Source organism: Leucoraja erinacea, chromosome 4, assembly GCF_028641065.1.
Source record: "Leucoraja erinacea ecotype New England chromosome 4, Leri_hhj_1, whole genome shotgun sequence".
Classification (NCBI taxonomy): Eukaryota; Metazoa; Chordata; class Chondrichthyes; order Rajiformes; family Rajidae; genus Leucoraja; species Leucoraja erinaceus.
In genome coordinates, this window is record NC_073380.1 from 40,527,098 (window position 1) to 40,815,455 (window position 288,358).

General features: G+C 41.7%; 2 protein-coding genes across 4 annotated transcripts in view; both read left to right on the plus strand.

Moving 5' to 3' along the window:
- The first annotated feature begins 39,886 nt into the window (after positions 1-39,886).
- Positions 39,887-162,241, plus strand: st18 (ST18 C2H2C-type zinc finger transcription factor). Of its 2 annotated transcripts, XM_055634085.1 has the most exons (21): positions 39,887-39,993; positions 41,953-42,007; positions 58,755-58,785; positions 85,373-85,566; positions 88,998-89,813; positions 92,672-92,806; positions 105,609-105,699; positions 123,252-123,353; positions 125,750-125,958; positions 126,745-126,947; positions 128,185-128,421; positions 131,756-131,871; positions 136,245-136,307; positions 139,105-139,173; positions 141,290-141,352; positions 141,444-141,527; positions 143,869-144,090; positions 145,462-145,553; positions 148,681-148,781; positions 149,185-149,328; positions 159,546-162,241. In XM_055634085.1, the coding sequence occupies exons 2-21, from the start codon at positions 41,953-41,955 to the stop codon at positions 159,684-159,686; spliced, it is 3,168 nt and encodes a 1,055-aa protein (XP_055490060.1). In that variant the 5' UTR covers positions 39,887-39,993; the 3' UTR covers positions 159,687-162,241. The 2 variants fall into 2 exon arrangements, with proteins under 2 accessions (XP_055490060.1, XP_055490062.1); XM_055634087.1 differs by lacking the exon at positions 149,185-149,328.
- Positions 162,242-223,118: 60,877 nt separating this feature from the next.
- The window catches only part of pcmtd1 (protein-L-isoaspartate (D-aspartate) O-methyltransferase domain containing 1), an 89,860-nt gene continuing 24,620 nt past the window's right edge, over positions 223,119-288,358 (plus strand). Inside the window, exons 1-3 of one of the 2 annotated variants that reach the window (XM_055634088.1) lie at positions 223,119-223,193; positions 247,183-247,654; positions 271,143-271,245. In XM_055634088.1, coding sequence (XP_055490063.1) covers positions 247,348-247,654; positions 271,143-271,245 — 410 coding nt within the window. In that variant the 5' untranslated portion in view covers positions 223,119-223,193; positions 247,183-247,347. Of the gene's footprint in view, positions 223,194-247,182; positions 247,655-249,846; positions 250,009-271,142; positions 271,246-288,358 lie in introns of those variants that run through there. The other variant, XM_055634089.1, reaches the window with a different exon arrangement.

Sequence of the window (288,358 nt, forward strand, 5' to 3'; positions counted from 1 at the left end):
TTATGCCAGGGTGCAGATTTCCCACTCTTTTTCCTACTCTTTCTTACCTCATGGATCAGAGTGTAATTGTCAGTAATCAGGCCTGTTTTCTGCTGATAAAAAACACTCTGAATGTTAGCAGGCTTCTTTGTGTGATGACTCAATTATGCCAGAAGTGCCTCATCAAATCTCTTCTATCAGCTGGGCTAATAAATGAGGGGACAACTGGCCTGAAGCTTATCATAAATCCATTTGCATTAACCATTCTGAATATCCTCGCAGAATGTGAGACATTGTCTGACAAATACAAAAAATGATATCCTTTAAAAACAAATTGATTGCTAAACAGAAACATGGCAGCCTGCAAATGCATGTCTGTGTTAAAACTAATATCTGATGCTCTGAGAGCAAGGCTGTGGCTTCTGTTGCCCTGAGCTTTGAATGATTGTAAACAAAAAGTTGAGTCTTTTATCTCTTAACTCATTTGTTCAGTAGTAAAATAGAATGTTAAGAGCTACAATGTGTAGGAAATGTTATACTTGCGCAGCGAGCCTCTGCACTTGTTGAAGATCAATCAATGCTGGGGTTAATTATATTTGAGTAATTATTTTTGATGTAATGTAAAAATTGTGACTGAGTGGGGAAGAATAAGAGGACTGAAATTCAAAAATAATCTTCCAGATACTGAAAATCTGAAATTAAAAAATTGAGGTACTCAAAAAGAACGTCGCATTTTTGAAAAGGGAAACAGACTTAAGGTTTTAAGTCAAAGACCCTTCGCTAGAATTAGGGAATAGATTAAAAAAAATTGGTTGCTCTCAGTTGCAGTAAAGGTGGGCAGGAGAGAAGGATAGGACTAAGGCAATATCTGTGATCACATGAGGTCAAGGTTGCCACGGGAATGAATTGTAGGGGTGATCTGATCAATTGGTTACTGAGTAACGGAGATAACAAGAGCATAATATATAAATAGCAGAACCCGGGAACATGCTCATCAGGGCAGGGTGCATTAGTGGAGTGAGGAAAACCGAGGGAATATCACAGATGGATGATGGGTCAGTTCTGGCAAAGACAGAGAAAGTGAGATATCTGAAGTAGTGATTTTTTTGCTGAATCCAGAACTACAATATGCCCAGATGGAAGATGGGGTATTGTTCCTCATGCTTGCATTGGGTCTCATTGTAAAACTGCAAGAGGCCACAGACAGATGAGAGTAAGATTGAAATGGAAAATTAAATGGGTAGGGAACAGGAGTTCAGGGTCATTCCTATGGACTACAAGTAGATGTTATGCAAAGAAGTTTTCCAATCTGCATTTGGTTTGTCCAGTGTGGCGAAGACCACATTTTGATCACTGAGTGCATTACACTAGATTAGAAGAAGGGCAAGTAAAGTGCTGCTTCTTCTAAAAAGACTGGGTCCCTGGTTAATGGGAAGGAAAGAAGTAAAAATATAAGTATTGCCTCTCCTGTGGTTGCTTGGGAAAGTTTTGTGTGATGAGGAGTTGCTGGTGGGAATGGAAGAGCAGACTAGGGAGATACTGGTCTTTGTCACAGGGATATATTCATTATCAAAAATTACAGCAGGATCTTGACCAGTTGGGCAAGTGGGCTGGGGAATGATTAATGGAGTTTAATGTAGGTAAGTGTGAGGTGTTGCGTTTGGGAAGTCAAACCAGGACAGGACCTTCACAGTGAATGGCAGGGCCCTGGGAAACGTTGTCGAGCAGATGGATCTGGGGGTGATACATTGTTCCCTGAAAGTGGCTTTCTGGGGGGAGGGACCAAACATGGACATGTGGGACTAGTGTAGATGGGGCATCTTGGTCAGTATAGGTAGGTTAGGCCTAAGGGCCTGTTTCCATGCTGCATCACTCTATACTTCAAAATGCTGAAAGGGGAAGGGAAGGGAATTATATGTCTGATGGGTAGTATGGATAATTAAGGATAATCTGTAAATGTAATGGCCAAATGATGTGGAAAGTAAGGATCAGAGATGAGAATTGGGGAGAGAGGATAACAGCAGTGGTGTAGGAAACAAGGAGACAAATGAGCGGCAGTCAACGAACTCTGTCCCCAGCTATAAAGAAGTCAAGGTCCAAGAAAAAGTCCCTGTATGTAAAGTATCACCACCAAAGCAAATATGGCAGAAATTGAGGTAATGGTTCAGTATTAATTTGGATTAGTTTATTGTCCTATCCATCATGCTGCAATGTAATTCATTGTTTGCAGGCAGCTCATAGATTACACAATATACATTTAGTTTAGTTTTGAGATACAGCGTGGAAACAGACCCTTCGGCCCACCGGGTATGCGCTGACCAGCGATCCCTGCTATCGCTGATCAACACTATCATACTATGGACAATCTTTACATTTACCAAGCCAATTAACCTACAAACCTGTACGTCTTTGGAGTGTGGGAGGAAACTGAAGACCTTGGAGAAAACCCACGCAGGTCACGGGGAGAATGTACAGACAGCACCCCGTAGTCAGGATCAAACCTTGGTGTAAGGGGCTGCAATCATTGTAAGGCAGCAACTCTATCGCTGCGTCATCGATACAACATTAAATACAACAACAGCAGAATGGTGCAAAGATTGTAGTGCAATCTGAAGTGGTACAAAAAAAGACTAAAGTGCAACAACACAACTCTCCCAGTGAGGGAGAGTTTAGAGTGAAAGCACATGGCAGCAAGGGAGTGCTAAACTAATGTATCGGTTGAACATGTAGAAACAAAGAACTGCAGATGCTGGTTTTTAACCAAAGATCGACACAAAGTGCTGGAGTAACTCGGCGGGTCAGGCAGCATCTCAGAGGTCTGAAGAAGGGCCCCAATCTGAAATGTCTCACCCTTTTCTCCAGAGATGCTGCCTGACCTGCTGAGTTATTCCAGCACTCTGTGTCTATCTTTATTATAGGTTGAACAACTATTTTTCTTGAAAGGTACCTTCATATCCTTCTTCTGATACTAATTTGTGGAGGTCAAAGAAATTAATATTTACAGAAACAGTTGTTATGATGCATTCCAGTGACCATCACCTGATGACATTTCTTCAGCAATGACAATTAAATCTAACAACAGCTAAATTTCATAGTGAAAACAGTCATCTTAACACAAAAACAAGTGTGGCCAATCAGCTACAAATGCTTAAGATGAAAACAAGTGTGTGGTGGTAATTGGGATTTAAAGATAATTTAACATTACTGCATTATTGTTAATATTCATTCAATGTATAATCTTTATTTCTGTAATGATGTATAAATATCCAAAATTCATGGATCAACTACCTATATCTCTTAAATGCAATAGCAAAATCTTTGAAATACTGTGCATTTGTTGTCTTAACATGGTTATATTAATATGTGATCAAAGTAAATAATTGAATAGAAGCTGGTTGAGATGCTTGTGTAGTATAATACTGCTAAGTATTCAAATTATTTTTAGCTTCCAAAATGAAAGATCTTTCATTGATCGTGCGTCCAGGATTTTTTGTAAATTTTCAATAATATAAAATTGAAAAAGCTCTCAGACATTTTGTGAACTGTTGGATCTTTTCAACGATATTATAATCTACGGATTTTGAAATGTTATGATTGACTTGTTTATTGCGAGTCTAGTTATCTCAACAATTATGTAACATCATCTGCGTTGGAAGGAACTGTAGATGCCGGTTTACACCAAAGATAGACACCAAAAGCTGGAGGAACTCAGTGGACTCAGGCAGCGTCTCTGGAGAAAAGGAATAGGTGACGTTTTGTGTTGAAACCCTTGTTCAGACTGAGTCGGGGGAGGGAAACTAGAGATATGAAAAGGTTCCGAATATATATGAGCCGGCACCGATTGCCAAGGAAAGGTGGAGCACATGATGGCTGTGGTAGAGGTGATAATGAAGGGATATATGGATGCAAACAGTGGAACTGGCAGGACAACTATGATGGTGGAGAGGCAAAGAGAGAGGGAATTCAGGGGTTACTTGAAATTGGAGAAATCAATATTCATACCGTTGGGTTGTAAGCTGCCCAAGCAAAATATGAGCTGCTGTTCCTCCAATTTGCAGATGGCCTCACTCTGACAGTGGAAGAGGCCGAGGACAGATAGGTCAATGTGGGAGTGGAAGCTGAGTTAAAATGCTTGGCAACCAGGAGATCATGTAGGCTAAGGCAGACTGAGTGTAAGTGTTTAGCGAAACGTTCATCCAGTCTGTGCTTGGTCTCACCGATATATAGGAGTCCACACTGAAACCAACAGATACAGTAGATGAGGTTGGAGGAGGTGCACCTGCTGCACCTGAAAGGGCAGTCAGGGTCCCTGGATGAAGTCGAGGGAGGAGGTATAGGGACAGGTATTGCATATCCTTCAGGGCGAGAGAGATGGCATCTACTATGGACCTATGAACCAGAGTGCATCAAGGCTGCTTGGGAGGCTGGAGTTAATCTGCACCCTGACTAGCCTCTCGAAACACTTCATGATGGTAGGCGTCAAAACCACTGGCCTGTAGTCAATAAGGCAGTCAACCGTGTTATTTGGACTGGGAGGAGTTATGGGGAGAGCAACATATGGGATGAATATAAGATTAGTGTAAATATTTGATGGTTGACATGGTCTTGTTGCACAGAAGACATTACTTCCATCCTGCCCCTTTCTGTGACTCTTTGCTTTCATGTTACTCTGCCCATATCAAATGTTTACTGCAGTGGAATAAAATAATATTACACTATCACTATGTAATGTATTGCTGGAAAGCATCAGTGCAGGTGGTGTTGAGAAAGGTACGTAACCTTTCTGTATTCATTTCCTTTCGAAATGAAGGAAAATTTGATGCACCAATCCTTCTCCTTTAAAAGCCAGTATTATGAAATACCATATGAACAAATTAATATCAATACTTGGGTCAAATGTTTATTTGCATTATAAACAAAGCAGTACCTAGTTCTATTGAATTGACCTGCAAAATTGTTTTTGTTTGATCTCTTTGTGAAATCGGAACCCAAAATAGATGGTACACTAGCTGATTGTTCTGCTTTCTGAATACTACAAAGTGTAGAGAAGCAGAGGGGTCTTGAATCGTATGTTCAAATGTACCTGAATGTAGTGCCACACTAGATTTGTAGATAAGAGGGTAAAAGAGAATCCAACCTAAGACACACTAAGAAAGAACAGGAACATAATATTACGATACGATATGATAGAACTTTATTTATGTGTAAGAAAGAAATTCAGATGCTTGCTGGTTTAAATCAAAGCTAGAAATAAAATACTGGAGTAACTCAGCGGGACAGGCAGCATCTCTGGAGAGATGGAATGGGTGACGTTTTGGTTCAGGGGAGTGGGCGGGACAAAGATAGAATGTAGTCGGAAACAGTAAGACTGGTGGGAGAACTGGGCAGAGGGAGGGGATGGAGAGAGAGGGAAAGCAAGGGCTATTTGAAGTGAGAGAAGTCAATTCAATTCAATTCAATTCAACTTTAATGTCACTGCACAAATACGAGTATGGGTACAACGAAATGCAGTTTAGCGTCAGTCCATAGTATAGTGCAATATAAAAATAAAAATAAAAATACAGAATAATCAAACAATAATCGAACAATGTGGACAGAGAGACTGGAGAAGTCTATCAGCGGGACTCCGAGTTCAGCAATGTGATGGTATTATTGTAGAAGCTGTTCCTCATCCTAATGGTATGAGACCTGAGGCTCCTGTACCGCCTCCCTGATGGGAGGAGGGTAAACAGTCAATGTTCATACCGCTGGGGTATCCCAGGAGGGAAATTGATCTGCCAACAGTCATAAAACATAAAATACATGAAACACAAAATTAAAGTGATGAGTGGAAAGGATTGGGGATTTGCAAAGATTGGGAAGGGGATGGGGGGAGTCCTTTTACCCCACGACAGAAGGGGGAGGAGCTTTACAGTTTGTTAGCCACAGGGAAGAAGGATCCCCTGTGGCATTTGGTATTGCATTTTGGTGCTGAAGGTACTCCTCAGTGTGACCTGTGTGGTGTGGAGGGGGTGAGCTGTATTGTCCAGGATGCTCTGCAGTTTGAGGAACCCCCTTCACTTTTAAAAACGATATGAAATGAAAGTTAGGCCACAGCCAGGCTACTGTGAATGTTTCTGCTTACCACATTGTAGAAAGGGTATAATGGAATAAGTGAAGATGTAGGTGTCCCATCCCAGTCATTCCTTCTTGTGTCTTGCCATGTCAATAGACAATAGACAATAGGTGCAGGAGTAGGCCATTCGGACCTTCGAGCCAGCACCGCCATTCAATGTGATCAAGGCTGATCATCCACAATCAGTACCCCGTTCCTGCCTTCTGCCCATATCCCTTGACTCCGCTATCTTTAAGAGCTCTATCTAACTCTCTCATGAAAGCATCCAGCCAACCAGCCTCCACCTCTGAGGCAGAGAATTCCACAGACTCACAGCTCTCTGTGTGAAAAAGTATTTCCTCATCTCCGTTCTAAATAGCTTACCCCTTATTCTTAAAGTGGCCCCTGGTTCTGGACTCCCCCAACATCGGGAACATGTTTCCTGCCTCTAGTGTGTCCAAACCATTAATAATCTTATATGATCTCCTCTCATCCTTCAAAATTCCAGAGTATACAAGCCCAGCCGCTCCATTCTATCAACATATGATAGTCCCGCCATCCCGGGAATTAACCTGGTGAACCTACGTTGCACTCCGTCAATAGCAAAAATGTCCTTCCTCAAATTTGTTTACGAAAATTGCACACAATACTCCAGGTGTGGTCTCACTAGCGCCCTGTACAACTGCAGAAGGACCTCTTTGCCCCCTATACTCAACTCCTCTTGTTATGAAGGCCAACATGCCATTTGCTTTCTTCTCTGCCTGCTGTACCTGCATGCTTACCATCGGCAAAAGGTAAAGAAGCTTGAAAGTGCGCACCAACAGACTCAGAAATAGGACTAGCTCTTCCTCATATACTCAGGATTGACTCAGGAATAGCTCTTCCCCTCTGTTATCAGGCTTCTGAGCAGTCTATCCATAAACTCAAGTATTATCTGATTCACCTCTACACCGTTGTGGACATTGAACGTCTTTGGAACTGATGTGCTACATGCTGATAGCTATATTGTGCACTCTGTATCTACTCCTTTGCTCTATCTAGTGTGCTTGAGTCGACTTGATTGTATTTATGCCTGGTACATCTGATCTATTCTGATGGCATGCAAAACAAAGCACTTCACTGTACCTAAAATACACATGACAATAATGCACCTAAACCTAAACCTAGGTTTACGAGCATCTTGCTCCGTCTATAGATCCTTAATTATGTGGAGACATTGATCAATCTAGGGTTGTTCTGTTTGGGAAAGAGGAGGTTAAGGGCAGATTTATTTCAGGAGAACTTCAGCACCTTCTCTTTTGCTTCGGATGCATTCCCAGGGATCAGAGCTCGAGCAGATGCGTTCCCAGGATTCAGAGCTTGAGTGGAATTAGTACTATAAGGCATTATTATAGCATTATATAGCGAGCGGTCTTACTGACCATGCTGCTTTGCTGCAATCAGTTGCAAATTCCTGCCCTGTCATTGCTAAGCATTGCCGTGCCAGCAGCCTAGTCGAGGCCCATGTCCCTACGTGGTACTACAGAGGCAATGAAATAGTTAAACTGCCTTCAATCCCATGTGCCTCAGTGTGGTTGTCGGCCATTGATGTAAAGTCGAGAGGCTCCATGTGTCGATAGGTCACTTAAATACTACAGTCTCTCCTATTACCTCCTTTCAGATGCGATGGAAGTGCTGTCTACCCCTTTCTTTAGTTTGGTTGCAAGGTTCTCCCCGGGCACTCAATGTCTCTGTGCTAACAAGTTCAATTATGGTCAATGATGGTTGCTGCTGTAGAGACATATAACTGGGTTGAGGAGAGCTGTGTAATTAAACAAATAGAAGGGGATACAACAGCTTCCATTACATCCAGTAGAGAGGTGATGAACAACATTGGAGGATCTGGAGGGCCATCAATGGAGCTGCTATACCCCAGCAATGGGTGCATTCACAGTGCGGGGTCGGGTGCAGCCCTGCACCTCAGCTTTGAGCAGCTGCATCCCTCACCCCATCTCACCCCACGCCAGCCCATAGATGTTGTGTGGTGGTTTACACCACACCAGGTGAGGACATGGGTTCAAGGTGAAGGGAAAACGATTTAATAGGAATCTGAGGGCTAACTTTTTCACACAAAAGATGGTGGGTTTATGGAACAAGCTGACAGAGGAGGTAGTTGAGGCTGGGATTATCCCAATGTTTAAGAAACAGTTAGACAGGTGCATGGATAGGACAGGTTAGGAGGGCTATGGACCAAATGCAGGCAGGTGGGACCAGTGTAGCTGGGACATGTTGGCCGGTGTCGGCAAGTTGGACCGAAGGGCCAGTTTCCACGCTGCATCACTCTATTACTCTATGACCAAGCAGTGCAGCAATGAGATCCCTCTGTCATTGCTGTAGGAGCGCCAAAGGGGTATGTGGCAGTTTCCTGGCACAAAAGCCGATTGCCTTGCAAATGTCTTTTTAAAAAATTATGTGGGAGTCTATATTTCTGATGTTTTGGACTCCAGGGCTAAAAGCCCGTAAATTAATTTGCAGTCTGTGGGGTATGGCTAAGCTTAGTACCAATATTTAAAATTCTGAGTGGCCAAGTGTCATAGGTTATGGGGATAAGGCAGGAGAATGAGGTTGAGAGGGAAAGATAGCCATAGATCTAGCGGAGTAGACTTGATGGGCCGAATGGCCTAATTCTGCTCCTATAACTTATGAGTAAAGGTAAACAGGTAGAACCCATGTATCCCTGGCAGAGAGGTTGACAACTGGGCAAAATGGATTGAAATTAATTGGTATAAGGCTTAGGGGAGAGTTGAGGAAAAGAAAAACGCCCAGGGCATGGTGTGGGTCAGGAACTCACTGAATGAAATATGGTAAAGGCAGAAGCCATCGTCACATTTGAAAGGTGCTTTGGCGAGCACTTTTTTTAAATTTTTTTTTTAATATTTTATTTTATTAGAAGTAAGCACAGTCATATGGCACCAAAGTGCCTAATATATATTTTCATAATACATTTTATGTACAACTTCTTTTTTTTTTTGTTACATTGAAAAAAGATGAGAATAAGAAAAAGAGGTTGGATAGTAAAGGATAGAAAAATGTGAAATATATAGTGTGTGAAGAAAGAAAACGAGTAAATGAAGAAAGTTGAGAGAGAAAATAGTGAAAAGAAAAGGAGATCATTATTTATAGTCTTGACCAACCCTCGTCCAGTCCTGAAACAGTTATTTTTTACAATTGTGTTGCACCATATGATTCCAAAAAAACGACGAATGGAGACCAACTCGTTATGAATTGGTCTGATTTATCCATTAGGAGGAATCGCATTTCCTCAAGATGAGCGGTGTCCAACATACTTGCAATCCACATTTTAAGCGTTGGTATTGATGTACCCTTCCAAAATTTAAGTATTAATTTTTTTGCTATTATTAAACCATAATTAAGGAATAGATTTTGAGATGTGTTCAATTTATTCCCATCTTCCATTACACCAAATATAATCATTTCAGTATTAGGTTCCATTCTTGTCTTGAATAATTTTGTAAGTATTTCAAAAATATCATTCCAAAATCTATAAAGTTTTATGCAGGAAACTAAGGAGTGTGTTATAGTTGCCTTTTGGGCTAGACATTTATCACAAGTGGCGGATATATTTGGATAAAATTTGTTCAATCTTGTTTTTGAATAATATAATCTATGTACAATTTTAAATTGTATTAGATTATGTCTTACATTAATTGAACATTTGTGAATATATATCAGGTATTTTTCCCCTTTAACCTTCGTAATTTTTATCATTAATTCCCGTTCCCACTCTTCTCTAAGTACCTCTGTCGATGGTAGGTCTATATTTAGAATACTATTATATAAATAGGATATTAATTTTTGTGAGTCAGCTTCAATATTCATTGCTTCTTCCAATAAGTCAGGAGTTACTTTTTGATATCCTTGTATATATTTTTTCACAAAGTCGCAAATCTGAAGATATTTAAAATATTGGTTGTTTTTCAATTTAAATTTTAATTGTAGTTGTTGGAATGATAGTAGGTTTCCTGTTTCGTACATATCCCTGATCCTTCTAATTCCGAGACTTTCCCATTGGTTATATGTCTTATCAATAAGAGATGGTTTAAATAAAGGGTTATTCGCAATTGGCATTAACAGTGATAGATTTCTTAATTTTAAAGATAATTTTATTTGTTTCCAAATTCTTATTGTACCATATATAATTGGGTTCTTCTTATATATTGTGTTATTCAGTTTTTTGGGGGAAAAGAGGATCGTTCCTATATTACAAGGATGACAATCCTCCTTCTCCATTTTTATCCATTCTGTCTGTTGTGTAGAACTATCCAACCAATAAATCATATTCTTAATATGCACTGCCCAGTAATAATACATAAAATTCGGAAGTGAAAGTCCCCCGACCTCTTTTGGTTTACATAAGTGTTTTTTTGTGATTCTATGTGATTTATAGTCCCAAATATAATTTGTAATGTTAGAGTCTAATTTTTTAAAAAAATATTTTGGTATATATACCGGTATAGACTGAAATAGGTATAGTAATTGTGGTAAGAAGATCATTTTTATTGCATTTATTCTACCTAATAATGATAAGGGAAGTGTTTTCCAAAATTTAATCCGTGTATTAAGTTTATTTAATAAAGGTATGAAATTAGCATTGAATAATGCTTTATATTTTCTAGTAATCTGAATACCCAAATATTTAAATTTTTCTGTTGCGATTTTAAAGGGGAACTTCAGTAAGTGTGTAGGTTCTTGAGGTTTTAATGTCATGATTTCGCTTTTGTTCCAGTTTATTCTATATCCAGAAAAAGACCCAAATTCCTCTATTAAGTTTAATAAATTTGGTATGCTCGTTTGTGACTTTGTAATATATAAAAGTATATCGTCTGCATATAATGAGATTTTATTCTTTGAGTCCCTGGTATTATAGCCCTGAATATTTGGATGAATTCTTATACTTTCAGCCAGGGGTTCTATCATAAGGGCAAATAGCAGGGGTGATAGTGCACATCCCTGCCTATTACCCCTTGATAGTTGAAATTTTTGAGATAACATGTTATTAGTTAAAATTCTTGCCATCGGTTTATGGCGAGCACTTGAAGAGCTGTAATTTACAAAGCTGTGGACCATGAATGGACAAGTGGAAAGAACATTAATAGTAAGATTAAACGAGAACTTACCAGTTTGAAGTTTGATCTGTATTTTATGAGGAGGTACGATGAGGGATTACGTGAAGAACCCCGCCACGACGCATGCGTGTCATTCTTCAAAGCAGCGGTGTGAAATCACAGATAACTGTAATGACTAAACATAGTAAGATTAGAGAAGAGATATCAGTTAAGTATATGATCAAGGGTGGGAGCGGAGGGCACGTAATCCCTCATCGTAACTCCTCATAAAATACAGATCAAACTTCAAACTGGTAAGTTCTTGTTTAATCTTACTATTTTACTTCGGAGTCACGTGAGTGACTACGTGAAGATTTTAAAGATCTGTGATTTCATGCCCTGGAAATGAGTCCATGCATCACATCTGCCTTGATGACTGTAGGAGGAATTGTGTCAACATATTTTAGACATGAATCCGACATTGAAATCCATGAATTGATTAACACAAATTATAGCCCCTATTTATGGGGTAATTAAATTACAGAACTTAAATTGTTTCTGCAAATGTTCCAGGTTTAATGACTGGTTTATGATAAAATAGTTGGAGTGTTTTTTCCGCCTGACCATCCTGCTGCCTTGAGGATTTGGTCCATTGGTACATCCAACTGCATAGCTGCCGATGTAGCTGCAGCCCTGGTGGAATGAGATTTAAAATATTAGTATCCACCCCAGCCTGTGTTAGAACCTGTTTCAGCCATCTTGAGATGGTCTGGACTGACACTTTTTTGTGTGGTTGCTTATGGCTGACTAAAAGTGCCTTCTCATTGCCTCTGATGATTTTCGTTTTCTCCATATATAATGACAAATGTTTTACTATACAGAGACGATCATCTGTTAGGTAAGACCTAAATTCGATATTGAGGCCCGCTGATCCCTGTCTGTTCTGTTTCACTAATTCATAAATATGAAACGTAATGTTTTCAGATGAAGAAGTCATGTTATCCAGATCTTCATTTATGTAATGACAGCACCCTTTGTGCCGTGACCAATGCCATTAGCATGACTGTTTTTAATGTCAGTCTATGTAGGGACAGACCTGTTGCTGGAGACCAATTCCTGAGCATCTTCAGGACAATACTCATGTCCCATATTTGGGAGTACCTGGTTCTTGGGGGATTGGTATTAAAAATTCCCCTCATAAGTTTTGTTTCCAGTGGGTGAGTCCCAACAGAGTGACGCTCTGTTCCTTGCCATAGATAAGTCGATAAGGCACTTCTGGCACAGTTGATGGCACTATAACTGAGCCCCTCATCATAATGGAGGCCTGCCAGGTATTCCAGAACAGACGGTATGTTCATATCTCTGTAGGTGATGCTGTTTTTGTTGCAATACATCTCCCACTTCCTGATATAGACCAGATATTGTTTTTTGGTGGACTGCCTTTGGGCCGCCAAAATCATGTTCTCTGTTCGGTCCGTCAGTCCCAGCTGTAGTAGAGGTGTTTTTAAACTCTACAAATTAATAAATTCAAATAGTTATGGCATGGGTGGCTATCCCTTGTTACGGGATGAACCTACAAGTCTGGTCTATTCAGGATGATGGTACATGGTTCTAATACCATGTTCATTATCACTGGGAACCATGGTTGAGTAGGCCAATCGGGTACTACCAAAATACCAGACTCAGAGTCCTGCTGTATTTTCCTTAATACCCGACTGATGAGGCAGAAAGTAGGGAATGCATAAATAAACAATTTTCCCCCCAATGCAGCGAAAATGCATCTGTCGCCGCTGCCCCAGGGTCTGGTTCCCATGAAACATAATTTGATAACTGGTGATTAAGCCTGGATGCGAATAGATCGATATCTGGTGTTCCATATCATGCTGTAATATCAGCAAATACTTTTTATTTAACATCCATTCGGTGTTTTCATTAAATATCCGTGACTTGGTGTTTGCCACTAAATTTAGTTTACCTGGTAGATAAGTAGCTGATATCCAAATATCTCTCTGGATACACCACTGCCAAATTGTATTAGCCAGATTGTCACATGATGTCGATTTGTTTCCACCCATGTGGTTGATATATGCTACCACGGTGGTATTGTCAATCTGTAGTCTGACATGCTGGTGATATGACCCAGTACAATATGACTTTAGGCCATAGAATGCACCCAACATTTCCAGGTAGTTTATGCCCAGTGTTAGTAATAATGATGCCTCTTGAGCAGTCCATCTACCTCCACAGCTGGAGATGGAATTGGTGGCACCCCAACCAAGTGCACTGACATCAGTTTGTAGCACCATAGAAGGGATGCTGATAATGATTGGATTGAAACAAAGCCAAATGTTATCTATCCACCATTTTAGTTACATTATAGCTTTGATTGGTAGCTTCATTTGTCTGTCAAAATGACCAGCATTGATTTTGAGTGCTTGTATTTTTGCTCTCTGTAAATTTTGGTAAAGTAAAGGTCCAAATTGTGTGGCTGGAAAGCAGCCACCATTTTGCCAATTACTTTTGCTACCAATCTGATGGACGGTTACTGATGTCAATGAGGTTATTGGCAAGCCTTAATTAAGTCTATAGCCTTTCCCTTTGACAAAGTCACCGACATGTGAACTGAGTCAATGGTGAACCCTAAATAGTCCATAGTAGTGGAAGGCGTTAATTTAGATTTAACTGGATGGATAATAACCCCAGTTTTTCAAATAACTGTTTTGTGGCTGTTACAGTTTGTTTGGCCAATTCCAAAGTTTTGCCCACAATAGGTATGTCATCTAGATATGCCATGACCATGTGTTTTCGTTTCCATAGAAACGCTAGGGCTGGTTTCAAAATTGTAGTGAACAGCCTGGGGCCTGATGTTAACCCATTTGACAGCGCTCTATATTGCCAGTGTTGTCCCATCCAGTTGAATTTTAAGTAACATCTGTGGTCACCTCGTAAGGGCACTGAATAGTAAGCATTTTTTAATCGATGCTAGCCATGAAGTAACCTTTGGAAATCAATTGTTTAGCAGTAACAAAGGTTTCCATTTTAAAATGAATATATTGTACAAATGTATTCAATTTGGTCAGATACTATGATGATGCGACAACCACCATCTTTTTTGATTTTGGTAAAGATATTGGACACGAATTCTAGCGGTTCGTGTTTGGATTTTTCAATTACCCCTTTGCGTAAGGCCGCTCCAGTTCAGCCTGTGCTTCTGATTTTTCTTTACCGGAAAGTACGAACATTCGGTTCGGTATATGTTGAACTGGAGGGCTGTACTTGTGTATAAACTCTATTGTATATCCCTGGATACTGCTTAAGATGTAAGTATCGGTTGTTAACATGCTCCATGCATTCAGAAAAGAGTGTAATCTCCCCCCAACCTCCATGCTCCCTATATTTTGTAGGGAACCAGACCCACCTACCTCCATAGTTACCAGTGGCAGGTTTACTTCTTTTTGTAGGTTCTTTGCTGCTGTTGTTGCGCTGGTGTCTGGATTTTCGGTTTGGTTGCCGTTGGAGGTCCCCGCATCTTCCAAGAAGGCCGGCCTGCGCCATGGCCTAAAAAAGACTCATGTTTTGAGTACCGGGCCTTCAAGCTTTCACCAGTTCACTGGTGGGTGCGTAGGGGTGCTGTCTTTGGCTGTAGTTTTTGTTGGAGTCCCTTTTATTAGTCCAGTAGGTTCTCTCGTTCCTGCACCCCTTGCACACTTGTCTTTCCTTCTGCGGAACCCTCTTCCAGGTCAGCCCAAAACTGACCCGCAGTGCTCCCCTCTGATGAGGTAGAAGCACTGTGCAGCCCTTCAAGAGGTACTGCTGTGGGTTTATCATAGGGTCCACAGTGACCCGACTCCATCTCCCGGAGTCTGTCACGTTGGAGCAAATGCTCCACACACCGCTCCATCCGGCTCCAGCGCTCTCGGTCGCTGGCCGCCCGCAGTTGTTCAAAGTCGGACTCCTCTGAGTCTACGACCTTGTTTGTTTTTGTGTCTAGCCTTATCGGGCACAGCTGATCCCACTATCGGTGATCCGAGTGCCGCTTGCTGCTGCAGGCTGCCCGCTGCTCCGCGGTCCTCCCTCACCAGCTTTGTCGCACACCTTGTCTTCTCCACCTGTAATCAGCATGGGAAAACACAAAAAGACCGCAGTTCTTACCTGCAGGTCCTGGTTTAAATTGTCGCTACGGGGGAACGTCGTTCCACCCCGCCTCCCGCCGTTTTCGACTTGTCATTCTGAATAGTCTCCCGCCCGGCCGTGGTGTTCTGGTCTGCGCGGGACCAAAAGTCGGCACAGCCGATCCCTTACGGGGCTTGTGCCTTCAGCTGTTGCCGGCTCCCGCAACTTCGCGGTCCTCCCCAGCCAGCTTCACTCACAGCACTTGTGGACACTATTTTGTCCAGCTTCCCCCCCCCCCCCCCCCCCCCCCCCCCCCCCCCCCCCCCCCCCCCAAAACAGCGCGGGGACAAAAACTACCACAGAGTAAATCACTTACCTGCAGGTCGCGGTTTCAAACTTACCGCTGCGGGGGAACGCTCCACCCCGCCTGTCGTTTCGCAAGCATGAAAGCGATATGATTCATCATGGCGGGCTTCTTCACATAGTCACTCACGTGACTCCGAAGTAAAATAGCTTCACTTGTGGCTGCCAAGAGTTGAAAGTCCTCCTTCTGTGCTGTAAATCTCTGCGACTGATAGCACGAACAGCTACACAACCTGAATTGCCCGCACTGAGCCAAGTTGAAAGCATTTTATATATTGTCCCCAGTGAAAGATCTCCATTTGTACAGCCAGTGAGTGTGTATATTTCATTTACACAATTTGGAGAGAATTGAAAGAAATGCCACATCATTATGGCGGCGATAGTAGTAATAATTATATAATAGACTAGGAATTAATGTCAGAAATGTAAATGCTAAATTTATACTAAATTTATTGAGTTTTTCTCTTTGCTGCTTAACAGATGTGTTTAACTTAAAAAGCTAATTCCCTGCAAATGCAGTAAGTGTTCATATAAATTCACTAGAGTTATGTATGATTATCAGTCCTGCCAATAGTAGTTCTCTTGCTTCTGAATAAGAATATTTTGTGTTTCACCTCGTAAAATCACATGAGAGCATAATCCTGCTGGGCCCTTTAGTGCTATACTGGAGGAGTTTGCAGCATCAGAGGTAATGTTTTTTGGTCAAGATGTTAAACTAAGATCCTTACTTGTTCTTCCTGGTATTATTCACAGTCAAAGTCTAAGGGAAGCTTTACTGGTATCCAGGCTAATATTACTATTACTTAAACAACAACATAAACATCTCCCCACGACACTCTCAATTCTGTTGTAGCGTCTCAACCCAAAATGTCGACCATTCCTCTAGCAGCAAAGATGCTGCCTGACTAACTGAGTTATTTAGCAGTTTGTCTTTTTTGCTCCATATTACTGCATCTGTAATCTCGTTTTATCATTAACAACAAATTCCTGCTCATATATTAAACACAAATACTGCACATCAGGCAGCCTTAGTGAAGACAGAAAAATAGTTGCGGATTCAGATTATTGGGCCTTTCTGTTAATGAATCTCAATGCTGTTTTAGGGACCTGAATATGCACGTACTAGCTTCCACAATGAAACAAAGACCGCACTTCAAAAGTATTTTATTGCAATGAGACGTGCTGAAGTTGCAAAAGGTATAAATGTATACAGATTCACTCGCAGACAATAATATGACTTCAATATATGCTCAAACAAATAATTTATCATTGTATCTTTGAACGATGGTACCAGTCTTAAAATAAGCCCATTCTTTGTTTTAACATCAACAGAGAGTTAGTGGTACAAAGTTTAAATTAACAGCGATTATCTGTTTCAATAAAAGAAGAAGGAATCCCAGCTTATAGAAAATTGACAAAACCTGTTATTTTAATGTTCAATAATATCATGTCAGTGCATCCCAGATTGTACTCTGAACTTTCCATCCCCAGGGATGGCAGAGATGGCAGATGGGGTTAGGGTAGAGGGCTGATGCTTTAGACAACAAATGCTTTGGTCGCCGTATAGAACCTATGAGCATCAAGATGCACCTTTCCCATGAGATCCTGTGAAGAAGTGAATAAATTGAAAACAATTCCTCTGAGAAAAATGGTTATGAAAAAAGTCCCAAGAATTGCACTTTGGCAGATGACTTCTCTTTTGCTGTTATCTTTATGCTAATTTGTTGACATTGGGAATATGTGTTTTAATTGCCTAGACACCATAGTACGCTTTCTTTATAACTACATTTTGTGAACTATCTGTAAAGCATATGTTAGTATATGTATGTTGCCTCCTTCCATATGAAATTTACGTGGGAGCTTGGGCTGAAACCTACCTTATAATGTTCATTTAACAGAGCTATACTAGGAAATTGGTTTTCTCCTAAAGAAGGAAGGTATTGCTGTTGTAAGTGGGATGCTGTAAACATTAACCTGTAATATCTGTTTATGAAGAATAGGTTCTGCATTTTTTGAATTGGGGAAAGTTTAAAAATATCTCTATAAAACATTGTTTACACCCTATCTTTGCACAGAAACCCATTCTAAAATTCAGGTTCCATAGTTTACCCAATCGCATAAATGGAACATCATATAGTTGGCATAGTTAGTTAGTTAGTTTAGTTTATTGTCATGTGTACCGAGGTACAATGAAAAGCTTTTGTTGCGTGCTCACCAGTCAGTGGAAAGATATTACATGATTACAATCAAGCCATTTGCTGTGCATGGATTTAAGAATGTGGAGCAACTGTTACATGTGATTGTAGATCTGCTTCTGTGGCTAACATGCAAATAGTCCCCAGGCTTGGGTACCGTCTTGGAAGGTAGGGTTGATGATGTCCACATATCTAAAGAACTGATTTTCAATAACAAAGTCTTTCGAAGTTGGAAGGTGACTTGAAATGAGCACAGCTATAAGAATAAACATTACAGTTGATTACAGGCTCATGTGGTTAGTTAAATAACTAAATGGATTTTCTAGTCATCAACTTAACATCATAGGAATCTGCAGCAAAGAAATCACTGAAATGTGAGCTTTGATGGAGAATGATGTATTGATTAGAAGAATAGCCCCCATTTGTTTGCTGTATGACTCTGCATGTTAAAATGCATTTTATTAAAATATTACAAAATTCTTCCTTCTATTTTAGTTCAAATTTACGATGATAAACTGAAAATACTTTAAAAAATGTTTCAGTTATTTCTTTGTTGACCTTATGTTTTTTTTACATAATGAATTGAACCAGTAAGAATGGAGTTTTGAAATTGGAAATGATCAGGATCATTCAAAGTTGTTGCTGCTAACATGACATATTTCACAGATTGCTGCTCACTGCTGCTTGAGAGAGGTCACCTAAACTATGTCTCCAAGGAGAGGAGACCTCATCAACTTTTCCTTTAGCTTACAGGAGCTGACAGAATTGGCATAGGCATTTATCTGCATTGCGAGTTTTGACAGAGTGTAGGTGATCATAGACTCCATTTAACACTCTTATACAGTAAGGTATGTTAGGCAATCTTCCGGGACATCTTCATGGTCCACAATTCATGCAGAATATGCCTCCTGCAAATACTGTTCTACTAAACTCCCTGACCTGTGGTACCCTCTCTCTTCTCCCTCTTCTCCCCTCTCCCATTGGGAAAAAGATATAGAAATATGAAAATGCACACGGTCACGGTCAGAGTGGCACAGCAGTAGAGTTACTGCCTTACAGCGAATGCAGCGCTGGAGACCCAGGTTCGATCCCGACTACGGGAGCTGTCTGTACGGAGTTTATACATTCTCCCATGACCGTGTGGGTTTTCTCCGAGATCTTCTGTTTCCTCCCACACTCCAAAGACGTACAGGTTTGTAGGTTAATTGGCTTGATAAATGTAAAAAAAATTGTCCCTAGTGTTCACGTGCGCGGATCGCTGGTGGGCGCGGAATCGGTGGGCCGAAGGGCTTGTTTTCCGCGCTGTATCTCTAAACTAAACTAAACTAAACTAAACTAAACTAAACACACCTCCAGATTCAGGGACAGTTTTTTTCCTGCTGTTATCAGGCAATTGAACCATCCTAACACAACTAGAGACCAACCCTGAAATAATATCTACTTCATTAGAGACTCTCAGACTATTTTTGATCGGTCTTCTCCGTGGATTGTCACCTTGTCGTGGTGGAGAAGCTTGCGTGGTCCTGAGATCCTGAGAGAGATGCCACCTTGAGCTATGCTCCTGGTAGGGCCTCCCATGGTGGTAAGGTCGAGAGGAAGGTCTCTACAAAGAGAAATCCAACCAAGACCTCAACGGTGGAACAAGCGGAGGGTGATGGCACACTTTAGTGGAGCGTCACAACGGCTGGGAAGGCAGATGAAGGCTACAGCGGGAAAGGAATTCTGGTTGTCCTAGACTCCATGCCACTGAATCCTGACCCAGGATCTATCAAGGATCTGTCTGTGCACCAGTCTCCCCACGTTAAACAAAGCCACGCACAGACGTCTTCCATATAGGGAATCCACCCTAACATCCTGGATTAAGTCCAAGCAAGTGGCGACGGGGCGGGATTGTGTGATCTGGAAGCCCCTAGTCAACAGCTGGCACACATCATTATGTTGTGTGTGTGGGTGGGGGGGGGGGGGGGCGGGTGTTTTTGGTCTCTTCCTTCAGGGGGGATGCGACTTCTCTTGTCATATCCCCTTTCTCTGTCTCCGTCTGCGCCGAATAGCGGAATTGCCGGCCTCGGAGCTGGAGCAACGTTCCAGCGGCAGCGGCGACCCGACCTCGGAACTGTGGCGTTCCGACGCAGTGGCGGCAGCGGCGACCCGACATCGGAGCTGTGGCGTTCCGGCGGCGGCAGCGGTGACCTGACTGCGGAGCTGTGGCGTTCCGGCGCAGTGGCGGCCCGACCTCGGACGACATCACCAGGAGCTCGCAGGTCACAGGTTGGTGACCTGTTTTCCGGAGCTCCCGCAACAACAGCTTCGTCCACTGGACTGGATGGCGGCAGCTTTGGCAGCTTCGACCACCCGAGCTGCAGAGTTTGAACCGGCCCGTTTGCGGCGCTTGGATTCAGCCGCGGGACTGACATTACTTACCATCGCCCGGCGGGGTCACAACATCCGAAGCCTGGATTGCCTCGGCGCAGAGGGAGAATAAGAAGGGAAGAGACAAGGACTTTAAGATTTTTGCCTTCCATCACAGTGAGAAGGTGCCTGGTGAACTCACTGTGGTGGATGTTAAATTTGTGTTTATTGTGTGTTTTGTCATTTTTATTATATGTATGACTGCAAGGCAATGAAATTTCGTTCAGACCAAAAGCTCTGAATGACAATAAAGGCTACTTTGACTTTGACTTTGATCAGGCGGTGGGTGCTCGATTCAGTCGCCGGACTCTTCGAACGAGGCAGAAGAGCCCTTCTACAACTGCACCTATGACTGAGCAGCCATCTTTAGGATCCATTCTGCTCACCCCATTTGGGGAAAGGGCTAGAAAAGGTACCCTAAAAATAACCTGCCTAAAACTTACCAACTGGATTACCGCATCCAGAGATATCACTACACGCGATGAGAAACACAGAAATATGTATATGAATTTTGGAGCATGGAATGTGCGCACATAGATGGATAGTGCAACCAGTAACAACCAGAGAGGAGAACCGCGATCATCGCAAGAGAAGATGCGGAGCTGCCCTTTCTGAAACCCAGAGGGCAGACGAAGGACAACTGAAGCAGGAGAAGTGTGGCTACACTTTCTTCTGGAAAGGAAAAACGTTTGATGAGCCCAGGATCCACGGTATTAGGTTTGCCATCAGGAACCAGCTCATCAGCCACCTCTCTGAACTTCCTGTGGGATTCAGTGAGCGTCTCATGACCATCCGTCTGGTGCTTGCCAACAAACAGCTGGCAACAGTTGTGAGTGCCGATGTCCTTACTTTAGACTCTGAAGAGGAAGCAAAAGAGACCTTCTATGCCTGCTTGGACGCGACATTGTCTAAAATCCCCAGGGAGGGTAAGATTATTCTCCTAGGAGACTTCAACGCCAGGGTTGGCCGAGACCAACACCTCCGGAAGGGTGCCATAGGAAAGAAAGGCATCAGGAACATCAACTCCAATGGAGCTCTGCTTATCAGCAAATGTGCTCAGCATGACCTCATCATCACTAACACCCTCTTTCACCAGAAAAACAAACTGAAGGCATCTTGGAGACACCCATGCTCCAAACAGTGGCATCTCATTGACTATATCATTGTACGAGCCAGGGACCGCCGTAACGTGAACATCACAAGGGCCATGATTGATGCAGATGACTGCTGGACAGATCATCGCCTCATCCACTCCATGATGTCCATCAAACTCAAGAGGAAGAGGAGGATTCAAACAAAGCAGTTCCGGCCAAGGCTGAACCTTGAAAGCCTGGAGGAAACTGCCACCCAGCAGTGATTTCAGGCTTCTCTTGGGGAAAGCCTCCAACAAGAATATCCTGATGATATTAAAGGCCACTGGAGCCGGCTCAAATCCACCATCCTTGATACCTGTAAAAACATCCTTGGGTGCAAGTCCAGAAACACCAGTTCCGGTTTGACGAGAACGATACAGAGATAGAACAGTTCATCTCCAAGAAAAGGAAAGCCTTTCGTGCTTGGCAAAATGATGTAACCTGCAAGGCCAAAACAGCGGCTCACTCCAGAGCCAAGACAGACGTCCAGAGCCGGGTGGATGGAGCTTAAGAACTATTGGTGGACAGATAAGGCTCTGAAAATCCAGAGACTGGCACTTGGGTGATACCAGAGGCTTCTTCAGCGCTACTAAGGCCGTCTATGGTCCAAGCTACTGCGGCTTAAACCCCCCCGCACTCAAAAGATGGACAAGAACTGCTGAAGGACAATGAGTCCATTAACGCCCGATGGAAAGAGCACTTCCAGGAACTCCTCAACTGTGACAGCACAACTGAACCAGACATTACCCACCGCATTCCCCAGAGTCCCATCAGAAAAGACATGGAAGAACCTCCCACTATGACAGAGGTTCAATATGCCAAGAAAAGCCTTAAGAACAACAAGGTCATCAGTCCAGATGGGATCCCAGCTGAGATCTTAAAGGAAGGTGGACCAGAGCTCCTGTACCACATCTACGCCCTACTCCTCAAGGTCTTGGAAAAAGAAGAACTTCCCTCAGAACTCAGGGATGCTCTAATAGTGACCATTTTTAAGAAGGGGGACAAGGCTGAATGTGGAAACTACAGGGGCATCTCGCTCGTGTCAACAACAGGCAAGTGTCCTCACAAACCGACTTCTACCACTGTCTGTGCAGGTATTCCCAGAATCACAGTGTGGCTTCCGCCCATCCAAAGGTACAGCAGACATGATATTCACAGCACGCCAACTCCAGGAAAAATGCCGTGAACAAAGGCAGCCTGTACATGGCCTTCATAGACCTGACAAAGGCTTTTGACTCGGTAGACCGCCAGGCTCTTTGGAGCACATTATCAAGGTACGGTTGTCACGACAAGTACATCAGTATATTGAGGCTTCTACATCATGACATGTCGGTCACAGTGCTCAGCAACTGCGGCTCTGGGTCCAAGCCCTTTTCACTGTGGAAACGGGGGTCAAACAGGGATGCATCATCTCACCCACCCTGTTTACCATCTTCATTGCTGCCATACTTCACCTCATTGGTGAAGAGCTGCCACAGTGGATCCCAATACTCTACAGAACTGACGGTGGGCTCTTCAACCGTAATATGTTGAAGGCCAAGAGCAAAGTCAATAACACTGCCATCTTGGAGCTTCAGTGCGCGGATACAAAAGACTACAAAAAGTAGTAAATACTGCCCAGTCCATCATCGGCTCTGACCTTCCTTCCATCGAGGGGATTTATTGCAGTCGCTGCCTCAAAGGCTGGCAGTATCATCAAAGACCCACACCATCCTGGCCACACACTCATCTCCCTGCTACCTTCAGGTAGAAGGTACAGGAGCCTGAAGACTGCAACAACCAGGTTCAGGAATAGCTACTTCCCCACAGCCATCAGGCTATTAAACCTGGCTCGGACAAAACTCTGATCATTAATAACCCATTTTCTGTTATTTGCACTTCATCAGTTTATTTATTCATGTGTGTATATATTTATATCATGGTATATGGACAAACTTATCTGTTTTGTAGTAAATACCTACTATGTTCTGTGTGCTGAAGCAAAGCAAGAATGTCACTGTCCTATACAGGGACACATGACAATAAATTCACTTGAACTTGACTGCGCCTTTGCAGCACATTCCGCAGAAGACTTCCAGGGCACCTTGAATGCCTTTGCCAAGGCCTACAGAGCCATGGGCCTAGTCTTAAATATCAAGAAGACCTCCAACCAACCAGCCGTCTGCCCAGCCCACTATAAAAGTGGACGACACCATTCTTGAAAACGTTGACCACTTCCCCTACCTTGGCAGCATTCTTTCTTCAAAAGCTGACATCGACTCTGAGGTCAATCATCGCCTGAGTTGTGCCAGCGGAGCCTACACCAGACTCAGGAAAAGAGTCTTTGAAGACCAAGACCTAAAGGCTCAAACAAAACTGCTGATCTACAGAGTCGTTGTCCTCTCCACCCTGTTGTAGGGAGCCGAGTCATGGACCACCTACAGCAGGCACCTGAGAGCCCTGGAACAATACCATCAGAGATCCTTACAAAAGATTCTGAGAATCAGCTGGGAGGACAAACGCACCAACGTCAGCGTTTTGGAGGAAGCCAACATGACCAGCATCACCACCACAATAATGCCGCACCAACTTCGATGGACTGGCCATGTCATCCGCATGTCCAACACACATCTCCCTAAACAAATCCTGTAATCTCAATTGAGGGAAGGTTGGCAAGGCCCCGGCGGGCCAAAGAAATGCTTCAAGGACAACATCAAGAACAGTCTGAAGAAATGTCATATCACATGAAACAATTGGGAGCACATTGCACTGGACAGGCACTCCTGGAGGAAATCCGTGCAGGAAGGAGCTGCACTTCACGAAATTGAACTACGCCGTGTCGCAGAGAAAAAACGACAGCACTGTAAGGAGAGAGAGAAGGGGGATCGATGACTACGAACCACCGCCAGTCTCCACTCCACAAAGTATTTGAATCATGGATCGGCCTCTACAGACATCTGCAGACCCACACGTAGATGACCCTATGGAGAGGAGAGGACAGTCATACTCGTTTCGAGTGACCGCCGATGATGATCTTTGACCAGACTTTTCTGGCTTTATCTTGCACTAAATGTTATTCACTTTATTCCCTTTATCATGTATCTATACACTGTAAATGGCTTGATTTGTAATCATGCATTGCCTATCTGCTAACTGATTAGCACACAACAAATGTTTTTCACTGTACCTCGGTACACGTGACAATAAACTAAACTAATCTAAACTAAACTATTCACTCTCATGTGCCTACTATCGTTGAAGCCTCTATTCACTCAGCAGCAATACTGAAGTAGTTGTAGTGTGTTGCTTGTGTTATTGTATGTCTTTTTAAAGAGTTGGCTGCTGAGTATATATTTTTGTCTAACTATTGCCAAACAATTCCTTCACCTCAAAAATATATTCTAATGCAGGTAGCTGCAAGAAGTTGCCAAACAATAATTCTCGGAAGTTGAGCCTATTCAAGATAGATCAGTTAATACATACATATTAAGAGAATCACAAGATGTGGGATAATGCAGGAAGGTGCTAAGTGATCTAATCTAAGGTGACCTGAAGTAAAAGGTTACCACCTTAGTGCATGATGGTGCAGGCAAAAATGGCCAAGTGGTCTTTCCCTCTCTATTTTTATGTTCAATCATTAGGTGACTTTCACATAAACATAAGGGTAACACAGAACATTGTATTAATGCCAATACAAATATTAGGCGTATAGGAGCAAAGATGTCCGTCTGCAGTTGTACAGGGCCCTGGTGAGCCCACACCTGGAGTATTGTGTGCAGTTTTGGTCTCCAAATTTGAGGAAGGACATTCTTGCTATTGAGGGAGTGCAGCATAGGTTAATTCCCGGGATGGCAGGATTGTCATATGCTGAGAGAATGGAGCGGCTGGGCTTGTATACTCTGGAATTCAGAAGATGAGAGGGGATCTTATTGAAACATATAAGATTATTAAGGGTTTGGACACGCTAGAGGCAGGAAACAAGTTCCCGATGTTGGGGGAGTCCAGAACCAGGGAATAAGGGGTAAGCCATTTAGAACAGAGATGAGGAAACACTTTTTCACACAGAGTTGTGAGTGTGGAATTCTCTGCCTCAGAGGGCGGTGGAGGCCAGTTTTCTGGATACTTTCAAGAGAGAGTTAGATAGGGCGCTTAAAAATAGCGGAGTAAGGGGATATGGGAAGAAGGCGGGAATGGGGTACTGATTGTGGATGATCAGCCATGATCACATTGAATGGCGGTGCTGGCTTGAAGGGCCGAATGGCCTACTCCTGCACCTATTGTCTGTTGTCTATTGTCTAAAAACAATTCTTGGCCATTGGAATCTCACACCCACTATTCTACACTGGAATACAGAAGTGGCTCCGAGAGATTCCCTTCTCTCCCACAGGAAATGTCACTTCAAGACCCGTTTTCGCTTAATCTTGCAAATTCAGACATCTCTCAAGAATTTCAAACACTTCTGAACTAAACCTGCTGTGAAAAATCCCCCAAAAATGCTGTGCTTTGTTGATAATATTTAAGTATATTGTTAATGGTCTACTAAAGCAAACTATTGCGTAACAATTCCTTCAACCCAAAGATTTAATTGTACATGTGTGGATTATCCTTCCTTCACAAGCTATTTATGATACTTCCAATTCTAAAATCCCTGTGTGAATATTTACTTAAATCTTTATTTTGTAGATATTTGTCATGTTTGTTAAATTGTGATTCCCACCTCCTGGCTTGTTGTCAATGAGAGCTCTTCAATGGAACAATCTGCTCAGCTGAATAATAACATGGCTGGTGCTGGGCCCTAAAAACCTTTAAGAGCTGATATATGGGAACAAAGCAGAGATGGTTGGTTCACTGTGAGCATCGATCTGCACAGGCCTGCTATTGATTGTAGAATTTGAATCTATGAAAATATTATTATCTTCGCTCTGCCATCACCCACCCACCATCACCCTCTTGCCAAGAGTCAAATCACTGAACTCTTAAATCAAATGTATCTAAGCAACCTTTATCATTGAAGTCACAGTAGTGCAGTGGTAGAGTTGCTGCCTTTCAGCGGCAGAGACGCGGATTCAGTCCTGACTATGGGTGCTGTCTGTATGGAGTTTGTACCTTCTCCGTGTGACCGTATGGGTTTTCCCCAAGTGCTCTGGATCCAATCACTTTCCAAAGACGTACACGTTTGTAGGTTAATTGGCTTCCTTAAAATTGCAAATTGTCCCTAGTGTGTAGAGTGGTGCTAGTGCATGGGGTGACCACCGGTCGGCACGGACTCGGTGGGATAAAGGGCCTGAGGAATAGTTTCCTATCTCCTGGAACCATGGTCAAATTACCTAACGTCCCTGCAATATATGTTACTTTGAACAAGTAGCTCTTAGGGGTTGAAAAAGATCAAAGGCATTTTGCATCCTGGAATGTCATACCATCCTGATCGGTGGTCACATCCTGCTGTTTCTGATCACCATCCACTGCCCAAGCTGGCTCCCAACCTATGGGATGTGTTACTGCCTTCTGGATCAAACTCTCCAGGCGATTCCCACCTTCAGTCTGCACCTCTGACTATCAGTTCAGCATCTCTGATCCACATTCTTTCTGAAGATGCAAAACCTTTCCACATTGTTGTTGCTCAGGATCTTGATGCTTTGTACCAGCCTTCAGCTACCAAACACCACAGTCACTGCCATCAAATCCTGTTCTCCATATTTCATAACATGAGGCTATTAGTCATAGAAATAGTCCTATTCAAAACATTTCATCTGCATATCCCTTCAGTGATGGGGTCAGATCCGTTGAGTTATAGTCATAGACTGATACAGTGTGAAAACAGGCCCTTCGGCCTAACTTCCCACACCGGCCAATATGGCCTAGCTACACTAGTCTCATCTGCCTGTTTGTGGCCCCTATCCTTCCAAACCTGTCCTATCCATGTAAAACCTGTCCTATCCATGGCGTTCTTCCAGAAATGTATGTCTTGCTCAAGATTCCAGCATCTGCATTCTGTTATGACTCCATGATCCTGTTAATCATTTGATAATTGGTGGAGAGGTGGAATATTGCGTCGGGGGACCAGCCCTCCCGTGTGAACATGGGACCCAACGTGTCCCACTTAGTCTCGTTCCAGATATAACTAAGCCAGATTTTGTATAGCTGCAGAAACATTTCTATTCTTGTGTGCTTTAGACTGGTGGACCATACAACATGGAAACAGACCATTTGCCCATCAAGTCCACAATGACCACCACTAATCCCATGCAAACCCCATGTAGACAACACTGGACTGAATTCAGGCCACTGGAACTGTGAGGCAGCATCCCTGCTTATTGAGCCATTCTGACATTCACTATGCTGTCTTACAGAATGCGGACTAGCAATCGAGTACCCATTTAAAAAATATTTTCTGTACTTTACAATTATGTTACATCGGTCAATTTATGTGGAATCTCAAGGATTTTTGGACCTATCCAATTAATCCAATTTACACCTTTTAGAAGGTACCCTGAGTAAAAGGCTTCACATTGAGATCCTTTGTCCATAATTGAATACTTGTGCTTATTCTATCAGTTTTCCTGTATAGGTTTGTGTTTCCATCTGCACTGCCTATTAACAAATATACTGCAAACACATTTTGTCACCAAGAATTGCATCCTGTCAATTGGAAATGCTGTCCACATATTCACACAATATCTTCCAGGACACCATCACCTTGCCAATTAGCTGGTGAACCAATTGTCTTTAATTCTGTGATCAATGTGTCTTTAGTTCAGCTTCAGCTTTAGTTAACAGTTTTTTTTTAATGAAGACATTTACCAAATGTTTTCTGGAAGCCAATGTAAATGACAGATAGGCACCCCTCTGTTCTTTATTTTAGTCACCACTTCAATATTCTCATTGGGTTTATACAGGCTTTATTTACCTTTTATAATTTTATGTTGCTTTTTTGTGACCAACAAAACATTTTAAATATATTAAATGACACTCCCAATGTTAGCATTTATATGACTGGAAGTAAATGTATGGGCAAGTTGGCCGAACCAGCGGTCCCCATACACTAGCGTTATCCACACTACGGACAATTCATTATCTTTACCGAAGCCAATTAACCTACAAACCTGAGATAGACACAAAAAACTGGAGTATCTCAGCAGGACGGGCAGCATCTCTGTAGAGAAGGAATGGGTGATGTTTCGAGTCGAGACCCTTCTTCAGATGGATCCCATGTAGATCGTTGGAATGGGGGGAAACCCACGCAGTCACGGGGAGAACGAACAAACTCTACAGACAGCACCCATAGTCAGGACCGAATCTGGGTCTCTGGCATTGGGAGGTAACAACTCTACCACTGTGCCACCATGCTGCCCCTAACTTATGTTAACTAGTTATTGGCTGTATTTCATTTCAAGCTTTGCTGCTGATGGTTTATAATGTGATCAAAACATTTTGTCCATGCTACAATCTAACATATTCTAAAGCAGCTCTTTCTCAATAGATCCTCAAACCAATGCATTTCATTTACTAACCAGCAATGTCAATATACATTTATTCCAGCCTTATGTTATTAATGTGTTGACAGAAAATAGGGTTTACAAAGATTTCCTGGGCATATTCAATTTTTGATTTTTGTATACACAATATGTTAACAGTGAACTAAAAAACAGTGAACAGTGAACTAAAAATCACAATATGTTTGGAGCCTGGGTTCGATAAAAGAGAAAATATGTTTGATAAATAATCCTATGAGGATGTGAGGGAGATGGATTTAAAAAAAATCTTTGGTTACAACAAATCTAATTTTCAAATAGGATTTCATACATACTCCCCATATCATTAAGCTTTATGGGTTTGGGGTTAACATATTAGTATGGGGAATAGGACTGATAAAGGATGGAAAAGTAAAACTACAAATGAATGGGGGGTTTTATTTTCAGATTAGCAGGCTTTTACTTGTGGGCTGGGAAAGAATCCAAACTTTATCTTCAGCCATTTACAATCAATTTTAATGACCAACCTGAAAATCAAGGTGTGGAATAATTAACTTTACCGATGAGGTGGGTGGGAAAGTAAAGAGATTTTGAAATATCAAATGTACATATGTATGTTAAATGAGTTGACAAGAAAATAGCGATGGAGAATAAGGTGAAAATTATGAGATTATTTGCTTTGCTGGCAAGAAACAAAATAGAGAAACAGAATATTTATAAATGGTAAGAGTCTTAGAAATGTTGGTGTTCAGAAGAATCTCGGTGTGACAGAGTTAACATACAAGTTCACTAAGCAATTAAAAAGAAAAAATAAATTTAAAAGACTGGGGCGGCACAGTGGAGCAGCGATAGTGTTGCTGCCTTAAAGTGCTTTCAGCACCAGAGACCCGGGTTTTATCCCGACTATGGGTGCTGTCTGTATGCAGTTTGTACCTTCTCTCCCTGACCGCGTGGGCTTTCTCCGAGATCTTTGGTTTCCTCCCACCCTCCAAAAACGTACAGGTTTGTAGGTTGATTGGCTTTGTATAAATGTAAATTGTCCCTAGTGTGTGTAGGATAGTGTTAATATGTGGGGATCGCTGGTCGGCACAAACCTGGTGGGCCAAAGGGCCTGTTTCCACATTGCATCTCTAAAACTAAACTAAGCTAAACAGGATGAATGTGTAGAATCAAAGAACTGCAGATGCTGGTTAATTCACAAAAGGCACATAGTGCTCGTGTAACTCAGCAGGTCCGGCAGCATATCTGGAGAACATGAATAGATGATGTTTCAGGCCAGAAGACGGGTCTCCAACCAAAATATCACCTATTCATGTTCTCCAGAGATGTTGCCTGTCCTGCTGATTTACTCCAGCACTTTGTGATCATGAATGTAATCTTATTGTATCTGTGAACTTCAGTTTCTGATATAGATATGGCATCAGTTAGTTATCACAAACTCAGAGTACTTGTGTTGTTCCCCCAGTGACATAACTTTTCTTATGAAGCATGATAAGCGTCATTTTTATAATTTACTACTAAGCATTCCATTTCATATTGTACATGGTCCACTTTCAAGCCATCTTTCCATTACAGAGTTTCATTTTATTTTGCAAGTGGCGATTTTTATAAAATTCTGCAGTTTTCCAGATTCAGAACTGGAGCTCGATGCAGTATTGGTCTCCATCTCAAAAACGGGATGTATACATGTTGGGTTAATGAATCATGGATGAATCTCTAAGCTGACAGGATTATCCTAGGAAGAGAAATTGTGTAAGACTGTTTCATACTCAGGTTTAGAGGAGTGAATATTGATATAATTGAAGCACACAAGAAAGTTATTAATCGGATAGATGATTGAAGATCAAGAACGATGTCAAATAGTCTCAAGGTACGGAACTGCCTATTTAGGGCTGAAATTAATTTAAATGTATTTACTGCGAAGGAGGTAAACCTTTGGAACTTACTATCCCAGAGCAATGCGCATGATCAATCATTGATCATGTTCATGAGTTCACTCATGGATATTTGTACAAACAAGGGGATGCATAGGCATGGAAAATGGAGAGGAAAGTACTGAGACAATGGATAGTGGTGTTGTCATTATCTAATATGATGCTGTATAATTACCTTAGCGATAAGGAAAATCACAATATATTTGGGAACGCATGCTGGGAGGTTTACGTGCAGATGTCAGCTGTTCCTCCATTTCACACACCTCTTTCTACGTGCTAGCTCCCTTCTACTCCAGTCTTGAAGAAGGGCACCAAGCCGAACCATCATCTGTCCATTTCCCTTCTTAGATGCCAAATTCCTTCAGCAGCTTGTGATTTGCTTTCAGTTGATTTTTCCATTCTCTTCTTTATTGCTGTATGTTTGCTGAGTGCAGGGTTTTGTAAAATCATGCCAAAACACTCAAAGTATTTTCACAACAGAAGATATATTAATGTAACCTGGCAAAAATTGCACAAAATAATTTGCATTTGTGATGTTATTCCATATGTGTAATGAAAGTTCAACTCGAGATATTTCCTCCTGGCTACAATGAGCTGAATAAAAATCAAACTTTGCACTTACTTTCACACCAAATAATTGACAAGTATTGTTATTATTGCTGCTCTTAAAAGAAAAATGTTGTAAAATTTGCCACACTGATGAATACAATGAAACTCTGTAGGGGAAGGAAGGTTTGAAAGTGGGGCAAGTATGCTATGAAGTGGAATGTTTTATAACAGATTATTATAATAACATTTATAATGTTTTGTAAAAGTTATGTCACTGGCATCAATGTGGGTTCTCTGAGTTTATGATTACTAACTTTGCTGCCATATTTATATCTGCAAATAAAATTTTATAAATACAATAACATCATATTCATCCCATTTTGTCAGTCCGGCAAGCCATTCGGAGGGTCCTTTATTGAACAATTCTCTACAGTTACTCCTCCCTTTTTCAAAGAATGAGCCAATTGTCCATCATTGACAAAGCAGACACAAAGAATGTCTTTATTACGATGGAAAGATTTTTATTTAGATCCATCCTATATTATCATTAACATTGTAACATTGAATGCCTTATTTTGAATTAATTTAAAGAATAGATAAACTACCATGAGTGCAGGAATATTTATCGATAATGAGAAAAATTCCATTTAATTTAGATGGCAATCTCATCCTGAAACAATGCATATTCTGAATGGAATGCTTAATGGGTTTCTCAATGTCTATCCTGTAATTAATAGGAGGCAGGAGAGATATATTGTGTCGGTATCAGTACTGACCTACCTCATTGGAGACCCTCAGACTAGCTTTAATTGGACTTTACTGGACTTCATATTGCACTAAACATTATTCCCTTTATCCTGTATATGTGCCCATTGGACGGCTTGATTGTAATCATGTGCAGTCTTTTTGTTGACTGGATAGCACACAACAAAGAAGCTTTTCACAGCACCTTGGTACATGTGCTAAATAACAAAGTAAACTAAACTAAAGATGGAACAATATATGTATTTCAAAGACTGTTTGCAGTGGAGTAGCCATGGAAAAACTGAGCACCAATCCCCTCCATATGCGTTTAATACAATGCAAATTATCTTATTGGTAGTTGGTCTCAGCACAATTTATTTGGCAATCTGCCACAGATGAGAGGATGTACATAGTTATTAAGGAGGCACCAAACTTAATTCTGTCCTTTCGTTCGGTTGGAACAGCTGCCACAACTATCACAGCACATAATAGCCAGTCCTCTCAAGGGAATACTGTGGTGCAAATGTCCAACTTCCTTCATTCTGTTAATTTAAAAAAAATATTTCTGCTGCTTTGAAGTGCAAAATTGTTTGTTTGCTTTAATTAGTTTTATTTTTGAATTTGCTGTTTTTTATCAGTACAAGTAGACTGAGAGATCGGTTCATAAGAGGGCATTCTCATTGCAAGTGCAAGGAACATCATTGTAATATGAATCCCAAGCAGCCTGTAAGCTGGTGGATAAATATGTTCTAATTCGAGACAGTTCAAAAACAAAGAGGGTAACAAAGAGTGGAGGATGATAGTTTCAGATATTCAACCCATCCAAATGGGGAAATAGATTAACTAAATCCTCCAGAGTGACAGCTTTCTTCCATGTCCAAGACATATTCTGCATGATGTTGCACAAAAATGAAAGACACACATTTTATGACATCAGGAAATTCTAAAATGCTTCATGGCCAACTCAAAACTTTAACAGTGTGATTGCTTTGGTAACATCACAAATCATCATCATATTTAGATTTTATTTAGAAGGATGAGAGGTTATCTTATTGAAACATATAAGATTATTAAGGGTTTAGACACGCTAGAGACAGGAAACATGTTCCTGATGTTGGGGAAGTCCAGAACCAGGGGCCACAGTTTAAGAATAAGGGGTAAGCCATTTAGAACGGAGATGAGGAAATACATTTTCAGACGGAGAGTTGTGAGTCTGTGGAATTCTCTGCCTCAGAGGGCGGTGGAGGCCAGTTCTCTGGATACTGTCAAGAGAGAGCTAGATAGGGCTCTTAAAGATAGCAGAGTCAGGGGATATGGGGAGAAGGCAGGAACGGGGTACTGATTGTGGATGATCAGCTATGATCACATTGAATGGCGGTGCTGGCTCGAAGGGCCGAATGGCCTACTCCTGCACCTATTGTCTATTGTCTATAATCATCGTTGAAAACATCAATGGGCACAATTCCCTTACAATGCTATGTACGACAGTGATTGCCACTTCTACTGAAGTGTGGATGGCCGTTGGCTCGCTAAGAGCTCATCCGCCCTTTGACAGGTCTTGTTTTTGGTCTTGCTGGGGGTCCAAAGCCCCATCCTCACCTGGCAAACCAGGTGGGGGAGACGGTTTAGTTGCCGACTATCCGACCATGGAGCAGGAAGCACGGGATTACATGGTACCCGTGGCGGAGGAAACTCTCCCTGACCTGACCTGACCTGACCTTTTGCAAATAGCAAATGAAACCCACTAATCCCTATATATAGTTCTTCAAAATGGAATGGCAAGCCCAAAGAAAGTTAATCGATGGTACTATAGCATGGTACAGTTGGTAGAGCTGCTGTCTCACTGTTCCAGTGACCTACGTTCATCCCTGAGGCAGTCTGTGTGGAGTTTGCAACTTCTTCCCTTGACTGTGTGGGTTCCTCCCTGATTGTTGGTATAATAACCACTGCAATTTCCCCCAATGTGTAGGTAAAGTAAAATAAACATGGGATTAGCTAATGGCATGGTGTCCTTCATAACGAGAGGATTTGAGTATAGGAGTAATGAGGTCCTTCTGCAGTTATACAGGGCCTTGGTGAGGCCATATCTGGAGTATTGTGTGCAGTTTGGTCTCCTAATTTGAGGGGGGACATCCTTACTATTGAGGCAGTGCAGCGTAGGATCATGAGGTTAATCTCCAGGATGGTGGGACTGTCATATGGTAGAAGGAAAGATTGGAAAGACTGGGCTTGTATTCACTGGAATTTAGAAGGATGGGAGGGAATTTTATAGAAGCGTATAAAATTATAAAAGGACTGGACAAGCTAGATGCAGGAAAAATGTTCTCAAAAAGTCCAGAACCTGGGCCCACAGTCTAAGAATAACGGGGAGACCATTTAAAACTGAGATGAGAGAAAACAAATTCACCCAGAGAGTTGTGAATTTGTGGAATTGTCTGCCATAAAAGGCAGTAGAGGCCAATTCACTGGATGAATTTAAAGAGATTTAGATCGAGCTCTAGGGGCTAGTGGAATCAAGGGATATGGGGCGAAGGCAAGCATGGGTATCTGATTGTGGATAATCAGCCATGATCACAATAAATGGAGGTGCTGGCTCGAAGGGCCAAATGGCCTCTTCCTGCACCTATTTTCTAAGTTTCTATGTTTCTAGTATAGGATTAATGTGGGTTGGTGCTTCTCAGTGTGGATTCAATGGGCTGAAGGGCCAGTTTCCATGCTGTATACCTCTAATGAGCATGCATAATGATTTAACCATATAACCATATAACCATATAACAATTACAGCACGGAAACAGGCCATCTCAGCCCTACAAGTCCGTGCCGAACAACGTTTTTCCCTTAGTCCCACTTGCCTGCACTCATACCATAACCCTCCATTCCCTTCTCATCCATGTGCCTATCCAATTTATTTTTAAATGATACCAATGAACCTGCCGACACCACTTCCACTGGAAGCTCATTCCACACCGCTACCACTCTCTGAGTAAAGAAGTTCCCCCTCATGTTACCCCTAAACTTCTGTCCCTTAATTCTGAAGTCATGTCCTCTTGTTTGAATCTTCCCTGTTCTCAAAGGGAAAAGCTTGTCCACATCAACTCTGTCTATCCCTCTCATCATTTTAAAGACCTCTATCAAATCCCCCCTTAACCTTCTGCGCTCCAGAGAATAAAGACCTAACTTATTCAGCCTATCTCTGTAACTTAGTTGTTGAAACCCAGGCAACATTCTAGTAAATCTCCTCTGTACTCTCTCTATTTTGTTGACATCCTTCCTATAATTGGGTGACCAAAATTGTACACCATACTCCAGATTTGGTCTCACCAATGCCTTGTACAATTTTAACATTACATCCCAGCTTCTATACTCAATACTCTGATTTATAAAGGCTAGCATACCAAAAGCTTTCTTTACCACCCTATCTATATGAGATTCCACCTTCAAGGAACTATGCACGGTTATTCCCAGATCCCTCTGTTCAACTGTATCCTTCAATTCCCTACCATTTACCATGTACGTCCTATTTTGATTTGTCCTGCCAAGGTGTAGCACCTCACATTTATCAGCATTAAACTCCATCTGCCATCTTTCAGCCCATTTTTCCAAATGGCCTAAATCACTCTGTAGACTTTGGAAATCCTCTTCATTATCCACAACACCCCCTATCTTGGTATCATCTGCATACTTACTAATCCAATTTACCACCCATTCATCCAGATCATTAATGTACATGACAAACAACAAAGGACCCAACACAGATCCCTGAGGCACCCCACTAGTCACCTGCCTCCAACCCGACAAACAGCCATCCACCATTACCCTCTGGCTTCTCCCATTCAGCCACTGTTGAATCCATCTTGCTATTCTGGCATTTATACCCAACAGTTTAACCTTCTTAACCAACCTTCCATGAGGAACCTTGTCAAAGGCCTTACTAAAGTCCATATAGACAACATCCACTGCTTTACCCTCGTCAATTTCCCTAGTAACCTCTTCAAAAAATTCAAGAAGATTAGTCAAACATGACCTTCCAGGCACAAATCCATGTTGACTGTTCCTAATCAGACCCTGTTTATCCAGATGCTTATATATATTATCTCTAAGTATCTTTTCCATTAATTTGCCCACCACTGAAGTCAAACTAACAGGTCTATAATTGCTAGGTTTACTCTTAGAACCCTTTTTAAACAATGGAACAACATGCGCAGTAGGCCAATCCTCGGGGACTATTCCCGTTTCTAATGACATTTGAAATATTTCTGTCATAGCCCCGGCTATTTGAAGCCTCTATGTACAGGTAAACCACAGTGATGGTGCTGGCTGCCATATGACCAGAGAACAGTACTGAAAAAATGCTAAATGAACTTGAACCCAGACGATCCCAGGAATGAGTAGCATAACCTATGTTGAGCGTTTGTCAGCATAGGGCCTGTACTCGCTGGAGTTTAGAAGAATGAGGGGGGACCTCTTTGAAACATACAGAATAGTGAAAGGCTTGGATAGAGTGGATGTGGAGAGGATGCTTCCACTTGTGGGAGAGTCTAGGACTAGAGGTCATAGCCTCGGAATTAAAGGACATTCTTTTATGAAGGAGGTGAGGATAAATTTATTTAGTCTGAGGGTGGTGAATCTGAGGAATTCTTTGTCACAGAAGGCTGTGGAGGCAAAGTCAGTGGATCATTTTTAAGGCGGTGATAGATTTTTGATTAGTACAGGTGTCAGAGGTTATGGGGAGAAGGCAGGAGAATTGGGTTAGGAAAGATAGATATATCGCCAATGATTGAATGGCAGAGTAGAGTTGATGGGCCGAATGACCTAATTCTACTCCTATCACATAACCTTATGAACATGTATCTCCTAAGCTCATAAAATCATCACGATTCTTAAGCCCATCACGTCCATGCTGTTTCCTTGGGAAAGATGTCTAATTAATGTTATCCCGCTACCTTTCCCTTGTGATCCAGCAAATCTTTCTTTTTTGACTGTATGTTTTGCAAATTAGCATTGAAACTGATTTTATCACCTTGTTCAGCAATGCCTTCCAGATCTTAAGAAGTCTCTGCAAAAGGTCTCTTGAATAATTTCACCAGAAGTTAAATTTGCTACTCTAGCTACTTACTTATTTACTTGCCACTGGTAACACTATTGCTTTTTATCAGGATTTTCAATACGTTCAACTATATTATTTATTATTTGTAGGAAACGACTCCAAAGGTACAGGTGCATTGTGGAAAAGGAAATGTCCTTCCTGGTTAAATTGCAGAATTACGTAACTTCTGTTCATCAGTTCATAAGTTCTAAGTTCTAGAAGTGGAATTAGGCCATTCGGCGCATCAAGACTACTTCGCCAATCAATCATGGCTGATCTATCTTTCCAACTCAACCCCATTCTCCTGCCTACACCCCATAATCCTGACACCCTTACTAATCAAGAATCTGTCAATCTCCGCGTTAAAAACACCCATTGACTTGGCCTCCACCGCCATCTGTGGCAATGAATTCCATAATAACTTTGAAATTTATGTGGATCAGCTCATTGATATTTTGTTATTTCAATGACGCAGGTCTGATCTGTGGAGCTTTGATACTGTCAATGTCAATCTACTCAAACAAAATAGAACTTTAAGGTTAAAGAACCAAATAAGGTTAAAGAAACAATTTAAAATTGACTCCAGCTTTCTGGGAGTTATACATTGACGTTTATCATTTCCATTACAGTGTCTTATTCACAATTTCAAACTCTGACAGTATTGACATATTTAGTAACTGATGGCTGTATTTTGTGTTTTGCTCAGTTTTGGCCTCATTATATTTATAATGAATGTAACAGTATTCAAAATATTGAAATAAAGATTAAAAATATAAATATCTGTTTGCAAGCTAAATGTCAGTGCTGCAGTACTGGCAGTAAAGTAGCGTTAGAATGAAACAAGATTTTTTACCCTTAAAGCTATTCCTGAAAGCCAAATGATTTGGATGCATTTTTCTCAAACATTTAATACACATCAAGTGACATGTGCAGATTATATCTCATTATTAACAGGCTGTCATGGCAAGGTTTTGTTCTGGGATCTCTACCATGCTAGGAGTACTTGTCTGGTATTTGCCTAAACATGACATTATAACAAATTACTGCTCTGGCACTGTGATTGTTTAATAGTCCATTTTAGTGGTCTTAAAATGCCACAATCGTCTCTGGTATTTGTAATGATCAATAAGTGGACTAATTTAGAATAACGATTCAAGCTGATAAGGCTCTTAAAACAGCAAATGGGAAACGTGGCTTTTTTAAACTGAGAGATTAAGTCAAATAAGTTATTGTAAACCTTGATAAATCACTGCTTCAACTTCAGCTGGAGGGCATGAATATATTTACTAGAATGGTGTAAGGGGCTTACTTTATTTGAAATACACAGGTATACTCTTGGTTAACATAGAAGGCAAAAGAACATATTGGAGCCATCTTGCTGAAAAACAGGTCTACCTTTTTAATCCCACTCCATCTGCTTTTCATTTATTCTAATTCCCTTTTAAAAGTTATGGTTGAACCAGCCTTTCAGATAGCCCATTCTTGTTCCGTGTAAACAAAATAGCTTCCTGACTATTTTCACAATTGCAGTAAATCTGTAATCTGTAGCTATTGATCCACTGATAAAGAAATATGTATCCTAACTGACAAAATATTACATAATTTTGAATACCTCTGTTAAGTCTTCCTTGATCTTCATTTCCCTGTTAAAGTAACTCCAATTTCTCTTACTAAATTCAAGTTCTTAAAGTTCCATGATGGAATATGGATTTACATTTATTAGTATTAGTCCAGGCCTCTGAATACTAGTTACATATATTAAACATGATGTAAATATAGTTAGGTAGCATTGAATCCAAGTAATCGGTTTATAGGTAGGATTAATGTTATATCACAGAAGTAACATCGACTTCCCACATGGGTAGTGAGGTGGATGTAAATTGAGTTCAAAACACATAACAGTCCAACACAGGAACTGGCCCTTCAGCCCACGATGTCTGTGCTAAACTTGCTGACTTAAACTAATCCCATTCACATCACGTTTTCTATCATTCCCTGCATATTTTTGTATCTGTCTAAATCCATGCAGCGCTTTGAATGCCAAAACTGTTTCAGATCCTTGAAATTCACTGCTATTGAACTTGCAATCTAATCACATATCAAAATGTAAAATGGAGTAAAAGTTTTATTGAAATCAAGTTGGAGTAAAGTTCTTGCCATGGCAGCAAACTAAATCCATGCAAAAAAAATAAATATTTGGTTAAATACCAGTTAGAAAAACATTAAACATTTGTTGAATCCTTTCTCAATAGACTGTTTTGTTTTCATTTGGTATTGGTAACAAAATGGTGGGACAAAGTGCTTGGGCAACAGTTTATGTAATGAAAGAAACAAAGGTGAAGTATAATTGAATAGTTCAAAAGAGATCATACTCAGACTTCAGAGGTGAATTATAATATGAGTTTTGCTGTTTAGTATTGAGAGAAATAGAAATTGACAACTTTACTTGCAGTACCATTATAAACAAAGGCTTAATACCATCAGTTTCCCATGATTTAGAATGAAGTGTAACACAGTGTGGTGGAGAGTTGTTGGTTCCTGTAAGTGCAACTAATGTTGTTTTTCTCACTGTTTAATTTGACAACAATCAAAATGGTTACACTGAGCCAAAATTGATAAAATATTTAGCAAACACAGCCAAATTAACATTCCAAATGGAATAGTGATAAATACTTTTTTTATTTTGCATTTTGTTTTTGATTAAAAAATCAAGAATTTATTGTTGATGTTTTTAATCTTGCAGGGAATGAATTTCCAGATTATCTGCTAAAATAACCATTGATATATAGACACAATAAAAACTGTGAAGCATCAAAAATCCAGAACAAACTAACAAAGGTAAGTGTTAATATCCTCATTACAGTTGCAGCTATTCTCAGTAATACAGTTATATCCTGTTTCCTCTAACTGGGAGGTAGACACAGAATGCTGGAGTAACTCAGCAGGACAAGCAGCATCTCTGAAGAGACGGAATGGAGAGATGCTGCCTCTCCCACTGAGTTACTACAGCATTTTGTGTCTACCTTCAATTCAAAGCAGCATCTGCAGTACTTTCCTACATATTTTGTCCTCTAACTGGGATTTGTTTACAATGTGTTCTCCAAATGTTAGTGCTAATTTGTGTTATTTATGAATCATTCATTTATATCGTTTGAGAACTGGAATGTAATGTTAACCATACTCTTTCTTCTAAATCAAGAGAAGTGCTAGCTTGTTTGGTTTAAATATTATTTTAAATATTGTACATATGAACATTATATAAAATTGTTATATGCGTTTCTAATTATATTAAAAACAGTCATTCCTAAGTTTTGAATCTTTTGCAGATGGCATTCATGTTAAAGAGCGAGATATGTCAGACTATCAGATTATCCTGTCCTTAATCTGAAGAGTCACATATATCAAGTGCATCATTGCTAGCTAGTTGCATTATATGTAAAGTATTACTCTACTACATTGGGTTTTTTAATATCATGATTTCCTCATGATATGTGATGTTTGAAGGTGGTCCATCCATAATCTAGCACAGGGATTCCCTGGGATAGGAATAGCCTGATTTTAAAGAAATCCATCTTTCACGCAAATTCGCCCATGAATTTTACAGAATTTTTCTGAACTTTGCTAGCTGGAAAGAAAGTCAAAGTTTAAATAAAAAAACAAATGATCAGATCAGAAACTACAAACCTACACGCAGGTGTTATGGAAAAATTCTGCCAATCCTGAAAGATGTTAGAAAAAGTTGAAGAGATTGTCATGGTAGAAATGGCGCTGCCCTATTTTTTTTTTTAATAACTACTGCTAGCCGGGATTGCATTTTTTTAAATAAAGCCCATAAATCATGTATTTTATTGCTGCATATTGGAAAGCAATTTTATCCTTTAGTGGTTGCATCCATATTATACACATTTTTAATGTGCCGCAGAAATTAGTTTAGTTCAAAAGATGTTTCCATGTCACCGTTTTTATTCATTTAGAATAAAAGTGATTTTGCAGGAGAGCTACTAAAATTGAAAGCTTGGTCAGATCAATCTGACCTGATTTATTTTTCACCCAGATATTATAATTACACCCTTTTGTCTATTTACCATCGTGTCCTGTTTTGTGAGATTAAAACGGTATTTTTGTTATACACAGCCAAATCAAATATGGAATAATTTGTAAGATGGATGCAGTAAGAAAACAGATCACATATTCTAATTTTAGCCAATATAAAATACACCAATTGTTGCCTTTGATAGTTTAATTTATGAAGGCCAGTTGTTAAAATCACTGTAAGTGCCACACGTGAACTAGTAAAAGAAAATGAATAAATGGTATATATATTGGTTTAACAACACATAATATAGTGTGTTGGTGAGTTCTTTCTCTCAATAGACCATAGTAATCAAAAGTAATGAACCTATTATGCGCAGGGCCTCGGAGAGCATCGTATTGCCATATGAGTGCAGTGCACAAAAGGTTTATTAAAGGAAATTAAGGTCCATCATAGCCACACCTGCTCCCCTATTATAAATCTAATACAGGTCACTACTTTCAATCACAACACAGCATTAGATAAGAGAGTCATGTTTCCCATTTAAACTAAGGTAACAGCACATCCTGTTCACTAAATTCCTTTCTGAGGATGCTAAAATTAAGAATGACCTTCATCCAGCAATGACACTGTCAGTTCAATAGAAACAGTAAGTAAGATGCAAACCTATTATGCAATAAGTCTTTTGTTTTGTTTTTTAAGTTATGATAAATGCCAGAAATTATTGGCAATGATTGACACTAATATCTCATTCCCTGTTGCAGATGGATTCAGACATTGAGGAAAAGAGACTACGCACTCGCTCGAAAGGATCTAGGGGTGAGTGGTTGAAAAGTTCAAATTTTATTTTGCTCTACACAGAAGAAGAGAGATTAGTTCCCTTGGAAAACCTCAAATGGGCAGACACTTAATGAATCTTGTCTTTTCTCACTGTGATGCATTCACATGTTAAACAGAGAGAAGGAGTGAGACACTTTTACCCATATACTCCGCTGTCAAGTTTAATAAGGGCAAATAATGAGCAAAATAACAGCTTTTTATTGTTGGTGCTATTTGAAAAGTGTACGTTAAAAATATATATTTCCCTATTGAACTTTAGCCATAAAAACCTTACACACTCTGAGTGCTCGTATAAGCAGATTGACGAAAATAATGCACAAAATGTCTTTTGATGACGATTACAACGTTTCATTTTGAATAATGATCCAACAAATGACAATGGCCACCAGCAGATAAAGTTCCCGTTGGGATTAACACTGAATAACAGTTTTGCATTGAGGACCTAAAGAAGGGTAATTAATGGAGCGGGATGGTGAAATTATTAAGCCTGTATTCCTGGAATGGTACTTGCGTCACTGAATTTAAAAATAAATAACTAAATGTTTCTTTAACTCAGCTGCTACATTTAACCAAGTCTAGAAGATGTACAGTTCAGTGAGAATGGGCGAAATCTGTCCCAAAGTCTTTTTTATAACTCTGGATCCTCAAAGCTTTTCCGCCATCTAGGGGGAGCCCAGAACCAGGGGTCACAGTTTAAGAATAAAGGGTAGGCCATTTAGGACTGAGATGAGGAAAAACATTTTCACTCAGATAATTGATAATCTGTGAAATTCTCTGCCACTGAAGGCAGTGGACCTCAATTCACTAGATATTTTCAAGAGAGAGTTAGATATAGCTTTTAGGGCTAATGGAATCAAGGGATATGGGGAGAAAGCAGGAACGGGGTACTGATTTTGGATGATTAGCCAGATCATATTGAATGGCAGTGCTGGCTCAAAGGGCCGAATGGCCTATTCCTGCACCTATTTTCTATGTTTATATCTATGTTTCTATGTATCTACAAGGCACAAGGCAGATGTCATAAGATCATGTGATAGGAGCAGAATTATGCCATTCGGCCCATCAAGTCTACTCCGCCATTCAATCATACAATAATACTTTACAATAATACTTTATTAGCCAAGTATGTTTTGCAACATATACGAGGAATTTCATTTGCCAAGTCAGTCATACAAATAAAAAGGAACAGAATACACAGCATGCATTTTAACATAAACATCCACCACAGTGACTCCTCCACATTCCTCACTGTGATGGAAGGCAAAAAAAAAGATCAATCTCTTCCTTCTTTGTCCTCCCGCGGTCGGGGACCTAGAGCCTTCCATTGACGGGATGGTCTTACCCCCGTGGCCGGCGGGGTTCAGGCCCCCCACATCAGGGCAATCACTCCTGCATTGGGGGAGTTAAATCTCTTCCCTTCTTTGTTCTCCCACGGTCGGAGGCCTCGAGCCGTCCGTTGATGGGACAATCTTGACTCCCGTAGCTAGCGGTGTTTGGGCCCTCCGTGTCGGGGCGATCACTGCTGCATCGGGGGGGACCTCAGCTCCCCCGCATCGAGCGATCAGACCCCGGGTCGGGGCTTGTCGGACCTTCTGCGTCTTTGGAGCTCCCGACATCCACGGTCTCTCCCGAGACTGCGAGCTCTTGATGTTAAAGTCCACAGGCCGTGGTTGGAGCATCAATCCCAGGCAAGGGATCAGCTCAGATGGTAAGTCCATGCCCTGCGGTGGGGCTCAAAGTCAGTCTCGAGGAGGCCTCCAGCTCCACGATGTTAGGCCGCAGAGCGACCGGAGATACGACCCGGGAAACAATCGCATCTCCGGCAAGGTAAGACACTGAAATAAAATTTTCCCCAGACCCCCTCCCCCACCCTCCACATAAAACATTTACACAAACTTTTAAGACGCACTAAAAATAACAACAAAAAAAACAAACGGACTGTTGGCGAGGCTGCCAATCGTGTGGTGGAATGTGGTCGGGAATGGACCATGATATGGACTGCAAATAGTACACCAAACCAATTGCAGTATCTGTCGTAAATACATTCTTCACCAAACCAGAACAATGTATTGCACATTCAAGATTCAAGATTCAAGATTCAAGATTCAATTTAATTGTCATTTGGACCCTTTGAGATCCAAACGAAATGCCGTTTCTGCAGCCATACATTACAAACAAATAAACCCAAGACACAACATAATTTACATAAACATCCATCACATCGCTGTGATGGAAGGCCAAAAAAACTTATCTCTCCTCTGCACTCTCCCCCCCGATGTCAGAGTCAAAGTCAAAGCCCCCGGCTGGCGATGGCGATTGTCCCGCGGCCATTAAAGCCACGCCAGGTGGTGCGAGGTCGCACACCGGGTCTTGGTGTTAGAGCCCCCGGCGTGCGTTCGCAGAGTCCCGCGGCCATTCCAAGCCGCGCGGGGCGGTGCTGTAAGGCCCCGCTCCAGGAGCTCTTCGACCCCGCAACTCGGGCGGGAGAAGTCGCCGTTGCGAGAGCCCTGAAAAGCGGTCTCCCTCCAGGGACCCGCGGGCTCCCGGTGCCGCCGTCCGCCAGACCCGCAGTTGCAGCCTCTGAATCTCCGGAGGTCGGGCTGCGGCAGCTGCAGCGCTCCACCACCGCTCCACCCGCTCCGGACTCGGCCAGCTCCGCGACGGTGAGGTGAGTCGTCGGCACCAGAGTCCCCGGTCTTCTCCTGTTGGAGGCCGCTCCTCGTTGCAGCCCCAACGACAACGGAGACCCGACAAAGAAAAGGTCGGGTCTCCCGTGCAGGGAGAGATTTAAAAGTTACCCCCTCCCTCCCACACACACACCCCAACAAAAAATAACAAAAACTACATAGAAACATAGACAAAAAATAATAAAAAACGCAGACGGGCTGCAGAGGCCGCTGCTGACGAGAGTCGCGCCGCCTACCAGTGAAGGGGTAGGCGGCGCGACTCTTCTAGCCTCTTCAAAATGCTAGCATGCATGCTAGCCTCTTCAAAATAGTTGCTCATAAAGAATAACACAGCGTAAAATCTACAATGTCATAATATTATCATGCCGTTTTGACATCAAATTTCTAGCAGTATTCCCAATCGCAATGTCAATTTTCTCGTTTTGAGGCAAATCTTCAGGTGAACTTTGGCACACGGATGACAGTGTCTCTCCAGTAATCTCCTTTGTTTACTACCACTTCTGTCATAGGGCAGCTCCTACGTTTCAAACATTTCGTACAACCGTCCTTGGTGATGTCTGTGCAGTAGTGTCCTTCTATGCAGTTGCAAACAACAGCATCGAGTGTAGGAGAACACGCCTTGATTTCAGTGGCTCCTTCACAAATGGTACATTTAACGCATTCCTTGGACCCATTGGAATTACCTTGATAGGTACCATTATCACAGGGCCGACAGATTGTTCCAGAATCCTGTGTGCAGTGCTCTTGCACTTAAGAACCTGGCTCACATTTTGAACAACAAATGTCCTTTTATTTATATTCATTTACGTTGCATAAAATTTTGGAGTAGCCAGGCATCGCAGCAACTTTTACCTCCAGGAATATGGCCAGCAAATGCCATTTTCGCATTGTGTACGACGGCTCCAGTCTCCAGCAAGCAAAGGATACCAGTGGTGATGGCTGGTCTATCTGTTTCTCCTAACCCCATTCTCCTGCCTTCTACCCATAACTATTGACACCCATACTAATCAAGAATTTATCTATCTCTGCCTTAAAAATATCCATTGACTTGAACTCCGCATCCTTCTGTGGCAAAGAATTCCACAGATTCACCACCCTCTGACGAGAGAAATTCCTCCTCATCTCTTTCCTAAAGGAATGTCCTTTAATTCTGAAGCTGTGATCTCTGGTCCTAAAATTTCCCACTAGTGGAAACTCCTCTCCACATCCACTCTATCCAAGTCTTTCACTAGTGGGCTTTCACTAGTCTAGTGGCATACTCCCCAGGTGGCTAATGAATATGTCTACACCGATACACATGAAGCTTGGCAGCATCTAGGATAAGGCATCTACCATCGGCAATGTTTGTTTCCTCCATTGCTGGTACTCGGTGGCTACAGGGGTAACTTTCTGCACTGTACTGCCATTATTCTTCTTTAATAGCAAGTAGAATTTGCCAAACGCACCACCTCAACCATCTCTATGCATAAGAACACCACCATTTAAAGGCACTCCTTCGTCACATATCATCTTGACTTAAATATACTTAAATTTTTCCTTTTAGATAAAAGACACAAAGTTCCAGAGTAACTCAGCAGATCAGGCAGTATCTCTGTAAAACATGGATAGGTGATGATTCGGTTTGGAACCCAGAGTCTGAAGAAGCATCCTGACCCAATCGTCATCTCTCCATGTTCTCCAGAGATGTTCTTTGACCTGCTGAGTTACTCCAGCATGTTGTGTTTTTTTTCTCAAACCAACATTTCCGGGTTGTCGTTTTCACATCATTGTTCTTTTGTTATCACCTGATCTAAATCCAGGAACTCTCAACTCAAAAGCACCATAGGGCAAAGTAAAAACAAAATCTGTAAATGTTGGATATCTGAAATAAAAACAGATGCTGTAAGTATTCAGCGTGTTTGTCAAAACTGTGGAGAAAGAAACAGGTTTAATGTTTCAGGATGAAGACTCTTTGTTACAAGAAAGAAAGAAAAATCTTTTTTTTCTTTTTCCGTTCTTTGACCTGAACCTTTATCTCTATTTCTATTTCTTCAGTTCCCAAAGGACTGCTGGAGTTCAAGGAAATATCACACTACTCAAGGGCAGTCAGTGATGGGCAGTTAATACCAGCTATAACATTGATGACAAGACCCCATATATGATCAAAAGAACAATTGTTCCAATCTCAGCTAAGAGCTTGTTTGAATTTTTCTCTATCTCCATATTGCACGGTAGCCAATTAAAATGTGTCCACAAAAAGTAATTGTGCAGATGATACTGGAAAGCATGTTAAGTGATTGGATGATCCAGAGGAATAAAAAAATCTGGAAAAACATGATTACATTTTTCTAAAACTACATTACAATACAATATAATAATACTTTATTAGTCAAGTATGTTTTGCAACATACGAGGAATTTCATTTGCCAAGTTGGTCATACAAATAAAACGCAACAGAAGACACAAAATGCATTTTAACATAAACATCCACCACAGTGACTCCTCCATATTCCTCACTGTGATGGAAGGCAAAAAAAAGTTCATTCTTCTTCCCTTCTTTGTCCTCCCGCGGTCCGGGACCTAGAGCCTTCCATTGACGGGACGATCTTATCCCCGTGGCCGGCGGGGTTCAGGCCCCCCTGTGTCAGGACAATCGCTCCTGCATTGGGGGGGGGGAGGAATCTCAGCTCCCCCGTGCCCAGTGATTGGAGCCCAGGTCGTGACTTGTCGAACCTACTGCGTCATTGGAGCTCCCGACATCCACGGTCTCTCCCGAGACCACGAGCTCTCAATGGTAAAGTTTGCAGTCTGCGGTTGGAGCGATGCCAGGCAAGGGATTGTCCCCGATGGTAAGTCCACACCCCGCAGTGGGGCTCAAAGTCACTCCAGAGCGAGGCTTCCAGTTCCAAGATGTTAGGCCGCAGAGCGACCGCAGATACGACCTGGAAAAAGTAATCGCATCTCACACAGTGAAAGAGATAGTTTTTTTTGACTTGCCATTCCCCCACAGACCCCCTCCCCAACATTAAACAAACAATAAACAGAAAACATCCTTTCAAAACACTCAAGAAAAGAACAAAAAAAAACCATCGAAAAAACAGACAGACTGTTGGTGAGGCAGCCAATCGTACGGCACCCCCGGTGATATTTGCTCAAATAATCTAGAAACAAATAATGTTTTACCTGACTGGGTGCTACTTGATTTAAGTTTAAATTCAAATTTAAGTTTCTATTCAGCCAAGGTGCCAGGAGGAATATGCAGTATAGGATACAAAGGACATTAATTATCACATACACCAATTGGCGTAGTGAAATTTGACTTGCCATGTAGCACACAGATGTAAAGATAAGGACACAACATTCCGCAATTTAACACGGCAACATAAAAAACATCCCTCCACAATGCGATCCCACTGTGGGGGAAGGCCGAAGCCAAGTCCGGGGTCACCATCCCCAAAACGCCACCCATAGTCCCGGCCTATGGTAGGCCTCCGCAGGATGTCGCTACGGGGCCGATGTTCCAGGCCCTCTCTCGCCGGTGATGGTGCTCCGGCGTTGAGAGAACCCTTTCAGTGGCTTGGGATGCCTGGAACGGCCGCTTCCTTACTGGAGACAGCAGCTTCCGAAGCCGACAGACTGCGCTGGATGGTGCTCCACCACTGGCGATCTCGACGAGAGATCCCAGGCTCCCGATGTTAAAGTTCAGCACCATTGCCCGCAGCTGGCCGCTCCACAGTCCCGCAGCTCCGCGATGTTCACCTGCGGACTCAGCATTCCGGAGCTCCAGCACGGCAACCCGGCAAGGCATCGCCCACTCCGCTCTGCGATAGCGCTCCAGCGCTGTGCCGCCACCGAAGCCAAGGTTCTGGGGGGTCACCCTCGGGAAACGCCGCTCCAGGCCCGCTGGTAGGCTGCGAGGACGGGTCGACGGTGCCGCCCGGAGAAAAGCCACCTCTCCGACCAGGTCTTTTAAACTGAAAAGCAGTTTCCCCTACCAAACCTATCCCCCCTCAAGTATATTGTCCAAATGCCATACCCGTATAGGACTGGTTTCGCCCCAGATAGGTTCTAACAGCTGGATTGAGAAAATTTGTGTGTTCAATTCAATTACTATATAGACAAAAGGATCGCACAAAATACAAGTATCACCAACGAAATTACAACTAGTTAAAACTTTGATTTAATTCAAAATAAAACAGAAAATACTAGATATATTCGGAATGCCAAGCTGCATCTGTGGGAAGGGAAACCTTGCTTCCATTTTCAGATGTTGTTAGAACTGGAAATTAGGTTAAAAACATTTTTTTTAAGAGAAACACAGCAAATTTAATTTTGATTGAACATTGTTTCAAATTGCATCCATATGAGAAGTGTTTAAGAAGGAACTGCAGATGCCAGTGTGGGCAAGTTCGGCCAAAGGGCCTGTTTCCACACTGTATCACTCTATGACTCTAACTCTTTTAAACTTAAAACTCTTTTAAATTTAAACTTAAACTCTATCGTGCATGCTCAAGTATATTGTCCAAATGGAAGTTTATTATACAAACACTGAGAGACTGTCTGGTTTCCTGTGGCCCCAGAAGTAACAAACTTGGTGTCCTGGGGTATTGGACCTGCACCAAACCGTTGACAGTTTTTACAATTTGGCTGCTGTTGCTACATATTGGGTTTTTTCTGAGTGCTCTAGTTTCCTTCCACATTCCAAAGATGTGCATGTTAATAGATTAATTGGCTTCTGTAACATGTCCCTAGAGTGTAGGATAGAAGTAATGTATGCATTATCGCTGGTCGACGCAGACTCGGTGAGCCGAAGAGCGCGTTTCTACTCAGTATCTCTAAACTAAACTAAACTATTCTAATTCCACAGTCTAAAATCTTCCTGTTGTTTTCAAGCCATGTAATATGCTGCTCAGAATATGGAATAAAATGGGATTTCTCATGAGCAAATCCCCATATCTTGAAATTATAGCAACATTGATATCTTCCCAACGGTTCATTTTAGACTGAAGCTTCTTGCTTGGCATTCCAAGGGAGAGATGGCATCCTGGTTGATTCCAGGTCACATGATTACTGTCAGAGCTATTCACCACATTTTCTGCATTTGCTTCATTGGTCCTTATCTCTGATGCTTCACACCCATCCCAATCTAACACTGCTCTCAAGATGTGAATACATTCATGGGTGATTTGGCGCAAAGCTAAGCTATGAATAATCTTGTCGGGGGATTTGACAAAGGAAATTCTAACAAGAATCAGCAATAGCAGGAATGCTATTAACCCAATGGTGAGCTTTGGGATCTCAGGGCAAATGGTGCAGCTAAAAGTAGACAACCATTCAACTGCTCTGTTAAGTACTTCAGTGTTTCTTCAGAGTTGTCCATATTGTAGAATCAATGCCTTGCTGTACCAATGGTCTGTCCTATCATGTGTGGGTTATGTATTGGAAACATAGAAAATAGATGCAGGAGTAAGCCATTCGGCCCTTCAACCCAGCACCGCCAGTTAATATGATCATAGCTGATCATCCAAAATCAGTACCTTGTTCCTGCTTCCTCCCCATACCCCTTGATTCCTAGCCCTAAGAGCTATATCTAACTCTCTCTTTTATCAAGAATAATGCAATTACTGGATAGCCCTGAACTGGACTTGGACTATAAACTTGGTTCACCTGAGACTAAATAATGATTTGCACTCTCTGCCTAAACTTACCTTAGCTTCTTCTTCAAAAATATTAATTTAGATCTGTTAAACATGATGTACTTTTAAAAATCTCTTTTAGCTCGCTCTCATTCTTTCATATTGTATGTGCTGATATCAGGTAAGGCTCTTGGCCAGAAGCAAAACATTGCCAAAACATAGAAACTTGATCTCTGCTGGACACTGGGATGGGAAATGTATTCTCTTTCCATTTAGTCCGATGTCAGCACATTTGTAGAAGAGAAATATGGATCACAGAAATTGTAATCCTCAGTTTCCTCCCTAAATATCCAACCATGTGCATCTAAATTTACACGATTCCAACTGTTCCACATCATAGAAGGTTTGAAGATAGAAGAGTGCAGACACTAGAATCTCTATAAAGCACTAAATACTGGGGGAATTCAAAGGGTGAGGCAGCCACATGGGGAGAAATGGACAGGTGATGCTTCTGTTTTGAACCCTTCTTCATCCAAGAAAGGACGGAGGTTCTTTTAGGCCAATTTCATGATTCAAAATGGTTTTGTACAGATAACTTGAATCTCCATCAGTGGGCCCATGAAATGAACCCCTGGCCACATTCTCAGATTCTTATTACACCTGTATAGGAGGCTAGCTCATTTAAACTCTTTTTCGATGAGTTTCAATTCATTTACCTCATGATAATTTACCTCAAGATTGTTTCTGAAAGACAAAGGTGGAATGACCGAATAACACTGCAAAGAACATCTGCTCTTCCATGCTTCTCTGTGCTGTAAGGCAGACACTCTACCGCTGTGCCACTGTGCTGCAGTGTTCTCTAACATATGTGTGTTCTCCAGCACACATTTAGCATACTGTATGTATACACACACGAAATTTCAAATGTCAATGGAAACTTTCTTATCAGCAGTGCATACTGGAAAATCATGGGTATGTAGTCCATAGAGTCATACAAAGTGGAAACAGGCCCTTCGACCCAACTTGCCCATTCTGGCCAACATGTCCCAGCTACACTAGTCCCACCAGCCTGCATTTGGCCTACTTTTCTCTAAATCTGTCCTATCCACGTACCTGTTGAATTACTTCTTACAAATTGGGATAGTCCATGCTTCAACTGCCTCCTCTGGCAGCTCATTCCACACACGCACCACCCTTAGTGTGAAAATGTTACCCCTCAGATTCTTATTAAATCTTTTCCCCTCCACCTTTAATCTCTGTCCTTTGGTCCTCGATTCCCCTACTCTGGGCAAGAGACTCAGTCATCATGTTCGTGTTAGACATTTATTGACTGGGAGCAGAAGGTCCATGATATTTCCCATTACTTGCAGCTCACAGTTGAGACTCCAATTGAAAAGTGAACTTGCCTCCATTTTTGGACACCCATTGAAAAATCCACTGCCAACAGTACAAGGAAAGTGCAAAAACAAAGTATTTTTTAAATGCATTAAAAAAGAAGGGAAAATAAACTGTCAAATCTTTGTATTGATTACGGCAGTGAAAACTACATTATTTGCATCTATGCAAGACAAATATGGAATTGTCTTGTGTAGACTATCATGAAACATGCCGTAGAATTTTGTAATCTCTGCTGGTGTGATACTAATAGCTGGGAGCACCAGAGCATAAAAATCTAATTTTGTTCAGTGGAGTGCCATGCGGATCAGCAATGCCATCTGAATACGTAGATGGATGCCAGTTTGCCTGGTTCTCTGTGGGTTTACTTGCTGGTGAATCCAAGTCATTGCCTCCAGAATTTCAAAATGCATGCATTAAATTTGCTTTGAAGCAAAAGAATAAAGTCAATAATACTTTTTGAACGTTCCATTCTGGCATTTTTACTCTTTGTTTAGTTGGCTTTACAGGAGTTATGAAAAATGGTTCTCTACCTGTGCCATAGCTTGATGCCAGATTTCCGTTTAAATTAAAAAAAAGTGCTGTTAAACTGTGATAAGCAGAAGACAAATCAAATTTACTCTCTTTGCTCCATCTATACTTCCAAATCACATAATTACAGTCATGGCACATAAAATGCACTAATACACTGTATATCATTTGGCAGGGCAGGAGTAATCTCTATTCATAGCCTGACTGTTCAGTGTTCAGTCTATCTACCCATGTCAGCCTCACACTCATACAGTGCGAGAATAAATATGTCTCTCCTTTTGTTGCTATTGCAGTCATTTTGTTCACCTTTTATTGTCAGAGCACAGGTAAAAAAATTAAAAGTAATTTGGGAGCCTAAAATATTTCTCGGTCGTAACATGATTACTTGGTTTCCCAATAAAATGTGAAAGTGTTACGGCACTGATTACAGAAATTCTCCTTTCAGTAGCAGGCTGAATTTGGAGTACCCAGCAAAGCAAAGCCTATGTGTTGTGGTGAGCGGTGGCTCTGAGAGGAATAGTGCTGATGCAGGATAGTGTGGGTGGTATGGAGCAGCAATTATAGACACAAGAGGTCTAACCTCTTACACAGCATCACACTGAAAGAACGCAGCTTGACAGTTAAAAGAAAACTAAAAAATGGGTCTCGCATTTGTAATTTTGGACTGAAATGTTGCTATCTTTATGTTCATCACTTAATGTAAATCAATAGCATTGGCTGATAGAGACACAAGCGAGTGGGGTGCTGGGATCTTGAGCAAAAAAAAACAGTGCTGGAGGAACTCAAGGGTCAGGCATCATCTGTGAAAAGAATGGATAGACTATGTTTTGTGTCTGGATGCTCCTTCAGACATAGAAAGCTGAGGGGAAAAAGCTGGAAATGAGATTGTGAGTTGGGGCAAAACCTGGCAAGTGATAGGTGGCTACAGGTGAAGGAGGGTGACAGACAGATGGATGGAGTAATTGACAAAGCTAGAGGTGAAAAGAAGACAAAAGGGCATCAGATAAGGAAAGGAAGTGACGTTTTAAGCCAGAGCAAGTAATATGAGTAGAAAGGCACATGAGGGAGGGGAAACAGGGATACAAGTGAAATAGTTTCATAGTCAAGCAGCATGGAAACAGGCCCTTTGACCCAACTTGTCCATGCTCGACAAGATGCCCTCTCTATGATAGTCCCACCTGCCTGCATTTGACTAATATCCCACTAAACCTTTATTATCCATGTACCTGTCCAAATGTCTTTTAAATGGTGTTATGATACCTGCTGCAACTACCTAATGCCTTGTTCCATATATCCACCACACTTTAGCTGAAAAATGTGTCCCTCAGATTCCTGTTAAATCTTTCCCTTCTCACCTTAAAGCTATGTCATCAGGTTCTCAATTAGCCAACTCTGGATAAAATACTTTGCATTCACCCTAACCCCCCTGCCCATGATTTTATACACTCAATAAGGTCACCCCTTATTCTACTGCACTCAAAGGAATAAAGTCCTAGTCTGCCCAACCTTTCCCTATAATCAGCCCTTCATGCTCGAGCAACATCTTTCCTATCTACCTGTGACTCCACCTTCAAGGAACTACGTGCCTGTACTCCGAGATCCCTCTGCTCTACAACGCTCCCAGGGCTCTGCCATTCACTTCCCAAAATGTGACAATTTACACTTATCTGCATTAAACTCCATTCCTCAGTCCATTTGCCCTGTAGATCAAGAGCCTGTCGCAATTTTTGACAACCATCATCATTTTGTATAATATTACCCACTTCAGTGTCATCCGATAAATTACAAATCATGCCTTGTTCATTCTTATCTATATCGTTGATATAAACTTCAAACTGCTGTATCCCCAAAACCGATCCTTTGGCACACCACTAATCACAGGCTTCCCTTATGAAAAACCACCTTCCATAATCATCCTCTGCTTTCTTCTATGAAGCTAATTCTCTATCCAGTTGCCTAGTTCTCCCTGTATTCCATGCGATCTAACCTTCCCGAGCAATCCACACTGTGGAACCTTATCTCAGCTTAGACCTCCTCGACCATTAAACTGACTGTCCTCAAGACATTTCCATTATTTATCATAATCATTATCATAATCATATTTTATTAGGCAAGTAAATACAACAAATGAGGAATTTGATTTGCCGCACAGTCGTACCAACAAAAAGCAACAGAACACACAAAATACATTTTAACATAAACATCCACCACAGTGATTCCTCCACGTTCCTCACTGTAATGGAAGGCGAAAAAAAGTTAAATCTCTCCGTTCGTTGTCCTCCAGCAGTCGGGGGCCTCTAACCTTCTATTGTCGGGACGATCTTACTCCCATAGCCAGCGGCGGGCACTCCTCGTCAGGGCGATCAAGCTCCTGCATCGGGGGCATTCTCAGGTCCCCCGCGCCGGGCGATCTACCCCGGGTCATGGCTAGTCGAACGTTGTGCGGCTTTTGGAGCTTCCCGACATCGGTCTCAACCCGAGATTGCGAGCCCTTGATATTAAAGTCCACGGGCCACGGTTGGAGCGTCGAACCCAGGCAAGGAATCGGCTCCGATGGTAAGTCCACGCCACCACAGTGGGGCTCAAGTCAGTCCCGAGCAAGGCCTCCAGCTCCATGATGTTAGGCCGCAGAGTGACCGGAGATACAATTCAGAAAACAATCGCATCTCCGGCAAGGTAAGAGATTTCCCCCGACCCCCCCCCCCCCCCCCCCACCGCCCACTCCCTACATAAAAACAAACCAGAGAAGATTAACAAATACTTTAAAAACACTACAAATAACAAAAAAAGGACAAAAAGGACAGACAGACTGTAGGCGAGGCTGCCATTGAAGCGCCACCCGGTGGTAACTGTTATAGGTTTCCCAGCCTTCATCCCATTCTCCATAGTAAAAGCAGAGAAACAATACTAATTTAGCACCTTGCTCGTCTCCTGCGACTCCATACATAGATGGTGCGTTGGTTTCTCAGGAACCCTATTCTATCTCCAGTTACCCTCTTTCCCTTGATGCACATAAAATATCATTAATACTATCTGCCAAAGCTATCTCCTGCTCCCTGTTTGCCCTTCTGATATCCTTCTTAAGTGTGCTCCCCGCATCCCGAAATTCCTCCAGGGAAACACTTGATCCCAACTGATTATACCTGTCCCATACCACCACCAGGCGCATGTGGCAAGGAATCAATTCCATTGCTGATTACCAGAAAGTTAGCACCACCACCCCCCCCCCCCCCCCCCCCCCCCCAACGCCACCCTTCCTGACGAGCTAAACCACTTCTATGCTCGCTTTGACCGGGACAACAAAACTCCAGCCACCAAAGTTGCTCCACCTCCGAATAAACAACCCCTCAGTCTCTCCACCTCTGCTGTACAAGAAGCACTGAGCAAGGTGAATGAGCACAAAGCTGCCGGCCCCGATGGCATCCCCGGGCGGGTGCTCAGGGCATGTGCTGGACAACTATCCCTAGTCTTCACTGACATTTTCAATCTGTCACTGGCCCAGGGTGTTGTCCCCACTTGCCTCAAGACATCAGCCATCGTGCCAGTGCCCAAACAATCAGCTACAGGGAGTCTCACCAATTTCCGCCCAGTGGCACTCACCCCAGTCATTGCAAAGTGCTTTGAGCAGCTGATCTTGGCTCACCTCAAAGCCAGCCTCCCCCCCACACTGGACCCCCATCAGTATGCCTACCGGACCAACAGGTCTACAGAGGACGCCATATCGGCGGCCCTACACTCTGCCCTGACCCACCTGAACAGCAATAACACCTACATCAGGATGCTGTTCATTGATTTCAGCTCCGCCCTTAACACTGTCATTCCCGCCAGCTTGATCACCAAACTCAGCGGACTTGGCATCTCCACCTCCCTCTGCAACTGGACACTGGATTTCCTCACCAACAGACCACAGTCTGTTAGGGTCAACAACCTCACCTCCTCCACTATAACACTGAACCGGTGTGCCACAGGGCTGTGTGCTCAGCCCTCTCCTCTACTCTCTCTTCACCCATGAGTGCATCCCTAAGAATGGATCCAACGCCATCATTAAATTTGCCCGCGACACCACGGTGGTACGGCTGATCAGTGACAATGACGAGTCCACCTACAGGGATGAGGTCCAGCATCTGACAGCCTGGTGTGCCAACAATAACCTCGTCCTCAACTCCAAGAAGACGAAGGAAATTATTGTTGACTTCAGGAAGATCAGAGGGGGCAGACATACCCCCATCCATATAAACGGGACTGAGGTGGAGCGCGTCTCCAACTACAAATTCCTCGGGGTACATATCTCGGAGGATCTGTCCTGGTCCCTCAACACCTCCAAGCTGATCAAAAAGGCGCAGCAGCGCCTTTACTTCCTAAGGAGGCTCAAGAAAGCTCACTTGTCCCCCCAGATCCTGACCAACTTTTACCGTTGTACCATCGAAAGCATCCTGACAACCTGCTTCACAGTATGGTACAGCAGTTGCACCGTAGCGGACAGGAAGGCACTACAACGGGTGGTGAAAACCGCGCAGTACATCATCGGTGCCCCGCTCCCTGCCACGGATGCCCTCCACCGAAAACGGTGTCTGAGACGGGCCGGGAAGATCATCAAAGACCCCTCCCACCCCAACCATGGACTGTTTGCCCTCCTCCCATCAGGGAGGCGGTACAGGAGCCTCAGGTCTCATACTAGTAGGATGAGGAACAGCTTCTACAATAATACCATCACATTGCTGAACTCGGAGTCCGTCCACATTGTTTGATTATTCTGTATTTTTATTTCTATATTGCACTACTACTACGGACTGACGCTAAACTGCATTTCGTTGTACCCATACTTGTATTTGTGCAATGACATTAAAGATGAATTGAATTGAATTGAATTAAACCTGTTTTCCAGACCTGAGCCACATTTTTCTCATCATCCAGGCTTCCTTACACTCTAACAGGAACTTGCTTGTCCTGAATTATTGCCAACACTCTTTTAAAAACATCCCATTTTTCTGACATCCCTTTGCCCGCAAATAGCTTACTCCAATCAATGTTAACTAATTCCTGTCTAATATTATCACAGTTGGCCTTGACTCAATTTAGAATTTTAACTTGTGGCACCTCGCTGTCCTTAGCCTTGCCTATTTTAAAGATAATAATACTTTGGTCATTGGTCCCAAAAGATTCTCCCGCTGACACTTCAGTCACTTGCCCTTCCAAATTTCCTAAGATTAAATCGGGCTTTGCCTGATAATTCAGCACAGTACAGAAATAAGGTAATATTCTCTGAAGTATTGTCCTTCAGGAAAACATTCCTTGATACTTTAATATGTATAAAACAATCTGTTGTATTCTTTTCAGGAGAGTTAGGATTAAGAATTGATCTGATATCCTGGTCACCAATCCAATGAATTTTCCTTGCATTCCTGTGTTATTTGTGGTTCTTACAGTACACAAACTGTTTGCCCTATGCATTAAAACATAAGTAAATTTCAGCACTTTGAGAAATGTTCATGGTTTGAAAGAAAATGTATGTATGCAATTAAATTGTTTTAGACAAATTGCTTTCAGAAGGATCATTGTCATAATCTCTTTATTTCTATATCCCTTTAAAATAATGAAACAAACAACTAGAATATGGAATTATGGCACATGATACATTTTTATGAAAATTGGCTTCTTACTCTGAAATATTAAATGCATTGAACATTTTTATGCTTTTATTGTACGGTGTAATTTCTATGACGTTGTCTCTTGGGCACAATATAAGCATTACTACCAATGCACACGTTGTGCACAGATGGCTAAAGAACCAAGTAGTTTTTATTAGAAGTTCTTTAAAATGAACTATGATTATTAACTTGGACCAGCAAACTCTAATGAGGGAAATGCTGTTTTGGTTAAGGTTAAGGTTTATTATTGTCACGTGTACAGTTAAAAGCTTTGTTTTGCATGCCATCTAATCCGATCAGATAATATGTTTAAGAAAGAACTGCTGATGCTGGAAAAATCAAAGGAGACAAAAAATGCTGGAGAAACCCAACGGGTGAGACAGCATCTATGGAGAGAAGTAATAGGCGACATTTCGGGTCGAGACCCTTCTATGATACATAAATACAACCAATTCAACCTTCAAGCCAATAGATAGAGCAAAGGGGAAGATGCAGAGTACAGAATATAGTTCTCAGCATTGTAGCGCATCAGTCCCATCGACAAAGTCCAATGTCTGCAATGGAGTAGAAGTGACCGTGGTTAACAAGGTGTCTTTACTTTATTGTAGCCAGGATCCAGACTGGTGATTACTATGGTTTGGGAAATTATTATATCACTTAAATTTAAATGGCTTCAAATAATACATTGTCCCTGGTGAAAGTGAACGCAATGCCTTTACCATTGAAGTAACTGAGAATTTAAGCTCACCTGTGATTTTAATACGACAGGGAGATGGGTTCAAAGAAGAGAAGCTTTGTAGTGGAAATGTAAACGTACTTATTTTTATTCTCCTGTTCCTTCTGTTGACAGTTCCAGTGGAGTCTGTGGAACAGGAGCTAAGGTAAGGAGTCTATGTGCCATATACTGTATTCTCCATTCACATTGATAAAATCAAATTTATTGATTAATTGCCAGGATACTGTGTGGAATTTTAATATTTTTATATATTAAGCATCCAATGTAAACTTTCAATAACTTAGAGTTGCATTTCACGTGATGGAAGATCCAGGTAAACACAATTAGCAAATATTAAATCTGCATTCATGATAGTGGATAGGAAGTTTACCATCATAGATTTATGGCTAATGGATTTTTAGCAATGGAGATTTTAAAGTTTGTCGAATAATATTACTTTTTCACCCAGAGAGTTGTGAATCCGTGGAATTCTCTGCCGCAGAAGGCAGTGGAGACCAATTCACTGGATATATTCAAGAGATAATTCGATACAGCTCTTTGGGCTTATGAAATCAAAGGATATGGGGAGAAAGCAGGAATGGGGTACTGATTTAGGATGATCAGCCATGATCATATTGAATGGCGGTGCTGGATTGAAGGTCCGAATGGCCTACTCCTGCACCTTTTTTCTATGTTTCTATGTTTCTATTCGTATCCTCTTGCATTGTGAAATTACTAAAACGATTCAGGTGAAGTTAATTCATCTGGCATAGCAGGTTATCATTATTTGTCTATGGATAGTCCCCCAAAAATCCAATGGAGCTCTTCACCTGTTCAGCTGGTGAATGTTATACAAGATGAGGTCTGTTTGATGCCTTGCCTGCAATTAACACAATGGAGTTTGGAATAGGTCTCCTTAGACAAAGAAAGGTTGGGTTGTTGCACAGAGCTGCTGCTCTCTGCCCCAGCTTGAACACCAGTCCACCTAAATGAGGAAGAAATGCTAGAGGAGGACTAGCATTTGTGGAAAATGACTTAAGCAGTCCTCAATGCAAATCATCAAAAGAAGGGCGATACAACAACCATTTCACCTCCCCTTTAAAGCTGAACATCGCATCTGTACATATTTTAGTCATATATAGAAACATAGAAAATATGTGCAGGAGTAAGCCATTCGGCCCTTCGAGCCAGCACTGCCACTCAATATAATCATGGCTGATCATCCAGAATCAGTACCCCATACCTGCTTTCTCTCCATATCGCTTTATTCCGTTAACTAATCATGCTAAGCCATATAATCATGTGCACAAGCATTCATGCATTTCAAATGTACGCCCACGCAGGTATGCACATGCAAACATACGTGCAGTCATCATTGCAGATAAATATCATACACACACAACACATATGTACACACACATGTATATACACAAACACACATGTATTCACATAATCACATGCACATGCACACACGCAAACACATTCTAGCATGAACCGCTGCTTAAAATGGAGATCAATCATTATTTTTCCTCTCAGCTCAAGGGCATTCTCTGGGGAAATATGCATAATTTCTTAAATGTAATCAATTGATGATCATCATGGAATAGATTATTTCAGGCAGTCAGCCAGGAAAGAGGTAGATTGGTTGAGAATATATTTGTTCTTTGGAAGTAAGGCAACTCAGTTTCCAGCAGCCTTGGTTAGCGGTATGCAGCTGTGAGCAACAGTGCTGCACTCTGTAGTCTATGTAATCTACACTCTACAGGTAGCACTGGGTCATGGTCACCACACAGTTTAAATGCTTAATTAGATATGTGCCTGCCTCAATTAACTGGGGTAGGCCCACTGTTGGGAAAATCCACAGCGATGTTGGTAGAGGGCATCTCACTAACACCTCTTTTGCCTTGTGGAAGATTTGAAACTTGCTCCACCAAGAGGCCTGTGCCTAAGTTGATGCCATGCATGTTGAATTACATGAGCTCATTTTGTTAGTCACTTTGAGAAGTTCAAAAGCTACCTGGAGATGATGCCTTTTAAAATATGTTTGGTTTCTCAATGATTCAGTGATTCAATTCAATTATACATTGTTGTATAATTGTAACTAGGTGCAATTAACTTCCTTGTTTTTGTTCATTGTTGTCACACACCAATTTCTCCCCAAAACGGGTATGGAATGTACTTTAATTGTCCTAAAATGTTCGGAACTTCGTGTCTAGTTCCTCCAACCAATAGTACTTTTGTGGTGTGTTCACTTTATTTAGTAAAACCCAATATCTTATGAAGCCTTTCTTTTCGACCACTATATTTAAAATAACCTGAAATCTGAACATGAGCACCTGATGACCAGAACAACAATGATTATGATTTCCAACAGCGATTTACATTTCCAAAATGTTACTGAAAGTTGTAATAGAGTTAAAAATTAGTGGAATATTTAGTGGGGTGATTATGAACAGTGTTCTCAGTGGTGGAGTGATAATCAATGCCCCATGTTCCTTCAATAACTATCATTTCATTATTTTAACTGTAATGATCTGGGGGAAATTATGTGTCGAAGCCAAGAAATATTTTCATGAAATCAGGCAGCAACAATTCATTGTTATGACTGTACTTTAGTTTACTTTAGTGATACATGCCCTTCAGCCCACCTAGTCCATGCCGACCAGTGATTACCTCGTGGATTAGCACTATCCTACACACTAAGGTAATTTACAATTGGAACCAAAGCCAATTAACCTGTACATCTTTGGAGTGTGGGAGGAAACTGGAGCACTCAGAGAAAACCCACGCAGTCATAGGGAGAACGTACAAACTCTGTATAGACAGCACCCGTGGTCGGGATCAGAGTCAAGATAAAAATTCTTTAATTTGCTCCTAAATTTCCTGTGGTGCAATGGATAGATGCTTTAACACTGTTAAAAGAAGATCATGTACGGACTAATATTTCTCTTTCAACCACCATTATTGATAAATCTTTTTTCATGTCCATCTTCCATGTTTCAATTGTTGACATCGTTGTCATTGTTAAAATTGGCATGTCGCAAAGGTAATGCTATGGTCATTATGGGAAATTTCAACATGCAGGTAGATTGGGAAAATCTGGTTGGAACTGGACTCCAAATAAGGGAGTTTGTGGAGTTCCTCTCTGATGGATTCTTAGAGCAGCTTGTACTGGAGCCTACCAGGGAGAAGGTAATTCTGGACTTAGTGTTGTGTAATGAACCGGATTTGATAAGGGAACTCAAGGTAAAGGAGCCATTAGGAGATAGTGACCATAATATGATAAGTTTTAATCTACAACGTGAGAGGGAGAAAGGTAAATTGGAGGTGTCGGTATTACAGTTGAGCAAAAGGGACTATGAAGCCAAGAGGGAGGAGTTGGCCAAAGTTGTCTGGAAAGATATCCTAGCAGGGTTGACAGTGGAATAACAATGGCAGTTATTTCTGGGAATAATACAGAAGGTGCAGGATCGGTTCATTCCAAAGAGGAAGAAAGATTTCAAGGGGAATAAGGGGCGACTGTGGCTGACAAGGGAAGGCAGGGCGAGTATAAAAATAAAAGAGAAGAAATATAACATAGCAAAGATGAGCAGGAAGCAAGAGGATTGGGTAACTTTTAAAGAGCAACAGAAGAAAACTAAAAAGGTAACACGGGGAGAAAATATGAGGGACGAAGGTAAGCTGGCTAAGAATATAAAGGAGGATAGTATAAGCTTCTTTAGGTATGTGAAGAGGAACAAACTAGCTAAGACCAAAGTTGGACCCTTGAAGACTGAAAAGGGTGAAATTATTATGAGGAACAAGGAAATGGCAGATGAGTTGAACAGGTACTTTGGATCCGTCTTCATTAAGGAGGACACAAACAATCTTCCTGATGTACTAGCCAGAGGATCTGGGGTGGCGGAGGAAATTAAGGGGATTCAGATTAGGCAGAAAATGGCTGTTGGGTCGACTAATGGGACTGAAGGCTGATAAATCCCCAGGCCCTGATGGTCTGCATCCCAGGGTACTTAAGGAAGTGGGTCTAGAAATCGTGGACACATTGGTGATCATTTTCCGATGTTCTATGGATTCAAGATCAGTTCCTGTGGATTGGAGGGTAGTTAATGTTGTCCCACTCTTTACGAAGGGAGGCAGAGAGAAAACAGGGAATTATAGACCAGTTAGCCTGACATCAGTGATGGGAAAAATGCTGGAGTCAATAATAAAAGATGAAATATCGGCATATATGGATAGAAGTAGTAGGATCGGTCCGAGTCAACATGGAATTACATAGTGAGACCACACCTGGAGTATTGTGTGCAGTTTTGGTCTTCAAACATGAGGAAGGACATTCTTGCTATTGACAGAGTACAGCGTAGGTTCACAAGGTTAATTCTTGGGATGGCGGGACTGTCATATGTTGATAGTTTGAAGTGGCTGGCTTGTATACTCTGGAATTTATAAGGATGAGAGGATATCTTATTGAAACATACAAGATTATTAAGGGTTTGGACACGCTGGAGGCAGGAAATTGGGGGAAGTCCAGAACCAGGGGCCATAGTTTAAGAATAAGTGGTAAGCCATTTAGAACGGAGATGAGGAAAAACCTTTTCACACAGAGAGTTGTGAGTCTGTGGAATTTTCTGCCTCAGAGGGCGGTGGAGGCTGGTTCTCTGGATGCTTTCAAGAGAGAGTTAGATAAAGCTCTTAGGGATAGCGGAGTTAAGGGATATGGAGAGAAGGCAAGAACGGGGTACTGATTGTGGATGATCAGCACTGATCACATTGAATGGCGATGCTGTCTCAAAGGGCCAAATGGCCTACTCCTGCACCTATTGTCCGTCCTGAAAAGGATGCAAGCTTCCGGCGACAATCAGTGGGAGCCATCACTTGTTGCAATAGATGATGATGGTAACAGAATTAGTTCAGGATACTTCCAGTTTCCAGCCCTGTGATGTGGACTCTTCTGCTATGGCGCCGATTGAGAAATGAACTAGACCATTGGTATGGTCTAGTTGGGTGGGCGGCGCGACTCATGTCGCAGCGGCCTCTGCAGTCCGTCTGTTGTTTTTTATTTTTTGTCTCGTTTGTATGTAGTTTTTTTTTTTTTTTTTTAAACTGGTTATGTGGGTGTGGGGTGTGGGGGGGGGGGGGGGGTGGTGGGGAAACTTTTTAAAATCTTTCCCCTGCATGGAGAACCCGACCTTTTCTTTGTCGGGTCTCCGTTGTCGTTGGGGCCTAGCACCGTGGAGCGGCCTCCAACCGGAACGACTTGGGGCTCCAGTCGCGGAGCTGCAGACTTACCCACCATCGTGGAGCTGGCCGAGTTCGGAGCGGGAGGAGCGGTGGTGGCGCGCTGCTGCAGCCCGACCCAGGAGATGCGGGGCCTCCAGCCGCCGGCCCGGTGGGCGGTGACACCGGGAGCCCGCGGGTCCCTGCTGGGAGACCGCTTTTCGGGGCTTCCGCAACGGCGACTTCTCCCGCCCGAGTTGTGGGGTTGAGGATGACCTGGAGCGGGGCATTACATCATCGCCCGGCGCGGCTTTAAATGTTAGTGCACGCCAGGGGCTCCAACACCAAGACCCGGAGAGCGGCCTTGCATCACCCGGCTTTATAATTGCCGCGGGACTTATTTATCATCGCCCGCCGTGGGCTTTGACTCTGACATCGGGAGGAGAACGAGGAGTACAGGGGAGAGATAAGACTTTGCCTTCCATCACAGTGAGGAGGAGATTCACTGTGATGGATGTTCGTGTAAATTGTGTTGTGTCTTGGTTCTTCTTCTTGTTTGTATGACTGCAGAAACCAAATTTTGTTTGAACCTCTGGGTTCAAATGACAACAAATAAATTGTATTGTATTGTATTTACATGTCGGTGGCTTCCTAAATCAGTTCTTGCCCGATGATTCAAAACAGAGTTTTCTGTGATAAATGTCAGGATTCCCCAGAAACCTTTTCTTTTTGTTCAATGTTTCGCCATCCTTTTCCTGGGATTTGTTCTGATATGAATGGTGAATGTTCGATTTTATCTGTTCTGGTGAGCCTTCTGTTCAATGCTTTTGCAGAAAGCACTATCACTTTATAAATTATTGCCAGTTTAGTATCGCAGCTATACTGGCTATCTATCGAAATCATTCATTTGATGACCTGCGACCTTTATGAGATATGTGTCAGCCAGTACCATGCTGTGCATTTGCTGTTTGTTTGGTTTGCATTTCCTGTGCAGGTTCTAACCTTTAGTGTTCAAACTAATTTATGTTACTGTGCCTCTGAGATTCTTGTGCAGAGTTAAACCCTGTTTCTTCTTCCTGTTCTCCGAGTGCACAAATGTAAGCAAGCTCACTGACAGTGTTCCATTCAATGGCTTTTTCAAAAAGGTAAACAGTGATGCCAAACCAGAGTCTGTACCATAGGATTGGTGTGGGCACAGATTAAATTGCAATCAATAGGCAATATTGAAAACCTATGCATCAGGTAGTGATAATAGGCAACATTTTTCCGAGCGCATTTGGAAAATAGGGACTATTGCGATTCCTAATATTTTGGCCTGCATTCCCAGCAAGTTTGGAGATGTCACCTGAAAAATGCAGGTGTTCCTTGCAGCTGTAATGAAGGGTTACATTACTGGAAAATGTTTTATTAAGTAGAAATTTGTAAACTGAAAATGTGCTTCCCATTAATTTATAGTCAAAGCTCTGGTTGCATTCCAGACTTAAAGAATGTTATTATAAAACTAAATGCTCAAACCCTTTTCCATTCTCGGTTATAATATCTCTGCCCTTCAAAACACTGGTAGCACACGCAGGTGACGTTTTGGGCAATAACTTTTATGTTTCTCCATTGTTAAAGATTATTTGCACTGTCAACATGGAAAAACATAACTAATAATCGTTGTAATAATGCGTCATTTTCACTTTGGTTAATTGGATCCAGAGTAGTATTAACACTCAGAGCCTGCAGCGATTTCACAGTGGAGGTTCCTCAGTATGGGCGGCACAGTGGCGCAGCGGTAGAGTTGCTGCCTAAAGCCCCTGTCCTACTTTCCTAAGTTACTCACGAATTTTCCCGAGATTTCCCCTTGCTTCAAACTCTGAGAATGTCCATAGCGAGTCCATAAGAGTCCATAGGAGGCCATAGGCGTCCGTAGATATTTTGTGGCGGCTCGTAATGCTAGCCGTAGGTACTCGGGGCATCAGGTAAGTCGGGACGTTTTTTCAGCATGTTGAAAAATATCCACGAGTAAAAAAAATAGCCCCGAGTACCTACGACTGAATATTACCATAATTCTCTGAGTTTGAATCAAGGGGAAAACTCTGGAGAATTTGTTAATAACTCGGGAAAGTGGGACAGGGGCTTTACTGCGCTTGCAGCTGGAGTCCCGGGTTCGATCCTGAATATGGGTGCTGTCTGTACGACGTTTGTAGGCTTCCCCCATGACCTGCGTGGCTTTTCTCTGAGATCTTCAGTTTCCTCCCACACTCCAAAGATATACAGGTTTGGCTTGATGTAAATGTAAATTGTCCCTAGTGAGTGTAATAGCTGATTCTCATGTTGCGAGTTGACACAAGAGGTAACCCGAGTTAAAACTCGTGGTAATAACGTACGATTAACGTACGGAACTCGTGGACGCAATTTAGAGATTTGTGGCGCTAACGGCAGATACTCGTGTAACTTGTCGACTCTTGCAAAAAATCAAATATGTTTGAAATTTTCCACGAGTGAATTTTACTCTTGTGGTTAAGAATTGAAACATTTTAACTCGTTGTAATAACGTAGTGGCCCGTGCGTTTACCTTAGTGTATCGTGAGTCTACTGTAGGAACTCTTTAACTCAGTGGGCAGGCAGCAGCAGATTGTGGATCCCTTCAGTTTCCCAGCAACAATCACCTGCCATAACGCGAGAGAAATCATGCACTGTTGTAGGTCTCCTTTGCACGTCGGTGTTTCTGTTTTTCTCCACTCATTGTTGGCCCTATCTGTCACCACCCCCACTTACACCCCTCTGCTTCCCGGCCATGTGTGTGACCCCTTCCCTCCCCTCTCCAGCTCCCCGCCCATTGCACCGGCGCAGGGGCTTTGCACTGTCTTCACGTCGGCGATGCCAACAGGTCGATACCAGTCGCCCCGGGGAAGTCGCTCCCTTCAGTTTCCCAGGGGGTCGGGACGGGGCTGGAGTTGGGAAGGAAAGGTGGTGGTGGTGGTGGTGGTGGGGGGGTTGGGGTTGGGTTAGGTGAGCAGGAGAGTGGGTTTGTTTGCAGTTGCAGAGGGAGGGGGCAAGGGCGGTACAGTTCCCAGTCTCAGCCCCTGTCCAGGGGGGTGGACGGAGACGTCAGGACCAATGGGACACCGACCCCCAGGCCCACCAGGCCTACTGCAAGCACGGAGAACCCAGAGACCCACAGACAGCAGCAACTCCAGCCCAACCCCGCTCCAACTCCAGAGGAACACGCTCCCCGTAGGGGCAGAAGCTGATGGTGTGCAAGGTACGTCTTGTTCTTGGGGTGGTGGATGAGGGGGCGCAGCTCGGGCTGTAGGCGAACTGCCACTTGTCGCCGTAGCGGCCCATCAGGGAGCGGATTCCTCTGGAGTTGGAGCGGGGCTGCGCTGGAGTTGCTGTTGGCTGTTGGCCTCTGGGTTCTCCGTGCTTGCAGTGGGCCTGGTGGGATCATTCACTACGAATGATCCCAGCCTAACCCAAGAGTCGTCACCCCAGACAGATTAATGAGCCCCCCCCAACCTCTCTCCATCTCAACTCACGCCTGGGCACCGAAGCAGCTCAGGAGGCGAACCCTGAGCTCCGTCTCACAACAATCTGATGTGCACATCCATCCACATTCAAATATATAATCTCCCGTCTCCCCGCAGTGTGTAGGCATGGCAGTAAATTCAATTAAAACATATCAAACCTGTGTCTTTCAAACAAATCATAAGTATAACTGGCACTGGATGGTGCGCATGTTTCCCTTTGTAGGTCACATCAATAGATGCGGCCGCTCTGAATTATATCTTTAAAACAAAGCAACAGGATGGAGAGGTCCTCTTTAACACTGTTGCTTATTAAAACATAACACTGTTGCTTATTAGAACAAACCTTCAATCAGGATTGGCTCAAGAGTAACTCGGGAGACGAACTTGGAACAGAAATGACAAGTAAACCGTAAACTTGTCATACCCGTGAGAACTCGGTTAAACTCTTGATCATACACTTGCAATCTCATACACAACCACGAGTCTTTCACTCGGGGTACCTCTTGTTTCAACTCGCAACGTGAGAACCAGCCTTTAGTGTGCAGGGATCGCTGGTCGGCGTGGACTCGGTGGGCCAAAGTACGTTTCCCCGCTGTATCTCTAAAACTAAAACTACTGCTGGAGAATTTTGAGCCCATCTTGAGGTTGCACAGAATAAACCATGATTAATCTTGATAAAATGCAGAGCGCTATCTTCTCGATGAGAACAAAATGCTGCGGGAAGAAGTAAAGAAGGATTTATTCCTGGAGATTAGCACACTTTTCTTGATACAACATAAAAGTTATTATGTCAACAATTTTTAATGTTTTAAAAAAAAAAGGTTTTCACTGTACCTAGGTACACGTGACAATAATAAACTAAACTAAACTATTAAATTATCATAGGGAATACAATGAAAGTTTGTAAATCGGACATGTAAATCAAGGCACTACCAAATGCAATTTTAAATTCTCAGTCAGAAAACATTGAACAAAATAGAAAGCTATAATCCCCTAAATTTTTTGCAGATGCCAAGTACCTTATTTATAACTTTATTTCTTTAAATGTCTACATTGCTTTCATAGCGGCTTCAAATCATTGGGATTCAACTGAACTATTCTGAGGGCTCCTGGGGTCATCTTATTTTCAGAAGACACCTGCACGCAGTATCATTTGCATGGAGGACAATGGCCTTCAGGCACGTCCTTTGATTTTTCCATAGAGGTTTTCCTGATTTTCTTCCACAGTGGTTTTGTGGAAAATTGGCAGAGCCCTCTGAGGGATGGTGCAAGAAGCCAGAAACAGCAGTCTGCAGCATTTCTATTTTGCTTCCACACAGAGTAATAATACATCATGATAATAAATCACCTCCACCCAGCCCCAACCTACCATTCTATGAAACTGTACCCCAGGATTGAAATGTATGCTCCATTACAACATAAATTAATATGTTTTATTGATATCTCTGTTGTTGGCTTAAAAGAAACGGAGGGCATATTCTGCAAGTTGACAAGTATAAAATGGGGAAGGGGGGGAGGGAAATAGTAACAGCTGTCTCTGTAAAAGGTTTGTGACTCACACCAAATACGATCCCCTTCCCGTGGACTATTTAAGGCTTATTTCTCCTTTTCCTCCATCATTAGTATCAGCTACATTCACACTACCTCTGTGAGTGAGAGAGATTATATTTATTTTGCAGTTCTGGCTTGATATTTCAGTTTAGCTGGCTGATCTGTGCCAAGTCCTTTCATCAACAAATGCATCATTGCAAAAACAGTCTTTCTGTTTGACTGGCAGATGAACACATCTCCCTGCTCTCTTTCCTTTAACAATGACTGCGCATCATGTGAATTCTGGTATCATTTATAGGGAAAATACAAGAAGATATTGCATCAACTCTAACAAATGATAATGGCCCGGAATGACAAATACTTTTGTTGTTGAGCATAAGCAATTTATTATTACTTATAATTCTCTACCTTCCAATTTTCCCTATGAAAAGCTCGCAAAGAAATATTAGAAATGGAAGATCTGCAGTTAATATGCCAACATAACATCTTTTCTCTGAAGCCAAGTTTGAAGCAATAACAATATTTTCATCATTCTTATGGACACTAAAACAATTGAATCTACCATGTTTTAAGCAACATAACACTGGAACTGATTCATTCCCCCAATAGACAAGAAAGAATATCAAAATGAATCATTGAGAGGCTGAAAAATGTGAGACAAATCTCCATTGATTCATTCACAGCAGGTGTAGTAACTGTGACGTGATGTCTTTGGAATTCAAAAATTTAAATCAGACCACAAAACAATTAATTAAGATGTTGGTATTGATTTATTATTGTCATGTCTACTGGGATACAGTGAAAAACTTTGTTGCGTCCTATCCCATCAAATCATACTATACATGATTCCAATCAAGCCAGACACAAGTACAACCAATACAACCAAGTGAAATGTACCCCACAGTGCACCGTTACAGTACTATAGCATTACAACTGTAGAGAAATGCTACAGTTACAGCAAAAGTGCAGATTTTAAAAGTGCAAGGTCTGCAATAAGGTAGATTGGGAAATCAGGACCAAACCCTAGTTTATGAAAGTGCTGTTCAGTAATCTGATAACTGCGAAGACTAAAGATAAAAATGATGATGGCATTTATAACTACAATCAAGTCAAGTTGTGTTTATTGTTATGCACAACATTAGTGAGGTACAGGTGCAATGTAAATCTTGTTTGCATCAGCATTACAGGCATATAGACACTGACAACACACAAAAACATAACTGATACATCTATTGCGCATGAATTACACATAAATTCTACAAGGCAGTGAAAGAAAATGATTATGGAACAAAACAAGAAATGAGTGCAAAAATACACAACAAGAAAACAAGTCTGTGGTAGTGCACGAGGTGGTCCATGGAAGAAACAAAGAACTGCTGAAGGTAGACAAAAGTGCAGGAGAAACTCAGCGGGTGCGGCAGCATCTATGGACCGAAGGAAATAGGCAACGTTTCAGGCCAAAACCCTTCTTCCCACAAAGAACTGCTAATGCTGGTTTATACCAAACATCGTCGCAAACTGCTGGAGTAACTCAGCGGAGCAGGCAGCATCTCTGGAGAAAAAAGGGTGGGTGATGTTTCGGGTCGGGACCCTTCTTCAGACTGAAGACGGATCCCGAATGGGGGGGGGGGGTGGGGGTTGGGGAAACCAGGCACGTGGGGGAGGGGGGGGGGGGGGGGGGGGGGAGGAGACGAGGAGACCCGCAAGTGCTGCCAAACTGCCACTGGACTGTCCCCGGTCGTCGTTCCCCCCCCACTCGAGTGTCCAATCCACACCCGGGTACCAACGAGACACCGGCCCCTAGGCCCAGCGCGGAGAAGCAACAACCCCAGCTCGCCTCCGCATCCCTTGCTGGGCCAACGGACAGCCCAGTCCAACAACACCAGCGGCCCCAGACCCACAGAACCCACAGACCTACAGGCAGCTACGGCGACAAGTGCCACTTTATCCACAACCCCGTGGAGGAGCGAGGGCCCCGGCCTCGCCTACACCAGTGCGCCAGCCTGGGCTCAGCCTCATCCGGCCTGGCGCTAGACTGGGCCACGCTGTGGGCTGCCTTCAGCCCCAACCTGGAGTTCAAGCTGGTCCAGACTCTGGGCAAGGGAGGGGGGGGAGATTGCTGCTGCCACCAGCACCACCATCACCAACGGTATCTGCAGCTCCAGTGGCGCCCGGCCTTCCATAGTCGGCAGGAGCCCATCCGCAGACTCTCTCTCTCTGACCAGGATGACTCCAGCAGCAGCGGCTCCGAGTCGCCCGGTTTCGAGCAGGGCCGGTAGCCGCCCATCTTCAGCAGGATCTCGGTGTCGGACTGAGGGGAGGGGGGGTGGAGATGGAGGGCTGCTGGCCAACCTGGTGGGATAGGCAGAGCCGAGCTGGAGCCAGCGGCTGCAAGTCCGGGGCCGCCCCGCCAGCCCAGGGCCACCCTGGACACCTCCGGACAGGGACGGGACACCAGGGATGGGACGGGGTGTCTCAACAGCACCCACAGTGATGGAGAGCCGACCCCAACTATGGATGAAATGCAAGCCTGCACACAATGCAGCACCACTGTTGCCAAGACTGTTTTATAGCTAGTGACCTATGACCTGGGCATGCACAGTCAGAATACCGAACTCGCTTATTTAGATCAGTATCTTCTGCTTCCATGGTCAACAGCTCTGAATAAATGCCATTTCTAATTCTGTGTAAAAATTAAATTAACTGCATTACAAATGGCCCGACTAACTGCAATATGCCTCTATTTTTGGTTAGAAATGTGATAGATTTGCAATGTATTTTCAGACACAAATATAATGTTCCTATAGCTGCACGATGCACATATTTCTTCACAAACAAAACTGAGGAATCCCCAAAAGTGCAAAGACTTTTTAAAGTCTTGAAATTAAAGTTGCTCCTGAAATTAAATAGGCTATCCTATGCTTTTAATGTCTTGAAGATAAGTTGAAATCAAAATTGTAGCTTCGCAAATTTTAATATTCCCAACTTGTGAAGTCTTTTGGAATGTTTTAGTGTAATTTACACTTTTCCTGTAATTTTAAGTGATATCAATGATTTCCCACTTTCAAGGACTGGCATATGTCGATATGTGAGTAGTGAAATTGCCAGTGGGAAGTGTTGTCATTTTTGTGCCCTCTGTTGCTTGCATGACTCAGAGAAACTGTTGTTGTGATATCACTTAAAGCGGTGCACCACAAAAGTCTTTGAGCACAAAAAGGTTTATTTATTACTGACTTGCATACAACATCTACATGGGCATTATGAGCTAAAAAGAGAGGCACTCTTTGATTGAACAATGTTTGCTACAAAGGTAGACACAAAATGAGTAACTCAGCGGGACAGGCAGCACCTCTGGAGAGAAGGAAAGGGTGACATTTTGGGTCGAGACACTCAGATGTTTACTACAATATGTTTTATGGCGGTGGCCCGTTGGAAACGACGATAGCATGGTTGTGCGGTCTCATGTTTTGTGGGATTGATTGTGGCTCATGAGTCCGATGCACGAGCCACACACACACGGGAGTGGTGGGGGCACATGAAGACAATGCATTTCGTTGTCTCTGTACTGTACACTGACAATGACAATTAAAATTGAATCTGAATCTGAAGGCTGCTGTGGGGGTATTTAGGGCTGCAGCCTTCCTCCTGTCTCTGGCACTAACGAGTCGGCTTCAGCGATTGTCTTTGAAACTGCTATCTGCTTTCCTAGTGGTTGTACGCCGACCAGTCCTGTCATTGGTACGGGTTTTCAGCTCTTTTGGGGCTAGGCCTGCATGCTGGAGGTGGGCCCTAATACACATTCAACTATTTCTTTGGGCACCCTTGGTTCATTTGACCTTGTAATGGAACTCCGTACAGGAGTTAACGACGCATGTGGGATTCATCCATCCGGATCACAAGGACTGCCCATCGAAGCCGGGCCTTTATGATCATTGCTTCGATGCTTGTGAACGTTCCACATTCAGCATGTCCACGTTGGTCACCCTGTCTTGCCGGTAAATGCCCATGATGGACCACAAAGAGCGTATGTGGAATTTCTCAAGCTGGCACATGTGTTTCTTGTACAAGATCCATGTTTCACATCCATACAGCAAGTTGGAGACTACTACAATTTTGTAGACATTCAGCCTAGTTGGCAGCTTGATGTTTTGGTGGTTTAATACTCCAACTCGCAGTCAACCAAGTGCTTGACTGGCCTAGCTGATTCTGGCCGATATTCTGATTCTGGCCGAGTTGAACGAAAGTGGAAGAAGGACAGGCTGCAGGTTTCATCGCAAATTCTAAAGGACAGCTGGCGTAATTACCAAAATACTGTCAAAGAGGCCAAAAGATATTACCTGTCTAATATAATAGTGTCTAAGCGTCACGACCCACGTGTGTTATTCGAAACCATTGATTCTGTTTTAAATGCCCCACAGCCTGTCTGCCTGGAAGCATCGTCCGAATTGTGCAATGACTTCCTGCACTTCTTTATCAATAAGGTTGTTTCTATAAGGGCTCTCATCTCAGCTCCTGCCTCTGACCCCTCTGTTCCGGCCCCATGCCTGGTGGCATTCAATAAGTTTGTGCCTCTGACATTGTCGGGTCTAGAGGATGTGGTTAGCCATATCAAGCCGTCGGGTTCCCCTTGTGATGCTGTCCCTCCTCTTCTTTTTAAAGAGGTTTTCCCGAGTATAGGGCAGTCGGTTCTCGCCATCATAAACAGTAGCTTGTGTACTGGGGTTGTCCCTCGAAAATTTTAAACATGCAGTAGTGCAACCACTACTTAAGAAACCTGGCCTGGAACAAACTGTTCTGGCCAATTTTAGGCCGATCTCCAAGCTGCCATTTATCTCTAAAATAATGGAGAAAGTAGTTTATGCTCAGCTGAAACTCTTCCTGGACGAGCACAATATTCGGGAGGTTTTCCAGTCTGGATTCAAAGCTATGCATAGCACAGTCAGCTCTGCTAAGGGTTTTTAACGACATCCTCCTGGCAAACGACTCCGGTAATTATGTGGTTCTTGTCTTGCTGGACCTATCTGCCGCCTTCGATACAGTGGACCATGGAATTTTAATTTCCCGATTACAGCACCAAGTGGGCATCTGTGGCAGTGCCCTGGGATGGTTCAGGTCCTATCTGGCAGACAGAACCATGCGTGTAAGCCTTGCTGGCTTTGAATCCTCCTCCGCTCCCTTGGCATATGGGGTTCCACAGGGCTCAATTTTAGGGCCCCTGCTCTTCTCTCTATACCTACTTCCTCTGGGCTCAATTTTAAGAAGGCATGGCATCTCCTTTCACTTTTACGCAGATGATAGCCAGTTATATATGCCACTCAGGAAGGAAGACGACTATTCTCTAAAATCACTTCTGTCTTGTCTTGAGGACATTAAGTCCTGGATGGCCTTAAACTTTCTGGGACTTAATGAAAAAAAGACAGAGGTGATTTTGTTTGGCCCCAATGGCTGCCGTGAACCTCCCTTTGTTGACTTGGGTCCACTGGCATTGTCCGTAAAGCCAACAGTTTTTAACCTGGGTTTTAGGATGGACGGTGATTTTAAACTAGATAAACAAATAGGCGCGGTGGTTAAGTCCAGCTTCTTTCACCTAAGGAAGCTGGCAAAGGTGAAGCCCATTCTCGAGCGGCAGCATTTTGAAACAGTAATCCATGCCTTTATTACATCTAGGCTGGATTACTGTAACGCACTCTACTCTGGAGTCGCACGAGCTTCATTGGCTCGTCTCCAGCTGGTTCAAAATGCTGCCGCTCGCCTCTTAACCGGAACTCGAACGAGGGAGCACATTACGCCAATTTTGGTCTCCCTTCACTGGCTCCCAGTGCACTTTCGAGTTCATTTTAAAATTATTTTATTTGTTTTTAAATCGTTGAATGGGCTCGCCCCGCCTTACCTCTCTGAGCTGCTCCACCCATACGCTCCTGCCCGGTGCCTCAGGTCAGCTGATCAGCTGCTCCTTGAGGTACCAAGGTCTAAGCGGAAGCTCAGAGGGGATAGAGCCTTTTCTGTTGCTGCTCCGGCACTCTGGAACACCTTGCCGTTGCACATCAGACAGGCCCTCTCACTGTCCATCTTCAAATCCACCCTAAAACATTTTTATTCTCTGGCTTTCGATACTGGCTGAGACATTGCTCCTGTTTTTAGTGCTTTTAATGTCTTTTAATTTTTACTGTTTTATAGTCCTTTGTTTTACGGTTTTTAATGGTTTGTAATAACTTCTTAGAAACATAGAAACATAGAAATTAGGTGCAGGAGTAGGCCATTCGGCCCTTCGAGCCTGCACCGCCATTCAATATGATCATGGCTGATCATCCAACTTGTCTGTCCATGACAAGGCCTTGGTCAAAGCCCGTGATGCCTAATTTTATAGTTTTGTTGTCTTTAGTACTATAATATGCTTAAGAATTATGCAAATTATGAAAATAATTGATTGAAATAGAAATTATTTCAAAAGCCAAATGCAGGTGAAGGTACTGGTAAATTAATGAAAACACTAAAATGAAGTAATACATAGCATTCGAACTGAATGGACTTTGCTATCCCACACAAAATCTGACAGAGTATCATCCGAGAGGTAGATTCTTGTCCATGAGTTCTCATGTACATCACTTTGTGGCAACTGCAGTTGTTTAAAGTGCTTTATAAATAAAGTTATTATTATTATTTCCTATCCAGCAAGCCATCACACTGCCCACTTGAAAGCATCAACTGTTTTCAGCTGTGTGTTGTCAAATCAATATATTTTATATGGCACCAATAATAAACAATTATGTTAAAATCATATCAAGCTATCACCATGCAACTAAGTATTAGAATGTGATAACATGTTTAATTTCTGAATATGAAATTTAAACATTTTGAATTGGATTCTGAATTTGTAAAAGTTTCAGGATACGGCCATACTTTATTTTTCATGTTAAAGCTGAATATAGATTTGTTATAAAAAAAATACTGAAAGCATGTTGGAGAAACAGTATTTGGGGCATGCTCTGCTGTGACTCTGGTCAGCTCATTTGATGGTTCACACACCTTCACTTCCTCGATAACACACTTACAACATTGTGTATTCTGAGGGCTGGACCATGCAGAACCCAGTTTGCAGCTGCGATCAGACACAAAGTGCTGGAATAACAGCGGGTTAGGCAGCATCTCGGGAGAATGAGGATGGGTGACATTTTGGGTCGGGACCCTTCTTCAGACTCAAAGTGGGGGCTTCCCTGACCACTATGACCAGGATGTGTCGGGGCAATCGCCGTGAACCTTCCTTGCTCGTCAGTCGGACAACTCAGTGTAGTTCGGTGTAGGGCTAACAGAATCAAGGAATATGGGGAGAAAACAGGAACGGGGTACTGATTCCGGATGATCAGCCATGATCACATGAAATGGCGGTGCTGGCGTGAAATGCCGAATGGCCTACTCCTGCACCTATTTTCTATTTTTCAATGTTTCTAACAAGGCTGTAGCAAGGACTAATCCTTAAGTAAACCTTGGCCTTGGTCAAAGCCCGTGATGCCTAATTTTATAGTTTTAAGTTGTCTTTAGTACTATAATATGCTTAAGAATGATGCAAATTATGAAAATAATTGATTGAAATAGAAATTATTTCAAAAGCCAAATGCAGGTGAAGGTACTGGTAAATTAATGAAAACACTAAAATGAAGTAATACATAGCATTCGAACTGAATGGACTTTGCTATCCCACACAAAATCTGACGGAGTATCATCCGAGAAGTAGATTCTCCAGGGTAATACCAGGGAATTCCAGTGAGACTGACATCTGCCTTGGCCTCCACGTGGAGTCCAGTAATGGAGTAAAATGACAGATGTGATGGCATCTGTCGCTTGGTCAGGTGCGACCTTACTCAAGGTCTTTGTAAGCCCAGCATCTAGCCGCATGGAATGACTGAATGCCAATGGTTCCCTCAAGCAATTTCAACTGCAGCCAGCAAAGATATAGGCCAATATTTCCGTGTTTCCATGTAAAAAAAACCTTTGTTCTGCTAAAATAACACATAAAATTGAAATTGCATCACATAACATTTTAGCTGTTTGAAAGGCAATCTCAATACATTAAATTATTCATGCCATTGCATCCAAAAATATAGATTTTGTTTTTGCTTGTGCACAAATGTTTTGATCCACCCTTACTTACTGTTGATTAAAAATAAATAATGGTTTTATTATTAGTTGTTATATGGAAAATTATACAATTTGTGAATATTTAAACACATGGCTGCAACATTACCATTTGAGTGCATTCGTTCTTTTCAGCACTTACCATGAAAACAGCAAAATGGCTGCAAAAGATACTGAAATTTGAAGTGCGAATTCCATTTAACACGTGTTAAATTTGAACGTGTTAAATTGAGAAATATGTCTCTCCTTCCTATTGCAAATAATCCCTTGTTTAAATGGTCTACTTTAGATATGGTGTTTGTTCAATGGAAGAACCTGGGAATTAATACTGTGGGAGACCTCTATAAGAAGGGGACTCTCTCTTCTTTTCAAGAACTACAGGAGAAATATCACTTGAATGCCAATAATTGTTTAGATACCTTCAAATCCGAGATTATGTGAAAACAATACACAAGACTGTCCTCTTATGGGTCCAGATATATTAGACGGTTGTTTGAATAGACATGCCGATACAAGTAAGTTGATATCTTACATTTATAACACTCTTCTAAACATTGACACCCACCCTCTGAGATTTAGAGGCGAGCATGGGAGGACAAGCTGGGTTTACGCATTTTGAAAGCTATATGGGAGGAAAGCCTACTAAACATACACTACTGTTCTTTAAATGCCAGGCATTGCCTGATACTATTTAAAGTATTGCATAGGTTATACTACTCAAAGACCAAATTGAACAAGATCTTCCCAACTGTCTCTCCTCTCTGTGATAAATGTCACTTCCAAGAAGCCACCCTAACTCATTCTTTTGTATCCTGTATAAAAATACAAAACTTCTGGATGGGAATATTCAATATCATTTCTAAAACACTTAAAATTCAATTGGATTCAAAATTAATAATGTTAAGAATGTCAGAGGGCTGCCCTAATTTAACGATATCCCAAAGACGCTTCCTTGACTATGGTTTAATAACTGCGAAAAAACGTATACTTAAATTCTGGAAAAAGATAACAGTCCCCACAGTGAAACTGTGGATCACAGAAATGACCGAGACACTACATTTAGAAAAAATAAGGCTTGTCTTGACTGTCAAAACAGATCAATTTTCCAAAATATGGTCTCCTTTCATTGAATTTCTTCAACAACATAATGATTGAACACAAATTCAAAACCGATGCTAGGGTCGGGTGAGCGGGTGTAGGGAAGGGTAGTGGGATATAGCTCCACTTCTTTCACTTCTTTGTTAGTTCAGGGGTTTTTCTTTTTTCTCTTTTGTGTCTTTTCCGAAATTCTTTCTTTTCTTTTTCCTTTCTTCTTTCTTTCCTTTTTTTCCTTTTTCCTTTTTTTCCGATTTAGTTATTAGTTTCTAAAATGTTAAAATTGAAGCTGTACGAAAATTGTATAATTGTTATTTACAATTACGATTACTTTCTCCTTGTACAATTGCTTCTAATAAAATAAATATATAAAAAAAGATAAAAAAACATGTGTTGAGTTCTGCAACATTTTTCAGCTGGTTTTAAAATCATCATGCTTGTAGAGGGACTAAACACCAACATTTTCCATTAGCAATAGAAGAACATAAAGCCGATGTAGGTCCCATTATTCTTTCAACCTGCACCAAAATTCCACAAGATCACTATGGACCTAATTCAAATCTATTTTCCCACCCATCTACATCCACTGAAGATAATAACCTGGGTGTGAGTGGTCCTTGGTTATTTTTGATGCTTTCTTGAAGAAACGTGGTGTAGATAGTCGATAGATTACATTTTCTTGGCCCTATACTAATTGTTGGAACATCTAGATAACAAGGGCATATCCATCTGCATTAAGAAAGGAATAGACTGGTTTGTGTGATAGTCTGGGCTGTGTTCACACCATTCTGCCATTTTTTGTGGTCTTGGGGAGAGCAATTGCCACATCAGACTATAATTCACCCATTAGGTTGCCTTCTATAGTGCATCTATAGAACTTCGTAAGAGTCATTGGAGTCATGCTGAATTTTCTTAGTCTTCTGATGAAGTTGAGAAGTTGGTGTGCTTTCTTAACTATAGTGTTAAATTGGAAGGACCAGTTGATGGTAGTAACTCTTAGTAACTCAAAATCCTTGACAATCTACACTTCAGCACAGGATGTGTACTCCATCCTGAATCCTGAAGTCAATGACTAGCTCCTTTATGTTGCTGACATTAACAAGAGGAGGTTGTTGACTTGATACTATGCTGCTAATCTCTCTTTCTCCTTCATCATTGTACTCCATTTCATCATTGTTCGAGTTCCAGTTCATTATAGGTGTCACCTGCAAACATGGAGTTAGAGCTGAATTTGACTGCACACTTGTGATTATATAGAATATAGTGAGGTGCCCAGTACACAGCCATGTGGGCCAAGGGTGTTGAGAATTATCAAAGAGGAGTGTGGTCGCCCATCCTTATTGATGACTCTCTATGGGGCAGGAAATTGTGAATCCCATTTCAGAGGTGCTGAATCCTGGATCCAGGAGTTTGGAGATAGATTTGGTTGAAATTATCGAAAGCAGAGCTATCGTCGATAAGTACAGTGCCCTCCATATTGTTTGGGGCAATGACTCATCATTTATTTTTTTGCCTCTGTACTCCACAATTCGAGATTTGTAATAGAAAAAAATCACATGTGGTTAAAGTGCACATGTCAGATTTTAATAAAGGTCATTTTTATACATTTTTGTTTCACCATGTATAAATTGCAGCAGTGTTTATAGATAATGCCCCCATTTCAGGGCACTATAATGTTTTGGGACACAGCAATGTCATGTAAATGAAAGTAGTCATGTTTAGTATTTTGTTGCATATCTTTTGTATGCAACGACTGCTTGAAGTCTGCAATTCATGGACATCAACGGTTGCTGGGTTTCTTCTCTGGTGATGCTCTGTCAGGCCTGTATTGTGCATTCGTTAGCATATGCTTGTTTTGGGGGATAGTCCCCTTCAGTATTCTCTTCAGCATATAAAAGGCGTACTCAATTGGGTTCAGATCAGGTGATTGATTTGGCCACTCGGGAATTGACCATTTTTGAGCAACTCTTTTGAAAAACTCCTTTGTTGCTTTAGCAGTATGTTTGGGATAATTGTCTTGTTGTAGAATGAACTGCAGGCCAATGGGTTTTGAGGCATTTGTTTGAACTTGAGCAGATAGGATGTGTCTATACACTTCAGAATTCATTATACTACTGTAAATTGCTCATTCTAAGCATCCCCCCAGTCTAGTTTCAGTCAAAAACCACTGAATCAAGCACTTGCACTTGATCAATTAATCTTTATTTTGACAAAACACAATTACAGTTCAACTACCGTACCTATCCCACCGCGGGTCCGATCATCGTATCTGCCTGATCAAGCCCTCTAGGCCTCGCTCAAGCAGAGACACTCCAGAAGGTCATGCAGTCCCAAGCGCTCTCCCAGAAGATCAACACAGGACATCATGGCAGCAGACTTTTGTAGGTCCTGGGATCTTGAGGGGCCAAACCACATGGAAGTGGTCTCTTTGCAATCTACAGTGCTCCTACGGTGGCGGATGGCAAATTGCAGTGGATGAAGGCTGCCCGGAAGCTGGCGTTAAAATTATGGGGCAGCAATTCTTCTCATAGAATGACATTATTATTGTCACTTGTACCGAGATATGGTGAAAAGCTTTTTTGATGCGTGCTATACAGTCAGCTAAAAGATTATACATGATCACAATCAAGCCATCCACAGTGTACAGATGCAGGATAAAGGAAATAATGTTTAGTGCAAGATAAAGTCCAGTTAAGTCCAATTAAATATAGTCTGAGGGTCTCCAATGAGATGGTAGGTCAGGACTGCTCTCTAGTTGGTGGTTGGATGGTTCTGTTGCCTGATAACAGCTGGGAAACAACTGTCATCTGAATGGTTTGAAACATGCTCAACCCTAGTATCTTCAAAAAATATCATTTTATGAAAGATATATGATTAGTAGTCTGCCGTGCTTACATTTAGATGACATTATGCATTGCATTACTGAATAAGGATGTGCCCACGGTGTTCAATGTAGCAATTTCCACATTATTAACTTAATGTACCATAATTTAAATTTCTTATTGCATTCATAAAATATTACATGAGCTCGGTTATCTAATTGACTTAACTGATCACTGTTTCAGTTTAGTTTAAATATAGATAGTTTAAAATAGCTATTAATTCATTTAAAAAAAACTACCAGTAGAAATCTACCACTCAAAAATGCAGCTAAAATAACCCAATCAAATAATTTGGACAATTTCTTTCTGGCTTTTTAAAGGCTCAGTTGTATCTTGGGGAGCCATTTAAAACAAAAGTTTATGATAACTAATGCAATGCATAAGACCTAAATCAGTAACCATAAAAATACAATAAGCAATGTTCTTCAAGAAGGTCAAACATATTGTCAATTGCCGTTTTCCTTCCTGATAATTATTGAACTGTTCTATTAGTGTTACACCACTCCAATTCGATGCATTGTGAAAGGTGCTTTAATCTCAGGGACTGTCACAACATTTTAAGTAAGACTGGTTTTTAAGTGGAGGGAGAATGCCTTACAACATCTAATCAGTATATTATTAAAGGAGCGCTGTACTATCAGGATGCATCATTTGAATTAAAAATTAAATCTGGGCCCTCCTGTCCTCAAAAATGGGCCTAAGAGATTCCATGACATTATTCAAAGATGACTAGAGTGGTATTTTGGTCAATACTTATGGCGCCACGTAGAACTCTGGTTTCCTCCCGCACTCCAAAGACGTAAAGGTATGTAGGTTAATTGGCTTGGTGTATGTGTAAATTGTCCCTAGTGTGTGTAGGATAGTGTTAGTGTGCAGGGATCGCTAGTCGGGTTGCACTCGGTGATCTTAAGGGCCTGTTTCCACGCTGTATCTCTATACTAAACTAAACTAAACTTATGCTTCAACCAATGTCATTTTAACCATGTAACGAAAGAAAACAATCCATTTATACAGCCATTCATGGCTTTATCAGTATGTCCCAGTCAGTGAAGAACTTATGAGGTGCGGACAATGTGTTAGATTGAATTGTGGTATAAAATTTGTGCAAGGCAATATTCCAGAAAAAGACTAAATAATCGGTAGTAGAAATCTTGAGCATTTGTTAACTATTGCCCCTCCTTGTGTGCTTCAAACAAAGCTGTTATAAGTATTGCTAAACTAATGGGGCTTCTCGATGATAAGTCCAGTGACTCAGAAGGTTTGCATTCAAAGGTCCGGATCCCGAACGGGTGGAAGCTTTGATTGTAATCTTCCAGATATCCATAGATTCTGCAGCAGAGCCAGAGGTTTGGAATTCTACCAGTATTGCTCTCCTACTCAAAAAGGGGGAAAGGCTATAGAGGATGGTGTCAGGATTTGAGGGCCTGAGCTATAGGGAGAGATTGGGCAAGCTTGTACTTTATTCCTTGTCCCGGGAAATTAAGGGTTGATCTTACGGAGGTGTTTAAAATAATGAGCGGGGGGATTGATAGCGTGAATTTGTAGGGTATTTAACCCAGGGTTGGGGAATCAAGAACCTGAGCACATGGGTTTAAGGTGAGAATGATTTAATGGGAACCAGGGGGGCAGCTTTTTCACTCAGAAGGTGGTGAATATATGGGATGAGCTGCCAGAGAAGGTAGTTGAGGCACGTAGAATATAATCATTTAAAAGCACTGTTTGTGAAGAATGATAGTAGCAAGTGTACCGTGCTTGTTTGATGTGAGGCATGTTTTTATTCATAATCGACCAGAATTATTGCATATAGACAAGAGCAGGGACTGCTGGTCTGTGGCAGGCAGTCCTTATTTCCATGTCACCATGGCAGCTTGTGTTTGTTAGTTCTTGTCTGCCCAAAGTGAATCATTCAAATAAATGGAGGTGACTTTTAGTAAACATCGCTCCTGTCACAAAATGAATGAGACCCAATGGCACTCAGCTGTGAATTCTGATATAGCACAACCAATCTTTATTTATTGAGTAAAACAGATACTCTCTTCTTAATAATAGCTGTCAGTTTAAGCTGAAAAAGACCTAAACGATAATTCAAGAAGCGGCAGGAGACTGGCCAAGATCTGCATCAAATTTTATTAGGGGAAATATGTGCAATCTGCCATTGCAGATTAATTTGCATGCAATTTAAATTCCAACAATCTCTTCAAATTCAATCAGGTGCAGGCACTATAAGAGTACAGAGGTATTCAGCCACCTCTTGTTCCATGACGGTACTGTCATCTCTGGGGTGCTAATTGTAATCATAATGGCTTTAGGACATCTTTGTTTAGTTTAGAGATACAGTGCGGAAACAGGCCTTTTGGCCCACCAAATCCGCGCCGATCAGCAATCTCCGCACAGTAACACTATCCTACATGCTCTCGGGACAATCTACAATTATACCAAGCCAATTAACCTACAAACCTGTACGTCTTTGTAGTGTGACATCTGTCCCACTATGTCAAGCATCTTCTTTTGATTGCATTTACATGGCCTGCTCGGTGTGGTGGAATGAAGAATAATTAACATTTAAAAATGGTGCTTTAATGTGATCTTGCTTTAAGGAGTACTGGCAATGTCCATTCATCCTAGGCTCACTGAGTATTGCTTCGGTCTAGTCTGAAATGCTAAGTAAGTGAGTTCAAGAGCTAATAATACAGTGCTGGGGGAACTCAATAGATTAAACTGTATCTGTGGGGGAATGGAAACAACAATATCTTGCATCAAGACTCTGGCCTGAATCAATAAACTAATCCTGAAACTAAATGTACCAAATGCACAGTAACTGGGAATGTATTCTCAGGACGGCACAGTGGCGCAGCAGTAGAGTTGCTGCCTTACAGGGCCAGAGCCCCAGGTTTGATCCTGACTACAGGTGCTCTCTCTACGCAGTTTGTACGTTCTCCCTGTAATCTGTGTCGGTTTTCTCCGAGATCTTCGGATTCCTCCACATTGCAAAGACATCGTGGTTTGTAGGTTAATTGGCTTGGTATAAATGTAAATTGTTGCTGGTGTGTGTAGGATAGTGCTAGTGTATGGGGATCGCTGGTCGGTGCAGACTCGGTGAGCCAAAGGGCCAGTTTCCGCACTGTATCTCTAACTGATACATCGTGAAGTAACTTCACCACAAATGCTACAGTGGATCAGGATGGTCACTCTCCAGCACCTTCTCAAAAGCAATTACAAATGGGTGATAATTACTGGCCTTGTCAGCACAGCCACAAACCCACATGTTTAGAAAGATTAAAATCAAAAAGCGATAAGGAGTTAATTTTGCTTATAACAGAAGCGACTTGCAATATGCTAAGATATTGGCCTTGAAACCCTCCACTACCTCACTTTGTCATCTTAATGTGTGAAAATAGATATCTGATACTACTGAGAAATTCACCATTGGAGTAGCCTGCGTCCAGTACATTGACGCAATCTCAAAGAAAGCTCTACTTTATTAGATGATTGAGGAGATTTGACATATCAAAGAAAACGGTATCAAACTTTTTCTACAGGTGTATGGTAGAGCATGCTGATGGATTGCATCACTACCTGGTTTGGCAACCTGTGTTCCCAGGAGCTAGAGAGATTACAAAGAGTGGGCGTCATCACCCAGCCAAACATACTGGTTAGTGGGTACTAACCTTCCCGCTATCGAAGGAATCTGTAGGTGCTGCAGCCTCAAAATGACAGCAAATGTTATCAAAGACCCACACCACCCTGGCCAGGCTTTCCCCTCACTACTATCATTGGGGAAAAAAAAAGTACAGAAGCCTGAAAACTGTGACCACTGGTTTCAAGAACGCTTCTTCTCAGTAACCATCTGGCTCTTGAACATTAACCTCTACTTCAGCATTTATCAGCTAGAGACTATGTTTTTGGTCACACTACTTTGGACTGCTTTTGCATTATTATGTTTATTCAGATTTACTGTGAATAATTTATCATATTATTGATTATTATATGTTTCTTTGTATTATTGCATTAATGTAGCAAGCAAGTATTTCATTGTTCTGTTGCTGGTACACATGACAATTAAACACTCTTGGCCCTTGTATTTTACTATGTTTGCATTATTATATATCCTAGTGTAACCCTAGTATATCACTGCCATCATGTGCTAGTCTGTATGGGCAGAAAAAGGTTTCATTTGGACATTACTATTCAAAACTTGTGTCACCTGCACAAATAAAAATATATTTAATTTTGAAGAAGGGTTTCGGCCCGAAACATTGCCTATTTCCGTCGCTCCATAGATGCTGCTGCACCCGCTGAGTTTCTCCAGCTTTTTTGTGTACCTTTAATTTTTCTATGTTTCTTCCTCTGAAATCTTTTCTAGCTGTTCTGCAGCAAAAAGGAGAAAGGTGCAAGAGCAGGAATTGGGAACATCGATAAACAAACGAAAATCCCTCCTGATGAAACCACGTCACTACAGTCCCAGCAAGGATTGTGAAGAAGAAAGTAAAGAGGGTAAAGACTGTGATGAAACTCTGAGAAAGACGGATAATACGGAAAACCACAGACACTTATTAGGTAATGCGGAAAAATATCCATGTGGTTTAGAGTTTTTTTGGAACTATTCTTTAAACAGATAGTGAATGGACGTTTTAGTGCATCAGTATAATTATAACAATCTCCAATGACGTACGACCCATTTCAATGATGTTTTCCAGCATGGTAATAAAAAAAGACATTGTTATGTAAACGGGCATTTTCATCATGTCCAGTAATCTGTGACTAATTGGGATATATCAGAGCTATGTAACTTAGCAACAGTAGTAATTGTTGTTTTCTAGTGCTTTTACTAGGTACAATCATTCCATTAGTAATATCCAGAAATGGCCAAAGTTTTAGATTGAAAAACAATTCAATGAATCATGCACTACCGCATATAATTCTGCTTTTGTTTTCATTTATATGTACTGTTACATTTTTGTGCTAATTTTTAATCACATTGATACATTTGCTTAGTGTTGCCTGATTCCACACAGTTACATCTGCATTTGTTTTGTTTTCACAGCCAATATTTAAAAACACACTGAAGTTTTTTCAAGACAGTTACCTGATTTTAAATAATAATTACCTGATTTTAAATTTCTATAATATATATGCCACATAAAATGATTCACTATATATTTCCAATCCACATTCCATATCTATTTTTAAGACAAGGGATGGTTAAGCAAAGATGAACTACTGAAATATTTTAAACTCACCTTTGAGTTTAGTGCAAGTTTGTTTTAATCAAATCTAATAACAGTTAAGGTCATTTACTTGTCTGCATAATAGGAAGTTATTTTGTTCCACATATATGTGCTAGCTGCCTACATTGCATCTGAATACTTTCCAGAACTGTTACATTTTATATTTTGGTGGATTTTTGGCACATCTTTGCAACATATTCCATTTCCCTTAATTTATTTTTTAATTTTCACATATTGAATGCTTGCTAACTGGAGATTGGCTCAGACAACACTAAATTTTCATGTGTTATATAATTCAATCTCTGTGACAAATTAAATATGTTCGAAAATTTGGAATTTATTGTTGGTTACCACAAAATCCCCATTTTTTGTTTTAATTTGGTGTTTTCTTTTTGTTTTATGTGTTAATGTACAGGGCCCCATGGCCTACTCCTGCACCTATTTTCTATGTTTCTATGTATAATACATGAATAGATACCCATTTCCATAACGTTCAGTTGTGCACGTGTGACCCACACTCCTCGGCCACTATGCTTTAAGCTAGCTTTCACAGCATCACTTAAATGGAATTTGCCTCAACCATGACATTGACCAATGCTGGGAACCTTTCTCATAGACACCTACCTAGCTCCTCCCCCCCACACACACACACTCTCCCACCACAGCGTTGATACCATTACCCCATAATCTCCAAATTCTAGCTTGATCCAAACACCTCTCCCACATTTACTGCTCTGCTGAGCTGACAAGGCACCCAACTACCACCACATCAGAATCACTAACACTGCCAACTACCATCTCCATCACTTCACATGCCCCTCCACTGGTCGCACTGCCAAGCATTGCCTATGCACCTGACTACAAACCTCACTCATTTAGACAACTAATTCTGTTCCAGGATCAGCAACCCTACTCCTACACTACCAAAGTTACCTCCCAAGATCTCTTTCAGCAAGTCCTTGTCCCTTACCAATGTACAGTCCTAGCTCCATTTCACTGCCTTCACTCCTACTCTAAGCCTCTCTCTCCGAACATGCCATCAGCCTCCTGTAAAGCAACATTTTCCAGTGGAGATGTGTGGGAGGTGAGATCTCTGAACAAAAGCTCTATTGTCCACAGCTTGCCAATTACTCAATATGTCTTTAAAATTCCCAAACAATTGTGCCCACATAAATTTATGATGTTCTATATATGCACCATTCCAGCAGGAAAATGCTTTAGTTAATAACACTTTAGTTCCTGGCTGCCCAATGAAGAAGATATTTCAGGTGCTAACCAACACTGCTTCCCAAATATATTTCATGAAATGAGCCCAACATATATCCATGGGTCTCTCATTCCTCTTCACCTATAAATGATTAATTGAGAGGGAAATCTATCATTGGTCACTGCTTTGTAATCCGTGCAAGAGTATTGGATACAAAGTGCTGGAGTAACTCAACAGGTCAGGTAGCGTTGGAGAACATGGATGGTTGACGTTTCGAGTTGGGACCCATATCAGTCTGATTGTGGTGGGGGCAGAAAGAGAGGAGGCGCAGGATGTTTTGGGTCTAAAGAAAGGTCCCGACTTAAAATGTCACCTATCCATAACCCCCTAAGATGCTGCCAGACCCGCTGAGTTACCAGCTCTTTGTGTCCTACACATGATTCCAGCATCTGCGGTGTCTCCATGAGCATTGGACATCAGCTATTCTCACTACCATGTAGTCATCTGCTTTGGAGTGGAATAGAGAAATATGCAGTTAGGCTATTCTTGTGCACACTTTTCGTCATGGCAAACAAAGATAATTTTAGTAGGTACACAAAAATGCTGGAGAAACTCAGCGGGTGCAGCAGCATCTATGGAGCGATGGAAATAGGTGACGATTCGGGCCGAAACCCTTCTTCAGATAATTTTAGTGTTCACTTCCCATTAACAATGTTGTAGAAATGTAACTTTGTTTTGACCAAATACCTACATATTTACCTTTAAAAGCTAGGTGTAATTTTGCTTCAACATGGTTCCAATGGTCCCTTGAACAAATATGCTTTCTTTGCCTCTTACATCTGTGTTCCTACCAATGCACTGACCACCAGAAGTAGATCATTCCCAATTTACCTTAACACAATCCCTCAAAATTTTGAACAGTTTCAAAAGATAACACCTCACCCAAGTTCATAAGTCATAGGAGTAGAATTGGCCATTCAGCCCATCGAGTCTACTCCATCATTCAATCATGACTGATCTCTGTCTCCTTAGCCCATTATCCTGCCTTCTCCCCATGACCCTTGACACCAGTTCTAATCAAGAATTTGTCTATCTCTGCCTTAAAAATATCCATTGACTATCTATTATTTTTTTCTATTCAATTTTTAAATGATTCTCCAACTAAATATTGGGTAGCATAACGAGTGAACCATACAGATCAGACTTTTTCCGCTGCTCGGTGCATAATCCATTGCCTTATCACAGGCACAATGGTAGCTAGGGTGCTTAAATTGTTCTCAAAACCCTGCGCCTATGGTTAGAAAAAGATCAACTTTGGACCTCATTCTTGATAAATAACCATGTGTACGGGTTTTGGGCAAAGATAAGATGGGATTTGGCTGCATCGTTGCATAGTTGCAGGATGGCACATCCTGCCAAGATCAATTTATGAAGGATATGAATGGTGCCAGCAGCCTGAAGAGCTATTTCCCATCAAGAAGTAGTGGCTGCAGGAGATGAACTAAAATGAAATGAGATACCTCATGTATTTTAATGTTCTGTTTCTTGCCTAGAAAACAGAATTGTGCATTCAGCACATGAAAACCCTCAGGTGGACCTCCCACAGAAAGATACCAACAATAACGGCGATGATTTCAACAGCTATCAGGAGCTCGTGGCTAAGTCACTTCAAGATCTGGGGAAAATAGCTGAAGATGCAGGAATACAGAGGAGTGTTGAAAGCCATTTAAATGACAGTGGGGTGCAGTCACTGGAGGGAGAAAGTGATGGAGATGAAAGAAATGCATCTGAAATCCTCACTAAAGATGAGGCAACTGCATGTGAGAAAGAAACAGTTCCACACTACTCATGTGCAGAAAGTACTCACTTTCCTTCTGAGAATATTTATGATAATTCTGACCAGCCGCAAGATTTATCCAAACCATCCACCAAGAATGAATTCAAGCCCCTTTCAATCCAGGTTTATAATCTGGGCTGTAAACCTACAGACATTTTAAAACCAAAAGGGAAGGAATGTGAGATGAAAGATATTGTCCCGCAGGAGCCAGCCCAGCAGAGCAGAGGGAACAACGTTGGCGAAACACTAAATTCACAGCCGCGCCTTCCTGTAAACGACATGCGGTCTCCAATGACTGACGATGACTGTACTTCCCAGCCGTCCACGACCACAGAGGACTCAGAGGACTTTAACGCAGCAAAGGGGAACCTTAGTCTCCTAGAGCAGGCTATAGCTCTGCAGGCAGAGCAGGGGTACATCATAAAGGGAACGCACAAGGAAAATGAAAGGATCTTACTGGAGAAGCTAACAGCGGAAAGGCAACTTTGCAAGACTACTGACATTGGCATCCGGAAAGGTTTCTCCAGCAGAGGTAAAGTGCCTTTTTTTTGTTTCAGGAACAATTTTCACATTGCTCTTTAAAATTATTGTCTTCTTCTTGAGCTGCTCCCCATCCATTATGTTATTTTCAGCTGGCACACACATGACCTGGATGTGACTGAGACTGAGAGTGGTTCAGCCCTGTGCATTGGTCTCGGAAATGAAAGCATTTCACCGCCATATAGTGCTCCACTTAGCAGCTTGCAGCTTGATGGAAATTGTTCAGTCAGGACAGATGGGTTTTTCCACACCAGTCATGACCGCGGTTCAAACCTGCAGCTCGGATATTGAATGCACCTTTTATTGCAAGTGCTGCCACATAAATGTGCTGGGGAAAGTGAATTTCTGCAGCAGTGTCTGCCAATTGTCTATCATCATTTCAGCGAAAGAACCGTGGTAATCCCATGAAAGTAACTTAAACATCAGCCATATGTCATTTTCTTTGGTATTCCACAGCTCCTCTGCCAGGTTACACTGAACAATTGGGAAAATCCCTGCAGGTTTTTCAGCCATTTGAACTTCTGTGCATATTTAAAATCTTCTTGTCAACAGATGTTACTAGCTTCATCGGAGGACATAAAATTCTAGTGTATTAATCATCCTGTTCGGCTAGTTCCTACAATACATCCAAGGAAGAATTTTTGTTCGAAAAGATTCTGAACCTTTTCATACCTCTAGTTTCCCTCTCCCCTGACTCTCAGTCTGAAGAAAGATTCTGACCCAAAACTTCACCTACAGTATTCATTTTCTCCAGAGATGCTCTCTGCCCCGCTGAGTTACTCCAGCATTTTGTAACTAACTTCAGTATAAAGCAGCATCTGCAGTTCCTTCCTACACAAGGAAGGTGACAATAAAAGACTATCTATCTATCTATCTATCTATCTATCTATCTATCTATCTATCTATCTATCTATCTATCTATCTATCTATCTATCTATCTATCTATCTATCTATCTATCTATCTATCTATCTATCTATAAGATTCTAAACTGAGCGAGGTATGGACCACATCACGGGATCAGGCCATTCCACCCATATCTATGCTGATGTTTAGGCCCCAAATAAGTACCATCTTACTCTATCTCATATGATTTAAAAGCACTAGCATGAAAGTTTTCAATTTGTTTCCACACCACTTACCTATTGGGGCCAGACTAAGCATCATTCAACCCAATGGTTTTTTCTGATATTAATATGGAGAAAATGTATGCTCAACGATAACTACCCTGTGGAATTTGTGTGGAATTAACAAATGCATCTCTCTCATCATAAAGAAGCATTTAGAAAAATTATGCAGGAATCAATAAATATCCCTGAACAGTGAATATTGCGATTAGACGTGATAAATCTTTCCACCCCTTGCTCATAGGCTCATAGGCCATGGGTTGGCATATGCAACTGATGGCTGAATTCTGAATTTTATCCAAATCTTCTGCATTGAGAAATTGCAAACTGGATGTTAGCTTTTGCTTTCACATTTAAAAAAAAAACATGTTTTCATCCCATTTTGTTTTTGCCCTTTAACCCAGACAGTTAGAACAACTGAAAATAAATGTATTCTGGAGAGCACAATATTTAATGACATTTTTAGTTTTTTAGTTTAGTTTAGTTTGTGTGGATTCAAACCAGCATCCAGTCACTCTGTGACTTTGTGCATTAAAACCTAAATATCTTGTGCTTTTGTATTAATGTGGGATGGGATAGCAGCCTGAGGTTTACCAAACAATTGATTTTTTATTTTTATATTTTTTAATTGTTTATTTCGAACAGAATAAAAGAATAAAAAGCAAGTGTGAAACAGCATACAAAAAACAAAACAAAAACAAAAACATTTATAAAGTGTCATAAACAATATCTATAAATAAATGAATTCATAAGTGTCCGAAAAGGAGCAGGAAGAAGCCAACGCTTATTAATTCCCACCCCTTATTCAACTGTTTGTAATTATCTTATACAAATTTTAACTTGGTTTTGAACATTCCTTTATATGTAATTTAAGAATTATTTAAAGAAAAAATAATTATATGTAGTATGCATTAGTATCTCCTGTTGGTAATTAATCCATATGAGACTGAGCAAATAATTCTGGAATGGTCAAGAAGCAATGAAAATTATTGAAGCAAAAGTTTTTTAGAGATAATGTTTAAGATCATAGATTAAGATGTATGTTAGATATAAGGAATTAATGCATAGGCTCACCACACAAACAGCCAGCATAAAGCTACAGCAAGGTTGCATCAATGACTCTAACAGAATTAATCAGCATATATATTTGTGCTAATTATATCTTTACGTTAAAGAGTGTTGTAAAAACTAACCTATTTTAGGCACGGCATTAAAATAGACCTTTTAAAAGCACTTTTGCTTTAAATTTATGAAAAAATTGACTATACTTCACCAAATAAACAATAAATGGTTCTGCATCAATTAAGACATGTTGAAAACTGAACACAATAGAGTTTCACCCCAAACATTACAAAATATTTTTGTGATAACTCAGTTTTCAATTGTGTCAGGTTGCCATCTGTAAAGACATCAAGGAGCATTTTATTGGAAGAGGGAAAGTATGAGCTCTAAACACCACCTGTCTTTTCTGGGTTCACGATGATTTTATGTTTGTGATTATGGGAATGAAGTGGAAAATGAACACAATTTTTTCAAGTGTACATTGTACTCAGATTCCTGGTCAAGTGAATGTTCCCAAAGGTTATTTCAGAAACATTTACTTTATTCTTATGCCTTTAAAGTGAGATATTAATCTCAATGTCGACGACTGCTTTTGTGAGAAGCCATTGATCGTGTGGCTGTGTTTGAGTTAACTCACTCCTAGTTTTCTGCTGCTCTTTACAGATTCTATTAGGTCTGACAAAAAGGAATCCAAATGTCCCACTCCAGGGTGTGATGGCAGTGGCCACATCACAGGACTATATCCGCACCATCGTAGCTTCTCGGGTTGTCCTCATAAAATGAGGGTGCCCCCAGACAGTGAGTATCAGCAGTGTTACTTTCAAGACAGACCTTGCATGCATATGCTACTACCTGTAATTCCAAAACCCCTGCAGGATATTGCAAACATTTGAAATGTCTGTAGTTATATTAAATAAAAGTGTATGCGCAATATTTAGATGCAAAGAATAAAACAATCTGGATCTAAGATCTGGCTGCACTTCATTTGAACATATGGGGTTTAAATAGACCAAATGTTCTGCTTGGCATATCCAGTGTATTGATTTGAATATAACTCATAGCTCCACCCTGTTACTTAACGATTCCACATGATAGAAATGAACAGAGGGCACTTGATATTACCTGCTTGCTCTGAACACAATGATAATTTGTTTCATGGGCTCCCTGGATATTATGATTAACCTCCTTCATGCGCTCTTATTATTGTTTAAGTAAGTTAATTTTGTAGTAGAATAGATATAAACCATGCTCACTGTTTATATATGTCTATAATTAAAAAAAATCTATATCAATTAATTTTGTTGGACAATAGGGTCAACAGCAATTGTTGTAGAATCACAATAGCAACAACAATATGCAGAAGTCTCTTTCATTGAATTGTCAAAGGAAGTAGAAGTCGTTTCTGGCAATGCGGTGCCAGATTTAAAATAATCTTACCATCTAGCCATTTCTGAGGCTACGCGCCAACTCTCAGACACCTCCTCCTACTTATCCTTGGACCATGACCCCACAGACGAGTACCAGGCCATTATCTCTAACACTATCACTGACTTCATCACTTCCGGCTCCCTGCCCTCCCAAGCCTCCAACCTCATTGTTCCCCAGCCCCGCACAGCCCAATTATACATTCTCTCCAAAATCCATAAACCTGATTGTCCTGGCTGACCCATTGTCTCTGCCTGTTCATGTCCCACCGAACTTATTTCCACATACCTCGACTCCATCGAATCCCCCCCCCCCAGTTAAATCCCTCCCTACCTATGTTCAAGACACCTCACATGCTCTTCGTCTCCTCCATGACTTCCGTTTTCCAGGCCCCCACTCCCTCATCTTCACCATGGGTGTCCAGTCACTCTACACCTCCATCCCCCACCAGGAGGGTCTTAAAGCCCACCGTTTCTTCCTCGACCAGAGAACCAATCAATCCTCGTCTACTGATAATCTCCTCCACCTAGCGGAGCTGGTCCTTACCCTTAACAACTTTCCGTTTGACTACTCCCATTTCCTCCAAATACAAGGCGTAGCTATGGGCACGCGCATGGCCCAAGCTATGCCTGCCTCTTTGTGGGATACGTCGAACAATCTTTCGATTGGCCCTATCCCCGAACTCTACCTCCGCTACATTGACGACTGCATTGGTGCTACCTCCTGCACCCATACAGAACTCACTGACTTCATCCATTTCACCACTAACTTCCATCCGGCACTCAAATGCACCTGGACTATTTCCGACATCTCCCTACCGTTTCTAAACCTCACTCTCTCCATCGCTGGTGACAGACTACTGACCGACATCTACTATAAACCCACTGACTCCCATGGCTATCGGGGCTACACTTCTTCCCACCCTGTTTCCTGTAAGGACTCCATCCCCTACTCCCAATTCCTCCCTCTACACCACATCTGCACCCAGGATGAGGTGTTCCAAACCAGGGCATCGGAGATGTCCTCATACTTCAAGGAACAGGGATTCCCCTCTTCCACTATAGATGAGGCTCTCACCAGGGTCTCTTCTATACTGCATAACTCTGCTCTCACTCCCCATCCCCCCATTCATAACAAGGGCAGAGCCCCCCTTGTCCTCACCTTCCAGCCTACCAGCCGTCACATACAACAAATAATCCTCCGACATTTTCGCCACCTCCAACGTGATCCCACCACTGGCCACATCTGCCCATCTCCTCCCCTTTCGGCTTTCCACAGAGACCGCTCCCTCCGTAACTCCCTGGTCAATTCGTCCCTTCCCACCCAAACCACCCCCTCCCCTGGTACTTTCCCTTGCAACCGCAGGAAATGCTACACTTGTCGCTTTACTTCCCCCCTTGACTCCATTTAAGGCCCCAAGTAGTCTTTCCAGGTGCGGCAGAGGTTCACCTGCACTTCCTCCAACCTCATATATTGCATCCCGCTGCTCTAGGTGTCATCAATGAGACCAAGCATAGGCTTGGCGATCGCTTCGCCCAACACCTACGCTCGGTTCGCAATAACCAACCTGATCTCCCAGTGGCTCAGCACTTCAACTCCCCCTCCCATTCCGAATCTGACCTCCATGACCAGAGTGAGGCCCACTGCAATTGGGAGGAGCAGTACCTCATATTTCACTTGGGTTTTTTACACCCCAGCGGTATGAACATTGACCTCCAATTTCTGGTAGTCCCTACTTTCTCCTTCTTTCCTCTCCCCTTTCCATCTCTCCCACAGCCCTTTATCTCCACCTCTTCCTTTCTTCTTCCCGCCCCCACCCCCCACCCTCACATCAGTCAGAAGAAGGGTCTCGACCCGAAACGTCGCCTATTTCCTTGGCTCCATAGATGCTGCCTCACCTGCTCAGTTTCTCTAGCATTTTTGTCTACCTACCATCCAGCTCTGGAATCTTAATCTATTAGAATCTCGTCCAGATCTTCTGATCCTTAGTCCCAAAAGAATGGCTGAGGAAAGCACAAGCAGGAGAACTGAGTGAAGAGAGAGACAAAGAATCAAAAGAAGGAAGTAATTAAAGAAATATATTCATTAATTAAGAATATGTTTTAATTCTGAATAAAGGACAAAGGCACTTTGGTCCAACCTGCCTGTAGAGTTTCTGCCAGACAAAATCGAACCAGTCCTCTTTCTCCATAGATTTACCTTTATTTAGACGTCGTGTGCACAGATTATGAAATTAGCAATTGCCATGCTGAGTGAATATTGCAGCCATGAATTTATCCAGCAGCATATGACTGGAATAATGCCTGAAAAGGCAATTTTGGCTGAATTTTACCTCTGGAAGAGAAGCGAATAATATCACGAGCTTGCAAGTGATCAACTAAAGTAGCAAAGATCGAGATGCTTGGTCTTGTCTATCCAGATAAATTGCTAGGTTGCTCATGAGCCAAGCTCTTCGAATCATCAATAATGTTTTTTTTTTTAATTATTCCTCTTGCACCGTTCTGAATTATTCTTCTGTTAAAATAAATGTTGCACTTTTTTTACATTGGCAAATTTCTGGAAAGACTTTCAATTTTAGTTTAAGTTTATTGTCACGTGAACCAAGATACAGTGAAAAGCTTTTGTTGCATGTTATCCAATCAGTGGAAGGACAAAACACGGTTACAATCGAGCCATCCACCCAGTACAGATACATGATAAAGGGAATAACGTTTAGTGAAAGATATAGCCAGTAAAGTATAATCAAAGACAGTCCAAGGGTCTCCAATTTGATAGATAGTAGTTCAAGACTGCGCTCTAGTTGTGGTAGGATGGTTCAGTTGCCTGATAACAGCAAGGAAGGAAATGTCCTGAATTTGCTTTTTCACAATTCTATACCTTTTGCCCGATGGGAGAGGGGAGAAGAGGGAGTGGCCAGGGTGCGACTTGTTCTTAAATATGCTATTGGCCTCGAAGGACATTATTGCAGCTTATCAAAATCCCAGAGTTATAGATGGGACAAGTCCGCAGGTTCGATGCATTCTGCCAAAAGCATACCCTTGTTCTTTTGCAAGCCATAAACCTGTAGGACGATGATCAGATGAAAACACAGAGAATCCGTGCATTTATCCTGTCTGAGGAAATCTAACTGATGCCATGCCAAACATGCAGCTGGTTTGGACTAACAACTGAAAAAAGGAGTAAAAATATTGCCAAATAAAATTCAAGCATTAGAGTTTTTTAGGAATTGGATGTGTTTCATCAACACAAGGTTCTGTCAGCAAATGGTTTCCAGATAAGAAGACTTTGTGAGCAGCAAAGACAATTGGCATTTCCCAAATACCTCTTGATAAGCCACTGCCTCTTTATAAGCACCAATCTATATTGTTCCATCTTCATCTCTGCACTTCTCAGCCAGCATCCACTGCCAACTAAATGTGATCATCTTCTTCCAATTATATTTATCTAACTCAAGACCAGAACCTTGGACTCTCAGTGGGTCAACACACCTGTTTGCATTTTGTAACATTGTCAGTGCCATTTATGTGGCGACTATTGCATACCTTGGGTATGCAGGCAAAGAATGTCACTATGACTTGTCACACGTGACAATAAGGTATTCAATTAATTTAAATTCATTTCTCATTGGAACATTCATTTTTCCCATTGTAATTCTAATGCTGAGTTTAACATCCAGCCTTTGCCTGATACTGAACACATGCCTGCCCACACCAACACCTAAGATAGACACAAAATGCTGGAGCAACTCAGCGGGTCAGGAAGCATCTCAGGCAAAAAGGAATAAGGGTCTGAAGAAGGGTCTTGACCTGAAATGTCACCTATTCCTTTTCTCCAGAGGTGCTGCCTGACCTGCTGAGTTACTCCGACATTTTGTGTTTAACTTCGGTGTAAACAAGCATCAGCAGTTCCTTCTTCCACTAATACCTATCTGCCTCAATGTACATTGCCCTGATAAATGCACCATGGGAATGGTCAAGAGATAAGAGTTAAAGGTCAAAAATGTTTTATTATCATATGTACCAAAACAGAACAATTAAATTCTTACTTGCAGTAGCACAGCAGATTTGTAAACACAGTATTAATAGAAAATATAATAAGCAAACAGGAAAAAAGATAAATACATTTAAAAAAACCCCACTATAGTGCAAAAAAAAGTCCCTAGTGCAACCAAGGCCGTTCATAGTTCAGAGTTTAGTTGGAGTTCGCAGTGTTCACTAGCCTGATGGTTGTTGAGAAGAAGCTGTTCCTGAACCTGGATGTTCCAGTCTTTTGATGCCTTCCCCTTCTTCCTGATGGCAGGAGTGAAATTAGAGCATGACCAGTACGGTGTGGATGTTTGATGATGCTGGCTGCCTTTATGAGATGGTGCCTTCAATGGTGGGGAGGTTACCCCATTCTCCAAATATCTGCTAACTTTCTTCCCTCTTTTCCTTCAAGAATCTAACTTTGTTCCACCATTCTTAATCCTTCTTTATTCCTTTTTACCTACTTTCCTTAAGGTCCGTTTTTTTCAATAAGACCTCCAATTTTGCCCCTCCCTTAATCTCTAGGCTCTCTGTTTATACTCAGTAATTTCAATATTAATTTTGTTTGCCCATTGAATTTGTCCCCTGTTCCTCGTAACTGCTTGATCTTAACATTGCTCTCACACGTTTTCTCCACCACTGCGATCTTCACAATAACCAAGGTTATTTCTGATCATCTCTCTGCATCCTTCACCTGCCCATCTGCTTCAACCGTTCTTCCTGAAGTGTCCAATCCAAATGTAAAGTTTCAAACATATCGCTTAGAACTGTATGTTTAAAGTACAACAACCTTGCCTATGACCCATGTAGTTCATGAATATTCTACACAATTGTTCTGTTATGTTTACCTGTGGCGTTCTTATCCATATCAAAAACTTTATGTAGAAACATAGAAATTAGGTGCAGGAGTAGGCCATTCGGCCCTTCGAGCCTGCACCACCATTCAATATGATCATGGCTGATCATCCAACTCAGTATCCCGTACCTGCCTTCTCTCCATACCCTCTGATCCCCTTAGCCACAAGGGCCACATCTAACTCCCTCTTAAATATAGCCAATGAACTGGCCTCGACTACCCTCTGTGGCAGAGAGTTCCAGAGATTCACCATTCTCTGTGTGAAAAAAGAAAAAAAAAAACACCTGGTCTCATCTTTGGCCTTTGTCCATCCATCTGCATATCAATACCCCCTCCCCCCCCCCCCCCCCCCCCCCCCCGTCACCTATGTCCACCTATAACCTGCCATGTTTTGTCCTGCCCCTCTTTCAGCTTTCTCCCCCCCCCCCCCCCCCCCCCCCCCCCCCCCCCGCCCCTGCAATCAGTCTGAAGAAGGGTCTCGACCCGAAATGTCACCTATCCTTATTCTCCAGGGAGAATCTGTGCAGCTTGACCCACTGAGCTACTCCAACATTTTGTGTCTTTCCTTCAAAAAAATATTATTCACTGCTGTTTTGGTTGTAGTCACTGGGAAAGCCCCCCACCTGCATTAGCTCAATCCAGTAGGAGCAGATTTAAGACACAATATTAACTAACCACCACCAAACCTGGCTGTACCTCATAAAGCACCATCAGGCTTTCCCTCATTTGCCAAAACATCCAATCCAAGTGTAGGAACAATGCTAATTCAACCACTACCTTTGAATGCTTCTCCCTTTAACGCTTCTCCCCTACTTTCTTCATAGCAACAATGTGTGAGGAAACTATGCAATTGCATGTTATTGGAACTGAAGAGATCCAGGCAGTTGAATGGTGCCAATAATTTCATGTTCATGTGATAGGAGCAGGATTAATGAGCTTCTGGCCCATTAAGTCTACTTCGTCATTCACACTTAATAATAATAATAATAATAATCTTATTTATATAGCACATTTTTTTCAGTCAACTTGCATTGACCCCAAAGTGCTTCACATAATTACATTACATTACACACAGGCAAAGGTGGGTGAAGTGTCTTGCCCCAAGGACACAACGACAGTATGCACTCCAAGCGGGATTCGAACCGGCTACCTTCCGGTCGCCAGCCGAACACTTAGCCCATTGTGCCATCTGTCGTCCCTTGGCTGATCTATCTCTCCCTTCTAACCCCATTCTCATGCCTTCTCCCCATAGCCCCTGACACCCGTACTAATCAAGAATCTATCTATCTCTGCCTTAAAAATATCGACTGTGCAATGAATTCCACAGATTCACCACCCTCTGACTAAATAAATTCCTCCTCACCTCCTTCCTAAAGGAATGTCCTTTAATTCTAAGGCTAGAATTCTAATTCTTTGGTCATAAACGCTCGCACTAGTGGAAACATCCTCTCCATATCCATTCTATTCAGGCCTTTCACTATTCGGTAAGTGTCTATAAGGACCCCCTCATCTTTCTAAACTCTAGCGAGTAGAGGCCTAGATCCTTCCTCCTTTGCTAATTAGCCATATCTCCTGAATTGAGCCATATCATCTTCATTATCTAGGCCTAAGCCTTTTCCTAGATATTCATTTTGCTCCCTCCTTCATTATGGCAGCAATTCAACTCTCTAAGATCCACATTTCTACTAACATGTTAACTACCCAAGTTCATGTGATAGGAGCAGAATTAAGCCATTTGACCCATCAAGTCTACTCCACCAATCAATCATAACTGATTTATCTCTTCCTCCTAACCCCATTCTCTTGCATTCTCCCCATAAACCTTGACACCCCTGACAAGTTCTCTACATTTTCCCACACTAAAAAATGGCTCCTTTTATTAGGTAGACACAAAATGCTGCAGTAACTCAGAGGGTCAGGCAGCATCTCTGGAGAAAAGGAGAAGGTGACATTTCGGGTCGGAACCCTTCTTAAGACTGAGATTAGAGATAATTCCTACGTCAGGTGTTGTTACGCTCCTTGAGGAAACCATATAATCCTCATTTTTCTTTTAAAAATACTGATCTAAATCACTTTTTAGTTACAAACACTTCCTATCTCTCCCTTTTATCAGAGTTTCTCTGAATGTGTTGGCATCCTTCAATGCATGGTCATCCTTCTTATAATTCCATACTCAAATCTCCTTGGTTAATGTAACATCCTGGAAACAGCAGGAACCATAGTCACATATGACTCCTACTTTGATTCTGGCCTTGCACATTGTCCCTCCGCTTTGAAGTCATTAGAACATGCAATTACAGAGAGTGCAACATTTTAGCCAGAGTTTTAAAGCAATCCCTAATTGCCTTTGCAGTTTGTGTCTCTTTTGTCAAGCAGGTCTCATTTACAGCATTTTTCTAAACAATGATTGCTCCATTTTGGGAATGTGGCTCATGATGTCTACTGCCATTTACTGAAAACCTGCCTTGCAATGGCAGCCAGGTGAAATTGTGGAAGCATTATTAAATCATTGCCAACTTTGAGATCATGAACCAATTTCAGAATTACTCAGTGAAAAACATATGCACTGGCCATGGAACTGAGGCCGAGCTGCCTAACCACTGATCCTTTAAACCGAGAACCAGAAAAAACTGCGTGACATATTTTAATATGGGGAGAGTGGTGCACGGACAGCCACACACATGGTCCTTGACAAAGACAGACCTGGGTCCAATGGCATGGAGTCCACCATGGTTGGGAGTCCCTCCTTGCTGCAGCCTTCTCAGCTGTCGTGGTGCTCCATCTACTGGCCAGCCACCATCATCTGCCTGTTTCACCATAGAGGTATTTTTGGCCCATGTTTTGTAGGCATTTCTCTCTTGCCTTGCACATTCCATAGCTCCAGAGCATAGGTTTATCTCTCAGGATCTTAGGCACACACAAGCTTCCCCGCCATGCCAAGGTGATTACCTTTGGAGAAGACTTGGAAATATATAAATAATGTTACAGATCTTTCAGAAAGACCATGATCAGAAAGACTACGTGTTCTTCTAGACTACATGAAAATATTCCTCACTACTACAGGTCCTCGTTTTCTCACTTACACATTCTGGCACCAATGCCGAGCATTGATCGCCAACTCAGATCTGTGAAAGGAGGCTGCCAGATTTCAGTCTTTTCCTTAGTCAGAGTTCATTGAAAATGAAAATGGTTTCAAACTTTATCTGTTTCTGTCAAGTAGGCAGTGCAGTTAATCAAACCACTGCCTCCCTGATGTCCAATTACATCTTCTCTTTGTTGGACCAACATCAACTTTATTTGAATGGTAGTAGGCAAGAGAATTCTATTTTGCTTTTCCCATGGCTTTCACTCTGAAGAAGGGTCTCGACCCGAAATGTCACCCATTCCTTCTCTCCAGGGATGCTGCTTGTCCCGCTAAGTTACTCCAGCTTTTTGTGTCTATGTTCGGTTTAAACCAGCACCTGCAATTCCTTTCTACACAATTCTATTTTGGTGACATCTTACTTTTTGACTTAACATTTTTGTTAAAGGATTTCTATTCTTATATTCTAACTTAGAACTGGTACATGCTCATGTCAGAAAATTAGATGAATAGCGAACCAGGACTGCCCATGCCAGCTGTGGTAGGTAGGGATTATGGAGCCAGCTGTGTAGGTAAAATGCTTTCCACTTTAGTAAAATCACTCATGACTTGCTTATCACAATAATCATCTGGAACAATTACTGAAAAGCAGTATGTATTTCCTGACCTGATTTTGAGGTTCCAGATATTATCAGATTTTGATGAGACAGTGTCAATTTTTATCCCAGCTGGTTAGCAGGCATTGCTGAGACATACATACGGATAGTGATTCATAGACAAATTATCACAAGGCTATCAACATCTTTGGCACACTTTACACAAGAAACAAGAACAGGAATTGGCAAATTGGTCCTCAAGCTACGGTGTTATTCAATATGGTCATCCTAATGTATCCTTAGTCTCAGCACTTCCTCCCTGCTCTTTCCCCATGCCCTTAGCACCATCATTTAAATGTATGTCGGTACCCATCTTGAATGTATTCAATAACTCTGCGTCCACAATTCTAGAGATTAATAATCCTCTGAAAGCTATTCCAGCTCACTTCTGTTTTACATGGAAAGCGCCTTATTCCAAAACTACGTCCCCGATTATAGAGAATTTCCCGTGAATTGAAGGATCATTCACCATCATCCCTATCAGTCTCACTCTGAATCAAACATGTTTGAATAAGATAATTATTTATTTCTCTGTACTTCAATGACCAAAGCACCAACCCGATCAACCTTCCTTCATACATCAACCGTTTCATACCAAGGTTCAAACCAATGATTTGTGCATTGCCTCCAATACACATCCTTCCTTAATAACAGAGATTAATGCTGTATGTAGTACAGGTCTGGACTTTTTGGCACCCTGTAAAGATACATCAAATCTTCCCTACGTTTATATTTTGTACCCCTGACAGATAAGGCCAACATGCCATGGGTCTTCCTAATTATTTGTTACCTATATGTTATCTATTAACATTTTGTGTTTAATGTACTATCTTTTTATATCACTGCATTTTTTTGGTTCCATCATTCAAATAACAATTTATGTGTTCATTCTTTTTACCAAAGCAGATGCTATTCCATTTTCTCACATTACACTCCATCTGACAACTTCACGCCCACCCACTCAACCTATCTCCATCACTTTTAGGCTCCTACTTTCTTCCTCACAAATTGCTTACCCACCCATTTTGTACTCTTGGCAAATTTGGCTACAGTAGGATTGGTCAAACTCAATTGAGTCTTCATGACAAAATTACAAATAGTAGAAAAATCTACACCAAAGTGCCTCATTAATTACTGATTTCCCAACCCAAAAATGATATATGTTTCCTGAGCAGTTGGCCACTCCTGATATATTATAGCCAACCCCATGTCCTATCACCTTGGACAGTAATCTTTTACATGGCACCTTACAACTTTCTGGAAATCCAAATACACTATGTTTACTTTATCGACCTGTTTGTGATATTCTCAAATAACTCCAACAAATTTATCACATTTACCAACTGAAATCGATTTTCAAAACACGGAGGAGCAAATTGAGTCATTTATTCTTATAAATTTACTATGGCTTAGGAAAACCTGGCAGCTCCCTTGGAAATAATGATTTCTGATATTTACCCAATGCTTATAAATTCAATAACTTTATGTAAGTTTCCTGTTCGTATAATGTATGTGCAAATGTGTTTGGATGGATAGAGGGTTGGATGGATAGACAACAGACATTAGACAATAGGTGCAGGAGTAGGGCATTCGGTCCTTCAAGCCAGCATCGCCATTTACTGTGTTCATGGCTGATCATCCACAATCAGTACCGCGTTCCTGCCTTCTCCCCATATCCATTGACTCCGCTATCTTTAACAGCTCTACCTAAAGCCCCTGTCCCATTTTCCCGAGTTACTCACAAATTCTCCCGAGTTTTGCCCCTGATTCAAACTCGGAGAATGTCTGTAGCGAGTCCGTAGGAGTCCGTAGCGAGTCTGTAGGGAGGTCGTAGGAGTCCGTAGATATTTCTTAGCGGCTCGTAATGCCAGCCGTAGGTACTCGGGGCTCAGATAAGTCGGGACGTTTTTTCAGCATGTTGAAAAATGTCCACGAGTAAAAACAGTAGCCTCGAGTACCTATGGCTGGCTATTACTGTAATTCTCTGAGTTTGAATCAAGGGGAAAACTCGGGAGAATTCGTGGTAACTCGGGAAAGTGGGACAGGGCCTCTTGAAAGCATCCAGAGAATTGGATTCCACTGCCTTCTGAGGCAGAACATTCCACAGCTTCACAACTCTCTGGGTGAAAATGTTTTTCCTCATCACCATTCTAAATTGCCTACCCCTTATTCTTAAACTGTGGCCCCTGGTTCTAGCCTACCACAACATCGGGAACATGTTTCCTGCCTCCAGCGTGTCTAATCCCTTAATAATCTTATATGTTTCAATGAGATCACCTCATCCTTCTAAATTCCAGTGTATACAAGCCCAGTCGCTCCATTCTTTCAACATATGACAGTCCCGCCATCCACCTTGCGAACCTACACTGCACTCCGTCAATAGCAAGAATGGCCTTCCTCAAATTTGGAGACCAAAACTGCACCCAATACTTAAGGTGTGCTCTCACTAGGGCCCTGTACAATCGCAGAAGGACCTCTTTGCTCCTATACTTAACTACTCTTGTTATGAAGGCGAACATGCCATTAGCTTTCTTCACTGCCTGCTCTACCTGCATGTTTACTTTCAGTGACTGGTGTACAAGGACACCCAGGTCTCGTCGCACTTCCCCTTTTCCTAACTTGACACCATTCAGATAATAATCTGCCTTCCTGTTCTTGACACCAAAGTGGATAACCTCACATTCATCCACATTAAACTGCATCTGCCCACTCACCCAACCTGTCCAAGTCACCTTGCATTGTCATAGGATCCTGCTCACAGTTCACACTGCCACCCAGCTTTGTGTCATCTGCAAATTTGCTAATGTTACTTTTAATCCCGTCATCTAAATCATAAATGTATATTGTAAATAGCTGCGGTCCCAGCACCGAGCCTTGCGGTATGCACTAGTCACTGCCCGCCATTCTGAAAGGGACCCGTTAATCCCTATTCTTTGTTTCCTGTCTGTCAACCAATTTTCTATCCATGTCAGTATCCTACCCCAAATACCATGTGCTCTAATTTTGCCCACTAATCTTCTATGTGGGACCTTATCAAAGGCTTTCTGAAAGTCCAGGTACGCTACATTCACTGGCTCTCCCTTGTCCATTTTCCCAGACAGGCAGACAGACAGACAGACAGACAGACAGACAGACAGACAGACAGACAGACAGACAGACAGACAGACACAAAATGCTGGAGTAACTCAGCGGGACAGGCAGTATCTCTGGAGAGAAGTAATGGGTGACGTTTCGGGTTGAGACCCTTCTTCAGGTCTTGACCTGAAAAGTCACCCATTCCTTCTCTCCAGAGATGCCACCTGTCCCGCTGAGTTACTCCAGCATTTTGTGTCTATCGTCAATATAAACCAGCATCTGTATTTCGATAGATAGATAGATAGATAGATAGATAGATAGATAGATAGATAGATAGATAGATAGATAGATAGATAGATAGATAGATAATAACAACTTTCACTTTCAAGATAGATGGATTGAAATAAATTATAATATTGGAGCATAATTAATGGATCTGCGCTTTCGACAATGACATGGTATGTTTTGTTACATTTTTCAGTCCTTGCAATGCATGAGAATGTGCTCAGGTGCCCAACTCCAGGCTGCACGGGAAGAGGACACGTGAACAACAATCGCAACTCGCACCGAAGGTAAGTTGCACTGCTTGGAGCATGCACTTCAAAGTGACAATGTTAGCCGATCAAGCGTTTGGCTAAATTAATGGGTTTGACCATTTCTTTCATTTCAGAATTCACTCCATCTGAGGGAGGTAGGATTAAAAGCATTATCATTTTTGACTAAGAGCATGAGTGGTTTGGATATTCACAGCCCAGCTAATAGCACAAAATTGTGCTAAGTATTACTTCAACTGCTGTCATCTCTTCACATTTCAGAAAGGGCTGTAAACATAATTGGTAAAGGAAAGATCAGAGCAAAGGATTGGTGTACTTTTTGTGATAATACAGCTTACATAATGACATCAGTAGTGAGAGCTGGAGAGGAAGGTCAGTTGGCCTCCACACAATTTTGATCAGATTCTGCATTCTTTCTATATCATTCACTTTGCACCCAACTCCAATATCAATTAATTTCCTTTGTATCCAAAGGGAGGTATCTAGTAACCTGCATTTACTGGGGCAATACAGTGGCACAGTTGCTGCCTTACAATGCCAAAGACCTGGGTTCGATCCTGACTACGGGTGCTGTCTTTATGGAGTTTGTACATTCTCCCTGTGACCTGCGTGGGTTTTCTACGGGTGCTCCAGTTTCCTCCCACACTCCAAAGACATACATGTTTGTAGGCTTTGGTAAAAATTGTAAGTTGTCCCTAGTGCAAGGTATACAGGTATCGCTGGTCGGCTTCGACTCAGTTGGCCGAAGGATCTGTTTCTGTGCTGTATCTCTAAACTAAACTAAATTCAACTAATCTAGACAGATTTTTGCCCCAGTTTCTTCACACACTCCAAAGACGTACCGGTTTGTAGGTTAATTGGCTTTGGTAAAATTGTAAATTATCCCTAGGGTGTGTAAAGGATAGCATTAGTGTATGGGGATCGTTGGTCATTGCAGACTCAGTGGACTGAAGGGCCTGATTCCGTGCCATATCTCTAAACTAAAACTAAATCTAGAGAGTTACTAGGTATCTTTGAGAGTGAAGTAATTTAGCGAGTTACCAGAAGTGGTGAAAATGCTGGCTCTGTGACATCGGTTCAGTTCCTGCAGGGACCACAGTTTTGAACAGACACCTTAGCTGTTTTCTGTCTTGAACATACACAATAGTTCAAACATCTAATGCCCACTGGGATTGAACATTCCACTGTTTCTCAGCCCCAGATATAAAGACATACAATCGTTATCCTAAATGAGTGAATCCATACTCAGAAACCGACACATCTAGTCTAGTTTAGTTTAGAGATACAGCTCAGAAACAGGCCCTACGGCCCACCGAGTCTGCGCCGACCAGTGATCCTCGCACACCAGCGATCCCCACACACATACACTGTCCTACACACACTATCCTAAAACCACGCAGGTCATGGGGAGAATGGACAAACTCCGTACAGACAACATCCATAGTCAGATCAAACCCGGGACCCTGGCTCTGCAAGGCAGCAACTCTACCTCTGGGCCACCATGTCACCAGCCTAGCTCCAGACTCAAATTAATAAATGGGATCACCATTCATCTTTTCAAACTCCAGTGAATATAGGCTAATTTCAATCTAAATTAATATGATTATGCTTTCAATCAGGGATCAATGTAATACATTTTCTTAAGCTTCAATTACTTGTCAGGGGAATATAGAAACAATTTGTTACATCTCCAATCAAGCATTTTAAGGAAATGGAGAAACCTTTTGAAAAACCTACACTCTTTGTGTTTTCAGTACCTTCTTTAAGCACCATAATGCAAAATTAAATATGCCGGGTGGTAATGGAATTATTTGAGAGATGACGAACCACTTCACCAGTCATCAGATAACTTTGGAAACAACCATGGGAAAAAACATGTCTTTTCAGCATGGTTGGCAGAAGAATGAAGCTAATACCATGTGCTAAATGATAAACAAAGCAAATGTCATTGGGTAATTTCCCAATTGACCACTATTATGTAAGATACTGTCAGAATCAGAGAGTACTAAATACATCCAGACACCTGGACAGACTATGTTATCTGCGCTTCCACCAATGTATTTGTCAATAGACACAAAATGCTGGAGTAACTCAGCGGGACAAGCAGCACCTCTGGATAGAAGGAATGGGTGATGTTTAGGTTCAAGACCCTTCTTCACACTGAATCAGGGAAGAGGGAGATATTGAGATAATAGGAAGAATCACAGAGGGGGAGCAGTGAGAGAGGATGGTGCAGAACTTTTTTGGGCCGAGAACCTCTTCAGACAATCTTTTTCCTGTCACCTGTTACACATTCCTTCTATCCAGTGATGCTGCCTGTCCTGCTGTTACTCCAGCATTTTCTGTCTATCTTTGGTTTAAACCAGCATCTGCAGTTCCTTCCTACAACATTTTGTCTGCTCCACTGTGAAATCTTTTCAAGGTATGTCTACTTTGAAGACGTTCTCCTCCTCTCTCCGACGAGAGTTCTGCAACATCCTTTCTCGCTGCTCCCCTCTGTGATTCCTCCTGCTGTCTCTGTATCTCTCCCTCTCCCCTGTTTCAGTCTGAAGGGTCTCGACCCGAAATGTTACCCATTCCTTCTATCCAGGGATGCTGCCTGTCCCGTTGACTCCAGCATTTACTGGTCCCGCTGACCACAGCAGTTACTTCAGCATTTTCTGTCTATCTTCGGTTTAAACCAGCATCTAGAGTTCCTTCCTACAACAATGTATTTGTCAAAGATAGACACAAAGCTGGTAAGAAGGAATGGGTGACATTTTGGGTCGAGATCCTTCTTCGGACTGAATCAGGGGAAAAGGAGATACAGAGATATCAGGGGGAATCACAGAGGTGGAGCAGCGAGAGAGGAGATTGCAAAACTCTTGTCTTGGCCAATAAAGAGGATCCCTCTCTTTTCCTACTCTCTTCCCTCAGCCCCATCTGGATTCACACCCATTTCTCCCACTATCCAGTTGCCCTTTCCTCTCCCCCTCCCTGTTCACTTCCACTTCTTTTCTAATCTCACAGCCTTTTGTCTTCTTTTCAGCTCTACCTTTTCTTCACCCATCTGGCGATTGAACCCCTCTCACCTGTACCCACCTATCACTTGCATGGCTTTGTCCCACTGACACCTCTTTTCCAGCTTTCTACCCCCCGACCCGCCCCACTACAATCAGTCTGAAGACGAGTCTTATTGTCATGACACTTAGAAACAGAAACATAGAAAATAGGTGCAGGAGTGGGCCATTCGGCCCTTCGATCCACCATTGCCAGTTGGAAGAGTGGGTTGAAAGATGGCAGATGGAGTTTAATGCTGATAAGTGTGAGGTGCTAGGTGAGGTTGTTTGTCATATACATCAATGATCTGGATGAAGGTGTGGTAAATTGGATTAATAAGTATGCAGATGATACTAAGATAGGTGGTGTTGTGGATAATGAAGTAGATTTCCAAAGTCAACAGAGAGATTTAGGCCATTTGGAAGAATGGGCTGAAAGATGGTGGATGGAGTTTAATGCTGTTAAGTGTGAGGTGCTACATCTTGGCAGGACAAATCAAAATAGAACGCACACGGTAAATGGTAGCGAATTGAGGAATGCAGTTGAACAGAGGGATCTAGGAATAACTGCATAGTTCCCTGAAGGTGGATCTCATGTAGATAGGGTGGTAAAGAAAGCTTTTGGTATGCAAGCCTTTATAAATCAGAGCATTGAGTATAGAAGTTGGGATGTAATGTTAAAATTGTACAAGGCATTGGTGAGGCCAATTCTGGAGTATGGTGTACAATTTTGGTCGCCTAATTATAGGAAGGATGTCAACAAAATAGAGATAGTACAGAGGAGATTTACTAGAATGTTGCCTGGGTTTCAGCAACTACATTACAGAGAAAGGTTGAACAAGTTAGGGCTTTATTCTTTGGAGCACAGAAGGTTAAGGGGGGACTTGATAGAGGTCTTTAAAATGATGAGAGGGATAGACAGAGTTGACGTGGATAAGCTTTTCCCACTGAGAGTAGGGAAGATTCAAACAAGGGGACATGACTGGAGAATTAAGGGACTGAAATTTAGGGGTAACATGAGGGGGAACTTCTTTACTCAGAGAGTGGTGGCTGTGTGGAATGAGCTTCCAGTGAAGGTGGTGGAGGCAGTTTCATTTTTATCATTTAAAAATAAATTGGATAGTTATATGGACGGGAAAGGAATGGAGGGTTATGGTCTGAGCGCAGGTATATGTGACTAGGGGAGAATACGTGTTCGGCACGGACTAGAAGGGTCTAGAGAGAGAGTGCCTTTTTACTTCAACCCAAACCCAAACAACTATTTGCAGGCAGTGCTTTTTTACCTCTAACCATATTTTCATTTTCAAACCAAATTAAGGGTACTCACAGTGCTGTAGACATTTGTCAGTGTCATTCAAAGCTCTGATTGAGGCACAACACTTGTAGAGACTGATTGAGGCACACCACTTCCTGATTTTATAGTCCCTCCCCCTCCCTCCAGCGGGGGCAGCAGAGAGAATGGGGAATGTTGTAAAAACATTAATATCTCTGTCAATTTTCATCGACGGGAAAAATCCTCGGCACACACGTGGCGGAGGGGGGCTCTGAGCAAGGTGGCCAAAAATGACGGCCGTAGGTGGCGGCGTACTCTCGGAAACCGCAGCACAGAAAGCCGAAACCGGTCAAGAACAGAGTTTTAGTAATATAGATATGGTTATTCTCCCCCTCTGTGATCCCACCATTCAATATGCTCGACTTCTTACCTTTATACCTTGCCTTTGCTTCCACCAACTGTGCCTTGCTAACTGCACAATATCCTAAACCAAATACCACCCTTTCCAACGTGACCTTTAAATTACCATTGCTAGCTTTGCCTAATTTCCCCTAATCCTTTTTCCAACGTGCAAGGCTCTTGGGTTAACAATATTACAAACTTTCCCAATTTTTGTATAATTTCCAAAGATTTTTCTATATACCACCATAGCCACCATGAGTCAAGGGAAATGAAGGATAGGTAATAAATAATTACCTCACCAGCTATTCCCACATCCATTCAATGAATTATTAAAATATGACAATGCTGATCAATTTAGCACGCTTGTTGTAATGAAAAAATATATTTCCACACCCTTTTTTAAGTTTGTCATAGGTGCAAATGTAAGCCATTCAGCCCATCGGGTTTACTGTGCCATTCAATCATGGCTGATCTATCTTTCCCTCTCATCCACATTCTCCTGCCTTCTCCCCATAACCCGTGACACCCTTACTAATCAAGTTTCTGTCAATGTTCGCCTTAAAAATACCCAGTGATGTGGCCTTCACAGCCATGTGCATTTTTTCTTTATTAGTTACATTTAGCTGTTCACATATAAATCCCATGTCTTTAACGCTGCTGAGAATGTCCCATCTTTGTTCCAGGCAGAAGCATCCTACTTTTACCACTGCTTGTGAATTTCTGGTGCAGGTTAAGCTTACATTTTAAGTCTACCTCAAAATAATTCTGATTCAAGGCATTGAGCAATTCAAAATGCAACAGAGAGCACTCACTTTGCCAAAATGCAAGGTCCACAGCCAACTGTGGGAAGAATTTGTGATAAAAAGGAGCAAACTGTAAAAGGACTCAAGCCTACATAAAAATGTGTTGTGTAGCAACGCAGAGAGAGAGACACACAGGCTCACAGTGGGCAGCCACCATTGGCAAGATCCCTTGCATGAGATGCAGTTGGTGATGAGTAATTTTTGGATGCCTACAACATCAATACAGTTAACACAATAAAAAAGGGTGTGTTCTTCATGCCAGGCGACAGAAACTGTCTGTGCGCATGAATTTCTGTGTGGATCTGTTTGCAGCTTCTGAAGCCTGACAATAGGTGTTAAATTATCACTGTTGAATGTTTTGTTTGTCGAATGATATGCTCATTCATGCAGTAGCTCCAAACGTATTAGCACAATAGGTAATTTGAAAAAAAATATATTGACTATCCGACCCTACAAATTCTGAACAAATTGACCATGGATCCCCAGCTGCAGCGGCAAATCCCAATAACAATATACAATTTTTCATAGCACTCCCCATCTGTACTTTTGAAAGCAATATTAAGATATTTATAATATTGTACATAATCCCAAATCCCAAAATTGCATATATACGCAAACAGGCCATTCTAACGCAAAGAGCAGATACAAGGAATTGCAGGTGCTGGTTTACAAAAAATGACATAAAATGCTGAAGTAATTCAGTAGTTCAGGTGACATCTCTGGAGAGCAGGTTAGTTACCTCAAATTCAACAATTCTTTTTTTTTACTATAAACTAATAGAAAGAGAAAAAAAAAAAGCAAGAAAGAAAGGATATTACAAATATAAAAATTGTGGAGATAGATCCGGGATATGTTGAGTATAGTTGTTCAACCAACCCTAAACTCAAGTTGTGACTTTAATTTTGGGTTAAACCAGTTTACTTTTTTTTTAATTCAATAAATGGAGACCATATTTTTAAAAAATAGTTCTGGTTTGTCAATTAAGCCAAATCTTATTTTTCCAAATGCAAGGTCTCGGTCATTTCATTAATCCACATTTTAATTGTGGGGGTTGCTGGTTTTTTCCAAAATTTAAGCATTAATTTTTTTGCAGATATTAAACTGTAATCAAGAAAATGTCTCAGGCTTATTGTAAAGTTTGTGGTATGTTCTGATAATCCTAATATTATTAATTTTGGATCTGGGTCCAGTTGATTATCGATAACTTTAGAGATAGTTTTAAAAATGTCCGTACAAAAATTTTGCTTCTTGAAATTGACATTTATCACAGAGAGGGGAAGTACTTGAGAAGAGCCTGTTTAATTTTGTCTTTGAATAGTGTAATCTATGTAATATTTTAAACTGTATTAAGGAATGTCTAGTGTTTAACGAGCAATGATGTATATATTGTAAACTTTCATCCCATGCGTCTTTCATTATGGGTTGAGCCAATTCATCCTCCCATGCTCGTCTATATGACTCTGATGACCGAATGTCAGTATCTAAAAGGGTATTATAAATATAAGATATTAGTTTATTTGTATTAGGATGTCGATTCAGACATTCATCAAGGATTTCTAGGCCCCTAAATCTATAATCTTGCGTATTTAATTTTACATAATCTCTAAGTTGTAAATATATTAAAAATTTATTACCATGTAATTCGTTAATTCCTAAATTCAATAATTCAATGTTACATACTGTTCACACTGCAAACTACCCAAGATAAGGTGCTGTTCCTCCAGTTTGCATGTAGTCTCACTCAAGCAATCTCCACCCCAAGAACCTCGTGATCCCTGGGGGAAGAAAAAAACCGGTCCCAGTCCAATTCGGGAAAAAAAATCCGGGAATGACCCCAATCTAGGCGATTTGTCCAAACTCAGGTTAGCAACCATGGATACTCCACTGCAGGCCCTCCAGTTTGGTAGGCCGAGCACCCAGGAGAATGGTTGTGGCAAAACGGGATCAAAATGGTTAGCAACCGTTTCCACGTTGGTCTCACCAATGTTTGGCAAACTAACGGCCCACAATGTAAATAAGAACGATCAGGGAACGATACAATATAACTTTATTTATCCTAGGAGGGAAATTGATCTGCCAGCAGTTATAAAACACAAGATACATGAAACATGAAATTAAAGTGACGAGTGGAAAAGATTGGGGATGTGCAAAGGTTGGGGGAGAAGATTCATTCTTCCCCACGACAGAAGAGGGAGGAATTGTATAGACACAGGGAAAATGAATCTCCTGCGGTGTTCTGTAAGGAACACCATATATAGTAGATGAGGATAGAGGAGGCAATGGGCAGGTCCACTGCCCGCTTAATGGGTTACTTTGTGTGGCACAAGTTTGACGTTCCCCACTGACAATTCAAATGAAAGACCAAGCTGCCTGTTGGATGAGATAAAGAAATACCTAGTTAAAAACAATGGGTTTGATATTAACTGCAAAGTACAGACTGAGGTCCTTTAAAGTGCAATCAAACTCTAGAAACAAGATAATATACACAGTCTTATATGTAATATAGTTTGCACACATGGCCAGCTTGTTTTTGTGGCTCCTGCTCATGACAATCTCCGAGCCTCTCCTCTGATGGAGAGTTTGAGCAACCTAGCTGAATTTACCGATACATTTCCTACCGATCCATTGATCAGTAAATCATAATGCTGAGGTGGAATATTCTAAGATTATATTGCATATCCCAGGGTTTGAGGATTTTTTCTGATCTCCCGCATAACTTTAGTGAAGAAGCAGCTCCAAAAGCCACTTCTATTATTCCACTGGGTACCTTTAGATATCCAGTCAATGCAGCTGCATTGAGTTTTTTTACATATAAAATTACAACTTCAAAAAAGAGTCAATCTGCTAAGCTTTCGGCCTTATTAATGTTCCGGTCATCATTACAAAGTTGGAAATATTTGCTTCCTGAGAGCCAAACCATATATTTTATTTTATATTGTGTGTTTAATCGTATAGAAATCCAAAATGGAAAGGTGCTAAAGATTACTTTTTTTTAAATCCTGCACAAATGAAATCACCATTAAGAGGCATAGAAATAAATGAAAAATGTGAGATTTAATTTAGAACTAAAAAAATGAATTTTAGTCAAGTTGGAAGCCAATGAATTTCACAGTGACTTGTCATATGTGACAATAAAGTATTCATACATTCATTCATTCATTCATTCATGCATTCATGCATTCACGCATTCATTGATGTCTGTGCTATACTTAAAAAGTAAATAGATTAATAGATGGACTTTAAGGTCCAGAAATTGCCTATTGATCATCCCTCTCATGGAAAGAATTATTGCATTAGTAAAGTATCGGTAGTAATTTAAAATTAGATGAAAATGAGCATATATTTGAGAACGTTGGCTATGTTTAGATGGCAAATGAGTGACCACAGGTTAGTATAACTTGGAAATATTAATAAGCAACTGGCAATATATTGGGAAATTAGTTCTAACTCAAGAAAATGGGTTGAACTTGCAGGAATGTGATGATAAAACAGTCCTTTACTCAGGAATTGTGCATCTCTAGTTCTCAACCATAGTATGGAGTGAATGTTATATCATTTGTTGTTTTCAAATGTGAGATTACAAGCTTTAACTTTAAAGGAATCAAAGGATGTCTATGATAAAGTCGACGAGATATAGATTACTAGTCGTGATCTAATTGAATAGCAGAGCAAGGGAAGGTGAGGCCTGTCCCTGTTTCTAGTACATATACTCTTACTTTCATTAATTATAGCAAAGTTGAGGAATGTATGGGGTGCTAAATGGGAAATTAAAATTAATGATGAATAAGGGCATACGTGGCTGACAAGGGAAGTTAGCGATGGAATAAAACTAAAAGACAAGGTGTATAACATAGCAAAGAGTAGTGGGAAGCCAGAGGACTGGGAAACTTTCAAAGGACAACAGATGGTAACAAAAAGGGCAATACTGGGTGAAAAATGAAGTACGAGGGTAAGCTGGCCAAGAATATAAAGAAGGATAGTAAAAGCTTCTTTAGGTATGTTAACAGAAAAAGATTAGTAAAGACAAATGTAGGTCCCTTGAAGGCAGAAACAGGTGAAATTATTATGGGGAACAAGTAAATGGCAGAAGAGTTGAACAGGTACTTTGGTTCTGTCTTCACTAATGGGCCTATCCACTTAGGCGATTTTTCAGCTGACTCCCGGCGACTGTCAAGTTGCCGGCAGTCGCCTGAAAAACCAACAACTGGAACGGCGACTGTCAGAGTGGAACACACACACACACACACACACACACACACACACACACACACACACACACACACACACACACACACACACACACACACACACACACACACACACACACACACACACACACACACACACACACACACACACACACACACATTGCTTGCTTCACCAGCCCCCGTTATGCAGGCGGTGGACAGGGCAAGCGGGGGGAGCGCTGTCTGAGTGAAATTCACAGGGTGCAAAGCCAAGGTGATACAGGCATACACCGCGATGAACAGGAAGGTTGGCGCTGTAATTTAGACGGCTAAAGCACAGTGTATGGTAAGTTCTTTAAAAGAGGAGGGGGGGGGGGGGGGGGGGGGGGGGGGGGGAGTGGAGACGATTTTTAAGAAGCCAGAGATACGCGGCTGTGAAGCTCGGCGGACATTTCACATTACCAGTCAGTTATCCTTGGTTCTGAAAACTACTGATTACGTTTTTTTTCCCAATGAGCCAATGAAATTCACTGGTCAGCATTGGCTGCAACCTACGAGAACCTGTGAGAACCTTCAACCTCCTGGCAACCCACTAGGATCTCCTTACGACCTACCTATGGCACGAAAATTCTCACTACTCTCCATGGCGGCTTCATCCTAGTCGCCGCTAATTTTTCAACATGTTGAAAAATTAGCGGCGACCATCATGAGGCTGCGACGAGTTCCCAGAATGCGGGAACTCCTCGCGACCATGAAGGCGACACACCGGCTGCCACCCGCGAACATGTGGCGACCACGTGGCAACCGCATAGTCTCATGCAGTCGCCTAAAAAGTCACCTAAGTGGGACAAGCCCACAAGGAAGACTCAAACAATATCCCAGATGTACGAGAGGACAGAGGATCTAGGGAGACAGAGGAACTGAAAAAATTTGCAGGCTGATAAATTCCCAGAGCCTGATGGTCTGCATCCCAGGGGTGGCTATAGAAGGTGGCTATAGAAATTGTGGATGCATTGGTGATCATTTCCAGTGATCTATAGATTCAGGATCAGTTCCTATGTATTGGAGGGTAGCTAATGTTATCCCACTTTTCAAGAAAGGAGCGATAGAGAAAACAGGGAATTATAGACCAGTTAGCCTTATATCGGTGGTGGGGAAGATGCTGGAGTAAATTGTTAAAGAAGTAATAATTTGTCTATATGGACTTCAGTAAGGCCTTTGACAAGGTTCCTCATGGAAGGTTGGTTAAGAAGGTTCAATTGTTGGGTATAAATGCAGGAATAGCAAGATGGATTCAACAGTGGCTGAATGGGAGACGCCAGAGAGTAATGGTGGATGGCTGTTTGTCAGGTTGGAGGCAGGTGACTCTAGTGGGGTGCCTCAGGGATCTGTGTTGGGTCCACTGTTGTTTGTCATATACATCAATGATCTGGATGAAGGTGTGGTAAATTGGATTAATAAGTATGCAGATGATATTAAGATAGGTGGTGTTGTGGATAATGAAGTAGATTTCCAAAGTCAACAGAGAGATTTAGGCCATTTGGAAGAATGGGCTGAAAGATGGCGGATGGAGTTTAATGCTGATGAGTGTGAGGTGCTACATCTTGGCAGGACAAATCAAAATAGAACGCACACGGTAAATGGTAGCGAATTGAGGAATGCAGTTGAACAGATCTAGAAATAACTGCATAGTTCCCTGAAGGTGGAATTTCATGTAGATAGGGTGGTAAAGAAAGCTTTTGGTATGCTAACCTTTATAAATCAGAGCATTGAGTATAGAAATTGGGATGTAATGTTAAAATTGTACAAGGCATTGGTGAGGACTTGATAGAGGTCTTTAAAATGATGAGAGGGATAGACAGAGTTGAATTGGATAAGCTTTTCCCATTGAGAGTAGGCAAGATTCAAACAAGAGGACATGACTTCAGAATTAAGGGACAGAAGTTTAGGGGTAACATGAGGGGGAACTTCTTTACTCAGAGAGTGGTAGCTGTGTGGAATGAGCATCCAGTGGAAGTGGTGGAGGCAGGTTCGATTTTATCATTTAAAAATAAATTAGATAGGTATATGGAAGGGAAAGGAATGGAGGGTTATGGTCTGAGTGCAGGTAGATGGGACATGGGGAAAATAATTGTTCGGCACGGACTTGTAGGGCCGAGATGGCCTGTTTCCGTGCTGTAATTGTTATATAGTTATATGGTTAAGTAATAACAGCACATTTGGATAGCAGTAAAATGATTGGTCCAAGTCAGCATGGATTTATGAAGGGGGAATCCGGCTTGACTTGTCTTATGGAATTTTTTGTGGATGTGACAAGTAAAACGGACTTTCAGAATTCCTTTGATAAGTTCTCATACAGGAGAATTGCGGGCAAAATTAGAGCACATGGTTTTGGGGAGTAGGGTATTGACATGGATAGAGAATTGGTTGGCAGACAGGAAGCAAATATTAGGAATAAATGAGTCCCTGTTAGAATGGCAGGCAGTGGCGAGTGGAGTGCCACAAGGCTTGGTGCTGGGGCCGCAACTATTTACAATATATATTAATAATTTAGATGATGGAATTAAAAGTAACACTAGCAAATTTGCAGATGACACAAAGCTGGGTGGCAGTGTGAACTGCGAAGAGGATGCTAGGAGGTTGCAGGGTGACTTGGACAGGTTGAGTGAGCGGGCAGATGCATGACAGATGCAGTTGTATGTAGTTATGAGGTTATCCAGTTTGGCGGCAAGAACAAGGAGGCAGATTATTATCTCAATTGTGCCAGATTAGGAAAAATTATAGTGCAACGAGACCTGGGTGTCCTTGTACACCAGTCACTGAAAGTAAACATGCAGGTACAGCAGGGGGTGAAGAAAGCTAATGGCATGTTGGCCTTCATAACGTAGAAGTTTTGGTCTTCTAATTTGAGGAAGGATATCCTTGGTATTGAGGCAGTGCAGCGTAGGTTCCCAAGGTTATCCCTGGGATGGTGGGACTGTCATATGAGGAAAGATTGGAAAGACTGGGCTTGTATTCATTTGTAATTTAGAAGAATGAGAGGGCATCTTATAGAAACATATAAAATTATAAAAGTACTGGACAAGCTAGATTCAGGAAAAATTTCCCAATGTTGGGGGAGTCCAGAACTAGTCTAAGAATAAAGGGGACGCCATTTAAAACTGAGATGAGAGAAAACTTTTTCATCCATAGAATTGTGAATTTGTGGAATTCTCTGCCACAGAAGGCAGTAGAGGCCAATTCACTGGATGAATTTAAAAGTGAGTTAGATAGAGCTCTAGGGGCTAGTGGAATCAAGGGATATGGGGAGAAGGCAGGCACGGGTTACTGATTGTCTATGATCATCCATGACCACATTGAATGGCAGTGCTGGCTCGAAGGGCCAAATGGCTACCTCCTGCACCTATTTCCTATGTTTCTATGTAATTATAATTTCAAGTAGAAATGTGAGGAAGGAATTGGGATCCCTAAAGGGACCATAGGAGTCAATAAGTGAGAATGATATATTGAGAGCTCCTGTGTAGGAGGGAAGGAAGCAGATAGAGTTAAGGAGAGACTTCTGAGTCCAGTTGTCATGGGGTAAAGATCTGTAATGTGTTACAAATATCAGAGATATTACTGAACACTGGAAAGAAGTGTAAAACTCAGATGTACAAAGCATTGCAGAGATACAAATATACATTTAAAATGTAACGTGGATATTTTCTTCAGAGAAACCTTTCCATAGAAAGCATTTTATCATGATGCATCACAACTTGGTTTGGAAACAGCTCCATCCAACACTGCAAGAAATTGCAGCGAATTGTGGACGCAGCCCAGACCATCACATAAACTAACCTCACTTCTATTGACTCCATTTGTACCTCACACTGCCTCGGCGAGGCCAACACCATAATCAAGGACAAGTTGCATCCTGGCCACTACTCCTTCTCCCCTCTCCCAACAGGCAAAAGGTATAGAAGTGTGAAATTGCACACCACCAGATTTGGGGACAATTTCTTCCCAGCTGTTATCAGGCAACTGGATCATCCGAATACAACCAGAGAACAGTGCTGAATTTCTATCTACCTCATAGATGACCCTCGGACTATCCTTGATCAGAATTTGCTGGTTTTACCTTGCACTAAACATTATTCCCTTATCATCTATCTGTATACTGTAAGTGGGTCGATTGTAATAATGTATTATCTTTCTGCTGACTGGTTAGCATGCAACAAAAGCTTTTCACTGTCCCTCAGTACACGTGATAATTAGCCAGGATTTTGCCATGAATGCAATGTGCCTTTTCATGCCTTTTTTTATGATTTCACCAGGATAATTCCTTTTTCACAATCGAGTGCCTAAATCAGCCTTTTTGTTGCCGCTTTGCTAAAAGGTCATGCTATTTTCTCTAGTTGTACTGTGATTACAATGACATTTTCTATGTTAACACATTAATATTAATAAGTTATTATTAACGTGTTAACACAGTATAACTTACAAGAAAACTTCCACCACCGTGGCAAAACCGTTGGTTATTCATTTTTTCGTGCCGCTGCCCGCTGGTTCAGTCTTCCCCAAGATTTATTTAAGAAAGAACTGCAGATGCTGTAAAAATTGATGGTAGACAAAAAATGCTGGAGAAACTCAGCAGGTGAGGCAGCATCTATGGAGAGAAGGAATAGGCGACGTTTCGGGTCGAGACCCTTCTTCGGACTGATGTGGGGGGGGCAGGAAAAAGAAAGGAAGAAGCGGAGACAGTAAGGCCAGAAAGAAGGCTGGGAAGAGGGAGGAGGAAGAAGACAAGGGCTACCTAAAATTAGAGAAGTCAATGTCGATACCGCTGGGATGTAGACTACCCAAGTGAAATACCCAAGCTTGTCTCCTCACTACATTTACTGCTGGCTCCAGTCGCAAATCTGAGTTTTCGAGTGATCTGTGCAAGGCATTCATTGACTGTTGGAATTCCACTGTGGAAATTGGTAAACAAATCTCTCAGAGGTTTTTTAGAGAAATACACAGAGGAACATTTACCAAGTAAGTCATCATTACGGAAAAATTATGTTGACAGCAACTTCAACATTGGTGTGCAGAAAATTAGAGATGAAGTTACATGCAACAAAATATGGATCTCAATGCTGTGTGGAGATATGTTGCCAATGTGGTCATCGGTATACTGGAGGCAGGTCAACCATCAAAGGAGTATTTGTTGACATCGGAAGTATTGGAGAAGTCAAGCAGCTCAACTATTGTTCGGTTGTTTATATCTTCACTTGCTGTACTTTGGCCAGAAGGTATATAACACACGAGAATGTTCTTCTGTATGCGAGTTAAAATTTTATTCCCCAAAATGTTGCATTTGACATGTTTAGCTCAAGGACTTCATAGAATTGCCAAGCACATATGTAGCTTTTTTCCAAATCTCGATCGCCTTGTTTCCAATGTCAAGCAAATCTCCCCCAAAGCCATCACATGTGGGGGGAGGGGGAGAGGGCACAGGCTCAGTTCACACATCAAGGAAATGGCACCCGAAATTCAGCTACCTCCTCAGCCCATTTTGACTAGGTGGGGTTCATTGCTCTCTACTCTAATATGCTGCACATTTTGAAAAGATAAAATAAATCGTCAAATGTTTTGAAGAAGAAGAATCTGCTACAGTCAGGATCGTCAGTGAAATTATGCAGAAAAAGTCTCTCCACTGCGATCTTGTGTTTATTGCTTCCAATTTTGTAAACATCCCACAAGCTATAATTTTCCCTTGAGAAACATGGCAAAACATTCAACAAAGTAACAGACGATATTCATAAAGATCCTGGTGATGTAGGTAAAGACATAAAAGGAAAATGTGAAAGTGATTTTAGCTAAGAAAGATCTGGAAGAAATAGAAAACATAGCTAAAGTTCTCAAAGGTAATTGTAATGCACAATATATCAACATGAATATAGAGTATGTAGCTTATTTTGGGTATGCACCAGTGATCTCAGCTGAGGTAGAAATAAGTTTTTCACAACTGAAGTCTATTCTGTCTGACAAATGGCATAGTTTAGCATAGTTAGATAATTTGAAAAAAACGCCAGTAATTATGTGCAACCAGGCAACTTTGGTCATTTAGTATACCTTTATATTACCATTTTTAACCATATTTTGGTGGTGGAAATAAATGGCTTTTTATGCCTTTTTTTTGTCAAAAAATGCCTTAATCATGCCTTTTTTGTAATTTTATTATGCCTTTTTGCCTGCCTCTTTCAGAGTTTTTTAGTGCCTAAACAACCTGGCTCTAGTGATAATAAACTGAACTGACTGAATTTTCTGAGAAATTGAAGAGGGTAATTGTCTTCTTTGCATATCCTTTCATTTGCTTGTTTATTGATCCAATATCAATGACATGTATACATTTGGATAGGTAGTTTTCAGTGTACTATTATATGCATTTTTGTCATATAATCTCAACAGTGTTTACTAGTCCAATTAAATGTTGACCAACTTTAGCTGTCTGGACACTTTAACGTTCTGTTGTTTAATGGTTTTAACATTATATTCCTGCACTCTGCTAGTAATTCCATATCATTATACACATTTAGCAATCAGGAACAGCCAAGTCATTATGAGCAGTGCATTTTATTAATTTATTGATATATTTGGTCTTATAGAGTCAAGTAGTACATGTTTTCATTTCTGATATTAAAGCATTTTATTTTCCATATTTGTTTCGTTGAAGTATCCCTTTGAAGCCGGATTTCTCTTTTCAGATACATTTCTTATTCCTTCATAACACGATTATACTGATTATGTTCCGTAGTGTGAGCATTACATTTGATTTTTTAAGCCTTAGCAAAATGTATCCATTGTTCTTGGTGTGGCTTTATTAATGGAAAGTGAGGAGCAAAGATAAATGTTTTTCCATTAAAGACAATTAAGTGCAAGTAAAGCTATAATACACAAAAGGTAAACATCATACTTGCTAAATGAGAACTTAGTATTCATTCGTAAAGAGGACGATGACTGAACTTTATTGCCTTCCCTCACAGTGGGAAACATTGATTCCGCTGTGTGGGGATGCTCATGTTAAATTCTTTTGTGTGTTGTTTTCCTTTTATTCGTATGGCTGTATGGTAACTCAAATTTCACTATACCAATTGGTGCATGTGACAATAAATGTAAACTTAAACTTAGCGGTGAATTCAATGAATTTAACATTAGCACGAGATATCTAAAAATGTCAATGGGCCAAACTGTGTGAGGGAAAGTACGTAATGTGGGAGGGAATAGGACATAAAACTAAAAATTACCTAAAATGGATGGCTTGAAAGAATTCTGGAGAAATATATTTTCTAGATTCCAAATTCTGCCTTCCATTGAAAATGGCAAAAAGCATTTAAGTCATTTGCAAAAAGTATTTAAGAAGAACACATTGATCAATTTAAGATTTGTGGGATAATATAATCATAGATACTGTGTCAAGTATCTGTTGCAAAAGGAAATGACCTGGATTTATGAAAGAAGCTACTAGCATGACAGGTAGCTGATGAGGTATAGGATGATGAGGTACACTTTGTGAATGAGCAGTATAATTCCATATTGGTTGGCTGGATGGTTTTATTTATTTTTTAAAGTAAAGGCATGGTTATATAGATTGTAAATTGGTTGAAAGATAAAAGGTAGAAATTAATTTTCAATCACATATGCTGAATGTATAATATTACTGTATTAATGCATTGACCCTGCTTCCAATATGCAGTTCCAATGCTCTGATAAAGCTATATTTAAAATGGTATAAACATGTCATAGGATGGATATAGACAAACTATTTCTTTAAATGATTCAGTCCTCGTTAATGATTGCGATTCTGCAAATAACTTATGCTTCATTATTTTCTTTTTTTTCTCAGTCTCTCAGGTTGCCCGATTGCTGCAGCGGAGAAACTGGCCAAATCACAAGACAAACCGAATGATCTCACAAGGATTGGACAAAGCTCAGACCAAATGCTGAGGTAGTTATATATTTTTTTCAATTTTCTCAATGTAGTCATAATGACCTTACACTACCTAGTAAGGAGTACAAGCTTTGGTGGGTAATTTCAATTTCACTGTCTTATTTGGACAAATCTTACAGAGAACATTGAAGAATACAGATAGACACACCATGCTGGAGTAACTCAGCGGGACAGGCAGCATCTCTGGATAGAAGGAATGGGTGACCTTTTGGGCCGAGACCCTTCTTCAGACCCGAATCGTCACCCATTCCTTCTATCTAGAAATGCTGAGTTACTCCAGCATTTTGTGTCTATCTTCAGTGTAAACCAGCATTTGCAGTTCCTTCCTACACAAAGAATGCAGCACAGGAACAGGCCCTTCAGCCCACAATGCTTGTGCCGAACAAAATATCAAATTAAATTGATCTCTTCAGCCTGAACTAGATCCATATCCCTCCATGTGTAAATTAAAAACTAGCCCTGTGCCACTTGAAGCCATTTTAACTGATTACCACTCCATTGATACCAAAAGAAAGATTCAAAGCAATTAAACTAAACAAAGGGCATCATAGAACATTCCACACTTTTTTTGCCCAGTTTATATGTAAGCCTTTTAATTTGAATTGTTGAAAGACTGCCATGTAAATCAATGGCATTACTTGAGCCAGATACTATGCAGATAGAGTGCAGAGCAATGAATAATTGTGGAGGTGACAATGAATAAAGGACAAACAATATCTAGAAGAATGATAAGAGGAGAAGAAGAAATTTCTCAGCAGCACTGCGGATCTCAAAAGTTCTGCTCCTTGTTAGTTGGAATCCTGTGGCAGTTGTAATAGAGATACTGCCACCTGCAGCAGATTCTCCCCTGAGTTATATATTAGATCTCATATTTGTCTCATTGAGATCATAAGACATAGGAGCAGAAGTAGGCTATTCGATCCATTGAGTCTGCTCTGCCATTCAATCAGGTCTGATCTATTTTTCTACGAGCTATCAGAACCCCTTTCATCTGCTTTCTCCCCATAATCTTTGACACCCTTACCAATCAAGAAACCATCAATCCCTGCTTTAAAACTAACCAATGAGTTGGGCTCCACCACTATCTGAGGCAATTATATGGGACCTATTAACATTAATTTTACTGCTTGCAAGCATAAGGACATCATTACTGCCTATAGTCTTTTTTGTCCAACAAACCTTTAAAAATCACCTCAAGGTCATCTTTTGGATATTCTAAATATATAGCCTGATCAGTTATTTTTGCATTTCTGATACTGGCAAGACATTTCTGTGACTATGTTCTCTCGTGTCATATTTGGTTCTAAGGCAAGGTGGATTGGCGGGTTATGTCCTGCCCAGAATTTCATAGTGAAAGATGTAAAGGAAAAAAATCTGCTTTGAATGCTTTTCACATTTTTGCCTTATCATGGGCAAGAAGTAAAGACCACTGTTCTTGTTGCTCCAATGTGCCACCTGGTGGGATAATTAAGGAATGACACTGACGGCGGCTCAAAGGGGCTGGAATATCCTGCCTGAGAATCTGCAGTTTACAGGAAAGGAAATAAGCAACCTAGTTTATGGTTTTGAACAAAAAACAAATTGCTGAAGGGTTTAGAGGGTTATGGGCCAAATGCAGGCAAATGGACACTGAGCCAAATTAGTCGGCATGGACGAAGTGGGCCAAAGGACCTGTTTCCCTGCTGTATTGTGGTATGTTTCTCTGATTCGGTGGAGGAACTCAGCAGATAAAGCAGCATCTATGGAGGTGAGGGAAAGTTGATCTCGCACTGGTCCTGAGGCAAAATGTTGACTGTACCTTAGCCTCCTACTGACTTCCTAATGACCTGCTGATTTCCTCCAGCAGTTTGTATTTTGCAGTTTAGTTTAGTTGAGTTTATTGTCACGTGTACCTAAATACAGTGAAAAGTTTATGTTGTTGCATGCTATCCACTCAGCGGAAAGACTATGCATGATTACAATCAAGCCACCCACACTGTACTGATACAGGATAAAGGAAATAATGTTTATTGCAAGATAAGGTGCAGAAATGTCCAATTAAAGATAGTTTGAGGATCTCCAATGAGGTAGATGGTAGCTTTGGACCGCTCTCTAGTTGGTACTAGTATGGTTCAGTTGCCTGATAACAGCTAGGAAGAAACTGTCCCTGAATCTGGAGATGTGCATTATCACACTTCTGTACCTATTGCCTGATGGGAGAGGAGAGAGCAGGGAGTGTCCAGGGTGGGACTCATCCTTGATTATGCTGGTGGCCTTGCTGAGGCAGCAAGAAGTGCAGATGGAGTCAATGGTTGGTTTGGATGATGGCCTGGCCTGCGTCTACAATTCTCTCTCATTTCTAGCGGGATCGTCTCTTGTGTCTCTTATTAATAATCTTTCCATACTTTCCATAGGCCAATGTGTCTGGTGAAGCAAATGGAGATCGCACACTTCAGCTATGGATCAACGCAGCCCATTAGCACCTGCCATACCAACATATCTAAGGAACTAGACAAATATACTAAGGCTCCATTTGATTATGCCAGCTTTGATGCACAAGTATTTGGAAAACACACAGTATCTTCAAAAGTTCAAGAATGGGAAGCTGTTCAATTTTGCGAATGTGAGTATTGAAGAAAAGGATGATATGCATAGATAGGAAAGGTTTAGAGGGATTAGACATGGCTAAATGGGACTAGCTTAGATGTGGCATCTTGGTCAGTATGGATGAGTTGGGCCAAAGGGCATATTTCTTTGCTGTATGACTCTAATAGTATTGGGGCATTAGAAAAGAGAAATTATTAATGGAAAATAGAGCTGAATGGTTTCCCAGAGTTTCTCCAGCAGAACTTGCATAGAAATTCCAGGAAAACTAAAGCAGCCTTAAGATATTGTTCTTGGAGGTTCCTTAGCTGGTTAGTAAGAGTTGGGTTTTCAAAATAATCCTCTCCCCTGCACCCCACCTGCAAATTGAACACTAGGAAATGGAATTAGGAGCAGAAGGTCCATAGTCCTCCTACCTCAGGTGTCCACTTCAAGTAAGCATCCTGCTCAATAAAGCCACAAGAGAGCGCAGCTGCTGGAATCTAGAATAAAAATCAATCTGCTGGGAGAGCTCAACAGGTCAGGCAGCATCTGCGGAGATACATTGATTGACGATGTTTCAGGCTGGGACCCTTCATCCTCTAGCAATTTGCATCCTGTTCAGGCATCCTGCTCATTATCCAACATGCAAACTGTTTGGGGTACATCCAATTCTCAGGAATGGAACCCTATTACAAGCTAGGGAAGACCCGTATATCATTCAAAAAGAAAGATAGCTTAAATGTTAGCAAATACACTGAACTGTACAATTCTAAGAAGGTACTGTCTAAATGTTAATATCAATGTCACCTGCATCTGTTATCAGCCAAACAGTTTACAAGTCCAGTGGCTTATTCCAGCCGAGTGCCCAGGGCTTCCGTTCAAAGTCCATGCCAGTCCGGTATCTACAGTTATATTCAGGATACTGAAACCACTCATATAGCAGCTGCGGCCATCCTCAATCTATCCACACGCTGTAGAGAGATGCCACAGAACCTTTCTACGAAGCCACAGGATTTGTCAACTAAGGTGAGACAATTCATGTAAATTTACAATGAAAAATGTGAACTGTGAAATTTCAGTCCTGTTTTGTGGGGAGCTGCAGTAACCATGGCCAGTTCCTGCTGTAGATGGGACATGTTAGGCGGTGTGGACAAGTTGGGCCGAAGGCCTGTTTCCACGTTGTATGACTGTGACTCCTTGAAGTAATCCCTCGGTTGTTACTCCACTTCCCTGCTTTAACCCATTACCTCCCTGAACTTCTTCCATACCATCTATCTCCCATGAACCACAATAATCGAACCCCATCTCTTTTCCTGAAACCCCCACCTCCTAAACCATCGCCTAATACAAGCATTACAGTAATTGCTTCAAAGGTGAAGATAATGGCACTGCTGCACTTTGAGATGACTGTTCACATTTCCTTAGACTGGAGAGGACTGGTGACAAAGAAAGGGGCATGGCTGTAACCGCCAACACAATCGATGCAGAGATTTCACATACACATTTTATTGCCCAACCGCAGTCAGTAACTAAAAAGAAAAAAATGACATTTATTTGTTCTGCACGAGCATTGCCCATCCCCAACATAATGGTGGTGGGACACTTTGTCATCACCGATAAATTGACTTCACATGACAGAAATACATCCTCAAGAAAGCATCCCACTTATAGCGTGGGATTCAATGGGAAAAGTGGGTTCGTACTACAGAGGGTCATGACGGTTTCCAAGGAAAGCAGTCCCTGCATAATGTGGGGAGATGGCAGTGTAGGACCTACACAATGAATGGGAGGGTATTACGGAGAGTTGCTTAACAAAGGAACCATTGTGTATAATTCCAGGGATTCCTGTAGATTGTATTGAGATTGATGAAGAAACATTAACTAAAACTAAAACTAAAGTGTTTAATGAACACTTGAAATGCCAAGGTATATAAGGCATGGATTAAGTACTGAAAGTTTGGGTGGTATGAATCGGTACATAATGGTTGTCATGGACATGGTAGGCTGAAGTGTTATTGAAGAATTAGAGTTTTTTTGCAAACTTTGAGATCTGACAGATAATAGATTTGCTCATCAAGGTACTGGATTGCATTTCCATTTGCAGTAACATGCAAAAGCTGTATCTCCACCCTGCTGATTGACCTTCTGCAAAATAATCTTCAAAGTAGTGCAACCTCTCTAATAGTACATTCCGTTTTAATCTAGGACTGTGGATCACATGCAAATGTTAAATAATAACAGTTGTGGGCATCTTTTAATACAGAGCACAGACATAGAAGTGGATGAAAATGGAACCCTGGACTTAAGCATGAACAAAAATAGAAACCGGGATAAAGTCACCACTCACAGTTCTCTGGGAACCACGCCAGAATCTCCTCCATCATACCTAAATAGTATCTTGATAACTCCTCAGTACTATCAAGCACTGTGTGAGCAAGAGGGATGGGTTTCACCTGTTAACTACTCTAAAGCACAAATAGAGAAGGAAGAGGATAAAGAGGTAACCAAAAAGTATTTCTCGTTGGTAATTTATGTAGTCTGTAATAAGTTGTTGTTGAGAGGTGCTTTAATGCTGAATGTTAATTTTGTTGTAGAACCGTTTGCAGTGTGTTGTGAATGAAAGCTCTTGCAGAGATTTTGTTATCCATTGTTTCCTTCGAAGCAGTGGTTGCAGAAATGCAAATCTAGAAGCCACATCTGCAAATAATTACTTCTAATTTATTAATTTTCACAATGTTCTTCCAACCACTGCTCACTGAGGGAATTTTACTATAAAATAAATAAGTTAAACCTTTACATTGCAGATCTTGACCTTGGATGCTGTCTGTGTGGAGTTTGCACATTCTCCCTGTGACCACGTGGGTTTCCTCCCACATCTCAAAGACGTGTGGGTTTGTAGTTTAATTGGCCTCTCCTAATATGTAAGGTGTGGATGAGAAAGTGTGTTAACATAACACTAGTGTGAAGGGGTGACCATTGGTCGACGCAGACTCAGTGAACCAAAGGGCCTGTTTCCATGTTGTCTCTGAACAAATAAACAAATTAAGTAATAGTTTATGGATTCATAACTTATTAAGAAAATAATGGTAAGGGAACTGGTAATTATAAGCTTTGTTTAGATGGATAAAGCATGGAAACAGCCCCTTTAGCCCACTGAGTCCGCACCGACCAATGATCACCTGTACACTAGTTCTATCCTACACACTAGGGACACTTTACAGAAACCAATTAACCTACAAACCTGCATGCCTTTGGAAAGTGGGAGGAAGCTAGAGCAGGTGGAAACCCATGTGATCACAGAGAGAACGTACAAGTCAGGATCAAATCCAGGTCTCTGGTACTGTAAGGCAGCAACTCTACCACTCAACTGCTGTCTGAGGTGCCATTTTTCCATTGTCTTCCCATTTTGGGGTTTGTACTATTCACTATTGCATTGTGTTGAATTGGTTCCACATTGTTTCGTTGGCCTGGAGTTTCCAGCTGGTTGGTGTTTTCTTTGGCACAATTTCCCTGATGTTACACAAAACATTGTTAAATTTGATCTGCAAATTACAGTTCTTCAACCCACAAACTGACAGCAGTTCCAGTGAAATTAAACATGGTTGGGACTTCTCGATAATTGTATTTGATTTTCTTTTCATCATTCAGTGAGGACACAATCAATAAGCTAGACTCTCAGGCAAGAGCTACTGGCAGCTACTTTTGAAAGATTTGACTGACTACAAACGAATTAGAAAGTAATGATGTACATTTTTTTTTAAAGCGCATTAGCAGTGATTAACAATAGAGGTACTCATAGGCGTTGAATTGATGCTGCGATTTGATGATGAGATAGATGCTGAGTCTAAAGGGCCTGTCTCACTTGGCCGTCATTTGCGCGCCATTACGCACCCTCGTAGTCGCATTGAGATGCACGTGTAGCGTGTGGGCTGCGCGGGACAGTTGCATGGAGAAGCGCGGAGAGTTATGGAGTTGCGTGCGGTATCGCGCGATGCTCCAGGATTTTGTAGGGCACAAAATTTTTGCGCGCCTCCAGCATGAGCTATAGCGTATGCACATGGGCGTATATTGCGGCCGCACGCAGGCGTCCTGACCTCATATGTGCAGCGCGTGGTGACACATGATTATGTCACTGTGCGTAAAGGGCCTGTCCCACTTGGCCGTCATTTGCGCGTAAATTACGTAACATCATTTACGCGTAAATTACACTACATCATTTATGCGTCACGACGCGCGTGACATGACACGCACGTGATGCGCGATGACATAGGCTGTGATGCGCGGCTGCACGCGGCATTGCATGATTCTGTGATGTTCAAAATCTTTGTGCGCCATTTGCGTGGCGCAAATGACGGCCAAGTGGGACAGGCTTTAACCAATGGCCACCGCGCGCCGCCTATACGCAGTCGGCCATAATGAGAAAATAATTACGCCGTAAGCATCAATGCTTTCAGAGTAATGCCTTCAGAGTACCACCTTAATAAGTATTTTTGAAACATCCTTAGTTAAGGATATTTCATAAGTTAACATCCAGGTAAGGATTGCAGATTTTATATCCTAAAAGAACACTAGTAACCAAATTAGTTTTTTTTTAAATAACCACTAGCAATTTTACTAATACAATTTTTTTTTAAATTGCGAACCAATTCTTAAGTTCAACCCCTCAAACTGCTATAATGGAATAAAATTTTGTGTTTGTTGGGAGTAATTCGGAAAGTTTAAAAGTAAATGAATTTTTCTAGCAAACAATAGTTTTATCAATGTTTCACTTAACAAATGATGTCAATACACTGACGCTACTTGCAGAGCAGATAATATATTTGAAGGATCGACCGCCACGCGACTGTCGCACGTCATCAATCACTACCGGCCTGTCGCGTAAATGACGACCAAGTGGAACAGGCCCTTTACTGTTAAAATGATCTGTGTGTTATCACGTGTCCCCTGGCCTTGATGCCACTGTCCAACAATGTTGCAGTTTTTCAATTCACAGCCTCCAAAGATTTACTCACCTGTGTGAACCTTTTGTGTAATAAAGCTGCTGTGACGTGGGATAATTCATTGCATTATAGCCACGTCAAAGCAAGTAATTACTGAAATCACTTTTACCACTTTAATATATTGAGAACTTCTCATTAACAGCATTTTATTAACGTAATCATGTTTTGAAGTACGCTCGAATAGTGCTGGTCATTTGCAGATTCTACAATCAATCATGTAGATTTGAGTTTGAAGAGGTAGCTCATAAATGTGGGTGGCGCATTGGCGCAGCTGCTAGAGCCACCACCTCTCAGCGCCAGAGACCCAGGTTCGATCCTGACCTCAGGTGCTAACTGTGTGCAGTTTGTATGTTCTCCCTGTGACCACGTGGGTTTCCCCCAAGTGCTATGGTTTCTTCCCCCAACTCAAATACGTGATGGTTTGTAAGTTACATTGGCCCTCTGTAAATTGCCCCAAGTGTGTCGGGAGTGGAAGAGAAAGTAGGATAACATAGAACTAGTGTGAACGGGTGACCAACAGTCAGTCGGCATGGACTCGGTGGGCAGGGGGGCCAGTTTCCATGCTGTTTCTCTAAACTAAATTAAATTAAATCTTTTCCTGAATTGGTATAATTGTGGGTGCTGGAATTGCGAACAACACCCAAACCAGATCTCTTTAATATATTGAGAATTTCTCATTAACAACATTTTATTAACACAATTATGTTTTGACGTATGCCCCAATAGTTCTGGTCATTTTCAGATACTACAATCAATCATGTGGAGTGCTGGAATTGTTGACAGCACATATAGCAGATCTCCATCTTAATGTTACCTGGTTCTTTACACTTGCAGAGAGAAGACTTTGGCCCAAACGAAGGAATGGAAGAGAGAAGATATCCTGGTGAGGTTACTGTTCCGAGTCCTCTTTCCAAAGTTCCATGCAAGGAGTCAAAGAAAGAGCTCATCACGTAAGTAGCTGCTCACCATGCATTCTTTATGTATGCCGTGCTATAAAAACGTACCTCTATATTAACTGAGCCTTTTATACCTTAGACTTTAGAGATACAGCACGAAAAATCAGGCCCTTCAGCCCACCAAGTCCGTGCCAATCAGTGATCACCTCATACATTAGCACTATCCTACGCACTAGGGACAATTTACTGTTTTACCAAAGCCAATTAACATACAAACCAATGCATCATTTGAGTATGGGAGGAACCCGGAGCACCCGGAGTAAAACCACATGGTCACAGGAAAAGTACAAACTCCGTATAGACAGCACCCACAGTTGGGATAGTACCCTGGTCTCTGGTGCTGTGAGGCAGCTGCTCTACCGCTACAACACTATGCCGCGCTACTACACCACTGTGCTGCCCTAAAGTCATAAATTCTCAGAATGTTTGCAGCTTCTTTCTTGCCATATCCCATGCTAGTTATTTTATATCAAACACTCATCTAGTTCAATATTACGAATCTGCCTCCATTATTGTACAGTAAATTCCAGAGCCTGAAAGCATAAAAGATATAGCTTCATATTACACATTTCCTTTTTTGTGTGTAATTTGCCTCTGAATCCCCTTGCTCTGAATCTCATTCTCATTTGAAACAGATCCCTAGTTGTTACCATACCTACAATCTTTGTGATCTTAAATACCTCTATCAACCTCCGCTTTTCCAATGAAAACAATCCCAGGTATTTCCTGTTAATCCATTTAGCTGCAGTTCTGCATCCTGGAAATCATTTCAAGTAATCTGGGCAATAGTTAAAAATCATATGATGTCCATTAAAATTTCGGCCTATAAATCCTACTTTCCACTGAAGTACATGGAGGAGTGTTTCATAGATAGACACAAAATGCTTGAGGAACTCAGCACCTCTGAAGAAAATGGATAGGTGGCATTTTGGGTCGGCACCTTTCTTCAGAGTGTTCCAAAATAGGTTTATCCAGGCCAGCCAGGGTATTACTTTTATGCAAGCAAATTGTATCAAGAATAATGTATCTAAACCCTACAATTTGTGGGCCTGGACCATACACCTGGACCATTTCCGACATTTCACTACTATTTCTAGACCTCACTATCTCCATCGCAGGTGGTAGACTACTGATGACATCCACTATAAACCCACTGACTCCCATGGCTATCTGGACTACCCTTCTTCCCACCCTGCTTCCTGTAAGGACTCCATCCCCTTCTCCAATTCTTCCATCTACGCCACATCTGCACCCAGGATGAGGTGTTCCACCCAGGGCATTGGAGATGTCCACATTCTTCAGGGTTCCAGGACAAGGGGTCACAGCTTAAGGATAAAGGGGAAATCCTTTAAAACCGAGATGAGAAGAACTTTTTTCACACAGAGAGTGGTGAATCTCTGGAACTCTCTGCCGCAGAGGGTAGTCGAGGCCAGTTCATTGGCTATATTTAAGAGGAGTTAGATGTGGCCCTTGTGGCTAAGGGATCAGAGGGTATGGAGAGAAGGCAGGTACGGGATACTGAGTTGGATGACCAGCCATGATCATATTGAATGGCGGTGCAGGCTCGAAGGGCCGAATGGTCTACTCCTGCACCTAATTTCTATGTTTCTATGTTTCTATGTTTCTATGTTTCTACTATAGATGAGGCTCTCACCAGGGTCTCTTCTATACCCTGTAACTCGACTCTCACTCCCCATCCCCCCAATCATAACAAGGGCAGAGTCCCCCTTGTCCTCACCTTCCACCCTACCACCCGTCACATACAACAAATAATCCTCCAACATTTTTGCCACCTCCAACGTGATCCCACCACCGCCCGCATCTTCCCATTTCCTCCCCTGTCGGCTTTCCACAGAGATTGCTCCCTCCGTAACTCCCTGGTCAATTCGTCCCTTCCCATCCAAACCACCCCCTCTCCTGGCACTTGCTACACTTGTCACTTTACCTCCCCCCTTGACTCCATTCAAAGACCCAAGCAGTCTTTCCAGGTGCGACAGAGGTTCAGCTGCACCTCCTCCAAACTCATCTATTGAATTCGCTGTTATAGATGTCATCTGCTCTACATCGGTGAGACCAAGCGTAGGCTTGGCGATCGCTTCCCCCAACACCTCCGCTCAGTTCACAATAACCAAACTGATTTCCCGGTGGCTCAGCACTTCAACTCCCCCTCCCATTCTGAAACCGACCTTTCTGTATTGGGCCTCCTCCATGGCCAGAGTGAGGACAACCGTAAATTGGAGGAACAGCACCTCATAATTCGCTTGGGCTGTTTGCACCCCAGTGGTATGAACATTGACCTCTAATTTCAGGCAGTCCCTACTTTCTCCTCCCCTTATCAGCTCTCCCTCAGCCCTCTGGCTCCTCCACTTCCTTTCTTCTTCCTACCCCCCCCACCGTCACATCAGTCTGAAGAAGGGTCTTGACCCACAATGTTGCCGATTTCCCTCGCTCCATAGATGCTGCCTCACCCGCTGAGTTTCTCCAGCATTTTTGTCTACCGGCATTCAATATGATCATGGTTGATCATCCAAAATCAGTACCCTGTTCCTGCTTTCTCGCCATATCCCTTGCTTCCATTAGCCCTAAGAGCTATATCTACCTCTCTCTTGAAAACATTTTGGACAGGTACATGGATAGGAAAGGTGTAGAGTGATATGGACCAAAAGCGGGCAGGTGGGACTAGTGTAGATGAGATATCTTGGTCGGCAAGGGCAAGTTGGGCCGAAAGCCCTGTTTCTGTGCTCCGTGTCTCTATGGCTGACACACCTAACAGTATTCACTAATCAATCGTACAACACAATGCAGCCACTGAGTACATAAACCTGTGGAGAGGATATTTCCACTAATGTGAGAGTCTAGGATCAGAGGACGCAACCTCAGACAGAATAAAAGTAGATACTTTTAGAAAGGAGATGAGGAGGAATTTATTTTGCCTGAAGGTGGTGAATCTGTGGAATTCATTGCCACAGACGGCTGTGAAGGTCGTCTTTTGGTATTTTGAAACCGGGGACTGATAGGTTCTTGATTAGTAAGGGTGTCAAAAGGTTAAGGGAAGAAGGCAGGAGAGTGGGGTTGAGAAAGAAGATAAATCTGAATTGATTGAAAGGCAGAGCAGCTTCGATGGTTCAAATTTCATAAATCTGCTCCGAAGTCTTATGAACTAATGAACATGAAAACATATGCATGAAACTGAGTTCATATGCATCAATTCCTCATATTCATCCTACTATTAACTCTTGTGCTATTAATTCTTCATTTACGATGGCAAGTTAATTTCTGCATCTTAAGTGCTAAAGCTATCTCATGTAAGATCAGTTATATCTAAGTTAAATAACTCTGTCACTTTCACCCACCCTTAAATTTCAAAGAGGCCCATTTTGTCAATTTTCCTTAGAGTTAACTGGAAGAATGAGGATTTAAACAAAAATAACAATTAAACACTACATGTGAAATTGTGAGCATGTATTGGCACAAAGCAATTGGCAGAAATCTTTCATGAAAGTTACGCGTTCAACTTTGTGGCAGTGCTGCAATGAGATGTCAATGCAGAGCAGTCAAATCAGGCTATGGTTGTGGATGCACTCAATAGAACTCAGGAAGTAACATATGTGGGAAGGAACTGCAGATTCCTCAATAACTCAGCGGGACAGACAGGCAGCGTCTCTGGAGAGAAGGAATGGGTGACATTTTGCATCGACACCCTTCTTCAGATTCAAGATTCCAGTCTGAAGAAGGGTCTGTAAACGAAATGTCACCCATTCCTTCTATCCAGAGATGCTGCCTGTCCCGCTGAGTTACTCCAGCATTTTTGTCTAACTCCTGGAAGTAACATGTACAGAAATTGTAAGTTAAATTCACTTCTGTTCTGAAAGCTGATTTATGTTCATTTCATAAGCAAATTTGGAGCTGTATTTACCAATAACTGTTCTGCAGTGTACTGAAAGTGTGAAAGAAACTTTATAAGTTTCACATTCCACTTAAGAAGAGTGCCACTAATTTATCATAAGGATATTAAAGTTACCATAATGATGTGCTGTTTGTTTGTGTAAGAACCCTCCCACTTCTTTCTTTCTGAATTTTCCAGATTAAAAATGTAAACAAATAGCAAAAGCCTATGCAATAACCAGTTCTGACAAAATTCTTGAAGAATCTTAACAAAAAAACTTTATGTTCTAAGCTTAAAATTGCCCTTTAATCATATTTGTCAGCGTACAATTTGTGGGATGACTTTTAAGGTTGCAATAAAATATAATCTTAACAATATAAGCATAGGTATTCCTGTATTAAATGTATAACTGCCAGCTTGGATGAATCCCATTTCAGTCGCGCTAATACTGTTAAACTGAACTTATTTTCATGTTTCACAGTTGCCCTACCCCAGGATGTGATGGAAGTGGCCATGTAACTGGAAATTATGCATCACACCGAAGGTACGTGAAAGCACTTATCTTCATGCTCATCAACCTGGAGCGACAATGAATTAATAGAGTAAACCCCCTTGGCACTTTAGCAGGTTTTATTGTAATGCAGTGATGTTATTGTTTTGATTTTTGTTGTCCTGTATTTGATTATACAGTGGAAATGTCTATTTTACACTGTAATATTACCAGCTATGTGAATGAGTTAGGTTTGGCACAAGCAGGATGCAAATTAGTTTAGTTACGCAGCATGGAAACAGGTCCTTAGGTCTACCGTGTCCACGCCGACCAACGATCACCCATACACTGGTTCAATGTTATTTAATGTTATCCCAGTTTTGCATCTTACACACGAGGGGCAATTCACAGAAGCAAATTAACCTACAAACCTGGAAACCCTGGAATGCGGGAGAAAACTGGAGCACCCAGAGAAAACCCACGCAGTCGTAAGGAGAATGTACAAACTTTGTACAGACAACACTGTAGTCAGGATTGATCCGAGGTCTCTGGTGCTGCAAGGCAGCAACTCTACCGCTGTGCCACCGTGCCTCCCTGTATTGTATTGTATCATTACATAGTGGTTCACACCTGTAAGAATGTAATAATAGCCCTACAATTGCAGTCTCAAATCTTAATCTCTTGTAAGTGCCCATAATGTCAGTTGTACCACATAGCACATTTATAGTGTTACTGCAGATTTTTGTTTTTCTTTTATGAAAGTGAGCACTCTCGCATTTATTGGCATGGAGTGCAGCTGCAAAATATGTGTACACCTGCACTAAGCTTTGTAACAAAGTGCAAGTCTGACAAATAAATAGGCAAGATGTAAAAGATTAAAAGATTACAGTGCTGGGATTAACCTAGATGGTCAAAAATGTCAGCATGAACATGGTGGGCCAAAGGACCAATTTCTGTATTTTATAGCACTGTGATTATCAGCAAAGAACAAGGGCGTAAATCATGGGGCTTTATCAAATAAACATACTTAATATAGGTTAGTGGGCTTTATAAATTGAGCATAATTCACTGCTGCAACAATCCAGGTAAGTTTAACACAAGTTACTGAGGACAAACCTCTGTCTCCAATGTCTGATGATGATGATGCAGAGGTAAGGGCATCACCACCGAGTGACTTCTTCCAAAACTGTGCATAAGTGTGAAGAAATCAAGAGTTCTCGAGGTAATCTCCCCACTGAAATCATATAACAAACAAAGAAGACCCAAGAGACTGCAGATGCTTGAATCTTGAGTGCTGGAGTAATTCAGCAGGTCAGGCATAGTCAGTAGGGGAAATGGACAGTGATGTTTAGGGTCAGAAGTCTTCTTCAGACTGTAGTGGGCAGGGGTAGATTATGTAGACCATTATAATAACAGTTGACTTTGATAGACATATAATAGTAGTCAAAGTAGACTATGAGCTGCATTCTTTAGAATGTGCACTATATGATTTCATTGCAAATATATTTGGCCATTCTTTTCATGGTAATGGGGTAATTTACATTAATTGGACAAACATTAGTCATTGTTCTGGTGAAACTGGAACTGTTTAGAGTCAAAGAGTGATACATTGTGGAAACAGGCCCTTTGGCTCAACTCGCCCACACCGGTCAACAATGTCCCAGCTACACTAGTCCCACTTGCCTGCGCTTGATCCATATTCCTCCAAACCTGATCTATCCATGTACCGGTCTAACTGTTTCTTATATGATGGGATAGTCCCAGCCTCAACTACCTTCTCTAGCAGCTTGTTCCATACACCTTTGTTTCATACACCCAAAAAGTTACCCCTCAGATTCCTATTAAATCCTTTCCCCTCCACCTTGAACCTATGTCCTCTGGTTTTCGATTCCCCTACTCTGGGAAAAAGACTGTGCATCTACCCAATCTATTCCTCTCATGACTTTGTATACACCTGTAAGATCTCCCCTCGCCGGCCTGCACTCCATGGAATGAGACCCAGCCTACTCAACCTTCTCTATAGCTCACACCCTCTAGTTCTGGAAACATCTTCGTAAATCTTTTCTCAACCCTTTCAAGCATGACAATATCTTTCCTACAACCTGGTGCCCAGAACTGAACACAATATTCTAAATGCTGTCTCACCAATGTCTTATACAACTGCAACATGACCTCCCAACTTCTATACTCCATACTCTGACTGGTTTAACTTTCAATACATTTCAAACTGTAAATATACCTTTCTCCACAGTAAAAAAACTACATACTGGTAATCAGAAATTTCAAAACATCACCCTTAATTTTATCTTAAATTTTCAATGTTAGCTTCTATTAAAATTAAAATTTAAACTCGAGTATAGGAATTATGCAAGGAGGTTAAACAATGTTGTATATTCTCATGTTTCTATGAAGTAGATAATGGCAGTAGGAGGATGTACAGTGGACCACTCATTCACCAGCTCATCACTGTCAACATTTCAAATCTTTGCAAACTGATAATTATCAGTCAAAACCTTGCAGTAATCCCTGCTGACTGGTTAGCATGCAACAAACGTTTTTCACTATACCTCGGTACATGTGACAACAAACTAAGCTGGACCTCCAGCAAATTAATCTGAACCAGCCAGTTTGTTAAATTTTATTTTTTCGAGTGGACTTTTAGAAGTTTACATAATCAGAGAAATATGGAAAACCTAATGTCCAGTTTTCTGACTGGATAGTCTGAATCTGAAAGCACGATTCACTGTTGACAGGTAAAGGTATTGTGTTTCTGCATAATGTATTTTTCATTTAGAAAACATTAACATTATTAAAAAGGTAAGGGAAATAAATATTTGTTTTTTATTTGCAGTGTATCTGGCTGTCCTTTGGCTGATAAAAGCCTCAAGAGTCTAATGGCTGCAAGCTCCCAGGAATTGAAGTATGCTCATTTATCTATCTTCCTGATATCTTCCCATAGTTATTTTCGATGGCAGCTCGAATGACTGGATTGCAGCATCCTTCACTCTTTCTTAACCTAGTGTTTTGAAAATTAGTATGATATGGGCTTCTCCAGTAGTTTAATCAATTAAAGGCCTGTCCCACCTGCCGATTTTTTTCGGCGACTCCTGGCATCATATCAGTGTCACCAAAAGATTTTGAACATTTCAAAATCCAGCAGCGACAAAATAAATGTTGTGACACTTGAAAAGACACCGTGCTTCATACGTCGTCATGTCGCGTCACCGCCGCATCACGCCGTGTATTTTTCGATGACCTGATATGTCAATCAATGATGCCGGCAGTCGCTGAAAAAATCGCCGTGGGACAGGCCCTTTAGTCTCAGAATGGGCAGGAAGTGATTGTTTTGTTTTGTGTATCTTCTCTGGAGGGTGGATATTGACCAGGTTGGCACTTAGTTACTAGTGAGTGATGTGTGCGTGTGTGTGTGTGTATTGTGTTTTGTGTTTGTATCCAGAGAGAGAACTGGACTAGGTTCACTTTCTGAATCTTCGTGGTCAAGTTACCTGATAGTATGCATTATGGAGAATCGTGGATTTTGAAGTGTACCAAAAAGTGTGCGTATATCAGTTACTCCCTTCAGGAAACCTTTTGAAGAAATAAACCGTTCTGATAAGAATGTATTTTGTTGTACACTTCAGTGGTGTAAAAAAAAACATGCTATGTTCATATTATTAATATATTAATAACTAGCAGGAGCAAGGTTGTCTACATTTCTTTGCGTTATATTTGTAACCTTGTCCAGGTTTTTGGGAGAGTTATAGTCCAAAGCAAACATTAATTGATGAATTGATTCATCACACTGAAAGAGGACAAACAGGATGAACATTAGCCTGAGGTCTTTCCGTACTGTTTCATAACAGTTAACAAGCATAGGAGGAAAGGTTCAAAATATCCATCAAGTCAGACAACAAGGCGAATTGTGGGATTAATGTTTTAGTTGATGACCTGTCACCAGAAATATCTTCTCACTACAGATGCTGCTTGCAATGTTGCTTCAGCTTGTGATAAATCAACTTCAGCCTTTTGTAACATAAGGCAAATAGATCAAATATGAATAAAGCCTACAATCACCAGACTCTATTGCACTGAGTGATTGTGTTCAAATCTTTTCAATTGTTTAGATATGAATGGATTTTTGTTCTAGAGGAATAAAAAGTCTATATTACAACAAGGGTAGAATTTAGTTAACAATTACCAGCAAAATCTAACTTTCAGATTATAAATTCATGTGATAAGAGCAGAATTAGGCAATAGCGTTATTTTTTTAATCTTTAGTATTGCCGTTCCTAAAATGTTTTAATGAAGTGAAGCAAACAAATATTTTCTCACGTATTGTTTCCCAAATCGTTTGCAGTAATATCCAGAGATTGTTCTTTAATTCCTGGAGATTTGAGGACAATTTAGCAAGGGTGCCTACTCTATAGTTTGGCATCAAGATGACAAATGCAAATATGTAAAAGAAGTACAGAAGGTTTTGGTGGCACAGTAACTCAACTGGTAGAGTTGCAGCCTCAAAGCACCAGAGACTCAGGTTCCCTAATTTCCCTTTCCCTTCAGTCTGAAGAAAGGTCTCGACCCGAAACATCACCTATTCTTTTTCTCCAGAGATGCTGCCTGACCCACTTGAGTTACTCCAGCATTTTGTGTCTAACTCAGGTTTGATCCTGACCTCAGGTGCTGAATATGTGGAGTTTGCACGTTCTCCCTGTGACTGTGTAGATTTTGGCCGAGTGCTCTGGTTTCCACTCGCACCCCAAAGACATGAGAGTTTTTAGGTTAATTGGCATTTGTAAATTGAAGCCAGTGTGTAGTGAGTAGATGAGATAGTGGAAAAACATAGAACTATTCTGAATGGGTGATCAATGGTTGGCATGGGTTTGATGGGCTGAAAGGCCTGTTTCCATGCTGAATTACTAAATTTCCGCTGGAAAATTCTTCTCTGTCGCATGATAAAGAACAAGTACACGCAAAATCAGGTCAACTTTATTGCACAATACAGCTTTTCTCAACATATTTTTATTTCATTTTGTTAGATGTCCTACGCCTGGTTGTGATGGCTCTGGTCATGTGACTGGAAACTATGCTTCACACAGAAGGTGAGTTTGGTTACAAGCTGAAAGTAATAAGGGTAGTAATTCAAATACCTGTTACTTGATGTATGAGTGCACAATCACTTTTACCTTCCAGCCTTTCTGGATGCCCACGAGCAAAAAAAGGTGGAATTAAGCTAACCCCCAGTAAAGATGACAAAGAAGACTCAGAGTTAGTGAGGTAAGATGAAGAGCGATGCACTCTTATTTAAATATTCTTCCACTTGGAAATGACCGAGATATTTATTTATGAAACATAGATTTCATTACTCATAGTCATAGAGTCTTACAGCGTGGAAACAGGCCCTTTTGCCCTACTTGCCAACATGTCCCACCTACACTAGTCCCTCCTGCCTGCATTTGACCCGTATATGCAGGCATAAAATAAATAGATTTACTTCTGAAATTAATCAATAGATGATGTATCGGATTAACAATCTTTATCAATGATTTTGTAAATAATAACATAGTGCCATAGCATGGAGATGGGTCCTTCAACCCAATTTGCCCTTGCCCACCTAGATGCCCCATTGCCGACCATTGGGGCATTTAAACCTCAGGAATTCCATGTATTTTCAAGTCAATGATCAGGTTTGGTTACATTCTTTTGATAGATGCTTTTGCATTTGTATTAGTTGGTATTAAATTTCATATTTCCTTACAAGATGGGAGGTCATTGAGCCCATGGCTCTAAGGGTATCAGAGGTTATGGGGAGAAGGCAGGAGAATCGGGTTAGGAGGGAAAGATAAATCAGCCATGATTGAATGGTGGAGTAGACTCAGTTTAGTTTAGAGATACAGTGCGGATAGAGGCCCTTTGGCCCACCGAGTCCGCACCGACCAGTGATCCCCACCCAGTAACACTATCCTACATGCACTAGGGACAATTTGCACTTGTACCAAGCCAATTTACCTACATACTTGTATGTCTTTGGAGTATGGGAGGAAAACAAAGATCTCGAAGAAAACCCATGGGGAGAACGCACAAATTCCGTACAGACAACATCCGTAGTCGGGATCGAACCTCCGGTCTCCAGCACTGCCAGAGCTGTAAGGCAGCAACTCTACCGCTGTGCCACAGTGCTGCCCTTGTGCCAACATTCTGCCCTTGATGGCCGGAATAACCTAATTCTACTCCTATCTCTTATAATCTTATGATTAAGCCTATGCTGTCTGCCTGAGCAAACAGTGTATCCCATTCATGAACTTACTTCCCTCTGATTTACTCTTGCACATGCCTTTTAACAACGGTGAAATTGCAAACGATAATTGAAAGATGTGATAAGTTCATGTATTTGGGGTTCATTTTCAAAAGGGAATTGATAAATGGAAGAGTATAAGAGTTTGGAGATGGAGCGCTGCCAGCAGATGCTGGTTTACAAAAAAGATGCAAAGTGCTGGAGTAACTCAACGGGTCAGACAACATCCCTGGAGAACTTGGGTCAGTGATGTGTCAAGTCAGGATCCTTCTTCAGTCTGAAGGCTACACGATCAAGTACACAAAAAACGATCATGAAAGCAAGGGCCATGGTTCAACGACTACATTGGAAAGAACATTAATTGAGGTGAACTAAAATAGTGTGATAGTCACTACTAAGTGTGACCACAATATATGTGAGCATCAGGGATAAAAAGAGTGAGGTAAAATGATCGGTGTACTTGCAATAGAAAGATCGGGCTTCTCAAAACAGAATGTGTTAGCGCAACTTAATGGGATTCTACCTCGTCCTGGTCAATGGAATGCAGTCTTGAGCATAGATAATGTTAAAATTAGTGCAGATTTTCTTCTTACTCGTTAGTCCCCTCCTATTATTGCTGCATGCCTCTTTTGAACCCCTTTACCAAACTATGGCCTGATTATAACCAGGACCACCAGTTGAACCCAACCATATTCCCAATGGCCCAACTGATCTTCCAGGTACCCATTAATTGAAACTCTGACTCTGAATCTTCCATACTCTCAACCATAACCCTTCATCCACAGTTTATAATCCATGATCTTTAATTTATTTGAGTACCTTGCGTGGCTCCATGATGATGCAGTGAGCAGAGGCGAGCAGAGGAAAGACCTTTGTGCATGTTTATTTCTGTAAGTTTCAACAAACAAGACAAGCCCTTGGGAGTGTTGAGAAACAAAGATATCTAGGAGTACAGGAGGCTTTAGCGTCTTTATACTTCTGTACGATTGTGAAGTAGAAGACAGTCTTGGCTTTGAGAGACTGGCATGGTATGTCTGGCTGTGTTTGAGACAGATTTGGCAATGAATTAAATGAATGTGCCATATGTTCTTGGCAGTAACAAAATCAATTGCGAGTTATTATTTATCTTGCACCTATTGGCAACACACACAAAATGTTCCATGGCAACTTAACATTTAATACAACGTTATTTATACCATGTGTATCACAAAAAGGAAGAGGGCACATAAATTAATGGAGTTAGATTCTGCACGTGATCTGACAACATGATGGAACAATTCATTGAGGATGTGGTTTACAAAGCAGTATTCTTGTCTGTCTAAGGTGCCCAGTGATAGGTTGCGATGGGCAAGGTCACATATCTGGCAAGTATTCAACACATCGGAGTGCATCAGGGTGCCCGTTAGCTGCAAAAAGACAAAAGGAGGCTTCGTTGAATGGACCCCAATTTCCTTGGAAGTCAGGCAAAGCTGATGGTGCAACCTGCCCCACACCAGGCTGCGATGGATCTGGTCACATCAATGGCAGTTTTGTCACCCACAGAAGGTTGGTATTGAGTCATTCGTCTTCCTACCCTTGTGATACAAAATTCTCTGACATAACCATATTAATGGCGAGAGGCACAAAATACTGGAGTAACTCAGCAGGACAGGCAGCATCTCATTGAAGGAATGGGTGACCATTCGGGTAGAGACCCTTCTTCAGGCTGAGAGTCAGGGGAGAGGGAGACACAAGAGACATGGTAGGGTAAGGTGTGAAAACGAGATCAAAGGGGACGAGGATCAATTAAAATGTAGAATAGATCGTTGTTAGCTTGGGGGAAGTTGACAACGAGGCATACAAGGATAACATGTAATCAGGAGGACAGTCAGACTGGACGGAGAACAAGGATGGGGGGGAAGTATGGAGAGAGAGGGAAAGCAAGGGCTTCTTGAAGTTAAGAGAGGTTAATATTCATACCCCTGGGTTGTAAGCTGCCCAAGTGAAATATGAAGTGCTGTTGAGCTGTATGAGATGAGAGGACTTTCCAATTTATAAGATTTTCCCGGCACACACCATATATTTTAATCTACAGTAATTTAGCCCAGTTCCATTCATTCTCCAAGAATAGCTTTTCATTTATCACAAATGAATCACAATATTATCACAAATGACCATGTTAAATATATTTAAATGAAGGATTTTATTCACACAGTATCTAAGGTGTTTAAAGTACAGATCAAAGGCAAAGATGAGAAAGATGCCAAGAGGTAAAGGTGCACTATTGTTATGATAAAAGTATATTTTGGCTCATCTAAAAATGGCCATACTTGCTAACAGGTTAAATCCAGTATTTAAAGTTAACAGCAGGATTAACGTGGGAATATAATGTGAACGCATTGTATGCTCATGCTAAATCCTACTGTTATTTTTTTTAAATGGTTATTTAACTTGTTTGCTTAAATTAGTTAGCAAATAGACATGACCATTTTAGATTAACTCAAATATACTTGTTTCTTACTCTTTTTTATCCTCCTACATGAAAGAATAGAATTACAGGTGATAATAATAAATGAATCCTTATAATTTTCCTATTACATTCTTAGAAGTAATATTATTTCATTAAAGAACGAGAGAGAGGAATGTCAAATAAATGCCTCAACCAATTGTCACATACTTATCCCAATGGTACTTTCTGGCTTTAAATTACTCTAAATTGATTTATAGCTGGGATCATTGAGTCCTTCTGATAAAAAATCATGTGTTCCTTAACTTAAATGATTGCTTGATTCATAGTTACTTATGTATTTGCCTCAGAGTATGCAGTACTTCAACACACATTTGCACAGCTTCTTCAAATATCTGCATTTAACCAAAATGTGTTTCTTCAAACATGGATAGGAGATGATCATTCTCATTGTATTTTTATTCTCCCAGTTTGTCAGGGTGTCCCCGAGCTTCATTAGCACTGAAGAGAAGCAAACCATCAGGTGATGAAATGATGACCATCAAGCTCAGGGCAAGTAGCGGTAAGAACACAATCAGAAGACATAAAACAATCCAATGATGTCGGTGCCAACTCTGATTTGTTCTGTACCTTTTCATATCTCTAAACCCTCTCCCTTGGCTTTAGAATGATTTTGTCTATAGTAAGATCAATTACTTCTTCATCAGGATCCCTATTCCTATCCAATAATATATTTCTGTGGATTCTTCCACAAACTTGAAGCTTTTCCTTATTGAATTTTACAGTACTTGTATAGTTCCCTGAAAATAAATTGTAATCCTAGCTTCATTTTAGAGTCATAGTCCTATCGATAAGAAACATGCTTCGTGTTTGAAGGTAGACAAATCTCTGGGGCCTGATCAGATATATCCGAGGACATTGCGGGAAACTAGAGAGGAAATTGCGGGAGCCCTGGTTGAAATTTATGAACCGGCTTTAAATACAGGAGAGACGCCAGAGAATTGGAGGGTGGCAAATGTTGTGCCTCTTTTCAAGAAGAGCTGCAGGGAAAATGTTGGGAACTATAGGCCGGTGAGCTTAACATCTGTAGTTGGTAAGTTACTGGAGAGTATTCTGAGGGATGGGATATACAGACATTTGAATGGGCAAGGGCTGATTAGGAACAGTCAGCATGGTTTTGCACATGGGAGGTCGTGTCTCACAAATCTTAATGATTTTTTTGAAGACGTGACCAAAAAGGTTGATGAAGGCAGAGCTGTAGATGTTGTGTACATTGACTTTAGTAAGGTGTTTGACAAGGTGCCACATGGTAGGCTGCTCTGGAAGGTTAGATTGCATGGGATCCAAGGAGGGATAGCCAATTTGGCTCCATGGAAGGAAGCAGAGGGTGATGGTGGAAGGTTGCTTCTAGGAATGGAGGCCTGTGACTAATGATGTGCCTCAGGGTTCAGTGCTGGGCCCTTTACTGTTAGTCATCTACATCAATGGTTTGGATGAGAACATACAGGGCAAGATTAGCAAGTTTGCTGATGTTACAAAAGTTAGTGGTTTTGCAGATAGTGAAGATGGTTGTGAATGATTGCAGCAGGACCTGGATCGATTGGTGGTATGGTTATATGATTGGCCAGGTGGGCAGAGGAATGGTTGATGGAATTTAGTACAGAGAAGTGTGAGGTGTTTCATTTTGGTACGTCAAACAAAGGCAGGACATACATAGTAAATGGTGAGTCTCTGGGTAGTGTTGTAGATCAGAGGGATCTAGGAGTACAAGTGCATGGTTCCATGAAAGTCGAGTTGCAGGTAAATAAGGTGGTCAAAAAGACTTTTAGCACTTTGGCGTTCATCAGTCAGAATATTGAGTATAGAAGTTGGGAGGTCATGTTGCAGTTGTATAAGACGTTGGTGAGACCGCATTTAGAATATTGTGTTCAGTTCTGGGCACCATGTTATAGGAAAGATATTCTCAAGCTTGAAAGGGTTCAGAAAAGATTTACAAGGATGTTGCCAGGATTAGAGGGTGTGAGCTATAGGGAGAGGTTGAGTAGGCTGGGTCTCTATTCCATGGAGCGTAGGATGATGAGGGGAGATCTTATAGAGGTATACAAAATCATGAGAGGAATAGATCAGGCAGATGCACGGAATCTTTTACCCAGAGTAGGGAAATTGAGGAGCAGAGGACTTAGGTTCAAGGTGAAAGGGAAAAGATTTAATCGGAATCCGAGAGGTAACATTTTCACACAAAGGGTGGCGGATGTATGGAGCAAGCTGCCAGAGAAGATAGTTGAGGCTGGGACTATCCCATTGTTTAAGAAACAGTTGGACAGGGACATGGATAGGACAGGTTTGGAGGGTTACGGACCAAGCGCAGGCAAGTGAGAATAGTGTAGCTGGGACATTGTTGGCCGGTGTGTGCACGTTGGGCTGGAGGGCTTGTTTCCACAATCTATTAATCTATGATGATGACTATGCCCTTTTCGATCAAGACTGTGCTGACCATCTAACGCCTATTACAACAATCCTTCACCGATCCCACTATCCCTCCCATTTTCCAAACAACTGCCGTAGATTCCACCCCTCACTATATACTTGAGACAATTCACAGCGACCAATTGACCTGCCAACTTGCATGTTTTGGGGATGTGGGAAGTCCACATGGTGACAGGGAGAATGTGCAAACTCTACACAGCAACACCCCAGGTCATGATTGAACCCGGATATCTGAGGCTTTGAGGCAGCTGATCTACCAACTGTGCCTTTGTACCATCCTTGATTCTAAGTGCTGTTTACCTCCCCCAAATGTTATAAAAAGTACTGGGTATTAATAAGATAATTGCAACAACTGATTTATTTATAAAGCTCTCTAACGTATCAGATCCTAAAGAAATTCACTGAATTATAATTACAAAACAATTTGATATGAGCCGAAGAAGGGTATTCTGGATGGTGACTAAAACCTTGTTCACCAAGATGAGTTCTAGGACAGCTGTTAGAGAAAACAGAAAAAGGGAAGTTTTTGAAGTACAATCAAACTCCAAAAAATAATATTGAGGCGTCCCACCTGTCACCGACCACCTCAGGCAAAAGGTAGTAAATTAGAAGAGTTATGTATTCTATTTGCTGGGAATTTATGCTAACTCTGATCTGGGTGTTTCTTTACTGGGATTACGTCTCATCAAAGGCTCAAGGTTTGCAGTCAGCAATGAAGGGAAATAGGTTTAGAAGAAAGAGGGTAAGGCAGATCAGGGGGCCACTACTTAGCTTTTTGTTTGGTCCCGTAGTTTTCTTTATTTTTAGTTATCTTGAGAAAAATCTTGAACACCCTATTCACCTATGACGCCACTTTCAAGGAACTATACACATGCACTCCTCATTCCCTCTGCTCCACAACACTTCCCAGAGCCCTACCATTCACTATGTGTGCTCCATAGAAAAGCTGCAGTACCTAATATAAAAGTTACGTTGACTATCAATAACATTTCATCCTTGGGCAGTTGTGTCCATTATATGAACACATTATATGGTCATGGCTATGTATTCAGAAGCAGCAGAAGTGGTGTAGCTGCTACTTTATAAAAATGTGTAGTGTGACGGACCAGAGATAAGTTCCCAAATAATATTTACTGTAGAATATGTACGCCATGTAGAGGTACCGGCCACATCAATAAATATCCTGCCTTTATTTTCTGTAGGAGCTGAAAACAACGAAATCAATCATTTGGATGATGAGATTAAAGAGCTGAATGAATCAAATTTAAAAATGGAAGCAGATATGATAAAACTTCAGACACAGGTAAACTTCAGTCAGTACGTGAGATGAACATCACATAATAAACCATTTTTGTTTGCATTTTGCAGGAACTATGGAACTAGTTGACCCGAAGATGTGGATGTGCTACACTTGATCACATTTTTCAGTTTCCTTCCACAAACCTATGACATTGGTTCCCTTATTTTAACGGCTGAGTTTTTTTATTTTTCCAATATTTTTCACAGTGTTAACAAAATAATACAGCTTTATAATTTACTTGATACTCACATTAGCGTACTCAACTTGGAGTACATCCTAATTCTATAGATTAAGAACCGCAAACATCTTAGTGCTACATTGTCAATAATAAATCAAAGCTGTATTTCTGTGAAAGTTGTGAAGCGCCCATTATGTAATTAAAGAAAAATTATTTCTAAATTTTTAGATTACTTCCATGGAGAGCAATTTGAAAACAATTGAGGAGGAGAATAAACTAATTGAGCAGCACAATGAGAGTTTGTTAAAGGAATTAGCTGGTCTGAGTCAGGCCCTTATTAACAGCCTCGTTGACATCCAACTCCCACAAATGGTAAGCTATCAAATAAGTAACTGATACTAAAACATTTCTGAACAGCAAAATTATTATGACTATGTGAGTATTTCTGACCCCTTAAATCAATTTTCTAACAGATACACTTTGTATGTCTTTGGGGCATTTCAGATGTTTTAGAATACATGCCTCCCATTCACGTTTCCCACTAAAAATGACTTAAAGTACACAAGTAAAAGTAAAATAAATGATCAATCTCTCCTATACTTACTGCTTTGGAATGTACTGATACATTAGAGTTAGCAACAATATTATTTTTTTGCTGCTGTTTTATTTTTGAGCTTTTAAATAACATTCAGGATTTCCATTTTGTCAGAAAATGAAAAGCTATATCTGGGGACACAAATTATTGAAGCTCCAATGCAATATTGACACATTTTGGTGGAATTCATTCTGAGAATAATGATAGTCCAACTGGGAAGATAGTGCGACATTGGTCTCATCCAGTGTTCTGATATAAAATAATGGGAATATAAATATTTACTTCACCATCCCACCGACAACCACCCCCCAAACCATCCCCACAATATTTAATCATCAAAGCCACAAAGGTACAGATTTACTGTTAAGTAGAGGTTTCCACAAACCCCCAGCAAGCTCAATAAATGAACATTTTACTGACTTTGAAGTCTGTGCAAAACAGAATTATGTGGCATAAAGTTGTGGTGAACATCCTCGTCTGTAGTAAGGTTGTTGAATTTTAATTTCTCACATTTTTTCATGGACAGCAACAAAGTGAGGAATTAGTTGCTGGCTTTTAGTGATTTATATATAGATTGGGCTTCGCCCTTTTTTACTTTAGTTCATGAGGTCTCTGGAATCATAGGACAGCTATGGCATCAATCTGGCTGAGCAGCCAGTAACATTGAATAACATTCACGGGGCATAAAGGAAACTGCACGCTTTAGCCATCTTTTTTTTTTAAGTTTTGAAAGTATAGAAACACAGAAACATAGAAAAATAGGTGCAGGAGTAGGTCATTCGGCCCTTCGAGGCAGCACTGCCATTCAATATGATCATGGCTGATCTTCTAAAATCAGTACCCTATTCCTGCTTTTTCCCCATATCCCTTGATTCCTTTAGCCCTAAGAGCTCAATCCAACTCTTGAAAACATCCAGTGAATTGCCCTCCACTGCCTTCTGTGGCAGAGAATTCCACAGATTCACAACTCTCTGGGTGAAGAAGTTTTTCCCCATCTCGGTCCTAAACGGCCAACCCCTCATTCTTAAACTGAGACCCCTGGTTCTGGACTCCCCCAACACCGGAAACATTTTTCCTGCATCTAGCCTGTCCAATCCATTAAGAATTTTATATGTTTCTATAAGATCCACAAAAAGCACAAAATAAAGATTGTAATATGTGCAAATGATGTTTGTGTAAGCCAACATATCATGAGAAATTTTTTCTTCTAATAGAACGTCAATTAATTTAAAGTGCATTATATTTTGAAATGTTCATTTGGATTAGTCTTAGAGTTGTGTAACTAGTAATGATGATGCCGTATGCTATTAAAAGATTATGTGCACTCAACAAAACAAATAATAATATTTTCAACTTAAAAAAATTAGAAAGTACAAAATAAAGATCGCAACAAGTGCAAATGTGTAAAAGCTAAAACATCGTGGGAAGAGTTTTCTTTTAAGAAAACATCTCAATGGTTCAATGGTGCTTTAATTGTCGCATGTGTGAAGTGCAAACAAACAGTGACATATTTTCCTTACGAATAGTCCAGCAGAGTATTAGCCCCAATTAGCAAATTGTACAGAAATAGTCGACTGCTCCCACATGCAAGAGGTACTGTTTAAAGTGCATTACATTTTGAAATGTTCATCTGAGATTAGTTTTATAGGATTGAAGAGTTGTGTAAGTAGTAAATGCAATGCAGTATGCTATTAAAATATTAATCTATGAAAAAACTATAATTAACAATTTATCTTGATTACATCGGAGAACGTAGAAAAACTCTGCAGCCTGTGAAGAAACAGTGAGTCATTGAAGCACTTTTTTAGGATTTTTCTGCTAGATAATGCTCACATAGTTTGGTCAGTTTCACATGTAATGGTGGTGAACTTTGCAAAGTCTGTCATTATTGTAACCACAACATTAAGGTCAGAAACTAGGCTGGTATTAGTAGTGATGTGACTTGTAATCAACTGCATGAAAAATCAGTACAGGATCATATTGCCCAAATTAAGCTAATTCAAAGCAGATAAACAGTTGCAATAGGAAATGCATGATGTTGCGCTAACCAACTGAAAATAAAGTAAATAACTAAATTAACCAACGATTACTATATAAAACAATCAGACACCAGGTTTTGGTGTATTAATATTTTACTGCATCATTACATGCAGTCCCTCATAATTAAGTGTTTGAGGTTGTTAGTAGGGGTCAATGTTACTTATTCTATGCATCATTTTTGATTACTTAAAGACACATGACCCATTAGGCTTATTTTAATTTTTAACCGCAGATGGTGTGTATCAGCTACCATTGTACACCCCCTGGCAGCATTACTTCGTAGGGAGATGATCCAGTTTTTTACTAGGAAACTATTTATCTTTTTGAAGGCTGACATTTGTAACTGTAGTCAACGTTGGGATTTTAATGTGAATGTGGATACCCCAAAATTGCAGTCAGACACTCAAGAACATATGACAATAAAATAGGTGCAGGTGCAAGTCCGCTGGTTTATTGACCCCCTCTGCTATTCAATATGAACATTGCTGATCTATGCTAGCTTCAACTCATCTTCTGTTGTAATAGTTGCAATAACTCTTAGTCCTTCAATCTATCAAACATGGATCTACCTGCACCTTAAATATATCTAATTGTCTGGCTTCCCCTGCCCTCAGGGGGCAGAGAATTCCAGAGGTTTGCTGCTTTCTGAGAAATAAATTGTAATGCGCCTCAGTGTTAAATAACTGGTCCCTTATTTTTCCCTTGTTTGTGACCTTCCCGCTGGTGAAACCATCTCAACATGTACTGTGTCAAGCCCCCTTTAGGACTTAAATGGACAAATATGGACACTCCTCATTCTTCTAAACTCCAAAGGATACAGATTCAAATTGTTCAGCTTCATCGCTCTTTTCCAAGTACACTCTGATACTGTAGCGGCAGATTTTCATATCTTTCAGGTAATTAGCACTTTAGCTGCTATTTGGATGAGAATGGTTGAAGGGGGTGTCTTGTAAACGCATGCGAGCTCACTCACAGAGACCTTCAGAGCTTCTTCACAGATATGGCTTCAAAACACAGTCTTTTGATGAATAAATGCTTTATTGTTGATAGAAAACAGTAGGATACATCCAAATTTCTTCTGACATTACTACAATCTTCTTCGAACTCCAGCTTATTACTTTAGATATTAGAAAACTCCTTGTGTCTCCATAACACTGGCAAGATCTGGCATGATCTCCTCATGGTCCCGCATGATCTAGCATGGTCCCGCATGGTAAAAGGGTTAACCTTCCCCATCGTCTCTCCAAACTAATCTAAAAACTAAACTTCTGTGCAAGCCTCTAAGCTCCAAACACGCCCAAAAGCACGTCATAAATCCCACCCACAATATAATGGCAGTCAAAAATTTAAAGGCACATGCCATCATTAGTGACATGCAAAACAGGCCAAATGGCCACTACATACCGGTCCCTAATTGTTTTGAGTATATAATGAGGCAATTACTAATAAACATTAAAAAAAGTGGCCATAAAGGCTAAACATATATCAAAATCAAAAGGTCAGGGAACAAAACCCTGTGGCTCCTCGTCGCTAAATTGAACCCCGGTCTAAATTGAATCAGGCATGATACCCAGTATATAGTCAAAAAGATAATAGTCCAAAGGTTTGAAACGTTTTCCTCCATGTCCGATCAACTCATGGATGTGTTGTAATAGCAATGTTGAAGTATGAAAGTCCTTCAAAAGAATAGCAGGATCTTTAGCAATAAAGTTCACTGTTAAGTTTGATTTAATGTCCGAGTAATTAGCAGAGATTTCACATCCCAGCTCAAGCTTTGGCCATTCTCTGTCTGGCTTGCAGAGATATTTTAGTTCATTGATCCATTTCTTCTCGCTTAAGAAACAGTTCACTGTCAGTTCTCTGGAAACTTCATTCGCAGAATTTTCTTCTGTCTCAACATATTTCAGTTGTACCACAATAGTAACTCCCAATGTTCTTTACATTGGCAGATCATCTTTGTCCAAATCCAACTCTCTGGTTTCTTTGGCTCTGTCATCTAGTGGAATGCTTTCACAATTCTCGCTGTTCCACTTCAAAAGTATAAATCCTCCCTTATTGAAAAGAGAAGTCAGATGTTATACTGGTAGAATTGCTTCCTGCTTGCTTCCGACCTGGATTTTAAGCAATTATCCTTATGGAAATTATTCTTCAAAGAGATTCTTAATTCATGAAATTTACTCTTCTCACCAAACTGCGTTTCAAAGTCTGGGAACGTTGCTCTACCATACTACGATTATTTGGCAGATTGACACTTTCTTGTTTGAAAGGTAAGTCCCCACAACAGTGTCTGTCAGTTTTCATTGAGTTCATAACATCCATAAAACTTCAATTCTTCATTCGACATATCTTTGGATTCCTTGCTGGTACTTTCATTAGTGTCATGATTGTATGGCTTCATCACCGACTTTTCTAATTTATCCGTAGACATTTGATTAACAGCAATGGCAGGATAGTTCTTCTGATTTCCGATTTTGCGGTTCCTTTTCAAGGAGCCACAGAAAACCCATCCAAGTCGGGTTTTCGTAGCATACGGTCCTTCACCTTGGCTCCTAACAATTTGTATAGGTTCCAAAGACTTAAAAACATTCATTCCGATAAGTAGATCAACACTAGAATTTATTTCAGATATCTTGACATCCTTCAGGTACTTCTTCAAGTCTTCAGGTCTTGGTATATTATGCGACCAACAGGCATAGTTCCATGCGTAAACACTTCAGATATTGGTATGAAATTATCTTCATCCAAACTGGATATCTCCATACTCGTAATGCAATGACTCATGCTCTCTTTATCTTTAGTCATGGTACGTAATCGAATCTTAGTCTCTTCTCCTTTGATATTCAATCTTCTCGTCAGGCTTTCAGTGCAAAAGGTAGTTGAACTTCCGTGATCCAGAAAAGCATATTTTTGCAACACTGTATTCGTCGTGCTGTTCCTACTTGCACTGGCAAGATAGAAAAATTACAAGCTTCTACCCTGGCCTCAATATGAGCAGTTACTTGAGGTGAGGTGATAGCATTTCTAGTAGTTGGCTTCTCACGCTGTTACATAGAAACATAGAAACATAGAAATTAGGTGCAGGAGTAGGCCATTCGGCCCTTCGAGCCTGCACCGCCATTCAATATGATCATGGCTGATCATCTAACTCAGTATCCCGTACCTGCCTTCTCTCCATACCCCCTGATCCCCTTGGCCACAAGGGCCACATCTAACTCCCTCTTAAATATAGCCAATGAACTGGCCTCAACTACCCTCTGTGGCAGAGAGTTCCAGAGATTCACCACCGAATGGGCCGAATGGCCTACTCCTGCACCTAATTTCTATGTTTCTATGTTTGCCATTCGTAGTTGGGCTTTGGGGGTTTTCAACTGAGGCTCTTCATCGCTTGAAGATTCTTCGGTACTTTCAGAATCGGACTCGCTGTCCGAGCTGGTACTGGCCTTCTTGGCCACAGGCGTCTGAGCAGCAGCAGCCGCCTTGGCCAGCGTGGGGTCAGCTTTCCTCTGTGCAATTGTTGTGGCAGGTTTTAGGATTGCCTCTTCACCACTACTGTCTGAGCTGTCGGCTGACAAGTCACTGATTTCCATTTTACTCACTCCTGCGGCTAGTTTCTTCTCAGTCATGCCTCCTTTTCCATTCTGAACTTTGGGAGGTGGTACAGCACTGTACAAACCTTTTTGTGCTTTGACTTTCGCAGGAGACTCGTCATCTGAACTGTCAGACTCTTCGCTGCTTGAATTTTCATCTTCCATTCTGGCACCATGTTGCTTCACACTTCCAGCTACTAAGCTCATAAGTTGTGATATCATTTCAGATAACCACTTCTCTGCCCTTTTCATGAAACCATTGAATATCTTCTTCTTGTCTTCATCCCACTGGGTATGTCTTCTGCGTTCTTCCCAAGACGGCTCTCACCACAGCAGTACATTCTGTTTCTTTGCAACCTCTTCGCAGAGGTTCCATAGTTGACTCATATTAGATTTCTCCTTGATCACGTTCTCTTCTGATTCCATTAGTTTCTTCTGTGTATCAATTAATCTGTTAACTTGTAACCATAATTCGTTTTTCGATCTGGGTCTTTCTTTACCACCACGTGGTTCATCTGGCATAGCTCTTTCTTCATCTATTTCCATGATTTTAAAGAGGTCTTGGCAGATTGCCAAGTCTTTAAATTAATCGAACAAAAGTCTCTGCTAGTGGCTGTGACTTTGTTTTGTCAACATTTCTTTTCAAAACCATAGCATTTTAATGGTCTGAGAAACGACTACTGGAGTTTTCAACAGATCTTTATTCACAAGTTCGATTTCCAGTATACAGGTTCTACAGACACGTCTGTCCACAACGGTGATCAGCGCTGAACTAACGCACGCAAGTGAAAACGGCGCGAAAACATCGGCCCCTCCCGAGTCACGTGACCGCGGCTTCCGATCGCCAGGATCGATCTCTGCGTATGCCGGCAAGCACCGCTACAACATACTAATAATATAGAGAACATCTCTCGAACTCCAGGTGCAAAAAGATGATGCTAATTCAAATGGAATACACTTATCAAGAGACTCAAAAAAATCCAAGGTCGGTCTGGCTAGAATCTCCATGCAGACTAGAAAAATACTTTCTGAGTTCTCTGATACATTTGCAGTTTAAAACTAAAGCTGTGATTTCAATTCAAAGTAATAATCGATTTGTACTCACAAATCCAGTGATACGTCATCAGATACGTCTCGATGCTGTCGATAGACCTCAAGGCCCTTCTCTGGCTGAGATCGAGTTCCTCCTGGAACCACTTTCTTCTGGCTAAAACCTCTCCGAGAATCTTAGCCAATCTTTTGTCTTCATCTCTGGGACTTGTTTCGCTCCTGTGACGGAGGTTCCTTCTACTTAATCGTCTGTCCCTCTCTCTGGGACAGGTATTTAACCCCCCTGTGGGAGGTATCCTTCTACTTAATGTAGCGGCAGATTTTCATATCTTTCAGGTAATTAGCACCCTAGCCGCTATTGGATGAGAATGGTTGAAGGGGGTGTCTTCTAAATGCTTTAGAACTCACTCACAGAGACCTTCAGAGCTTCTTCACAGATATGGCTTCAAAACACAGTCTTTTGATGAATAAATGCTTTATTGTTGATAGAAAACAGTAAGATACATCCAAATTTCTTCCGACTCATTACTACAATCTTCTTCGAACTCCAGCTTATTACTTTAGACATTAGAAAACTCCTCGTGTCTCCATAACACTGGCAAGATCTAGCATGATCTCCTCATAATCCTGCATGATCCGCATGATTCCATATGATAGAAGGGTTAACCTTCCCCATCGTCTCTCCAAACTAATCTAAAAACTAAACTTCTGCGCAAGCCTCCAAGCTCCAAACACGCCCAAAAACACGTCATAAATCCCACCCACAATATAACGGGCAGTCTAAAATTGCGATGCTATCATCGGTGACATGCAAAACAGGCCAAATGGCCACTACAGATACTTCCCATAGAATTCAGTGCAGGAGTGAGAAGTTGAGGCAATTCACAATTCACAGGGTGGAAAATCCACACTAACATTTAATTTAAGCCCTGAATTTGAACAGGAGTGCTCTAAGATTCAATTCAATGGAAAGGGAACAACTCCCAGAGGCAAAGTTAGGTACTAGGTACTTTTAATTATTTTTTAAAGTATTTATGTGTGATTTAAATGTTTTAGAATTAGTTCGTATTTTTATTTGAATTTTATAAAGTGATTAATTTTACAAATGTTTATATATGAAATACTCCTTGGATGCTTCTATTTATTTTGAAGGTGTAACACATTCAAAGGCTTTCAGGGCCTTTCTAACCATTTGATAAATTAGACAGTACCTTAGCAGGGGACATGGTTTAGTTGGCTGTCAAAGTTTCTTCAGTCAATTTAGTGGATCAGGTTTTGTGCTCCACTTTATCTCACTTCCTCCTTCAGCTGTTCTCCACATTACGGAAAGCCTTTGCTGTGAGGGACTAAACTGGCTCTGATTCACATTCCCATAAGGACAACTGTTCTAGGTTTGTTCAGTGTTCAGTGTTGCGTGCGGAAGATTCATCACTCACTAAATATCTACTTTCAAGTGTATTTTTCATACAGGAAGGAGATGGCTAAGGCATTGTCTCATATATTCATAGAAAATGTTGTTATACCAGATAAGTAAACTCAGGGATCCTCATGAGACCACAAGGATGGCACAGTGGCTCAGCAGTAGAGCTGCTGCCTCACAGAGACCCGAGTTCGATCCTGACCACAGGTGCTGTCTGTATGGAGTTTGTACATTCTCCATGTGACGTGTGGGTTTTCTCCAGGTGCTCCGGTTTCCTCCCACATTCCTCAGACATGCAGGTTTGTAGGTTAGTTGGCTTTAGTAAAGTTGTAAATTGTCCCTAGTGTGTAGGGTAGAACTAGTATAGGATGACCACTGGTTGGTGTGGACTCGGTGAGCCGAAAGGCCTGCTTCTGCCCTTGTGGATGGGACATGCCATTAAGACTGGCATCATTAACAGGTGAGGTGTAGGCGTGGGACCTCCCACAAGCACCAGAAAAATCATCATGGTGACTACAGTTTAAGGTCTAAAGACCAGAAATGAAGGAATGCTGGTGTAGTTTAGAGCATGTAATAAAGATGGTTGGAAGGACTCAAGAATGAAGATGAGAATATAGAAATAATCATTGCTGAACCAGATGCCACTGTATGTAAATGGACACCAGGTGATGGGTGAATGATAGTTTGAAATAGTGTGAGTGGGAGATTGATGATCAATATGAACTCGGTGGCTGAAGGGCTGGTTTCGCAGCTGTACCTCTAAGGTAAACTAACATTGATAGATGCAAAAGAAATTACAACATGTATACAACATTTATTCAGTCTAGAAGAAGTTACAAAGATTTATTTTCAGACTGATGATGGATCTTAGATACATGCAGCTGGTGCACTGATAATTCTGAATGAACTTATGGCAAAGTGGATGCTTTTCCTTGCCCTAGGCCATTCCCTATGATGGCACAGCCCTGAGTAACAACAACTTCTCACATTAAGTAAAGACACAGTGCTCCAAGGTATGCCTCACCACCTCGTATCAAGGTTAATGCAATCATTGCCTGATCTGAAGGAGTAATGATTGTGCAGTATTGTGCAGTAATGATTTCATAGACTGCAAACCTGCAGATCTAACACTGATGTGTAAATATATATGTATCTTTAGGCAAAAAAATCCACTCTCCTCAACCTGATGGAAAAATCAGACAGATTAATGTCATCAGCAAAGGAAATTACTTGATGTGAAATATGTTGAAACAAAACTGTGTTTGTAGCTCAACAAAAAGGATACACTGAATATGGTTAAAATAAGTTACTGAGATCAGTGGCGTGGTATTATTTGTGATAAGATTCATTAGATTATAAATTGCTCTGCATTAGTAGAACTGACAGTGAGATAATTTTATTCCCACATTCCTTAATACTAAAGAAAATCTCAACGTTGCTGCAAGTTGAACAATAGAAATTTGGGGGATGTGCCATTAAGACTGGTGTCATTAACAGGTGAGGTGTAGGCATGAGACCTCCCACAAGCACCAGAAAAATCATCATGGTGCAGGAATTTCCTGAGGGAGAGGGTGCTTGAAGTTGTTGAACATTCAGGGTATTTGGGTCATGTTTATTGAGGCAGTGTACAATGGCTGAACTGTCATCATTAGAGAAAGTATGAACAATTCAGGTGGGAGACTGAACATTCTGGCCAAAAGTGTAATCATCTTTCGGGCTCAGAATTTCTATGATTCCGGGTAAGATGAGACATCCTCATTCAATCAAAGCCATAATCAAATGCTCATTTGAATGTTACTTTTACCTGTTGTAAACAAATCTTGACTTTTTACATTGAACGTGATGCTCTTAAACTGTACTGTTCATTCACTGTGTTAAACATGAATTCTTCACTCAGGAGCCCATCAGCGAACAGAATTTTGATTTGTACGTGAACACTCTGACTGAGATGTACAGCAGCTTGGAGAGGAATTACACTCCTGAAAGCAAAGCCCTTCTGGAAAGCATAAAACAAGCAGTAAAGGGTATCCAGGTGTGAAACTTATCCGTTCCAGTTTCCTGGTGCTGCTTCTGTAAATGCTAATGACATTTTTTTAACTTATAGGCATTACACTTCAGCTTCTAATGTTGATCGCACATGTAATAGAGGCAAGTTTTAGAAAAAGCAAACTTCACATTTACAACAGCCACTTTGCAAGACAAAATAAAAGCCGTAAACGACTGTACTTTGATGTTATCCTAAACAAAAACTAAGTAACGTTCATTGAAGCATAATAAAACATTGCCATTTTGTCAACGCTCTGAGATGATGTTGCAGATATCAACATAGAAGCTGATTTTGGAAATACAAACTGTCATGTTACATACAAAAAAGAGTAGACTTGGAATTACGTAGTACAGGTATTGGCATTTGAAGTATAACTTGATCACCTAAAATGGCCCTCTCTGCAACCTCAGCAGAGATGATAACCTATTTAGATAAATGGTGTCTCCCCCCCCACCCTTGCTAAAACAGCAGAGGAACGAATTGCAAACAGGTTAAGTGTATGTATCTTAAGGTCCAATTGCACAATTTTAGGGCTGCTTATTTTAAATATTTTCAACCACATGCACCATGTGCAATAAGTAAAGAAGAATGTTGTGTAGTGATAATTTTTTATCGTTTTCATATCTAGTTTATGTAGGCCTATAATAGGACATTACATTTTTAAACAAAAATTGGAAGGCATGACAGCATTGAAAACACAGCACTTACTTAAGAAACGTTCCTCTTGCACCAATTTCATTTTTTAAAGATATAATTTGTTGTAAAAAGTGAGTAATTAGGTTATTTTTGTAATACATTATTATTTATTTGTTTTAATTTAAGGTTTTTTGTTTTAATAATGAAGTTAAAATTGCATATTTTAACGTTATTTAGTAATGGTTTTCGGGGAAAATTTATAAAATCATTCCGCTTACCTGGATTATAAAACAAGAAAAATAAACATTTTTTAATAAGTTACATTTACTTTTGGGCTCCCAAAGCAAATAACAAACATTTTTTTCTGAATTTCAAACAAAAACTTTTTTGTTCCGGTCACTTGTGTTCTGATAGATTTATTTTCTTATTATTGTGTTTAGCTAGATATATATATTCTTTACTTTTTATATTGCATTTTATTATGACCTGCAAATGAATCAATTATAAAATTCATGCAAAAGGAAAGTCTAATGTAAAACACTGTCCTCTTGTGGCAACATAGATTTGGTACAACTGTTTTACAAAACACGCTCATCCTTGCAGCAGTCCATGACGGATGCACGCTGCATTTTAGGGACCACTGCACAGTAACAGAGATGATATGGACGAGAGGAATCTCAAAAATTACTTGTTGTGAAAATGTTTTTATGGATTTTTTTTAAACTGTAAAATCTCCAATTTCTTGTACACTATATTAGATCATGAATTCACTACAAACTGCCTTTGTGTGTGAAAGGCATGTGTGGGCATCCATGCGTATCACATGCACATCTATGCATGCATATTTTCTTATGCTTGCATATGCTTGAATGGGTCCAAGTGTGCACATGTATTTGTGTTTACTGATTGAAGCTGACGGTTAAAAATGATTGGAAATACTTGCCTGTTAATTTTGCATATTTATTTCAGTTAATGAAACACAGGTTGTGACAATTTTTAATAATTAGTGGTGCTAGTTATGACGTTTGTTCTTCGCAAGTTAAAATATGTTCTGTGGAATGTTTTTTTTCTAAAATATATTAATCAAAGGGCTCTGCCTGTGAATTTATTTTCATGCACTGTCAATTATGACCATCTCATATGTTCTTTCTACAGTTGGTTCTGCATTATATTATATATTCAATGTGAATGTTACTGGGGTTATCACATGGCCGCTGAACCTAGTTCTGACCAAAGTCATTACATATTTTTAGCAGTGTGGAACTTTAATTACTTTGATGGGATTCTTTTTGCATATTATTGAGGGACAATACAGCATTAAAGTTCTGAAAATGCTCCAGAAATAGTTCAAGTATCATTGTTTACAATGGCAATACCAATTCAATATCATTGGAATAAATAATATTAAATTTACTATCATTAAATATTATCAGCTCTATGGCCTGCGACAATAGACAATACGTGCAGGAGTAGGCCATTCGGCCCTTCAAGCCAGCACCGCCATTCAATGTGATCATGGTTGATCATCCCCAATCAGTACCACATTCCTTCCTTCTCCCCATATCCCCTGACTCCGCTTTCTTTAAGAGCTCTATCTAGCTCTCTCTTGAAAGTATCCAGAGAACCGGGCTCTATCACCCTCTGAGGCAGCAAATTCCACAGACTCACAACTCTCTGTGAGAAAAAGTGTTTCCTCGTCTCCGTTCTAAATGGCTTACCCCTTATTTGTAAACTGTGGCCCCTGGTTCTGGACTCCCCCAACATCGGGAACATGTTTACTGCCTCTAGCATGTCCAAACCCTTAATAATATTATATGTTTCAATAAGATCCCCTCATCCTTCTAAACTCCAGAGTATACAAGCCCAGCCATTCCATTCTCTCAGCATCTGACAGTCCCGCCATTCCGGGAATTAACCTACCTACTGCACTCCCTCAATAGCAAGAATGTCCTTCCTCAACTTAGGGGACCAAAACTGCACACAATACTCCAGGTGTGGTCTCACTATGGCCCTATACAACTGCAGAAGGACCTCATTGCTCCCATACTCAACTCCTCTTGTTATAAAAGCCAACATGCCATTTGCTTTCTTCAGTTAAATTATATTTACATGTGTCTTGATACTGTGGGAGTTGCAGTCCCCTCCTCAAACATAGTTATTTAAAGCAGGTGTGAGTATTTCTGATGTAAAGTTTGTCAAATGAAATCCTAATGTTTGCCTTATTCCTGATATATTCCATATCTGTGTCACCTTGAGTCACTTAGCTGAATGCCATACCCTTACAATAAACATTAAATGTTCCGTTTCATCTTTTGTACCTAAAGATTTCCACAGTGGTGGTTCTGCTGTTGACTACATGATTTAAACAGACACCTGTAAACACTGAAAAAAAATCATAGCTACATCTCGCAGTTTGCATCAATATAAACCAGTTTCAGTTGCTGCAAAGCAAACTGTGCTTTGTATAAATGTAATTTTGTTTCAATGTGGCAGGCAGGAAATCAAGAAGACGATGAAGAATGCCAGTGACGTTTGCTGCTTGGTATTATTTTCAGTTACTCCATCGGTGTAAAACCAGGCAGGATATCCATTGCCCAGTGCTGCACAGTCTCCCAAAAGTCTGGTCAAATCAAAACTATGTTCTAATGGGACGTTTTTGGATTTGTTGCCTTCCAATATTTAGAATTGTGCTCTTTGAGTCAGTTTACCAATGATGAACATTTTAAGACAAAAGCATAATCAACATCCAAACATCAATCCGTGGAATTTAGTTCTCTATGTTCTGTGAATTTGGCTCCAGTATTTTGGAAGAGTGGAGAGGTTCCAGAGATGATGAAGGCATGGTGGGAACGCATGAAGACCATGGATGTAGGGCTACTGTTGAATTTATCCACATGGCCTCATTTAACATCATTCTTCCTGCGTCCTAGCGGGGGACAGACCAACCAGCAGCAATGGGCCATCCCATGGATTGTTAGATTAATTGACCACTTTAAATTGTCCTAGTGTCCAAGTTAATGGCAGAATCTGAGGCGGAGTTGGTGGAAATATGGGAAGAAAAACGTTGATAGCTAAATGCCAAGTGGAGAATTATGCTTAGCTAAGTCACATGGCCAGATGCTGAGGCCTGCAATAGCCAAAATATACATACGGTTGAGCCACAATGACTGAAAACCATGATTAAGTTGCAAAGGGACTGCTAAGGGTTGATTGGCTAAGGAATTGCGAAGGGGCCACTAAGAAGTTGCTAAGGATCGCCCTGTGATTTGGCATTGACTTGATGGGCCCAATGACTTGCCTTTCATTCATAAGAAAAAATGAATATAGCGTAAAGCCTTATCACATACCCGACACAACTCAGAGCCTGTTGGGGACTTGATGGCAGCCTATAACTCACTGGTGACCCGATGTCAAACCTGACCTGAGGTCGAACAGCCAGACTAGATGCAGAACAATGGATCAAAAAGTTAGAGACCTAGAGATTAAAGAAACATTACACCCATCCTAAAACCTATTGGAGATCTCCCACTACTGTTGCTGCTACAATTGTCCTTGTGGTTGCAGAAGGTTGTTTCCTCCTCTGTTGGCCTCCTTCAGCTGCAAGGTGAATGGTCTCATTGCCTTTCAGTTAGTTGAGCTGTAAGAGGCTCTGGTGTGGAAAGAGGCAGGGAATGAAAGCATACCTACCTAGACTTTTGGCCTTCAATACTCCCAGAAGAAAATATAGATAGGCAGACCAATAGCAAAACAGCCACCATGCAGACAGGAAGCTCAAGAACAGGTGCAGGGTGCAACTTTAGTTCTGGATATTATTAATTTCTGGCATGTTATCATTAAATATACTTTCTCACATAGCACTTCGCTTGTTCAAAGTAATGTGATTGAGTAAAGCATAGTATTTGTTTGGTTTATTTTAAATTTGTGTGCTTTTATTTTGATTAAAAGTTTAAATCATTGTCTGCACAGAACAAGCATAATTAAAATAACTCTCTAGTTTCATGTGTAATACTTGTGTATTACATAACAACTTACCCTGATGCCACAATATAGTTCAGTTTTCTTTTTAAATTATTTAACAATATTTCACCACGACAAATATAATCCATCATTAAAGCAAATAGATTACATTTTAGGGAAATACATTTCATAGTCATTTTGAACAGTATTGCTGTTTTTTAGAATTTAGATTTTATTTTAATGATTTTAAATTGATTAACTTGAAAACTAAAAGGCCCATAAATAGATTGGAGATAGGCACAAAATGGTGGAGTAATTCAGCGGGCCAGGCAACATCTCTGGAGAAAAGAAATAGGTCGGAAGAAGGGTTCTGAACCGATCTCTTCTCCACAGATGCTGCCTTACCGCTGAGCTACTCTATCATTTTGTGGCATTTTGTGTCTATCTTTGGTATAAACCAGCATCTGCAGTTCTTTCCAACACATAAATAGAATTATAATATCAGATTAGTTTCAAGTTATAAAAATCATTAAAGGGGGCAATATGAAGGGAAAGTGTGAGATGTGCTGCAGGAACAGACTCAAGGAACTGAAGAAGGGTCTCGAATCGATTCGAGTCACCCAATCCTCCTCTCCAGAGATGCTGCCTGTCCCGCTGAGTTACTCCAGCTTTTTGTGTCTATCTTCAAGGAAATGAAGGGTCCATCCTCTCCTTGCACTAATACTAACACGTTAGCTTTTTGCCTTAGGTTTGGGATAAGCCTATTGAAAAATTTTAAAACTTGAAATGCCAATCCTTAGTATTGTGTGTTAATATCATAATTTTTTCAACATAATTGCCCAATTTTTTTTAATGTAAATGTCACAGCGAAATGCATATTCTTACAGTGCTCTGCAAGCTCTCATTTAATATTTATAGTTTGACATTCATTAATGGAAGTTTGCCCTTTCATGAAAATTCATGCATTTTCTTTGGAAGTGAAATGTTGCCATAGCCTGCAAGATGTATTTTGCAATCAATTCATTTTAATAATCTCTTAGCAATATATAGGGAGAAACTGGTCAAATCTATATGGTCACTAATGAGCACAGTTTGTTAGTCGACATCTTATAGTAGAATCTAAAGAGATTCAAGCCTATAATTTTCTCACTTTATAAAAATTTTAATAATTATGCTGGTTTTAATGAATGAATCAAAATGCCATGGGCATGCTATTTGACTCACATGAATGTGTGTATAACCAATTTATATTGAGAGATAAAAACCAGCTAGCTGGAACTGCATTTAAGAACTGCTCCATTCCAAACTAGCCTATCTTTAAATTGGTGTTTTATGAGTGTGTATGAAATTTACAAAATGACCATTCTGCTTAATATTTGTAACCAATATAAATTAATCTTTTGGTTAGTATGGCAGTGATCTCAGACTTCCAGCTAACATCAAAGCATCGCTTTTCCTCTTTGCTACACCTTGAAAAGTTTCTGATCCTGAATTCAGTGGAGTATGTATTTACTTCACTGGATTCCATTAAAATCTCTCTTTGGGGTTCTTTAAGGTTCTCTCAGTAGTTGGTGGTGGGCTGAATGCAAGGGATCATCAAAAATAGATGGTAATAGACTATCATAATGCCGGAAATCATGTATAAGAACATAGGAAAAAGGAGCACCAGCAGGACAATCTGTCTCTCTCTCTCCCTGTGTCCCTTGTAGTTCAAATATCGTCAGAGATACAGTGCGAAAACAGGTCCTTGGGCCAACCGAGTCCTCGCCTACCAGCGATTATCACGTACACTAACACTATCCTACACACTAGGGACAATTTACAATTTTACCAAAGCCAATGAATCTACAAACCTGTATATCTTTGGAATGCGTGAGGAAATCAGAGCACCCAGATAAAATCCACACGGTCACAGTAAGAATTACAAACTACGTACAGACAGCACCCGTAGTCAGGAACGTACCCGGGACTCTGGTACTGTAATGCCCCTGTCCCGCTTCGGAAACCTGAACGGAAACCTCGGGAGACTTTGCGCCCCACCCAAGGTTTCCCCGAGGTTCCCGGAGGTTTTTGTCAGTCTCCCTACCTACTTCCACTACCTGCAACCTCCGGCAACCACCTGCAATGTCCGGGAACCGCACGGAAACCTTGAATGTCAACGGTACAGCAGCTGCCTCACAAAATCACGGTATCCTCACAGCGGGTGTTTTCGTTTGGAGTCTATGCATTCGCCCTGTGACCGCATGGGTTTTCCCCAGATGCTCCGGTTTTCTCCCACATTCCAAACGCATGCAAGTTTGTAGGTTAAATTGGCTTCTGTAAATTGCCCCTAATGTGTAGGATGCGAAGGTGGAATAACTTAGAATTAGTGTACGGATGATCGATGGTCAACATGGACTTGGTAGGCCAAAGGACCTGTTTCCACACCTCAAAACAGGGAAGGAAAAAGCTTTTCTGCATAGGCTGAAAGGATGCAGAAGCATAAAAAAATACGGCTTCACCAGAGTCCAGGGTGTTTTCCTGCATCAACCATATTACATGTATAAATGTGTGGCCTAACCTCCGTTATAGGAGCCAATCTAGGATGTCCTGAGCAGGACTGGTGGATAACATCCAATAACAAACCATCATCAAAGTAGTAAGTTATTTTAAATGTCCTCACCTGGATCCTGAGATAAGTCACTGTCTTCCTGGGAATTACCTGAGGCTAATGCCAATGTGGAAATGTTGTCAAAATTGACCTTGTTAAAAGGGGTGGGCTTCCTCCTCAGACACATGGGGCTCGACAGCTTGCTAAAGGGAGGCATTAAGCCTAAATTCAGGTGCAGGACTCTTCTCAGTTTTTTTTAATGCATGACCCATTTGTCGTGGAACCAAATGCTGATGCTGTTCAGTTTCCACCCAGCAGCCTATCCGATAAATTAAATAATTTTAACATAACAACATATCATTGGCCTGAACTCAGACTTTCTCCAGAGCTCCTGCAACAGATTCTGCAGCAGATCAGTAAAAATCTTGACCGGTTCGATCTTACAGCCCTTTGTGGTTATTTGCTAGAGCCACAAACTAAAACCTGTGCGATGTAAACTAGAACATTGTACAAAGTGTAAAGCTCCATCATTTGCACAATACTTGAGATTAGGGTTTGCATCCCATCAACAGTATATTAAGCTACAGTGTCTGTAGCACAGAGAAAATAATTCGTCCACGACCATGATTGTGGATGATCAGCCATGAAGCTGGCTCGAAGGGCTGAATGGCCTACTCCTGCACCTATTGTCTATTGTCTATTGACTGTCGTCTTAAGTACAAACACCCTCTACACGGCTGTGGTGGTGACTGGTAGCTCTACATTATTTTGTTTAGTTCTCCATTTTCATTTATGGTCCTAACTATTTTTCACCAGTAATGGATGTGCACTCTCGCACAGATCAGTAGTTTTGTTTTCAGTCATCAAAAAAAAAATACCTTGTCCTTTGTCAAACTTCACTTCTACCAGAAATGTACAGAATAGTGAAAGGCTTGGGTAGAGTTGATGTGGAAAGGAATTTTCTGGTGGGAGAGCCTAGGACCAGAGGTCGTAGCCTCAGAATTAAAGGACATTTTAGGAAGATGAGGAGGAATTTCTTTAGTCAGAGGGTGGTGAATCTGTGGAATTCTTTGTCACAAAAGGCTGTGGAAGCAATGTCAGTGGGTATATTTAAGGCAGAGGTAGATAGATTCTTGATTAGTGCAGGAGTCAGAGGTTATGGGGAGAAGGCAGGAAAATGGGGTTAGAATGGAGGTGTATCAGCACATTGAATGGTGGAGTAGACTTGATGGGGTGAATGGATTATATCTACTCCTATCACTGATGATCGTATGATCTTACCAGCAGTAATGGAGGACCCGTGAACTGCAAGAGGAAACTATGGGTGAGATGCATGAGATTCTGAACTGGTCCGGTGCGGCTGCAGATGGAATGGATTTATAGTGCCAGAAGTAGTTGCAGAGGATTATACTTATAGATACTTTTGTTTTTGGTGGGTTGTCTGAAGCATCACGCTGAGTTTGGTTTTAACGTTGTCATCACACAGTGGAATTGAGGCAACCACCCTCTTTATCACACATGCCTGTTACTGTTGGTTTAAGTCAAAGGGGAATATCAGCACCATTCCAACATTGGCAGCAGGAGTAATAGAGTGGTGAGAGTGGGGGATGGAGTTCCCAGTCACCAGTCATTCTTTTCCTGCTCTCCTCCTTTCCCTTCATGCCATGTGAGTGCAATTTATTGCAACCATTTCCAGCATGACTGTTTTCCATCCAGAAAATCTTTAGTTGATCTAAACTCATGCTCTGCTAGGGAACAGGTCACAAAACGACCCATTTCACTGGCAAATTCAGTCTTACAGGGCGAACACTGACAAGATTTCTTGAATTGTTATTTCATGTCTCTTTCTGGATATTTCTTTGGGAACACTCTTGCCTGTTTCATGAAGAGACCTGGGCTTGATTGGGTGATGGATGTTGTTATGTTCAATTGGCAGAAAAAGAATCAGTTACAATATCTGGAGAAACATTTGGGCAGGTACATGGATAGGACACGTTTCGAGGAACATGGGCCAAATGCAGGCAGTTAGGACTAGTGTAGATGGGACATGTTGTCCAGTATGGGTAAAGTTGGACAAGGGGCCTGTTTCTACACTGCAAGACCATTTGATTCCATAACCATGACTCTCACTTGTGGTCCGGCAGCGCAGAAAACTGAATCGTTCTCAATTGCTTAAATCTGATTGAATCCAAACGGATTAGCTGATATAACTGAAGAAGGCCCAAGTGAATAGGAGCCAAATTTAGAAGTAACCAATGATTTCCAATGGAAAGTAATGCTCTTCGCATACTTTCAGTTCGTGGATAATTTAAAAAAAGCAAATTTGAATTGTAACATTAGTATAAACTTGGTTTTTGTAGAATGGAGTATTCAAAGTTTGCTCAGCACATAAAATATTAAACTTGTTTCACCATTTCACATAACAATATAGTGTTCATGAGCTCTTACCAGCAGCAGAACTGCATATTCATGTTTAAAATCTCTTGCATATTTGTTGTACAAGACAGTTTTTCTTCTATCATTTTTCAAATATTTCATTATCTATATAATCCTTTACATTACAGTTTCACAAGAGTTTTGGAAAGGCTAACTGTTTTGAAAGCAACTTATCAGCAGTGTCGTCACAGTGCAAAGTAGTTCATTCCCACTTCCTGCTCATTTCCGCTTGTCGATGTGGAAATGGTATTTGTGCAAGCATGCAAGTACCCACTATTAGATCTTGCCAAGTTACACAAGTCATTAAAAATATGATCATTGAAATAAAGCAACTCACAACATGTACAAATTGGAGAAACAACATCCCAATTCCTCTTGAACTTCAAGGCAAATCTATAAATGCAGTGAAGCTGTGATGTGCGTTAAATTGTTGATGTTGGATTATGTATATAATATGACGCATTGTTTTCCAATGATCTTGCCTTAATATTTGCAAGGATTGGGTCGTGAGGAGATTTGTTTGTAGTCTTTAAAAGGTACCCTTAAAAAATATATAGACTAGGACAGAATTCAGTTGAAAAACACAGAGCCCAGGTGCCTGCTATTAGATTATTACTGCTGTCATACTGTGTCTGCTGAATAGAGTGAGAATCAAAGAAAAAGTTGCTACCACACATGAAAATAATTACAGTTTTATAAACATAATATTGTGGTAATATACTGAAACTTAAAGCAAATCATTGCTTTTAAAGAAATCTTTTAAGTTCAGTTTTATATATAAGATATAATTATTTTGTAATTGTCCAGACTTTTGTGTACTCATTCATAACAATTCTTTGTAATTGCTTGAAGCTAATTTAAATGTGCTGTTCAATGTCTTGGCTCAGGTATTTCTGTGTAGTATAAATATTAATATTTATTGTTTCCAACTGGTTCATACTTGATGTGTTTTGTAATGTGCACTGAGTTGTTGTTTGTGTCAAGTTGCATTAATAATACTAGACTTTATTGTAAAATTTGCATTTCTCAGCCCTGATGAAGTGTACATTTTTATGTTTGTGAAGGTTGTACATTGATGGTTCTTCATGTAATTGCTATTTCTTACACAAGGTGACAGACACATGCATTGAATACTATACAGTTTTTTGTATGGTAGCAAATAAAAACGATAACCAAATGTTCTAATGGTATTAATCATATAGTCTTTATAAGTAAAGGCTTGAGTGGCTGCAACAAGATACATATGATGCGTAATGATCTTAAAAATCAGCACAGAAAGCAGAAGGGAAAGGTTGGAATGCCATTTAAAATATTGCTGTCCTTTTCTTATAAAAGGACATCTTTAATTGAGCACAACACAAAGAGCTGTAGGAACACACCATGTCGAACAGTATCTGTGGAGGGAATAGACAGATGCTGTGTTAGGTCTATGCCCTTTTGTGGTGCTGAATGGTGTTTGGGAGGACAAAAGCTGCAAAGGAGAGGTGGGAAGGCAGGACAAAGCTTGGCAAGTTATAGGTAGATACAGGAGAGTGGGGTGAAAAAGAGACAAAGGGGTGTCAAAGTAAAATTTAACGTTGGAGGGAGCATTGTGGAGAGGGAAAAGGGGGAGGGGGATTAAAGGGAAATTGGGAAAGGGGATGGGAGATGAATGAGGAAAGGAACAATGTGATGGGTGGGTGGTAGATGGTGGGGGAAATGTGGGATGGGATGATGGGGAAGGCACAGAGTGGGGGGTGGAGGAGTATTACTTGAAATTGGAGAATTCAATGCTCATACCGTTGGATTGTAAGTTGGCTCAGCGGAATATAAGGTGCCATTCCTCCAGTTCGAATGTGGCCTCACTCTAACAATGGAGGATGCCAAGGATGGAGAATGATCGGCATGGAGTCACAAGGAACTGCAGATGTTGGAAACTTGAGCAAAATATAAAGTGCTGGAAGAACTCAGCAGGTCACACAACGTCTGTGGAGGAAATGGACAGGTGTCATTTTGGTCAAGGTCCTTCTTCAGACGCCAAAGGGAGAAGTAAAAAGTAGTATTTAATATGGATAATAACCAGAGATTAATGGTTACTGAAAGCAGAATCACCTTTTTCAGTGAACAATGTTACTATGTGATATAATTCTGAAGATTGGGACAGTACAAATCAAAGGCTCCACATGTTATGATGAGGGGGTTTAGGTGTTTCCAAAGATGCAGGAAGTACAGGCAAGTAAATCTTTAATTGCCTATCCCTAAAAGAGGGGAGAGTGAGGAAGGAGGGGATTGCAGGGAAGATGATCACAGGAGATGTATGGAGCTGAAGTGCAAAACTCACAATGGGGACAAAATGGGGTATGAGAGTGTGGTGGGGTTGAATGGATCAAACTGAGAACAATGGGATTGGGAAGAGAATTGGGGTGTGTGAGTGGATGGAGATAAGTGAGGTAGTTGAGAAATAGGTGGGGGGGGGGAGGGGAGGGGGAGGGGGGGGGGGGGGGGGGGGGGGGGTTGAACTTTCACAGTCATCCTGAAACAAATGCTTACCACAACTTTATTCAGGAGGAAGCTTAGATTTTAAACCCAATGAAGATAAAGGAAGAGCAATACATTTCCAATTCAGGATTTTTCAGGATAGAACAAACTCTCATTTTAGGATGAAGTATAGAAATATATATATATATATATATATATATATATATATATATATATATATATATATATATATATATATATATATATTTTTATGTGTGTGTGTGTTATATATATATTTCTGTGTATATATATATATATATATATATATATATCTATATATTGATATATAGTGTATATATATAGATATATATATATATATATATATATATATATATATATATGTGTATATATATATATATATATATACATGTGTATATATATATATATATATATCGTATATATATATAGATATATATATATATATATATATAGATATATATATATATGGCCGGTAAATATAAACATAGATATACATGTAGACACATAGATATAGACACATATATATATATATATATATCAGGGGGCCATATAGATATATATATATATATATATATATATATATATATATATATATATATATATATATATGCAAAGTATACACAATATATAAGTTTACGAGGGGCATAGATAGAGTAGAGAGTCAGAACCATCTCCCCAAGCTGGAAATATCAATGGCATAGCTTTACGGTGAGAGGGGAGAAGTGTAAATGAGATACACAGGTCAAGTTTTTTACACAAATGGTAGTGGGCAACGAACACAGTCAGGAGCCGTGATGAAGGCAAGTATAGTAGTGCTCCTTAAGAGGCTTTTAGATATTCAAACAGATATGCATAAAACAGATATATTTTTAACAACATTGTCCTGCCCATACTAAGATCATATGATACAATACAATATGATAGAATGTTATTTATCCCAGAAGGGAAATTGACCTGCGGGATAAATAAAGTTCCCATGATCATGTGATAGGAGTAGAATTAGGCCATTCGACCCATCAAGTCTTCTCCGCCATTCAATCATGGCTGATCTATCTCCCACAAATAAACCTTAAAGACCAAATATAATTTCATTGCTTTTACATTAGACACTGGAAGGTTTATTTCAAAGTTGTATTAAGCTGGCCTGTCACCTTCAAAGATTTGCTTATGTGAGAGTCCAAATATGCATCTTCCCGTGGTCCCTTCAAAATTTATGAAGTTCTGGTTCTTCTCACATTTCCATCTAAAATGCTTCACCTCCAGATATCATCCAGGCCCTTTTCAACAACAAAGATGCCTGCAGAGGAACAGAACCTGGTAGAGGTCTATCCACTCAGGATGTGTTCGTCCATAGATAGACACAGCGTAACTGGAGTAACTCAGCGGGTCAGGCAGTTTCTCTGGAGAAAAATAATATGTGACGTTTCGGGTGGGACTCCTTTTCTCCAGAGATGCTGCCTGACCCGTCCAGCATGTATGGTATAAACCTGCATCTGCACTTCCACCCCACACATATGTTCATCCATCCCTGCCTGGCAGTAACTAAGACATTAGACATTAGCATAGTAAGTGATGAGTTGGCTTTGTGCATTTGGCAACTGACCAACACAGCTCAACTGCAGCACAAGAAAAGCCTTGCTGGAGAATGAGATTCTATTTTGGATCCATTGAGGACTGTGGATAAGGTTCTCCAAACTTTAAGAAGATTATTTCTCAGTGCAGAAATAGCCTTAACACTGCGGCTGAGAACATGGAAGTATCACCCCTTGATGTTCCACTTGGAGTTGTGTTATGGAAATCGAAAGCACTACAGCTGTTGTAAATCTGAAATATACAACCGGCGGTACAATGCGATAGAGTTGCTGCTGATTTTTTTAGGCGACTGCCACGACTGTCACAGTCGTTGCAGGTCTCCAAAAAAAATGGCGACTGCACGCCCCTACGACATATAACAGTGCATACAAAAATATTATAATAACATTAAAATTTTAATTATCTACAATATAACTTTAATGGACTTCACCAATGTCATCACTGGCAACTACCTACGTCATCCAGGCAACATCCTACATCATCCTGGCGATATCCTACATCATCCTGGCGACAGAACCTACATCATGCTACATCAGGCTATCCCCATTGGCATCACGACAACAGTCGCCAAAAAGATTTGAACATTTCCAAATTCTGCGGAGACCAGAAAGACTCTACGACACTTTGGGCGACTGAGGAGATCATTCAGGCGCCACCCTGGTGACCATGTGACAGCAGCCTAGTTGCCTGGAGTCTCCTTAAAAGTCCCCTAAGTGGGACAGGCCCTTTACAGCACCATAAACCTGGCTTTGATCCTGACTATGGATGATCAGCCATGATCACATTGAATGGCGGTGGTGCCTCGAAGGGCCGAATGGCCTACTCCTGCACCTATTGTCTATTGTCTATGGGTGCTGTCTGTACGGAGTTTGTACATTTTCCCCGTAACCAGTGTGGGCTTCCTCTGGGTGCTCCAGTTTCGTACCACATTCTAATGACGTACAGGTTTGTAAGTTAATTGGCTTGGTAAATTTGTAAACTGTCCCTTGTGTGTGTAGGACAGTGATAGTGTATGGGGAACACTGATCACCATGGACTCGGTGGGCCAAAAGGCCTGTTTTCACACTGTGTCTCTAAACTAAACTAAATTAAACCAGAAAATACTGGAAACCTTCCTTACTGGATTTTCTGTTTGTGTCTCATAGCCTGGGCTAACATGATATGGTGCTCTGGTGGAACATCAACCCACCACCATGTAGGCTCCGAGCTTTGTTTAGTTTAGTTTAGTTTAGTTTAGTTTAGTTTAGTTTAGAGATAGGCACGGAAACAGGCCCTTCAGCCCACCGAGTCCGCACCGACCAGCGATCCTCGCACATTAAAACTATCCTACACACACCAGGGACAATTCACACATACACAAATCCAAGTAACTTACATACCTTTACTTCTTTGGAGTGTGGGAGGAAACCAAAGAACTCGGAGAAAACCCACGCGGTCACAGAGAGAATGTACAAACTCCATACAGACAGCACCCATAGTCAGGATCGAACCCGGGTCTCCGGCGCTGCAAGCGCTGTAAGGCAACAACTCTACTGCTGTGCCACAGTGCCATTGCAAAAGAAGGAATGGTGTATTAGATAGTGGAGTGGTGCACACCTTCTGCACTCTGCTCTCCCAATGGTGAAGCCCCTCGCTGAGAGGAGTGCTGGTCTGCATATATCAGCATGTCTCCTCTCCACCAATGATCACTGCAAAACCAGCAAGTCAGCTGAACTGTCCCAGCAGGAATCCAGATGCAAGAAGTAATGACCTAGCCCTCAGAGGTTGTTGCAGCCTTTAGTTATCCCACTTATAAGCCCATATTAAAAGAGCAACCATCCCCCATTTTTTACTTAGATTCATTAATATTCAGTTTGTTGAAGGGGTAGAGTTTCGAAACTAAAAGAAGCTTACAGGTTGTTTATCTTGATGATGAAAGTGTCGATGGTAATTATTTTTGGTACAAAATCAATTGTTTTTATTGATTTTGTACTGCGGAGTATTTTGGGAGCTATATTTGAACCGACAGAATACAATTGGTCAGAATATAATTGCAATGCAACTGCCTGAAGGGATTGAAGGTTTTTAGTGGAGGTTGAAGGAAGTAATGAAGAATGTTTCAGTGGTATTATATTGTAAATTTTAGAGATGGGATAGAAGAATCAGCAAGATAATGGCTGTTCCTTGCTTCTTGCCACAAGGCACCAACTTCCTTCCTCTCCATTTTCTTATCCCAAGTCATATTCATCCAATGATTACTCCTGCTCTAGTCTACCTCCGCCAATTGCAGGAATCCCTGTAACCCATGCTCTTTACCATGCAATAAGTAGCTATGCAACCCTGGAAGCAAATTTCCACCCAAACATCGAAATATGATGCACTTCCAGGATTGTAGTCACAGCCATTGCTTTAGTTTAGTTTAGTTTAGTTTAGAGATTCAGCGCGGAAACAGGCCCTTCAGCCCACCGAGTCCGCGCCGACCAGCGATCCCCACACACTAACACTATCCTACACCCACTAGGGACAATTTTTACATTTAACAAGTCAGTTAACCTACAAACCTGCACGTCTTTGGAGTGTGGGAGGAAACCGAAGATCTCAGAGAAAACCCATGCAGGTCACGGGGAGAATGTATAAACTCAATACAGACAGCAACCGTAGTTGGGATCGCACCCAGGTTTACAGTGCTGCAAGCGTTGTAAGGCACCAACTCTACCGCTGCGCCACCGTGCCTCCTTTTGCTTCAGTAAATGACAACTTCTTAGTGTGTAGCTCTTTTCCGCTGTCCAGTTTTGCATTTTATTCTTCTTTCCTCTCAGAATGGGTACGTTTAGTCACATCTTACATCCAGCAACTGCAGACTTCTCTTGTGACGTAACTTTATTAGGTTAAGGAAGAAGATAGCATACTGCATGGACCTGACAAGTGAAGCATTAACTATCTGTGTGATACATTTTTGAATTAAAGACCATGAGATGTGGTTGATATCTTCTGTGGCAAACTGAAGTTAGCCAACAGTGGCAAATTTCCAACCCATGGTGACTGAGGAGCATGCAGGCTCCCTAGTTGGCGGATAAACAAGTTGTCTTACAGGAGATAGACACAAAAAGCTGGAGTAACTCAGGGGGACAGGCAGCATCTCTGGAGAGAAGGAAAGGGTATTACAGGAGATTGTGGAGGCCTGTACTAAATTGGCAATCAAAGCATTGACAGGTGATGCACTGCTCTCCAAAGTAAATACAAGAAGCTCAGGCCTGGCACATCTACTCTGAATACTGTGGATAATTTCATAAGTGAAGGGCCACCACATAATTCAAGTTCTCTTGCACATACCCTTTGTCATTTGCTCCATGCATCTGGTCTCCGCCATTTTCATCCCAAAGTCATAGGTCATTATTTGACGGGAAAAAGGTCTTCTGTTGGAAACATGATACACATGCATTCTCTCCAAAATTAGCTTAATGTTTGTTGATAGATACTCTCAACTAAGTTCATAGCAGTTCTTGTTCAGCATATGTGATCATTAGTTTTTTTGTCAAGTTTCAGGAGAATCCTTCTGACTCGCTTTAGTACAATGTAAACTACACATAGCGCTCTAAATTTTGTCTTACCATTGCCATAGAATCATATCATTAGTTCATTTTCCCCTTAACATTCTTATAATTGAGCGGTCAGTGTAAGGATTTTGAGTGCATACTTATCCTTTACCACATGATGGTGCAACAGACTAGAATTGCTTGTCAATTTGCGTTAATATAATAATATTTGAGAATATGCAGAGGTTAGATATACTGAAGGATTATACTGTGTGATGCTGTGACCTGGTGCCTCCAAGAAGGGAAAGGCCACTCACAGCCAAGGAATTGCAGGTCTTGGACACACATAAGTCATGTGATAGCAATTTCTCGAGGAAACACTTCAGTTTGCAGCAGGTCATCCAAATGTCTTCCACCTCATAAATTCTTACGTTCATAAATTCTATGAACAGAATTAGGTCATTCGGCCCATCAAGTCTACTCCAGCATTCAATCATGGCTGATTTATCTTTCCCTCTCAACCCCATTCTCCTGCCTTCGCTTCACAACTCCTGACACCCTTATTAATCAAGAATCTGTCAATCTCTGCCTTGAAGATATCCATTGCCTTGGCCCCACACTGCCATCTGTGGCAACGGACACCAATATTCCTTTGTTTGGCTTCACAATCTGCACCTCTTCATATCCTTATCTCCTTATCTCCCACTTTTGTCTTTTAATCTCTGTCTGGCCTTTGTCCAATCATCTGCCAATCTAGCCCTCCACTTGTATCCACCTATCCTTTATCAGACTTTACCCTGGACCCACCTCTCTTCCAGCTTCCCCCCCCCCCCCCCCCCCCCCCCCCCCCCCACGTCATTGGGATATGGGGGGAAACCAGAGCACCCAGAGAAAAAACCCCACACGTCACACAGAGAGAACTTACAATCTCAATACAGACAGTACTCGTAGTCAGGATCGAGCCCGGGTCTCCGGCGCTGCAATCGCTATAAGGCAGCAACTGTACTGCTGCGCCACAGTGCCGCCCCAAATTGTTGCAAAAAGGTCAACAATAAACAACCTTATTCTTTCAACCTACATGAAACTAATTTTACCTTTTTAAATAAAGTTCCTGTCAAACATTTTCTCCATTTAATCTCTCTGAAATGGAGAGAGATAAGCTGAGCCAAGGTCACAGATGAATGATTTACATCAGAAATGGCGAAAGCTAATACAGACCAAGAAAATGAGTTATCTGAAGTTGTAAATTAAGTATTAAGTCCAGAACGGTGCAACATGTCCTGAAGAGGGTAAAGTAGATGCTGCTACTCATGCTTACTTGGGCTGTCATTCATCCTTACAGGAGGCTGCCGATAAATTAGTTTGAGTGGCAGTAGAAAGGAGAATTAAAGTCTCAGGCACTTGTGAGTGTAAATTGTTTGTTCTAAGCTTCCCCCCAGTTTCAGTCAAAATTCAGATAGCTGTAGAGGCCAATAGGTATTTTTAAAGCAGAGATTGACAGGTTCTTGATTAGTAAGGGTGTCAAAGGTTACGGGGAGAAGGCAGGAGAATGGGGTTGCAGATGAAAGATGGATCATCGATGATTGAATGATGAAGTAAACTCAAAGGCCTAATTCTGCTCTTATGACTTCTGAACATGCCTACGACTTGAGAAGCTGAAGAATTAGAGAAATTGAATATGACAGTGGCACAACTGATAGAGCTGCTGCCTCAAAACCCCAGCACTTGGGGTCGATCATGGCCTCGGGTGCTGTCTGTGTGTAGTTTGCATTTCTCTTTTAATACATTGTTTCTTATAGTCTGTCCAAGGTGACTCATCCTTCTCATTTACATGTGGTTTATTGATGATTTAATGGGTCTGATTTAAAATGTGTGCAGATGACATCATATGCCAAATCCGAACCTATCTTCAACTTCTTCATCCTTCCAATGCCTCTTTATTATGAAATTGCTCATTTATCACCAGCTACATATAGGGGGGATGTGGGAGAAATGTATGTGGGAGTAGAAGGGAAACAGGACGAAGAGAGGAGGGGAAGGGGGTATTACTTGAATGTTTTTTGATTTTCATACAGGCTTGGTAATAGATAGTAAAACATCTCGCTTCAGAGACAGCACCTACCTCCAATCCATCAGATATTTGAATTTGCACTAATCACTTTGCACTTTCTTTTGCACTTGCACTTACGCTTAATATGACGCTGCTGGGTACTGTCATTCCTGTATATATTGTCCTTCGTATGGTATTGTCTGTATTATTTATTGTGGTGTATGTGGTGATTGTATTGTACTGTATTGTATCTGTCTGAGAGCGAACCAAGCCACATTCCTATCAACTTGTTGACATGGCAATAAATTTCTTGAATCTTGAATCTAGATGAGATATCATTCTTGGATTTTGTATGTGGCCTCACTCTGGCAGTGAACGAAGCCAAGGACAGAATGATCGGCTTGAGAATGGGAAAGGGTGTTAAAATAGTTACTAAGAGGAAGTTCCAGCCGGCCTTGGCAGACATAGGGCAAGTATTGAAACAGTCACCAAGCTACACAGGGAGCCCCATAATGTAATAGACTAGGTTTGAAGAGATACAAGTGAACCTCTGTCTCACCTAGAATCTCCTGTGGTTGCAAGTGAAAGTCCATGGGGAGGGTTGGGTGGGAAGGGATGACCAAACTAATTAGTCAAGGCGAGAGTGGTCTCTAGAGGAAACTAGAAAGGAGTGGGGACGGGAAAATGTGGCTGGTGGTAGGATCACATTAAAAATAAATAACAACCTTACATGGAAAAGACACTAAGCTCTGATGATGCACATTCAAAACTTTTAAACCAAGTTAAAGGGTAGGTACAGAATCTATCGTTAGACCTCTTTACATTAAAACTGTATGCCAGGGATCTGGAAAATAAACAAACCAACTGTACTATCAATGATTCAATTCTTTGATTCAATTCTATGATACTTTATTGTGACGTGTACCTAGGTACAGTGAAATACTCTGTTTTTGCATACAATACATAAGTACACAAAGAATGTACCTCGCCCTTTGTTCTCGGCAGCCCCACACCACTGGGTCCTTCTTTGTTCAGTTTAGTTTATTGTCACATGTACCAAGAAACAGTGACAAGTTTTTTTGTGGCGTGCTAACAACCAGTCAGTAGATAGAAAATACTTGATTACAATCAATCAATTTTTGCAGTGTATACATAGATGATAAGAGAATAACGTTTAGTGCAAGGTAAAGTCAGCAGAGGATAGTCCGAGGGTCATCAAAAAGGTTGATAGTAGTTCAGCGCTGCTCGCTGGTTGTGGTAGGATGCTTCAGCTGTTCTCAGCGGCCCCACCCTTTCCGGGTCCCTCCTTGTTCTCAGCGGCTCCTCCACGGCCCGTCCTCAGCCCACCATCTCTTCGTGGCCTGTCCTGTGCCTGATCACCTCTCCCCTTCATACGGGTTTGGCATATGACGGCAAGCCATCCCTTGTCTCTCTGGCCCTTCAGCCTTTGTGCCCTGGGGGACGCTTCCCGCAGCTGACCTTGAAGGAGCAGCTGGTTAGATTCCCCCCACCAGACCTCCTCTTACTGGCTCTTTGAATACTTGCTTTAAATAAAAGGAAATATGTCAGCCCATTAAAACCAAAATCAACATCAGTAGCATGTTTCAGTCCAAAATATCAGTTTCTAATTGTTTGGATTCATTAATGCCCAATCCTCTTTGGCAATCAAATCACATTACTATTCCTTAACTATTGTATTCAATCGTTGAATCCTTAGTCATGTTACATCAGGTTTAGTGCTTGGAAGCAAATACAGTTGCAAAGGTAACTTCACATCCTTGAGACAAGCAGGTATTGTGTTCTTTGCACAATAGGGCTGTGTTAGCCCTTGTTTTAACTCAGGGCTAAGGCAATGATGTTGTAATTACTTTAAGGTGAGTTGAGGAGATTTGATCATGCTACCCTTTAACAATAATCAGGGTACAACCTCGCCAGATATATGCCTATAAAATCAACTGATACGTATCAGGCAGTAAGCATGCAATTATATTGGGTTCATTTGAACATCAATGAGGCGCTTGGATTATTAAACAACATCTATAGATACTTCCTTCTGTATTATTGAGGTCAATAAGTTAAATAATTCAGAGATGTTAAAATATAAAAAAAATGTTAGAGCAGCACAGTGGTGTAACTTACAGTGCCAGAGAACCGAGTTTGATCCTGACTATAGGTGTTTGTACATTCTCCCTGTGACCTGCATGATCTTCAGTTTCCTCCCACACTCCAAAGACGTACAGGTTTGTGGGTTATTTGGCCTGGTATAAATGTAAATTGTCCCTAGTGTGTGTAGGGTAGTGTTAGTATGCGGGGAATGCTGGTCGGCGTGGACTCGGTGGGCCAAAGAGCCTGTTTCTTAAACTAAATGGGCCCCAGAAATAGAACTTGTTAATTCAATTCCCTCTGCCTACAGTCTGCGTGAGCTACAACTCTGTTGACAAGAGGAAATTGAATCAGTTATGATGATGACAACTTGCTAACATAGCTAAAGAGCACATTTTGCTACTGAAGAAAAATCCTTAAAAAATATTATTTTAAAAGGAAAAATAGCCAAATCATGTAAGATTTTTACCTCATGCTCATATATGCCAATTACAATTTTGTCTGTACTGCCTATAATTTGCACACAGTATGGGTATAATTGTAACTTGTATTTATGAGCATTGAACATTATGCCAAAAGAAGTATTCATTCTGGAACAGCACCAGATATGGCTCTCTTCCAAAAACAACTATCAGTTACAAGCTGCAAGACAAAGAGGGTGGCAGAACTAATAATGAAATGAAATGTCAGCAAGAAAGTATTATTGTAAGTTATGATTGCAAGTCTTTCTTAAAATAACCAACAAATGTTATAGACTGTTATAGAAAGTAAAGAGTGGGAATAAACAGATACCTCTCAGGTTACTAGACCATGACCTGGGAAGTACAGCAAGAGTGTTCTTCTAGAATGAGGTCTGTGGCCAGTGAAGTTCCACAGGGATCTGTGCTGGGACCTCTTGCTGTATGTGATATATATAAACGACTTGGAAATAAATGTAGATGGATTGGTTAGTAAGTCCGCAGTTGACAAGAAATTCAGTGGAGTTGCAGACAGTGGCACAGTGGCGCAGCAGTAGATTTGCTGCCTTACAGCGCTCATAGTGCCGGGGACCCGGGTTAGATCCCGACTATGGGTGCTGTCTGTACGGAGTTTGTACGTTCTCCCCATGACCGCGTGGGTTTTCTCTGAAATCTTCGGTTTCCTCCCACACTCCAAAGACGTACAGGTTTGTAGATTAATTGACTCGTTATAAGTGTAAAATTGTCCCTGGTGTGTTTAGGATAGTGTTAATATGCGAGGATCGCTGGTTGGCGTGGGCCGAAGGGCCTGTTTCTGCACTTTCTCGGAACTAAACTAAACTAAACAGTGAGGGAGACTTTCAAAGGATGCAGTGGCATTTAGATCAATTACAAATAAAAGGGGATGGACTTTAATCCGAGCAAGTGTGAGATGTTGCACATTGGGAAGTCGAATGTTAGGGTAAATTATACAGTTAATGGCAGGAATCTTAACAGCATTAATATATAGAAGAATCTTGGGGTCCGGTCCACAGCTCCCTGAAAATAGCAGCAGAAGTTGATAGAGTGAACTGTGAAGTCACACACAAATTCTGCTCCGAGCTTCCACGTAACACAGGTTGCCCATGGTTATGTGTGGAGCCTGGTGATGGTCCTTTACAGTGCATTAGTGTCTTTGATGCATTCCTGTGACATGGATCCAATGTCTTTGAGACTATCTAGGAAGATATCTTTCTTCCCCTTCACCTCAGCCATTATTAACCACAGCTGGCAGCACACTCAACTCTGACAACAATGGGTGGCACTGAGCACCTCCTCATTAACTAACACCAATTATCTCGCAATATGTACCATTGCATTAAACGTTGCTGTTTATGCTGACTGAAACAGTTTGGTTATAGCAAAATTGAAGAACAGATTCTGTTTGTGTCCTTCAGTAGAGATTAAACAAGTAGCAATCATGCATTAAAATCATTGTGCGCATTTTCCAGGACTATCCAATTTAACCGCTTTGAGTTCCCTGTGCCTTGCACAAAGATTCTAATGGAAAAATGTTTAGAAATAGATTTCAGCTTTGTTTTTAATTTCCGTTTTCAAACCGTGAACTTTAAATGCACAAAAACATTATATTTTTTTGTTATTTCCAGAAAGTGAACATTGGTCAAAATCATATTAGCACTACAACCTTTCTGTGCTCTGGCCCAACCATAAGATGTCCGCAGATCAATAAACATAATAATTTCAGGGCATACATGGACGACATGACAACACTAACCACTACTGCAGCATGCACCAAGCGGCTACTTGGAAAGCTGCAGGAGAACATCAAGTGGGCCCGAATGAAAATTAAACCAAGTAAATCTCGAAGCATTTCCATAGTCAAGGGGGTGCTTAGAGACACAAGGTTCTGTATCGGTGACGACCCAATACCAACAGTGTCTGAACAGCCAGTTAAAAAGCCTGGGCAGAGGACAACAAAAAAACAAGGACAAAGAGCAGGTGCAACAACTAAGGCAAGAAATTGTCAGCGGCCTGAAGAACATCAATCAGTTACTGCCTGGGAAACTGAAGCTCTGGTGCCTACAACTCCTTCCTCGGACGATGTGGCCACTGACCGTTTATAGCAATAACAACTGTGGAAATGGACGAACCATAACTTCATACGCGAAGAAATGGCTCGGGGTCCCACGAACTACCTCTCCCTAGTCTAACAGAGTAATACAAGTGTTCTAAAGTAAGACTTCAGATGACACTGAGGGACTCTAGAGACAAGACCATCAGTGCTGTTGCGCCACCCCTAGTAACTGGCCGGACAACAGCAGTACAGCAAGCTCTCAGCCCTGAGGCACAAAGACATCGTGGGGCAAGTCCAGCAGGGAAGAGGAGGCTTTGTTACGACGAAACCAACTACTTGGTGGTCGAGGAGGTGCGGCGACAGGAGGAGGCCGCAAGAAGTGCAAAGGCGGTTCATTTGCCAACAGGGGCAATGGATGCTTATGGAGCCAGCTGGAAAGAACTGGGAAATGGAAGCAAGAGGAGATCATCCATCATCAGAGCGACTTATGTTTTCCAACACCAAGAACTCCAGCAGTGGTACGGCGAGGATCCAACCTGTGCCCTCTGCCCAACTCCAGCATGGAAACACATCATGGTAGGCTGCAAACCAGCCTCACGCAAGGGAGATACACGTGGCGGCATAATCAGGTACTAAAAAGCCTGGCATCAGCCCTTGAGAACAGGCGGTGTGCGACCAACTCCTTGCCTCCGAGAGCATGCAACCCCCCCGCCTAAGGTTGACAACCTTTGTCCGAGAAGGACATCTCTAAACATCCTTCCACCAGTCAGAAGAAGGAAACCTATGCAGGGCCCGTGACTGGGGGATGCTGGCGGACATCGGCCGAATAATAGTTTTTTCCACCTGAAATTGCTTCCACCAACTGGTGTTCTGGTCCCCTCACTAAGACTGCTTACATCATAGAGCTCACAGTTCCATGGGAGAACTGTGTTGAGGAGGCCTATGAGCGTAAGAAGCTGCGCTACGCAGAGCTTGCAGCAGAGGCAACCAGCGTGGCTGGAACACCAAAGTCTATCCAGTTGAAGTGGGATGCCGTTTGTTGCGTCATCTACAATCAGACTGCTGAAGGAGCTTGGAATCCACGTCCCCTCTGCGGAAGAAGTCCATAAGATCACTCTCAGAGGCGGCTGAAATAAGCAGCCGGTGGTTTGGCTCAAGCGGAAAGACCCATGCTTTCCCCCAAGTACGTCAGGGTGAATCTTTGGGATGGTTTGACACGGGACACACGCTGAGGGCTGATCATCCTGCAGCGGGCCGCCCTTGTGGAGGGTGTATAGTGTTAAAAGGCCGAAACACCCAGTGATGCAAGGGTACACTACTGATGATGTGTCCTGTGCCCAACTATCCTGAAGGTTACACAGGCCAAGATATGTGTATCACCCCCCCGCCCCCCCCCGATGTTGAGCGTCTACCACTCTCAACAATCAACGGATGTCGTGAAATGCTCCCCACCTATTGGCACAAGGGACTTTTAACATCTAGTCCTGTGTATTTGATTCCCACCTCCAAAACACTAACCCCGCTCCGCCAACCCCTCAAGCTCTCCTTCCTCCATACCAGCCACATCGACAAAGGTGCTGCATTCCAGGGCTCAAGTGAGAGTAATTACCCTTGAAATCAAAGCAGCATTTGATCACGATTGCCATGAAGGTGCCCAATGGAAGTCAAGTCAAGTCAAGTTTATTTGTCACATACACATACGAGATGTGCAGTGAAATGAAAGTGGCAATGCTCGCGGACTTTTGTGCAAAAGACAAACAACCAAACAACCAAACAAACTATAAACACAATCATAACACACATATTATTTTACATAATAAATAATGGAAGGAAAAACGTTCAGTAGAGTTTGTCCCTGGTGAGATAGGCGTTTACAGTCCAAATGGCCTCTGGGGAGAAACTCCTTCTCAACCTCTCTGTTCTAACCGCATGGCAGCGGAGGCGTTTGCCTGACCGTAGCAGCTGGAACAGTCCGTTGCAGGGGTGGAAGGGGTCTCTCATGATATTGTTGGCTCTGGAGTTGCACCTCCTGATGTATAATTCCTGCAGGGGGGCTAGTGAAGTTCCCATAGTGTGTTCGGCCGAACGCACTACTCTACAGAGCCTTCTTGTCCTTGGCAGAGCAATTCCCAGTGAGTGTGAATCAGACGAGAAAACCCTCTGTCAGTTAGAATCAAACCTAAAATTAGGTTTATTGTTAATATAATCTGAGGTAGTGGGCAGTGGGCAGGCGCTACAGACCTGCACGGAAAGATCTGATTTAAAACCTCCACTGCCCTGTGGCCATATCCAGTCATGGAAAAGGCTCCAGGAGTAATCCTCAAGAAAAATCTGGAGTTGGAGCCCCTAAGGTAGTTTGTTGTCTACAACCTCACTGGTGCCAAACTGTAGTGGCCCTCCTGTTCCTTTGGATCAATCAGCGACGTGGAGAGGGGGGACGTGCTGTATGGGCAACAGCCTGTCCTCCATATGACATTGCCCAGGCTTGCATCCAACCACACATCACCTGCAAACCTACACCTACAACCCAGAGAGGACACTCCAGCTTTGCCTGTGGCATTGACACAACACGGGGAGCAACAGTTATCAGTTATAAGTCATCCCTAGATTGGCGTAAAGCAAGGTGCCTGGGGTTGCTCCCGACGGTGGGAGGGATTTTCGGATCTCACTGGACAGCTACCGCCTGCCTCAAGCTGTGCAGCCCCCAGTCAATAAGGTGCTGTCCCGCCATGGTCTGCTCTCCTCACTGGGTGCACGGGGATTTGGAACCATCCGAACAGCAGATCACAACCTTCTCATCTACCAACAAAAGAACACATCAAAAGAGACCAGCTCTAAAACTGGGAACTTGGAATGGCCGGACAATGATGCCAGGCCTCCCTGAAAACCTACAGGACATCAGCGATTGCAGGAAAACAGCTGTCATAAACGACAAGCTCAAGAGACTCATTGTAGACATAGCCACACTTCAGGAGAAGGTTGGCAGACTCGGGCACACTGAAGGAGAAGGAGTACACATTTTACTGGCAGGGGAAGGACTCTGACAAGCCCAGAGAACATGGAATAGGCTTCGCAGTAAGGAACAGCCTGCTGAACACAGTGGAAGCAGGCAGTAATGGCTCAGAGCTGCTCCTGACTCTCCGCCTCAACATCACCGCAGGCCCAGTCACTCTTGTCAGCGTGTGTGCCCCGACACTGTCCTCCATATCAGACACAAAGGACGAGTTCTATGAGAGCCTCGCATCCATCATTAGCAGTATCCCCAGCAAGGAAGAACTTGTTCTCCTGGGCGACTTCAACCCTGAACCAACATCTCAAAACGGGGGAAGAGAAACTGATGAACGCAGCGGCAGACAAGCCAGCACGCAGAAAGGCACGCAGAGCTCGCAGCAACTTCAACAAACCAGAGATCGCACGCAAATGTGACCTTTGTGACAGAGGCTGTCACTCATGCATTTGTCTCTTCAGCCACAAGCGAAGCGGCTCTAGCCGAGGTTTGGAGCAAGCGGCCAACAATTAGGATTACCCATGGTCAGTCATGACCGAGGGCGGCCTACAGGAATCTGAGGTACAGCATAAAGCTTTATTTTGCATGCTATCCAATATGATCAGATCTCACACAAAGGATGGTGTGTTGTTATGGTTATGGTTATCTGATGGTTATCTCAGCTACAGGAGGTCTGGGGGGGGGGGGGGGGGGGGGGGGTGGTTATCATGGCAGTGCCCTAGGCCCTACCAGCTTTGCTTCATTAATGACCTTCCCTAAATCATCAGGGGGGGTCACAGAAGAAATAGAACCCTCGGGATATTGAAAAGGAAAAAGCGGGGAAGATAGGTCTGTTGATGGATTCAATTATTCAATTATTCAATTATACCTTATTGTCACATGTACCAAGGTACAGTGAAATCCTTTGTTTAGTATACATTGTCAGCAGTGAACAAATTATATTAAATTAAAATAATTTGTCAGCAGTGAACAAATTATATTACATTAAAATAATAAATAAATCAGTGCTTCTTCTGTGCAGGCTGTTTGGCAACTTGGACCATAACAAGGGAAAAGATATAGGGGAAGATATTGCATCTCCTATAGTTTTGTGGAAGATGTGACCCTTTGCACTTTTTTTTGTCTACACTTTCTCTGCAGGTGTGGCACAATATTCCTCAGAGTTTATTTTCTCTTTTGCACACCTGATGTACTCAAATATGCGATGACTTGGCGGGATAGCTGGCAAAATACAGTTCACTGTTAGTCTGTATGTGTGGCAATAATAAACAACAATAGTTTATCTTAGAATTGTACTTTTTTATTTCACAGTCAAATGATTCAGTTTGTTTGAAGAAACATTTGTTTGTAATTTAATTTGCTGTGTCACGATTCCTAGTAAGCAGTGATACCCACTTTAACATTAAATTTAATTCTGCTTATTTATCGTACAAATACCACTAAGCTCTACTTACCACCGATGGTCATTATATTTACCTCTGATTCATATTAACATGCTTTGAGTGAACTTGATGGTGGAGTATATGGAACAGATTTTTGGGTTGTCCGATGAGCAGCAATTTACAATGTAAAGATAAGTGGCTTTTGGTTATTTCATCTTTCCAGCTTTCTGAGAATAGTTACAAAATATGCTTCTGTGCACCTTATTTTGCCTACATTACAGATACATATTATGACCTCATGACATATAGTTTCTCAAACACCTGGGAGCAGCCTATTGGTGTGTGAATATAATTGTTTATTCTGAAAGTAACTTGTTTTTTCGTTCTTCCTGGTTTAAATGCTCTTCAATCCTTGGAAGAGTACTTTTGATTATTGATTATATTTAATGTCATTATTAATCAATCCCTTTCCTTAAGTTTCTTACTACAGATCAAAATGATACCTTTAATATTAATGTCTGAATTATAATGATATTTGCTTCTTTACATATGTAGTTTGCTTATATAATATTAAAATGTTTACGGCACAAGGCATTTTACTCATGATACTTCAAAGGCTTTTTGTTGACTGTCTATTCCAGACATGAGGAGGGTGATTATTAACCTTTAACTCTCCAAGAGATTCAACATTTACTTCTCCTGCAATAAAACCAGAAAATCCTGTAAACACTCGACAGGTTAGGCAAAGTCCATGGAAAGAGAAATAGTTATAATTTTAGGTCAGAGACTCTTTGACAGAACTGAGAGTGTGCTTAAAATAAAGATAATTTTAAGTTTCAGAGGTGGTGGTGGGATAGACGGACAGAACAAAAAAAAAATCTATAATAGATTGGGATGAGGTCAAAGATTAATGGGGCAATTAGAATCTGAGAATGACTATGTGCCTGTGTTTTACTTTGCTAATAGTAAGGCTGTAGGATATGTCACACAGGACAGGCTGAACTATTGGAGAGACATAAACTGAGAAAGTCACAGTTGGCTCACTTACATCAGAAATGGCCAGTTCTGATTGAAACAGAAAGAGTGATGAAGTGGAGAATCCGGTAGTAAGTCAGGGGGCTACAACTTGCTCAGACAGAAGATGAGTTGTTGTTCTACAACTGTTGGGCCATATTGCAACAGTTCCATTCCTGAAGTCAACGATTAGCTCCTTGGTCTGGCGAAGGTTAAAGCTCATAAGTATTGTGTGGGCCCAGATACGTCTGCTTTTAGTTGGTCACATCCAACACTTCTTGTACAAAAGTACACCATCACCATCCCCCAGCTTTCCCTCATTGCATTGGGGGTGCCTCCTGTACCCATGTTGATTTCATTAACTTTACTACCTGCCCTCAAATTCATTTAGACTATCCCAGACACCCCTCCCCCTTTTCTTGATATCACTTTCTCCATCACATGGGACTGACTATCGACTGACATCTACTATGAACCACTGACTCCCATGGTTATCTGATCTACATCTCCTCCCACCCCGCCTCTTGCAAAGACTCCCTACTCTCAATTACGCCGTCTCTGCCACCCCTGCTCCAAACATGAGGCTTTCCATTCTAGTAAAGAATGGAATGTTTCTAGTCGTCTTTCTTTAGTAAACATAGATTCCCCCCTGCTGCCATAGATACATCACTCACCATTGTCTCCTCTGTGTCCCATAGTTCTGCTCTTGCTCTCCCTCCTCCCAGTCTAGCCTCCGCTTCCAACAAATCATTCTCCGACATTTCCATCACCTTCAACCAGTCACATCTTCCCATCTCCATCCGTTTCTACATTTTATAGAGATTGCTCCCTCTGCAACTCCGAGGTCGCTCGTCCCCTCCCGGCCAAACTATCCCTCCCCAGGTACATTTCCCGTGCAATCACGGGAGATGTAATATCTGCTCCTTTACCTGCAGCATGGTGGCGCAGCAATGGAGTTGCTGTCTCACAATGCTTGCAGCGCCAGAGATCCGGGTTCGATCCCAACTACAGTTGCTGTCTGTATGGAGTTTGTACTTTCTCCACGTCACCGCGTGGGTTTTCTCTGACATTTTTGATTTCCTCCCAAACACCAAAGACGTAGATTAATTGGCTTGGTATAAGTGTAAATTGTCCCTAGTGTGTGTAGGATAGTGTTAATGTGTGGAGATCTCTGGTCAGTGCAGAGTCAGTGTGTCAAAGAGCCTGTTTCCGCACTGTATCTCTAAACTAAACTAAACCTCCTCCTTCATCTCCAAAGAGGGACCGCAGCAGTCCTTCCAGGTGAGACAGAGGTTCACGTATAACACCTCTAACCTACTCAATTTCATTTGGTATTCCCAAAGCGGCCTTCTTTGTATTGGAGAGCCAGTATAGACTGGGCAACAATTTTGCTGAACACTTGTATTCGGTGCACCATTGTCAGCTGGATCTCCCAGTTGCTAACCATATTAAATCCTCTTCCCAATCCCATAGCGATCATTCTGTCCTGGGCCTCCCCCAATGCCAAGCGTCGCCACATACAAATTGGAAGAACGACACCTCATATCCACCCGGATAGCTTACAACCCAATTCTCCAATTTTAGGTAACTAACATACTAACAACACCCCCATTCCCCTTTCTGCCCTACCTCCACCCCGTGTTCCCACCGGCCCTACAATTTTCCTCTTCTATCCTTATCTCACACTTTTTATCTTTTCATCCCTGGACTTTGTCCAACCAATCACCTATCAAAACCCTCATCACCTGTATCCACCTATCACTTGCCAAGCTTTGTCCTTACTACCCCCCCTCCCCCCACAGCACAATCAGTCTGAAAAAGGATCCCAACCCAAAACGTCACCTAATTGCTGCTTGACCTGCTAAGTTACTCCAACAGTTTGTATCATTTTTCAGAATATTGGCATCTGCAGTTCTTTGTGTCTCCATCATGTTTTTTACCACTGCCTCGGATTTGCAATGGTTAAGTTGGCTACACATTCTCATTACCAATATCTGTGAGATAGGTGGGCCCACCGAATGAGAACTCTGGAACTTTATACAGGCATGGAAAAAGGAGAGTTGCAGCATGATGTGGCACCTTCTGTCTTTTTATTAATTGGAATGATGCACCCTGGCATCAAACTTATGGGATCAGCTTCCATTGAGTTGTGTAGAAAGGAACCAGCAGATGCTGGTTTAAACCAACGATAGACACAAAAAGCTGGAGTAACAAAGTGGGACATGCAGCATCTCTGGAGAGACTGAATCGGTGACATTTTGGGTTGAGACCCTTCTTCAGATTGAAGCAGGGCCTTGACCTGAAACAACACCCATTCTTTCTCTCCAGAGATGCTGCCTGTCCCGCTAAGTTACTCAGGCTTTTTGTGTCCAGCTTCTATCGAATTGCCTTTTTTTTAATTCTACAGCCCAGAACAGCATCAAACCCTGCATTTTATTGACTCTCTGGCTAAATTCACACTCTCCAGAAATGCAATCACACTGAAGACAACAGGGAGTGAAGAGAACATTTTAAACATTTGGTTCATTGTAGCAATAATCTCTTCAAAATCAAAGTAGTATTTAAATCGTCACAACCAAATAACGGAATTCATCATGAAAAACGTGAGTGTTAACATATCTGTGATCATCCCACACCCTAACAGCTTTGAAGCTCATTTAGTGCATCTTACAAACATTTTTGTCCCTTTGCTGTCATCACACTAATTTTGACACTGTCTCAATGCAAATCAGCTTTCATGGACTTCAGCAGGTATGAACTTCTTCACCCTTATTAACTTTTTGACAAATGTAGTTTCCCGTTTCTCCAAACAGGAACAAACTCTTTGTCACCTGTGAGTACTTAGCACCTTTTGTGTCTCTAATTACTTTGATCTTGACAGCCTTTCAGCACTGGCATCAATTTGCAGTAATCCTGGGACTATGCTAAAATGCCACGTGAGACAAGTTCCTCATCTATTTCTCCCATGTACCAGTGAAAGCCAAATGTTTGAACAGTTGTAAATTATATAAAACCTGACTAGGTAAACCACGTAATTATCTTTTAAGGAAACGTGATTTATCCTTCTTGGCTTGAGTGACAACAGCCTAGGCCGAGGGGCAAGAGTAAGGGCACTGGTAAATAACTTTGGTGGTTGGATGATATGTTTGTTTTAATTTTCCAAAATGTCCTTTATTATAGAAAGGTTTCTTTGAATTAGAAAATATCAATCTAAATGAAGCAGTCACAGGCCTTTATTGCTAAAGAGGATGCATTTTGTTGTCTCTGTACTATTGCTAAAGAGGAATCTGAGGATGGTAACAGAAAGTCAGTTACAGGCCAATTAACTAAAAATCTGTCATAGGAAAAACATAAGAAGCAAAAAGGAACACTTGTGTTTAAAAAGGAACTGCATATGCTGGAAAATCGAAGGTACACAAAAATGCTGGAGAAACTCAGCGGGTGCAGCAGCATCTATGGCGCAAAGGAAATAGGCAACGTTTCGGGCCAAAACCCTTACACTTGTTTGAACACTATACTGGAATTGTTTAAATTAATATGTGTTGCAGATATAGGTGTACTGATGGATGTACTATATTTGTAGTGAATCATCCTACCACAACTAGAGAGCAGTTCAGAGCAACTATCTATCACATTGGTGATCCCTCGGACTATCTTTGATCGGACATTACTGGCTTTTCCTTGCACTAAACATATTCCCTTACCATGTATCTATACACTGTAAATGGTTCAATTGTAATCATGTATTGTATTTTCGCTGACTGGTTAGCACGCAACAAAAACTTTTCACTGTACCTTGGTATATGTGACAATAAACTAAACTGAACTTAACTGATTTAGAATAGGTCTCATTTCAAAAGTAATTGTAGAAAATAAGCACATTGGTGGAAATAGATGGTTAGTGGAAATTTTGGTTAGTTCTTTTTATCAGAAGAGGCGAAGTTGGTGGGGGGTGGTTTTTTAGGGTGAGGCGAAACTAAATTGAGGTGCATAAAATTATAAGGGTTCTGGATGGAGTAATTAGGAAAGCCCATTTATCCTTGTAGAGGAGTCAAAAGTAATGGACAGTAGGCTAAGAGGGGAAATGTGAATACAGTCTACCTTTACTATTACGGACCTCTATAACAGATTTTGGTTATAGCGGATGGGACGCCCCCACAGTAATCAGACACCACTGATAGACACAAAAAGCTGGAGTAATTCAGCGGGACAGGCAGCATCTCTGGAGAGAAGGAATGGGTGATGTTTTGGGTTGAGACCATTCTTCAGACTAAGACACCACTATCTGTTTAAGGATGCAGGCTGCGGGAGGTCATAGACATTGACAAGCGATTGCTTTGATCAACACTTTTGCAATGTTACTATAGTAAACAGCGTAACAAACAGCCTTTAGTATTTTTAGCTTAGAGTAACAAAAATACATTTTTAGCTGTTAAAAATAACTTTGTATTTGAAAGCAACAAGTTGTTTCATGATGTAACCGATAGGTGGTTGGAGTGAATCCCTCACTCATTTATAGTGGCCAATCGACAATAATGGATAGCATTCCCCCCACTATGGTCCATTTTAAACAGGGTTACCTATATTTCTTATACACCCAGGTGATGAAAGAGATTTGGATCTCACCGCCAGAAAGAATAGTGGAGGCAGAAATCATCAGCAAATGTGGAATGTGTTTGGATGTGTACTTGCAGGGTGATAACGTGCCGGGATATGGATCAAAGGCTGGAAGATTGGGTTAGATTAGGAAGGTTTTTATCAAACCGTATCGACTGAATGGCATACATAATTTTTCTATGATTGTTCAATGTTAAATGTGGACCCTATCTATTCTCTCAGCCTGATGCTGACAGTCCCATTGGAACTGTTTTAGCGAAGCGCAGGCAGGTGAGACTAGTGTAGCTGGGACATGTTGGCCAGTGTGGCCAAATTGGGCCGAAGGACCTGTTTCCACATTGTATCACTCTATGACTCTACATGCAGGGGAGATATCCCTGATGTTCATGCTGACATTTTACAACCAACAATAAACAGCTCGAAGACAGGTTATCAGACCATTATCACAGAGCTGTTTGTGGGAGATTTTTACTTTGGAGAAACTATCCACTGCGTTTCTTATTTTACAATAATGACTACACATTGAATTCCCCCTGTGCCACAACTTCCCCCTCCCCCTCCCACTTAAGAAGTGAATGTGTACTTTTAGTAACACAGGCTAGCTTCATGTAATGGTAGAAACACAATTCTGGGCACATGCTGAATCAATAAGCCACTGAATGGCAAGATTAGCATTGCATCAATCATGTGAAAAAGCACCCAACACAAAGTTGGCTTGCTGCCAACTATGAAAGCAACTGGTTTTATTGAGTGATATATTAGAAGTAATATATCTGATTCCTTTTGTCCATAAAATGCATAATAGAAACGCACCTGAATTTAAAGCACATCGGCTTAATACCAAATAAGGAGCAAGTTGCAAGAAATAATTTTGACGCCTATAGATAATTTAAATTTATACATATACTGCACCTGATTTCAAGTTCACTGTGTACAACATGTCAATAATATGCAAAACATTGCTAATTCTACATGGAACGAAATAACAGAGAACGTTCAGTACAGTTTTGGAATGCCATCCAAATGCATCATGTGGGCTAAACTATGATTGTAGCATTGATACCAGCACAATGGCAGCATTATGCTTCTTGCAAGATTGGATGCGACCTATATGGCTCATTGCTTTAGGATTGGCACAATAAAGCAAATCTGTTGCCAAATTGAGTCAGGGCATTATCACAGGTGCCAACCTTTAACCAATTCCATTTTAATGTAATTGCTCCTATGACTGCAACATGTTCAATGCAACATTATTCATTACACTCAGGTAACCATGGGAAAGGAATGGATTATATGGTTAGTCTGGAAATGTTCCTGGACCATCAAGCTTATGGTCAGAAAATGGGACATGTGCTAACTACAAGGAAGTTAATTATTTAACTCTGGGTTGTCGGCTAGAGTATCCACAGATGAAAGAACTGCTAAACCAAATCAAAGAATATGAGGCATGCATTTCTTTGGTAAAAACCAAGGAAGCATGTATTAACCTGCACACTTCTGAGCCAGCTCATATATTTGAAATAGAATTGACAATCATGAACCAAATGCATTTTTTAATTATAATAGGAGAAATGCTGGAAATCCTCAACAGATCAAGAGGCATCTGAGAAGAGAGAAACAGTCTCATTATTTTAGGTCAATTTGGAAAATGGTCAATTGGTAAAATTTGGAAAGCAGGTACACTTAAAATTGCAAGATAGGAAGGGGAATGAATAGAATCATAGATCATAAGATCAAAAGAGAAATGAATAGAATTAGGCCATTCGGCCCATCGCCTACTCAGCCATTCAATCATAGCTGATCTATCTCTCCCTCCTAACCATATTCTCCTGGATCTTCCCATAACCTCTGACACCTGTACTAACCAAGAATCTATTTATCTCTGCCTTAAGTATATCCATTGACTTTGCCTCCACAGCCTTCTGTGGCAAATAATTCCACAGATTCACCACCCATCGACTAAAGAAATGTCTTCTCATCTCCTTCATAAAATAATGCCCTTTAATTCTGAGGCCTAAACTCTTGCACTAGTGGAAACATCTTCTCCACATCCACCCTATCCAATCATTTTACTATTCTGCGCATTTCAATAAGGTTCCCCCTCATTCTTCTAAACTCCAGCAAATATAGGCTCAGTGACATCAGACGCTCATCATATGTTAACCTACTCATTCCTGGGATCATTCTTGTAAACCTCCTCTGGACCCTCTCCAGAGCCAGCATTTCCATCCTCAGATATGGTGCCCAAAATTGCTCACAATATTCCAAATGCAGCCAGACCAGCGTCTGTCATAGAGCCTCAGCATTACATGCCTACTTTTGTATAAAAGCCCTCTCGAAATAAATGCTAGCATTGCGTCTGCTAGAATAAATGCAATATCTGCAAAAGGGTACAGGCTGAGAGATGAGACAGATATATGTTGACTGTGAGAGTAGGCTCAAGGTTTATGCATGCATTAATCGGTCTGGTAGAACTCTGCGTAGAGGGAGGACAGTGGAAAAAGAAAACAAACCCTGCTGAACTGTGAGACCAGAATGAAGTATTAAATGGAAGTATGGAATAGAGGAGGATGTTGAGAAATTCTAACAGATCAGGCAGCAACTGTGGAGAGAAAAACAATGTAAAATTTGATAGACAAAAAAACGCTGGAGTAACTCAGCAGGTCAACGGGTCGATGGTTGAAAGGGTCAAGAGCTTCAAATTCCTGGGCGTGCACATCTCTGAAGATCTTTCCTGGTCCGAGAACACTAATGCAATTATCAAGAAAGCTCATCAGCGCCTCTACTTCCTGAGAAGATTACGGAGAGTCGGTTTGTCAAGGAGGACTCTCTCTAACGTCTACAGGTGCACAGTAGAGAGCATGCTGACCGGTTGCATTGTGGCTTGGTTCGGCAACTTGAGCGCCCTGGAGAGGAAAAGACTACAAAAAGTAGTAAACACTGCCCAGTCCATCATTGGCTCTGACCTTCCTTCCATCGAGGGGATTTATCGCAGTCGCTGCCTCAAAACGCTCTCATGTGCAAATACAAATACCAATAAGAGTTCCCTGATCCACTGAGAAACAAACTTACATATTTAAATCTTAGCTGCCCCTTGGCTTCAAAGGATACTATTTTCTTCTGCAGGTGGCCCATTTTAAGGTGAGCCATTGGGCAGAATATACTGGTGCCTGTGTGGTCAGGTTAAGGAACAGTTATTTTCCTCCAGCTATCAGGTTCTTGGACTGACCTGCACAACCCTAATCCAACCTCACCAATGGAATGTTATGGACCATCTCTTACACTCCCATAGGTTTGTTCTCTGTGTATTTTTACACTAACGTGTTGTTTTTTTACAGTCTTTTTCTTGTCGCTGTCATGTAGAATTTATGTAGAATTAGTGGTTTTATCTGTTGTCTGAGCATGCATATGATAATTTACGTTATATGCCTTGACCACTTGAGATGTACATGAGCAGCTGTTGGTGATATATATGTATATATATACAGTGGCTTGCAAAAGTATTCATACCACTTGAACTTTTCCACATCTTGTCACGTGACAACCACAAACGTAAATGTGTTTTATTGGGATTTTATGTGATAGGCCAACACAAAGTGGTGCATAATTGTGAAGTGGAAGGAAAATGATACATGGTTTTCAAATTTTTTTACAAATAAAAAACTGAAAAGTGTGGCGTGCAAAAGTATTCAGCCCCCCTGAGTCAATACTTTGTAGAACCACCTTTCGCTGCAATTACAGCTGCAAGTCTTTTGGGGTATGCCTCTACCAGCTTTGCACATCTAGAGACTGACATTTTTGCCCATTCTTCTTTGCAAAATAGCTGAAGCTCAGTCAGATTAGATGGAGAGTGTCTGTGAACAGCAATTTTCAAGTCTTGCCAGAGATTCTCAATTGGATTTAGGTCTGGACTTTGACTGGGCCATTCTAACACATGAATATGCTTTGATCTAAACCATTCCATTGTAGCTCTGGCTGTATGTTTAGGGTCATTGTCCTGATGGAAGGTGAACCTCCGCCCCAGTCTCAAGTCTTTTGCAGACTCTAACAGGTTTTCTTCCAAGATTGCCCTGTATTTGTCTCCATCCATCTTCCCATCAACTCTGACCAGCTTCCCTGTCCCTGCTGAAGAAAAGCATCCCCACAGCATGATGCTGCCACCATGTTTCACAGTGGGGATGGTGTGTTCAGGGTGATGTGCAGTGTTAGTTTTCCGCCACACATAGCGTTTTGCATTTAGGCCAAAAACTTCAATTTTGGTCTCATGACCAGAGCACCTTCCTCCACATGGCTTGTGGCAAACTGTAAACGGGACTTCTTATGGCTTTTTTTTCAACAATGGCTTTCTTCTTGCCACTTTTCCATAAAGGCCCGATTTGTGGAGTGCACGACTAACAGTTGTGCTGTGGACAGATTCTCCCACCTGAGCTGTGGATCTCTGCAGCTCCTCCTGAGTTACCATGGGCCTCTTGGCTGCTTCTCTGATCAATGCTCTCCTTGCCCAGCCTGTCAGTTTAGGTGGACGGCCATGACTTGGTAGGTTTGCAGTTGTGCCATACTCTTTCCATTTTCGGATGATGGATTGAACAGTGCTCCGTGAGATGTTCAAAGCTTGGGATATTTTTTTATAACCTAACCCTGCTTTAAACTTTTCCACAACTTTATCCCTGACCTGTCTGGTGTGTTCCTTGGGCTTCATGATGCTGTTTGTTCACTAATGTTCTCTAACAAACCCCTGAGGCCTTCACAGAACAGCTGTATTTATACTGAGATTAGGTTACACACAAGTGGACTACTTACTAATTAGGCGACTTCTGAAGGCAATTGGTTGCACTGGATTTTATTTAGGGGTATCAGAGTAAAGGGGGCTGAATACTTTTGCACGCCACACTTTTCAGTTTTTTATTTGTAAAAAAATTTGAAAACCATGTATCATTTTCCTTCCACTTCACAATTATGCACCACTTTGTGTTGGTCTATTACATAAAATACCAATAAAACACATTTACGTTTGTGGTTGTAACGTGACAAAATGTGGAAAAGTTCAAGGGGTATGAATACTTTTGCAAGCCACTGTATGTGAACATTTCTGCTGCAAAAGTGCACTGAGAAAGATATTTATCTTGACGGGCAGCAGAAAGCAAATAACAGCATATCAACTCAATGAAGGCTTCACCATAATCTGTTTTACACTACTGTTCAAACCAAATGTTTATCTTATTTCTTCTAATATTATCTGTTTATTTAAAGTTGTAGAGTTTAATTGCTCGATGCCACTCCTTGTGAGGATTACTTTATCAAACTGGAGATAAAATAATTCTTTACTGGTTAATCATTGAGAATCTCACATCAGGAGCCAGATAATAAGAATAAATGAACATTTCATTTACAATTTGACTCAATTTAGTCTATACCCAAATTAAATTGTCCTTATAATCTCAACTAGTAATCCCACTGGGACACTGTGATGTTGACTGGTACAGGCATGTCAGGCTAATATTCTCCATATGCTAGTTATAAGGTCCATTGGCATAAGTTTATCGGAATGATTTTTTGAAGAAAGTCTATTTCGATTTGAACATGACAAGATTGAGACATGATTGATGGCAGGAGAGGATCAAAAGTGATATTTCTGTTAACTTGTTTCATTTGTTCTAGTGAACCACAAATGTATGTAGAATTTGTGGTTTTATGTGTTGTCCGAGTGTGCATATGACAATTTAATCGATGTGCCTTGACTTGACTTGAGATGTGCATGAGCAGCTGTTGGTGATATATATATATATATGATATATAAATGTAAAAGAATGTGTTTATATGCTTGCCACAAATAATAATAAGAAGAAATCTGTCCGAGCATTGATACAGCACAAAAGGAAAATTGATCTGCATCTGGGACCATCTTATCGTGTCAAAGCAAATCTACAGGCAGTTAGTTTTCTCACTTTTCCCACCACTTATGTAAACCACATTATCCAAATAATCCATTATCTATATTGCCTTACCATAGTGGCAGCTCAGCACATGCTGTTATATATGTGCAATGCTCTGTCAGTTGTCAAATCAGCAGCAGGTTTGGCGCTGCCCAGCAAGCAACTACCTGGATCAACGGCTCTGTCCCTGTTGGCTTAATGTCGTTACCTGAACACTGGGATCCTTATCATCAGGGATCCTGCATCAGGTTAACAGGCAATGGAAACTGGGTGATGGATGCCAAAGCAGCCAGGAAAGAACATGATGGGTTAATGCACAAAATTTGTTCATGCTGGTTGCAGCTTTGACCTCTTGGAGAACAAATGATTTCTAAACACTGAAAAAGAAAGATAAGCATGTATGAGACAAATATATTTTATAACCTTAGTTTATGCGTGAATCTTATTGTGGTGCAAGTGTTAAATGAGGAAATGCCATTTGGCATTTCAGCAACCCAAATAAATGTCAAATGTTTTACAAGGACATTCTCTGTTTTGGAACTCGTATGAAACGTTCATAGATACATAGAAAATAGGTGCAGGAGTACGCCATTCGACGCTTGAAGCCAGCACTGCCATCCAATGTGATCATGGCTGATCATCCACAATCAGTATCGCGTTCCTGCCTTCCCCCCATATCCCTTGATTCTGCTAGCCATAAGAGCTCTATCTAACTCTCTTCTGAATGCATCCAGTGAATCGGCCTCCACTAACTTCTGAGGCAGAAAGTTCCACAAATTCACAACTCTCTGGGTGAAAAAGTTTTTCCTTATCTCAGTTCTAAATGGCCTACCCCTTATTCTTAAACTGTGGCTCCTGGTTCTGGACTACTCTAATCTCGGAAACATGTTTTCTGCATCTAGTGTGTCCATTCCCTCAATAATTTTATTCCATAGTATCCACTCTCATCCTAAATTCCAGTGTATACAAGCCCATTTGTTCCATTCTTTCATCTTATGACAGTCCCGCCATCCCGGGAATTAACCTCGTGAACCTATGCTGCACTCCCTCAATAGAAAGAATGTCCTTCCTCAAATAAGGTGACCAAAATTGCACACAATACTCCAGGTGTGGTCGCACCAGGGCTCTGTACAACTGCAGAAGGACCTCTTTGCTCCTAAACTCAAATCTTCTTGTTATGAAGGCCAACATTCCATTAGTTTTCTTCACTGCCTGCAGTACCTGCATGCTTATTTTCAGTGACTGATGTAAAAGGGCATCCATGCCTCATTGCACTTCCTCTTTTCCTAATCTGACACTGCCGCCAAAGTGGATAACCTCACATTTATCCACATTTTGCTGCATCTGCCATGCACTGCCCACTCACCCACCTCCAGCTTAAATTCCATTTGGAATATTTTGGACCAGGAAACCAAAACCAAACCAAAACCTATCCAAGTCATTCTGCATCTTCACAGTTCACACTACCACCCAGCTTTGTGTCATCTGCAAATTTACCAATGTTACTTTTAATCCCTTCATCTAAATCATAAATATATATTGGAAATAGCAGCGGTCCCAGCACCGAGCCTTGCGGCACCCCACTTGTCACTACCTGTCATTTTGAACCTGTTAATTCCTACACTTTGTTTCCTGTCTGCCAACCAATTTTCTATCCATGTCAACACCCTACCCCCAATACCGTGTGCTCAAATTTTACCCACTAATCTCATGTGTGGGATCTTATCAAAGGCTTTCTGAGAGTCCAGATATACTACATCCACTAGCTCTCCCTTATCCATTTTATTTGTTACATCCTCAAAAGATTCCAGAAGATTAGTCAAGCAAGATTTCCTCTTCGTAAATCCATGTTGACTTGGACCGATCCAGTTACTGCTATCCAAATGTACCACTATTACATCTTTAATAATTGACTCCAGCATCTTCCCCAACACTGATGTCAGGCTAACTGGTCTATAAGTCCCTGCTTTCTCTCTCCCTCCTTTCTTAAAGAGTGGGATAACATTAGCTACCCTCCAACCTACAGGAACTAATTCAGTATCTATAGAACATAGGAAAATGATCACCAAGCATCCACGATTTCATGAGCCATTTCCTTAAGTACCCTGGTATGAAGACCATCAGGCCCTGGGGATTTATCAGCCTTCAGTCCCATCAGTCTATCCAACACCATTTCCTGATTAATGTGAATTTTCTTCAGTTCCGCTGTCACCCTAGATCCTCTGTCCCATAGTACATCTGGGAGATTGTTTGTGTCTTTCTTAGTGAAGACAGAACCAAAGTACCTGTTCAACTTCTCTGCCATTTCATTGTTTCCCATAATAAATTCACCTGTTTCTGTCTTCAAGGGACCAACGTTTGTCTTAACTAATCTTTTCCTTTTCACATAACTAAAGAAACTTGTACTATCCTCTTGGCTAGCTTACCTTCGTATTTCATCTCTTCTCCCAGTATTGCCTTTTTAGTATCTATCTATCTATCTATCTATCTATCTACTATCTATCTATCTATCTATCTATCTATCTATCTATCTATCTATCTATCTATCTATCTATCTATCTGATAGATTCATATCTATCTATCTGAAACAGACTGGTCACCAACTCGAACGACTTACAAAGAAATCATCTCTCACAGTCCACCTTGAAGCTTACAAACTCCACCTCACTGATTACAAAGATGCTCTCATTGCTGCAAAATTTGCCTACCTCTCCTCCATATTCACCAATCCCTGCCTAAACCTCTTCTCCACAGTGGGCAACCTCCTCAAGCCTCGAGCCAACACTCTCCCTACCTCTACTCCGGATCTCTGCAACTCATTCCTCCACTTTTTCGCTGATAAAATCAGCACCATCTATCAATCTTTATCCCCTGTACCTGACTCCCCAGCATCTACTCCACCACCTACCAAGGCCCCTCCTTTCAACATCTCCATTGACCTCCTTACCCCTCCTCCACACTGCTTCCTCTCCCAGTTTGACCTGGTCACCCCTATTGAAATCTCCAAACTCATCAGCTCTTCCAAACCCACTACCTGCTCCCTCGACCCTCTCCCCACTACCCTGTTGAAGTCCTGCCTCCCCGTTCTCTCCCCCTACCTCACTAATCTCTTCAACTCCTCGTTGTCCCAAGGAATTGTCCCCTCCGCTTTCAAAACTGCTGCTGTCACACCAATCTTAAAGAAACCTGGTCTTGATCCCTCCTCTCTCATTAACTACCGCCCAATCTCAAACCTCCCCTTTCTTTCAAAAACCCTGGAGCGTATCGTTGCGTTGCAACTTCATTCCCACCTCCTTGCGTATAACCTACTTGAAACCCTCCAATCTGGCTTTCGCCCCCTCCATAACACAGAAGCTGCTCTCCTCAAAGTCCTCAACGACCTCCTCACCTCTGCTGACACTGGTTCCCTCAACATCCTCATCCTCCTCGACCTGAGCGCAGCCTTCGATACAGTGAACCATAACATCCTGCTCACCAGACTCAAAGACCTCGGCATTGAAGGCTCTGCACTCAGCTGGCTCCGTTCCTACCTTTCCAACAGATTCCACTTCATCTCTCTCCACAACCACACCTCTGCTACAGCCACAGTCACTCAAGGCGTTCCCCAAGGCTCCGTACTCGGCCCCCTCCTCTTCATCATCTACATCCTCCCCCTTGGTCAGATACTCCGCCACTTCAATCTGGACTTCCACTGCTACGCTGATGCCACCCAGATCTACCATGGCACCAAATTCCCCCACAACCCCCCACCCTCCCTCTCCCACACCAACTCCTGCTTGTCAGCTATAAAAACCTGGATGCAACGTAATTTCCTCAAACTCAACAGCGATAAGACAGAATTCCTCCTCATAGGCTCCAAAGCCACACTCAGCAAAATCAATAACCCCACTATCACCATCAACGGCACCACTGTCTCCCCATCTCCCCATCTCCCCAGGCCCGCAACCTTGGCGTGATCTTTGATTCCACCCTCTCCCTTGAGCCTCACATCCGCCATGTCATTAAAACCTCCTTCTTTCATCTCCGCAACATCGCCAAACTCAGACCCTCTCTCACACCTCCCGCTGCTGAAAGACTCAACCATGCCTTCATCTCCTCCCGACTGGACTATTGCAATTCACTTCTCCTTGGCATCAGCTCCACCTACATCAACCGACTCCAACTGTTCCAGAACGCAGCCGCCCGACTCATCACCCACACCAAATCCTGGCATCACATCACTCCAGTCCTCAAAACTTCACTGGCTTCCTATCTCCCACCGGATCACCTACAAAATCCTGATCCTCACCTACAAAGCCCTCCACCATCTGGCCCCCCCCATATCTCACTGACCTCCTCTCCCCCTACCAACCCTCACGGTCCCTCAGATCCACATCAGCTGATCTCCTCTCCATCCACAAGTCCAACCTCCGCAGTTTTGGGGACAGAGGCTTCTCCAGGGCAGCTCCCAGGCTCTGGAACTCCCTCCCCCAACTGATCCGCAATTCCGTGTCCCTCACCATCTTCCAGTCCCGCCTCAAGACCCATCTCTTCACCTCTGCCTATCCTTAGCCCCATGTGCCGTCCCTTTTCATCTGTACATTAATTGCCTCATACTGTGTTTTGTATTGAATTCTGTATTTACTTTGTGTACTAGTCGTGTCTCTACTATTTATTTCATTTCCCTTACATGTTTTTCCTCTACCTGCAACATTTTTGTAAGCTGTCCTTGAGATTCTTGAAAGGCGCCCATAAATAAAATGTATTATTATTATTACTATTGATCTATCTATCTATCTATCTATCTATCTATCTATCTATCTATCTATCTATCTATCTATCTATCTATCTATCTATCTATCTATCTACATACATAGAAACATAGACATAGAAAATAGGTGCAGGAGTAGGCTATTCGGCCCTTCGAGCCTGCACCGCCATTCAATATGATCATGGCTGATCATCCAACTCAGTATCCCGTACCTGCCTTCTCTCCATACCCCCTGATCCCCTTAGCCACAAGGGCCACATCTAACTCCCTCTTAAATATAGCCAATGAACTGGCCTCAACTACCCTCTGTGGCAGAGAGTTCCAGAGATTCTCCACTCTCTGCGTGAAAAAAGTTCTTCTCATCTCGGTTTTAAAGGATTTCCCCTTTATCCTTAAGCTGTGACCCCTTGTCCTGGACTTCCCTAACATCGGGAACAATCTTCCTGCATCCAGCCTGTCCAACCCCTTAAGAATTTTGTAAGTTTCTATAAGATCCCCTCTCAATCTTCTAAATTCTAGAGAGTATAAACCAAGTCTATCCAGTCTTTCTTCATAAGACAGTCCTGACATCCCAGGAATCAGTCTGGTGAACCGTCTCTGCACTCCCTCTATGGCAATAATGTCCTTCCTCAGATTTGGAGACCAAAACTGTACGCAATACTCCAGGTGTGGTCTCACCAAGACCCTGTACAACTGCAGTAGAACCTCTCTGCTCCTATACTCAAATCCTTTTGCAATGAAAGCTAACATACCATTCGCTTTCTTTACTGCCTGCTGCACCTGCATGTCTACCTTCAATGACTGGTGTACCATGACACCCAGGTCTCGCTGCATCTCCCCCTTTCCCAATCGGCCACCATTTAGATAATAGTCTGCTTTCCTATTTTTGCCACCAAAATGGATAACCTCACATTTATCCACATTATACTGCATCTGCCAAACATTTGCCCACTCACCCAGCCTATCCAAGTCACCCTGCAGTCTCCTAGCATCCTCCTCACAGCTAACACTGCCCCCCAGCTTAGTGTCATCCGCAAACTTGGAGATATTGCCTTCAATTCCTTCATCCAGATCATTAATATATATTGTAAATAGCTGGGGTCCCAGTACTGAGCCTTGGGGTACCCCACTAGTCACTGCCTGCCATTGTGAAAAGGACCCGTTTACTCCTACTCTTTGCTTCCTGTTTGCCAGCCAGTTCTCTATCCAGATAGATAATCTATCTATCTATCTATCTATCTATCTATCTATCTATCTATCTATCTATCTATCTATCTATCTATCTATCTATCTATCTATCTATCTATCCTATTACTAATTTGAGGAAGGACATTCTTGCTATTGAGGGAGTGCAGCGTAGGTTTACAAGGTTAATTCCCGGATGGCGGGACTGTCATATGCTGAGAGAATGTAGCGGCTGGGCTTGTACACTCTGGAGTTTAGAAGGATGAGAGGATATCTCATTGAAACATATAAGATTGTTAAGGGTTTGGACATGCTAGAGGCAGGAAACATGTTTCCGATGTTGGGGGAGTCCAGAACCAGGGGCCACAGTTTAAGAATAAGGAGTAAGCCATTTAGAAAGGAGACGAGTAAACACTTTTTCTCACAGAGAGTTGTGAGTCTGTGGAATTCTCTACCTTAGAGGGCGGTGGAGGCAGGTTCTCTGGATGCTTTCAAGAGAGAGTTAGATAGGGCTCTTAAAAATAGCAGAGTCAGGGGATATGGGGAGAAGGCAGTAACGGGTTACTTATTGAGGATAATCAGCCATGATCACATTGAATGGCCGTGCTGGCTCGAAGGGCTACTTTCGAATAGCCTACTCCTGCACCTATTGTCTATTGTCTATTGTCAAGCTACTGACCCATTAGGATGTCCACCTATGACCACACCTACGACAACCTATGACCACACAGGCGACAACCTACGACAACCAAAGCCAACCTACGTCCACCTGTGACAAGCTACGACAAACTACGACCCTGTTGGTGACAACTGAAGACAATACCGTTGCCGGTACCTGTCGCCGGTTGACGTAGGTTGACGTACGTAGTCGCCAATGGAATTCAATGAAGTCATCACCCGGCGACAACCTATGTCACCTGACGACAACCTGCATCATCCTGGCGACAAACTACGACAGCACCTACGACAGGAGAAGACAAGCTACGTCAAGCCCTCAGTCGCCGAAAGGATTTGAACATTTCAAAATCCAGCGGCGACAAGAAAAAAATTACGACTCTTTAGGCGACTTGAGGAGACAACTCACGACCATACAGACATCACCCTGCGACCATGCGGAGAGAGCCCAGCTGTCATCCCTGCTAACTCCAGTCAACTGTGGCCAGCTCCTCCCTCATGGCTCCATAGTCCCCTTTGGTCAACTGTAATACTCACACCTCCGATTTACCCTTCTCCCTCTCAAATTACCATATTATGATCACTACCTCGTAAAGGCTCCTTAACCTCAAGTTCCCTTATCAAATCCGGTTCATTACACAACACTAAATCCAGAATTGCCTTCTCCTTGGTAGGCTCCAATACAAGCTGCTCTAAGAATCCATCACAGAGGCACTCTACAAACTCCCTTTCTTGGGGTCCAGTACAAGCCTGATTTTCCCAGTCTACCTGCATGTTGAAATCTGTCATAACAACCATAGCATTACGTTAAGACATGCAATTTTAACTCCTGATTCAACTTGCACCCTATATCCAGGCTATTGTTTGGGGGCCTGTAGATAAGTCCCATTAGGGTCTTTTTACCCTTACAATTCCTTAGTTTTATCCATACTGACTCCACATCTTCTGTTTCAATATCACCCCTTGCAAGAGTGAATTTCATTCCTCACCAACAGAGCTACCCCACCCCCTCTGCCCACCTGTCTGTCTTTTCGATAGGAGGTATACCCTTGAATATTCAGTTCCCAGCTCTGGCTTTCTCGCAGCCATGTCTCTGTAATTCCCACAACATCATACTTGGCAATTTCTAACTGAGCCTCAAGCTCGTCCACTTTATTACTTATACTCTGCGTATTCATATACAACACTTTGACCACAGTATTCACCTCCCCTCTCACACCACTCGCAATTGGCCCCAACCTTACTCTCTTATCGTGGTGGAAAGTAAGACTTTTTTTTCACCCAGTTTTATTCCACCAGGGAGGTCTTACCTTCCACTTCCTGCAACCTCCGGCAACCACCTTCAACTAGCATCGCAACCGGCTTCCACTAAAAAATTATCATTTTTAAACGTCAACCTATTTTTAGTCGCGGCCGGTTTTGAATTTTTTTTTAAATCGCTGAAACATAGAAGAAGCAGAAACCACTTTCGACCATTAGGGAGACTGACAAAAACCTCCGGGAACCTCGGGGAACCGCACGGAAACCTTGGGTGGGGCGCAAAGTCTCCAGCGGTTTCCGTTCAGGTTTCCTAAGTGGGACAGGGGCATAACTCTCTAAATTCACGTTGCAGAACCTCCCTCCTCTTCTTCCCAACATCGTTTGTGCCTACGTGCACAGCTGCTGCCAGCTCTTCACCTTCCCTCTCGAGGATGTTCTGAATTCAGTTTGTGACATTTTGAACCCTGGCATCAGGGAGCAACAGACCATCCCGCGTCTCGCCTGCCGCCACAGAATCTCACGTCCGCACCTCAGTCAATGGAGTCACCTACCATTATGGCTCTGCCTTACGTCAATCTCGCCAGTCTCATCTCTGGGATTGGAGCCACCGACCTGTCTGCCACTCGGACTGGAAGCGTTGTCTCCCTCGACAGCTCCCAAGAGGGTGTACCTGGTACCAAGAGGGTGTACCTGTTTTCATTAGGCACAGCCACCTGGGTCTCCTGCACTCCACAGTTACTACTCTTTCTCTCAGTCGCACACCTTCATTCTTCCTGTATTCTTGGCGTGACAACCTCACTGTAGATCCTGTCCAGGAAACTCTCATTATCCCGGATGGTCCCTGAGGTCATCCAGCTGCTTCTCCAGTGCCCCAACACGGTCCTTCAGGAACTGAACTTGGACACACTTACCACAGTTGTAGCAGCCAGAGGCTCCATCGGGGTCCCTGGCCTCTCACATCCTGCATGCATCACACTGCCTCATCTTGCCCGTCATGCGTTCACCGCGTCCTGTCCTCTCCAGCTTTTTGCGTAGTCTCCTCTCCTCAGCTTCCTCGCCAAAGACTCGCACTTTACTCACAAGGCACTTCCCTCGACAAGGCGCTCCCCGAACTGGTCGCTCCCCGACATCAAACCTTGCTTATATTGACTGATAAATTGCCCAATTTGTCACTTAACCAGTTAATCAATTTTGTGAATTGAATTCCACAGCCAATCACCGAACTCCCTCCTGCCGCTCCAGAGCTTGAAGGAAACGTCGACTATGTGGTAGGTTGACATAGACATTGTTGTAGGGGGAGGTCCAGTCGCCGTTTTTTCGGCGACCTGCTACGACTGTGACTGTCGCCGGCAGTCGCCAATAAAATCACCTAAGTGGGACAGGCTCTTAAGCAGCAGGGGCTTAGAAGTGTGTTCCTTTTTTGCTTTTGTATTAAAAGCAAAGATTAGGCTAAACATTTTGTCCATTTTGGTGAAGAACAATGTATCGTATCATCTTGTAATGGTCTTGTTATAAGCCAAAGTATCCATTACTTAGTTTAATATGCCTCTAACAATGCAAACCAGGACCATAACACACATAGCTTTTGCAGAAGCAAAATATTGCAATTTCATTCAAAAAGAAATAGAAGAATTACCATCCGAAATGCTGAAATGTCACATATTCTTGCATTTCCACTTGCATTTATTATCATCAACATTATTAATAATTATTATTATTGCAGTAGCAATGAATTCCAGTGTTTTGCTTGCTTTTTCCATGACCATGACTACTTTCAGTGATATCTGTTTCTCATCCATCAATCCTTCATTTTCTCTACCTCATTGTGATACTTATTTTCCAGAGTAGATAATCTCTTTACTTTTAGATTATCCCTTTCATTTATTTATTTAAAGCAAATAAATACAATTGATTAAATCTCCCTTGTTATTCATTAATCTTTTTTTTTGTTCTCTTGACATTGATAAGCTGTATTCATCAAAACATTTATTTAAAGTTCCCATCTTTATTTTGATATGGCAATGCAGTGCATCTTCTACATTTCATATCACAGTGCTACTTCAAGATCCTTTGCATGGCACTGAATCTCAAAAGTACAGAATTCAAGCTAAAAGAAAACCTGCTGAGACTCGCTAAAATCAGCAATCCAGAAGACTCACTAAATATGACTTCAGCATCAGCTGGATTTAGGAGTCGACACAATTCCACATTTGGTACATTACGGGCTGCATTCCAACAGAGGCCTGTATTAAGCATGTCCTGCGTGACGTAAAAAAACTGTCTTTTACCAGTTTATTTTTCATTTTATACCCCAGACGACATTTCATGTAACAGCTGTTATTAACATTACTTGTGACTTACAACAGTTTATGATAGTGGAGCTATATCAAACACACTGTTGGGATTCAATCCATTTACCAGAATGCTCAGCTTTCACAGGAAGAATAACCATGAATTTAAAACTGCACCAATGATTATTCATATTTTGTTCCAGAAACATAGAGAGAAGAAGCAACCAGCTGTTGCTGCAATATTTACTGCAACACCAACAGAATAGTGTTAAAGGTGACACAACCACAAAGTGTAACGATGTCAGCAAACTTCATCCAATAAAAATTACTTTCAATGTAGGAACAGTGCCAGCATGCCTGAATGTCAATGTACTTCATTGATGCAAATCAGTGCTACATGAACACAGAAAAGATGTTTCACGTTCTATTTGATAACCATCTGTGCAAGTTAGAGAGGCTGGATTAATGATCCTCAACAAAACACTCAATTTATTTTTCAATGTGTTATATTAAAAATCAGCGTACATAAGATGATTAAGGACCATGAGCTAATGATCTTTGTCCTTCAACCACATTCTGGCAATGAAGAAAATAAAGTTATACATGCAATTTAGCTTAATTCTTATTTTCCATTGCTTTGGATTGAAACTACCACCAATTAAGCTCCGAACGACATTAACTGGGGGACATTAGTTTTGTCTTTTTGCATTATTATTGCTAGATTGTTTCTTATGTGTATGTATGTGTATATATAGATATAGATATATATACTGAAGGCAAGGCAAGGCAAGGCAAGGCAACTTTATTTATATAGCACATTTCATACACGAGGCAGACTCAAAGTGCTTCACATAAAAACATGTCATACAATAAAATGAAATAATAAAATGAAATAAATTAGAACTAAAAGAAAAGAAAAGCAAAATTAAAAATGCATTATAAAAAGTGCAAAAGTTAAAAGTGCAATGTAGTTAAGATTTAGCTAAAAGCTAAAGTAAACATAAAAGTTTTCAGTCTTGTTTTAAAAGTGGTCAAAGTTGAGGCAAGTCTTAAATCTTCAGGAGGTTTATTCCAGCTATTTGTTGCATAGTAACTAAATCATGCTTTCCCATGTTTTGTATTTACTCTGGGAATCACTAACAGATTGGTTTCTGAAGATCTTAGCGGTCTAGAAGGCTTATATAGTGGAAGCATGTCAGTGATATACTTTGGTCCTAAACCATGTAGTGATTTATAGGTGAGCAGCAGGATTTTAAAATCAATTCTCTGACATACAGGGAGCCAATGTAAGGATTTAAGAATTGGTGTAATGTGTTCAAATTTTTTGGTCTTTGTTAGAACTCTAGCAACAGCGTTCTGAACAAGCTGTAGCTGCCTGACAGTTTTTTTCGGAAGACCTGCAAGGAGACCGTTACAATAATCTAGCCTGCTAGTAATAAAGGCATGTACAAGTTTTTCTAAGTCTTGAGCTGAACAAGAGTAGAACTGCAGAGTCTTCCATAAATGGGGTCGGAGTGCCTCATGAGCTAGGCGAGTACGCTGTTTGTAAGGTGATGCGTTCCTTCCACAGTTTATGTTGTGATGTGTTCCTAATGCATGGATTTCATTTTGATCGGTAAGTCAAGTTTCTTGGTATACACACCATATCATAGTGAGATACATGTACAATGAAAAACCTTGCTTGCAGCAGTATCACAGGCACATTATTACATTGTCATAGAGCTATACATTACAGAACCAGGTCTTCTGGCTCAATTCATCTGGATTGGCCAAAGTGCCCATCTGAGCTAGTCCCATTTACCTGATTTTGACCAATATCCCTCCAAACCCTTTCTGTCCACAAACCTGTTCAAATGTCTCATAAACATTGTAAATGTACCCACCTCTACACTTTCTCTCGTAGTTCGTTGTATGTACCCACCACCATCTCAGTGAAAAACATGCCCCTCAAGACTATTTTTAAGTCTTTCCCCCTCACTCTAATCTATGCCCTTTAGTTTTAGATACCCTTACACTATGGAAAAGATTGTGCCCATCTATCTTATCTATGCCCACCTTGATATTATAAAACACTAAAACCTTCAGGGACAATAATCAGATTCTATCCAGCCTCTCCATATAACTGGTGAGACAAAAGTGGGTAGTTTTGTAGATAGTTAAGATGGCTGTGAAATATTGCAGCAGGATCTTGATTGATTGGCCAAGTGGGTTGAGGAATGATTTTAATACAGAGAAATGTGAGATGTTGCATTTTGGGAAACCTAACATGGGCAGGACCTACACAGTGAATGGTAGAGCTCTGAGAACTGTTGTAGAGCAGAGGGATCTAGGAGTGCGGGTGCATGGCTCCTTGAAGGTGGAGTCACAGGTAGATTGGGTGGTCAAAAAGGGCTTTGGCACATTGGCCTTCATCAGTCAGAGTACTGAGTATAGAAGTTGGGACGTCATGTTGCAGTTGTATAAGATGTTGGTGACGCCACATTTAGAATATTGTGTTTGGTTCTGTGCACCGTGTTATCGGAAAGATGCTGTCAAGCTGGAATGGTTACAGAGAAGATTTCTGAGGATGTTGCCAGGACTAGAGGGTGTGAGCTATAGGGAGAGGTAGAGGAGACTGTAACTCTATTCATTGGAGCACAGGATGAGGGGTGATCTTACAGAGGTGTACAAAGTCATGAGAGGAATAGGTCAGGTAGTTGCACAGAGCAGGTAAATCGAAGACCAAAGGACATTGGTTTAAGGTGAAGGGGAAAAGATTTAATAGGAATCTGAGGGGTACCTTTTTCGCACAAAGGGTGGTGGGTGTTTGGAACAAGCTGCCAGATGAGGTAGTTGAGGCTGGGACTATCCCAACATTTAAAAATTAGCTAGACAGGCACATGGATAGCACAGGTTTGGAGGGATATTGACCAAATTCGGCCTGGTGTGACGTAGCTGGGACATGTTAGCCGGTGGGCAAGTTGGGCCAAATGGCCTGTTTCCACACTGTATTACTCTATGACTATGACTAACTCAAGGCCTCTGATCCCAGCAATGTCCATGTGAATCTTTTCTGTGCCCTCTCTAGCTTATTCACATCCTTCCTATGGACTGGTGACCAGAACTACACAGTACTTCAAGTGCAGTCTCCACATCCTATAGTGCCTTCAACCAAGGCTATGACCTTCACGTGAATGGTTGGGCCCTGGCTTGTGTTGCAGAGCAAGAGGGATCTAGGAGCATAAGCACATAGTTTTCTGGAAGTGGTGTCACAGGTAAATAGGCTGGTGAAGGCTTTTGACACACTGCCCTTCATCAGTTAGAATTAAGTATAGAATATGGGGTGTTATGTTATAGTTATGCAGAACATTGATGACATCATGTTTGGAGTATCGTGTTCGGTTTTAGTCACCCTGCTATGTGAAAGATACCATTAGGCTAGAAAAGGTGCAGAGAGATTTATGACCTCAGGGCCTAAGCTAGACGGAGAGATTGGGTAGGCCTCAACTATATTCATGTTCATAAATCAAAGGAGCAGAATTATGCCATTCGGCCCATCAAATCTACACCATTCAATCATGGCTGATCAATTTGTCTTCAACCCCATTCTCCTGCCTTCTCTCCATAACCTTTGCCATCCTCAAGAACCTGTCCATCCCCACTTTAAAAAAAAAACAAAAACTTGATCCCAGGAGGCTGAGGGGTGATCTTGTAAAGGTGTATAAAATTATGAGAGGAATAAATAGGGTGAATTCACAATGTCTTTTTCCCAGGGTATGGATATCAAGATCAAGAATCAAAGAATAGGTTTAAGGTAAGGGGGATAAATGTAACAGGAACCTGAAGGGCATCTTTTTCACACTGATGTATGAAATAGGCTCCCAGATGACGTTTTTGAGGCAGGTACAAAAACAACATTTAAAAGACATTTGGACAAGTATATGGATAGGAAAAGTTTTGAGGTTTAAAAGTTTTAAAGTTTTGAAAAGATCTATAAGCCAAACAAGGGTAAATGGGACTTGCTTACATTTGGTCAATGTGGACATGTTGGGCTGAATGGCCTGTTTCCCTGCTTTATGACTATGACTTTAATGTGTTCTCTCCAGAAAATATTTTCTGCCAACCTAATTCTGGCTTAGGTTTGTGTACATACAGAACAGTGACCTTAGCGCAGTCATCTCAGGAGCCAAAGGTCTGTAAAAAAAATCTAGTTCCACATCACTACCATCTCTCAACTTCTGTGCTTTCTCTAATATGTCAAAATGTTTATCCAACTTCCAGAACTAACTGAGCAAATATGTCCTCAAGCGATATATTAGGAAGACTGAAGCCATCATGCTTTATGTATAGAGGCCAAATGTATATAGATAGTGTCCGCAAAGTGTTATATTCCACGTGCCTTGCAGTCAATAGTATTATAATTTCAGGCATGGATTACAATGTGCAGTTGCTTCCCTCTGCTTAGTTTTAGTTTAGTTTTAGTTTTAGAAATGCAAAGTGGAGACAGGCCCTTTAGCCCACCGAGTCCACGTTGACCATTCTATGTCATTCTATGTTATCCACTTTTGCATTCTACATACTCGGGGCAATTTACAGAAGCCAAATAACTTACAATCCTGCAAGCCTTTGGAGGAAACCAGAGCACTATAATGTAAGGGTGAAACAGAATATGTGAGCTAAAATGGAGTTGTCAGCTAGATTAGCAGCACTACATTTCAAAAGCTGCTTTGGAAAACAAGTAGATGTTTTTGAAGAATGCTTGGGCTAATTCAAAGGGACCAGCATATCATGAAGATACCTGCAATGTCACTAAGATAAGCTTTGCTTTCCCAGAAACATCCAAGACTAGCTCGGCGTCTGATAGGACACATAACTCATGCCATTATGGTACCAAGAAGGATAGCTAGTTTGACACATAATCACCTGTTGTTCTTAAAGGTAAAAATTATTATATAAATTATTATATAAATACATGCTTCTACCACGAGAGCATGAGCTTCATCTCCGGGGAGAGAAAAGGGTGAAAAAAGCGAGACAGAAAAAAGCGAGAGAGAGAAACAAGAGAGAGAGAGAGAGAGAGAGAGAGAGAGCTTGGACGGTGATGTGTGCAGACAGGGGACTCGAATACACAGAGGGGCGTGAGAGTTATTTTGTATTGTTTTTTTGGTGATAGTTGATAGTTTTTCTGTGTTTTCTATTTTGCTTGAATAAATAGTTATTGGTGGTCTTCACCACGTGCTTCCTCCATTCATTGATCCGAATCCTGATCCTGCATATATTTCATTACAATCCTGCAGGTATACAAAACCTACCTGAATCGTGGCTGACAAGTGGGGAGACCCCTGTGTGTGATTTTGGAAAAAGGGGGCGGGTTAAAACCCGATTTTTACTCCCAATCGCAGGTTCAGCCTTTTCAAATTTGAATCGCTTAAAACCCGGTCCCAAAAGCTTTATTAGTTTTATAGGCCTCGCATAGTAGATATAATAAATTTAAACGCTTCGTTCAGTTCGCAAGCTTTTTTTTTATAAAGCAAACAATTTTAAGAGGTACCTTTTTTTAATTAAATGGGGCAATATAACCCTATAATTTTTTCACAAAGGGTAGTTCATTTGGGTGTTTGGATCCCGCAGCTGCCTCGGCATTTGAGGGCACTAATCTAGCGCGCTGTCACATATGCCGTTTACAGAAACCCACTAGAAAACCGATTTAAATGGGCAACATTTTTTGGCCTAGAAACTGTTAGACTGATACATGGATAGGACACGTTTGGAGGGATATGGACCCAAAAGCAAAGCTAGTTTGTAATGCCCATTGAAAATCAATAGGGCCGAAGGGCCGAGTTTGACACTGTATCACTCTTTTACTACATTAGATATGAAAGTCCACCAGGTGCAAATGAAACTTATTTTAAAATCAAGTGGTAAATGAGACTTGATTTTTTGCCATATACTCAAACATAGCTAGGGAGATAGAAAAAGGGCATGCCTCCTCCCATAGGGCCTTTTTGAAATTCGAGCCAGCACTGCCATTCAAGTATGATCAATGGGTGTTTTGTCTGAAATCAGAGGTACTTTTTAAGGGGTAACATTTTTCACACAAAGGGTGGTGGGTGTATGGAACAAGCTGCCAGAGGAGGTAGTTGAGGCAGGGACTATCCCAACATTTAAGAAACTGTTAGACTGATACATGGATAGGACACGTTTAACTCTCTTGAAAACATCCAGTGAATTGGCTTCCACTGTCTTCTGTGGCAGAGAATTCCACAGATTCACAACTCTCTGGGTGAAGAAAGTTTGTCCTCATCTCATTCCTAACTGGCCTACCCTTTATTCTTAAACTGTGCCACCTGGTTTTGAACTCCCCGAACATCAGGAACATTTTTCCTGCAGTTACAGAGTAAGTGAATATCTAGCAGGCAAGCAGGATGCTTTCTGCAACCACCTCCATTTGAAGGCCACTATCTTCCACCGTTTTTACCCAGTGCTTGGTACCTACTTCCAGCAACCACTGGTTGTCCTCCAGGATGCACCGAGCAGCAGCCGGAAGGGCCTGTCCTAGTTAGGCGATCTTTTGGGCTACTACAAACGACACTGGCAACAATTTTCGCTGTTGGAGGTTGTCGTAGGTTGTCGGGAGCTGTCATTGGTGAATGCTAGTAAAACTAGTCCCCGACAGTCGCTAAATGAGTCGCCTCAGTGGGGCAGGTCCATAAGTATGTGGGAATAGCTTAGATCAGGGGAGCCATGACCAGCTGCTTCACTCGTTGTCCAGCCCACTCTCCAAGTCACTGATAGACACAAAAAGCCTGAGTAACATCCAATTTCCTCTCTGTGTCTGTGTACCGGCTCCAAGCACCAGATGCCCATTGATCTGTAGCGCTGCATGATACGTGATTGGCTTTGTGGAGATCAGAGCCAGACGTCACCATGTCCCGGTGCTCCGCTCTATACAGTCCTGCTAGCCGGACAGGGTTCAGCTTAGAGATACAGCGCGGAAACAGGCCCTTCGGCCCACCGAGTCTCCACCGACCAGCGATTCCCTCACATTAATACTATCCTACACACACTAGGGACAATTTACACTTATACCAAGCCAATTAACCAGACCTTCAGTCTGAAGAAGGGTCTCGACCCGAAACGTCACCCATTCCTTCCCTCCAGAGATGCTGCCTGACCCGCTGAGTTACTCCAGCACTTTGTGTCTATCGGTTTAAACCAGCATCTGCAGTTCTTTCCTACACGTATACCTGTCCAAATGCCGTTGAAATGTCATTGTAGTAATTTCAAGTCTAGAATGAAGACAAGAGTGTTTAGTTGTCCCATGCAGCGACATCAGAACAATGCCATTCTCAGTTGCTGCACCTTAACAGGCTGGTTGAAGCAACAACACTCAGATTAATGTAAATTAATTGATTTAGTTTACTATTGACTCACGTAGCGAGGTACAGGGAAAAGCTTTTGTTGCATGCTATCCGGTAAATGCAAGCAAGCCGCTCACAATGTGCAGATAAAGGAGAATGGGCGCAACATATATAATCAATAATACAATGGATTAATATTCAGTAATATTGGGTAATCATCCCGGCTTATCAGCAGAGGCCCAAGTATTAGCATTACAATTAATGCCCCACAGCTCCGGAGACCCGGGTTTGATCCTGGTCTCGGGTGCTGTCTGTGTGGAGTTTGCACGTTCTTCCTGTGACTGTGTGGGTTTCCTCCGGGTGCTCTGGTTTACTCCCACATCCCAAAGACGTGCGGGTTTGTAGGTTAATTGGCCCTCTGTAAATTGCCCCCTAGTGTTTAGGGAGTGGATGAGAAAGTGGGATAACATAGAACCAGTGTGAACGGGTGATCGATGGTCGGCACAGACTCGAGGGGCCAAGGGCCTGTTTCCACGCTGTATCTTTGAACTAATTATAATATTGAACAAATCAAGACTTACCTTTCGGATTTGAACATGAACAATATTATCCCAAGGTTGCAGAGTATTTGAATGGCATTTACTGCATCATCCCTGAGGTTATTCTTTGTTACAATACAATACCGTTTATTTGTCATTTGAACCTCACATGAAGTTCAAACAAATTCTGGTTTCTGCAGTCCTACAAAAAAAGAACCAAGACACACACCAACATAATTTACACAAACATCCATCACAGTGAATCTCCTCCTCACTGTGATGGAAGGCAAAGTCTTGTCTCTCCCCTGCTCTCCATTCCTCTCCTGAAGTCAAAGTCAAAGCCCCCGGTGGGCGCTAGCAAGTCCCACGGCCACTTAAAGCCGCACCGGGTGATGTAAGGCCCTACCCCGAGTCTTGATGTTGGAGCCCCCGCCGGGCGCTAGCAAGTCCGCGGTCATTTAAAGCCGCGCCGGGCGATGTAAGGCCCCACTCCAGGTCACTCTCAACCCTGCAATTCGAGCAGGAGAAGTCGCTGTTGCCGGTGCCACGCAAAGCAGTCTCCCCCCATCCACCAGAGTCGGGTCGCAGCAGCGCGCCACCGCAGCTCTCCACACTCCGAAGCTGGCCAGCTCCACGATGGTAGGTCCGCAGCTCCGCAGGCTCCGTGACTTGAGTTGTCATTCCGGTTGGAGGCCGCTCCACGGTGCTAGGCTCCAATGGCAATGGAGATCTGACAGGGAAAAGGTCGGGTCCCCGTACAGGGAAGAGATCTAAAAGTTTCCCCCACCCACCCCCCCGGCTCTCCAACATCCGCGCCTATGCACTTGATATAAGTTTTGAAATTCTTGTTGATCACAGAATTTCTCACGACAGAGTGTGAGACATTTGTGATAAGCGTGAGAGCATGAGAATTTGTTCAAATGCGTGATTCTCACGCTCAATGCGTGAGTGTTGGCAGCCCTGATGTTTCCTGCCTCTCATTCTTCTGAACAACACCAGCAAGTATAGGCCCAGTGCCCTCAAATGCTCACCATATATTAACCTACTCATTTGTGGGATCATTCTTGTAAACCTCCTCTGGACCATCTCCAGAACCAGCACATCCTTCCTCAGATATGTTCCCCAAAATTGCTCACAATATTTCAAATGCGGCCTGACCAGCAACTCCAGTCAGGGCCGGATTTACGTATAAGCTTCACAAGCTTAAGCTTAGGTCCTCGAGATCTAGGGAGGCCTTGGCAGCGCCGGATTAACCTATAGGCTTCATAGGCTGAAGCCTAGGGCCTCAAAGTCTAGGGGGCTCTGGCCAAGGTGTTTTTTTCCCAGAGTAAAAAAAAATCCCCTGAAAAAAAAATTGGAGCGCTATCAGCGTTTCCACTTTGCCAGAAATTACCCGAAATTCTGGTTCCGGCCCACTGGAAGTTTTGGGGCCGTCCGCGCCTGTGCATTTGGGGGAAGCCGGTGATGCAGCAGCGACGCAAAATGACGCTGTCTCTCTGCACGTGCGCAGTGGGCCCGGGCGGGTTCAGATCTCCATTAGCACTCCACACAATCACCCTGATGCCTCGTGTCGACCATCCTAGGTATCTACTCCAGGTAAGTAGTGGAATATTGCGTTGCGGGAGTGCCCGTTTCCCCCGGGGGGGGGGGGGGGGGGGGGGGGGGGGGGGGGAGGCTCTGGTGTCTGTGGACTGGATTTGGAGCCTCGTTTTGTGGGAGGAAGAGAGAGGGGGAGGGATGGAGAGAGAGGGGGAGAGACTGGGGAGTGAATGAGGGGAGAGAGAGGTGGAACAGAGAGAGGGGGAGAGAGGGGAGGGGGAGGGAGAGAGAGAGGGGGGAGAGAGAGAGGAAGGGAAGGGGGAGAGAGTGATGGGGAGGGAGAGAGAGGTGGAGAGAGAGGGAGGGGGAAGGAGGAGGGGGAGAAGGAAAGGGGGATTATCTTTAGTGAGTTTGTAAAATTAAGGTAGGTTTTAGAGCAACTATATTTTCTCCTTCATATGAATAATATCAAACAATTGGAACTGCTTTCTTTTTCTTGATAACAATACTGAAAAATATTTATTCCATAGTTTGCGACTTTCATTTTGCATCATATTTTTAATGTGCACACACTAACACAGTCGAACAGTAACAGGCAATCAAATCAACACACAAAACATTTTCTAAAAAAAGGTTATATTTACTGCACAAACTTACAGTATTTTATTTGCACTGTTTGCAAGCTCCTTAATAACATTTTACATAACATTTTACAGCACAACTTGATTATTAAAACAAGGACAGCTTCAATTCTTGATTTAAAAAAATGCATACAATAATGATCCCAATCATCCCATTCCAACCACTCATTACTCTTGACTCAACCAAAATTATTTTTTGAAATATTGGTCATAAATTTGGTGCAAAAATCCAAAATAAGGCTCAGAATGCACCAGAGAGCATCTAAAACCCCAGAGCTTCCAGGGCCTTTAAGCGGGTCCAGGACCCCGGCCGCAATTTTACACATATAATTTTTGTAATCCTGCCATGCCACCCCTCTTTTTGAAAAGTTTCGTACAGGCCTGATGTATAATATTTTTGACTGTCATAGGCCTTTCTTACATATGCTGTCATGACGCACTGTAGTCTCTAAACAACACTTCAGTAACTTTCCTTGCCCTCCATTTCAGAATAATAGTATTTTAAGCCGATAACTCGACACAAGCACTGACAATAAATAAAAAGCGCAGCTTTTCTGCCTTATTTCATTGGCGACACTTGGCTGCACATCGGTGTCAATCCGGTGGAATCTTCCATCTTTCTCTCGTATTGGGGGTGAGGGATTGGGAGGGGCCTCACGTGGAATAGCCTCTTCATCTAATTCCGGCCCTGCCTCCAGTGTATTCAATCAGTTGCAGTAGGGTCTTGAACCGAAACGTCACCCATTCCTTCTCTCCAGAGATGCTGCCTGTCCTGCTGAGTTACTCCAGCGTTTTGTGTCTATCTTCAGTTTAAACCAGCATCTGCAGTTCCTTCTTACACAGTACATTGAAACTTGAATTTGTCTGCACAATGCCGAGATAGAGCTGGGGCTTTTGAATAGTGTCAGTTTTGTTAAGAGCAGAGTTGGCCAGTGCAATATCAGTAAAGGGGCAGACTTCATTCAGGTTACACAAGTATTTTATCAAGAAGGCATTTGGCACATTCGCCTTCATCTGTCAGGGCATAGAGTATTACAGTTGGGATGTTATGTTACAGCTGTACAAGATAGACAATAGACATTAGATGCAGGAGTAGGCCATTCGGCCCTTCGAGCCAGCACTGCCATTCAATGTGATCATGGCTGATCATCCCCAATCAGTATCCCGTTCCTGCATTCTCCCCATATCCCCTGATTCTGCTATTTTTAAGAGCCCTATCTAGCTCTCTCTTGAAAGCATCCAGAGAACCCGCCTCCACCGCCCTCTGAGGCAGAGAATTCCACAAACTCACCACTCTCTGTGAGAAAAAGTGTTTCCTCGTCTCCGTTCTAAATGGCTTACTCCTTATTCTTAAACTGTGGCCCCTGGTTCTGGACTCCCCCGACATCGGGAACATATTTCCTGCCTTAGCATGTCCAAACCCTTAACAATCTTATATGTTTCAAAGAGAAACCCTCTCATCCTTCTAAACTCCTGAGTGTACAATCCCAGCTGCTCCATTCTCTCAGCATATGACAGTCCCGCCATCCCGGGAATTAACCTTGTAAACCTACGCTGCACTCCCTCATTAGCAAAAATGTCCTTCCTCAAATTAGGGGATAAAAACTGTACACAATACTCCAGGTGTGGCCTCACCAAGGCTCTGGACAACTGCAGAAAGACCTCTTTGCTCCTATATTCGAATCCTCTTGTTATAAAGGCAACATGCCATTCGCCTTCTTCACTGCCTGCTGTACCTGCATGCTTACTTTCATAGACTGATGTACAAGGACCCCCCAGATCCCATTGTACTTCCCCTTTTCCCAACTTGACACCATTTAGATAGTAATCTGCCCTTCTGTTTTTGCTACCAAAGTGGATAACCTCACATTTATCCGCATTAAACTTCATCTGCCATGCATCTGCCCACTCCCCCAACCTGTCCAAGTCACCCTGCATTCTCATAGCATCCTCCTCACAGTTCACACTGCCACCCAGCTTTATGTCATATGCAAATTTGCTAATGTTACTTTGAATCCCTTCACCCAAATCATTGATGTATATTGTAAATAGCTGCAGTCCCAGCACCGAGCCTTGCGGTACGCCACTAGTAACTGCCTGCCATTCTGAAAGGGACCCGTTAATCCCTACTCTTTGTTTCCTGTCTGTCAGCCACTTTTCTATCCATGTCAGCACTCTACCCCCAATACCATGTGCCCTAATTTTGCCCACTAACCTCCTATGTGGGACCTTATCAAATGCTTTCTGAAAGTTCAGGTACACTACATCCACTGGCTCTCCCTTGTCCATATTCCTAGTTACATCTTCAAAAAATTCCAGATTAGTCAAGCATGATTTCTGCTTCGTAAATCCATGCTGACACGGACCGATCCTGTTACTGCTATCCAAATGTTCGGCTATCTCATCTTTTATAATTGACTGCAGCATCTTCCTCACCATCGATGTCAGGCTAACTGGTCTATAATTCTGTTTTCTCTCTTCCTGCCTTTCTTAAAAAAACGGGATAACATTAGCTACCCTCCAATTTACAGGAACTGATCGAGTCTATAGAACATTGGAAAATTATCACCAATGCATCCACGATTTCTGGAGCCACTTCCTTAAGTACCCTGGGATGCAGACCATCAGGCCCTGGGGATTTATCAGCCTTCAGTCCCATCAGTCTATCCAACACCATTTCCTGCTTAATGTGGATTTCCTTCAGTTCCTCCATCACCCCAGATCCTCTGGCCACTACTATATCAGGAAGATATGGTGGGCAGGTCGCTGGATGGAAGAGAAGAGGTGTAGGGACAGTCCCTGGATTTGAAAGTGAGAGATGGGGTATGGGGACAGGTCCCTGGATGGAAGTGAGAGGGGAGCTGTAGGGAACATCTCTGGGTTGAAGTGAGAGAAGGTGTCGGGAGAGGTTGCAGGATGGAAGTTTGAGAGGAGGTATAGAGACAGGTCCTTGCATTGAAGTGAGAGACGAGGTGTAGGGACAGGTCTCTGGATAGAAGTGAGGGCAGAGAGGGGATGTATAGGGACAGGATGCAAGTGAGCAAGGGGGTGTAGGGACTGGTCTTTGGATGGAAGTGAGAGACGAGCTTGATGAACAGGTTGCAGGATGGAAGTGAGTATAGGGACAGGGACCTAGATGTAAGTGAGGAGGTGAAGGGTCAGCTCGCTGGATGAGAGTGAGAGGGACAAGCTCACTGGATGGAAGTTTTAGAAAGGTGTTGCAGAGACAGGCGACGCCTGTCTGCACAGTGCAGGGGCAGAGGAACAGAGAACAGCCATGCAGCGAGGCAGTGGGGGAGGTGGGGGTGGGGCGGTGCGCGCGAGCCCGGGCAGCGCCGGGTAAAGGGGGCGGAGCTCCGGTCGGCGTCACGTGACGCAGTGTTTACATCCTCAGCTGTTCGCGAGCGGCCTGGTCCGGTAAGCGCGAGCGGGGAGAGAGAGAGAGAGAGAGAGGGGAGGAGGAGGAGGACGGACACGCGGCGGCGAGAGAGTGAGTGAGTGAGTGAGTGGATGTGAGTGAGTGAGTGACGATGGGGGGGGGGGGGGGGAGCTGCAACAGCGAGCAGGATGCGCTGTGTTTTCACTCCCAAGCTCCGGGTTCCCCTGCCTCCCCCTCCTCCCCCGCGACGGTGATCGCCCGCTTCCCGTTTCGTCGTCGTCGTCGCCCCCCGTACCCCCCTCCATCAGGGCGCTGCGCAGTTGCCTCGCATCGGAGGCGACGGCGGGCGGCCAGTGGCCACGGACCGGAAAAGACAGCGCTCTCCCCTCCCCTCCCCCTCCATTGCCCGAGGGAGGGATGGCGCCGGTGTGGGGATGAACGAGGCGGTGGCACTGGCGGCCCACGATCCGCCGTTACCCGCCGCAATCAATGCCGCCTCCTTTTGTCTGGGGTCGCTGCAGGACGCCTCGGATCCAGCCAGCAACAGCGCTTCCTCTTTTGTCCTGTCGCTCCTCGACCAGCTGTTTTTGTGTGGTTTGGTCCTGCCTGTGTCTGCCGGGCTGCGTGAGTGTTACTTTCAACACTTCACCCGCGGTGGACAAGCTTAACATTCACATAACGAAGTAGAAACCCCTTTGTAACGTTTGCTGCGCCGCGCCCCCCCCAATCTTTCCGCACCTTTCTGTAAAACGATGACTGGCAGGCAGGGATCACAGACGTGGCGCCCTTTAAACTTTAAAGGGACTTGTTTGCTCGTTTTACCGTTCACACATTGGAACTAAAGTTTGGCAGACTACGTTCTGTTGCTTGGCACAAGAAAGTGGTTGGAGAAAGACTTGTGATATAATTGTTTCTGCCTTCCCTACAGACATTTTATTTCCAATTTGAATTTCCACTGCTTGTACATATTTAAGACTATTATACTATTGGCCGCGAATCCTTTTTATATGGTTTTGTTTTACATCCTTTATTTCTAAAGATTAAATGCAAAAGGTTTTCTTCCGCCCACACTTGTGGACGACGTGTTTACATGTTGAAAATGTGTGACATGGCAGTTCGACTCTTTTGTTTAATATTACAGGCAGTAGAACACCAAAACATTATCATCTGACCTGTTTACTAGAGGTGTCACCTGCTATGGAAAAACAAAACTTTGGCTTATTTTGTGTGTTACCTCTGAAGTGCCAATGAGGACTTTTTTGTGCTAGGAATCGTTTTGTTATCCAGTGACCATGCCGGTAATTGTGTATTGTATTTGATTGCAAAGTTGCTCGTTCAGTCAAACAGTTTGTTAATAAATCATTGTTGACATTTCCACGAAGAATGGTTGCTTTGGACTAATCTGCCCAAAGTCCTGAGTTCTGGCCATCTAGTGGCAAGAGAAAGCAAATATGTATTTTTATGTGATTTTGTTTTTGTTTCTGTGGATCTTGCAGATGACTGCAATCTAATCACTGTGCCTTGAAAGTCATATTGAAAAAATAAACTTTCTAAGTTTGCACACCAGTCACTTTCTTTGATCAAATTGTAGTCCACTATTCAATGTTTTACTTTCAATTTGTCCACTTTAACATCTCAAGGAGTCTTGTACAATATTTGTGTATAATATGTACAATATTTAATGTAATCTATAATAACTCAAGCACCCAAACCTATACCGATGCATGCAGTTATTTGTTAAAAATCTGGATAATATCCATCATGGCAGAAATTGGCAAAATTAGCACACAACTTCCTGTGAAGACTGAAATCTTTCCCCATCTGAAGAAGGATTTCAACCTGTAATGGCACCTATTAATTTTCTCCAGAATTGCTGCCTGAGCTGATGCGTTATCGGGGATGATGAGCAGCCAGAAGTTGTGTACATTGGCATCAATTATATAGAGAGGTAAGAGAATGAGGCCTTGCAGAGTGACTGCAAGTAGGAATAGGAAGATAGGACAGACTATCATGTTGAGGAGTAGTTTTGTTTTTTAGGCCATTGTGAGGGGCAGATACAATCTGTACAAAAGAGAGTGGGTTACACCTGAGCTGGATTGGGACTAATATCCTGGCTGGCAGGGTTGTTGGTGTTACTTGGGAGGAATTAAACTAGAGTGGCAGGGAGACAAAATCTAATCCGTTATTGAGGGAGGTGTGAGGCTGTAAATTGATACAGAAATCAATGACAGTAAGTTCAGTAGACAAGATAGGTAGGAGCATGGCAGGGACTGAGGAAAGACAGTTGGATTCAAGAGAGTCAAGGGTGTTTTAGTGTCGTGTGTCCCAGATAGAACAATTAAATTCTTACTTGCTGTAGCACAACAAAATATGTAAACATACTATACTGTAAACAATATGATAAACGAGAGAGAGAAAAAAAAGTTCACTGTGTGTGTGTATATATACACATACCCACAAGTGCACACATATATATACATACACGTACTCAAAAAACAAATGATAGTAGTGCAATAATAATAATAATAATAGTCTATTGAAGTTCAGAACTTATTTGAGGTTGTAGTGTTTAATATCCTGATGGCTGAAGGGAAAAAGCTGTTCCTGAACCTGGACGTTAGAGTTTCAGGCTCCTGTGCCTTCTTCCCAATGGCAGGGGTGAAATGAGAGTGGCCAGGATGGTGTGGGTCTCTGATGATGCTGGCTGCTTCTTTGAGGCAGTAACTCTGATAAATCCCTTTGATGGTGGTGAGGTCGGAGCCAATGATGGACTGGGCAGTGTTCACAACTTTTTACAGTCTTTTCCACTCCCGGGCATTCAAGTAGCCGGACCAGGCCATGATGCAATGAGTCAATGTGCTCTCTACTGTACACCTGTAGAAGTTCAAGAGAATCTTCTCTCACATACTGAATCTCTGTGATCTTCTCAGGAAGTAAAGGCATTGATGTGCTTTATTTTTAATTGCAACAGTGTGCTGGGTCCAGGAAAGATTTTTGGAAATATGTACGTCCAGGAATTTGATGTTTTTGACTCTCCACCATCGTCCCATTGATATAAACAGGATTGTGGGTCCTCATCTTTCCTCTTCCAATGTCCACAATCAGTTCATTGGTTTTACTGATATTGAGAGCCAGGTTGTTGGGCTGGCATAATTTGATCAATCGGTCCATCTCACTTCTATACTCTGACTCAACACCATCTGCAATTCGTCCTACAACGTCAGTGATCTTGAAGATGGAGTTTGCACTATGTCCGGCTACACAGTCATGAGTAGAGCAGGGGGCTGAGCACGCAGCCTTGAGGTGCTCCCGTACTGATTGTTAATGAGGAAGAAGCATTTCTGCCAATTCGAACAAATTGTAGTCTGTGGATGAGGAAGTCGATGATCCAATGGCAGAGGGATGCACAGAGACCCAGTTCCGTGAGCTTGGTAATGAGCATTTTTTTGGTAATCAAAAAATGTATTAAATTAAAAAATATATATATTTACAATACAATAAAACAAAACAGAACCCACCACCATAATCCAAGACAAACAAATACAGTAAATGAACTACTATACAAGTATGTTACATTCCTTGTCAAGGATGAATTCAACCTCCAGCCGTGCCCAGCAGTTCCGGAAATACCTCGGGGTGCCCGTGGACAGCACATAAACCCTCTCTAAAACCAAAACCACCCGGGCATGGACGTAACCCCTGAAAATGGGGCAGGCAGCTGGCTCGGGCAGAGCACATGGTAACTAGTTTGGAGGGGATGATGGTATTGAATGCCGAGCTATAGTCTGGCGTAAGTATTTTTATTGTCCAAGTGGTCCAGTGCGGAGTGGAGAGTCAGTGAGATTGTATCCTCCGTTGACCTGTTGTGACGGCAGGCGGACTGTAATGGGTCGAGGTTCTTGTTGAGGTAGGAGTTGATATGCACCATAACCAACCTCTCAAAGTACTTCATCACCACGGACCTTAGTGTCACTGGTCGATTGTCGTTGAGGCACGTCACCTTACACTTCTTAGGCACCGGTATCATTGATGCCCTCTTAAAGCAGGTGGGAACCTCAGACCTCAATAATGAGAGGTTGAAAATGCCTGCCAAAAAAAAACTCCAGCCAGTTGGTCTGCACAGGTTTTGTGAACTTGGCCGGGTATACCATCCAGGTGCTTTCCGAGGGTTCACCTCCTTGAAAGATCTTCTGACATCGGCCTCTGTGACTGTGATTTTAATATCATCAGGGTGTATGAAGGCTTGGGAAGGCCGTGTTCTCCCTAAAAAAGTGTGCGTAGAACGCATTTAGCTCGTCAGGGAGTGATGCTTCGCTGTCGCTTGAGCTGCCTCCTGATTTCGCCTTGTAGGAGGTGATGGCAATCAAGCCCTGCCACAGTTGCCGAACATCCGCCCCATCTTACAACTTTGAGCGGATGTCCCCTTTGGCCTTTTTTGATGGCCAATTGCATTTATTTCAAATATAACAGCCTGAGAAGTATGGCTGATGTACCTGCAGTGTGTTTAAGGACGTTATAGCTATTGCAGAAACTTGGCTAAGGGAGGGGCAGGGCTGGTAACTTAATGTAGCCGGTTACAGGTGAAATTGACTTGGGGAAGAGCTTGCTTTATTGATAAAGGAGAACATCACGGGCTCAGTCAAACATGACATTATCAGTCTAACAAGCTTCATCCAGTAAGGCTATGTGGGTGTAACTGAAAAATAAAGAGGAATGATCACCTTGTTTGGATTGGACTAAATGCCCCCAAATTCTCCAACAGTAATTAGAAGAACAAATATGCTGGGTGTTTGTTGACAGGTACAGGATTAATAGGGTTGTCGTAGAGGATTTTAATTTTCTATTGGCTTTTGATAAGTTTCCACATAGCAGGTTAGCCTGAAAGTTTGGATCACATAGGATCCAGGCAGAACTAGCTAACTGGGTACAGAATTGGCTTCAGAATAGGAAACAGAGTGTGGTGGAAGGTTGCTTTTTAGATTGGTGTTCTGTGACTAATAATGTGCCTCGGGGATTGGTGATGAGGTTTGTCATCTGTATCAATGATTTGTGAATGCACAAGGCATGATTAATAAGTTTGCAGTTGACACTAAAATAGGTAGACAGTGAAGATGGTTAATCAGAATTACAGCAGGATCTTGATCAGCTGGGCAAGCGTGTCGTGGAATGACGAACATAGTTTAATTTGAGTAAGTGTGAGATGTGACATTTTGGGAACTCTTACCAGGGCAGGATCTTCAAAGTGAACGGTGAGGCCCCAGGGGAGTGTTGAAGTTCAGAAGGAGCTAGGTGTATAAGAATATATTTCCCTGACAGTGGCATCACTGGTAGATAGGTTGATGAAAAAAAAGCCTTTGGTTTGCTGGTTTAAATGTCGAGACATTATGTTACAGTTGTAAGAGACTTGGTGAAGTTGCACTTGAAGCATTGTATTATGTTCTGGTCATTTCTGCTATAGGAAACATGTGATTAAGCTGGAGAGGGTGCAGATAAAAATTTATGAGGATGTTACCTGGACTTGAGGGTTACAAAGTCTTTTTTCCAAGACAAAGGGAAATCAAGAACTAGAATTAATGCAAAACAGAAAAGATTTAATAGAAATGTGAGAGGCAATGTTTTCACATGGACGCTGGTGGATGTATGGAATGAGGTACCAGAGGAAGCTATTGAGGCAGATGCAAAAACACCAAAAAAAAAACACTTGGACAGATGATACATGGTTAGGAAAGTTTGGAGGGATATGGGCCAAACACGACAAATGGGAATAACTTAGATGGGGCATCTTGGACAAGTTGAGCTGATGGGCCTGTTTCCATGCTGTATGCATCTGACTCAATGAAGAAACATTTAATGTTATAATTTAATTTAATTTAATTCATTAACAAGTTTCAACATTGAATAAAGTGAGAATCATTTAAATCATAGCTGGTTTCTACTTCAGTATTATGTACCTGCCCTTATAATATCCTTGATGTTTTAAACTCAACAAAAAAACTGTTGATTCGTCTTGAAAAATTTGCATTGGCACGGTTTACAAAAGCTTCTGGTTGATGTCATCCAGAAACATACATGGTTCTACATGTATGCTAACTCCACCCACCCTAGCTTCAACATGCCTTTCACTTCTTATTGCCTTCTAGCATTTTTTTTAGTATTAAATATACATAACTATAAAGAAAAGCCATTGTCGTTATTATATCCAGCATAATCTACCTGAACTATCCATGAATACCATCTGGCAGTGTGTCTGTATTCTGCTTTGTTAATGCATTGCATTTTAGTTGTCAAACATTGACTCTAGAAATATGTTCAATTGAAACTTTTCATGCTTTTAAACCCCTTTTGGGCAATCTACATTTCTGTTTCGGAAACCCTGTGAACCTTTTTGCACGTGTTTCCTTGACCCTTAACATTAACCGTTGAAAGTTGATAACCATGCTCTTCAATATCTTTTGAATCTTATTTGCTTGAATTGTCTCCCAAACTCCTCCAGATCTTCTTCTCATTGAAAATATTTCTTAAAACTTACCACTTTGACCATATATATTTCACTTCTGCCGATATCATGTGAAGAAGTGAAGAAGGCGAATGGTATGTTAACATTCATAGCAAAAGGATTTGAGTATAGGAGCAGGGAGGTGCAATGCAGTTGTACAGGGTCTTGGTGAGACCACACCTGGAGTATTGCGTACAGTTTTGGTCTCCTAATCTGAGGAAATACATTCTTGCCATAGAGGGAGTACAGAGAAGGTTCACCAGACTGATTCCTGGGATGTCAGGACTTTCATATGAAGAAAGACTGGATAGACTCGGTTTTGTACTCGCTAGAATTTAGAAGATTGAGGGGGGATCTTATAGAAACTTACAAAATTCTTACGGGGTTCGACAGGCTAGATGCAGGAAGATTGTTCCCGATGTTCGGGAAGTCCAGAACAAGGGGTCACAGTTTAAGGATAAAGGGGAAATCTTTTAGGACCGAGATGAGGAAAACCTTTTTCACACAGAGAGTGGTGAATCTCTGGAATTCTCTGCCGCAGAAGGTAGTTGAGGCCAGTTCATTGGTTATATTTAAGAGGGAGTTAGATGTAGCCCTTGTGGCTAAAGGGAGGGGGTATGGAGAGAAGGCAGGTACAGGATACTGAGTTGGATGATCAGCCATGATCATATTGAATGGTGGGGCAGGCTCGAAGAGCCTAATGGCCTACTCCTGCACCTATTTTCTATGTTTCTATCATTATGTAGCATGGTGTAAAATTTAGGTACTGCAAACCATATACTGTTTTTAAAATGTTGTATAATTACAAGTTGTTTCTTATTAGGACTGCTTCTAACATAGTTATTGTTAAATTTCAATATACCAGTACCTCTTTGTGCAGATAAAAATTATTTTGGTTCATAATAGGCTGATTTTTTAAATTGTTATCTTCTTTGCATTGATCTGCTATGATGAATAGTTTTTCAGATCTGCCATATCCAGATCTCCAATTCCTTGAAAGGAAAAACCACTTTCTAAATGAATAGAAAGTAAGTTTATGAACAAAAATATGAATTGATTGCAGAAGTAAGCCACCCAACCCATCAAACCTCCTCTGCTATTTAATAAAATAATGAACGTTCTGAAACCCTTACAAATCAGGAATCTGTCAATATCTGTCAATCTCTGCCGTAAAAATATCAATTGACTTGGCCTCCACATCATCTTTGGCAATAAATTCCACAGATTCACCACCCTACGATAGCACCAGCTCTTCTAAACAGCAGACACAAGCCTAGCCTTTTCAAACTTGTTTCATAAGACAACCTGCTGACTGTAGGTATTAATCTAGTTTACCTAACTTTTTCTTGTAATTTATCCCTTCTATTATTTATTTCTGAATTGTATTATTTTAGTGTGTTGGTACTTTATCTCCAATAAGAATGAGGTTCCACTCCAATAAGAATGAGGTTCCACAGTATTCCTCTTTATATTCTGATTCTTGACTTCGTAACCTCGTGTGTCAGACGACGCATAGCTCGCTGTTGGTTTTTGTCGTCGTCCAACTTGTTGACAGAATTGGTCGCCCGAATCATCACAGAGTGCATCATGTCATTGTTTCCGGGGATCGCGACGAGGAGGCTTCTATCATGATCCCTGATTCGTGGCTGAATAGCCAATATTCCATTTGAGAGTTATGTCAGATGTAGCAAATTTTAGAGCCCTGTTTGTGCATAAGGATTTGGGTGATGATGCAGGGGAACTGAATGAAGAGAAATGTTGGGAATGATAAACCTGGCACTTGCAGATCAGTGAGCTTAAAGCTTGTGAAGGGGAAACTTAGGACAATGATTCAATCCAGATTTTAGTTGTCATTTTGAGGCAACATATGTGGAAAAAGTTGATAGGCTATGTTTTGTTAAGATGCTTTTTCAGCAACGTGTATTCCTCAACTAATTTTGCATTCGGCACAGAATAATGCTGAGCAGTCATTTTACAAAATCAAGGAAAGCATAAATGGATGTTTTCTGAAACCAGGCATAAAAGTAACTTCCTTTTAATGATATGGAGCATAGTTTCCACTAAGATCAGAAATCTTGAATTCAGTACTGATCTCCATTGTTGTCTGTGTGGTGTTGCATGTTGATGTAGGGTTTCTTCAGTTACTCAATTTCTGTCCTACATTCCAAAGGTGTGCAGATTGGTAGGTTTGTTGGACATTGCTTTAAACATAAAATTGCTTCAATTTACCGTGGCTGGTATAATTGATGGGAATTTAAAAGAAATGTCTATTGGGAAATTGGATTGGTCAGTGAGCCAGCATACTCTGGGCTAAATGGCTTCTTCCTATGTCATGACGAAACCAAGCATTGTGGTAAATAGTAAACCCTGAGTAGGATATTAGATTTCAAGAGGATGTCAACCAGTGAAGTGGGCTGACAAATGACAAATTAAGCCATATCCAAGTATACTATAATAATTTTGAGAGGAAGAAGTACATTTAATAATATTGTCATATCAGAATGACACAAAGTGCAGGAATAAATAAATTTGATTGGGTTTAAATGCAGAAATGTTTGAAGGCAGTACACATTTTTTTTTTAAATGGACACCTTCCCTTTATTAATAGAGATACAGAGTGGGAACAGTGAATGGCATTAAATCTATATAATACTAGACCAGGTGCGGACCCGTTGGGCTCATCCCCCAAGGCAATTTTCCACCACTGACCCATAGCCCCCAACTGCGCATGGTCGGCTGACGGGTTCCCGTTGTGACGCCAGAGATCCCCGTTGTGACGGCAAACCTCCCACAACTGCGCAGGCGCCGCCGGCTAATGTGTACGCGACTACGACGTTTTTGAAGTTCAAAATGACAATAACCTGTAAAATATAAGATCAATGTGAACGCATCTCACTCTCCCTCTTCCTCATATCCACTATCCTCCTTCTCTCCACCCTCTACCAACCCTTCTCTGCTTCCTCCCCTCACCTCCCCCCCCCCTTTCTCCCCTCTTCCCCCTCCCCTCCTCCATTACGTTGCCATTCCTCATTAAAATTTCCTCCTCCATTCCCCCTCATCCCCCAGAACTCCCTCCCCCCCTCCTCTTCACCCTCCCTCTTCTTTCCCCTCTCTTCCTCCCCTCCCTCACCTCTTTCCATCTCCTTTCCTCTATCCTCAGTCACTCCCTCCCTCCCTCCCTCCATAACCCCTCCCCTCCCCTTCCTCTCCCTCTATCCCCCTGCTCCTCCACTGCTCACCTCCCCCTATCCCGCCCCCCAACTGTCCCTCCTCACCTCTCCCACTGCCCTCCCCCCTCTATCCACCCTCCCTACCTCCCACACTCCCCCCCTCTGTTCCCCCTTTCTCCCCACTCTCCTTCCTCACCTCCCCCACTTTCCCCTCCCTACCCCCCTCCTCTCCGTATGATTCTCAATGAAAATCGTGTTTTTCTTTAAAATAACTTGAACACAATGTTAGCTGTTGATCAAAATTAATTTGATTAAAACTGAGTTTTTTTTTAAATCACAATTTTTTAAAATGTAAATGAGATTCGGGATCCCATTGTGATGTTGCGCAAGCAAACAATGAGAATTTGAGTAATATAACTGATCTTGGATGTGTGTGTGTGTGTTTATTTATTTGTTTGTGTGCGATCACAGCTGCTCGAAGAAACGACATGCTAACAATAAAATGTTTACACATTCTTGTAGAGATTTATCCCGTGAAATCAAAAATCGCCTTATCTGAAAATTTCATGCATTATTTCTCGAGTTATTTATGAAAATGTTCACAAATCTCAAATAACTTAGAAAATAAACCAGATGTTCTCGCTGATGATGTCACAATTGATCTGACTGCCTGCCTGCCTCTGCTCGCACTGTGAGTGGCGTCACCCCTGTTATGTCTTCTGTACTTCTTGGCTTCTTAACATTTACTTATTTAAATTTGTCACTTAGCATTTTTAAATTGCTGCTCATGTTGCGCTCCACGCTCCGCAGGGCTCCTTGAAGTTCTAGAACATGGCGGTGTCGGCCGTTATGGCCGCGCGGGCGCGAGTGAGGTTGCGGGGTAACGTGAAGGGAAGGTGGCCCTGGCGGCCATTACTCCCTCTGGGAGAGGCCGTCAATGGAGACCTGCGATTACTCCGTCGGTCGCAGCGACTCGGGGAATCATGACGCCTTTTCCTTGCTGGTGATCCCGATCCTACCTGGAGATCTCTGGCCGTCACAGGGGACGACGTCCTCTCCGCCCCCCGCCCGATCATCTGTCACGCGGGTGGGTGGACTTCTCCTCGCGGAAGCCACGATCGGCCGGCCCTCCGCTGCTTTTGACCGTCTCCCCGCTCGCAGCAGCAGGGCCGTCCTCTGTCTCTGTGTCCCTCTCTGTCTGTGCCTCCGCGTCCCTCTCTGTCTGTGCCTCCGTGTCCCTCTCTGTCTGTGCCTCCGTGTCCCTCTCTGTCTGTGCCTCCGTGTCCCTCTCTGTCTGTGCCTCCGTGTCCCTCTCTGTCTGTGCCTCCGTGTCCCTCTCTGTCTGTGCCTCCGTGTCCCTCTCTGTCTGTGCCTCCGTGTCCCTCTCTGTCTGTGCCTCCGTGTCCCTCTCTGTCTGTGCCTCCGTGTCCCTCTCTGTCTGTGCCTCCGTGTCCCTCTCTGTCTGTGCCTCCGTGTCCCTCTCTGTCTGTGCCTCCATGTCCTTCGCTCTCTATCCCCCTCCCTCTCTAGCCACCCCTGCGAGTTGGGGGTTATGCTTCAGTGGTTAGGGTCAGGCATGGGGTAAAAGGTGTGAATGAATAATATTAATTAATATCAATGAGAGTGGTTAGTGTTTGTGTGTGTGAGAGGTTGTTTAGTGTGTGTGACGTCGCAGCCTGCCCCCTCCCCTCGCAAACGCGCGTTGATGGAACGGGACCCAACAGGTCCCACTTGGTTTGGAGAATAAAGATAAATTTTGCACTCAAACTGAAAAGCTTTCAGAAAGAAATGCAGTAAGGTCTGACAGTTGTTCTTAAAGCAGAGCACTGACGTAGTGTTAAAAATTGGAGTTGTGATCTTTCTTGTTTATTTACTCTGATGACAGAAATGTCAGCAATGGACATAGATTAAAGGTTATTGGCATTAGAATTAGGGCCAACATCAGGGAACTTTTTAAAATGCAGTTGGTTGTTGCAGACATACATCATCTGATAGGGTGTTAGAACCATCCAATTGATTGAAATTTTTAAAAGGGGAATTGAATAAATAATTGAAAGAAAAATGGTTGCGAACAGTAAAGAGTGGTGTGTAAAACTAATCTGCCATTTCGGCCAAAGGGCTGACATGGGCAAGATGCACCAAATTACTTTTGTTTTTGGGCAGTATTCAATTATTCTGTCCATTACATTTTAGTAAAAAGTATGCATGGCCACCCAATTGCTTCAGTTCTTTTGTTATGCGTCTTGTGCTATTAACAAAATATTCTTGTTTGTCACTCATACCCAGAGTGGATTTCACAATTTATTACATTGAATCTAATATTAATATCTTGCTCCCTTGGAAAGAAATATAAAGAATTGATTCCTCAAGTCTGTCACTACTTTTTGTAATTCATTCTGATTCTGTTTACATCTACTCATTTATATAATCCTCAATCTTCTTTCCTAATCTGTCTCTTAATGTATTTCTTGAAACATGCTACTTCAATTTTTGTAGTGCTTCACTTATTCTACAGATCATTTTGATATTAATGTGTTTTTTTAAATCTTTCTAGCTAAAAATGTTCCTTAATTTGTCTGATTCCTAAATTTCATGGACAATGCCAGGATGCTTGGGGAGATGAGGAAAGAGTGTAATGGGAGGTAATGAGGAGAGAGTACGAGGGAACAATACTGGGTGAGTGTGATTGTGGGCGGAGATAGTGGGAGGGAAAAGTGATGGAACAGGGGTTGCATCTTGCCCTGCCTCATTCTCCCTGATGTTTACTCTCTATCTAAAGCAGTCATGAAAAATATATTCCTGGGATACGGTGGTGTGTTGCATTTCTTGAAGAAAGCTTTGAGCATATTGTTGTATCTTTTTATTTGTTTATTGAATAATCTCCCTCATGACTGCGGTTGGAATAATGTAACTGTTTCAGGGTCTGATGTCAGGCTGGTTGGGTGATTGACATGCCTTGCCCAGGTAGTCACCTCAGGGTAGCTAAAGCCTCAATTTTGATGATATTGGCTTACAGTATTTCTATTTTCCAGGACTGGAAGATAAAAATATATAGACAAGGTCATTAAAGGTATTTAAGGTGGAGGTTGATATATTTTTCAAAGATAGAGAGTCTGGCATGAAAGAAGAGATGAGGCCTGGGGTGGATGTGCTTTTATGTTCTTGTGAAAGGTTTTCGACCTGAAATGTTAACTGTTTCACCTTCACTGTTGCTGCCTGATCTGCTGAATGTTTCCAGCATATTTTTGGTTTAATTCATTTTTGTTTTCATCATCTGCTCTTATCTTGGATTTCTAGCATCTGCGTTTTAAAAAAAAATTCTCATTTACTGCAGAGAGGTCTTCCCCAGGTTCTAGCACGGTTCCATCCCTGAGCACTGTCCCTTACCTGAATACTGTAGTTTGCAAGCCAGAAATGCAGCTGCAAAGCGAGTTCGTAGATGGTAGAAGATGGCTGCAGTTTTGCTCATATCTACGGGCTGTACATAAGTAGGACATTCATAACCTGGAGCAGACCTTCGGACAGAAATTACATTTATTTTAAGGGGCATACACGTTGAATATTCATACGTTTGGTGCTTGGACACAATAAAAAATTACCGTACTTTTCTCTGTGAACTACTTGTTTAATTCACTGAAGATTGAATGGTGAAACTGGGTACCAAATGGAAACATTTGTTTCTCTAATATTATAGCTCACCTTTATTCTCCCTGTGAGAATTATACTATAATTCGTACTCAAAATTGTCATTGTTGTTAATGACAACGTGAGCTTTCAGTGCTCAAAAATTTAGATTAATCTCACATTTTCATTTTTTATACTATTTTTAAGCTGCAGTTGAAATGACTAATTAGGTTGGGTTTTTTTCTATGAAGCTTTATAGCTATTCCAATTATTTGACAAAAATCTATCTTGCTTCTGGTAATGAGAAAGCTTTGAGGTTATTCAGTGTTTTATTTACTTCAACGTTGTTGCTTTCCCCTCTTTGCTTTCATCAGAAATAGCCCCAGAAATAGTGGATGCATTAGTGATAATTTTTCAAAACTCTTTAGATTCTGGAGTAGTTCCTGAGGATTGGAGGGTAGCTAATGTAACCCCACTTTTTAAAAAGGGAGGGAGAGAGAAAACGGGGAATTACAGACCAGTTAGTCTAACATCGGTAATGGGGAAACTGCTAGAATCAGTTATTAAAGATGGATAGGAGCACATTTGGAAAGTGGTGAAATCATTGGTCAAAGTCAGCATGGATTTATGAAAGGTAAATCATGTCTGACGAATCTTATAAAAATTTTTGAGGATGTAACTAGTAGAGTGGATAAGGGAGAACCAGTGGATGTGTTATATATGGACTTTCAGAAGGCTTTAGACAAGGTCCCACATAAGAGATTAGTATACAAACTTAAAGCACACAGTATTGGGGGTTCATTATTGATGTGGATAGAGAACTGGCTGGCAGACAGGAAGCAAAGAGTAGGAGTAAACAGGTCCTTTTCACAATGACAGGCAGTGACTAATGGGGTACCGCAAGGCTCAGCACTGGGACCCCAGCTATTTACAATATATATTAATGATTTGGACGAGGGAATTGAATGCAACATCTCCAAGTTTGCGGATGACACGAAGCTGGGGGGCAGTGTTAGCTGTGAGGAGGCTGCAAGGTGACTTGGATAGGCTGGGTGAGTGGGCAAATGCATGGCAGATGCAGTATAATGTGGATAAATGAGAGGTTATCCACTTTGGTGGCAAAAACAGGAAAGCAGACTATTATCTGAATGGTGGCCGATTAGGAAAAGGGGAGATGCAACGAGACCTGGGTGTCATGGTACACCAGTCATTAAAAGTAGGCATGCAGGTGCAGCCGGCAGTGAAGAAAGCGAATGGTATGTTAGCATTCATAGCAAAAGGATTTGAGTGTAGGAGCAGGGAGGTTCTACTGTAGATGTACAGGGTGAGACCACACCTGGAGTATTGCGTACAATTTTGGTCTCCTAATCTGAGGAAAGACATTCTTGCCATAGAGGGAGTACAGAGAAGGTTCACCAGACTGATTCCTGGGATGTCAGGATTTTCATATGAAGAATGACTGGATAGACTCGGCTTGTACACGCTAGAATTTAGAAGATTGAGGGGGAATCTTATAGAAACGTACAAAATTTTAAGGGGTTGGACAGGCTAGATGCAGGAAGATTATTCCCGATGTTGGGGAAGTCCAGAACTAGGGGTCACAGTTTAAGGATAAGAGGGAAGTCTTTTATAGTCTATATATAGATTGGGTGAATCAAATTGGCAGGGGTGCTGAGGAAGAGGATTTCTTGGAATGTATGTGGGATAGTTATCTAAATCAACATGTAGAGGAACCAACGAGAGACCAGGCTATTTTAGACTGGGTATTGAGTAATGAGGAAGGGTTAGTTAGCAGTCTAGTTGTACGTGCCCCCTTGGGCAAGAGTGACCATAATATGGTTGAGTTCTTCATTAGGATGGAGAGTGACATTGTTAATCCAGAAACAATGGTTCTGAACTTAAAGAAAGGTAACTTTGAGGGTATGAGACGTGAATTGGCCAAGATTGACTGGCAATTCATTCTAAAAGGGTTGACGGTGAATATGCAATGGAAGACATTTAAAGACTGCATGGATGAACTACAAAAATTGTTCATCGCAGTTTGGCAAAAGAATAAATCAGGGTAGGTAGTGCATCCGTGGATAACAAGGGAAATCGGGGATAGTATCAAAGTGAAGGATGATGCGTACAAATTAGCCAGAAAAAGCAGCATACCAGAGGACTGGGAGAAATTCAGAGACCAGCAGAGGAAGACAAAGGGCTTAATTAGGAAAGGAAAAAATTGATTGTGAAAGAAAACTGGCAGGGAACATAAAAACTGACTGCAAAGGTTTTATAGATTTGTGAAAAGAAAGAGATTAGTTAAAACAAATGTAGGTCCCTTGCAGTCAGAAACAGGTGAGTTGATCATGGGGAACAAGGATATGGCGGACCAATTGAATAACTACTTTGGTTCCGTCTTCACTAAGAAAGACATAAATAATCTGCCGGAAATAGCAGGGGACCGCGGGTCAAAGGAGATGGAGGAATTGAGTGAAATCCAGGTTAGTCGGGAAGTGATGTTGGATAAATTGAATGGATTAAAGGCCGATAAATCCCCAGTGCCAGATAGGCTGCATCCCAGAGTACTTAAGGAAGTAGCTCCAGAAATAGTGGATGCATTATTAATAATCTTTCAAAACTCTTTAGATTCTGGAGTAGTTCCTGAGGATTGGTGGGTAGCAAGCGTAACCCCACTTTTTAAGAAGGGAGGGAGAGAGAAAACGGGGAATTACAGACCAGTTAGTCTAACATCGGTAGTGGGGAAACTGCTAGAGTCAGTTATTAAAGATGGGATAGCAGCACATTTGGAAAGTGGTGAAATCATTGGACAAAGTCAGCATGAATTTACAAAAGGTAAATCATGTCTGACAAATCTTATAGAATTTTTCAAGGATGTAACTAGTAGCGTGGATAGGGGAGAACCAGTGGATGTGGTGTATCTGGACTTCCAGTAGGCTTTCGACAAGGTCCCACATAAGAGATTAGTATACAAACTTAAAGCACACGGCATTGGGGGTTCAGTATTGATGTGGATAGAGAACTGGCTGACAAACAGGAAGCAAAGAGTAGGAGTAAACGGGTCCTTTTCACAATGGCGGGCAGTGACTAGTGGGGTACCGCAAGGCTCAGTGCTGGGACCCCAGCTATTTACAATGGATACTAGACCAAGTGCAGACCCGTTGGGTCTGTTCCCCCAACGTGCGGTTGTGGGGGGGGGGGGGGGAGGGGGCATGGCGTCACACCCACACACTAACTATCCCCCCCCCCCCCCCGCACTCACGCTAATTACCCCCCATGATAATATATTATTATTAATTTGCTCCTTTTACCCCATAACCACACTATCCACTGACGCACAGCCCCCAACTTGCAGTCACATCTAGAGGGGGGGGGGGGGGGGGGGGGTAGAGAGTGAGGGCAGAGAGAGAAGGGGCAGAGAGTGAGAGACAGAAACACAGAGAGAGGGGCAAGAGGGAGAGGGGGATGGAGAGGAGGAGAAGAGGAAGGGTGGGTGATGGGGGAAAGATGGGGAGGAGGGAGTGAGAGAGTGAGGTGGTGCTGAGAGGGGGGGTGAGGTGGGGAGTAGGGAGGGTGGAGGAAAGAGGTTAGGGGTGTGTGGAGGGGAAGGGATTTAGGGGGGGGAGAGGAAAGAGGGTAGGGGGTGTGGAGGGGAGGGGATTTAGGGGAGGGAGGGAGCATGGGGGAGAGAGAGAGGGGGAGGATGGGAGGGGAAGAAGAGAGGGGGGGAGAGGTGGGGAGCAGGGGGGGGGTGGAGGGAAGAGGGGGTTTTTGGGGAGGGTGGAGGGAGGAGAGAGGGGGGGAGAGGGTGTGCTGAGGGGGGTGAGAGGATGGGGAGGGGTAGGGAGGGGGTGGAGGAGGTTGGAGGGAAGGGGTTAGGGGTGTGTGAAGGGGAGGGGGGCGTTTAGGGGAGGGAGGGGACGGTGGGGATGGGCGGGAGGAAGAGGGGAGTGAGGGAGAAAAAGAGGGGAGAGGGAGAGGGGGAGAGAGATGAGACAGAGAGAGAGGGAGAGAGAGAGAGAGAGAGAGGGGGGGGGGGGGGGCGAGAGAGAGGGGGAGGGGGGGAAGGAGGGAGGGGGAGAGCAGAGGCTGGGGGAGGAGAGGGAGGGGGAGGGGGGGAGGAGAGGGGGAGAGGAGGAGAGGGAGAGGAGAGGAGGGGAGAGAGAAAGAGAGTGCCTTTTTACTTCAACCCAAGCCCCCCAAACAACCATTTGCAGGCAGTGCTTTTTTATTTCAAACTAACCGTAACCATATTTTCATTTTCAAACCACATTAAGGGTACTTACTCACAGGTGTGAAGAAATTTGTTCAGTGTCATTCAGAGCTCAGAGTGACAGAGACTAATTGACAGAGCTCCATCTTGATGAGAGACTGATTGAGGCACACCACTTCCTGGTTTTATAGTCCCTCCCCCTCCCTCCAGCAGGGGCAGCAGAGAGAGATGGGGAATTTTGTAAAAACATTAATATCTCCGTCATTTTTAATCGACAGGAAAAATCCGCGGCACACATGCGGCGGAGGGGGGCTCTGAGCAAGGTGGCCAAAATTGACGGCTGTAGGTGGCGGCGTTCTCTCGGAAATCGCAGCACAGAAGGCCAAAAGCGGTCAAGAACAGAGATTTAGTAATATAGATTAATGATTTGGATGAGGAAATTGAAGGCAATATCTCCAAGTTTGCGGATGACACTAAGCTGGGGGGGCAGTGTTAGCTGTGAGGAGGATGCTAGAAGACTGCAAGGTGACTTGGATAGGCTGGGTGAGTTGGCAAATGTTTGGCAGATGCAGTATAATGTGGATAAATGTGAGGTTATCCATTTTGGTGGCAAAAACAGGAAAGCAGACTATTATCTAAATGGTGGCCGATTAGGAAAAAGGGAGATGCAGCGAGACCTGGGTGTCATGGTATACCAGTCATTGAAAGTAGGCATGCAGGTGCAGCAGGCAGCAAAGAAAGCGAATGGTATGTTAGCTTTCATAGTAAAAGGATTTGAGTATAGGAGCAGGGAAGTTCTACTGCAGTTGTACAGGGTCTTGATGAGACCACATCTGGAGTATTGCGTACAGTTTTGGTCTCCAAACCTGAGGAAGGACATTATTGCCATAGAGGGAGTGCAGAGACGGTTTACCAGACTGATTCCTGGGATGTCAGGACTGTCTTATGAAGAAAGACTGGATAGACTTGGTTTATACTCTCTAGAATTTAGGAGATTGAGAGGGGATCTTATAGAAACTTACAAAATTCTTAAGGGGTTGGACAGGCTAGATGCAGGAAGATTGTTCCCGATGTTGGGGAAGTCCAGGACAAGGGGTCACAGCTTAAGGATAAGGGGGAAATCCTTTAAAACCGAGATGAGAAAAACATTTTTCACACAGAGAGTGTTGAATCTCTGGAACTCTCTGCCACAGAGGGTACTTGAGGCCAGTTCATTGGCTATATTTAAGAGGGAGTTAGATGTGGCCCTTGTGGCTAAGGGGATCAGAGGGTATGGAGAGAAGGCAGGTACGGGATACTGAGTTGGATGATCATATTGAATGGCGGTGCAGGCTCGAAGGGCCGAATGGCCTACTCCTGCACCTAATTTCTATGTTTAGGACCGAGATGAGAAAATAATTTTTTACACGGAGATTGGTGAATCTGTGGAATTCTCTGCCACAGAAGGTAGTGGAGGCCAGTTGATTGGCTATATTTAAGAGGGAGTTAGATGTGGCCCTTGTGGCTAAAGGGATCAGGGGGTATGGAGAAAAGGCAGGGATGGGATACTGAGTTGGATGATCAGCCCTGATCATATTGAATTGCGGTGCAGGCTGGAAGGGCCGAATGGCCTACTCCTGCACCTATTTTCTATGTTTCTATGTTTCTATCAAGTGGCTTGTTGATTTAATCTTCTGAATTAATGAAGGTTATCTATGTGCAAGGCAGATCTGACATATGACAAATGCTAGTAGATGTGCTTTTATTTGAGAATTCCAAAGATTTAGACATTTTCTATGTGGTTCAGATTCAATCAGTTTCCACTTAATCCAACTTTACTTTTGTGGGGATGGACTGACCATAAGAAATGCAATTCTTCTTGGCCTGAATCAAGTTGAGATTCTGAAGAGTGATAGTTTCTGTTAACCTCAACATTTTCAAGACGTGTATATTTAAAGATACTCTAGAGCAGGGGTGGGGAACCTTTTCATGTTGCAATGCCGCATTAAATTAGTTGTAATCTAATAAGGCCGCATCCAAGAAACTTGAATTAGATATGCTTCAAAATGTACATTATTTTGTAAAAATCTAACTCCTATGTACTAACTCAAGAAAATGAAAAAAAAAAGTTCATTCTAAGGTTAACTAACCTTTTAATGAATTTGTGACTGCTTTTTGTGGGAAAGCATTTGAATATTTGGTTGCAACATGGAGGTACGCTTTTGAGCTGATCTTCTAGACGGGCATCCGTCATTTGTGACCTTAAGGGCGTCTTGATTTGGGTTAGTTAGGAGAATGTAGATTTGCAGCAATAAGTGGTTGAAAAGCAAGAAATCATTTTTCGTGCATGTTGCCGAAGACGTGGATATTCTATTGCATTTTCCATGTTTCAGTCGGATCTTTCTTAGCGTCAAATAATCTTTAAAATGTCATCTTCTGAGAGCTCAATCAATTCCATCTGTAGTTCTTTAGGAGCCTTGGAGACATCAACTAGGTGAGGTTGAAATGCTAATTTGAGTGTGATGTCATGATTCTCAAAGTCAGTGAACCTTTCATTGTATTCTTTAATTAATAAGTTATAACAGCTGCATATTCTTCAAATGATTTGCATGAATCCTCCTGCTCATCAATGACCTTCGCGAACTGGGGAAAATGTTCATCCGAAATTTCATTTTGAAGAAGAAGAGTTTTAAAAAAATAGTTTTTTTCTAAATGTTTGTATTTTTTGCCACACATATATAGACTTAGTTTTACCTTGCACAGAAACATTCAAGTAATTTTGCTTTGACATGCTATCACACAGAAATGCAGTATTTCCATAGATATCTGTTTTCAATAATTCACATTGCTGGTTCTGTTCTTCATGAAATTTATCTATCTGTTCTTGCAGATAAAAATTTTGCTAATACCTTTTCTATGCAATAGCCAACACACTTTACAAAGATACGGCAAATCCACACTGAATACCTCATCGTCCAACTTTAGCATATTACGAAACTGACGATGCCTTTTTGCATTTGCACAAATATAGTTAACAATACTTATAATGTTGCAAAATGTCACTGATGAGCATTGAATTTCTTTAATGTTGATATTGCAGTATCATAAAGCAAGCAAATCATCTTATCTTTAGCAGAAACAAGATAATATTGCAGTTCCCAATCCTCATTAAAAACTCTTTTTTTTCTTCCCTCAGCGTTCTCTTAGTTTTGTTTGACATGATGGGCTGTTAAGCAGACAGAAATTTGAAACAGTCAAACAAATACGCTGTTCAACTATTCTTAAATTCAACTTCAAACGGAAAGCCACGTGCACCGCTATCAAAAGTTGTGGTGAATCTGTTTTTGCCACAGAAGGTAGTTGAGGCCAGTTCATTGGCTATATTTAAGAGGGAGTTAGATGTGGCCCTTGTGGCTAAAGGGATCACGTGGTATGAAGAGAAGGCAGGTACAGGATACTGAGTTGGATGATCAGCCATGATCATATTGAATGGCGGTGCAGGCTCGAAGGGCCGAATGGCTTACTCCTGCACCTATTTTCTATGTTTCTATGTGTCTCAGGCGGTGGTGGCGCCAGTCAGGCAGGGAGGATTATACATACATAAACATACATTCTAGAGTCGCATTAGAACTAAATCATGACCATAACAGATGTTAAAATAGCCCTCATTACTTACTAATGTTTTAATTGTGGCCGTCAGTCGGGGAGGATTATTTCGTTGAATCTTTTTTTTACTCTTTGGTATTTTAAATACGTTCATTTTAAGATTAAAATAAAGACGAACAAAAACATATTAATAAAAATAAAAGGATTTGTTCTACAAAATTTGGAATCATTCAAAAGGCCGCACTTAATGGCCTAGAAGGACGCATGCAGCCTTAAAGCCGCAGGTTCCCCACCCCTGCTCTAGAGGTTCAATTTCACTATTTGTTCTACCTCTGTAGTGGCTGTCGAGTTTGGTGGTGAACAGTGATGTTCCACATAAAGGAGTCTATGTGCACTACACATTCTTTCCTTCAGCTTTATACGGGAGGTGGTGGGTATATGAAAATTAGTCCCATCAATTGGTATAGGTGACCAACCCTATGATAATTTTCTAACTGCTTATTTCACTTACAACATTTTAAACATTTTATTTGTTTACGTTTTGTGAATTAACTTGGATTGTTTTTAAATGGCTCTCCCTATAAGAAACAATTTAAAGTCTTTGCCATCCAGCAGGCTGTTAAAGGATGCCAGTACATGTTGGTAGTGGCTCATGCTGCAAAGCTTGGATCCTGTTCTGTGTCGCAAGATTCTGCCAGGTCATCTTATTTAGTTCTCTGTGGGTTATGCTGGTTCCAGGATATTACAGTCTTTTAAAGAATATCGTTCTCTGGTTGTGGATATAAGTACTCTGGCATGGTCTTTTGCTGTTGTTTTTTAAATAAATTTGAATGTTCACTTGCTGGCTGGAAGTTGCACTTCAGCTGAGTGATTAAGGTAATGGATTTGCAGCAAAGACATGGGTTTGAGTTCCAGCAAGACAAGCAGGGATTTAAATTCAAGGAATTAAATAAATCTAGATTTTGTTGAAAGAATGCTAGTCTTGGTAGCAGTAACCAGGAAGTGCATGAGCTGTCATTAGAAACCCATCTAGTGCACTAATCTCCTGCAGGAAAGGAAATTATCCTTGTCTACTCTAAACATGACTACAGGTTTGCAGCAATGTAGTTCACTGCCTCATTATTTGGGGGAAAATAATGATGGGCAAAAGCTACTAACATTGCCCATGATGTCTAAATCTGGTGAATGGTTTTAAAAAAAAACTTGAAAGATATGTACCTGAAAAAATTTATGACTTTTTAATATGCTGTCATAGCCTTAACTGACTTTTTAAATGCAAGTCAATCATTCACTGTCTGAATTTCTGTACAAATTAAAGTACCAGGGGCACTGCACGATTGACACCCCTGCCAACTGTTTTTTCGTCTTTTTTATTTTTTGTGCGTTTTAAAAATCTGTGTAAATGTTCTCCAGTTTGTATTATGTGAGGGTTCGGGGGAAGCTTTTACTTAGTTTCTTGCCTTGCCGGAGATGCAATTGTTTTCCGGGTCTCGTCTCTGGTTGCTCTGCGGCCTACCATTGATAGAGCTGGAGGCCTTCTCGAACTGACTTTGAGCTCCACCGCAGGGCGTGGACTTAACATCTGAGTCGATCCCCTGCCTGGGATCGCTCCAAACGCGGCCTGTGGACTTTTCATTGAGAGCTCGCAGTCACGGGAAAGGCTAGTCGGGAGCTCCAATGACGCAGAGGCTCGACCAACCCCGATGTGGGGTTCGATCGCCTAGCGCGGGGGAGCTCACATCTCCCCGTTGCAGGAGCTGATCGCTCCGATGCGGAAGGCCAAAGGGCCGCCGGCAACAGGGGTCAAGATCGTCCCGTCAACGGAGGGCTTTAGGCCCCAACCGTGGGAGAGCAAAGAAGGGAAGAGATTTGAACTTTTATTTCGCCTTCCATCACAGTGAGGAATGTGGAGGATTCCCTGTGGTGGATGTTTATGTTAAAATATATTTTGTGTGTTCCTTTGCTTTTTATTTGTATGACGGACTTGGCAAATAAAATTCGTCATATGTTGCAAAACATACTTGGTTAATAAAGTATTATTGTGATTGATTGTGAAGTGTGAATATTTCAGGAATTGTATGTTTCAGATAAATGTTTTCAAACCCATGGTGTTAGTAAAGTAGTTAGCACGTGCAATCCGTGTTAAATCAATCTGAAAGGAATGGCTGATATCTAGGATTCTGATTTCTGTTTGTTAAATAAATCTTGGGATCAAAGTTTGCTTTGATGATAATGCTGAGTTTTATTTTTCCACTAGCTATCCTGAACCCTCTGCTGCTTATATGTTTTCATGGTACAAGATGAACAAATTCTACTTGATAAACTGCACTTTCTTACTGCCATGCATTATGAAGTGAAATTAATATTGGCGCTAATTGGAAACTCTAATGTGTGCTGTACCTGTTCACTGTTGCAGATTGTTCTCTATTTGAGTCCGATTTGACTATGCAGTTAATCCATATCCTTTTCATCATAAAGATCAATATTCTTTGCCATCACGAATGCCTTCCTTTCATGTAGTCTGCCACTGAAGCCCACATGCATGGTTTTGAAATGAATGCTCTGTTGGTCAATCAGCCATCTTCCTTGTGCTAAAAGACATTCAACATGATAAATGTTGCTAGATATCCTCCTGTACCAGACCTCCTTTCGATGCAAATCTTTGGCTTTTAGACTCTCAACACCACCACCTGCATCGCCAATATTTCCCTTCTCCTCAAAGCCCCTCCATTGTCTCCAACTACATAAGCTTTACCCTCATTTACCTGCCATTCATTATTTGTCATGGCCAGCAATGTAAGAGGTTTTAAAAAAGAGATCTTAGGTGGTGTTTTGTTTGAATTTGGGTTTTGTGCACATCCCTTATCTGTGCCCTTTACTGTAAAGTAATGTGTTTAATTGCATTATTCATTTTCACGTACTGCAATTGTCTTTTGCAGGTATCCACGTAATACACTGTTATGCTACTGCAATGCTGTACTAAGGCCCCAATATCCACACTGGTGAAGTGATATACTGTTGCCACCATCTGCTCATGCATTATCCATTGCGCACCGCTTTCTAACATCTCGTGGGTCTGATCTGATTTCCTGATACAAGATACCATGGGAGGAGCTGTCAGTGCTGGTGAAGACAATGATGATTTAATTGACAACTTAAAGGAGGCCCAGTATATACGTACTGAGAGAGTGGAACAAGCCTTCAGGGCCATCGATCGTGCAGATTATTACTTGGAGGGATATAGGGACAATGCTTATAAGGATTTGGCTTGGAAGCATGGCAACATTCATCTATCAGCACCTTGTATCTACTCTGAAGTGATGGAAGCACTAAAACTTCACCCAGGATTGTCTTTCCTGAACCTTGGCAGTGGAACTGGCTATTTGAGTACAATGGTGGGCTTAATTTTAGGTAATTCAATTTTATATTTTGAGGTTCCATTTTTTAATTTGAATTCCAGTTATAAGACTATGATGTGATCTTAATGAACATTAATATTGTAAAATCTGGTTGTTTTTTTTTAAACAAAAAGTTACTTCTGTCCACCTTGGCTATCCTGTAGCTTAAGCAGGGGGGGGGGGGGGGGGGGGGGGGGGGGGGGGGGGGCTTGCATTGTGTACTGCTGGTGTAATGGATGGAATTCTCAATGGTATCTTTGAATGCTAACATCACTTTAGCTATCAATCTGCCTCTGAAGCACCCACTTGGATTCTGGGGTTGGTGAATTAAAAAAAAAAAAATTGTACCTGAAAAGATAATAGTGTATTGCAATTGGGAGTGCAAATTTGAAAATTGTCAGTTAAAAGCAATTTTTTGGGAAGAAAGTAGTAAATCTGTGAGGCTTGGGCCTTGGAAAAATTCATATGGATTATTTCAAAAGTAAATTTATGTTTGGCGTTTAACAGGAAATTAAAAAAAAAAGGTAAGCATTGAATAATTTGACATGCAATATCTAATAACTGCAGTGTACTCTAAGAAACGGGTGACCGGATTTGTTCTTCTCAGAGATGTCGTAACCCTGTGTATGAATTTGGTGTGGATCAATTGATCAAGCTTGATTCTTGAGCATCGACAGCAACTTGTATCTTGCAGCCATGGGAGCAGTAGAAGGTGACCTTTGTCTAATAGTTTGTTCAGCGGTTCTTGTGTTGGCATTTAATGCAAGACCTTACTGCTGTTCATTATGGAGTATGGAATAATCACATTTGTTTCCTATTGTAATAAACACTAAATCCTGGAAACACTTGGCAAGTCAGTTAGCATCTATGGAAGAGAAATTGTTAATATTTAGGTTTGGATCCTTCATCAAAAGGGAGAAAACAAATTGGTGTTCAGTACTACAAGAGGTGGAAGGTGGATAGGTAGAAAAAAGTGAATGACTGAGGTGAAATGCAGCAATTTAAAGTGGCAGTTAGAAATCTTTTATAATTGTTTTATTGTACTGAGTTGCTAGTTGCAAGGCAGTGGAACGTGTAGCGGTTAGACTATAGTAATAGAATGAGAAAAAAAATGGAGCCAGATGGATCGAGTTCTGATCGAGATGAAAGAAAGAGAACAAGTTACTGAAAGATGGAGAATTCTATGTTGAATCTGGAACACTAGCGTGCCCCAGCAGGAAATGTAATGTTGTTTCTCAACCTTCTATTGAGCCTCATTGTAACGGTTTGGAGTGGCTGGGAAAGATTGATCTGTGTGAGATGAGAAGTTAAAATAGCAGGCAACCAAAAGCTTGCGTAGTCCTACCAGCTGAATGCAGGTGGTCACAATCTGTTTAATATCTCCAATATAGAGGAGACATTGCTGTAAATACTGGATATAGCATGCTAGGATTGGAAGAAATGAAAGTGAATCTCTGCTCTAAGTGGAGAGACTTTGTCCTTGTATGATGGAATGGGGTGAAAGAATATTTTGTATCTCTTGCAGTTGAACAGGGGTGTATGCCTTATGGGAAGTAGTCTTGGGAGACAGAAAAGAAGGAAAGGGAATTTCAAAAGAAGGGAAGCCTTTGAAATGCTGAAACGTATGGACAGGAAATCTGCATCTGGTGGTAGGTTACTGGTGGAACAGGCAGATATCACAAATGATGATCCATTGTATACAGGGATAGGTAGGATAGTTGAGGATTAGGTAAATGCGGGGGTTTATTCTGCCCACGAGTAGGGCATGTAAGCAGAGGTGTGGGAAATGGGAAAGATGTAGACCAAAGATCTGTTCACTATGGTAGATGGGAACCTATGGTTTAAGAACCACAGTCTTGTTATTAACGGTATTTATAATTAACATTGTGTTTTTTCATTTTATGTCAGTTGGTCTCGACCTATCAGAAGCATTAACTTTGTTTTAGCCACCCCTCCACTCCTTCTCTACTACTGAAAACTAACTTGCCGGTTCTGACCAAATATCTAGGAGGTGAAATATTCCAGCATCGTCTGTTTCGATTACAGATGTGTTTTGTTTTTGTGTTAATTTTAATTTACAGTTGTGTCAGTTGTTGATTTTTTTTTTTTTAATTTCCTCAGCCTAAATCATTAATTGCATAGTGATGTTATTTCATTTTTTTGCATTTTTGACGATGGACCAAATTGTGCCAATTGTGATATTTATTGGGCTCTTCCTATCTTGATTCCCTACCTGTACGCTGACATCATCCCTCATGCAGTGATCCTTTTGGACCATTGCGGGGAACTTCGGAACACCCATTGACCTTGTGATATTCCCAGGAAACATGATCGTATTTCTACAGGACTGGAATGGCAGACATGCAAGTAAGTCGTTCCCCTCCCAATTCATCACAATATTCTGATCCTTCTATTGGGATTACTCAGCAACTGATACATATGTTCATTTTAAATATAGAGTTTTGTTGAGGTGATGCTATTTGGCATCTTTGATGTTTCATATGTTTAAGAACTGCAGATGCTGGAAAAATCGAAGGTGGACAAAAAAGCTAGAGAAACTCAGCGGGTGAGTTTATCCAGCTTTTTTCTCTACCTTTGGTGTTTCCATATAGTTAGTTATTGTTTACTAGTTGATTACTGTTTTTGTTTACTAAGATAAATAGGATATAATCTGTATTTCACGTTAAGTAAGAGTTTGCATTTAACCTCACAATTTTTTAATGTATTAATTTGCAATTTAATCTTATTAGAAAAAAGTACATTGAACAGGAATGACATTTTTCTGGTATGTTTCATTCACATGATTCTAACCCTAAGATATATCCTAATAGATATCATAACGATGGGCTGTTTGGTCTACAATTTTTTTTAATTGTGCAAAAAATATTTCCAAGAAATTTTATTTCCATATACGTGTCAATAATTACAAATACAGTTGTATTTTGTAAGGCTGGGATTGTTTGCTGAAGCATTAAGATGGAAATGTTACTGTTTTACTAAAGGGTCAAAAGTAGCCCAACTAGAAATCTACAGTGCCTCCATTCCTTACCGTTTTGCTGCAAATCATTTTGAATTTAAATCGCATTTAATGAGATTTTAAAATTAGAAAACTCAAAAAGGGCATGATTCTTACATTGACAAAAAGGAGGCTGAGTACAAATGCATTATCATCAAATATATGAAATGATTTTTATCTGCTCATATGGTGAATTGAATTATGTTTGCTAGGAAAATTAACACTTGGAGCTGATCAGTCTTCACCTGCTCACTCATCCACTGAATAATTTCTGTTTTTAATTTCTTTGGTACTAAAATTTGTTATATGACAGATTACTCACAGATCAGTGCAAGGTGCAGAGTAAAATGCATTCAGTATAGTTAGTAATTTTTAACCATATTTTATGATAAACTTGATCAATATGATTATAAATAACCTTCTTCAAAGTTAATGTTCACATATGGCTGCTTCCTGTGATCTCTTGAATAGCTATTTATTTCAAGAAATAATTCACTTTACATAATAATAATAATAATAATAATAATAATAATAATAATAATAAATACTTTATTGATCCCCTCGGGGAAATTCAGATGTCCAGAAGCCCCCAACCAACAAACCCACAGATTCAAAACAAACGCAGACAGAAAATACATAGAATACACTGTGGACACTACCTGAGAGCAATAAATACTTAAAAAGACCAATGATTAACAATTAAAAATTAAAAATTGCAAGAATGCATCCCCCTACAGCCTAGCAGTCCGAATTATAAAATCTAATGGCTGCAGGGGTGAAGGATCTCCTGAACCGCACCGTTCTACAGGACAGGGAGAGGAGCCGGTTGTTGTTCCAAGTGCTCTTTTGACTCTCCAGAATTACATGGAGGGGATGCCCGGAGTTTTTCAGGATGACCTGCACCGTGTGCCTCATACGCCTCTCAAGCACATCCATCACAGAGTCTACTCTCCCCTCCAGCACTGAGCTAGCTCGTTTAACCAGTTTGACCAGCTTCTTGTTGTTTTTTGCACTAATGCTGTTGCCCCAGCAGACAACAGCGTAGAAAATAACACTTGCGACCACAGTGTTGTAAAACATGTGCAGCATGTCATTACACACATTGAAGGATTTGAGCCTTCTGAGGAAAAATAGTCTGCTCTGGCCTTTTTTGTAGAGGGAGTCAGAGTTGACAGACCAGTCCAGTTTGTTATCAAGGTGCACTCCAAGGTATTTATATATCTGCACCACCTCAATGTCAGCCCCAGCAACGTTGACTGGCTGAAGGGGGAGCTTGGACCTGCCAAAGTTAGCCACCATCTCTTTAGTCTTAGTTGTAACATGTAACAAAAGGTCTAGGTTTAGCACCTATGTTTTAATCCCTGCATGAGATTTTAACAGGTGCTATGATTTTAATAGTGCAGATTATTAATCCTTGAACCTTGTGCTGCTTTGAAAATTTGTTGATGGTGATGGTGAATGTCAAAATTTAGATTGAAACCATTAAAATGCTTGACATGCCATGTTCAGTAGCATCTGAAAAGATTAAGGAATTAACATAATCAGGCTGACCAGGTATGTCGTAGGTGAGGAGTGTGTGATGAAAATGAAGTGAAGAGGAAGGAAGCTTTATGAAAACAAAAAATAAGAAACTAAAGAATGACAATGAAGGTGACAATGGGATACATGGACACAAAGTGTGCTGTAGGGCATGTGGATTTGAGACATTATTTAAAAAGAAAATTATAATAAATGCTGAAAATAATTAAATAAAATTGCTTGAAATGCGAATTATCTGAATCTGTTGAACTCAAATGTTGACTGAAGGCTATAATATGCCTAGTGGTGAAAATCTTAGTATTGCGTGAATATTCTGCCTATATTGAAATTGTTTCTTCTCAAATGCATTCAGCTAACATCTATCTTCTTCTATACTATTACTAAAACTTACATCTTGACCACTTCTGGTCTGCGTTGTATTTAAATTTGCGCAAATACGCTACCCTATATTGCTAGGATTACTCACCACCTTACTCGCCGTTCTCCTCTGCTCCAAGCCACCAAGTTTTGTTCCAATCAGTGGAAGATTACAAAAGTTACGAAGGTTTACAAAATCGTGAGATCAGCAGATTGGTCTTCTCGCCATGAAGGTAACGCCCATTCCCGCACCCTCTGGAGAATAAAGCCCCGGATGCCGGGCTGAGTCCGTTAGCGCACACACACACCCTCCCTCCCCCGCACACACACACACACCCTCACACACACTCTCACACACACTCTCCCACACACTCCCACACCCACTCCCCCCCCCACACCCTCCCCCACCCTCAGTCACTCACACAAAACCGCTCACACCCCCCCCCACACACCCCCTCCCCACACCCCCCCCATCCCTCCACACCCCCCCCCCCCACACACCCCCCACCCACCCACCCCCCCCACACCCACCCCCCCCCACACCCCCACCCACCCCCACACACCCCCCCACCCCCCTCCCACACACCCACACCCACCCCCCCACCCCCCCCCCACCCCCCCCCCTCCCTCCACACCCCCCCTCTCCCTCCACACACCCCCCTCTCCCTCCACACACCCCCCCCTCCCTCCACACACCCCCCTCTCCCCCCACACCCCCCCCCCTCCCTCCACACACCCCCTCTCCCTCCACACACCCCCCCCTCCCTCCACACACCCCCCCCTCCCTCCACACACCCCCCCTCCCTCCACACACCCCCCCTCCCTCCACACACCCCCCCCCTCCCTCCACACACCCCCCCCTCCCTCCACACACACCCCCCCTCCCTCCACACACCCCCCCTCCCTCCACACACCCCCCCTCCCTCCCTCCACACCCCCCCCTCCTCCACACACACCCCCCCCTCCCTCCACACACCCCCACTCCCTCCACACACCCCCCCCAACTCCCTCCACACCCCCCCCCCCCCCCATCCCTCCACACACCCCCACTCCCTCCACACACACACCCCCCCTTCCCGCCACACACACCCCCCCTCCCTCCACACACACACCCTCCCTCCCTCCCTCCACACACACCCCCCCTCCCGCCACACACACACCCCCCCTCCCCACCACACACACCCCCCTCCCTCCACACACACCCCCCCTCCCTCCACACACAAACCCCTCCCTCCACACCAACCTCTCCCACACCAACCTCTCCCACACCAACCATCCATCCACACCCTTTCCCCCCCCCCTCCCCCCTTCTCCCCACCCCCCCCCCCCCTTCCCCACACACACCCCCACCAGCCCCCGACAGGCCCCGCCTGAAGGCGTCCCCCTCCCCTGGCTGCAGGACGCTTCCCGCCTTAAGCCATCCCCGTCCCCCGGCTACAGAACGCCCCCGCCGATGGTTGGGGGAACAAGTTAGTGGTGGAATATTGCATTCGGAAATGGATTCCTTTGGGGGACCAGGCCTCCCGGGTGACTGGGACCCAACGGATTCCACTTAGTTTAGTCCTTACTATATATTCTGGTGCTGTGCATAATGAATCTGGTCAGGCAGCAATATTAGTCACAGCCCTTTGTCCTCTTATTTATCGTACCCAATGCGAGTTTGCATCATTTTTTTATTTAGCATTTTGCCACAAACTCAAAGGTTCAATGGGTCAGCAATTCCAATTTTACTTCGGAGTCACGTGAGTGACTACGTGAAGAAGCCCGCCCCGGCACGCATTGCGGCATTACGTTTCAGCAGGCAACAGCGGCAGGCGGGAGACAGGGATCCCGCAGAAACGAGAAAAACTAAGTTTAGGTAAGTACTTACCTTTATTTTTACAGCCCCTTTGCGTCTGCTTGTTCCCCGCAGGGCATGCAAGCGGCCCCCTTGGACTCCGGGAGGAGTTTTTTCTGTTGTCGGGAGGGGAGGAAAGACGCTACCAGGACCGCACTCACCGGCGGACCATGGATGGGAGCTGTGCCGGTGCCGGTAACTCTCCACAGGGGCGACATCAAGAGAGCGCAGGAAGACGGCGCTAGCACTGCGTGGAGGTTCCTCTCAGTCCTCGCTCGCTCTCGAGTACTGTCCAGGTGAGGCAGGCAGGCGGGCGGGAGGAGGCTTCCGACTTTTGCGGAGCCGGTAAGGGGACCCACTGTGCAGTGCTGGCGTGAGTGCGCTGCAGCCCGAGTGCAGGTGAGCAGCAGCCCGAGTGCAGAGAGAGAGAGAGAGCAAGGACCGCTAATCAGCGGGCCGCTCCCGACACTGCACCAAGCCCGTCAGCATCAGCTGCGGGCTGGGGAAAATGCTGCACCTGCCCGCTCGACGGAGGAAACGTCATTGGGCAGCAACAGGCGGTAGGACCGCTTAGCGGGCGGTCCGCAAACCCGACACCGCGACCGAGCCAGCCCGCTAGCGCCTGAGCAGCGGGCTGGATGTGTGTAAAACCGGGCGGTGGAGCCGACATCGGACTGGGACGTCTCTCCACCCAGGAGGGGGAGAGACAGCCGCCTGAGCTGCAGGAGCGGCTCTTGGGCATTGCAAAGGTGAGTTTGCAGTTGTGTTTTATTACAGATTTCAGGAACACAACGCAAAAACTCGCAAAGAGAAACTGCCCCGCTCCAACTCTACCAGCGGGGCAGCAACCGGCGGCAGCGTCGCTCGCAGAGCGTTTTTCGCTATCCCTGAGACCGAGCCAAGCCAGTCTCGCCAGAGCCTGCACGGCGGACTGGGAAAGCGGCCAGGAAGCCAAACGGCCGGTCGTCTCCGACTCGTCGGAGGGGGACATGTCTCTACCAAAGCAGAGAGAGACAGCCGGCGGAGCTGCACTTAGCAGCTCCTGGAGGAGAAGGTCCACTGGGAACAGCAGCGCTCCCGGCGAGACAGGACAGGCACCTCCTCCATAGTGCCGTGTAAGGCACTGCCCTTTGCTACCCTCATACCACGGGTTGGAGCAGGAGGCTAGCATTGGTGACCAGGGCAGGGCTGGTCTGCAAATGGGGCAGGCGGACAAAATCGGGAGTATGCATGAGGTGCAGGATCAGGAACAGCTGTTGGGTATGGTGGACCGCTTCGTAGCAACCCCACGGGCTGGAGCACCGCCGGAGCCAAAACAATGGCAGCCAGCACAAAACTCTACTAAAAAAGGTGCTCGCCGAGGAGCTGCAAGAATATACAGCACCAGAGAACTGTGAGGCCCTTAAGGGGAATAAGCCTCAAACAGCAAAATCTGCGATTGTGGGGGCCCTTATGCGGGCATAAAAACTCAAGCTACAGCGGATCCGAAGGCTCCTGACGTCAGCTATCACAGTCTATGCTCGTTCTGTGGAGATAACGAGATGAACACATACCACCAGAAAGTGCTGGTATTAAGGTGTACCACACAATTCGAACTAAACAATCTCCGAAGGGAAATATAACACCTGCCCTCAATCTCGAAATTTGCAGGCTTGAGCAAAGCCCCAGCTGCGGAGGCAGACTCACTGCTATTTGGGAGACATCGGAACAAAAAGCTGAAGGAGATGGAAGAAACATCAAAAACCTTCGGCATCATGAGGGCAGGCCCCGGGACGAGCAAACCACGACTTCCGATACCCAAGCAGCAGCACCTCACGGCATCCACCAGTCGATGTCTAGAATATGGGACTGGTGAACGCTTGGGGCCGCACTATACCCAAAGATCTTTTAGATCAGGGCCCACCGCGGACCCCCTGGAAAATGTGCCTCCCCCCAACGTCGCCAGCACGTCCTCAGAACAAAAGCACTCAGAAAACAGAAAACACAAAACCGCCAATAACCATGGAGGTAGGTGGGTCTGGTTCCTACCAGCATATAGAGCGCTTTCTTGGACTATCTTGGCTTTCATATTAATTCAGTCCACGTAACTATAATGTTGCCAAGAGACAACATAGTTGAATTGGCACAAACAAGCAACAAATTAATGGTCAAACTACCAACTACTCGACAAATAACAGAGTAATTGGGAAAAAATGGTACCATTTCTGTCTACATGATTCAGATGTTAGTATCAAAAACAACATATAGGTTGTCATTGAGCATCTCATGAAGTTACCCACTGAAGTAATATCAGAAAGACAGTGGTGGGGTTACCACTTATACTGGGCATTAATTATCTAAAAAATGTTCGGGTGAAATTTATGAGTTTTTAAGCACTTGCATGTATGGGTATAAATAGACTACACTATGGAGGTGGCCTATATTAACCATATGGCAGCATAAAGTCGGTATCATATGACAAGTTGGTCAAAACAATTTGGCAATGGTATATCCATAGAGGTATTGGACTATCAACAACTTACCTGCCCGGTAAGCAAAATACAGTGACAGACACCAGGTCACATAATATTAAGGACAACATCAATTAGATGTTTTCATATAAAGTTTTAACAAAACTATCAAGCTATATGATGCAACAGATATTAATGCATTTCATTGTCTCTGTACTGCACACTGACAATGACAATTAAAATGGAATGTGAATCTGATATCGATTATTTGCATCAATGCTATATCACCAGGTGTTCGGGGATGTCCTATGTATGTCGTGGGGGAAACCAGACCCTGGGGCAGTGGAATCCTCATTAAAAAATTTCTCTGGGACAGATAGTTCCAGCAGAAAGCTCGTCAGCTATATATATTAACTTTTCTGACCTATAGGTCATGTTGTCATTCAACAATGTATTTATAATATTGATAGACAAATGCGTTCACGCTGCATTGGTGAAATTAATTCTATGTATTTTTTCCCTTCTGCCTCACCAATCGAGAACAACGCACAGTACAAAAGGATTCTGCTTCAGGTATTTGACAGTACCTGACGGACTTACGCAGCCATTGTTTCACTTACGCCATGACATGGTTGTTGGAACTTGGATGGTATTTCCCAGTACCCAGACGGAGCCGGGCACAAGTCAACTGTGCCATGGGAAAATAAGCTCCTGAGCTGCAGATTCTGCGCAAGCCTCTGGGACTGGGATTGTTATACTGAACAATCGACACCATGTCAGCATCCTTTTGAACATCCACTGGACTACAACACTTGTCCAGCATCAAGAGAAGTACTGCAAGGACGAACTGGAATTCCTGGAGAACCTTCATCACGATGAAGGATTCGGCTACAGTACCATCAACACAGCTAGAATTGCCCTGCCTGTTGTTTCAAAACAGCTACAGGACAACAGGCCATGGGGTCACTGGCTGGTGGTAAATTTGAAGGGTATTAAAACTCTAAACCCCTAGACCAGGTACACCCATATATGGGATGTCACAGTGGTTAACCATACTTCAGGGGATACCCACCAGCCAGAGCCCTAAACCTGAACCTTCTATGCACTAAACACATTGTTGAAGGTACACGGAGCAGCACAGAGGGTCCAGTCACTACTCCTATTTACTACTGGACACCATGCTCATAGCTTCAGACCAGATCTCTATCATTGTCCAGGGAATGGTCAAACCAAACCAGGAACACCTTATCCAGTCATAAAACCCGGGCTTACCCGCCAAGAAACACGGTAATGTGCCATGACCCTATTACCTTACATAGACACAACCTAATTATTCGAGGGAGATGAAAAGCCTTGTGGGTTGGTCACAAAAAACCTTGTGGTCGGGTAACAAGCCTTTTTTGAGATGGCTCAAGCAGGTATTAAAGCTCCTGGGATAAAACTAACATGTACAAAGTTTTTCATTCCAGGACAAGCTTCCACGTCAACGGCAAAAGAATGGACGTGCCTGTAAACCACATCCTGACTACAGCAGAATGGTGGGGGTAAACGTTCAGAGAAATAATTTATTATAAACTGTTGACAAAACCTGTTTTATTTGCAGGGAAGATTCCGATCTGCAAATATTTTAAATTAGCCAAGGGGAGCATTTAAATTTCTTCAGTGTTATTGTAAAAATACCATTGTTTTTCTATAAACAGATTCATTGGTTCATTATGATAACACGCTTCCTCCCTCAAAGGCTTCGGCAGCGAGTGATATAAAGCTGTTACACGGTTTGAAATCACAGAAGCTTTGAAATCTTCACGTAGTCACTCACGTGACTCCGAAGTAAAATAGTAAGATTAAACGAGAACTTACCAGTTTGAAGTTTGATCTGTATTTTAGGAGGAGTTACGATGAGGGATTACGTGCCCTCCGCTCCCACCCTCATTACATGGATCAAACTGATAATTGATGTCTCTGTATTCTTTACTATGTTACTTCAAATCTTGTGTCTATCTGTGATTCCACACCGCTGCTTTGAAGTTATGCCGCAATGCGTGCTGGGGCGGGCTTCTTCACGTAATCCCTCATTGTAACTCCTCATAAAATACAGATCAAACTTCAAACTGGTAAGTTCTCGTTTAATCTTACTATTAGAATAATCATTTTTTGACCATAAAACTGCATTATACTATAAAATAGCAATGCATGAAATGATGCATTACCAGGTCAGCTCTAACATAAGGTCTAGGGAGACCTTATTGGTACATTCTCAAATCTGGAGAGACTTTTTAAAAAACAGCTGGTGCAAATCAGGGGGTCAGGCAGCAACTGTGGAGTGAAATGAACAGTTGACTTTTCCATTTCAGACACTTCCTCTGGAATGAATGTGGAGAGGAAATGGTCAGTACAAAGAGGTGAAGTGTGTGGGTGGGGGGGGGGGGGGGGTTGCTGATCGAGAGCTGGCACTTGATATATGGTTTCAAATGAGGAGGGTTGCATTGGTGAATGGAGTCAGATGGGTGAGGGAGGGGTGGAAGTGACAACAGAAGTTGGGATGTGATTGGTGGAGGTAACTAGGAGCTGCAAATAATGGAATCTGATGGGAACGGAAGGTAATGCATGACACCAGCAAAGGAAGGTGTGGTGTACAGATGGTAATACTGGGAGGGTTGTGTTAGTGATGGATGGGAAAGATATTTTGTGAGGGATTAGGTGCTCTTGATGTGGTCTGCTCTACATCAGTGAGTGAGGCCAAGTGCAGATAACACGACTGCTTTGCCGAGCATTTGCGCTTTAGCCACAGTTAGCAACCTGAGCTAACTATTTCAACTGCCAGGGTGAGGCCAAATGCAAACTAGAGCAACAACATCTCATAGTGCTTCGGTAGTCTACAACCCAATGGCATGAACATTGAATTCTTTAATTTTAGGCTCCCATCAGTCTCTCCATCCTCGGATCCACAGATCTTCTCATTCATGCCCTTCTTTCACACTATACCTTGCAGGACTCCCAATATACTGCTCCTCATTTTGAACAACCTATTGTGCGCCAGGCTTTGCTTCCTCCATCTTCCCACTTCCCCGTCTTGTCTTATTATACTGGCCTTTTCTCCTCTATTATCAAACTGTCACAACTCGAAGCATTGACTGTCCATTTCCCTCCATAGATGTTGCCAGGTCTATAGAGCTTCTCCAGCGCTCGCTCTTTGATTTCTATGAAGATTATTGGACAAAGGATTACGAGACAAAGGCAGAGATAATTTAAATAATCTTTTAAAATAATGTTGCTTTTTTAATTATAAGCATTTTTAAAGAAGTTCATTTTATTTTTATATTTCATAATTTTTTTTTTAAAGGAACTTCATTACCTCTGAATGCCAGACTTAAAAAAATGATAATAATTAAGAGGCTAGTGGTGGGATGCCATTGGTGGTGGTGAAAATGTTAGAGGATTATGTGCTGTATGCGATGGCTAAAGGGGTGAATGGTGAGGTCTAGGGGACTCTGTCCCTGTTACGACAGGGGAGGGGAGCAAGAGCGGAGCTGCGGGATATCGAGGAGACTCTAGTGAGGGCCTGATCTATGATGCAACAAGGGGACCCCCATTCCGATGGCCTGATATGGAACATCTCATCTTGGGTGCAGATACGGCATAGACTGAGAAATTGGGAGTAGGGGATAGAGTCTTTACAAGAAGCAGGGTGGGCAGATGTATAGTCTAGATAGCCATGGGAGTTAGTAGGTTTATAATAGATGTCAGTTGATAGTCTGTCTCCTGTGATGGAGACAGTGAGATCAAGAAAAGGTAGGGAGAAGTCAGAGGTGGTCCAAGTGAATGTTCCAAAACATTTTCGTCACCTCCCAATGGGATCCCACCACTAGCCACATCTTCCCATCTCCACCCATTTCTGCTTTCCACAGAGACCGTTCCCTTTGCAACTCCCTGCTCAACTCGTCCCTTCCCACCCAATCGTACCCACCCCAGGTACTTTCATCTGCAAACGCAAGAGATGCAACACCTGTCCTATGCCTCCCCCTGTTCCGTTGAGTTACTCGAGCATTTTGTGTCTATGAATGTTTTGAGAGTAGGTTTTTACTTATTTTGTTGCTAGCATTGGATTGCAGAAGGACCTCCGCATCTAAACAGTGCAGATGGGACACTGGGGGAAGCTGCTAAGAGAGGATGGTGATTGGAGGTGGATATCTGCAGGTGACAGTTGATGGAGAGGGGAGGAGGGCAATAGGTTCAGGTAATAAGATATGGATTATGCAAAATATATTCATAGAAGAGTACCAGTTTGGCAAGGACTTTCAATTTGGAAAAGAGTTTAGATGTATTTGTCTTCTGTGGAGGGTCTTCCAAGTTAAATATTAACACCGTTTCTCTTTCCCAGTTGCTGTCTGACCTGTTGGGTGTTTCTAGCAATTTCTATTTTTATTTCAGATTTGCAGGAAATTAATTTTTGTATTATTGATTTTAGATGTATTTGTTTTTTTAAACTTGTTTTCCTTGATCATTTTTGATTAATCTGGTTATCCTTTTCTCAATTTGATCAATTTCTGGAAGATTATGAATATATATTTTTAAACTATTTCTGCTGGAACATTTAGAGTTATTTGTGGAAATTGAGCATTAGTAGTTGAGATCAACAAAACCCTGGCACTATTAATATTAAATCTTAATCAAACAAATTTGTCTTCAGTAAATTAGGGAGCTATTTGCCTTCCAGGCCTTATTCTTCAACCGATGAATTTGCTGTCAAGTATGAGGGCTTTTGTGAACTTGAGGGACTTTGGTAATATAAAACTGACAGCTACGATATTAGAGATCTTTGCTAAATGCAGTACAGTGCTCCCTCCTGACCAATCAATACCTTAAATTACTTCTTCAAAGTAAATCCTAATCTGTTTATATGGCTTTTTGCACTCAATAGTTATACCATGCCAATGGGATTACACCAGGATGTGGAACAACGAGGAATGTGGGCAAGGGTATAGTTGATAGAAATACCTTGGATAAAGTGAAAAGTGATGCAACCAGATCAGGGCTTTCAGTTTGGAGCAGGGCTTGGGGAGTGTTATTTAATAGGGTCTTGTGGTTATCTCATTGGAGCTACAAGTTTTAAATAACATTTGAATGAATGAATGAATGATGAATGAATGAATGCATAAGTTTATTGGCCAAGTATTCACATACAAGGAATTTGCCTTGGTGCTCCGCCCACGTGACAACATGACATACAGTGACAGTTACGGATGACCCATAAAACACTAAACATTAATAATAAAACACCATTGATCAAACATGTGAACCAAACAAATACCAGAGCAAAAGGAGGCTACAGATTTTTGGCTATTGAGTACTGTATGTCCGATGTTTATGAGTGCCTCTCGTGAAAGTAATCTTTGTAGGGTTTTCACAGACGACACAAACGAACAAACACATAGAAAACAGCAAGGAGCAGTACACCGTGGCAGCCATCGTCGGCGCCGGCAGCAGCAGGTACACTGCAAGCAGCTACACATTTATAATAGAAAAATTGGGTAGGAAAAAGAAAGGTATAGGGAGGGGTGGGTGTATTACTTGAAATTGGCAAGTTCAATATTCATACCATGGGTTTGTAAGCTCCCCATGTAAAATATCAGATGTTGTTCTACCTTATATGGCCTCACTGGCAATGGAGGCCAGGACCTCCCATCTGAGTCCCATATTTCCTTTTGAATCCCCATCTTTCCACTCTCCCCTGTTCCATTCTACATTGCACTCCTTCTTGCTTTACACTTCATCCCTTTTCTTTCCTTATCGGACAACCTTTTACCTCGTTTTCACCTCAAGCCTCTATCATTTACTTCACTCATCTGCAATCACACCCACCTCACTGTACCCACCTATCACTCTCCAAGCTTGCCCCCATCCTCAAATCTATTTTCCAGCTTTCTTCCTCTAGTCCATCAGAATCGCAACCTGAAACATCGTCAGTCTGTTCCCTCTGTAGATGCTGCCTGACCTGAGTTCCTTCATCATTTTTGTTTGCTCAAAATTCCAGAATCAACAGTTTCTTGCATCTCTTGTCAACCTACTGGTAAGAAAGGTACTGCAGGCGATTTTGAAACATAGAAACTAGGTGCAGTAGTAGGCCATTCAGCCCTTCGAGCCTGCACCGCCATTCAATATGATCATGGCTGATCATCCAACTCGGTATCCTGTACCTGCCTTCTCTCCATACCCCCTGATCCCTTTAGCCACAAGGGCCACATCTAACTCCCTCTTAAATATAGCCAATGAACTGGCCTCAACTACCTTCTGTAGCAGAGAATTCCAGAGATTCACCACTCTGTGTGAAAAATGTTTCCTCATCTCGGTCCTAAAATATTTCCCCCTTATCCTTAAACTGTGACCCCTTGTTCTGGACTTCCCCAACATCGGAAACAATCTTCCTGCATCTAGCCTGTCCAACCCCTTAAGAATTTTGTAAATTTCTATAAGATCCCCCCTCAATCTTCTAAATTCTAGCGAAGGATAAGATGTACAGGAATTTGGAAAGACAGTAGTTGATTATGGATTATGGATAGTCAACCAGTGAGAGTTCTCATCTCTCTAATTTGTTTAAGATGGTTGATGGAGGGCAGAGTCATCTATGTGGCCTTTAGCAAGGCCTTTGATAAGTTCCAAATGGTAGGTTACTTTGGCAGAAACTCGTATGGGATCCTAGGAGAGCGAACCGACTGGATCAAACATCTAACATGAAAATAATGGCGGAAGGTTGTTTTTTGGACTGGAGGCCTGTTACTAGTGGTGTGCCTCAGGGTTTGGTGTAGGGCCCATTGTTTGTCATCTATTTCAATAATTCAGATGAGAATGTACAACTACTGTAAGTTTGCAGATAAGACTAAAGTGGGTGGTATTGTAGGTAGCAGGGATGGTTGTCAAAAATTCAAGCAAGATCTTGATCAAGTGGCTGAGGAGTGCAAGGTGTTAGATTTTGAAAAGTCTAACCAGGGCACAACCTATACATTGAATGGTAGAGGAGCAGAGGGGTCTCGGAGTATAGGTACATAGTTTCATGAGGGTGGTGTCACATGCAGATAGGATGGTCATGAAGGCCTTTGACACATTGGCCTTCATCTGTCAGAGTATTGACTTCAGAAATTGGGAGGTTATGTTACTGTTGTTTAAGACATTGGTGAGGCCACATTTTGAGTATTTTGTTCAGTGTTGGTCACCCTATTATAGGAAAATTTGTTGTTAGGCAGGAAAGGTGCAGAGAAGATTTACAGAAATGTTGACGGGGCTCAATGGCATGAGCTATAGGTTAAGCAGTCGAGGATTTTATTCCTTGGAGCGCAGGAGGATGAGCGGTGATCTTACAGAGGTGTATAACATCATGAGGGGAATAAATAGGGTGAAAGCACAGAGTATTTTGCCCAGGGTAAGGGAATCAAAAACAAGAAGACCTGTTTAAGATGAAGGAGAAAAGATTTAATAGGAGCGTGAGAGGCAACCTTTTTTACACAAAGGTTGGTGGGTATATGGAACGAGTTGCCAGAGGAAGTAGTTGAAAGTAGTTATCACAACATTTAAGAGGCATTTGGACAGGTACATAAATATGATATGGCACTGTAATTTCCTGTAAAGGATTATTAAAGGTTATTCAAAAAATGATAGGCTTAGAACGATAATGGCCAAATGCAGGCAGGTAGGAATAGTGTAGATGGGGCATGCGGTCAGCATGGGCAAGTTAAGCCGAAGGGCCTGTTTTACCATGCCTTATAACTGATACCAAAATGGTGAAGATGGTTATCCTTAATTACAGCAGGATCTTGATCACCTAGGCAAGTGGGATGAGGAATGGCTAATTGAGTTTTATTAAGATGAGTGTGAAGTGTTGCAATTTGGGAAGTCCAACTGTACCTAGATCTTTTCAGTGACTAGTACCCTAAGGAGTGTGATAGAGCCGAAGGATCGACATGCCAAGGGTATGAACATAGAATTCTCCAATTTCAAGTAATACCCTCCTTCCCTTCTTCCCCTCCCCTCACCCCAATGCACACATTTCTCCCACCTTTTCTCCCAACCGATCATCCTGTTCCCTTCCCCTCCTCCATACACTCCTCTTTTTCCCCCCCCCCCCTCATTTCTCAGAATTCCCCTTTTCCCTCTTAACCTAATGCCACCCCATTTAATCTCTTTGGCTTTACATTTCAGTCCTCTTCTTACCTGACTTTTTCTCTTCACTTGTAAAACCTTTGTCATTATCTTCAACCATCTTCGAATAATTTCCCCCGCCCCCACCAATATCAATTATTTGCCACGCTTTGCCCTGCCAAACTTCTCGTTTCCAGCCTTTCCACTCAACTCCCATCAGTCTGAAGGAGATTGTCAAACCAAAACAGTGGTTGTCCATATCCTCTATAGATGCTGATCCACTGGGTTCCTATTGCACTTTAATTTTTGCTCAAGTTTTCAGCATTTGAAGTCTCTAGTGCCCCTGCAATCATACAAGCTGTTGCGTTAGCCTGCACTAAACCGACATGGTATTTACAGGATAGCTGCTTGATATAAGACGTTGACCACAATTTTTATTTGAAACTAGTGATTTTGTGAGATGATTTAATAAACAATAGGTGCCATTCGGCCCTTCGAGCCAGCACCGCAATTCAATATGATCATGTTTGGTCATCCACAATCATTACCCCATTCCTGCCTTCTAGCTATATCCCCCGACTCCACTATCTTTAAGAGCTCCATCTAACACTCTCTTGAAAGTAGAGTGGCCAAAGAATTCGCCCCCATTACCTTCTGAGGCAGAGAATTCCACAGATTCACAACTCTCTGGGTTTGTCCTCATCTCCATCCTAAATGGCCTAACCCTAATCCTTAAACTGTGGCCCCTGGTTCTGGATTCCCCCAACATCGGGAACATGTTTCCTGCCTCTAGTGTGTACAATCTCTTAATAATCTTATATGTTTCAATAAGATCCCCTCTCGTCCTAAATTCCAGAGTATACGAGCCCAGCCGCTCCATTCTAGCAACATATGACAGTCCCTCCATCCCGGGAATTAACCTTGTGAACCTATGCTGCACTCCCTCAATAGCAAGAATGTCCTACCTCACATTTGGAGACCAAAACAGCGCACAATACTCGAGGTGTGGTCTCACTAGGGCCCTGTACAATTGCAGAAGGACCTCTTTGCTCCTATACTCAACTCCTCTTGTTATGATGGCCAACACTGCCTGCTGTACCTGCATGCTTACTTTCAGTGATGATGAACAAGGACCCCCAGATTTCATTGTACTTTCCCTTTTCCCAACTTGTTTTGTTGCAATCTGGACTTAACTTTGTTATTAAATATATTTAACAAGAAATCCTCTCTTGTAAGCAATCTGCAGACATTGCTCCAAACGAATAATGTTATGCCTCTAAACAATTTGGTACCATTGTTATGTTAATATTTCCATTTATTTAGATTATATTCAAGGAAACTATTGATAATCAAAATAACTAGATGTTAGACATTTGAAATAAAATAGAAAATGCTGAAGAAAATCAAGGTCAGGTAGCATCCATGGAATGAGTTAATGTTTTAGGTCAAAGACCATTATAATTTATGGATAGTTCTTAAAAGTAATCTTCATTTAGGTTTTGCTTGCAAAATTAATATCTTTAATAAAAAAAAATGTGGGTCATCTTGAACTATGCAGTCCTAGTGATGCTGATTGCACACTGTTGTAGCAAGACAGTTTTAATGGTGTGTGACCACAGTCGCCAATAGGCCAGAATGAGTAAGGGCAACAGATTTTCTTAATCTCTCAAAGGCACAATGAACCATCTGAAGTTTATGATCTGACAGCTTAATGATTCTTTTTTTAAAGACTTATACTGGTTTTATATTTTCAGATTTTAAAAATCATTCTCCAGCTGTCATGGTGATTTTGAACTCGTGATTTCTAGTTTTTTTTCCATTAAGTGTAGTAATGTAATGAATATATCAGTGTGCCAGCTTTGGCTTCTAATTATTTCAGGCATATCAAATGAATCTCCTTAATATCTGGGATTCTCCCATTTCTCAGTTTTGTAGGCATTTACTCTGGATTAACCTCGAGATCTTAGAGTTGTATTTTTTTTTACAAGATTCCCTTTGCAGCAATATCTTCATTTTAATCTTATATTCCTGACTCTATATCATGTTATGGTTTGTTCATTTCAGGGCACACAACAAATGCTTGAGGGGTAAGAGTGCACCTTTAGCCACAAATTTAAAAAAATATTAACTTTCTACCTTTGCAATTCTGGATTTTGGGCAATAAGCAAAATACAGTTCTAATAAAAATTAATCTTTCCTCCACCCAGGAGTTGCCGCAAAGTTTATACCAATGTAGCTATTTCTTTCCCCCAATATCATTCCTGTTTATCTGAAGTGTATGACCTGGTGACTGCAAAAATACCATTGACCCTATCCACAAAACTTAATATAATGTAATAATATAATGAATGCTGACTAAAATCTCAATTCTGTTATTTCATGGTTGATTGTGTACCTCGTCCACTTTACATGTCTGATTCTCACTTCCACTGATTCCCTTAGCATAAGAAAATCTATGGATCTTTTCCATCAATGTACTTAGTGACCTGAGCAACAACAAATAAATTACTCCTCATTTTCTAAATGGTCATCCCCTTGTGACTTTTGCCTATAGCTCTGGAATTTTGAGCAATGGAAAATTCCTTTTGCTATAACCGTTTGTTGATCCTTACATTTCTGAAATCCGACAGATTAACTGTTGACAAAGACAAAAATATATATCTGGTGGTAATTGCCAATGACTTGTATTTCTAGAGTACCTTTAATGTTGCAAACATTTCTCAAGTGCCCCACAGGACAAAATTGAACTTCTAATTTGAGTCTGCTTTGGCTATAGAAATGTACAAGTGATTTACTCCAATTATGTTTATAATGGTTGGTTGCTTCATGAGGTGTTTGACAATTAATTGAAATTGAGCAGCAATTGCCCATTATGTTCAAGAATACTTAATGAAGTGAACACATTAACCAGTTAAAATTAGTTATGGTGATTAGATGGAAGCACAGATGGAAAGCTGGTTTCTGCCAAAGAAGGACAAAACATGCTGGAATACCTCAGCAGGTCAGGCAGCATCTCTGAAGAAAAAGGATGGATGACGTTTTGGGTCATGACCCTTCTTCAGAAGATAACTTGGACCCTGTTGAGAGAAAAAAAAGTTGTTTTCACCTAGCTGTATCTTCTCTATCAAGGACTCTCTGGAAATAAAACATAAGATATTCACAAATATGTATATACAATTAGGTGGACTTTTTATTATTTTTTCATTCAGACATTGGAGTTCTGCCAGGGGAATATTATTTCCACATTCATATTTTCAATGCATTTTATTTGATGGATAATGAAAAACAAGTTATAAATACATAACTTGATCATATCGACCGAATCCCAGTAACTAAAGCATTTAAACTGTGAGGTATTGTATTAATTGCTTGAGAAGTTGCAAGGATGGCACAGAGGCACAGCTGGTAGAGATGCTGCATATTGGCACCAGAGACCCGGGTTCAATCTTGACCTTGGGTGTTGTCTCTGTGGAGTTTGCACATTCTCCCGATGGGTTTCCTCCATATGCTCGGGTTACTTATCACATGCCAGAGACATAGGGGTTTGTAGGGTGATTGGCGTCTTTCAAATTGCCCCTGCTTTGTAGGAAGTGGATGAGAAAGTGGGATAACAACTAGTGTGAATGGGTAATCAATGGTTGGGGAGGACTCGGTGGATGGAAGGACTTGTGGCAGGACCAAGTGTAGACTAGTCAACTGTTCCATTGAATACTTGCACATTGTTGGCCAAGGTCTGCTGGATCTCCTCGCTGCTAACTATTTAACTTCCACTCCCATTCTCATATCGATCTTTCTCTCCTTGGTATCCTCCATTACCATAGTGAGTACACACACAAACTTGAGGAATAGCATCTCATTCTGCTTGGAGAACTTACAACGCAATGGTATGAACTTTGACTTCTCCAATTTTGTGTAATACCACCCCTGCACTCACCACCTTTTTTCCTTTGCCCCCAACCCAAACCATGTCTGTGGGTGCCCAGATCTGGATATCTTAGCTTTTCCATAGGGTCCACAGCCATCCCTGAATTTTAGAATAATAATTTTAAGGTAGTTGCTAGCATTCTTCAATTTGCATACATTTTGTGAGTTATTGTTATCAATGTTTTGCTTCCAATCTAAATAAACATATGCTATAACGATTGAATAATAGGTGATTACATATAACACTGACCATCCCTGATGTGATCATCTCTCTGTAAGTAAAACAAAAGCAAATGTTGTCTCTGGAAGTTTAATTTAACTTCTTATTTTGCTTGTAATTGGGTGGGTGGGTAGGATGAAAAACATAAAAAGACAGAGGTTTTTTTAAAGCTACCACATGCTGGTATTTTTTTACATTTAATTCAATTTGTTTACTTTGACATGCATTTTAATCTAATTCATTGTTCACTGATTACCAAATGCTAACCTTTAATTATATTGTGACCGAGTGTCCAAGGGGTTATCTTCAAGCCAACATGCTTATAAGGAAGTTTTATATGTGCTCTGACATAGAAACATAGAAATTAGGTGCAGGAGTAGGCCATTCGGCCCTTCGAGCCTGCACCGCCATTCAATATGATCATGGCTGATCATCCAACTCAGTATCCCGTACCTGCCTTCTCTCCATACCCCCTGATCCCCTTAGCCACAAGGGCCACATCTAACTCCCTCTTAAATATAGCCAATGAACTGGCCTCAACTACCATCTGTGGCAGAGAGTTCCAGAGATTCACCACTCTGACCATGTGAAGTGTTCCCTGTTCAGAACCTACATCACACCGTTATATACTGCTCAATTGTGGTCTAAGTATAAGAAAAAGAGTATGCAGAGGCTTAAGGTAGCATACAATGATGCAATGAGGTTGCTACTTCGTGTCCCTAGGTGGCATAGTGCCAGTCAATTGTTTGTGTCCACTAGAGTGCCAACCTGTGAGGCACTCTTAAGACAGCTGATGTTTAGTTTTATGTGTCACCTGGACAAGTCAGAGAACCACATAATTGAAGCCTTAGTCAGCCCTCTGAAAAGCTGCTATAGATTCACTTCTAGGCTAAGATGGCATTGGTGCAATAGCTTATATATATTTTAGGCTAATATGCAATTTCTTAATGTATCTTTGGAATTCTTTGTACTGTTTGATGTGTATATGGACCTGTGTCTGAAATAAAGCTTTAATAATAATAATAATAATAACTACTACCAAATATTATCCTTGTATTTCCACAAATGTCCGGCAGTTTTTTGTGTTGTTTTGTTAGTGTCAACTGGGTCAAAATGTTTGGCAAGCCAGTCCAAATGTCTATGCAACTGATAGTTGGAATGTCAGCAGCATTGATTTCTAATCATATCTGGTGATAGAGTGCAAGCTTCCTGCAATTTTCTAGAATTTCATGGGAAATCTGCCTCTTGAGTCAATGCCAGGTTAAAATAAGAGACAAGTAATTGATAATTTACATTTTTTTTTCTATTTGATTTGATTTTAATATATTTACTACTGTAAAGCAGTTTCTATTTGTGTTGTCTTCATTTTTTAATTTGTTTAGTGCGTTAACATTTAGTTTTTGAATATTTTGAATGCAAGAGACATTTACAATTTGATTGTTTTGAAAATCAGTTCAGCTTGCGTGTGTGACTTCACTGACAAGATATTTCTGTGGGATTTATATTTGAAAATCCTCCCTTTCCGGGTTAGATCCTGCTTCCGTGAGGAGTTAAGGGCAGGTTTAATGAACAGGCAAGCAATTTGGGAAGGTCCCGGGGCTTTGTGTTAAGGGCCTGTCCCACTTGGGCGTCATTTACGCGACATAATTTACGCGTCGTGATGCGCACGTGTTGCGGCATGGTGCGTGGTGGCGTAGGCAATGTCGCACGTGGCGCCCCAGGTTTTGGGGATTCACAAAATCTTTGCACGCGTGGCGCCCCAGGTTTTGGGGATTCACAAAATCTTTGCACGCCACCTGCATGACGTCTTATTAAAGTCTTTCAAACAAGTCAAGATGAATTTCTGAAAAGGTTTAAAAAAAAAAAAAAAAAAATCAAATACAATTAGAGAATTATGGATTTGACCTGAATTGATGTGCTAAAGTAGATTACTTAGCATTTAACATCCAGAGCTAGATTGGAAGGTTGTAAAAATAGAATGTTTCTTGCATTATGATGGTTATTTTTAATTCTTTTACTTTTTAGGTCCTTTTGGGATAAACCATGGAGTTGAAATTCATGCAGATGTGGTAGATTATGCCAGAGAAAAGTTGGATAATTTTATTAAAAAAAGTGACAGCTTTGATAAGTAAGTATAGTGTGCTTTCAACTTATTTTCAATAGCTTTTTCTAAAGGCTAATATTAAAATTCCTATTGCATTTATTTTTCTAAAGCCTGGGTACACATGCAACAATTTGCAGCAAATAACTGTGCTTAATTTGGTATTAATTCATATAAACATTGATTGCAATTAAAATATTGAACAGGCATTACATTGTATTATTCAATTTTCTTATTATTGTCTCATTAAGACCCATCAAATACAATTATTCTATGAATTTTTGACGAAGTACAGAATTAAACCACTATAGAGCCATGTACAGCAACTTCACAAATGGACCATGAGGAATGGAAAATGTCAGCCATTTGTAGCATGATTTGACTTTGGTTTCATTCTCTACTGGATGTCAATTAAACCAATTGATGATCTCTATTATCCATATCATACAACAAATGTGGCCCCAAGAGCTTAATCACAACAACCTTGCAGCAATAAAATATGATGTGAGAGTTATTAAATGTTGTTTGTAGAAGGCAGGTGACTGATTGACAAGTCTGATTCCTGCTTTATAATTTTATAAATTTGTAAAAAATAAGGAATGGCAGTGCAACTTGGCCAAATTAAATGTGTATCCTCTACCTTGGGGGGAGTTGGCGGTTAATCTGTAACCAAGACATCCATGTGCACAGCAACTTAAACTCTGGGTTTAGTAGCTCGAATAGTGACTGGCATTAGTTTGTCACATTGGCAAGACTGGGTAACATGTTTTGAGTGCTGGTTACACTGACCTGGAGTGTTCAGCCAGATTTAGTATGGGTGTCTGCCAAGCAGACTTGAAGTACAAGTGCTTGACGACTCCATCTCTCTCACAAACAGGTTTTCTCTTTTTGGGACATGGTAGAGTAATGGTTCCTTTGGGGAGTGCAATCAGAGCCACAAGTGTGGCATTATGTGGAGCTCAGCTGCACAGGGGGGGAGCAGAGTGAGAGACAATAGTGATAGGTAATCCATTTGTAGGGAACATATGGTAATTTCTTTAGTCATAGAGATAGTGTGTTACTTCTCTGGTGCCAGGGTCAGGACGTGACTGAATGGTTACAAAATACCTTGAAGTAAAGTGAGTAAATGGTCACTGGGATATAGTCTACATTGGTACCAGTGACATTGGTAGAATAAGTGAAAAGGAAGGAAAGAAGTTTAAAAAAAGCAGGATCTTGCAGGTCTGAGCTAAAAAATAAGATAGACCAGGCAAAAGATTGTGGTGGAAATATGTTCTTCTGATTGGGATTGGTTTTGGGACTTGTTGCTGTGAGATGTGTCAAGGATTTGAATTTTCAGACTAGGAATTAGTAACTACTGGGTAGCCAAGAATCAGTGTCTGACCTATGACTAGTCATAACCCAAATAGATAATTTAGATGAGAAGACAGAGTCTACTGATTGTGAACAAGGCACAAAGAACCTTCAAAGGGATATAGATAGCTTCAGTGAGGGCAAAAAGTTGACAATTTGGTGTAATTTCATTGTCCTGTCAGGGTCGCATGACAATAAACTCTCTTGACTCTTAATGTGAGAACATGTGAAGATTGCACCTCAAATAAAATAATGTTTTTTAAATAGTAAGACATAAAAATGTTGATCTATAAAATAAACTTGGAAGTACAGCATGTAATTAGGGAGGTTGGTAGATGGGAAATGGAATATAAATACAGCAACGTTTTATTGCAATTTTACACTTTGGGCGAGATACCACATGGAGTACCGCTTACCAATTTAATTGCCATATTTAAGGAAGAGGATATATTTGCATTGGAAGCAATGAAGAAAACGTTCACTAGCTCGATTCTTGTGGTGAAGTGCTTAACATAGGGAGATTTAAAGGGGTTAGGCCTACATTAATTGGAGAAAAGAGTGAGAATCTCGTTGAAACATATAAAATTCTGAGAGGATTAAAAGAGTGGACACTGAAGTAATGTTTCTGAGAAGGTATTTAGACCTAGGGACCATAGATTCATAATAAGGGTTATTCCAGATAGAGTCAAGAGAGTTTATTGTTACTTGTAGAAGTTAGAGAGAGTCCTTCTTCTCCGTAATCTGCTCAGGAAGTAGAGGCGCTGATGTGCTTTCTTAATAATTGCATCAGTGTTCTCGGACCTGGAAAGATCATCAGAGATGTGCACGACCAGGAATTTGAAGCTCTTGACAATTTCAACCATCGACCCGTTGATATAAACGGCACTGTGGGTCCCAATCCTACTCCTTTCAAAGTCCACAATCAGTTCCTTGGTTTTGCTGGTGTTGAGGGCCATGTTATTGTGCTGGCACCATATGGACAGTCGCTTGATCTCTCTTCTATACTCTGACTCATCCCCATCAGTGATACTTCCCTAGTGGTGTCATCAGCGAACTTGATGATGGAGTTCACACTATGACCGGCTATGCAGTCATGAGAATAGAGTGAGTACAGCAGGGGGCTGAGCACGCAACCTTGAGGTGCTCCCGTGCTGATTGTTATCGAGGCTGACACATTTCCACCAATACGAACAGACTGTGGTCTGTGAATGAGGAAGTCGAGGATCCAATTGCCGAGGGATGCGCAGAGACCCAGTTCTGCGAGTTTGGTAACCAGCTTGGAGGGGATGATTGTATTAAATGCCGAGCTGTAATCAATGAATAACATCTTGGCGGATAGTGACGAGAAATTTCTTGGAATTCTGTAGCCCAAAGAGCTGTTGAGGGAAAGTCATTGTCAGTCTCTCCCTCTCCGGTGGGCGGCGCGACTCTTGTCAGCAACGGCCTCTGCAGTCTGTCCGCGTTTTATTATTTTCTGTCTATGTTTTTATGTAGTTTTTGTTATTTTTTGTTGGGGTGTGTGTGTGTGTGGGGGGGGGGGGGGGGGGGGGGGGGGGGGGGAAACTTTTAAAAATTTCTTCCCTGCACGGGAGACCCAACCTTTTCTCGTCGGGTTTCCGTTATCGTTGGGGCTGCAACGAGGAGCGGCCTCCATCAGGAAGAGACCGGGGACTCTGGTGTCGACGACTCACCGTCGCCGTCGCGGGGCTGGCCGAGTCTGGAGCGGTGGAGGAGCGCTGCTGCTGCTGCTGCTGCGGCCCGGCCGGAGAGTCGGAGGCTTCAACGGCAGGTCTGTGGACGGCGGCACCGGGAGCCCGCGGGTCCCTGGAGGGAGACCGCTTTTCAGGGCTCTCACAACGGCGACTTCCCCCGCCCGAGTTGCGGGGTTGAAGAGCTCCTGGAGCGGGGCCTACATCACTGCCCCGCGCGGCTTGGAATGGCCGCGGGACTCTGCGAGTGCACGCCGGGGGCTCTAACACCAAGACCCGGTGTGCGACCTCGCACCACCCGGCGTGGCTTTAATGGCCGCGGGACAATCGCCATCGCCAGCCGGGGGCTTTGACTTTGACTCTGACATCGGGGGGGGGGGAAGAGTGCAGTGGAGAGATAAGTTTATTTGGCCTTCCATCACAGCAATGTGATGGATGTTTATGTAAATTATGTTGTGTCTTGGGTCTATTTGTTTGTAATGTATGGCTGCAGAAACAGCATTTCGTTTGGACCTCAAGGGGTCCAAATGACAATTAAATGTATCTTGTATCTTAATAGGGGAGTATGGGAAGAGCGCAGGAAAGTGTTGTTACATCCAAGGTTATGTCAGCCATTCTTTTATTAAATGGTTAGACATGTCAAGGAGCTGACTGCACCTGGTTCTTATGTTTTAAATTATTGGTATGAGCGTGCTGACTGGTGGCAGGAGGTCCTGAAGGGAACATTAGTGCCTCATTACATTTTGGACTTTCATGAGCATGAATGAAAATACTGATACGAAGAGCAGATACAGAGGTCAGACACAGATGAGTTTCATTATTTGCACCATTGCTGGACTTGCTATTGTGTCCAATGGCTGAGCAGTGATATACTGAGTAGAAGGTATGGGTGCACATTCCACATGGCCACCATCATTATGCTAAGGAGGACTGGTTTATGAATTACAATGAACGGTGTTCCTGGTCTTGCATCACAAGATAAATGCCTTGTTTATTTTATTACAAAGCTTTAAATCACATATTAAAAAAAAATATATAAAAAGCCTTTGACATTTGGCCTCTTTGTCACAAAGCCTGCTCTGCCTCGCCAGATCCCTTCTGGGTATTGTAGGTCAACTTCTCTATGCCTCCGAATCCTGACGAGGTAAGTGTTTGTGGTGGAAAGTTTAAGCAGGGGGTGGACAAAATGACCTGACCTAATGATGTGTTCTTCAAATTGGGTGAGATCAAAATGAGGCTATATTTCTTTTAACTGTAATTATATTTGCAATGTTTATAAAACTTAATTCCTCCTGTTTTAATTTAAAGTATTGAAAATGTAACACTAACATTTAACATTGTATAAATTGGAGGAAAATAAGTACTTCTGTCATTGCCATGGTTTTTCCTTTTCAATTTTAGTGAACTTTTCAGAGAGAATGACAACCGTGTGACAAAACAGTAAAAAAAACAGACAAATTATTGCACTTTTTACTTGGTTCTACAAAATGTTTCCAGCAATTGTTATGTTTTATGAATTATTTTCTTGAACTATAGCATATCATAAAGTAGAATTTGCCATGTAACTGAAAGAATTTATGTCCAGAATGTAGTTATACATCTTTTATATAAATTAATATATTGTATGCTTGAGAATAATTTCCCATGTAACCAGTTAACATGTTTTAAATTGATCAGTGTTGTAGAAATTAACATACAAACCTACAATTTGCATAGCTATGGGCACGCGCATGAGTCCCAGCTATGCCTGCCTCTTTGTAGCGTACGTTGAACAATCCTTGGTTGAGGCGTACCGTGGCCCTATCCCTGAACTCAACCTCCGCTACATTGATGACTGCATTGGTGCTACCTCCTGCACCCATGCAGAACTAACTGACTTCATCCATTTCACCACTAACTTCCATCCGGCACTCAAATTCACTTGGACCATTTCCGACATCTCCCTACCGTTTCTAAACCTCACCATCTCCATCGCACGCAACAGACTACTGACCGACATCTACTACAAACCCACTGACTCCCATGACTATCTTTTTTTTTTTTTTTTAATATTTTATTAGAAGTAAGCACAGTCATATGGCACCAAAGTGCCTAATATATATTTTCATAATACATTTTATGTACAACTTCTTTTTTTTTTTTTGTTACATTGAAAAAAGATGAGAATAAGAAAAAGAGGTTAGATAGTAAAGGATAGAAAAATGTGAAATATATAGTGTGTGAAGAAAGAAAACGAGTAAATGAAGAAAGTTGAGAGAGAAAATAGTGAAAAGAAAAGGAGATCATTATTTATAGTCTTGACCAACCCTCGTCCAGTCCTGAAACAGTTATTTTTTACAATTGTGTTGCACCATATGATTCCAAAAAAACGACGAATGGAGACCAACTCGTTATGAATTGGTCTGATTTATCCATTAGGAGGAATCGCATTTCCTCAAGATGAGCGGTGTCCAACATACTTGCAATCCACATTTTAAGCGTTGGTATTGATGTACCCTTCCAAAATTTAAGTATTAATTTTATTTGCTATTATTAACCATAATTAAGGAATAGATTTTGAGATGTGTTCAATTTATTCCCATCTTCCATTACACCAAATATAACCATTTCAGTATTAGGTTCCATTCTTGTCTTGAATAATTTTGTAAGTATTTCAAAAATATCATTCCAAAATCTATAAAGTTTTATGCAGGAAACTAAGGAGTGTGTTATAGTTGCCTTTTGGGCTAGACATTTATCACAAGTGGCGGATATATTTGGATAAAATTTGTTCAATCTTGTTTTTGAATAATATAATCTATGTACAATTTTAAATTGTATTAGATTATGTCTTACATTAATTGAACATTTGTGAATATATATCAGGTATTTTTTCCATTTAACCTTCGTAATTTTTATCATTAATTCCCGTTCCCACTCTTCTCTAAGTACCTCTGTCGATGGTAGGTCTATATTTAGAATACTATTATATAAATAGGATATTAATTTTTGTGAGTCAGCTTCAATATTCATTGCTTCTTCCAATAAGTCAGGAGTTACTTTTTGATATCCTTGTATATATTTTTTCACAAAGTCGCAAATCTGAAGATATTTAAAATATTGGTTGTTTTTCAATTTAAATTTTAATTGTAGTTGTTGGAATGATAGTAGGTTTCCTGTTTCGTACATATCCCTGATCCTTCTAATTCCGAGACTTTCCCATTGGTTATATGTCTTATCAATAAGAGATGGTTTAAATAAAGGGTTATTCGCAATTGGCATTAACAGTGATAGATTTCTTAATTTTAAAGATAATTTTATTTGTTTCCAAATTCTTATTGTACCATATATAATTGGGTTCTTCTTATATATTGTGTTATTCAGTTTTTTTGGGGAAAAGAGGATCGTTCCTATATTACAAGGATGACAATCCTCCTTCTCCATTTTTATCCATTCTGTCTGTTGTGTAGAACTATCCAACCAATAAATCATATTCTTAATATGCACTGCCCAGTAATAATACATAAAATTCGGAAGTGAAAGTCCCCCGACCTCTTTTGGTTTACATAAGTGTTTTTTTGTGATTCTATGTGATTTATAGTCCCAAATATAATTTGTAATGTTAGAGTCTAATTTTTTTTTTTAATATTTTGGTATATATACCGGTATAGACTGAAATAGGTATAGTAATTGTGGTAAGAAGATCATTTTTATTGCATTTATTCTACCTAATAATGATAAGGGAAGTGTTTTCCAAAATTTAATCTGTGTATTAAGTTTATTTAATAAAGGTATGAAATTAGCATTGAATAATGCTTTATATTTTCTAGTAATCTGAATACCCAAATATTTAAATTTTTCTGTTGCGATTTTAAAGGGGAACTTCAGTAAGTGTGTAGGTTCTTGAGGTTTTAATGTCATGATTTCGCTTTTGTTCCAGTTTATTCTATATCCAGAAAAAGACCCAAATTCCTCTATTAAGTTTAATAAATTTGGTATGCTCGTTTGTGACTTTGTAATATATAAAAGTATATCGTCTGCATATAATGAGATTTTATTCTTTGAGTCCCTGGTATTATAGCCCTGAATATTCGGATGAATTCTTATACTTTCAGCCAGGGGTTCTATCATAAGGGCAAATAGCAGGGGTGATAGTGCACATCCCTGCCTATTACCCCTTGATAGTTGAAATTTTTGAGATAACATGTTATTAGTTAAAATTCTTGCCATCGGTTTATCATATAATAATTTTACCCATGTTATAAAATTCTCTCCCATGTTAAATTTTTGTAGTACTTTATATAAGTATTGCCACTCTACCTGATCAAATGCTTTCTCTGCATCCAAAGAAATAATTGATATATCTTCTTCCTCTACTTTATGCGAGTACATTATATTAAACAGGCGTCTCAGATTATTAAATGAGTATCTTTTAGGTATAAACCCCGTTTGATCAGGGTTTATCAGTTTACTAATATATTTGCTTAATCTACTTGCTAAAATCTTTGCTAAAATTTTCTGATCTGTATTTAAAAGTGATATAGCTCTGTACGAGCCCGGATCTTCTAAATCTTTATCTTTTTTTGGAATAAGCGTAATAGTTGATTCTGTTAGTGTTTCAGGTAGTTTGTTTTCTTTAAAAGCATGGGAGTATAAATTAAATAAATAAGGGGCCGTTATCTCCTGAAATTTTTTATAAAATTCATTATTAAAACCATCTGGTCCCGGTGTCTTACCATTTTTCAACGATTTTATTGTTTCACTTATTTCTTTGATTGTAATTTGAGCTCCTAGTTCCTCTTGTTCCAAAGGGTCCAGTATTGGAAGATTACAGTTATCTAGAAATGTTTTTATTTTACTATCTTCTATTTTAATTTTAGATGTATATAAGTTTTGGTAAAATTGGGCAAATCTATTATTAATATCTTTAGGTAATATTAGTAATTCGCCTTTCTCTGATTTAATTTTGGTTATAGTATTTTCCCTTTCTTGTTTTTTCAATTGGCGAGCTAAAAGTTTATGTGGCTTGTCACCAAACTCAAAATGTTCCTGTTTTGTAATTTGGAATAGTCTTATTACTCTTGCCGATAAAATTCGATTAAGTTTAAATTTCAGTAATACTATCTTATTGTGTTTATCTGTCGTGGAATCTTTGGCATTATCCAACTCTAACTGTCTGATTTCTTGTTCTAACAACAATTGTTCTGTCTTATTCTTTTTATTTTGAAAACTTTGGTATGAAATTATAATTCCTCTCATAAATGCCTTAAAAGTTTCCCATAATAAAGAAGGCGAAGTACCTGGTATATCATTTGTATCGAAAAAAAGTTTCATTTGTTGTTTTAAATATTGATATCCTTGCACGTCATTTAAAATATGTGTATTAAACCTCCAAAAAAATTTTTTACCCGGCATTCCCTCAAATTTTACTGAGAATGTCAACGGAGAGTGATCTGAGATACTACTAATGTGGTATGTTGGGTTGTTTGTATAAGGCATTAATTTCATGTCCACTAAAAAATAATCAATTCTTGAATAAGTTTTATGCACCGGAGAGTAAAACGAGTATTCCCTTCCAACTGGATTAGCAGATCTCCATACATCTATTATATTAGTATTTTTTATATATGTATTTAGAAGTTCGCTAGTTTTAGATTTTAAATTACTCTTCTTTTGTTTTGATGACTTATCTAGATATGAATCTAAAACACAGTTAAAGTCCCCCCCTATTATCACATTTTGGTAATTAAACTCTGATATTATATCAATAATTTTATCAAAAAATTGGGGGTTATCAAAATTCGGAGCATAAATATTTATCAAAGTTAGTGGGGTTGCATAAATTTCACCCGAGACTATAGTATACCTTCCCTCTTTATCTGATATAGTATTCTTTAATTTAAAAGGAATACCTTTCCTAATAAGAATAGCTGTACCCCTAGATTTAGAAGTAAATGAGGAGTAGTATGTTTGGCCTATCCAATTCGCCTTTAATCTTATTTGTGTTTTGACTATCTTGACTACACTTCTTCCCACCCTGCTTCCTGTAAGGACTCTTATCATCTACTCTCAATTTCTTCGGCTACACCGCATCTGCACCCACGATGATTTGTTCCAAACTAGGGCATTGGCGATGTCCTCATTCTTTAGGGAACGGGGGTTCCCCACTTCTATTATAGATGAGGCTTTCACCAGGGTCTCCTCTATATCCCGCAGCTCCACTCTCACTCCCCATCCACCTACCCGTAACGAGGACAGAGTACTCCTTGTCCTCGCCTTCCACGCTATCAGCTGTCGCATACAACATACAACTCCGACATTTTTGCCACCTCCAACGGGATCCCACCACTGGCCACATCTTCCCATCTCCTCCCCTTTCTGCTTTCCACAGAGACCGTTCCCACCATAGCTCTCTGGTCAATTAGTCCCTTCCCACCCAAACCACCCCCTCCCCGGGTACTTTCCCTCGCAACCACAGGAAATGCTACACTTGTCGTTTTACCTACCCGCTCGACTCCATCCAAGGACCCAAGCAGCCTTTCCAGGTGAGGCAGAGGTTCACCTGCACCTCCTCATCTACTGCATCCGCTGTTCCTGGTGTCAACTTCTCTACATCGGCGAGACCAAGCGCAGGCTTGGCAATTGCTTCGCCCAACACTCCGTTCAGTTCGCAATAACCAGCCTGATCTCCCAGTGGCTCTGCACTTCAACTACCCCTCCCATTCCGAATCCGACCATTCTGTCTTGGGCCTCGTCCATTGCCAGAGTTAAGTCCAGCGCAAATTGGAGGAACAGCTCCTCATATTTCACTTGGGTAGTTTACACCCCAGCGGTATGAACACTGACCTCCAATTTCAGAGAGTCCTTGCTTTCTCCCTCCTTCTCCCCCCCCCCGCCTCCCTTCCAAGCTATCCCACAAGCCTACTGTCTCCGCCTCTTCTTTTTTCGTTTTCCCACCCTCCCCCGACATCCGTCTGAAGAAGGGTCTCGACCCGAAACATCGCCTATTCCTTCTCTCCGTAGATGCTGCCTCACCCGCTGAGTTTTTCCAGCATTTTTGTCTACTTATAATTTGTGTTCTGTAATTTTGCATCATGCAATCATGCAAATAATGGAAGGGCTTGCTGTAGACAGAATTGGGTCTGTGATGGTGGAATGACCTTCAACCGATGACTCGGATGCTTTTTGTAAATGCTTGTGAATTGCCATAACAATATCAATGGGGTATTATCACAGAGAATCCCAAAGACAAATTAAGTATTTTCAGCCATGAAAGTCGCTAATGATTCATCTCCATTTTCTCACGCAGTCCTTGATGGACAATTCTGTTCATCTCACAACAGATCAGGATCATAGCATACAAGTTATGGATTTAACAATCTGGAACTTTATTTTAGCAGTAGTTAAAATCCCAGCATTTGCTTGATTGAGTACAAATTGCACAGGTATATGTAATGACAGATTTTTATATCGTTTCAAGGATTCAGTCCTTTAGACACTTAATTGAAGACAGGGTATCAGAAGATAATCGATACGCACCCACGAGCTCTCCACGAGACATTCAAAGCCGTCAAAAGATAAATCTTCCAAACACAGTATCTTTATTAATAGTTTCTTTATTGTGGTAGTATAAACAGTAAGATATTCATCCAAACTTCTTCTTGTATAAGTACATTTTAATCTTACTCGCGCATGGTCAAAAGCTGTGACCTCTCCCCAATGCTTCTTCAAACTAAACTAACTAGTTTAGTCTGCATGAGAATCTCAGCCGCAAACATGCCTCAGACTACTTATAAATCCCACCCACATAATTACAGGCAGATAAAATTTAAAGGTAACTGGTTATAGTTTTAACATACTGAATTAAGCTAAATGGCTACTACATACAGGCCCCTATTTGTTCTGAGTATATAGCGAGGCAATTACTAATAGATATTTTTTTTAAAAAGAGCTATAGAAGCTTCACATATATCAAGAAACAAAAAATAACATGCATTATATATCAGCATTCAAACTTCTTTAGCGATTCTTCAATCTTCACCTCACCTTCTAGAAACAAGCATAACTTGGTTAATGGTCTTATTAAAACATTGTTCTTAGTCTGAAGTCGTACTGTGCGTACCAAACGCTTAACGTCAGGCATGATACCCAGTATATACTCCAAAGTTTTGAAGCATGAAACTTCTTCCTCCATGTCCGATCAATTCATGGATATGTCGCAACAATAATGTTGAAAAGTGAACATTATTGTTAAAATTCCTATTATTCTCTAGAAGGACAATAATAAGATTTTTAGCAATGACGTTAACAGTGATGTTATTTAATTTCTGGATCATTCACAGAGATTTCAAATTGCAGCACAAGCTTTGGCCATTCTCTGTCTGGCTTACAGAGAAATTCCGGTCCATTGATCCATCTCTTGATGCTTAAGAAGCGTCTGTTGTTAGTCCTCTAGAAGCTTCATCCGCAGGATTTTCCTTTGTGTTAACATATTTCCATTGTGAAACGTTAGTAGCTCCCAATACAAAAGAGATTCTGTTTGCTACAAATGTAAAAAAAAAAATTGTTCTCATTGTTGAAGCATAGAAGCACCGTAGTATTATCAGTCCAGAAGATAGATTTGTCCAATTGAAGCTGTAGTTCTTTTTGCAGCATTATGTCAACTTTAACAGCTCAGACAGTGGCAGTAAGTTCCATTCTGGGAATTGTCATTTGTTTCAATGGTGCCATTCTGGCCTTTTCCATTAAGAATGCAACATATACTTTTTTGTCATCATTTTCCAGTCTTAGATATGAAACAGTACCGTAGCCACTTTCACTGGCATCTGAGAAATGATGCAGCTGTGCACTTCTGATCTTACCAAAGCTTGTAGGCTTCATGCACCAGCCCACTTTGAATTCCGAGATCTTGTGAGATCTGCTAACCATTCTGTCTATCGGTGAGAGGAAGTTTGCATTATACTCGCATCCCATCCAAGTTTTTCCTTGCAAAGATCCTGCAAAATCAACTTGTCTGGCAGTGTAACTGGTGCAAGAAATCCCAAAGGGTCGTAAACGGAACCAATCACGGATAGGATATCCCTACCAGTACATGGTCGCTCTTGAATCGAGATTCTGAACATGAACACGTCTGTTTCAACGCACCAGTGCAGTCCCAATGCTCTTTCCATTGGCAGATTGTCTTTGTCCAACTCCCTGGTCTCCTTGGCTCTATCATCTGGTGGAATGCTTTCCAATACAACACGGCTGTTGCTGATCCACTTGGAAAGCGTGAATCCTCCCTTATTGCAGAGGGAGTTCAGATGTTTTACCATTTGAATTGCTTCCTGCTCCGTGGACATGGATTTTAAGCAATCATCCACATAGAAATTATTCTTCACAGTGTTTATCACTTCTTCTGGAAATTGAGCTTTATTGTTCTCTGCAGTCTTCTTTAATGCAAAGTTCGCACAACTTGATGATGACACTGCTCCAAAGATCCTTCATCCGGTATTCAACGAGATCTTGTGCATCACCATTAGGCCACCATAGGAATCGCGAGTAGTCAATGTGTTTTTCTGATACTTTGACTTGATGAAACATCGCTTTAATATCAGCCATCAAAGCAATCAGTTCTTGTCTGAATTTAATAAGAACCCCAATTAGTGAGTTGGTAAGGTCTAGACCTGGCAAAGGTTGACAGTTAATTGATGTTCCATTGAAGACTGCAGCACAGTCAAAGACCATCCTCGAGGTCCCTTTCTTCGAGTGATACACCCCATGATGTGGAATATACCAAAGCTCTCTGTCACTCTGATTCAGCTGCTCTGTAGGTACCATTTCGGCATAATCATTGTCAATCATATCCTTTAGGAAAGACGTATATTCCTCATGAAATTTCGTATTCTTGCCAAACCTGCGTTTCAGATTCTGGGTGCGTTGCTCTGCCATACGACGATTATTCGGCAGAGTAACACTTTCTTGTTTGAAAGATAAGTCCAGACAATAGTGTCTGTCTATCATCTTTACTGAGTAGTTCATAATATCCAAGAACTTTAACTCTTCCCTGGACATTTCTTCAGATTCCTTACTGGTACTTTCATTAAAGTCATGATTGTATTGCTTGATTAATAGCTTTTCTAATTTACCAATAGATATTTGATTAACAGCCGTGTAGTTCTTCTGGATCCTGCTTTCATTGTTCCTTCTCAAGTAGCCATAGATAACCCATCCTAATAGGGTTTTCACAGCAAATGGTCCATCCCCTTGGCTCCTCACAGTCTGTATAGGTTCTAATGGCTTCAAAGCATTCGTTCCGATAAGTAGGTCGATACCAGAATTTATTTTGGGTATCTTGACATCCTTCAAGTAAGGCCATTGTCTCAAGTCCTCATGTATGGGTATTTTTTTATGACCAACAGGCATGGTCTCATGTGTAAACACCTTAGATATTGGTATAAAATTGTCTTCATCCAGACTAGATATTTCCATATTTGTAATGTGATGATTAACGCACTCCTTCTCATCATTTATGGTAAGCAATAAAATCTTAACCTCTTCTCCTCTAATGTCCAGCCTTCTCATCAAGCTTTCTGTGCAAAAGGTAGCCAAACTTCCATGATCCAAAAAAGCAACACTGTATTCCCCTTGCTATTCCTTAACTGTACTGATAAGATAGAGAAGATACAGGTTTCTACACCGGCCCCAATATGGACAGTTATCTGAGGTGAGGTGACAGCATCACTAGTAGCTGGCTTCCCCTTCTGTTCTATTTCCTCCAGCTTCTTCTGTTCAGTGTGAAGTGCTTCAGGATGATCTTGCTTGCACTTATCACAAGTTACAGTCTTTAACCATGTGTCCCTTTTTTTTCAGACATCCATAACAGATTTCCTTCTCCTTTAAGAAATCCATCTTTTCTATATATTCCTCCTTCTTGAATTTCCGACATCGCGTTATGGTGTGACCAACTTCATTACATGACAAGCAGAACCATCTTGGCTTAGCAGTAGATGTATCTCCTTCCTTTTCTCCTTTTGCTTCTGCAGGTATTACAGCGGTAGCAAAACTACTTCCCTTAGGTCCTGATCTTCCTTTGTTTTAGTATAGGTAGAACCTTTGACAGTTGCAATTGGTTTGAGATTTTGAATACTCCCATAGCGTAAATTTGACATTAACCGTACTTGGGTGATTCTTCAGTAAGTGTCTACTTTGAATTTTCTGGAAACCCGAAAATAAAACTTAAAATTTTGCAATTTTGAATGTTGTTTCAAATAGATGAACATCTCTGCTATGGGGAAAATATGTTTGGCGCAATCTTTTAGGGAATTTAACTTATTTGTTCCTCTTTTTCCAGGTTGCCCAATGCATTCAGTCATATCCGTCGCATTTTTATGATGAATAACACTAAAATAAAACTGATTTAAGAATATAAAATCAAAATTTTATCGCACTTGCGAATTATGGAGTATCTTCCTCAAATAATCCACCAAAAAAAATCCAACGCATTGATTTCAAACCTTCGTGACAGTTTACTATCGAAAAAAGTAGTGATTTTCAGCAAGAATGGTAACCGTCATAGCTTTTCACCAACTTCCTCTAAAACTATATTAACTTCAGATGAATAAGCTGAAGCATACTGTTCATTTATCAATTACAATTGATAATTATGGTCATTGTTGTATTTTACACTTTATGAGCATAAAATGCTCGTGTGTCGGATATGACGCGGTGTGAGGTAGATGACCAAACAAATCATCTACGTCACACTGATTGTTATAGGCCGCGTAACGGAGATGACTAAAACTATCTTAAGGCTCCAACAGTTGCTAAATGTTGAGAACAGGAAGCAACATAATGAACAGGGATTAGTGTTTCCTTAATACTGGTATTTCATTCATTGTTTTCCTGTGAAAATACAGGCAGTTTCTGTGGATAGAATCTTGTATACTCAGGTGAATTTTCAATACACTGTATAACAATTTTGAACAGTTCTCAAAGCAAATACAATGCGTGAATAACAATTCTTAAATCACATTTTTTTAAAGTTTAACAGTGTACAGCTTAGTATTAATGTGCCAATGTTTAACCAATATTGTCAAGATGTACAAGAATTCCATTCCAGAAATCTACAGCAACCCGGTGATGTCTGCTGGTCACTTTCTCAGGTGGTGGTATCCAAGTTATGACACTATAATAATTATACCATATCTTGTCTTCCCTCGCTGGCCCCAAAGCTGTGGGCTAGGGATATGGGGACCTGGGGATCTGGGGGCTGGGGATCTGGGAGCTGGGGAAGTGGATCTGGGGCTGGGAATCCCCCTGTGGCTGGCGGTCTGGATCCCCCTGTGGCTGGGGGCCTGGAGATCTGTAGCTGGGGATCTGGGAGCTGGGGAAGTGGATCTGGGGCTGGGGATCCCCCTGTGGCTGGCGGTCTGGAGATCTGTAGCTGGGGATCTGGGAGCTGGGGAAGTGGATCTGGGGCTGGGGGTCTGGAGATTTGGAGCTGGGGGTCTGGGAGCTGGGGATCCCCCCTGGGGCTGGGGGTCTTGGGGTGGGGAGCTGGGGTTGAGGGCTGGGATCAGGGGATGTGGATCTAGATCTGGGGCTGGGGGCTGGGGCTAGCGTTGGGGCTAGCATTAGCGCTTGGGTTAGCGTTAGGGCTAGCGTTAGGGTTAGGGCTAGGGAAGAAAAGATAAGCTGGAGATCGAGCTAGATGGAGTTCGGGGGTTAAGTGACGGAGGCGGCGTGATGGAAATGGTGGCCCAAGCCTTTAGCCCAGCATGGCCTCGCCGGAAGGCCATGCCTGGCCGTATCGTTTGGACGAATGGCACATGGCAGGAACACATCTCCAAGTTCACATCAAAAAAGAAAGAATTATTTTTCTTTCTACGACTTCAACACCGTTCGGTACTTACCTCGCTATGCAACAAAAAGCAGAGTTTTCACACGCTTCTTGTGCCGCAAATCAGGGAAAATTCAGGAAGGAGGTAACTATCAAAGTCTGCAGTCTATTGAGGTTGGAAGTTCGCGCATATTCTATTTATGGCCATGTGGGACGGCTCAACAAAGGTACGTGACGGAAAATTATTCCCATCATCGAGACAAGGAATTTTTGAAAAAAAGGTAAGATTTTAAATTTTATCAAGAATACAGGAATATTTTTAAAAGGTGATAAATATTTTAATTATTATTGCCTGCCGTTTAAAAGTATTTTCGTTTCAGATAGATCCCCCATTAAATAAATATGCCGACTTGAAATTTCACAAATTACCATCGGGCATGTGGTTTCCGGGAGGGGTGGGGGGCGCATCGAACATCGGGGAAAAAAATTTAAAAATCACTTTATTCATTTAGGATTTAATCATTATTTATGAGGATTATGTTTATTAACAATATAGAAAAAGAAGAAATGGGATAGAATTACAGATTTTCCTTATATACACCATCAAAGTAGGACACCAAAGTAGACACTTACTGAAGAATCACCCACTTCCTTTTCCATGAAATTCGCGAGATCAGGATGCATGGCCTCTCGATTCTCATTTTCCTCTATTAGACCTGTTTTATCCCTCCACTTTTCTCTGTCTATTGTGCAGTTTTAGAATGATAGTTTTATTATTGCTAACAACATTAATTTCTTGCATGTGGTTGAGATGTTTCATCGAGCTACAACAAAATCAAATAAATATCGCAAACTCCCGCAATGCTTTTGCGTCTTCTGGCTTGATAGCTGTCCAAGCATAGGCCTTCTTCATGTATGCATTGGCAATCTGGTGCCCGTTACCAAACTGTTCTCTAAGCAATTTTGTTGCCTTTCGATAGCCCTCACTGGCAGACAACTTCCAAACAAGCTCCATTGGATGTTCATGTTTAAGGTTCATTGGATAAGTTCCATTGGATAAGTTCCAAACAAGCTCCATTGGATATTTGCTTTTGTAATGTTCCAGAATTCGTAAGTGATCTTTTTCATTAGTAGTTTTCATTTTCACTCCACCCTCGAACTGGTCTGAGAAAGTTTCATACTGCAAAGAATCACCGTCAAACTTAGGAATTTCCGTTGGAGGTAAAGTGGAAGAGATATTATGTCAAGCTAGATACTCGCTAATTTCCATTTGATTCCA

What these genes read in the sequence shown, in the direction of transcription:
- st18 (XM_055634085.1), top strand. Translation starts at nt 41,953, where the DNA reads ATGGATTCAGACATTGAGGAAAAGAGACTACGCACTCGCTCGAAAGGA. An exon ending in AGAAGGAAGAGGATAAAGAG is followed by an intron (nt 128,422 to 131,755) that starts GTAACCAAAAAG and finishes TTACACTTGCAG; the next exon opens with AGAGAAGACTTTGGCCCAAA. An exon ending in CAAGCTCAGGGCAAGTAGCG is followed by an intron (nt 145,554 to 148,680) that starts GTAAGAACACAA and finishes TATTTTCTGTAG; the next exon opens with GAGCTGAAAACAACGAAATC.